Source organism: Erpetoichthys calabaricus, chromosome 16 (assembly GCF_900747795.2).
Source record: "Erpetoichthys calabaricus chromosome 16, fErpCal1.3, whole genome shotgun sequence".
NCBI lineage: Eukaryota > Metazoa > Chordata > Cladistia > Polypteriformes > Polypteridae > Erpetoichthys > Erpetoichthys calabaricus.
Window position 1 is genome coordinate 4916989 of NC_041409.2, and position 281378 is coordinate 5198366.

A 281378-nucleotide genomic window follows, 5' to 3' on the forward strand; every position below is an offset into this window, starting at 1 on the left:
CCATCACCACCATTTTATGCTGCACTGCCACACTTTTACCATTTATGACCTTATAGTTATTCATCTGTTTCAAATTAGATCTTCTACACATTAGAAAGCCTTTTTCGCTTTTCCTTCCTCTACTACTGTAAGTCACAAGCTGATTTACTTTCTTTTCAAAAAATTCTGTTACCTATTACAAAATCAGATGCAGTTCACTATTCAAGTTTTAAAAACAAGGCCAACATAATGGAAGTACTGTTTAATGTTGGACTATTTGGATGTTTACATCAATGAGGCCTACATCTGTGGGAGAAGCCAACTAATCCCACACCTTGAACTCCATATCATTAAACTTGAGGACAAGGTAACCTGTGTTGTAGTACAGAACTGGCGGATCTTACCCAGATGTCACTAAGGTAGTGTGGGAGAAGATGCTTGACCAGAGACAAAGAGATGGGTCATTTTCAGATATGAGTGAGTGGTAAGAGGTCCACACTACTAAAACGAATCAAATCAATCCCCAGAGCTAGAGATGTTCAACAGTTTTCAGGACCTCAGGTAACTGAACTGTTGTTCTGAAAATTCTGATGTGGTAGGCAAGGATGAAAAGTCCCAATTGGTCATTAAAAACCAGAAAAGGAGAAGTAGTGATAATGAGGGATTTGGTTAATACAGTAAAGGAATTTAGATTAAAGTTTGCTCCACAGAGAGTCTTATGCAGTTGTTTTCTTTGTGCAATACCTCCCTGGACAAACTGAAAGCCTACTGCCTAGAACAGGAGTGGGTTCAGTTGTCCTTGTCCATGTTGGAACAAATGACATAAGTAAGAGTAATGTGCCCATTCTGCAATCCAGATTTACAGAGGCAGATGTTAATCTAAGGAGCAGAATTAGCAAGGTGATTTTTGTCAGAAGTTCTGCCTGTGCCATGCACCAGTTAAGTAAGACTAAGGAGAACATAAGGTTTAGCACATGGCTTAAATCTTGTTGTGGGATAGAGGGGCACAGGTTGATCTATCATTGGAGCGCCTACTGGAACAGATGAGACCTGTACTGCTGTGACAGGCTGTACTTGGACAGTTGAGGAGGCATAGGAGTAGGGTAGTCAAGGATTGTTTAAACTTTGGAATGGGGGGTGGAGGTATGGAATTTAGGACGACCAGGTTTATGACTTCACAGAAAGGAAAGAATGATGACAACTAGCCCATAGCTAAAAGCATCAAAGTAATACGAGTAGCACCATAGATATTGTTAACCTTAATGTGAGGGTGAAAAATTACATAAATGGGTACACATTAGTAAGGAAAGATATGCAAAATACAAAAGGTGGTGGACTTGCCATTTATGTCAAGGAGAATTTGAATGTGTGCCTGCTTCAAATAGGTGATTAGCATCATCTTAGTGAGAATATTTTAATTCATCTAGAAGGTATCAGAAATAGCGCTACTGCCTCGCAGTAAGGAGACCTGGGTTCACTTCCCGGGTTCTCCCTGCGTGGAGTTTGCATGATCTCCCCGTGTCTGCGTGAGTTTCCTCCCACAGTCTAAAGACATGCAGGTTAGGTGCATTGGCAATTATAAATTGTCCCTGGTGTGTGTGTGTGTGCCCTGCAGTGGACTGGCGCACTGCCCAGGGTTTGCTTCCTGTCTTGCGCCCTGTGTTGGCTGGGATTGGCTCCAGCAGACCCCCGTGACCCTGTCGTTAGGATATAGCGGGTTGGATGGATGGATGGAAGTATCAGAAATAGAGACCAGATATGTGCTTATAGGCCCCACAGTTTCAATTTTCATGTTTTTATTAATATTAAAAATGCATGTTTATAAGGGGTTATAGTCATGGGAGACTTTTACCTGATTACTCAGATATAAACTAGGAAAACCTTAAAAATAGCAGAACACGGGAACAGCATTTCATAAATGTAACGAGTGACTTTTTTAACACAGTACTGTATTTTTAAAACCCCAATGAGCGGTTGAAGTTTGTCTAAATTTAAACTTGCTGTAATTGTCAGAATGGATTTACACATCAAAAGAATCCCAATTGACTGTCCATTGTCTTTTGAGTGCCTGGCTCTTAAACTAATAACGGAATCAGGTCCTGTCTCACTCATTGTTCTTTATCGTCCTCCAAAATACAATGCATCCTTCTTATCTGATCTGACTGAACTTTTAACCCTCTTAAGTTCCTTTTCCCAGAAAGTCATTCTTCTTGGTGATTTCAACATCCATATTGACATCCCTACATTCTAAACTGAGAAATGAATTCCTGTCCTTACTGGACTGTTTTGACTTGACACAACATGTTGATTTTCCCACCCACTCTGGTGGTCATATACTGGACCTGATCTGCACTTCTGGATTATCTGTTGCTAACACTTACAGCACTGATTTGGGACTCTCTGACCATAAAGCAGTACTTTTCATTGTTTCACTATCTCTCCCTCTTCTTATCTGTATACGACAAAGTTTTTACCGAAACCTTAAAAATATCTGTCCCTCTGTTCTCTCTGGATCCATTTCTGATCTTTTACTGTCTTCACCTGTTCCATCAACACTAGATAGTCTTGTTGACCACTATAACACAGCCCTTCATTCAGCATTAGATAAAACAGCTCCTTTAAAACATAAGGAGGTTTCCTTTAAACGTTCAGCTCCTTGGTATAATTCAGAATTGCGATCTATAAAAGCAGCTGGCCGACGCCTGAGAGAATGTCACGTAAGACTGGCCTCACCGTGCACATCCAGGCTTTCTCTGACCACCAAAGAGCTTACAGGGAAGCCCTAACTGCTACCAAGAACACCCATTATGGCAGAATAATAGAAAGTGGCCATGATAACCCAAGGGTTTTGTTTTTTGTAGTTAATAAACTACTCAAACCCGCATCTGGCCCAACTACCTCCTCTACTGAAGACTGTGAGAAATTCCTCCACTTTTTCCATAACAAAATTAATGATCTAAATAATTCAACTAACATAAATACATCATCTGTTTATATCTCTCCCTGTTTTCCCACTCCATCCAGCTCCTTCTCTAAGTTCTCACCAGTCACATCTGCGTCTGTTAATAACCTGCTTTGTAAGATGAGGCCGACTACTTGTGTACTGGACCCCATCCCCAGCACACTACTTAAATCCTGCCTTCATGCCATAATCCCGACTGTTACAACAATAATAAACTCATCCCTTGACACTGGCTCCGCGCCGCTCACTTTTAAAATTGCTTCTGTAACCCCAATGTTAAAAAAGTCTGGTCTTGATGCTGACAATCTTAACAAGTTTTGGCCTTTCTCCCACTTACCTTTCCTGTCAAAAGTTCTTGAGCGTGTTGTAGCTTCCCAACTCACCAATTACCTAACCTCTAATAATCTGATGGAACCCTTTCAGTCTGGTTTCAGGGCACGGCACAGCTGTGAAACTGCTCTGCTACGGGTAACCAATGATTTGCTTATGGCAGCAGACTCTGGACAAACCAGCATATTAATTCTGTTAGACCTCAGTGCAGCATTTGACACTCAGGTCAGACATGACATCCTACTCTCCAGAATGGAGAACATGCTGGGTATCTCTGGCACTGCCCTCCAGTGGTTCAAGTCCTATCTGACTATAGGCAAGAGTTTGTTAGTCTTGGCAACAGAAGATCCAGCTCAGCGCCAGTCACACAAGGAGCTCCTCAAGGCTCTGTCCTTGGCCCTCTGCTCTTCTGTATTTATATGCTTCCCCTTGGCCATATTATTTGTAGCTTTGGACTGGGTTATCATTTTTATGCAGATGACGCTCAACTCTATTTCAGTATTAAAAGTGGAACTTCATCAGAGCTTTCTCAGCTCACAACCTGCCTCAGTGAAATTAATACCATGGATGGAACAGAACTCTTTAAAATTAAATTGCAACAAATCTGAACTCATGCAAATTGGGAATTAAGTGCAACTTAATAAAAACAAGCTCCTACCTAGTCCATCTTGGCGGTGATCTCATCAGACCTGCCTCTACTGCAAAGAATCTTGGTGTTATTTTTGATTCCTCCCTTTCTTATTCCGTACACATAAACCACATTAAGAAACTTTCTTACTTTCACCTCCGTAACATATCCCGTGTTCGCTCCTTCCTCGCCTTTTCTAACGCTGAGAAACTCATCCATGCTTTTATCACATCCCACATCGATTATTGTAATTCCCTACTGGCAGGTGCCCCTTCTAATCTTCACAGCTCCAGCTTATTCAAAACTCTGCTGTAAGAGTCCTTACTCGAACCAGCAACAGCGAGCACATCACACCCATCCTGCTTCGCCTTCACTCGCTCCCTGTGTCTTACAGAATCGAATATAAAATCCTACTAATAACCTATAGTACTAGGGTGTTGTACCGTGTTAGCCATTATGAATGTAGAGACAAGCCAAGTAAAATGACCCCTTTTATTGGCTAACTAAAAAGATTACAATATGCAAGCTTTCGAGGCAACTCAGGCCCCTTCTTCAGGCAAGGTGTAATACAGAAACTGGAGTTCCCTGTGTTTATATACACACTCTAGGACAAGAAACAACATTGGTAAATATTTAAATGAGAAATTTTAAATGTACAAAAATAAGAGATTCATTCAGGCTAGGGTTAATTTAACAAGAGAGAAAAGAACAATGTATGGTCAAGATCTCTGGATAAGATAAGGAACATCTGTGTTGCCATGCTTAATGTGGAACCTGTGTAAATTCATTCATATTAAAAATGGTGTGTCTCAGGAACAATCTGGGTAAGAATGTAAATAACAAGCTGGTTAAGTTTGCAGATGATATCTAACTAGGATGAAGTGCAGATCATGTAGAGTCAGCTGAACTGTTACAGAGTGGTCTGGACAGATTCATGGCAGATGAAATTTAATGTAATTAAATGTTAAATATTACATATGTGAAGTAAGAATGATATAGCTGAATATACGATGTGAGGTCTGAAACTTGAATGTACGTCTCATTAGAAGGATCGAGGAGTCATAGAGGTCTCATTATTATTTACATCCAGACAGTGTACAGAAGTGATTAAGAACTCTAACAGGATGTTAGGTTATATAGCACAATGTGTGGAGTACAAGTCAACGTGAGGTTGTACTCGAGCTTTATAACACACTAGTAAGACTTCACTTCAAGTACTGTTTACAGTTTTGCGTGCTAGAGAATGTCCAGAGAAGAGCGACTAGGCTGATTCCAGGATTAAGAGTTTTGAGCTTAAATTATTTTACAGTCCCTCCCTTTCAAAGATCCAAGAGGACAATAGGAAAAAGATCTCTTAATCAATATATCAGAAAGGGAGTGGAAAGTAGCAATGCAGAGAATTCACTCGAGCTCCATATGCGCAAAGCATGCAATTATTCAACTCAAGATTATATATCGAGCTCATCTGTCTCGCCTAAAACTGTCCAAAATGTTTCCAGGGCAAGATCCAACCTGTGAACGCTGCAATCAAGTCCCAGCCTCACTGGGTCACATGTTTTGGGCCTGCACCAAATTAACATCATTTTGGACAAAAATTTTTAAGTGCCTTTCAGACAGCCTTGGGGTCACAATCCCTCCTAACCCACTAACAGCTGTGTTTGGTGTTCTTCCAGATGGGTTTAAATTGGAGAAGGACGAACAAACTGTGATTGTATTCACTACACTTTTGGCACGCAGACTTATTTTGCTAAACTGGAAGAATCCTAACTCTCCTCTTTTAAGTCAGTGGGTAACCGATGTTTTATATTATTTGAAATTGGAAAAAATCAAATATTCAGTTAGAGAATCTGTACAGTATTTTTTTAAAACCTGGCAGGATATAATCAATAAAATTTTAGAATAAGCTCTTAAAGCACCGAGGAAGTAATTATCTCCGCATTTCGTTTTCTTCTCTATTCATCTCTACTGGCCTATTAAACTCATCAATTTAGGTATGTCTACAAGCCTTAAGTTTTACCCCGTTGGCCATGCTCGCTCTCTCAGGGGTGGGGGTCGACTTGTTTTTCAATCCTATTTTTTGTAAAAATTGATTGATTTGTATGAATTATTACAATAAAATAAAAATAAAAAAGTTTTGAGCTTAGAGGAAAGATTGAAGGAGCTGACCATTTTTAACTTTAAGTCAAGTCTTGTGTACATAGTCCTGTTAAATTTATAACTGCATGTTTCCACAGACAATTGACATAACTACAATGCAAAAAAATAAATAAGTATACTTAACATGCAATGTATACTGTACATATACAGTAATTACTTATGATACATACAATAAGGGGTGGCATGGTAGCACAATGGTTGTGCTGCTGCCTCGCAGTAAGGAGACCTTATTCATGTCCCAGGTCCTCCCTACTTGGAGTCTGCATGTTCTCCCCATGTCTGCTTGGGTTTCCTCTCAGTCTTCCGGTTTCCTCCCATTGTCCAAAGACATGCAGGTCAGATCAATTGGCCCTAATGTGTGTTTGGTGTGTGGGTGTGTGTTTGTCTTCACCCTGTAATGGACTGGCAGCCTATCCAAGATTTGTTCCTGCCTTACACCCTATGCTAGCCAGGATACACTCCAACCACCCAAAGGACCCTTGCCTGGATTTAGCAGGTTAGAACATATCATGACATTTATATATATACAGTTAGGTCCATAAATATTTGGACAGAGACAACTTTTTTCTCATTTTGGTTCTGTACATTACCACAATGAATTTTAAATGAAACAACTCAGATGCAGTTGAAGTGCAGACTTTCAGCTTTAATTCAGTGGGGTGAACAAAACGATTGCATAAAAATGTGAGGCAACTAAAGCATTTTTTTAACACAATCCCTTCATTTCAGGGGCTCAAAAGTAATTGGACAAATTAAATAACTGGAAATAAAATGTTCATTTCTAATACTTGGTTGAAAACCCTTTGCTGGCAATGACAGCCTGAAGTCTTGAACTCATGGACATCACCAGATGTTGGGTTTCCTCCTTTTTAAAGCTCTACCAGGCCTTTACTGCAGCGGCTTTCAGTTGCTGTTTGTTTGTGGGCCTTTCTGTCTGAAGTTTAGTCTTCAACAAGTGAAATGCCTGCTCAATTGGGTTAAGATCAGGTGACTGACTTGGTCATTCAAGAATTTTCCACTTCTTTGCTTTAATAAACTCCTGGGTTGCTTTGGCTGTATGTTTTGGGTCATTGTCCATCTGTATCATGAATCACTTTGACTGCTGTATTTAGCTGGATTTGAGCAGACACTATGTCTCTGAACGCCTCAGAATTCATCCGGCTGCTTCTGTCTGTCCTGTGTCACATCATCAATAAACACTAGTGTCTCAGTGCCATCATTCTGGTAGAGGTTGATCTTGGTTTCATCTGTCCAAAGAATGTTTTTCCAGAACTGTGCTGGCTTTTTTAGATGTTCTTTAGCCAAGTCCAATCTAGCCTTTCTATTCTTGAGGCTTATGAGTGGCTTGCACCTTGCAGTGCACCCTCTGTATTTACTTTCATGCAGTCTTCTCTTTATGGTAGACTTGGATATCGATACGCCTACCCCCTGGAGAGTGTAGATCACTTGGTTGGCTGTTGTGAAGGGGTTTCTCTTCACCATGAAAATGATTCTGAGATCATCCACCACTGTTGTCTTCCGTGGACATCCAGGTCTTTTTGCGTTGCTCAGTTCACCAGTGCTTGCTTTCTTTCTCAGGATGTACCAAACTGTAGATTTTGTCACTCGTAATATTGTAGCAATTTCTCGGATGGGTTTTTTCTGTTTTCGCAGCTTAAGGATGGCTTCTTTCACCTGCATGGAGAGCTCCTTTGACCGCATGTTGTCTGTTCACAGCAAAATCTTCCACATGCAAGCACCACACCTCAAATCAACTCCAGGCCTTTTATCTGCTTAATTGATAATGACATAACGACGGACTTGCCCACACCTGCCCATGAAATAGCCTTTGAGTCAATTGTCCAATTACTTTTGAGCCCCTGAAATGAAGGGATTGTGTTAAAAAATGCTTTAGTTGCCTCACATTTTTATGCAATCGTTTTGTTCACCCCACTGAATTAAAGCTGAAAGTCTGCACTTCAACTGCATTTGAGTTGTTTCATTTAAAATTCATTGTGGTAATGTACAGAACCAAAATTAGAAAAAAGTTGTCTCTGTCCAAATATTTATGGACCTAACTGTATATACAGTATGTACAGTATGCTAATCAGCCACAACATTAAAGCCACTGAGAGGTGAAATGAATATCATTGATGATCTCACTACCATGGCTACTGTCAAAGAGCAGGACATGTTAGGCAGCAAGTAAACAGTCGGTTGTTGACGGTGATTTGTTGCAAGCAGAAAAAATCAGCAACTATAAGGATATTAGCAACTTTGACAAGGGTCAAAATGTGATGGCTAGATGACTGGGTTGGAGCATCTCCAAAATGGCAAGTCTTATAATATGTACCCAATATGCAGTGGTTAGTACCTACCAAAAGTGGTCCAAGGAAGGACAACCTTTGGACATGGTCATGGGTGGCCCAAGGCTCATCGATGAGTTTGGGGTGCAAAGACTAACCCGTCCGGTCTGTTCTCTCTGGAGAGCTACTGTAGCACAAATTGCTGAAAAATGTAATGCTGACCATGAAAGAAAGGTGACAGAACACATATGGTGCATTGCGGCTTGCTGCATATCAGACTGCATAACCACAGACTGGTCAGAGTGCCCTTTGCGGACGCCGAGTCCACCGCTGAAAGTGCCTACAATAAACATGTGAGCAGTGAAAGAAGGTAACCTGGTCTGATGAATCACATTTTCTTTTAGATCATGTGGATAGTCGTTGCATGTGCATAGTTTACCTAGGGAAGAGATGGCAGCAGGATGCACTGTGGGTAGAAGGCGAGTCAGCAGATGAAGTGTGATGCTCTAGAAAGTGTTCTCCTGGGAATCCTTGGGTCTTGACATTCATTCATTCATTCATTCATTCATTCATTCATTCATTCATTCATGTGCCAACTACCTGTTGCAGACCACATACACCCCTTCATGGCAACAGCATTACGTTTAAGCAGTGGCCTCTTTTATCAGGATAATGTGCCCTTCCATACTGAAAAGATTGCTCAGGAATGGTTTGAGGAACAAAACAAATTCCTCAGATCTCAATCCAATTGAATATACATACTGGAAAAACTAGCTTGATCAAGGTTCCACCTCGCATCTTACAGGCCTCAAAGGATCTACTGCTCACATCTTGGTGCAGACACCACAGGACACCTCCAGAGGTCTTGTGGAGTCCATGCCTGGACAAGTTAGAGCTGCTTTGGTGGCACAAGAGGGACCTGCACAATATTAGGCAGGCGGATTTAATGTTGTGCCTGATCGTTGAATTTATACACACTGTTAATAGTATGATTGGCTGTTCTGCAATCTTAATAGAAACTATCTCTGAACCTAATGGAACAAGTGCCAGTGGTCCTATACTGTTTGCTCTCTTTCTCAGGGGTGGGGTTTGATTTGTTTCTAACCTTTTTCTTTTTTTTTCTTGTTTTCTTTTTGTAAAACTTGAGTTATATGTATGGAATGTTATATGATTTTAATAAATTCAATAAAATTAAAAAAAAAAATTTAAAAAAAAGGAAGAGACAGTTTTACTACAGAGTCACCAGAAAATTCATGAGAGGACCGAGCAAAGACTGTGGACAAGAAGCAAGATTTCCGTTGGGAAGTAAGCATTCGGCGAACAGAGTGTTTCAGTAGGACAGTTGAAAGACTAATCATTCAGTTAACACAGCGGGCAACTTGGACTTCGCAGCACCAAAGATTGTACCCTTTACTATTATGTTTTAACAGACTTTAGACTGCGCGCTTTTTTTTTAAAAGGTTTTTGTTCCTGATATGTTTAGATTCTTGTGTACTTTTATCTACAGTACTTGGTAGATTTTATATTGTCTGGTGTAATACAAGCTACAGTTGCTTTTCTTGAAATTGCTGTGTTTACTCACCACCCAGTTTAAAGAAACCTGTGCACTATTATCTTTCAAGTTCAAGAGTTCCCAGAGTCTTAATAAAACTGGGAGACATAGTCGAATGTTTTAACTGTGTTTAGGTTAGATTACCTGTAAGTGTGACCAGACACCTCTCACATTTCCTCAGAAAATGCCACTTCCACAAAGGATCCAAACATTTAAGCGTATATGTGTCTCTGTCAACTGCTCCAAATGTCCTCTCCAAAGTAAACATGCCTGAATAGTCACCTAGAGGTAAACTGGGATAGGGCTTCCCAACAGTTAGAAAGGGGAAAGATAGACAGAGAGGGAAGAAATATACATGAATCCACCATGTCACTGAGGTACCATGCAAGTACTGGAATCACCCACAATTTGTTTTAATTTCATGACTTACTTGATGAAAAAGGTGGTCCTGGTCAATCTATTGGCTCAGGGTCAAGCTTCACAAAATTCCATTAGAAATAATCTTCCTTCATCATTTGTATGTCACCTTGTAGTTGCAGGTGCTTCTCGTGAACAGAAATAGCAAAAACAACAAAAAAAATGCAGATTTTTCCCTCAAATTTATCCTTGTGGATGGAGTGAGTCCTCTTCAAAATCCGAGTCCTAATCAAAGTATAGCACATGTTGTGTCGATCACTGTCGATGTTGTGATGGTACCATTCTGGGTTGTGTTTTTAGGTAGCAGAATCACAAAAATGCATACGGTTTATGAAGACTTTCACAAGGCAGTGTGTCCATGTAAATATGATTCATGTCTGTGCAGCTCAAGATGGTTTTTTATGTCTAGATTTTTTAAAAGTTTGGTCATCATTTAAAGTATTGTTTTATTATAAAATAGGGGTTCCTGGCATGTATTTCAGTTGTGTTAGTTACAAATAGTCTACAGCCTTGATTAGTTTTATAAATGAGCATTTATTGGAATTTCCTGAGCACATAATACACTTAATATCAGAATTCAGTGGTGCACAGCTTGATTTTAAAAAAGGAATGCACTTTAAAAAAGAAGAATTTTAGTGAACTATTTCTAAACGTTCAGTATCATTCAATTCCAGAAAGATACCTCATAAATTTATAAAACTCACAGCCATTTATTGAATGATACAAGAATAATGCACTTTGAAAGATAACTATTTAAAAGTTCAGTCAAATTCAATACAAATCACGGGTAAAATAAATAATGTGTACAAAAAATGATGCGAGAATGACTAACTCATAGCATTTGTCCAATATATAAATGATGACATTATAATAAAAAAACTAGACATGAGCTGCTTTTTGTAAATAGACAGATCACTAACTCAAAACCAATATCATCTTTTGATTATATACACCTTTGAAAAGTCATTTTATTTATTATTACAATTCAATCCTACTTTCCAGTGCATTAGGTATTCTGTTTTACAGCATTTATTGACTCCTTCTCTAATTGTAATTTCTTTGTATGATAATTTATGATTTTCAGTGATCATCTCTTGTTATATTGGTTATGAGTTTTCCTTTTATTCATTTTTGTTTTTTGTGGGTGTCTTTAGTTTGTTGATATTTTATGATGTGTTTTTGTGGGTGCTTTCATGTTATTTATGGCAACAACCCCACTGTTTGGGGTCACACGGTTCACGACCTGTGATGTCATCACACCAACACAATAAAACATGGTGGCTTGTATCCTAGCTTTTATATCCACTCAATAAAAGCACAAGCTTCAGAGAGTTTACTATTGTTCCTGAAATTAATATTTAGTTAGGATTTTGGGCCTTTTTGGCTTTGTTTTGAGTACATATTGGCACAGCTTACTTAACTTGGCTTGCTTGTTACCATCTTAACCACAATAGGTGATACTTAGTTTATTTTTTTATTAATTGGTTTATTACAAATCATTTTACAAGTGTCAGATTTGTGGGATACAGCTGCTCATATAATCTCATAGGCCTGTATAATCTCAGTTTGCTGCACTCATTAGCTTGGTATTGAATGCTCCTGTGCTCTGATCTCTGCCTGTTTACTGGCCATTCTTTTGCTTACTCTTTTAAAGGACTGTCATCTCTTAGTCTTTAAAATGCCTTCACAGAGAATGTAAGTCAAAGATTTCATCTTTATCACAATTTTATAATAAACATTTAAGCAAAGAATCCAGGGATTAATAAAACAGCAGTATGAGGTCAAGCTTTTAGCTACAGGGCCCCTAGAGCTGCCTGTATAAGAGATGCTCCTTCACTCTTGGCTTTCAAATCCCGGTTGAAGACTCGCTACTTTAGTCTGACTAGAGTTGTGGACTAGCTGTGCATAATGCAGCTCTATTTGTCATTTACTTAAAATTACAAGCATTACAAGAATTATGAGCTGCTGATAAGCATCCTCTGTTGTGTTTCTATTCTCGCTGTGTTGCTGTGGCACTTACTGCCACTGCTGTACTGCCCAGCCATTACTTCTGCCCCTGGGAAAGACTCCAGAGATACCGGGAGCTTTAGAAACAAGAGAAAAAAATGATTTGGTGGTCTTATTAGACTAGACAGCACAGTCTTTTATTATACTGTACAATGCCCAGGAAGGGGATCTCCAGCAGCGTCTGTGACGTTGGATTATAACCAACCATGGTGAGAAGTTTCCTTAGTAGTGCCACTGACTGGAGTTTTCATTTTCCTCTCCCCAGTTTTATAACTATAATATCAATATATGGATCTGCTTGATTTTACATATGCTTACTCTAATCTGTATATATGTTTGTATTGCCACACACGTGCTCACGGGAGGCAGTCAATGGACATTGCCGAACCAGGAGGTGGCGATGTGCCCTGACACCTTCTTTCTTTCTTCTACAGACCCTCAGATGGTAAACCCACCTGATCTCCCTTCTGGTTACAGCCCTTGAAACATTCCCTTTCCTATCAACCCACTATAACGTCCCCATGGCATCCCACTCCATTCAGTTCTATAGTGGACTCAGTCTGTTAATATTACTCTGAAACGTTTGTTTTGCCCTTTTTTTCAAGTATATGGGGTGGATCTGCAAAACTTTATCTTGGTTTTGTTGTTTCTTCTTCCAGTATATAATATTGCAAAGTTAGTGCACCCTGAGCCTGTGCAGGATGAAGAGCACTAAACAAAAATGACTCGACTTGCTTTGTACTGTGTTGGCCATAATAGGTGACACAGGTTTTGAAAGGTAATTTTACAAAATATTAATTGGCCCATTGCTAATGTGACCTTTTTACAAGTGGCAGACAATTTGTGGTGTTGGATTATTATGGCCCAAAGTGATCCTGTATAATATCAGTTTTCAAAATCAATCTGTATTCATTAGTTTGTGGTGGAGAATTACAAATGGAAGGCTGGAGAAACCTCAGCACATCCACACTCTTGAAATCAACTGGGTCTGTGCCATGTTTATATAATCAAGCAAATATGACATATTTTAAAATAGCTTTTATTACCAATTAAACACTTCCATTTTCATTTACAAGGGGAGTCTGTCAGCTCCTTTTTTTGTTTCATTCGTCTTCAGACTTTGTTTTGACGTACTGCACGGACTTCTTTCCTTTAAAGGTAACTGTTTTGGATTTTTGTCAGCCAGACACCACCTTTTGTACTGTATGCTTTCCTTTGAAGAAGTCTTCCTTATCAAATGCAACCATATTTCACGTTATGCTTTGTTCCGTCTCTTACTGGCTGAACTGCATCTCCATACTGATCCTTTCTCCTGGTTTATTTTGGAACCTCTTATATTACAGGCGGCACTTTATTAATAAGTGCACTGAACTGTGGCAGTTTGCTGAATTGCTCTGCGTTCTTAAAAAGATGGAAAGGTGGATGAGGAGGAATGATTCAAAAATACAAAGAGGATACACAGACACATAATGTTGGGATTCTAGAGCTAAAAGTCACTCTGTTCATACACTTGTATTAAAATCCATTCTGGTGTCCCAAAGTGAGCTCTGCAATTTCACTGAGTGTAAAATTCAACCAGATCCACTGCCACAGAATGGCTTGAGCGCCTTTCTTCAGTTTATATAATGTAATTTATCAGTCTTCTAAAGTAGAGTCTGATTTTCTGGATGGTGAAGGTGGATCCTGGGCCGGGCTAACTGTGAAGCGTGACGATGTCAAAACTGTCGATTCACTCTCCTTTTTTACAGGTGAGTCTTCTTTCATTTCCACATTTGCTTTCTCTTCTAGAAGTTAATGAAAAACAGAAAGAAAATATTGTGTCAGATTATTAATTCCAAATGCCAAGCACTTCAACAGTGAGCAGAAACTTGAATCTCAGGTAGTCTTTAAACGAGCTACAGTAGCAGCAGATGGATTTACAGTACATGAGTGTCTATCACAGGAAACACACCCGGTCAGTGAGGCAAAAGCAATCATCATGAAACCTGCAGAGCAGCAAGAACCCCCCAAGTATCCCAATCCAGGAGGGAGCCTGGGTCATAAGCACTATGAAGCTGTAGCTGTCATCTCATAGTTGTAACGTACTGCGAGCGTTTCTAGCTGCTTTGATGTGCTTTTTTGTATTTATCTATTGCTTATTATCTATCTCCTCTTCCCTCCATTATGCATTACCATGTGACTTGTAATGTATGTGGCATCAAACATCTAAAAAGATAAAACGATTTGACTTTTTTTGGCAAGTATAACTATTCGTTTGACACTCTTCTTGCTATTTCTACTAATTTACTTAATTTGGTTGGACGTTTGCACTTTATGTTTTTATAATTTTAATCATCCTTCTTTTTGTTTAATTTTGCTTTTTGTTCCACCATTTTGCTCACTACAATCTAGACCAGTGGTTCTCAACCAGTGCAACATGAAGCATTACTGGGTGGAACACAGGGTAGCATAAAAAAGGCTACGAGCAGCATGCATGAGCAACAAAGAGAACAGGATACAGCCTCCCTTGGGCAAGAAAAAGAGAGAGCACGAGAGACCCCCATTGTATGAGCGACAGAGAGAGCACAAGAGAGACCCACTGTGTGAGCAACAGACAGAGTATGAGAGAAACTTACTACATAAGAGAAAGAGAGAGCACAAGAGACCCCCACTGTACGAGCGACAGAGAGAGTATGAGAGAATCCTACTACATAAGAAAAAGAGAGAGCACGAGAGACCCCCACTGTACGAGCGACAGCAGAGAGTATGAGAGAAACTTACTACATAAGAGAAAGAGAGAGCACAAGAGACCCCCACTGTACGAGCGACAGAGAGAGTATGAGAGAATCCTACTACATAAGAGAAAGAGAGAGCACGAGAGACCCCCACTGTACGAGCGACAGAGAGAGTATGAGAGAAACTTACTACATAAGAGAGAGAGTACAAGAGACCCCCACTGTACAAGCGACAGAGAGAGTATGAGAGAAACTTACTACATAAGAGAGAGAGCACGAGAGACCCCCACTGTACGAGCGACAGAGAGAGTTTGAGAGAATCCTACTACATAAGAGAAAGAGAGAGCACGAGAGACCCCCATTGTATGAGTGACAGAGAGAGCACAAGAGAGACCCACTGTGTGTGCAACAGAGTATGAGAGAAACTTACTACACAAGAGAGAGAGAGTACAAGAGACCCCCACTGTACGAGCGACAGAGAGAGTATGAGAGAGCCCCACTGGCACTGTACAAGAGACAGAAACAGCGCAATAGAGTTCAGTTGCGCAAGAAGAAGAGAGAGCACTAGTGAGCCTCACTACACAAGTGACAGAAACAGCACGAGAGAGTCCCACTGTGCAAGCGACAGACATAGCCACACTATTCAAGAGGAAGGCAGAACAACAGACAGCCCACTGCATGAGTGACGGTGAGAGAATGAGAGATCCCAACTATGTAAGTGACAGAAACAACATGAGAGAGCATGAGAGAGCCCCACTGTGAAAAGTGACAGAAACAGCACCACACAGCCCTATTGCACAATAGGAAGAGGTAGAACCAGAGAGCCCCACTGCATGTGAGAAAGACAGAGCACGAGAGAGCCCAACTACGCAAGCAACAGAAACAACACAAGCGAACCCCATTGCTCAAGAGGAAGAGAGAGCATGGAGTACCCCACAGCGCAAGCAACAGAAACAAGATGAGAGAGCTGTACTGTGCAAGAGGAAGAGAAAGCACTCGAGAGCCCCACTGTGCGTTAGAAATAGAGAGAGTATGAGAGAGCCCTACTGAGCAAAGTGACAGAAAGAGCACAAGATTGCTCGAGTGCACAAAAGAAAGACAGAGCGCAAGAGAGCCCAGACATTAAGTGGCTGTGCTTGGTTTCTTTGTCTATGAGGGGCCAAACAGGCCATGAATGAAACCAGTATTGTTCACACGCAAACCAATCAAGTATGCATGCAAACTGATAGTAATTATTCATAAACCAATAGTGTTCACACTGTGAGAACCCGGGTCCAAAACACCACCAGACAGACACCGCTTCTTTATAAAATACACGTTTATTACTGAAACACAGTCCCACACAGCACACAGTGCTCCCAGCACCAATCAATCCCAGCACGGTCCTTTCTCTCCCTGTCTGTGGGCCGCCTTTCCTCTCTTCACGGGAGCTTCGTCCTGCTCCCACTCCCGACTCCAGCTCCTTATTTGTAGGGAGGCAGCCCCTTTTATTCTCACCCGGATGTGCTCCAGGTGCCTGATGACACTCTTCTGGCAGCACTTCCTGGTGTGGCGGAAGTGCTGCCCTTGCACCCGGAAGCACTCTGGAAGGATCTTCCTCCACCTTCCCAGGTGTGGCGGAAGGGCCTATTTCCCGGGCTCCATGAGGCTCGGGGTGCCCCCTGGCGGAGGCCACAGGCCCCAATCGGCTTGAGCTCCCTTGCTCCTTTCCCATGGTCTCCTCAAGATCCAGGGCGGTTGCCCCCTCGTGGCCCGGGGGACATATAAGCCACCTCCCGGTTCTTCCAGGTGTCCCAGCTGGGTCTGTCCCCCAGCCTCCTGTGACAACACGTAAACCAATAGTTTACGTACAAAAATATTAGATTTATGGCCCTCATATTTGTCTGCAGCCTATACATTTACAGCCTAATGGCCTTCTGTCAAGTATTTATCTTTTAGTTTATTGAAATTTTATTTTTCCCTTTTGTTTCTGATTTGTTTGCTCCAGAGTATTGTTTTTGGGTTTGTAATTCATTTTGAATTTTCAATTTGTGTTTAAGATTTCTATTTCTAGATTATTTTTCTTGCCATATGCTGTATATTATTATTGAATTATTTTTATTCCACATTAAGAATTTCAATTTAGAGTTTGTTCTAATTCTTTTGAGTTTTGCATTTTCTGTTTATGGAGTTGTTTATTCCTTTTTGTTAGCTTCTGTTTTTATTCTAGTTTCTCAACTTTTTTTTTATTTCTTACTTCTAATTTCTTTAATACTTTCAAGACATGTGTCGACAACACAGTAATCCCTCGCTATATCGCGCTTTGACTTTCGCGGCTTCACTCTATCGCAGATTTTATATGTAAGCATATCTAAATATATAACGCAGATTTTTCGCTGCTTCGTGGGATTCTGCAGACAATGGGTCTTTTTACTTCTGATACATGCTTTCTCAGTTGGTTTGCCCAGTTGATTTCATACAAGGGACGCTATTGGCGGATGGCTGAGAAGCTACCCAATCAGAGCACGCAGTTAAGTTCCTGTGTGCTGATTGGCTCAGCGACAGAGCACAGAATTCGATTCTGTTGCGTTAACCAGGAAGACTCGTCTAGTTCATTCAGCATCAACGTGCTCCTGCTACTGCTTCAGGGGCCATGCGCCAAGCGCCAACTGAAGATGCTAACGATTTCCGAAAAGGTAAAAGTTTTGGATATGTTGAAGGAAGGGAACAGCTACACCACTGCAGGACGCCATTACGGCATCAATGAGTCCACGATTCTTTTTTATTTAAAAAGGAGGAAAAGAATATAAGATATATGGGCACAATGTCCTTTAACCAGGGCGCAAAACGAATTGTAAGTTGATGTAATAAGGCAGTAGTCCAGATGGAATCTGCTTTAGGGATTTGGATTGAAGAGTGCCAGAAGAAAAACAACTGCGCTGCTACACAGTCGCCTGAAGAGGCTCCTTTAGAAGAGCTGTAACGCTATCCTTTGTTGTGCAGTAAAATTAAACTCATCGTTATCGAACAAGTCGTCATGTCATTGTTGGTGAGTAACAATTAACTTTCTACGTACAGTACTTATTACATGTACATAGTTTAGTATCACTGTACACACATTTTACTGTATACAATTTTTCTTGCATTGTACGTATTTATTGCTGGTGGCCTGTCTGTCGTAATGGCTGTAACATATGTGATATCGGAGACGCTCGATATCTTTAAAATAATATTTAGGTTTTACTGTATATAAACAGTGTGTTTACATGCATAATTTCAATGAATCTTACCTAATATCTAAGAGAATACAAAGGGTTTATGCTGTATAATTGTACGGGAAATGTTTATAATAGTGTGGGAGAGTTTATAAGGGCTTAAAATATATAAAAATAACCATATGAACATATGGTTTTTACTTTGCGGATTTTCACCTTTCACGGGGGGATCTGGAACGCAACCCCCGAGATCGAGGAGGGATTTCTGTAGTCACGTTAAAGGGTACAAGGCTAAAACACAGAGGAAAATCACCTAGAATGTATTATTTAGTTTTCTCCAATAGATGGCAGCAAAATCTATGAGTCAAAGTTGACTGCTCTTCATTTTCCTTGCGCACAGCATCAGATACTTGCAGTCATTCTCATTCAGTGAAATTCTCTACAGAAAATCTTTTGTGTATTATTGATGACTCAGATTCTGCATTGCCAGATGAGGATTTTGAGCTGTCACAAGATAAGCGCCAATGAGAGTGCTGCTAAAAAACAATATCAGCAGGGCAACACATAGGGCTAACAGTGCGACTCAGACTCCCGGTGAGTTGGTTGCCTTGAATGGAGTGATATGCTTTAAAATGATCATGTATAGAGGGTTAGTACAGTACAGATGATTGTTTTCCACAGTCTGAGTGATAAAAAGGATGTTGACATTTTTCACAGAAAGTAATTTCTAATAAAATTCAGCCTACAGGTATGACAAAGAAAAAAAAATCAAGCTCAAAATAATTAAAGAAAAGGAGTAATTAATTTATGATGTAGTTATTTCTTGGCAAAACGTTCAAGTGGGGATTTCTTCTTGTGATGTGACAACAAGAGTCTTTATTTGAGCAGTTAGAGTCTGTTACAGTTGTAGCGTCTCATGGTTTTTTTTTTCTGTTCAGTTTCACTTCTGCTCCTACAATTTTGGCAAATCAAGGGATTGGAAAAGGATGCAATAAAGGTTTTTCACTTAATTTTCATCAATAATGTTAAACAGAAGCAGAGCAACAAAAGAAAAATATAATTTGATTTTAGTATTTTAAACAACAATAACATTTATTTATAATGCACATTTTCATACAAATAATGTTGCTGAAAGTGCTTAAAATGTTAATCGAGTTACCATATATACTCACGGATAAATTCTCCTATGGATAAGTTGGGGCTTGATTTCACCGTGTAAAATCTGGTATTTTATAATGTCGATTGCGGAAAACTCCCTATTGGTACAAGGGATTATGATATGCTAACGCCCACCTGAGGGAGTAACAACGGAGCACACGGCCATTTTTTTCTATGTGAGTGCAGCAATGTGCTGTATCAGCGTGCGCTCCTAACCTCTCTCTGTATCTCTCTATTGCATCTACGTGACCACACGGTAATACCCAAACTATTCCGAAGTGACGTTTGCACTGTTTTCTGTATCTCACATCCTCACACACCTTTATCGTAAGAGCATCCGTTATCTACAATGGAGCATTCGATCAGAAGAAAATATGAAGCTGGTTTTAAATTAAAAGTTGTTGAAGTAGCAAAAGAAACTGGTAACTGCGCTGCTGCAACAAAATTCGATGCGTCTGAGAAACTGATGGGAGATTGGAGGAGGCAAGAAGATTGTGACGATGCGGGTTCGGCTCCATGCTCCCATCTTCTGTTAGGGAGCCCTTGAACCCAACACCGTCGGTAATGTCACCGATGAGCTAGACAGTGAGGCAATAACAACGAGCAAGGGGATGATGTATAAGTGCAAAAGTGCTTTTATTAAAAGAACAATCAAAACAAGTGTTCCAACAATGTTCAAAGTAAAGTGCTGTGCAACAGTGCATTCAAATCATCTTTAAATCTTCTAAATAAATAATCCATAAAACATGTGGAGGTTAAAATCAATAAATAGAACAACAATCCTTTAAAACAACAAGGTTAAAACCATGCTGGGAGCTGTCCTTTTAAAACTCCGGTGCATCCTTCTACTACTGGCGTTAGCGTCTCACCTGCTTCTCCCATGTGGGCTCTGCAACAGGGGAGACGCTCTTTCTGCAGCTGGCCTTCTACCTGCTCCTATTACTGTCAGTCGCCTTTCCAATCCTTGGCTCCGGTCGGCTCCTCTGACAGTGACCTGGGAAATCCCACCAACGGCCAAGGCTCTCATGTGGAGGACACCAAGTTCCCAAGTCCTGAATCCCGCGGTCATCCGTGGAGAATCATCCACCTTCCAGTCACTCCCGTCCTTCTTAAAACTCTGCGGGAGCGACAACAACTACTACGCCTGGGGTGTCGGCCTAACACCCAGGTTGCCTACTCAGCTGCTGTGAGCTTGTTCATGCTCGCTCACTCGTATCGGTGCACTCGCTCTCCTTCTCTTGTTTCCTGCTTTCTGCTTTCTTCTACAACCTCCCGTTCTCTTTCCTTTCTTTTCTTGTCCTTTTCCTTCTCTTAACCGGCTCGCGCTTCTCTATATATGCGGAGAGGACATGGCAGCTGCAGCCCATTAGCCACAGGAACAGTCACGGATGTGGGCAGTCTCTCACCTGCGCATTTAGGTAAGAAACGCCCACACCGCAGATCGCCCCGCGGCTCGTTACAGTCACCACACCCCCTCGCTAAGCCGCAAGCGCGGTGATTATTAATTTAAAAACAAACTGGCCTTTGCTGGGAGAACTGTGGACCCATAACATCACAAAGATGTGAAAAAAAAAATGTTAAGTGTCGCATTTTTGAACGAACTTATAAGTCAGGGTCTGATTTTAAGACCCGACTTATACGTGAGTATATACAGTAATTAAAAGCCTTGGTGTCTCTAGCTACCGCAGAAAAATGAACCTGTGCCATTATGCTGTTTAGTGACATAACTGACAATTCAGCTGAACATTGTAACACTCTTTATTTTCCCTTTATTATTTTGCCCATTTATTCTGTTGTGCAGTGAGGCATCATCCATTCCACTAGTTTGAATATTGTTTGTCATGAGGTCGAGTGTCACTAGAGGTGTGTCCCATGTCCATGTGTGTGTGTATGTGCTGTCATGGCAGCTACCTTATTTAAAAGCGAGCCTCATCCTAAGCCATTGTCTGTAGTTGGCTCCAAACACAAGATTCTTTATTTACCCTTTGAACAATAGTTTCTCTGAAAGTTACTTTTCAAGGCTTTTCTGACAGCTTACTCATTTTGTCAGTTTGCTTTGGTTGCTGTTCAAATAGACTGATTTTCTGTCTAAACTACTTTTATTGAGTTGCCTGTAAAAGTCATGGAAAGACCAAATGATATCTGTAAAAAGAGTGACTGTAGTATTCTGAGTTACAGAAATGTTCTGGCCGTCTTGCTCATTTTTTTTCTAAGAAGCTTTGTGATGACTTGTTGGTTTGAGCCCAGATGGAAATATGGCAGAAACCTGTTACAATGGTAATAATGTAAATTAAGGAATGTGTAAATTAATTAAGAACGGAAAAGGCTGCATTGAACAGTATAGTTGGCCTTCCTCAGAATGAGGATGCGTGGATTATTATCGAAAACTATCAGGAGATGAAACATAGTCGGAAAATCAAGCCAGGGTTCTTACCAAAAAATCAAACAGATCTGTCATCAAGATTAGAACGTTAATCAAAAATTAACGACCTCTATGCAAAAAATAAATCTGTTAACCAGGAAAAATTTAAATCACAAAAATGACACACCAAACACTGTAATTATCCAATTAGATGATTCTTATTCTTGTGATTCTTATGATCATTTATATCCATTGGCATCATAAATAAATGTTAAAATTTGAACTGATTGCCCAAAGCCATTAAACGTAAATTAACAACACAGTATTTGTGTCTTTCTTTGGCATCATGTTGGTTTTTGTTGGGGCTGCTTTGTTGTGGTGTGGTTGCCCTACATTGATAGAGACAGAGCCCAAGATGGAGCAGTTAATATCTAGGGTTGAGTTAGTGGACTCTGAACAACAAATGTTAGGAGAGACAAGTGTCTGACCTGGCCTCTGACTTATATCATCATCATTGGTCAGCCACGCAATTTTCTGTCCATTAAGTGACAGACTTTCTGTGGTCAAGAACAAGTTTCTGTCACTTCTCATGGTCCTGAGTCCCCTTTTTCGATTGCACTTGGGGACAGTCAGATTACAGTATTGATAGTGTTGATTGTGTATTACTGATATACTTTTATTGGATGACTTTGTTTTGGCACTTTGAGACTCTCTGATGGGTTCTAAAGCGTATATTTTCTAATGGGTTCTTTTGGGTCTCTTCATAACGTACGTCCTACCCAGGTCAATTGTTTTTTGATGATGATTTTCAGGACTAGATCCTGCTTGACTTGCTTGTATATTGTTTTATTCGAGACACGGTCGCTATGTTTTATTCCGAACAATGTGTTGTGTAGCATTCTCTTGGTTTGTTCGTTAAGGGTCCGTATTTCACTGCCGTATAGGAGAATGCTCAAGCATGAGTTCAGCAGAAACACGTTTGCTTTGCCACATACTCTTTAGTTCCAGAAGGCTACCCAAGCTTGTGCTTTGTAGGCTTTTACATCTTTAAAATTATTTGCAACCACTGATCTCAAGTATTTGAAGTCATTTACTATTTCAATCTGCTCTCCATTTATTTGTAGAGAAGATGAGAGAGAATTGCAGAGGAAGATGCGGGCCGTACTCAGGGCTGATTATAATTTGCTTGGTCTTACTTATGTTTATTTCTAGACTGACCCATTCTGCTGCTTGACTTGCTTTCCTAGTTGTTGTTGTACTCCTTCTCTTTTGTCTTCTAATAGAGCTACAGTACTGTGCAAAAGTTTTAGGCAGGTGTGAAAAAATGCTGTAAACAAAGAATGCTTTCAAAAATGGAAGTGTTAATCATTTATTTTCATCAATCAACAAAATGCAGTGAATGAACAAAAGAGAAATCTAAATCAAATCAATATTTGGTGTGACCACCCTTTGCCTTCAAAACAGCATCAGTTCTTCTAGGTACACTTGCACACAGTTTTTGAAGGAACTCGGCTGGTAGGTTGTTCCAAACATCTTGGAGAACTAACCCCAGATCTTCTGTGGATGTAGGCTTCCTCACATTCTTCTGTCTCTTCATGTAATCCCAGACACACTCGATGATGTTGAGATCAGGGCTCTGTGGGGGCCATACCATCACTTCCAGGACTTCTTGTTCTTCTTTACGCTGAAGATAGTTCTTAATGACTTTGGCTGTATGTTTGGGGTCGTTGTCCTGCTGCAGAATAAATTTGGGGCCAATCAAACGCCGCCCTGATGGTATTGCATGATAGATAAGTATCTGCCTGTATTTCTCAGCAATGAGAACACCATTAATCCTGACCAAATCTCCAACTCCATTTGCAGAAATGCAGCCCCAAACGTTCAGGGAACCTCCACCATGCTTCACTGCTGCCTGCAGACACTCATTATTGTACCGCTCTCCAGCCCTTCGACGGACAAACTGCCTTCTGCTACAGCCAAATATTTCAAATTTTGACTCATCAGTCCAGAGCACCTGCTGCCATTTTTCTGCACCCCAGTTCCTATGTTTTCGTGCATACTTGAGTCGCTTGGCCTTGTTTCCACATCAGAGGAATGGCTTTTTGGCTGCAACTCTTCCATGAAGACCACTTCTGGCCAGACTTCTCTGGACAGTAGATGGGTGTACCTGGGTCCCACTGGTTTCTGCCAGTTCTGAGCTGATGGCACTGCTGGACATCTTCCGATTTCGAAGGGTGATAAACTTGATGTGTCTTTCATCTGCTGCACTAAGTTTCCTTGGCCGACCACTGTGTCTATGATCCTCAACGTTGCCCGTTTCTTTGTGCTTCTTCAAAAGAGCTTGAACAGCACATCTTGAAACCCCAGTCTGCTTTGAAATCTTTGTCTGGGAGAGACCTTGCTGATGCAGTAGAACTACCTTGTGTCTTGTTGCTGTGCTCAATCTTGCCATGACATGAAACTGTCTTCCACAACCTCACCTTGGTAGCAGAGTTTGGCTGTTCCTCACCCAGTTTTAAGCCTCCTACACAGCTGTTTCTGTTTCAGTTAATGACTGTGTTTCAACCTACGTGTGACATTGATGATCATTAGCACCTGTTTGGTAGAACTGGTTGGTCAGACACCTGACTAGAATCCTACAAAATCCCTGACTTTGTGCAAGTGGACCTATAAGAATTGATTCTGGTTTGAAGGCAAAAGGTAGGAACACCAAATATTGATTTGATTTAGATTTTTCTTTTGTTCGCTCACTTTGCATTTTGTAAATTGATAACAATAAACAATCATTATTTATATTTCTGAAAGCATTCTTTGTTTACAGCATTTTTTCACACCTGCCTAAAACTTTTGCACAGTACTGTATATCATCGGCCTAGTCTAAGTCATTGAGCCATTGTACTGGTATTCGTTTGCCTTCTCTGGAATGGTTAATGAAGTCAAATTGTTCTGCAAAGTTGTGCATGACATACAGTAGTTGATTACAATGATGAATGACACCATGAAAAACTCCTGTTCTATTTCTGAACTCATTTGACAACTTTCCCTCTATGTGGACTCTGCTTTTCGAATTTTCATAGAGAGCTTTTATTGCTTGTACTAGTTTTTACGAGATTCTGTAGTGACGTAGCACTGTAAATATAATGTCACACTTGATCCAGTCAAAAGCCTTTTTTGAAATCTATGAATGTTGCGTATGGAGGTACGTGTTCTTTAATTGCTCATTCAAATACTTGGCGTAGGTTGTGAATTTGTTGAATGCAACTTCTACCTTTCTGGAAGCCTGCTTGATTTGGATAGAGTACAGTAACTTGAGGATTGGATAGATGCAATTTAGAAACATGGTATTATATGCCTTTTCTCTAACTGACATTAGTAAGATGCCTCAAAAGTTCGTCATCAGTTGTAGATTGCCTTTCTTAGGCATGGGCACTATGTTTCGGAGCATGCGAGTCTCACACACATCTTGGCATATCTTTAGAATTTGTGCATGAATAAATCTGCAGCCACTTTTCAAAACCTCTGCTGTGACTGTGTCATCAATGCCTGGTGATTTGTTGTCATGAAGTTGCTCAAGTGCTCTGTCAAATTCTTCTTCAGTGTCAATTTCTAGATCGTGAGTTGCTGGAGCTGATGAGATGTTGCTTTTGGTTGAGAGTTTACCATGCAGCAGCTTATCTAAGTTCCATTTCCATTGTTCGAGGAAATCTTTTGGTGCCTCTGGTTTACTTCTGTTAAGCATCTTGACTGCTGCGTGTTTTGTCTTCTTTTTTCCCACTTAGGTCATTGACTGTTTTTCACATTCTGCTTTGCTTTAAAGTTCTAGCTGTGAATTTGAGCTTTTGCAACTGTTTATCAGGGTCAGCTTTTTCATCTGCTTGATATAAACATGTGATTTGTGCAACTACATCTTGCCATCATTTGCGTGTTTTGGCAGTTCATCTTGCATGGAAAGATTTTCTATCTTTTGTCTTGCTCCTCTGCCAAATTGATTGTGTTTTCGTTGACCCAGTTGTGCATATATTGCATGCATTTGGTGCCCAGTACCGTGTTTCAAGTCTCTTCTATTGCTATCTCCAATGAGCTATATGAGTCTTCTGTATTCTCCTGATTTGATTCTGTTAAGGCACTCTACTGATTTTGTAGTTGAAGGTTAAATTTCCGTTGAGTTTCAGTGCTCTTCAGGAGTTCCACATTGTATTTTCTTTGCTTTGTTTTTTAGTGATTGGCAATAATGGATGTAATGAGGTTATTAGAAATAAACTTGATGCATTAGGATTAAAAGTCAAGACGGAGGTAAAGAATTTAGGGGTAACTATTGACTTTGACCTAAATTTTAAATCACATATTAATCAGATTACTAGGACAGCATTTTTTCACTTAAGAAATATAGCAAAAGTTAGACCTCGTATATCATTGAATGACTCTGAGAAATAAGTTCACTGTTTTGTTTTCAGTCGACTAGATTACTGTAATGCACTCCTCTCAGGACCACCCAAAAAACACATCAACGATCGATTGCAACGAGTGCAGAATGGAGCTGCTGGAATCTTAACTAGGAAAAGAAAATCCGAGCACATCACCCCAGTTTTGATGTCACTACACTGGTTACCTGTGTCATTTAGAATTGACTTTAAAATACTGCTTATGGTTTACAAAGCCTTAAATAATCTCACTCCATATTATATTTCAGAATGGCTTACACCTCACACTCCAAGTCATACCCTTAGATCTTCAAATGAGTGTCTGCTCATTATTCCAAGAACTAAATTTAAAAGAAGTGGTGAGACGGCCTTCTGCTATTATGCACCTATAATCTGGAATACCTTACCGATAGAAATTCGCCAGGCTAATACAGTGGAGCACTTTAAAACACTGCTAAAAACTCATTACTTTAACATGGCTTTCTCATAGCTTCATCTTAATTAAATCCTGATGCTCTGTATAATTATCATTATTATTCATGGTGGCTCCAAAATCCGTACTAACCCCTACTTTCTCTTCTGTTCTTTTTCTAGTTTTCTAGAAAACCTAATCAAAGCACCATGATGTCCCTACATTGATGGATTAAAGGCCAGAAGTCCACATAACCGTCATCATCAAATTCTTCCATGAGAACCCTAAATTTAATGATGACTGATTGAGGTCATTTATGTTGGGTAGAATGCCTACAGGGTGCTGGGTGGTCTCGTGGCCTTGGAACCCCTGCAGATTTTATTTTTTTCTCCAGCCGTCTGGCATTTTTTTTTTTTTTTTGCTTTTTTTTGTCCTCCCTGGCCATCAGACCTTACTTTTATTCTATGTTAATTAGTGTTCCCTAATTTTTATTCTTATTTATTTTGTCTTTTTTCTCTTTCTTCATTATGTAAAGCACTTTGAGCTATATCATTTGTATCAAATGTGCTATTTAAATAAATGTTGTTGTTGTTGTTTGATGTTCTTTTGTCATGCAAAAGTTGACTCTGATTTGTACAGAAACTATTTGGGGGTCAGAGCCTATATCGACTGTGTTATAGGGGTGGCGATTCTTAAGTGAGTTAAGTCATTTGCTGCTAATGAGTATGTGGTTAATTTGTGAGTATGAGTTCTTGACATTCATGTTTGGATTCTCCCCTTTCCATAATTTGCCTGGATGACGCTTCAAGCAACTGTAAGCTGGATGTAGATTCTTACTCTCACATAATTCAGTCATGCAATGTCCATTGTCATTTGTCTCATTGTGATTATGGTACGTGTAAAGTCTGACAATCATGGCCAATTCTTGCATTGAAGTTGCTGAGGATGAAGTCGAGATTGTGAGGAGAGATGAATTCTAGAGCTGCCTTTAGATCGATGTAGACGTTGTCTGTTTGAGTGTGGTCAGGGTTACAGCATATATTGAGATGAATGTGAGTTTTGGATTACCATTTAGATGAATGATCTGGTCAGACACTTTCTGAGTGCTGATGAGTGTCTTTGAGAGGCTCTTTTTGAGGTAGCTTACTACACCTCCTATTCCTTGGGCATTGGCCGAAGAGAGGATTTTCAGCTATTTGCAATGTTGAAACCTTCTTGTTTGATGTCACAGAGTTGGGTTTCATCGGAAATTTGCCTCTGCTTTTGTATGACAAATATCTTGATGTTGAAATGTTCTTATCCAGTTAGTAGTTGATCTTCTTCTCAGAGTCTGAATGTTGATGCCTTTAGACCTTGTGTTTTGTTAGCGATCAAAGTCCTTTCGTTTTCCCTTGACCCCATCATAGGCACTGAGCTTGTCTGCTGCACAAAATTGTTTGGGTTGCGCAAGCGATCCGTTGTGTTCTGCGTATACTTGTTCTTGTTGATAGTTGGTTGCTTCTCTAGTCTATAATACTACCCCCTAGGCCAGCCTGGTGCTGGGAGGGGAACTGGCGGTTGCAGTGAATTGAATTCAGCTGGCCAGACACTGCAATATATTTGACATACTAGTGCAGAGCAATGAAATAAAATCTTCCATTAATATTGGGAAAATAGATTGTGATATCAGTTATTTATAGGATAATAATGGCAATTGGTGTGTGATTTTTGAAATGTAAACTTTCTCTGGGTAAGCAAATTCAGTTTTGAAATTGAGGTCTTTGATTTTTGATTAATATTTTAATCTTGAAAATAAATCTGTTGGATTTTTTTGGTAAAGACCCAGCTTGATTTTCTAAGTTTCATCTTCTGGTCCCTTTCAATCTGCCTGAGGCAGAACAAAAATTCTGATCATTCAGGAAATTTTTATACTATTAAACTAATGATGTCATGTGCCTCACACTCCTGAGTGGTTGTTGGTATAATTGCTGTACCAACAGTCAATGCCATTGCTATGAAATGTCTGCACCCATAATCAAAGAAAATAGCACTACAGGATAAATGCTAAAAACTTGCAACTTTTTAAAAAAAATGTTAGGTAGAAACAAACATGAGAATTGGATTTTTTCTATCAAAACCCCAAAACAGACATATACACTGCTCAAAAAAATGAAGGGAGCACTTAATCGTCACAGTCTAACAACAAGTCAGTAAAGTTTCAGGGATATCAATCTGTCCAGTTAGGAAACATAAGTGAAGGTGAATTGACTTCATCTGCTTTGGTACAAATGAAGGTGACAGCATGTGCATTGGAGAACCAACAGCAAGACACCCCCCAAAAAGGAAGTGGTTTTGCAGGTGGTGACAGACAATTGCTCTCTCCTTGTCCTTCCTGAGTGATTCTTCTCTAGTTTTGCCTTTTGCTAGTGTCCTTCTTACTATTGGTAGCATGATACAGTACCTGCAGCTGATTGAGGTTTCACAGGTAGTCCAGCTCCTCCAGGATGGCACATTCATACGTTCTCCAGACCTGAATTCAATTGAGAACCTCTGGGACGTTATGTATTGGTGCATCCAATGCCACCAAGTAGCACCACAGACTGTCCAGGAGCTCACTGAAGCTCTTACCAGGTGTGGGAGGAGATCCCCCGTCTCATTAGGAGCATGCCCAGACATTGACAGGAGTGCATACAGGCACGTGAGGGCCATACACACTACTGTGTCACATTAGGAGCTGCCGTGATGAAATCCACACAAGTTGAATCAGCCTGTGATTTCAATTTTTAACTTTCGGTGTGATGTTGAATCCAGCCCTCAGTAGGTTGGTGATTTTGGTTTCCATTGACAGTTGTTACATCATTTTGTTCTCAACAAATTACATAGTATTGCTCAGTAAAGATTTTCCATTTGAATATTTCATTCATTAAGATTTGATGTCTGATTTAAGTGTTCCCTTAATTTTTTGAGCAGTGTAATTTGTAATACTCCATTCAGAAATTCTCACGAAGCATTAATTAAAGACATCAATCACAAAAATAGTGACATGGTCAACCCACAATGAAGATGCTGGACTGCTAAAAGTTTCAGCATTGAAAGAAAACTAAGCAGAAGTGGGTGAGGCTCGATGTCTTCACAACAGTGACTTACCAAGTCTGTCTTCAGGATTGGCACTAGAAGTTGTTGCATCAAGGGAAGAAGGAGGACTTGTAGGTGCAGAACCAGAGCTGAGCTCATTAGTTGGAGTTTCCTAAGAAGTGACATGAAAGAAAAAAATTAAGGTTAAAAGAAAGGATTTATCTATCAGTCTATCTGTCTATACAGTATATACTGTATATTGTTACACATTCATGTTGGAGGATCTCCTTAACAGTCTCTGTCGAGGTATGTAATAACCCCCCAGAATGAGAAAGGGTGCATTCGGTAAAATTGTCTTCTCATTCAATCCTTGTAGCACACAGAAACCGACTAGTAAGGGCAACTGACTCCGTCCCTTTCCAAGCTTCCCAATAGGGAGTCATTTTGGCAACAGTTAACCACCGGATGGAGCTCCCAAGCAAGCTGACCCTAATCCACGGCTAAGAAGCTAAGTCTTTCATTTGTAATCTGCAGCCCAGAGACAAGGGCAACTACACCTAAGGAACATTTCTTTTGTTTATTTTGACTTCTTATTAAACAGGACGACTGTGTTGGCACACCAGATTATCTTCCAGCAGCCTGTCATTCCTACATCTGGCCACTAATATATAAATATATATATATATATATATATATATATATATATATATATATATATATATATATATATACTAATAAAAGGCAAAGCCCTCACTGACTCACGCACTCACTCACTCACTCACTCACTCACTCACTCACTCACTCACTCACTCACTCACTCACTCACTCACTCACTCACTCACTCACTCACTCACTCACTCACTCATCACTAATTCTCCAACTTCCCGTGTAGGTGGAAGGCTGAAATTTGGCAGGCTCATTCCTTACAGCTTATTTACAAAAGTTAGGCAGGCTTCATTTCGAAATTCTACACGTAACGGTCATAACTGGAACCTCTTTTTTGTCCATATACTGTAATAGACTGCAGCTCGATGGCCGTGGGAGGCGGAGTTGCATATCGCGTCATCACGCCTCCCATGTAATCACGTGAACTGACTGTGAACGCAGTATGTAGAAAACAAGGAAGAGCCCCAAAGAGCGCTGAAGAAAACATTCATTACACAATTGAGAAGGCAGCGAAACAATAAGAAGCGAGCGAGTGACGCATACAAGCATATTCATAAGTGCAGCTACTGCGGAAACAAAGCACGGTGTAAACCGTAAGTTTAAATTAAGTTTATAGAAACGCTCCCGCTGCCGTTTGCAATACCATATTCGCGACATACAAGTTTAATGAGAAGACACGAGGTATAAACGAGACTTTGGATCACTTTGTAACGGAGTTAAAATTGCTGTAGCGAGAAACTTTTAAGTGCCGGGTCTTAGCTAACATTAAATAAAGCCGTGGACATCGCAACATCACACAAAACAATACAGAACCGCTAAGCAAGGAGAAAGGACGGCCTTATATGCCGTTCGTTTATAAAACAGCGGAGCGGCTGTGTAAAGGCAGCTTCACAAAAAAACAGATCCTTAACAAATTGTTATTGGTATATTTTCCCTCAATTTAAAAAGGTTTTCTTTTCTTCTTAATAAACATTTAAAAATGTGAATGTATGTATGTATATATGTATGTCTATATATATATATATATGTAGATATGTATATATATATGTAGATATGTAAATATGTATATGTATATATATATGTGTCTGTATGTGTATATATATATATATATATATATATATATATATATATATATATATATATATATATATGTATATGTATGTATGTGTATATGTATATATGTATATGTGTGAGTGTATGTATGTGTGTATATGTATGTGTATATATATGTTGATTTGTGTATATATATATATATATATATATATATAAGTGGATGTGTATATATATATATATATATATATATATGCATATATGTATATGTATATATATGTTTACATAACCTCTTTAACACACTACTTCTCCGCTGTGAAGCGCGGGTATTTTGCTAGTATATATATATATTGATCATTCTTTTATTTATTCATTTACCCTCACTCCCTCAATCACCAGATAACCCATCAACAAAAACACTATCTCCTGTTTAGTTAAAAGTAGAAATTTGGCAGGAAGGTACATCTAAGTTAGTAGGTATCTTCTAAGAAAGAATGTTTTTACATATCAATATTTAGGGGTAAAATCCCCTCAACAATTGAAAAACCTAATACATTATAATCTGAAAAATATTTTGGCTGATTTGACTGGAATTTAGAGATGTTACAGAAAATTTCTGACACGTTATTTCTATTTGTCAATATTTCTTAATAATAATGTTGTAGAGAGTGGGCTATTTTTAGGGACCGCTTCCTTTTTCTGTTGAGCCCCAAGAAGGAAAGGAAGGAATCGCACTGAGAAGTTGGAGCTGCTGCTTTATGCAACTGAAGGCCTCTGCCAGAAGTGAGAGAGAAGGATAAAAGGTTTGCAAAGCTCAAAGAAGACCTTCTTAGCAAGTTCCATCCTTGGGCACATGCAGTACTGGCTATTCTGTCAGCTTCTTCTTGCTCATTACAACGTGGTACAGAATACAGGCCCACTTCAACCCTTGGGTACAATGCAATCCAGGAGCCTTGAAAAGTTTAAAAGCCTTCTCAACTCAGTAATTGAGTCCTCCATAGATAGAACATGCAGGAGGTAGACATTGCAGTGCTTCTTAATGGGCTGGCACCTCTTTTAATTTCTACTCAGAATATGAGAAACGTTTCTTAGTGTACCAGTGTTTACCCCCCACTCCCCGTGGCTCATCGACTGAAAGTTAATGTATTGCAGTGCGCTGACCTCCTTCACTCCCGGTTGACTAAGAAGTTGAGGAGGAGCAAGACGTTAGCTAATCACAGTACTGACAGTAATTTGGCTCCACTTCAAGGACTGGGACATTGCACATAGTTCACAATATCATTTCTTTTTATCTGTTCTTTTCTGTGCATTGCTCAAAACATTCGGCAAAATGCATGCAGCCAGTAAATGTTAATGCTGTATGTGATAAGTAAACTGCGATATTGCTTTTGATCTAAACCCTCCAAAACTTTGTAATAGTAGAAGATTACAGATCAAAGCATTATATTCAGTTTTGAGTTAAGCTACCTTTTTACAGGATGTACTACTGGATAAAATTATAGCTACAGCCCAAATTCCTGTTTTTAATTATCTGTTTAAATTCAGAAGAAAATGGTTTCCTTTAAATTTCCATTGATCATCTACAAAAGCAAAGGTCAGACACTAGGAAAAGCAAGAATTAATCTACGGCACAAATGTTTTACTCCTGGCCAATTCTATATAGCATATTCAAGAGTAGGGCGGCACGGTGGCACAGTGGGTAGTGCTGCTGCCTCGCAGTTGGGAGATCTGGGGACCTGGGTTCGCTTCCCGGGTCCTCCCTGCGTGGAGTTTGCATGTTCTCCCCGTGTCTGCGTGGGTTTCCTCCGGGCGCTCCGGTTTCCTCCCACAGTCTAAAGACATGCAGGTTAGGTGGATTGGCGATTCAAAATTGGCCCTAGTGTGTGCTTGGTGTCTGGGTGTGTTTGTGTGTGTCCTGCAGTGGGTTGGCACCCTGCCCGGGATTGGTTCCTGCCTTGTGCCCTGTGTTGGCTGGGATTGGCTCCAGCAGACCCCCGTGACCCTGTAGTTAGGAATATGGCGGGTTGGAAAATGGTTGGATGGATGGATATTCAAGAGTAAGCAGCTCTAGTGATATAATAATATTAACCCCTGTTAAAAATAGCAAATACCGTATACAGAAAAGTACTCAGTCAGTTGCACAGTACTTCTGATACATTCAATTAATAATACCATAACTGAGGCCCATCGTCTTAGGAAATTCCCAAGTGAGTCCAAGTAGCATAGCTAGTTTGTAGGTAAGGCAGTCATGCATTAGTTACAGGGATTTGCTGTCACTTTAATGTTAGTAAATATAAAAGATCAAAATGATGTCACAAACACCAAAAAAAAAACACAAGATTATTAGAACTAGTTCATACCTGGTCAAAAAGATAAACAGTGACATCATCAAAGAAAGACACATTACGCCTCTTTTCTCTTTCACTCTCTTTCTCCATTTGTTCTTCCAGAGAACGAGGTGACTTGAGTAGACTTCGTAAGCTTAAACGCCGCTCCGTCTCTGTCTCCGTGACCACAATCACAGGCTCTTCCCCTTCGTCTTCATCATCCTCTTCTTCCTCACCCTGGTCTCCTATAGATCCTCGGTAACTTATTTCCTGTCCACGATCTCTGGATGGGATGGGGGTCAACGTGAAATCAAAAGCCAGAGGAGGTAGAGCAAGGGAGAGCCGGGCTAGCTTTGCTGGAGAGACATACCAGAGTGTTTTATTTTATTATAGGGAGAGAATTGTACTGCCAGTCAGCATTCTGCCTTCAACAACATAAAATATGTGTCTACATACCTTTAATGGACTGCGCAGAAGTTGAAACTGATTGACTTTCGCCAGTTTCTGGACCAGACAGCAACTCGGGCTGATGGCTGAACTCGTTAGTCCAGCTTTTCTTATGTATATCAGCATCGTTTGAGCTAGTGTCCTTTTCACAGTGTTCATGGTTACTGCTCTGACCAACAATTTCTGTGACATTTGCACTTGCATCCTCCAAGCCTTTAGGAGTTCCAGGTTTCTTGTCCTGATTTTCTGTCTCAGGCAAGCCAGCTGCTATGGACTTATGCCAAGGTTGAAGATGAACCTTCTCAGTTATACAGCCACTGGAGAGAACATTGTGATTCACATTTTCCCTCAGAGAGAACTGAAGCCTTTCCTCACAAACCTGTGAAATTTTAGATAGATATGAGAATACAGTCTTTTGTATCATAAAACCACAAGCAGACTTGCTTATATAACATGTTTTGTGTTCAGTAAAGATCTTTTTCCATTATCTAGCCAAGTCATGTTATAACAAAATAATTTCATCTTCAACTGCTCTGTAAATAATCATTTGGTAGAATATCAGTGTATTAGATAGATAGATAGATAGATAGATAGATAGATAGATAGATAGATAGATAGATAGATAGATAGATAGATAGATAGATAGATAGATAGATAGATAGATGTGAAAGGCACTATATAATAGATAGATAGATAGATAGATAGATAGATAGATAGATAGATAGATAGATAGATAGATAGATAGATAGATAGATAGATAGATAGATAGATAGATAGATAGATAGATAGATAGATAGATAGATGTGAAAGGCACTATATAATAGATAGATAGATAGATAGATAGATAGATAGATAGATAGATAGATAGATAGATAGATAGATAGATAGATAGATAGATAGATAGATAGATAGATACTTTATTAATCCCAAAGGGAAATTCACATTATTATTCACTATTATAATTCGATTAAAGGTGGAAAGATCCAATATCTAACTACTTCACATTATTGGCCATGGAATGCACTGGAACTCTTACTTAAGAAAGTAAATACTACTTGGAGTTTACCAAAATGTCTACTTTTAATGCATCTAATGGTATTACATAAAAAGATATTTTCTTAACTTGTGATGACACATGTCAGACCAGGGCTTTTCTCTTTGACATACAGTAGTTTTCAATGATTTGTAAGTTGTTGCTTATCATTTAAAAGCACAACGGTGGAAAATGAAAGCAGCCACAATTGTTACCATCCTGTAAGAGGAATACATTGACTGCCTTCTTTATCCAAGGTGACTTATAACATTTATCACACACTTGCTTACATTTCTTTTGGTTATCCAGTTGGAGCACAGGTAGGTCTGGTGACTTGCTCAAGGTCACACAGCATCAGTAGCAGGATTTGAGCCCACAACCTCGAAGTTCACAGCCTTAACCACTACACCACAATGCCTGCCAATTGTTTGGACATTAGAAAAACTTTTAATGAAAACAGGACATTCACCCCAATAAAGCTTACCAATTTTTCCACTTAATTCCTCCAAAACGAAGTCAAGCTGAGTTTTGAATGCCCCAAGAGTCCTACTGTCTACCACTCTACTTGGTAACTTACTCCAAGTGTCTATGGTTCTCCGTGTAAAGAAAAACTTCCTAATGTTTGTGTGAAATTTACCCTTAACAAGTTTCCAACTGTGTCCCCATGTTCTTGATGAACTCATTTTAAAATAACAGTCTCAATCCACTGGACTAATTCCATTCATAATTTTAAACACTTCAATCATGTCTCCTCTTAATCTTCCTTTGCTTATACTGAAAAGGCTCATCTCTTTTAATTTTTCCTCATAATTCATTCCCTGTAGCCCAGAATCAGCCTAGTTGTTCTTCTCTGAACTTTTTCTAGCACTGCTATGTCCTTTTGTAGCCTGGAGACCAAAACTGCACATAGGATTCCAGATGAGGCCTCACCAGTGTGTTCAGTCACTTCACCAGTCACTTCTTAGTGACTTCTGAAAAGTGGAGGTTGATAGTGGTGAGCGCAGTACAACTCCTAGGTCCTTCTCATGCACTGTACCTTTAAGTTTCAGACCTCCCATTGTGTATTCAAATGTAATATTTCTATTTCCTACGTGTAGTATTTTACATGTACTTACATTAAATGTCATCTGCCACAAATCTGCCCAAGCCTGTATGCTCTCCAAGACCTCCAGATTCTTGATTATCTGCCAGTCCTCCTAGTTTGATAACATCTGCAAATCTAACCAGCTAGTTATCCATCCATCCATCCATTATCCAACCCGCTGAAACCGAACACAGGGTCACGGAGGTCTGCTGGAGCCAATCCCAGCCAACACAGGGCACAAGGCAGGGTGCCAACCCACCGCAGACCAGCTAGTTATTTATATTCTTATTCAAATTATTTAAATATACTAAAAACAGCAGTGGCCATAGCACTGACCCCTGAGGGACACCACTCTTAACATCACAAAATTCTGATAAGGTTCCTCACACCATAACTCTGTGCGTCCCATTTTTTAGCCAATTTAAAACCATTTTTATACACCATACACACATTTAGTGTGATGCTCAACCTCTCACGTGGGACCTTATCAAATGCTTTCTGAAAATCAAGATAAATAACATTGGATGTATCACTTTGATTGCATCCTTTTGGTGCTTCTTCATAAAATTCCAGCATGTTAGTAAAACACAATTGCCCTCGTCTGAGCCCAACATGACTGTTCAGAAAAACTCCTGTTCTTGCCATGTGATGCTCAATTTTATCCTTAGTAATTCATTCCTTTAATTTACCTGTAATGCACATTATACTGTAGCTGCTTGGATCTTCCCAACACCCTTTTTATATAATGGGATTATATTTGCGATTTTCCAGTCCCTCAAAATTTCCCTAGTGTGTAGTGTTTTCTAAAAAATATGTCAAAGGTTTATATCTGTACTCACTAACCTTTTTACGCACTCTGTGATAAATGTCTTCTGGTCCTGGTGATTTGTTTGATTTTAGCCTATTTAATCTAAGCAGTACTTCTCCCTGTGCATACACTCAGGACCTCCTTAGTAGTCCCTGATACTGCTGGGAGGTTATCTACTTCCTCACTTGTGAAGACCTCAGAAAAATGTGAATTTAGAGCATTTGCTACTTCACTGACTGTATATTTTAATTCCCCTTTATTATTCCTGACACACCTCACCTCCACCATACATTGGAATCAAAACAAAACAGCCTTTAAGGGGAGAAAGTGGTAGGTTATGTTCCAACATGCTCTATGAACAAAAGTAATTACAACCACTCAAAACAGGATTACTTGCTCACGTTCATATTTGAATTCTTAAATGTTTCAGCTTTCATCTATTTTTTTCTCCTTCTTGCACATAAGACAAGGGAAAGAAGAGCAACAAGGGGAGAGCTTTTTGGAGGTCAAAAGAGGACTACAGGATGAGGACTGTCATGCTGACTGCCTATTGATGTCTTAACCGCACTCATTAGCTTGTTAACTTTTCCAGGTGTAAGGGTTCCTTGTTTGAAATTATGTGTCCACACTAAAATGTGCAATATGATCTCTGTTCAGTATATTGCATTTAGTATTCTCTAGGTAAATGAGGTGCAATATACAGTGCATCCAGAAAGTATTCACAGCGCATCACTTTTTCCACATTTTGTTATGTTACAGCCTTATTCCAAAATGGATTCAATTCATTTTTTTCCTGAGAATTCTACACACAACACCCCATAATGACAACGTGAAAAAAGTTTACTTGAGGTTTTTGCAAATTTATTAAAAATAAAAAAATTGAGAAAGCACATGTCCATAAGTATTTACAGCCTTTGCTCAATACTTTGTCAATGCACCTTTGGCAGCAATTCCAGCCTCAAGTCTTTTTGAATATGATGCCACAAGCTTGGCACACCTATCCTTGGCCAGTTTTGCCCATTCCTCTTTGCAGCACATCTCAAGCTCCATCAAGTTGGATGGGAAGCGTCTGTGCACAGCCATTTTAAGATCTCTCCAGAGATGTTCAATCGGATTCAAGTCTGGGCTCTGGCTGGGCCACTCAAGGACATTCACAGAGTTGTCCTGAAGCCACTCCTTTGATATCTTGGCTGTGTGCTTAGGGTCGTTGTCCTGCTGAAAGATGAACCGTCGCCCCAGTCTGAGGTCAAGAGCGCTCTGGAGCAGGTTTTCATCCAGGATGTCTCTGTACATTGCTGCAGTCATCTTTCCCTTTATCCTGACTAGTCTCCCAGTGCCTGCCGCTGAAAAACATCCCCACAGCATGATGCTGCCACCACCATGCTTCACTGTAGCGATGGTATTGGCCTGGTGATGAGCGGTGCCTGGTTTCCTCCAAACGTGACGCCTGGCATTCACACCAAAGAGTTCAATCTTTGTCTCATCAGACCATCAGACTCCTTTTACTAAGGAGTGGCTTCCATCTGGCCACTCTACCATACAGGCCTGATTGGTGGATTGCTGCAGAGATGGTTGTCCTTCTGGAAGGTTCTCCTCTCTCCACAGAGGACCTCTGGAGCTCTGACAGAGTGACCATTGGGTTCTTGGTCACCTCCCTGACTAAGGCCCTTCTCCCCCGATCACTCAGTTTAGATGGCCGGCCAGCTCTAGGAAGAGTCCTGGTGGTTTTCGAACTTCTTCCACTTACGGATGATGGAGGCCATTGTGCTCATTGGGACCTTCAAAGCAGCAGAAATTTTTCTGTAACCTTCCCCAGATTTGTGCCTCAAGACAATCCTGTCTCAGAGGTCTACAGACAATTCCTTTGACTTCATGCTTGGTTTGTGCTCTGACATGAAATGTCAACTGTGGGACCTTATATAGACAGGTGTGTGCCTTTCCAAATCATGTCCAGTCAACTGAATTTACCACAGGGTGGACTCCAATTAAGCTGCAGAAACATCTCAAGGATGATCAGGAGAAACAGAATGCACCTGAGCTCAATTTTGAGCTTCATGGAAAAGGCTGTGAATACTTATGTACATGTGCTTTCTCAATTTTTTTATTTTTTAATAAATTTGCAAAAACCTCAAGTAAACTTTTTTCACATTGTCATTATGGGGTGTTGTGTGTAGAATTCTGAGGAAAAAAATGAATTGAATCCATTTTGGAATAAGGCTGTAACATAACAAAATGTGGAAAAAGTGATGCGTTGTGAATACTTTCCGGATGCACTGTAAATTTTTTCCTTGAAATTACAAAATATATTAATTCATGGAGTATAAGCTCCTTCTACTTAGTCTTGTGGGGCTTGACATCACAGAACAAGAATTTACATCTGGGAACAACTCGATAAAATCTTGGCAGTGGACAGTGCCAAAGCTGCGGCTGAGAGGTTCTTTCTAAAAACCCACCCCCAGTTTCCTCCAGTCTATGCACTGTGATGCTCATGGTACAAATAAAATGCAACGGAAGCAACATTATGATGACTAGCAATATTTATTGAATTTGTTATGGCAACATTAATGATAACCTTTCAAAATGGATGCCTTAAGAATATTGTTCAATTCAGTATTGTGGTCTGTATATATTCTGGTATGGCATCTTTGGCATTTAAAGTTAAGACAGTAATTTTAACTGAACAGATAGAACTTGGATCCTGTGCCGCCTCATCCATGATTTATGGTCCTTCATGTATCAGAGTCATTTGGCACATTTACTATTTTGGATGTGTTGTTTACAGAAATCTACATCTCTTGTGACTCTTTGTTATCAATAACAAAAAGACCTCGCTTAATGGGACTTCACTTCCTTTTTAACCGAGTGTGATGGTACACCATTTAGCATGAATGTAAATTCTACAGTTAATCTTTTCATGGATGTTACTACCGATTCTTTCAGCCACACGTTTATTTCAGCTGTATTGTCATAACTGTGAGCGTCAGAGACCCCTTACACCCAGCAAGAGAATGCATCATTCCCTGCAACTATAAGTCCAGCAATGTCTTTAAATGCCAAAGTATAATCTGGTTTTACGTAATTGTTCTTCCCATGCAACAGGCTATGTTTATTTTTAACATATTAATGTGTGTAGGGTACTCATGGGACGTGTTTAACAGGGGGCTTTCTGGAAGTCTATTTAGTCCTAGATCGCTTAAACATCATCACCACAGGTTTGCTATCAGGTGGATGGTGCTGACAACAGCATCGTTTCTCTTTGCTGGTTAAATCACCACCTTTACTTTGAGCCACACCTTCATAAGGAATTGGATTAGTTTATAAATGTCAGAGTTCATTATCATATCATAGGCAAAGTCGATAATACATTTAAAGTTCTAAATTTAAAAAACTATGCACCAGAATATCATTTTTAATTGTTCTAATAAACCCATCACTCACCTGCACCATGAGTCCATTTTCTGCCTGTTTCTTGGACAATGACCTTTGATCTCTCTTTTTACCCACCGATTGCTCTCTGCTTGAAACACCTTGAGAGATCTGTGAAATAGTCTCCTCTGTGATCCGGGGTACTTGCATATTGCTCTGATTTGCTAGTCTGCCTGAAATATTTGCATTGGCCTGAGTACAACTAATCACACCTCTGTGTACATCAGAGCTCTCAAGGTTTTGAAAAGAGTAAAATGTAGAGTCAATGAGGTCTGAGTTTTTTTAGTTTTTCTAGGGACTGCTGTTGCATACGTATAATTTCCATAGTCCGATCTTCACTCATATCTAATTTCTTGAAAATGTCTTCTGCAGATCCTTGTGAATCTGTATAACTAGCATTCTCGTAGTTCTCAAGGGAATTCTGCTCAAGACATATCATTTCTAGCTTTTCAAAGTTTTCTAGTGAGTCCTGCTCTGGATCCCGATGTTGAGATTCTGGATCACTCCAGATCGAGTTTTGCTCAAGGTCTTGGATCTCAAAGTTGTCTGCTAAAAATTCCACATCAGACATGCTGTAATTCCCAAGTTGTTGTTGGAGATCTAATTTTTTTAGAGAGTCCAGGTCGCTCAAGTTCTTGAGCAGAGTTCTCTCTTCTTCTGCCATGCTAAAACTATGGATTGAGGAGAGACTTGAAGAACTGTCTAGGAGGTCAGTTTGTTCAAAGAGTCCAGTATCACTGTAGCTTTTAAATATACAGGAGCCCTGGGAGTCATTCTCAGAGATGTACTGGTAGATCTGTGGAGATTTTAGGCATGTACTTTGAACTTCAGTTGGTGACTTTTCACAATTCCTTTTGTTGAATTTCTCTAAATCTGCATCTAACACCTCTTCTTTGGGCAGCTGTGTTCTTAGAATGTCACTCTCCAGGTTAGCATAAAATTGGGTGTTAATAACCTGCTGCTCTGTCAAATTTCCAGTGTTTTTGAGCAGTACTTCCTTTTGCATTTGTAAAACATCTGAAGCTTGGAGAGCTATCAATTGAGGATTTGCTTTGGAAATATTCTGAATGTTTTGTCTCTCTGTGTCGTTACAGTTTTGATTTTGAACTTCCTTCTGTCTAGAATACTCTTGGATTTCCTGCACCTCTGTAGACTTATTGTGTATCCTGAACTTATCTTTATCAAACTCCATTCCTTCTCTCATCTCATCCAAAGCTGTATTATCAAAATGCTCCCCCTGTCCTTTTCCAAAATCTTTTTCTATGCGGTTCTCCAGTATTCCTCCCAGATCCTCTGATAAAATCAGATTGTCCAACCTAAGGACCTGATTTGAGTCTTTTTGATTCACTTCTTTGTCATTAAAATTCAACAGGGAACCCTCATTTTCCAGCTTCTCTGGTATTCCTTCCAACCTTTGCTGTTGCTTTTTACCTTGCAGCTCTTCCATATCCTCAGCACTACCTATTCTGTTTGCAGTGGTTCCTCTCCTTCCCCTCTCTAAATCGCTTTCTCCATCAGAAAAATAGGCAGAATCTCTGTGAGGGGTATCAGTTCCCAACATCCTAAATTCACCCGTTCCCTCCACCGGATCAGCAGGAGTCATACAATCTAGAGTTGATGACAAAGGGGAGAATGTGCCATCTGTTGGAGTAAAAGCCGATGAAGACTGTTCTGACAAGGTGATATCCAGTGTTGTAGATTCTGGGTTATTTATTTCAGCCAGTGATAGGCTGCTGAGCACCGCTTCACTCTGCATTGAATCCTCAGGTATTGCTGAACAACAGGGTGAATCTGAGAGCATATGAGGAGAGGCTGTGTCTTCTGTATCTGAACCGTTGTTCATCATTACTGTTCTCCCAGAGGCAAAGACATGCACTTCCTGTGGAAGGGTCCCTATGATATGTATCTCATCGACACTTGACTGGCTAGTAGAAATTGCTGTGGATGTTATTGACCAAGGAAGTGTTATATTAGCTAAAGCAGCATCTTCAGGTGTTGCATTTCTCGAAACAAAGTCGGCAGATGGTTTGTGTGATGGCCAGTTAGGGGTGTGTGTTGTGTCAACAGAAAAAGACCTGCTGTATGGTGATCCCTTCTTAGGATCACTGGACCTTATTTTAGTAGATGATGGTAGACTGGGCTGGTTTTCTTCTGAAGACTTGCTTATGGATGTTCTTTGTGGTGATTGAGATCTAATGGGTATTGTTTCTGCTGACAATGAGATATTGTGATTTGTTTTTGATGATGGCACGTCACTGGGGTCTACTAGATCATAGTGGGAGATCCTGGAGATTGGCTCAAATGCACATTGGCCGATGGATGACACTTCAAGAGAAGGAAGTTTGCTAGAATATGTTTCTATTAAACTTGTGCTTCTTGACAATGTTTTTGTAGAAAGCGGACTGCAGGGAATTATTTCAATGATGGGAAGGTTTTTGAACTTTGATGATGGAGATGGAGATTCACTTACTGCTGGGAAAGGACTCTTCAAAGTTACTTCTGTTGAAGACTGAGTAGGGGTGATTATTTCTGGCAGAGATGAACTGTTGGATGCTAGGTCATCAGAAATATCACCCTTTTCAGAAGAAATGGGTAATTCAGTTGTTGTTTCAGGTAACTGAGGATTATCAGCTAATGTTGTGTGGGGAGGAGTACTGGCCATTGCTTCAACTGTATATAGACTACTAGCGTCGGTCAAAAGGGGACTATTGGATGTTATTTCAATGTAATTGGTAGTTTCTTCTTCCACTGAAGAGCTGTCATTGTCCTTTACCTGCACTTCCACACCATGACAAAGTGACAACAATTTTAAGGAGGAAGAACTTCCAGGATCCACATCAGTGAAAGAAGCCAGAGGTGACACAGAAACAGAAGAGTCCATGTGGGCTGACTGGCTAACGCGGCATGTATTTGCAGCTCCTGGGGTAAACAAAGACCCTTTGGTTGTAGTTACCTGAAAATCAAAACCTTCTGCTGCTGGCTCAGACTCCCCCGATTTAACGGCTGCACTATGGCTTTCAGCTTCAGAATTCATCACACTATCTGTGAGAGGTTCTTGAGAGCTAGTGGCTTCTGCCTGTTTCACAAAATCTTTCTGGATTACACTAATTTCTTTGGATTGGGCTGACTCTTTCTGCATTTGGTTTTCCGCCATAGGCACCCAAGGAGTCATTTCAGATTTTTCTGATTCCCCTGGTTTGTTTTCTTTGATGTTAGAGTCTTTTACATTCTCACTCCAAATGTTTTCAGTCACATTTATTGAGGTTATTTTATTTAAAATGTTTTGAGAAGAGCAATTGTCTGACTGAGATTCTTGATAGGATTCTGAATGTTGGTACAGCCCATGTGAGGATGTTTTTTGATTTGATGCAGCCTCCATGTGTTCTCCATCTGTCGTTAGGCCTTCTGCAAAGCCTAGACTGGGCAGCTCTTCTTCCAGCTGATAAGCTACAGGAAGTGGTGGGGGGGAGGACTGTGGTGGAGGCAGAGAAGGGGAGAGTGGGGCAGGGAGTGGACGGGATGAGAGAGTCAGTGGAATAGACAAATGAGACATGGAGGAAGAAGGGGGAATTGAAGGAGACAGAGACGGAGAAGGTGGAGCAACAACTGGACGGCGCTGACGTTGAAAACCAAGAGGGTCAAATGATCCGATGGCAGTGCCCATCAAGGGGTCGGTAAATTCATGAATGCTACTTTGACAGCCTCCTGAGCGAAAGGTGGATACAGCTTGGTGATTTCGAACGTCTCGGAGTCCGCAAGATTTGTCAAGGCTGCTGCTCAGCATGCTTTGGTTGTTTACATTTCGCATCAGGCAATCCATGGATTCACTTTCTTCAAGACTCAGTCTCCTTCCATATACCCTATGAAATGTGGTTAGTTCAGCTGAATCTGATGTAAACGATGCACATCGAGGAGGGGCTGGAAGAGGTCTACTGCGTAAATAGGATGCAGACGTCATTTTTATATTATCAAAGGTTGGTTTGGGAATGAGAGCTGGAAGTGAGTGATCGAGTTCTACTGCCAATTGAGCTTGGTGGGAGTAACGTCCTGTTTTTTGTTGAGCATTTCCTAGTGCACACCTTTCTTTCAACCCACGTCCACTCTTAGCTGGAGATACGTAAGATTGCAAATGGTTGGGCACTGTAATTTCCACAAGGCCACAGTCACTCGTCCTTGTGCTAGAAAGTGCACATTCTCTAGGCATTGAAATGTCCATTGGCATAATCTTAGGTTCCAGAGAGAGTATTTCAGCTGCTTCAGCTGTGATTTGCTCAGAAAACACTTGTCCAGTAGTGATCAGTTCAGGTCCTCTGGTCATTATTATATTATTGGGTCTCGCCATAACTTTCACTTGCCTCAATTCAGCATTTTCTCTGTTCTTACTTGGTATTGTCTTTGACAATCTCATGTGATCAAATTCAAGATCATTACTTCGTGGCTTTATCTCTGTCAGTTCAAGGTCACTCGAAGCGTTTCCCATACTCCTTTTCTGTTCATTGTTGGCTGAGGGTAACATTTTGCCTGCAAAATCAGACTGGTGGCGATATTTGTGAGTCTGTGACAACCCCATCAAAGGAGGGGAGTATGTGAGGGTACACCGTCCTTTAGGCGGAGAGCTGATGCAGAATCGACTGTTTCTGTGAGGTGAAATCTGAGACTGGAAATGCTGAAGCTGTAAGTCAGAAGACATATGACCCTTCTCGCCTGCAAGTGTGGGAACAAGAGAATTCTGGTTTGGTGGGGGAGAGTTAGGATTAGGAGCATGTTCTTCCAAGCGAATGTAATATTCACTGGCCAATGAGGGGCTTCGTGCACTGATGACAGGCACCACTGTTGGGGTATCCAGACTATGTCTATTATGTGTCCTGGACAGCAGATTGGCCTGAGTGTGAGGAGTGGATCCTGTAATTGGAATGGGATGGGTGGCTGGGCGGGTTCTAGTTGCTTGGCCACGCCCTCGACGAGCTTGCTCCCACAAATATTCAAAATTCAGACCTCTGCTGGTCTCGGTGACAGTCAAGATGTCGTCCAAGTCAACAGTCACAGTAGTGATGGGACCAGAGCTGGAACTCACTTGCTCCAGCAGAGGGAAAGAGGTTTTGGAGATGTAATGAGCATGAGGACCCTGGATTTCCTCAGGCGTAGAAAAGAAGTGATGAAGAGGAGGAGGCTTAAGAGTGTCCCAGCGCTGTTCAAAGGTGTCATCGGTTTCTGTACCCATGCCTCGTTCTGCAGCAAGCAAAGATGAAAGGAGGAGATGGATCTCTTCTACAGTTGGACGCTGAGCAGGAGGGAGCCAGCAAGACTGCATTACTTCATACCTAAAGAAGAGAAGAAAAGAGAAAGAGTATATGTAAAATGAACACAACAAAAAGCAACTCTTGACTTTTGATTTAATCAATTTCTGTCACAAATGGGGCAGAAATGATTACAATAAAAAAAGATTGTTTTTCTATTGTCAGTTTTTCGTTTCTGTGATTCAAAAGGTCTTGCACTCCCAGGGCTCAGTGACTTAACCTTCTTTTACAATGACCGCCTACCATTTTGACTTTGCTACACTTGCCAGTTTCTGGGAATGCTAAGGGGAGAGATGAATTGTAGCAAGTCTGGAATGGAAGAAGGTCCTCTGGCAGAGGGGAAGTAAAACACAGAGGAAAAAATTCAAAGTAACACTTTAGGAAATGCAAAAATGCACCTATTACACATTTAATCTTAAGTAACAAGACCTTGACTTTCATAACACTTCTAAAACATCAGTTAGATAGGTTATTCATCTCTGTGCAGTGTGGCTTATTGACGTGATGGTAAAATTCAATCAGTCATTGTCCAACCTGCTATATCCTAACACAGGGGGCAGCTGGAGCCAATCCCAGCCAGCACAGGGCACAAGGCAGGAACAAATCCCTGGGCAGGGCGCCAGCCCACACACACCAGGAACAGTTTAGGATCGCCAATGCACCTAACCTGCATGTCTTTGGACTGTGGGAGGAAACCAGAGCACGCGGAGGAAACCCACCCAGACACAGGGAGAACATGCAAACTCCACGCAGGGAGGACCCGGGACGCGAACCTGGGTCTCCTTACTGCCGAGGCAGCAGCGCTACCACTGCGCCACCATGCGCCCAGTATGGGAACATTTTTTTAAAAAAAAAGATAAAACTGTAACATGCAGCATATGCAACGCTGACTTGTCATTCCATGGAGGTACTATGGATTATGCTTGAGCAACTGAAAAGGAAACCACCTAGTGTGGAAATAAACTCTGCAGCATACTATGGAGAACTCATCTCCCTATCCTGTAGTTAAAGGTAGATAGAGTAAAATGCCTTGTATAAATGTAACTAATTAACATGGGAAAAGCCACTAACATAAAACTAAGTCGAAATAAATATTAACAATATGAATATTAGTTTTTGCTTTATTCAAGAGTCTTGACTGGGAAAGCGGGGGTTTCTTCTTGACTTCAAGTTTGTTTTGCCGAAGTCCATTCCTTTGTATCAAATATCTATCCTACTTCAGAAGACTAAACTTTCTCTTTCCCCCCACGTTGTAGGAGCACAAATGACATTATACACTGAAAGTTTAATTGTTTCTGTTAAGTTTCCTTGGGGGGGTGGTGCAGAGGTAGTGCTGCTGCTTTGCAGTAAGGAGACGTGGGTTCGCTTCCCGGGTCCTCCCTGCGTGGAGTTTGCATGTTCTCCCCGTGTCTGTGTGGGTTTCCTCCCAGAGTCAGAAGACATGCAGGTTAGGTGGATTGGCAATTCTAAATTGGCCCTAGTGTGTGCTTGGTGGGTTTGTGTGTGTCCTGTGGTGGGTTGGCACCCTGCCCAGGATTGGTTCCTGTGTTGGCTGGGATTGGCTCCAGCAGACCCCCGTGACCCTGTGTTCGGATTCAGCGGGTTGGACAATGGATGGATGGGTGGAAGTTTCCTTGGGACTTTTTATCCAGTCACACTGACAATAGAATTGTATGTGCATAATCGTTGTGCATTTTATTTTAGCTGCACGGTTTTCTTTCCACAACAGCAACACAGTGCTGATATTGGGTAATTTTAGAACTTGATATTTTTTGTCAGTTTGGATGTGGCCAAAAATTTTTAAAGAGTAGAATGGGTCAAGGAAACACAATCTAATGATAGTATAACATAATATTGCTCTTTTCTGTAATGAATTCTTTTCCTTTCTTGTAACATCACAGCAGCCGAGTTTTTAATCAACGCTGGAAGCCATGAAGAGTTTCTTAAGGTGCCTATGGAGTGCAGAGAGATACTGTAAGAGCACCCTCCATTCTGTTCTGCAATAGGAAATCTGCTTGCATATTTGGCCACATACTCATCTGCATCTTTATTTAAATGCATTACTAGAACTATCTCAGGGGTCTCCAACCTTTTTTCCCCAGAGAGCTACTTTTACAAAATGAAAATGGCCGAGAGCTACTCATGTTTTCTAACATTTATTCTCATAGCTTATTTCAACCCAAACCACCTGAATAAGCTTGTTTGTTTTGCCTGAACATTTACAAAATGTTGGTGTCCACAACTAACATTTTGCATTAAAACATCATAAAAAATATTTAGTTCACCTGTAAGTGCATTTTGTATGTCTGTATGCATTTTTTAGTGTATCTCAGACTAAAACATGAATGCTGTCATAACAAAACAATGCAATTCCAAATGTACAGATATTCCTTATTCATTTGTCATTTTGTTCCATGTCACTGTGTCACTTTATTCACAGGTCCAGTTGCATGTGTGATGTGTTTTTTAGTTACTCAGATGACTGGCACTGCATGGAGTCAACAAGAGAGGCAGGTGTCTGGTGGAGTGGAGCCACTGAGGTTCACTCTTATGGAGTCATTTCAATGTTCGTCTGTCAGTCGTGTTCTGAACTTTGATTTCATGACATTCATGTCAGACTCACAGAGGTATGGAGACCCAAACAAAGCAGACATTTTCAGAGCTGCTTGGTGAAGATTCTTATAGTTATCTGGCTCTACTAAGCTCCAGAAATGCTGAGAATGCTGTTGAGACTTTAACTGCACATCATTTTGTTGGTTTACTAATCTTCTATATATATATATTAAAGCCAAATACCACTGACTCACTCATCAAAAAATCTCCTGAACCACGAGGACTTGGGACTTGAAATTTGCAATGTAGGTTATCCTTGGCCCATAAGTGCTCGCTAAGAAACAGTTTAAAAAATTTCGTGGTCCAAGCGCAAAATTTCTTATAGTTTTTTAGACCCGTTTGTATGTCTGTCTGCTTTTCACGAGAGAACTACTTAACGGATTTAGATCAAGTTTTTTCTATAATTTGCTTGAACATTCTGTTGATTTTGTGACTTTTTCATCGCGCTAAGTAGCATAGTTCACTTGCAGTACCGATTTATTAGCGCGAATCCGAGAGAGACTCATCAGGCTGCAGGGCCCTCCTCACTCACACGTCTGCCTCAAGGCGTAACCTTAACTCTGCTTAGTTAACGAATGAAAGAACTGCTTAACGGATTTAGATCTTTTTTTTCTATAATTTGCTTGAACATTCCGGTTGATCTTGTGACTTCTCTCATTTTGCTATGTATCATAGTTTGCTTGCAGTAACGATTTATTTAGCGTGAATCCGAGAAACACACAGGGGAGGGTCCTTCCTCACTCACTCGCCAGCTTCGGGGCATGTTCCTTAACTTAGCTTAGCTAGCAAACGAGAGAACGATTGAATTCAACTTTGTTTGATATTTAAAATAAAATGCTACTTAGGTCTTGATAAGTTTGAGTCCGATATTCTCTTAAGTGTATGCCACATTGAAAAGATAGATTGCAATTCAGATTGTGGATCGTGATTTTGTGTTAAAAGGATCGTGATATGATTTTTTGGAAAGATCGCCCACCCCTAATTTAACTAATCAAGTTTTCAAATTTATGTAGGATTCATTAACCCTTTGGCGAGCTACTTGGAAAGGGTTTGTAGCTCGTGAGCGACATGTTGGAGACCCCTGAACTATCTCTTCCCCAAATTTACAGCCTAGTCTTGATTAATTATACGTTGTTACTATCTTGATATAGTATTTTACATGAAAGCACAGTGTTCCCTGACTGAAGCAGCCTAAGTCCCAGTTCAGCATTGCTAATTCAAAGCCAATTTCACCCTGCAAATATCAATGTCCTTATTTAATTATTCACCACATTTCTCCTCTCATTCAGTAGTTAGAAACTATCAGCAGTATTCAATTACATTTTCATTTCTTGTAATCACTTTTTACTTGTCAGCTTCTGTATACAGCACCTATCCCTTCACTGTTCTGGTGAATATGATGGAGAGACAAGGTCAGGGTTCATTCTAGCAAACTTTAAGCTGGACGCCAGTCCATCAAGGAGCACACTCACTAACTAAAACCTGTGGGGCATGCAAAGCAAGCTCACATGAAGAATTAGCACATATTAAAAAATGTAAGCAAGCAATATGTAAAATGTAATTGTATGAAAATAATGCTTTGTGGCACCCGGACGGGGCTCATGCCCGGCCGAGATGCCCAGAAGAACCGGAGGAGGGCTTGTGCCTCCTCCAGACCATGAGGGGGCAACTGCCCTGGTTGCTTTGGGGGCCACGGGTACAGGGCTTAGAAGCTCAACCCCGTAGGAGCCCGTGGTCACCGCCAGGGGGCGTCCCCGTGCCTGATGGACCCTGGACCCTAGCACTTCCGCCACACCAGGAAGTGCTGGGGGGAAGAAGAGAGGGAACACCCGGAGTGCTTCTGGGGAGACAGCCGGCACTTCCGCCACACTGGGGCGTGTTGGGTGGAAGATTGCCGGTGCACACCTGGAGCACATCTGGGTAGGGATAAAAGGGGCCGCCACCCTTCATTCAAGGCTGGAGTCGGGTGGAAGAGGACGAGGTCTGGAAGGAGAGAGAAGGAGGCGGTCTGAAGGAAAGGCATTGTGGTATTGGCCTGGACTTTGGGGGAGTCTGTGGGTTGTGTGGCACAATAACTTTGTAAATAGTATACAGTAAATAAACATGTTTTCCTGTGTAAACATGACTAAATAAAGAAACCTAAACCTAAACCTAACTTAAACGTGTGTTGAGTGACAAAACGATGTCTGTCTGTCTGTGTCCGGGCTGTTCCCCACAGCTTGTATAAAATTTTCTGCTCACATTTTACTATACAGAAGAAAACTGATATTTCTAATAAATCTAAATGTGTACTCATAATGTAATTCCCGGTGGCATGGGCCAAGTGTGTTTTACAAAAGCACTGCCAACAGCTAGTGGGTTGACTCTTCCATGCCAAGCAGTCACTGAAGTGAAAATTGCAGGAATTTCAATTAGAGAACAATTTAAAACAATGAAGAAAAGGTTCACCTCCATTTTAAAATGTTATTAGCTGTGTACTTTATAAGTTATTACTAAAGGGGATTACCTTACCTGGTATTTGCTAAAACATTTGTGGGCATTTATTACAGTGCACATTTTTCTTCCATGCATTTGTGACAGGGTGCTTTTGTCAGTGCCCTGTATTCCTATAATTCATAAATATTACTGAAATTATCAGGTGACGGCAATCAATAACAAAGGACACAAACTGATGCATTTTTAAATTAACCATTGTATATGTCTTTTAACCTTAGCATGGTGTTACATCAATCCTCAGTGCTCCACAGCAAACTACTGAAAGTTCTGCCTTTATGTCAAGGTGGTGGTCCTTCTGATTGTTACTAATGTAGTGCACATGTCTTGAGTTACCATCTTAACTGTTACAGAAGAAGTAATTGGCAATTTTCACACCTAGCTCTTGCATGTTTGCTTGTTTTTTATTCAATAATTATTGATAATCTGTTATGTGCTGTTTGTCACCTGAGGTTTGATTGATCTAATTTTAAAATTTGGTGAGAACTATTGATGACTGTTAGGTATGCCCTGATTTGTAAAGCTTTATCATTGAAGGTGGGGATGTTATTTCTTTTTCATAGGACTTTATGTGTTATTGCCATTTTCTTTCTCAGGCAGATCTCTTTTGAAAACATCTCTCTATTATATAAAAAAATCCTGGGACAAGACGTTACTTTTTCAGAGAGATACTTTCAAGTCCCGCGAGATGAGACTTTGTGCCAAGGGATTTAACCACACCCAGGGCTGGAAATAAAAGACAAAGAGTAGATGACAAAGTAGAACGTCGTAAAGAATTCAAAATCGTTGGCACGATACACATGCAGAGCAGGTTAGAGATAATGAAAGTACTCAAATTCGAAAGTCTCAAAAAAATGATAGAAAAGATCACATTAGCGTAAACAAACGGAAATTATTACTCGGTGAAATAGCGGAACAGCGAAAAGAGATTTAATATATTGTTTGGGTTTAAACTTTTAAGTTGGAGACTTGTAGATCGTCTAATTCGTGTTGCCATCAGGGAAAAGTAGTGTTTCTTCCCAATGAAGAGGCGTATCCGCGAGAATTAAAAGATTTGCTGTTTGGTGAAAGTGAAATCCACATACACGAGTGGTAGAGACGCAAAGCAGCTGGCGTGTAGTGCAGGCTGGGGGTTGGCGAGCAAAGCAAGGAGGGGGCAAAGCCCCCTAGTAAATGTAAATAAAACCTATTTAAGGACAAGGTATCTTCAAAATTATCTTTTTCTAGCACAGCTTTTAAATGGCACCTCACACAAGACTATTGTATAGCCAAGGAGCACATTCAGCAGATATAAGGCTTTTAATAGTAAAATTAAGCTACTGGAGGTGCATTCACTAAATAGCTTCTAATGTCTCACACTGCATCTAAATTTGACTTACGTTTGTGTCAGACATGAGGTGTTATCTTTAGGAGTGTGAAATTGAAATGTAGCTTATTTTATCATCTGGTGTGCAAACAAGTTGTCTGCTAAATATTCTACTCATGCTCATTGAAAAGCACATAAATTCACTACATGTCCGACAATACTATATTTAATCATGGTGCCGGGGGGGGGGTGGTGACGTGATTAGTGTTGACAAGCACATACTAGTAACAGTTTCACTGTACTCTGACAATAAAGACCATATGAACCTATAAACAGTTTTATAAAAAGTAAAATGTGCTGCATATAATCAAATACAAGACTTAATACCATCCTGTGCATACATGTACTGTATATAGTGAACTGTGGAGTGTACTGTACACACAGGCTTTAGGACCCTGTCCTATGAACTCTAATAAACAAAAATACTTTTAAAAATAATAACATATGGGTGTTTTATTAACAAAGCAAAAGGACATTTAGGTACATGAAGAATACAACCTAAGAAATGAACGAGTGAAGAAAATTCCTACTGCCCCTGTGGGTCTACCAAAACAGATCACACCCTGTCTAGCCAGTGGTGTGCCTACCACTATTTCCTATTCTCACCTCCGTGCCCTCCTGAAACTACAAGACTCACTTATGAGTCAGACGAGCCCTTGCCTCTACTCCAAGCTCTCTTGGCTTGTGAAGAAAAAGTCCTTTTAGGACCCAACCATGAATTTCCTGTCCTTAAAGCTCCCCCTGGAAGCCCCAGGTATTAATCAGTACAAGCCTGTAGGCCACCAAGCACCAAAAAGTTAGAAAACCCTGACAGAAAGTATTTAAACACACAGGGAGGTAGAACCTAGTTATAAGGGAGCAAGAAGCTTTTCTGCCACTTCTCTACCCTGATTATGGTATCCCAGCACAGACATTTCTACTGTATATATATATATATATATATATATATATACAGTATATACCTGGTAGGTATCCACTCATACAATCAGATCGTGATTCAGACTATGAATGCTATGAATGTAATTACTCCGATCTCCAGGCTGTCAAATAAATGAACCACACGGCATGGCGCAACGTAAAGGGGCTTCGCCGCTGACATCCAAGGTTCGATCTCCGCAAGGGGATGCAGTGGAGTGTGTATGCCTGATGAGCCCAAATAAGGGCGAAACACGTGTCGTGTACTCTTTGCATTATTTCACAGTAAACTATGTAACATTCTATGATCTGCTTCTCGCAACTGAAGAGGGCACCATGGTGGATGTTTGTCAACTTGCAGACCAACCACATGCGTTACCTGGTAGGTAACCACCCATACAATCAGTATATACTATATATATTATGTATATATTATATATATATTATATATATATAATATATATATATATATATATATATATATATATATATATATATATATATATATATATATATATATATATATCCATCCATCCATCCATTCTCTTTCGCTTATCCGAGGTCGGGTCGCGGGGGCAGCAGCTTGAGCAGAGATGCCCAAACTTCCCTCTCCCCGGCCACTTCTTCTAGCTCTTCCGGGAGAATCCCGACGCGTTCCCAGGCCAGCCGAGGAGACATAGTCCCTCCAGCGTGTCCTGGGTCTTCCCCGGGGCCTCCTCCCGGTTGGACATGCCTGGAACACCTCACCAGGGAGGCGTCCAGGAGGCATCGTGATCAGATGCCCGAGCCACCTCATCTGACTCCTCTCGATGCGGAGGAGCAGCGGCTCTACTCTGTGCCCCTCCCGGATGACTGAGCTTCTCACCCTATCTTTAAGGGAAAGCCCAGACACCCTGCGGAGAAAACTCATTTCAGCCGCTTGTATTCGCGATCTCGTTCTTTCGGTCACTACCCATAGCTCATGACCATAGGTGAGGGCAGGAACATAGATATACTGTATAAATATCTGGCCAGGATTGAACAAAGATTGTTACCTGGCTGGGAAGCCAGTACAATGGAAGGACTTTGGGAGATGAGCACTGCTAAATAATTTCCCCTCCAATACGCTATATGGCAGCCTCCTTAGGTTATGACCCCCACACTGATGCCAGCAGGGCATTCTGGAACCTGTTGTCCTATCATACAACCCTGTTGGAATCTGTGGGAGCTGCCAGGGAGAGCTAGAGGGATTAACATTCCCTACTTTGTGGGACTTCCAACTGACATAAAAATACTTCCATCAGTCTCTGCCATAGCATTGTAAGTACTCCTGTGTCCAACATGAAAGAGACCACTTGGCTTCATCCAGGCGAGTTGGAGTCAGGTGGAAGGAAGACAAAGCTCCCCTGGGAAAAGTGGAGGAGAGGAAAGAGAGAGAAGAATTGTGCTGTGTTGTATTTACCATACATTTGAAGCCTTTGTGTAAGGTATTTTGTAAAAATATATGTAACTATATTTAGAGAAAGTGCCCCCAAACCCCAGACACAGCCTCACAGACACAAGTCCCATTCATTAAAACTGGTTTATCTTCACTGTTACCTTCCACAAAGGTTCCAATAACAAAATAAGCACAATTCTCCTCAGTTTCTCTCTCTTTTCTCCTCCTCTGCACCTCCCAGGCGAGCTTTGTCCACTTCTACCCAATGTGACTCACCAGAACGAGGTTGAGTGGCCTCTTTTATCTTAGATCAAGAAGTACTTCCGGTGCTAGGGGATAGTCCGATGGAAGTACTTCCGGGTCAATCGTAAGTCCCTCTATATAGGGATTTTTCCCTGGCAGTCCCCTCAGAACACCACAGGACTTCATCGAGGGACAACAGGTTCTGGCATGCCCTGCCCCAGGGAGGAAATGTACCAAATCAATTGTCCTCCCCAGTCCTTCTATTATATGGGCCTCCCAGCCAGGTATTATTCCTGAAACTACCCCAGCTGGGACGCCAGTGTATCCATTCTGGCATCGGCATCCTTTTCCTGTCTTCTGGGCATGATAGGATGTTCTTCAACCTGTTTTTAGGAGTGGCATAGGTGTGGTCTCCCGTCCAGTTAAGGAACCATACTCCCTATTGGCCAGGACGCCTGTCCATGTGTGTCATCCATCACAATATATATATGTGCTTTTTTCTGCTTGGAGAAATAAATAATTGACAAAGTCACCTGTGTGATTGTAGAATAAATGTCAGAAATATGCAACTCAATCAAGTCAGAACAATGCCACTTGGCAGACTGATTAATAAGACTGTAGGCATGAGATACCTAGCAGCAAAGTTGATAACTACACCCTACTTCCATGCTATTAATCAAACCTGGGAATTTTTGGCAGTTCTCCTGTTATATCCATATTACTAAACGAGAATGGTAAACCGGATGGACGCAGGGACATGGGCCGTGGACGCAAAAGACATAGTGCGCAGGTGCCACACAAAGCCCCCCCCCCCCATAGTGAAATGGGAGAGACTACGCACGTGTGCCACACAAAGCCACCCCACCCCCGCACCAGAGCAAAACGGGAGAAACTATGAACCGTCAGAGTAGGAAACAAAATAAAACGTCATAAAGAGGATAAAGAACAGGGACAAACACATGAAGAGCAGGTTACAGAACAAAGCCCTCAGAAATAAAACACAGAGTAGGAAACGAAGTAAAACTTCATAAAGGGATTAAACAACGGGGACGAACACATGAAGAGCGGGTTACAGATGATGAAAACTGGAATGCGACAGCTACAAACAAACCTGGGCACTAAACACATGCAGACCAGGATACAGAATATAAAAGCAGAAACAACGACAGTTTAACGTCCACACCACACAGCGGATGCGGACCCTGAAGGTTCAGGTGCCTACATCGGCCGTCAGAACGCGCAGTGAAGTACAAAAGGCAAAGGCGCCTGCACAGCATGGTAAGAACCGACATAATACGGAAGGCGCAGGCGTCGCCGCCATATTGTGAGTGGCACTAATGCGTAGATCTAATGAACGTGGACTCCTACAACGCGCGTCTCAAACTGCATAGGCAAAGCAGGCACGGGTTCAACACGACACAGCTCGAGTGCCCGAGATACAAACACGCAACTGCCTGGATATAATTAATGAACGCAAGTGCCTACAACGTGCGTCTGAAATGACGCAAACCAGGCAGAGACTCCTCCAAAAAGAAAGAGCTCGACTACATGATATACGAACTGAAACAAATAAAATCGCCACGGACCAGGTGTCATAATAACAAAAACAGAATAAAGCGAGGTCTCAAATGAAAGACAGAGTGGAAAGCAAAGTAAAACGTCATAAATGGTACGGATGGGACTCCGGATTACCAGTGGAGAGCCCCAGAGTGACACGGGCGAGCGCTCCGTATTAAACATGCGTCATCCTCACACCTGGCTGCCCAGCGGACACGGGTTCAAAAACGCCGGAGGTAGGCGAACGAAGCGAGCAGGGGGCGAAGCCCCCTTGTACTGTATATAGTAATGTAAGACATAGGTGGACTACCATCCCAGCCATAACTGATGAAGTGTGTTTCTAAAGCAGTGATCGTCTGGCTGGATAAATATTCTGGTTTGAAATATGGATGCTCCCTTTCCTTGTTAGGAGGACCTAATGAATGGACAGCACAGACAGATCGACATCCCGGCTAGGATTGTTGCTGTTCTCTTTCGTGATTAGGAGACCAGTATAATTGGAAGACAGGGGTAGTCTGCCCCTCAGTACACTGGGTGGCAGTATCCCCTTAGACATAGCTCCCATTTGTACATCTTCAAAGCTGCATGGGAGTTGTAGTTCTGAAGGGCAGGGGTCCATGGGTGCTGCTGGAGGAAACTTTTGGGAATAGGCTTCCCAGGTTTCACCTGACCTGGAAATATCTTTTGGCTATGACACTGTGGCTTAAAACAGAGCCCTCCAATCCATCCATGGGATTTAGACTGAAGGCAGGAGGAAGGCAACGCTTGCCTGGGAAGAAGTGGAGGACAAAAGAAATTAAAAGAATACTGTATTTGGTGAAAAAGTCTGTGAAAAGTTATTTTTGATCAAAATAAGAGTCTATTTGAACCCAGGAGCTGTGTCTGTGTAGTTGTAGTCTGAGAGTTGGGGCCTGTAATGCCCCCTAGTGTCCACAACATATACCGTTTATATGCTACATAGAGTATATGGATCATAACTGAAAGGCCATCCTATCTTTTGTCAAAACCTAATCATAAACCAAAAATCAAAGCCAGAAAAGGGACTTCTAACACTAGGAACAAGCAAAAATATCTTTATATATATCCACAAACCTTGGATGACCAGGAAGTGCACGACACTGACCTTTAATTCCTTCCCATAATGATGTCAGCACTGTGCACCTCCCAGTATTGTTGCATTGTAGCAAATGCTGCTTAAAATGGCAGCACCCATGAAAACCAAGGCGGTGTCAGAAAAAGACACCAAAAGTCTGTAAATAACTTTCAGCAAGAAAACAGTGTCAGAATTGAACTCTGTGACTACAAAAATCTAAAAATTAATAAAAAATACAGCAAAATAGGTGTAGAAAAAGTGTACAAAAATTAGCACTGATTATCAATCATAACAATATCTGCTTGTGCCATGGTGGGATTCGCCCTCCGAAGCCTATTTACAATGCACTCCTTGGTTGGACTCGAATGATTACTATAAGAAGTCTTCGAATTTAACTGAATTATTCAATTGGCTGTCAGTGTAGCCCAATGTACCCAATCACAAACTGAAAGACCTTTTTCTTTTTTACTTTCTTTTATACATAGTATAGAGAAAACATAAGAATCGGGAAATAATTTGACCTCGAAATTTTGATGATTCTTGATGTTTTAGACCTTCCTGTGTCAGAAAATACCATTTTTGAAACTCTGTCTGTGTCTGTGTGTAAACACGATAACTCGAAAACACTTGGACCTCGGTCACTGAGATTCTGTACACCTGCTTTATATCAAAAATAAGGAATCCTATCAACTTCTGGGCCACTTCTACCAACCAGAAGTGCTACTTTAACTGAATTCTTTCGTGAATTAAAGTAAGACTATGGTTATAATTACAGATAGATGATTCAAATTTTGTATAGATATTTATAATGATAAAAATCAGACAGATATGAAATTTGAAAAAAATCACTCAGCTGGAAGTAGTATTTTATCTAAACAACCATCCAAATTTCTTGTATCATGGAAATATAAATGTTTACACAATATAAAAAGCTGTACTCAATATAACACATATTCTTTCATTAACTATTATTAATTTTATTTTAATTTTAGTTTAACAATAACATGTAAACATTAAACATGCCATGTAAATATAAAGATGTAAAGGGAACAATAAGTGAATTTCCCATTGGGATTAATAAAGTATCTATCTATCTATCTATCTATCTATCTATCTATCTATCTATCTATCTATCTATCTATCTATCTATCTATCTATCTATCTATAAGCTGCTGTGTCCCTATCGTGTTCCTGGTAATAGATTTAATTTTATGATTTTTTTTTAATTTCCGTCATCATCATAATTAAATTTAGCTAAATGCAGTTTTACCTATAGCAATTTATTGCAGCAAATATTATACAATACTAAAACTTTTTCAATGTTTTTAGGTGACTATAACTCTTTTTATGTTGCACGTCATCTAGGTAATGCATATGTGATCATGAAAAAATTCCAGCACCATTTTTGACCTTCCTAAGTGCAAAAATATCATTTTAATAAAATCTTTGATTATAAATAGTGATAAATGATTGCGTATTGATGTAACCAATTCATTATGATGAGAAACAAAGACATATGCTATTTAAGAAACATTGTGAAACTAGAAGTGGTTCAGATGACCTTTTCCTCTATCTCAGTATACGAGAAATGTCGAGGGGAGCACACTCCCGATTTTTTTTAATTTATTGTTGAGCAGTAATAAAAATATTATGTCAAGTTATTTTTTTTCATACAAGTTAATGATCTAGCTTTTTACAGTCTTATATGTGAGACATTCAGGGGAGCATACTCCATAACAGGGCTTTGGAATTGGAGGTGGAAACAGTTATTGGGTTACTGGAGATGGAGATGGTAAAAATATACTCAGACTAAATGTAAATTGTGATATAATATGTTAAAATTTCCAACTTCCATCTATCCATCCATTATCCAACCCGTTATATCCTAACTACAGGGTCACGGGGGTCTGCTGGAGGCAATCCCAGCCAACACAGGGCACAAGGCAGGGAACAAACCCCGGGCAGGGTGCCAGCCCACTGCAGAATTTCGAATTTCAAATATACTAATTCAAATAACCAATTTTTTTCTTCCAGTCATTTGATAAAAATATAACCTTTTTAAATTTTGCAAGCTTTGTCTTTAGTTTAATGTTGCACAATGTTTGTAACTTCTTTAATAAGTCAATAAATAAATAAAGACACAACGACAGCTTTTAAACACAAACTTTAACAGGTTAGGGTGTTTAAAAAGTAGCCTGATGATTCATGTGGGCAGTGATAAAATGATTTGTATCTTGTGTGCTGCCAGTCAACATAGTAAATGCACTACCATTCAAAAGTTTGATATCACATTATACAGGAAAATCGATGGAAGCACACTCCCGATTTTTCTTTTACTTTTTTAAAATGTACCTAATAGTCATCATTGGGGAAAGATTTTCTAACTCGTGTTCTAACTTGCCACCTAATCACTGTTCATCCAAAGCTAAGCTCTGGAGTATTTAAAGCTTTAAGACAAAGGCAAGAAAACACTCTGATTTTATATAATGTACATTATACATTATGGACTCCACAAATGTTCAGACAGCAGAGCTGTGCCCCCCACACAGCATCCCAAGAGCTCTGTGTGCCTCCTTACTTTTAGTACAAGAACTTTTACATACCAGTAGTCAGAATGCAGAAGTTTCAACCGTGGCTTTGCCAGCTTAATTTGTCTTTCTTTTATCACAAAGGTCAACACCTCTTCATCAGATAAATGCCTGTGGGGCTGAGCTCCAAATTCAAACAGTTCCCAGATTGTCACGCCGAGCGACCTGCCAGGACAGACATGTTCACATTAAGATGTAACAGTGAGTCCAGGTGCTCTCACTCCCCCAACTCCCTCTTTAACCCCTGTGTGTGAAGACCCCACACTCTCATCTTACCACACATTGCTCTCCTTGCTCTGATCGGTCACCACCACGTTGCCATGGAACTCGTCCAAAATTTCTGGTGCAATCCATCGAAGAGGAATCCACAATTTATCTGGTGTGAGATAGTAATCTTCCTGAAGAAGATAGGTGGAAACACAATATAATATTACTCCATTTTGGGGTTTGACATGGTGCTTAAACTCAGCTCTGATTTCAAATTCCTGGAATTTTTAGGTTGCTTATTTGATCCCTTGGCTAGTGTAAGGGGAAAAGTGCTTGAAACTGTTTGCCTTTTTATTTAGGACATTCTGACATCATTTGTACCAGTGCATTTTAATTAGAGCTCATATAACATTTTATCTTCATATTTTTGTTTTCTAATAATTTACATATAACAACAACAACATTTTATTTCTTGTATATGCCCAAATTATACATGAAATGCATCAATTGTCTTTAACAGACCCTGTTTTTTGATATAAGGAATCATATTTCCATGAGCCAGATATTATGCAAGACTTTTAAATGATTAACTATTTTGGGTCCTTTTGGATGGTACATAATAGCACAGGGATGATTAAGGAACGTGCCATTTATCTGTGTGTTGACTGGCATAATTGAAATGCTTCATAGCTGTTATAGGACAGTATATGAACCTAACTGAGGAAAGGAAGCTATTCTGGTCAGATGGATCAGTCTTGCTATGGAGAACTCAGCTGCTCACATGACAAGGCTCCACCACGTGGTGTAAATATGATGTCCATTTTCAATTTTATTTACAACAGTCACTCGTGACTCTTCTTTATTTACTGAGTATTTTGCCTGACTCTAATCATCTCATAGACTGTGATGTTACATCATGTTATACTGTGTTATGAGATGTGATGCTATGTCATGCAACTCATTTACAGTGATGCCTCACTGAAGGATGTGAGTAACCATTCGTTACGAGTTTCATCACTAGTTTATTCCTATTACTAGTTCTTCTATCTTACTTTCCATTGTGTAACAACGTAAGTAATCCAAGAAATGCTGACAAGTCACCTCTGCAGTCCTCAAAGAAGAAAGACAAACCCTGCATATATGAAACAGAAAGAGGAAAGAAAACAAAATACAAGGTGTGTGGTATATGGTGAGCAAAAGACAATGAGCAAGGGCAAGAAAGAAGAAGCCTTTAGGAAAACCACAGCAAAGAACGATAGATAGATAGATAGATAGATAGATAGATAGATAGATAGATAGATAGATAGATAGATAGATAGATAGATAGATAGATAGATAGATAGATAGATAGATAGATAGATAGATAGATAGATAGATAGATGATGAAAGGCACTATATAATAGATAGATAGATAGATAGATAGATAGATAGATAGATAGATAGATAGATAGATAGATAGATAGATAGATAGATAGATAGATAGATGATGAAAGGCACTATATAATAGATAGATAGATAGATAGATGTGAAAGGCACTATATAATAGATAGATAGATAGATAGATAGATAGATAGATAGATAGATAGATAGATAGATAGATAGATAGATAGATAGATAGATAGATAGATAGATGTGAAAGGCACTATATAATAGACAGATAGATAGATAGATAGATAGATAGATAGATAGATAGATAGATAGATAGATAGATAGATAGATAGATAGATAGATAGATAGATAGATAGATAGATAGATAGATAGATAGATAGATAGATAGATGATGAAAGGCACTATATAATAGATAGGTAGATGGTGAAAGACACTGTATAATAGATAGATAGATAGATAGATAGATAGATAGATAGATAGATAGATAGATAGATAGATAGATAGATAGATAGATAGATAGATAGATAGATAGATAGATAGATAGATAGATAGAGAAACTCAAAAATATAGATACAAGAATTAAAAACAAAATAATAAAACTACTGTCTTAGCTAAAGACAAGAGGGCAGTCCCAGTCCTGCCATTATAAAGTTGTATTACCGTAGGTATGAAGGAGTCCCAGTAACGTTTCTTGACCCACTTCTACTGAATAATTTCTTGGTTGAAAGTTCTTGATGTTGGTGTGTCAGATAGAGGATGTGCAGCATTGTTCATATTGGCACTCAGTTCTGTTTTAATTCTGTCCTTCACTACACATAACTAAGCTTGCCCTTTAAATTGACTTGTTGATTCGATGGGCCTCTCTTGAAGTTATGTTAGCAGCCCAGCCCAATACAATGTAGAAAATGGCACTGGCCATCACAGAGTTGTAGATGTGAAGGATGTCACAATCCACATGAAAGGAACATAGTCTACTAAGAAAAAAAGAGGCTTCTCTGCCCATGACAAATCTTACTCTAAAATTAACTTTTTTTATAGATGTTTTTGATGCATTATTTTTTACTTTCTGTTTATTGTATTGCTGTGAAAGTGTTGTTACCTCAATGCCATGTTGGTTAGGTTTTTGCCATTTATCTGTGGTATGAGCACTATTGTTTATAGCGATGGCATCATCTGATTGCTAAGCACGTGATTGGGCATTGTTTTGTTTTGTCCCCACTATTTAAATCAGCAGAGTGTAGTGTATCAGAGCATTGGATAAATTCTAAAAAGAGAGAGTTGTAGTTCGGCCTGACAGAAACCTTTCTGAAGGGGGGGAACTGGGCCAGGGCAGTTAGCCGGTCTGTTTTAGGACATGGAGCTGGTTACATATAAGGCCTGCCAACTAATCTACCTTGCATGTCTTTTGATGTGGGTAGAAAGACAGTATACAAAGCAGAAAAACTCACATTTGGGAGAACATGAAAACTCTGCACAGATAATGGCCAGGCATGGAACATAAAACCAGAGGTCTAACGGTGCACTAGCTGTGCTGCTCGATGAATGTAATGTGACTGTAAGTCAAATCTGTGATTTCTGTTTAGGTTAGTGAGGTCAGGGATTAGCTTCAGATCTCTGCATGTCATATGAGTTTGGAGAACTCTAATAGCTGAACCTGATAAACTCTTAGAAGGAAAACTATATGTTGCTGGTGAAATACTCTACGCCTTCCTTCATCTTGAACTTTAATACAAAGAATGGCAAGAAAATACGCCTAAAAATGATGGTGGTGTGGTGGCACTTTGAGGTCTAGTAAGTTAGGAAGTAGATTTGAAATGCTAACATTTTTCCAGTTAACCTCTGTTTTAAAGATGACTGTGTTGTATTCTACATAGTGCAACCCACCATAAAGGGAGCTATATAAAATGATGGCTCATAACTGTAATCTAACACAGGTTACAATTACCTGTCAATTCTTAGGATGCACAAAAAAATTGTATTGAGCAAGACAGCCACAGACATTCAACCAGATAGGCAGCACAAAGGCAAAGCACCTTGGACACGCACACCGGATGTACCTTATAGTGATTGTGTGACAGCCCGTAGTCTCCAATACGGACGGTGAGGTCAGAAGTCAGTAGACAGTTCCGGAGAGCAAGATCACTGCAAGACAGAGACAAAAAGGATAAAATGGAGAGAACCATTCATAGTGGTCTGTTAACCAGTTAACACAGAAGACCCATGAGAAGAGCAAAGCAAGCTGCAGGGTTAAAGTGCCACGAAGGTGGGGTACGGGAGAAGTTCAAGCAACACGTGCATAAGCAATGGGTGGCCTGTTATCATCAAAAGTGTTCTAATGTTTGAACATTGGGATTAACAGAAACATCAATAAAAAAAATCAACTAAGTCCAATGGGGAACCATTTTCAAGAAAGAATATTTTACTGGGCAAGAGTGGAGAACAGCAGACTCTATGGAAATGAGAAAAAAGAAACATTTTATACAGCAAGAAAGATGAAAATGATGCATTAAGTAACTATAAGGCCAGGAACAGTGAAGGATTCCCAATATAAGCATTGTGTTGATTATGGGATGGGATTATGTAAACCCATGGCTATAAAGGGCAGGCCAGCAGAGTTTTTGAACAAAAAATGCAAATAAACATTACCTGTGGATATAGTTGTTCTGGTGGAGATGCAACAGCCCTGATGTGATTTCAAACGCCATGCGCTGCAAAGTAGCAAGGTCTCGAGTCAGAAGGTCAGGAGTCATGCCATCGGATTTCCTCTGTGCTCGAAGGTATCGCTTCAGGTCTCCCTGAAAAAACGAGTGACATGCGTCCACAACGTGGATCAAGACGTGACTTGCCACCCACAATCCCCCCAGCACTAAGCTCAATCCACAATGGACATTATTACATCAGCCTCTTGTGCATACAGTCAATGCCATATATATAAATCACTCAAGTTACTAATGGATCAGCCTCCAGCTTCTTCCTGCCCTACATTTCTTTCTTAATGGCTCCCACATCACAAATGCATCCCCCTGCTAGATCAGCATCTCATTTGTCTTGAATTCTGTGACTCACCAGCTGACAGAACTCCATCACAAGTAAAAGAGGAATGGTGTCGCTGCACAGACCCAAGCACTGGAGAATATTGGGATGTCGGAGGCTCCTGCAGACAGAACAAAGACAATAGCAAAGTTAATGACCATTAATATCCAATAGGAGTGACACATCCACTTAGGGTGTAGAAGCAGAAGGTGAAAGCTGTCACAGGGCCAGGCTTCAGTGGGCTGGAATGCAAAAGTCCAGTAATCAGTGTGTGCTGCTCATTTGTGCTTAGCCCATACCGTGCTTGGCCTTTACCTCCATTTATTTGTCCAGTCTCTTGCCACACTCCTTTTGTTATGTCTCACATATTCATTGTGACGTGGACCACCGCTGTTGTAAGTAACCAGGCTCCTGACTTTTATGCTCATCTCGGTGATAGATGTGTTTCTGAACTTTGCTACATTCTGTGATTTTGTTTTGGTCCACAGTTTTTTTGTGTTTAGGCCATTTTTAAATGCACCCTCACCTGCTTCTTAAACTTCTATTTTTTTAACAGATCATTTAATGACCTTATGTCTATTATGGTACAGCTTCATTATCCTCTTGATTTCTACCCCTCTGATCATCCTTTTATCAATCTTGCCAGCCACTCTCACCATCTCAGAAAAAACTCCAGTAGGGTAACTATAAGTGACAACACGGAGACAAAGTTCAGTTAGAAGCAGTGCTGGGAATGAAGCGATAAGATGACCACACTGGGTTAGTGACCATGTCCACGAAAGACAACAGCTGCTGTAAACTCTGGCCTGCTTTAGGCTGTAATTTTATGGATTTGCTCAGTCTTTAAAGAAATTAATTTTCATTTTCATTGTTTTGACTCCATTTTTCTTGCCAGGTGTTGATGATATCACTGGCCTTTCCACGTTTTTTGGCTATTTTTGTGATGCTGTTTTATTTATAAGTATGCATAACTTCATGGCTACCATCTTATATAAGAGCAAGCCACATGTTAAAGGATATTGCAAACATTACTCAAAGTAAATATAAAATACACTCGACTTATTCTCAACTACCCATCTCCCGCAGCTCCACCCGTGTAGTAGTGAAACAGGACAAACTTTAAAAATCAATAAACAAAAAGGTATTGCTAGATAAATGAAGGTAAGGTACACTCCAAAACGCAGAAGTAGATCGACTCCCCACTCCTGACATCATGCTTCCCCTCCCCTCGGCCTGTTGCCTCTCTCTCGGATTAGCGCAAATATATCGCTCCTGCAAGTGAACTATGATTCTTAGCGCAATGAAAGAAGTCGCAAAATCAACCGGAATGCTCAAGCAAATTCTAGAAAAAAACCCATTCTAAATCCGTTAAGTAGTTCTCACATTCGCTAGTTAAGCGGAGGTAAGGTACACACCCTGAGGCTGGAGTGTGACTGAGGAGGGCACCCCCCCCCCCCCCCCTCCACTCGGCCCCCAGCTGCTCTCTCAGTTTCGCACAAATAAATCGGTACCGCAAGCAAACTATGATACTTAGTGTGATGAGAGAGGTCGCAAAATCAACCGGAATGTTCATGCAAATTATAGAAAAAGTCGTTCTCTCGTGAAAAGTGGACAGACACACATACAGACAGACTTTTTCTATATATGGAGATTTAGGTCTCAGAATTCTGGTTGATTTTGTACAAAATCCAATTGAAAGCTTCAGAGGTTAAAAGACAGATAAGGAGAGAATAGGCTGAGGTCATCAGTGGAGTCTGTTAGTGCATGTGCCACAACACTTTATAATTTAAATGAATGGCAATGGGTCCGATACAGTATACTGTATAGAGTACGCTTGCTAAATTGACAAGTGTCCAGCAATTGTTGGGATAACAAATACTGCAAGTGTAGCAAATCATTTCTCAAAGTTGTGGACAATCTTCAGAATCTGACAAAAAACTTGGAAAACATAATAGCAGCTTTGGCGTCAATAATTTTATGTTGCTATTAAGACCACTTCTGGAGCACTGCATGTGCTGTTCTGTTCAGTATGCTACAAAAAAAGACATAACAGCACTAGAGACTGTGGAGAGAAGAGCAACCACATCCATGCTAGGGCTGCTCTGTCATCCAAAGGGACATCCTTGTCTTCTTCTTTCCCTCTGGCTTCTCCCATATTTGAGGTTGCCACAGTGGAGGTACGTCTATCATTTCCATGGTATTCTATTTTTAGCCCTTTCTTTTCCACTATTATTATATTATAATATCGCCTGCATTTCCTTCACTACCACATCCTTCCATCTTGTTTGTGGTCACCATCTCCATTTTTCTTCTTGCTCTTGTTGTTAAGGTTGACATCAAAATGCAACCAAATAATTAGGATGACCAGGAGAGGAGCTATAAAACAACCAATGAATCATAACAAGAATACTATTAGAGAGATCTACAAACCCAAAACATAATGCAAAAATCATACTAGAAAAAAGTAAAGCAAACGTCTTTAGATCTTAACAATGTATTTTTAAAAACGAAAAAATGCAAAGGTGTATCAAGAATTCATCAATTTCAGATACTCACATAGATCTTTAAGCCATCAAGCTTAGGTTATAATTCATGAAACTTCTGGAACTGCTCTCCGTGACAATCACAAACATGAGAAAGCTACTGTGTCACCAAATCCTGGCAAACAGAATTAATGACGTTCCCTTTTCATCATTTAAATACAGTATATAGCACATTTCCATGCAAATGATGTGGCTCAAAGTGCTTTACAAGAGGAAGAAAGAAAAGTTTATAAAAAATAAAAATATAAAAATAAGATTACGCAATACTAAATAACAAAGAACAAAGTAAGGTCCGATAGCTGGGAGAACAGAAAAAAATTTAAAAAGTGCCACTAAGGTGGGGTATTGGAGAAATTCAAGCAACAAAAGAGACCCTCTTGACACATGTATAAGCAATGGGTGGCTTGTTCTTGTCAAAAGTGTTCTAACTTTTCAAAAATAAATAATATACATTGTAATGGATGGCATGCAGAGACTGGCATCCCAGCCAGGACTGAACAGGTATCCTTCACCGTTTGGGAGGCCGATATAACGGAAGGACTCCTTCAAGACACTTTCTCCCCCAAACGTTAAGTGGCAGCCTTCCAGGTTTAAGATTCCTACACAGACTCCTGCAGGGCATGCTGGAACCTGTAGTCCCATGATGCAGCCCTGTGGGGTTTTGTGGGAGCCACCGGGGGGAGCTGAAGGGATTAACAATCCCTACTTTGTGGGACTTCTGATTATCCCAGTAGTATTCCCTGATCCAAGATAAAAGGGACCATTCGACCTCATCCAGGTGAGTTGGAGTCGGGCAGAAGTGGACAAAGCTCGCCTGGAGGACTGGAAGAAGAAGGAGGAAAGGAGCAAATTTGGAATTGTGTTGATTTATGTTATGGTTGCAGCCTTTTGACAAGGTAACTGATATAAGAAAAGGTTTTATTTTACAGGAAACTGGTGTCTGTGAAGTTGTGTCTAAAGTTTGGGGAGATGTGACCCTACTGGTCACAACATATATAACAAAAAAATAAATAGACACAAGAAACAAAAATTAAATATGCGCCTTGAGAGCAACTATTAACACTTCCCTCCATACATCTCAAGTCCCCTATGTACTGCCAGGCAAGGCAGACAGCCAAGAAGTTAGGAAAAGAACCAGGAGCTGGGAAAACGCTGAAACAAAGTTTAGGGATAGGCTATGGTCAAAGCCAAGGAAGTCAAAAACGATACGAGTACCTAAACCAATTTGTTTGCCAATGTTGCCAAATTCTGCTTGCCAAATAATAAAATTAAAACTCTGAAAACAACTAGTGAGCTGCAACAAATTCAGAACCCTGGGCAACGGAAGATGGCAGATGCATAGCAACTATAAGCAAAGCAGCTCAAAATAATGGCACTCCATAAGGAAAACAAATTGATAGCACGTCAAAACTCAAAATGTTTTTCACACACGGAAAATTACTACAGGTAAGAAAAGGAGTTTCATATATGGAGAAACCCTTAAAAACATAGAAATAGATTGAATAATTAGGGAGAAAAATGAGAAACGAATCATATTCATGACAACCTGGAGTCTTCCTGCCATCCTCTTCAACAGAATCCTTTTCAATTTTAAACATCCCCTAAAGAAATTAAACGTGTTTATTGTTGAGCAGAGAAGGCCCTTGCAGGGCTCAGATAAGAACAACCCGACAAAGTCTTTGAGTCACCTAGCGAGTTGAGGACACCTATTGGGAATTATCAGGAAGTACATTCAAGAGGGTCTCCATGGCGCACGTCTACACACTGTGGGTTGTGGAAAACTGGCACAAACTACTGAGTTTCAGAGGTGACAAGAGCTTTTTGAAAATGTCTGGATTAAACAAAAAAGCTTGAAGAACTGAATTGTCTCATCTATAAATTTGTTGGTGTTTTCCAGAAATTCAGAAACAAAGGGGTAAAATCTAATCAAGTAAATCGATTAAATGTGTGAAGATCCTGTAGTTGCATATCCCAATGTGTTGGCCTTCTTGACAATCCCTCTTCATGACTTATTACTAATGCCTAGATAGAGTTTGACAAAATATCCATAGAAAGGTCACAGCTCCTGATGTAACTCAGTGACGGACCGTGCATTTCACACCTAGGCCTTCAGTAGTGCTCCGTCTGAATCAACCCGCCCCTCAAAAACTAATTCATGGTTATAAAAACCATGTTAATATGCAGAAATACAGTATAAAGAGCCGTTGCATCGCAGATAGATAACTCCTGTAGCCACAATAAATGCCTTTATTGAATAGACAAACCAGGGGTGAACAAGTTCCTTTCTACTGCAGCTACAGCCGCGACACACATAAAAAACATCAATAATAACTCAGAAACTTGCAATATTATTTAGGAAAATCGCAACATTTTACTCACCAAAAATTCGGATTATTTGTAAACAAAATCCATCCTCCTCTCTTTCCTCAAAAACAGTTCAATTACTCTGTCGTACAGATTATCCGTGCGCTTCAGTTCCATCACGAAGTCCCTTTCTATCGCCATCGAAGCTAATGTTGAAAGTCGAATCTGCTCTGTCGTATTTCTGGCATAAGTTTTAATTCACTTTAGGGCTGAAAATGTCCGCTCGACAGAAGCAGTGGACACAGAAATGGTCACCGCCAAACATACTAATGTGTACAGCTGCCCCACGCTGACATTCAGATTTTTCTGATGAAGGGAGTCAAGGAGATCAGTGGGAGATTTTCCTGCAAAATCATCCATGGCATACATTACAGTCAGTTCTGTTTTTAGCCGAGACAGATCAAAAAGTGCTCCGTGGCTCTGTGTTAAACTGGAGAAGGCTGCATGCGGGAAATCTTTCTTGTATTCCCGAAACTTCTGGGGGTCGAGGAGCGTGACAAACATCAGTTTTTCGTGGTCTTGAAATCTGGTCTGTGTCTGGCAAATAATATTGTCCAGAATCCTGCCATGGAGTTGGCGGTAGTGCACGTGAGGATCTTGCGCTTGACCAATTCGTGCGCTCAGAGCGCCTGCGGTGCATTCAGTGGCCTCGTAGAGTTCCTCGTATCGGCTTCTATCTCGCTCAACAGCGTCACAGAACTCCTTTATCCTAGCCAGACAAAACTGCACATCCAGTTTTTTGTCCTGTAGTATTGAAAAGAGCACGTCTGAATACTCAAAAATGCCTTTGAATGTGTGAAGCAAAAAAGAAAACTCAAAATCATCCAGACGTGCTTTAAATCCATCAGCAGAGCGCACTGTGTCTTCATCATACTCGTCATGATGCTCCAGAATGTGATGAAACAGTTCCTTTAGAGCATCTCTCTTCTCTATCCAATCAATGGGTCTGAATACGGTGACTTTGCCGTACGCCTGCTAGAGGGCCCTAGTGAAACCAACTCAAAATCTGATTGGTTGAATTCAACATTTATTTTGTATTAGAGGGCCTGCAGAATGGATTGTGAAGGCCTCCGGGCAGACTTCTTTGACTTTGACCCTGCCTGGCAACAAATGATGGCTGAAATGTGATTGGTTAAATGCTTTAATACGAAAATACATGTCTGGAAGCAGCACAACCATCGGAAACGCTATGAAAGGAAGCGGACAGACTATTTGGAATTATTTAATAAGTATTCATGGACAAAATATAATTAACATCAGTTTGTGATTCAGATATTTTTTGTAGGCCAGCAGAGAAGGCCTTGCAGGCCCTGACGGTCTGCCACTGATGAAACTATGTAAACATGAAAGGTGCAGGTTTTAGCACTTTAGTCTGTGATGGAAATGCTGAGTATAAACCAAATTCATATTTTTAGAACGTTGAAGATAGCACCTATACATCCAGTGGAGTAACACTTATGGCATCTAAATTGGGACACTTACCGGTAAGGCTGAGCCTCAGTGAGGAATTTCCGCTGTTCCAGAGGGCTAGCACTGACCCTCAGCTCCTTGACCACAGCCTGTGCTGGACTTGAGTCTGAAAAAATCTCAGCCAGGATGACCTATGGAAGAAATGACAGAAAGTTTGCCTCATTGAAAGTTTGCTAGCTGACCTGTTTTGGTGTCATGTCTCCTCTATCTAGTCCACAGCTACAGGATCCATGTGGTTTTCCACTGACTTCTGGATACAGTATGGCTCAACAAAAGAGCCTTATTTGCTGAGGCTCCGAGTTCTAAACCACATGTGAAAAAGTAAGTCTACCACCCTGGAAACTGTCTATTTTTCTGATATATTTGAATAGACAAACATTACAACTTCATGCAAAAAAGTGCTTAACGATAAACGTGATATGCTTGAGTCAAAGCACAAGGAAAATATGCCTTTTCAGTCATTTATTCAACAAAAATATGAATAGATATAATGGTCTACTGGGGAAATATAAGTCCACCCTTGGCCTCAGAGGCTGGAATTGCCTTCTTTAGCAGAAATGACTTGTTGTATGTGTTTTGCATAACAGCCCAACAGTCTGCAATCAACTCGGTGAAATTTCTGACCACTCCTCCATGAAAAATTCTTTCAGTTGCAAAATATTTGTGGGCTTTCTTGCATGTACTGACCACTTCAAATCCCCCCACAACATTTCAGTGGGATTCAAATCAGAGCTTTGAGTAGGCCAGACCATAACCCTTCATTTTTTCTTTTGAGCCATTCCTTGGTGGATTCGCTAAGATCATTATAGTGATGAAATGTTCATTTCCAGGTCAACTTCAACTTTTGGACAGATGGCCTCTCATTCTCCTCAAGCACACTTTGATATGACGCACAATTCATAGTTGATTTGATAACTGCAAGCTGCCGAGGCCCTGAGGTAGCAAAACATCCTCAAACCATAACATTTCCACCACCATGTTTCCCAGTTGGTACAAGGTTCTTCTCCTGAAATGCTTTCTTCATTTTTTCTACTTTTACTGTGGCTAAACAACTGTATCGTTGTTGATCTACCTGTCTGGAGCACATTGTTCCAGAAGGCCTGGTCTTCTCCTAGATGTTCAATGGTAAACTGTAGTCTTGTTCTAGCATTCTCTTTGGACATCAAAGGCTTTGTCTCGGCACACATAACACACTTAATCTAGAACACCTGATTTGAATTTTATGGATTTTAAGTTAATTTTATTAATTTTTGATAATTTTGATTATGAGAATGAATACACCATGTCAATTTTATGAGTCATTTGCTCAAGTATATCTCCTTCATCTGTGGCAGTTTTCATGGGGTGTGCTTACATTTTCACATGACATTGAAGTGAAGCAAAGTGTTATGATGGCAGGATTTTTATCATCTAACAGTCTAGTGAATACACAGTTTAGTGTCTTATGTTCCATCAAACCTTCTTAGATGATTTTAGGGATGTGGTGCACCAGGTCCTATCTTGGCAGCACTGGGTGCCATGCAGAAAATAATAGTGAATGGAGTGCCAATCGATCACACACCCACCCAAACTCATACATACAGTGCCAGTATGAGTCACCAATTATTCTAACACACCTTGGGGATGTGGAGGAAAACAAATTTAGATACCAGCACAACATGCAAACTCTACATAGATGCTGAGTAGACTTGGATTTGAACCCCAGAGCTTTCAAGCTGTAAGGCCTATTCTAAGACGATGTCTCCATGTAATATTCACATTTGGATTTTAACCTCTGTTTGCTTTGAGTGCCATGCTGTGATCATCTCCTTCTGCGTCCCATCATTCAGGCCACAACACAGGAGGACAGGGCCTACACCATACAACGTGCTTTCCAACATTCACAGTTGTGCAGCCAAAGTTCAGGAAGCTGAATTCTGAGCAGACCAGACAGACTGTGTTTGCCTTTTCACTCTTCATCAGCTTTGTTGACTCACCTTTCCAAACCAACCATTGCCGATTTCCTGAAGGTAACTGAGACTGTGTCTGCTGAAGCCATGTGGACCTCCAACTGCATGAGAGAACAACAGGTACATCTGGTTACCTTTGCTGTTATTTCTCTTCTAAGGCTACTGTAACTAAAAGATGGGAAAATTATGACAGACGGGAGGATAGAGGTTGGGAAACATTTATCTGTTTATGACAGTGTTGAAAAATGTCACATGTGAGTATTTGTAAGAACCGTCCACTTTCTGGTAGTAAAGGCCACATAGCCTGGACTGAAGTGGCATCAGCTGTACTCCTGTGCCAAAAGTAATGATGACCCTTTAACCTCATTTTCAACTTGTATTAGAGCCATTGGCCCAACTACTTGTGATTAACATCTGAAGAACATCATGAGGCGTTTGATTGGATCTACAATGGGCCAACCTGGAGTTTGGATGTTTTAAACATACCAGCATTGGAGTGCAGGGAAGCTGCATTGCTGACATCAGACAGAGGCAGTATGTACACCTCTGGAATGGACTGTGAAGAGGAGCTGTCCTCAGCTGGGGGGCTGTAGTCACCTGAAAACTCATCACCATCAGGGTTGTCGAACTCCTAAAGGAGACAGACAAAATGTTGAGAGGCAATATAACACCCATATAAAACTAAACAAAAAAATATTAGGACATGATAAACATGGAGTAACACAAAGACAACAGCAAGTCTTGCTTGATGGTTAGGACAAAGTTACACAATATATGGCCTGTAACAGAAAAACACTCCGCCGGGATGGAAGCCCCACCCTTTGAAAAGTAACAAAAATTAATAGTCACTGCCACACAGAACCCATTCATTAGAAAGAAAACATGCTTCTCACTTAAATTATGCATGTACAGTATAATAAATTGACCACTCAGTCTCAAAGCTGTGTAATGCAATTCAGGGCCGTGGGGCCCAGCGACTATTCTGGCAGCACTGGGCACAAGGCCCTCACACTGGGGCCAGTTTAGGAGGGCATATTATCATTACCTGCATGTCTTTGGGGATCAGGGAGGAAAAATCCATGCAGATACACAGAGAACGTGCAGATTTGACATGGACAACAACCAGCTGTTGGTCCAAAGCCAAGATGCTGGACTCATAAACCTTGTAGTACCTTAGCGTAAAGCCCCCACAAGTGAAAGGATCCATTAACCTTCAGCTTGTGAAGACAAAGGGCAGATGAAGATCTGTTACAAATATATCAAAGCAAGCCAAATCCCAAAAACAAAAAATTTCAGAAAGAATGGTCAAACCCAGAGCATGAAGGTCAAAACCCAGGAAACATGCAACCACACAGGAAATCACAAGAAGTCGCCAAAACCACCAAGCGCATTCAGTTGATTTGTACCTGTGCTTGTTCTGTTATGTGCCTTGTGTTTTGTTGGTGGTCCCAAAAGAGGCAGGCCACTTGCTTATCATCATCAAGCGACTGTTTGTTTTTCTTCAGCTTTCTAGGGTTGAAGGCAGTCCCTAAGCAGGTAAAGCTGCCTCTTGGGGAACCACCGACAAAACACAATGAACATAACAGAACAAGCAGAGGTATATATAAACCAAAGTGTATGCAGAAAATATGTAAAAATAAAAACATATATTAACTCAAAAACCATAATAAAATACATAAACACATGTAAAACCATGTCCTGCTGTGGGTTGGCACCCTGCCCAGGATTGTTTTCTGCCTTGTGCCCTGTGTTGGCTGGGATTGGCTCCAGCAGACCCCCGTGACCCTGTGTTCGGATTCAGCGGGTTGGAAAATGGATGGATGGATGGATATAAAACCATGACAGCTGGATCTGAGAGGCAGAAATGCTAACCACTGGGCTACCCATGTACAGGTCACTGTGGCGATTTTCAAACTACCAGTATAAGACTTGCCAATTTTATTAGAGGAACATTACAGGTGGCACATCTGCCAACATATACCGTGCGCATAATGTACTGAGCAGCGTGGCAAAGTGCAAGCACAAGCAACATAAAGACATGCCTGTTCTCTTGGCATAAGGCTGAGGAAACCTGACTTCCCTGGAAACAGAAATTGGTAAAGCAGATGAGGTGGCCCATACATTGTTCATTTTACTATGAATCACATACAAATTGTCCACCCATGTGATAAGGCTTCGGACTGTAAGGCTGATGGCTTAGCATCCACATTGGTAATTAAGTAATCCTGAGGAAGTCACAGTAAGTGACATAACATAAATTGGTTGGGCCCACTATACCAATTAGCTATATAAACTAAGCTTTGTTATTGTTTTTTATATTACCAAATGGGTTACTCATTTAGATTTGTTTCAGAAAGGGCATTTGGATGTTAAGGACTGACTAACTGGTCAAACAGGACTTAGAAATGAAGATCTGCAGGCCTGTTTGGGTACTGTGACCCTTGAGAAAAAACAAATGAAGGAATAAACATCAACCATCAGCAACTTATTGAGATGAACTGGAGTGAGAGGGAGAGAGCACTGAAGGAAGGGACACAAGGGCCAGGTGAGAAGACATGTGAGCGGTCAACTGGTCAGCATGATTTCTATTACATTTTAGCCAAACACGTCTCCCTATTGCTTTTAATTTGTGTTCTTATGAAAATAAATGTTGCATAGTTGGTGGGATGACGGGAACAACTTTTTTGAGCCAAGGATTAGCTTTATTATCATACAATGCATTGTTAAAGGCAGGTGTACAGAACAGATGTTAAATAAATATATGAAAAGATGTGCAAATGGTACAGATCAGCCCTCATAAAGAACCCTGCACTGGGCAGAGTGGGCAGCTAAACTCTTGAATATGTGTGTGGATATGTTTTTCTTAATATAGTGCCCCTTATTGTAAACAGCACACACATGTTAAACATCATAATTCCAATGAAATCAGAGGACTGAGATACATAAAAAGAAGTGGTACAAGTAGAGAAGTATTAGCAGCGCAAATCTGATCATTTGGAAAAACAGCAGCTTTCTGCTCATAAAGTTCATATCGACACAAAAAAAAAATCTAACAAGCGAATCCACACATGTGCTAAATAAAATGCAAGATACTGGAGAGCACCAGTCTGCAAGGTTCAGGAAAATCCTTTATACAGCCAGTGAAAACAAAATGGAAGAGCTGTGAATGTCTGTGGAACTGAGCCTCAAGGTGAGTGATGGAGGACCTCACACCAAATGCAGCCCACCATCAGTTGAACCCAAATAAATTACTGTTTGAGCCACTGGTACAGTGAAGTTGATAGCACAAGACAGCAAAAATCAAAAGCTGGCAGACATAAATAATATATGAATAATAATATAACAATTAATAATGAATAATAATATAATGCAGTAGCATGCAAAAGTTTTGAGTCCCCTTGCTTAAAATGTCTGTTACTGTGAATAGTTAAGTGAGCAGAAGTTGGCCTGATCACCAAAAGACATAAAGGTAAAGATGACACATTTCTTTCTTTCATATTTTAAGCAAGATTACATTTTTATTTCCATCATTTGCAGGTACAAAATACCAAAAAAATGAAAAGTGCCTGAAGCAAAAGCTTGAGCATCCGACATGGTCAGTGCTTAGTAAGACCCCCTTTGGTGAGTATCACAGCGTGTAAACACTTTTTGTAGCCAGCTAATAGTGTTTCAGTTCTTACTTGGGGTATTTTCGCCCATTTATCCTTGCAAAAGGTTTCTAATTCTGCAAGATTTCTTGAGCCATCTTGCATGCACTGCTCTTTTGAGATCTATCCACAGATTTTCAATGATGTTTAGGTCGGGGGACTGTGTGGGCCATGGCTATACCATCTGCTTATGCCTCCTAAGGTATTCCATTGTAGATTCTCAGGTGTATTTCACATCATTATCTTGTTGTAGGACTCATCCTCTTTTTAACTTCACCTTTTTAACAGATGGTGTGATGTTTGCTTCCAGAATTTGCTGGTATACTTTATATTTGAATCCACTCTTCCCTCTACCAACGACGTGTTCCCTGTGGCACTGCCTACAACACAATCCCAAAGCCTGATCGATCCACCACCATTTCTAATAATTGCAGATGTGTTCTTTTCCTGAAATTCGGCACCCTCTTGTCTCCAAACATACCTTACACATTGTGGCCAAAACATTCTATTTTGAATTCATCAGTCCACAGGACTTGTTTCTAAAATGCATCAGGCCTGTTTGGATGTTCATTTGTAAACTTTAGGCACTGAAGTTTGAGGCTCAGATGCAGGAAAAGGTTTCCTTCTGTTGACTGTACCATGAAGGTCATATTTGTTCAGGTGTCGCTGCATAGTAGAACAGTCAAAGCACCACCACTCCAGAGTCTGCTAAATCTTCCTGAAGGTCTTTTGCCTTTCTTTAATTTGCCTTTCTAGTAATCCGATGAGCAGTTCTCTTAGAAAGTTTTCTTGGTCTTCTAGACCTCAACTTGACCTCCACCATTCCTGTTAACTTCAATTTCTTAATAATATAACAAACTGAGGAAACAGCTACCTGAAAACGCTGTGCTATCTCCTTGTAGCCTTCCTTTGCTTTGTGAGCATCAATTATTTTATTTTTAAGTGCTACTTAGAGGGGCCCATGGTTGCTGATTACTGGGACAAGATCTGAGGAGTCAGAGAATTTATACAGCTTTGAAATTTGCATCACCTGGGGCTTCCTAAAGATGACTGTGAACAAGCCATTGTCCTAATGGGCTAATGGAGATCTGAAACCACCTTAGGAAAAGTTATCTGAGACCTCAAATATCTTGAGGTGCCCAAACTTTTGCATGGTGCTCCTTTGCTTTTTTCACTGTACAGTTATACAAAACATAAACAATACACTAGACTTGCATAAAATGCAGAAAAGGAATGTGTCATCTTTAACTTGATGCCTTTTTCATCTTCTGCTCACTTAACTATTCACAGTAACAGACAATTCAAGCAAGGGGGCCCAAACTTTTGCATGCCACTCTTTATGAAAATTTACAGTGAGAACGCAGGTGGCAGTACAAAGAGAAGCAATACTGGCCCTTAACGTGATGATCATAGACCAGTCAAAGGGGTATCAGGGGGCTCACACAGGCACTTCCCTGTAGTTGCTAAGGTTTACAGGCTCATAATTTCATTAGAGTCACATGTGATGCACTTAACTCCACAAAACCGCTAGCTGGATTGCCTCTTCCATCTCTGAACAAAATTTCTCATTCTACTTGAGCTCTGAATGTATTGTAAAGAGGTATGCAAAAGTAAAATGTCTTCAGTAAAGATAAAAGGGTTATTCCAGAACTTTTGTAGCACTTGTAGAACCTAGCCAAGGATATCAAAAGTAATGAGATCTTTATTTCTACATTCAAATCATTTTGCTGCAGAAGATCACTGATTGGGTGATACTCTACTGTACGTTTTTACCTATAAAACAACTATAAAAATTAAAATAAAAAATCAGTCTTTGCCACTAAAATCCCATGGCATGTTCGAAAGTGTACAAAAGTCCAAATTTATAAAAAAAAATATAATGTAAAGAACATTTTAGAGGCTACCAGAAGGTCTTGGGCAGCTATAAAGGGATTATAGCCATTTATAGGTGAAAAGTAGGCTGCTTAGGTAAGAATAGAACAAAAAACAAATCCGGAGTGGTCTCCCCTAGAGTTTCTTGTATACTCAGATATAGGGATGGATATGAGGAGTAAACCGCAAGAAAATTATTAGATTTTTATATTATGTACATTAAAGAACCATCAACAACAAATCAAATAAAATTAATAATATATTGAACAATTATTATAAAAGAAAAGTTGCATGAATAAAAAAGTACCACTTCCGGTTAGCGTAAATAGCTCAAAAGTTGATAGAAATCTATGTTTTGTACCTAATACTTGTATGCAAAATTTGGTTGACCAAAGTGAAAGGGTACTCAAGTTATCTTGTTTACATTTCCCATTGGGATTAATAAAGTATCTATCTATCTATCTATCTATCTACACTCACACACAGACACGCACACACCGACACAGACAAACACACAGACATAATTCCAAAAATGGTATTTCCGGACTCAGGGAGGTCTAAAACATTCAGATTAATCAAAATCTCAAAATCAAATTTTTGGACGATTACAATACTTTCCCTACGAGAAAGTAAATCGGGCTCAGGGAGGTCTAAAACATCGAGATTCATCAAAATCTCGAAATCAAATTTTTGCTTTGGACGATTACAGTACTTTCCCTATGAGAAAGTAAATAAGACTCAGGGAGGTCTAAAACATCGAGATTCATCAAAATCTCGAAATCAAATTTTTGCTTTGGACGATTACAGTACTTTCCCTATGAAAAAGTAAATAAGACTCAGGGACTTCTAAAACATCGAGACTCATCAAAATCTTGAAATTAATTTTTTGGACAGTTACAATACTTTCCCTATGAGAAAGTAAATCTGACTCAGGGAGGTCTAAAATATCGAGATTCGTCAAAATCTCGAAATCAAATTTTTGGATGATTACAATACTTTCCCTATACTTTGTAGATGAGAAAGTAAAAAAGAAAACAAAAGCTACTCTTGAAAGAAAAAGTCATCCAGTTTTGACTACAGTTTGCCAAAAGGCATGCAGAAAACTCTAAGACACCGTGACCATCAGGGACTTGAGACTACTTTAATTGAATGGCATGTCAAAGGATTTTAGTGACATTGCATATGAGACGTAAAACATAGCCAAGGTCATTGCATTAAAGGACAAGAGCTTATTAGATTGAAGGAAGCACAATGAATCACTGTATCACATAAGATAACATGGATTGATATATTTACTTCAATGCTGAAGTGAAGCTGGTTTAGATGGTGCTCATTGTGAAAGTGACTGTATAAAAGACAGAATCAAAGTGGATGACTTCGAAGATCACATATTCTCTTACTTTCAATTAAGATCAGAAGAGGAGAGCCCCTCAGAACAGCATTGAACACCATAGACCTAAATTGACCTAAAATGCTCTATCTTCGGTATTCAGGGAAAAGTAGAGTATATTTATTTATTATTTGTATTTATTTTAGTGAACAAGAATTCAATATGCATTCCGCTTATGTTCCTAGAAGGCCTATTCTGAGCTACACAGTAAGGCTTTGGTGGAATTAGATGCTAAAGCCATGCATGGCCACTGATAAATTCACCCCTTAGTTTTTAGAATTACATGTTTATAGGATCCCTATTGTCAAGTTTATAGAGTTCAGTAAAATTCCTACTTGCAAGTATTAATCAACATGCAACACGTTGCCACTCTCCATTTGACAATGATTTAAAGGTTAGAACAAACATACACCAAAACTTCTGCCTTCCTTACCTGAGAAATTTCAGATCATAGATAAGAAGAAAATGGGTAAGCAATAGTCATTCAAAGCTTAATACCCATTATTACATAATATTATTATCCAAGGAAATAAATGAGCAAATAGCTTTTTATTATATGCATATAGAATGAATGCAAAGCATATGTACTGTAAGATTCAATGAAATTAGGGATTGCAGAGTTCTGGAGTCTATCCTGGAATCTCTGGGTGCCATCCAGTCTACTGTAGGGCACACTTGACTCACTCTGTTTCATACAGGATCTACTAAATAATCCAACCTGCATTCCATTTGGAAAGAAAACTAACAAACCACAAGAAAAACTTATACAGTACAGACAAGAGAAGAACATTCAAACTCCACTCAAAAAATAACTAGGATGGTACCTGAGCTTAAAGAGAACCTCAGCACCCTTTAGGCCAAAATGACATAAATCTGATACTTACATTGAAGCCAACGGTACCCCTCTTACAGCAAAGGCAGGCCAGCAGGAGCAAGACGAAGGAGAAGAGCCCAGAGCCCGAAATCAGGACGACCACATAGGGAGGTGGGGCCAAGGGTGAGGCGCGGGATTGGACCACCCCATCTGAGACCAAACAAAAGTGTACACAGTTAGATGATCAATGTTTCCTTTGAGGGTTCCCCTTCTCTCCCTCTTTCTCCATCAAAGAAGTTACTTGTCTTTCGTGGTTTCTAAAATCCATCCCCCTCTCTCTCACCACCACTACCACCACCCATCTTCTCTCAAACATTTTGCCACCAGACAAAAGCTTTCCTTACAAGCCATTGTCATAATAAAACTTCTGTTCTGTGAAGGAGAGAGAAAAGAGAGAGGGAAATAAGACAACAAGTGGTTATTGAAATATAAAAGGATTCTAGAGGGACAAGGTGTGGCTGGAAACACTGGCTGATCTACAGTAGAAACCTACAGTGCAGAAAGGGGTGAGAGGTGGGGGAATCAAGAAAATGCCATTATGTAACTATAGGCGCGAGCTAAAGGGATAAACAGTTAAGGAAAAAGGGTAGAGTATAGATCAGCTGATAAAGGAGGTAGGCTGCCCAGATTCTGGCTAAAGTCCAACGTCCAATGAAGTGTTGAGCAAATCTGGCCATTTGGAACAGTAGCCATGCTTGTGAGGCAAGAGATCTTAGGCAGTGAAACAAAAGAGGAAAGCTTTGAGAGAGCCAGCCACCAGAAGAAATCGGTCAGTTCAAGAGTTTCAGATGACATGCTTTTGGGAAAATCAAGTGGGTGGACGTAGGAAGGAAGTAAGAATCGAGTAAGGAAGAGCCATCGAGAATACAGAGGGGAGGCATTGTTTGGTTAGCAGTATACCTCAAGGTGGATCAGTCTAAAGGCAGTACCATCTGTGAAAAGACAAAGGCGAGTTAGGTTAAGTAGGAAACGTTTGGATTGTTTTTTTTATAAACCTGTCTGAAGGAGTACATTTACCCATAGAGCTCAACAAGGATAACAGAAACTGGCCAAGTGCCACTGATACTGAAACAAAAATAAGGCATTAAAAATGAAGAAATGCATGTAAGGCTGTGAGGGCTTGGTGGTACACAGAGGGGTATAGTCTAATAAATGAGGCTTAAGGCCCAGTTGACATTACAACACCTGCAGTCGAATTTCAGTTGAGGTAATGTTCATTTCAATAATTTACATTGGAGTCTTCAACTTGTTTTCTGTTTGAAGAGCAATGACTTGAATTTTATTCTTGGAGGGGATATGAACTGATATGGTGTTGCAGCACAAAAAATAATAATAATAATTCTTTGCATTTATATAGCGCTTTTCTCACTACTCAAAGCGCTCAGCAATTGCAGGTTAAGGACCTTGCTCAAGGGCCCAACAGAGCAGAGTCCCTATTGCCATTTATGGGATTCGAACCAGCAACCTTCCGATTGCCAGTGCAGATCACTAAAAAACATAAAAAAACTAAGCACAGTGGGGTCATTGCACACATACTGTATGAGCTGAGGCTAAATTCTCACATAGCAAAAACTGCTTAGGCCTGGTCGGAGCAGAACAGCTACCTAAACCTCCCCAAACGCGCACAAACTCCCTCATTCACTCATGTAAGAGTTGAATTTGAACCCTGGGCCAATGTGCACCTAGCATTTGTCTGACTCTCATATCCTTCTGAGATTATGCTTAAAAGCTGATGCTGTTATTTTATTATTCACTATGATAAACGTATTTCTTTTATTTTATATAACCCGTTAAGAGAAAATGTTATATTTATGGCATAACCATTCTTCTATAGTACTAAGGTTTCTGTTTTTTGTACCCAGCTGGATCATAAAAAATTAGGCCATTGTTCTCTTACTTTTTGGAAAACAGGGTGTACATGGAGAAACTCACACATCTTTTAAAATAAGAATAAAAATGACACATTTAAAATGTCATGTACATCCTAAGCAAAGAGGACTATCAATCAAATTGTGGTCATCTAAGGTATCAACATCTGCCATGTCCCGTTAGCAACTAGGTGTAACCAATGATGTTAAAAGTCTTCTGATTATGTAATGAATTCTTTTTTTGAATAGTGACCTAATCAATGAATTGTATAAATATAGCACAGAGGACACTTTTTTCTTTCTAACTAGGGGGCTTCATCCCCTGCTCGCTTCGCTCGCCAACCCCCCGGCCTGTGCTACGCACCAGCAAATTCACATCTCTGTCGCTCGTGTATGTGGATTTCACCAAACAAATCTTTTAATTCTTTAGAGTTATTTTGTTATTATGTTTGCACTATTACTACTGATCTTTTTAACTCTTTACTACCTTATCTTTATTCCTCTTGTTGCACTGAGCATGTATATGACAAAAGAAATTCCCTCAGGATAAATAAAGTTCTTATCTATCTATCTATTCTCGTGGGTATGCCTCTTCATTGGGAAGAAACACTACTTTTCCCTGATTGCAACACGAATTAGACGATCTACAAGTCTCCGACTTAAAGTTTAAATCCGAACAATATATTCGATCTCTCTTTGCTGTTCCATTATTTCACCGAGTAATAATTTCTGTTTGTTTGCGCTAATGCAATCTTTAATGACATTTTTTTGAGACTTTCGAATTTTTGTACTTTCATTATCTGTAACCTGCTCTACATGTGTACCGCTCCAACGTTTTTGAATTCTTTACGGCGTTCTACTTTGTCTTCTACTCTTTGTCTTTTATTTCCAGCCACGGGAGTGGTTAAATCTTTTGCTACAAAGTCTCGTCTCGCAGGACATGAAAGAATCTCTTTGAAAAAGTCACGACTCACCCCAGGCTAAAAAGTCTCGTCTCGTCCCAGGATTTTTTTATTATAATAAAGAGACATGTGGTTAACATGTAATACAGTTGTTACCTCTTGCGAGATTTAGATAAACATTAACGATTGACACTTTCTCCTGCCTGAGTTTTATTGCCTAAATCGGGGCATTCCCATGAGGGGTGTCTGTATTCATAATTTTCTTGCACACTCGTTCCCAAAAACTGTGGCAAAAAGCCGTATGAGTAGAAGAATCCGTCAGCCTTTGGCTTAAAAAACCGAGAAGCAGCACAAGAAGTTCTGAGGAGCACAAATGAGCACAAACGCCCAGAAGGAGTTACCTTAAACAACAAAGACACTTCAAGGCAAATTAAAGTCCCAAAAAACACAAATCCAGAAAGCAAAATCAAAAACAAGGCATAGGGGTCAAAATAATCACCAGGTATTTTGGATTATTTTGGTAGTTTGTATCATATTTTTACCATACCATTCCATGTTTTCATATGGGTGGTATTTTCTGCAAAAAAAAAAATTATAAAATGAAAATGTAATGTCGGGCGGCACGGTGGCGCAGTGGTAGCGCTGCTGCCTCGCAGTTAGGAGACCCGGGTTCACTTCCCGTATCCTCTCCCTGCGCGGAGTTTGCAAGTTTGCATGTTCTCCCCGTGTCTGCGTGGGTTTCCTCCCACAGTCCAAAGACATGCAGGTTAGGTGGATTGGCGATTCTAAATTGGCCCTAGTGTGTTGTGGGTGTGTTTGTGTGTGTCCTGCGGTGGGTTGACACCCTGCCCAGGATTGTTTCCTGCCTTGTGCCCTGTGTTGGCTGGGATTGGCTCCAGCAGACCCCCATGACCCTGTGTTTGGATTCAGCGGGTTAGAAAATGGATGGATGGATGGAAATGTAATCTCTCTTTTGCCATTTATTTTTCAAGGTTTTTGTGCAAGGATGCTGCAAAAAAATTAAAAATAAAATGAAATAACACCATTTGCAATTTTAACTTTCAGCTTGAATAATAATGAAGCTGCATAAATGAAAAGTAAGGTTCTCCTACATAAAAAAGTCTTATTTGCTCATTACAAACTTTGGCCAATAATGCACTGCCTTGTCTTCTTGAGCTCATTGCTATTGATGACGTGGATCCCCTGCTGAGTCCTCAACCAAACTCAGCTGTTTTGATGGACACCCAAGTAACCACAGCAGCCATTCGTTGCTACATAATGAATGTACCTGTATGCATTTTTGTTTTGTTGTGTCTTTACAGACTTGCAATGTGGAGCAAACAAGAATCACACATAAGTGTAGGCAAAACTGGTCATTTGTGCACTCCTGTTTACACCATGAGCAAGTGAGGCATTCTGGTAGTGGTGGACTTAATCCATCTACAAGGCTGAAAGCCAGAGAACCAAGCAGAGAAAGTGCAAACTACACACAGTAAAATTTCAAATATGTGATTTATACTGTGGATGCTGGCTCGTGAGGGTGTAGTGCTAACCACTGCACCACCATACCACCCAGTAGGTACTGTTTGTCATCTCAGAAGCTGCAATTAATTGATCGATGTGTTGTAATGTCCAGGTTTGGCCATGATTACTGTCTTCTTCATAATGGTTTTATTACCCTCTTCAAGTTACTTATTTAAAAATTCACTTTCATCCTTAAACATGGTTTACATTTTGATTTCAAGTGTCACTCACTGATGTTGTCCTTGGCTGCCTCACTGGTTGCAGCAGTTGGTAGAGACCCCGCCAACTTTACTAAGCGCGCACAATATGTGCACTCATCTGTGTGTGTGAATTTCTTACTTCAGAAGAAAACACAATTTTCAGAAAAATGTCTTCAGACCATTTGGCATCAGTTTTGTCTCTCTTTTTGTAGCTGAAGGATGGAAACTGCTGCTTTGTTCACTGACCCTGCTGGGATACAGATAATGGTTTTGTCTAGCATTTTAACCACTTATACACTAAGGGGTTTTCGGTAATGCAGCACCTAAATTGCATACCAAACAAATAAACTGCTATTACTCTCTTCATGAAAATAAAGGAGCTGCAATTGGAGAAGACTAGCAAGTACAATTTCAAATTTTGAAAAGAAAGCATTTATTTACACCAATATCAACGAATAAAACACAAAAAAATGGTGCTTTAGGAAATGCTCTTCAAAAAACTGGAATTTACAGTACATAACCAAGACATTTTATGATGCACAACCCTGGATTCAAGTTTAGTTTGTGCTCCAGTCAGTCAGCTGTCACTGTACCAAGTTTACATGTCATATCCCATAGCACTGCAAAGTTACACTATATGACATTTAGTCTCTTGCACCTAAACAGTCCTCTCAAAACAAGTATTGCAGTTATATATTTGTTATAAAAAATATTAAAAATATATACACACACTATCACTATGAAGCAACAAGTAAACAATTTATAACTACTAGGGGGCTCTGCCCCCTGCTTGCTTCGCTCGCCATCCCCCGGGGGTCGCTACGTGCTAGCCACTTGACGGCTCTGCCGCACGTGTTGGGGAAGCGGATGTACAAGTTAAACAGTGTGACAGATTAAGGTCTCCGTGACCCCTTGAACCCTCAGACTACATGTCAGACACCAGGTAAAAGTCCAAATATTATATTTATTAGGACAAAACATGCACAAAGCACCCTCTTCTCCACAATCTTCAAATAAACACAATAAACAATCAATAAATCAATAACCAATCCTCCACTCCCAGACGCGTTGCCACCCTTCCACCCAGCTCAGCTTACTCATCTGGGGTTTCCCAGAGTCCTTTATAGTCCCTGACCCAGAAGTGTTTCGCCCTCTCTGTCCACGTGACTCGGAATACTTCCAGGTCATATAAAAACTCCACTTCATCCCGGAAGCACGCCATTCTGTTCAGTCATGTGTTCATGACGCACTTCCGGGTTATAGGGCACGTAGCCCTCTATGAGCCTCCCTCCAGCGGCTCCTAGTGGTCCCCATGGTATCCAGCAAGGCTGTTTATAAAAACTACAATGTCCATATGGCCCTGCTGGAATTTGGGGCACTTCCATGTTGTTGGGAGAGCTCCATCTAGCGGCTTGGAGGTGTGGACCGGAATATTTGGCCGGCCATCCCTCACAACAGATTGTTATTTTCATGGGTATTGTTACATATGCATAAAGGACCTCACTATTTTACATTACAGTGAATAATTAACCATAGTAAAAAATAGTAAAACATAATAAATTGGAAGAAAATTATGTTTCATGTTGCGTTAGAAGGTATTCGTTGCATTATACATTTTCGTACTGTTTGGCTTTGAAATTAACACGCAAATATTTTTTAAACTTACACTTTTACTATAAATCTTCAGTTAAAACAATTTTTTGAATTAACTTTTCGTCAATATCCCATTGAATTTTGATTACGTGTTTGGACTTACATCGTGACAACGCAATGTATAATTGCCCATGAGTGAATATCGTTTCTTTTTCTCTAATAAATAAACTGACTTTTTCAAATGTTTGTCCCTGTGATTTGTGTAATGTTTGTTACACAGCAAAAGCTATTGTATCGAGAAACTGTAAATGTTTTAATATGAATGGTGTATCAAGATCTCCTTTGGTGTCTAATGTTATCCGTGGAAGATGTACTACATTACCTTTCTTGTCGCCTGTTAAAATTTTACATGTAATTGCCATGTAACTGATCGCTAATTTTCACATTAATTCGTTTGACTTCATCATTTCTCAGTGCTAGGATTGCCCATGTATTCATTTCTTCTGTTGATAACCCTTCAAGATGAAATTCATCAATAAGATTTGGACATATTAAGTCTTCTTTTATTGGAAGCTTAAAGTGAGTAAAACGTAAAAATTTTTAAGAGTTGAGAACGCAGGACTGCGGTGGGTTGGCACCCTGCCTGGGATTGGTTCCTACCTTGTGCCCTGTGTTGGCTGGGATTGGCTCCAGCAGACCCCCGTGACCCTGTGTTCGGATTCAGCGGGTTGGAAAATGGATGGAGTGCAGGAAGTGTGTCTGACAAAAGCATTCACAAGAATGAGAGGTGAGAGGACCATGGGCATGATTGAAAATGGTTGAGAGGAGGGCGGGACTTGAAAAAATCTCTTGGCAATAGTCTCGTCTCAAAATTTTCTTTTATAATAGAGAGGTATACATTGTCACACACATGCGCATTGGAGGCAGCTAAAAGACTCAAAAACCCCAGAGGATGGCAGAGTGCACTAATCCTTGTTCTTTCCCATTAGCAGACCGATCACAGGAAATTCTGCTTGGGCCCAATGGCGTCACTTCCGGTTCCTGCCTGATGACATAATTTCCCATCTACCTTACATATTAAGCGTCATGTTTCCCTGTTCTTGCTGTTCTTTGTTATCGACTGATCTATATCAATTTGAAGCACATCTTTGCTACATTTTTGGCTGCCCCCAAACCTCTTTCCATGTTGTGTGGATCATTTACAACATATAATAATGTGCTCATTCAGACCTTTACTTTCAAAATTATTTCTCATACTAATACTTGAAACAATTTCTGTTTACCACTATGTACACTAAATTGGGTATTTTGTGCTGCAATTCACCCATCTTCTCTTGAGTCCTTTTGTAGTTGGCCCTGCAAATGTATGTTTTTTTTTTGTTTTGTGTGTTGCTGTTTTTCCTTGCATTTCACTTCTGGAATAAACAAAGTACACGGTACATTTTCATACCAGCGTCTTCCAGTGCTGGGTTACTGGGGTGAAGACAATGTCTTTTCTGGTAGCCCAAGGCACAGGGCAGGAACAGGCAGCTCTGAGCATAGAGCTAGTCATGAACCACGTTTTCATAAACCTCCTTAATGGCGCATTTTGAAATTATGAAACAAAAAACCAGTAACGGAAACACATGAATTTTGAAAAAACTCTCAAAATTCGCAAAAAAGTTTGTGTTCGCTTGAGGTGGTTTTTCAGGCGATTCAACAAAGCAATAATTCACATAACTGAAATGTAAAAACACTTTTTTTCGCATTTAGGTCACATGACATGAAATACATTTTCAAATCCTTGTGCAGATGTGATGTGGTGAATATACTGTAGGAGCATCGTGAGCACTACAGGATGTCCCAGCACAAACGTCCCTGATTATTAATCTGTTGTCAACTACTGACTGCAGAACAATAGCTGTCCAGCCTTTCCTGTTAACATAATCCCGATATCTGTCACTTGATGCACGAATAGGGATATGTGAGCCATCGATTACACCATACACCTGAGGTATTTTCTGTGCCGCGTAATTGCGCTGCAAAATTTCTTCCACATCCAGTAAAGTTAGGCACTTAGTTTGGAGAATATGGTGTCACAGTAGGGGGCGCTAGAGCTCCCTTGAACCCTCAGATACCACTCCAAACACCAGGTAATACTCCAATTATTATTTATTTTATGATAATAATGTGCACAAAACACCCTCCACTCCACACTACACATACAATACACAATAATCAATAATCAATACACTAATCCTCCTCTCCCAGACGTGTTGCCACCCTTCCACCCAGCTCAGCTCACTGTTTGGGATTTCCCATGGTCCTTTTATAGTCCATGACCCGGAAGTGTTTGTCCCTCAGTCCATGTGACTTTCTATCACTTCCAGGTCAGGCAAAACTTCTCCTTTTCTTCACCCTTCTCTTTTTCTTCAGTATATCATTTCTTCCGCTTCCGTGAGTTGGAAATACTTCCGGGCTATATGAAAAATATAAATCTCTGGGCCTCCCTGCAGCGATTCCTGGCGGCCCCGACGTTATCCAGCAGGGCTGTGTATTAAAACTCCATAGTTCATGATGCCCTGCTGGAATTCGGGGCATCTCCACGTTGCAAGGAGGACTCCATCTAGTGGCCTGGGGGTATTGGCCGGGATGAATGGCCGGCCATATCTCACAATGGCCTGACACATCCCATATACACACCAGTTTTACTCATATAAAAATTCTCGACAACAACCCCTTACTGCGCACAGGTAGCCAGTTTATAAAGCATGATGGCTATGTGTTTCTTGGTCAGGAAAGCCTCCATCATTTATGCTACAGCGGGGAATACCAGAGGCTTATTGCACAGCATAATTTTTTAAATATTGAGATGCCAAGCCTAAAAATTTGTACCCACTGTTCCTCAGTAAAATCACTGCAGATGATTTCAAAGAAATCCTAATAGGTGGCCTCTGCCAAGTATCGGGAATTTGCCTTCCCTTTATTGTATTCACTCGATGTTGTCGCCTCCGATTAAAAACGAACACAGCAATTGTAGACACAATTGAAACAACAGAATCAACACCCATTTTCAATATTAGTTGATGAAACAAACTATTTTCATAAAATCACTCAATGGAAACACAGAGAACTGGCATTTGTGTTTTGTCAACATTTCAAAAGTGTCACTTCTATGGTGCACGTAACCAAAATGGAAATGCAGTGATACTGTAGAGAAACATACATCTAAACCAGCGATTCTCAGCCATTTCTCAGCCGCAGGTGGTCATCACTGGCTCACAAGTATAGTAGACTTTTTCACTCTATACTCTGCCAACTACACACTTCTTCTCCCCAATGTCACCGAAGGGATCATATCTAATCGCACTCCCTTCAACCTCCCTGACTGTCCAGGCACTGTTTGATTTATTTTCTTCCTTCCTCTGGATGGTGTTGGTAGGGGAGCCGGGGGCGGTGGTGAAGCAAGCATAATTAGAAGAAACATTGCCTGTACTCTGTGCTGAAACTGAAAGAGCACTGCTCAGAAAGCTAACATAGGGAGAAACTGCAGTAGACAGCCTCCGGTTGTGCTAATTGAACCCATGGTGCCAGAGCTGTAAAACTGCACTTAGTTACACTTCAAAGTCATAGTAAGCAGCACTTACAAATCAAACGTAGCCTCAAGTCCTTCATCAAACATGTTATTCTCAGTAAAGTCAAAACTTTGCTCAGTCTCTAACTCAAGCTTTGTGATTAACAATGTGGAATAGTACGTAAAGACAAGCCGTTACATATGCACTATATTTAGGCACAGCAGTGATGTGTACTACAAATGACCAATCATGGACAGCTATACATTATCATAATGCTCAGAACCTCAGCTGCCCAATGGTAATGAGCCTTTCACTGTATGCAGCTCGACGTAGATGGGATATTTGATAAAAGTAGATTAACTCAGCTGTGACACGCTGCTTGCTTCAGAGCATACATGTGCAAATTGTTTATATTAACTCTTTCAGGCTGGATGTCGACTTTTGTCAAACTTCAGGGGTAAAGGATGCTACTCAGTTGTAAATGGTGACGGAACTGTTATGTTTTAGTTTGACTCTCTTTGCTAGAAGGAAAGTTAGATTCATTGATTTGACCTCGCCTTCCTGCACGTGTTTGAGTCAAGAAGAGCAAACAATCGATATCTGACAAGAGACCAAAGCAATTACGCAAAACAAAATACTCCTGCGTGTTATCACTGAATGGGACTTTGACTTGTTGGAGTCCGGTTTTGATGCAAGTGATCTGGAGACGGAGATCGAAAACAAAATTGATGCACTGCCATCAGCTGATCGGTCCCCAGCTGATCGTAGTGCAGAACGTGTAGCTGATGTGCGTACGGCAATGTTTGCCTGGGAGGACTGATACGATGACAAGAGGTACAAACCAGGTAGTGTTGCACTACGACTGCCCGCTGCCACCCACCCAGTACACAAAGACAGCCAGGTAGCCAGCCCATCATGCATTCCTGTTGGCCATCGAGAGACGGTGAATGGGTGCCGACAACAGCCACAGACGTTTTATGTTTATGTATGTTTGAAACCATTGCTTTGTGTGTTTTTAGGCCCCCAAAGAGTTAAAAAAATGAACGAGAGCAGATAACATGGAATTTATTAATTATTTATTTGAAAGAAGATACACTTTGGTATGTAAAAATACCATTATTGCTTTTGATTGACTTGTGGGTTTATTGTAATGCACACAAACAACTTTGAAACATGGCAGTGTCATCCAAATCAGTAGCCAGCCTTTCCTTTAAATGTGTCATGCTGCACGCTCAAAGCTTTTTCACAACTGTCAGGCAAATTGCATTGATGACCTTCAGTGAAGACAAGTCCACGTTAATATGTTTCAGAGGCTGTGTTTTGTTATAATGGCCGCCGAAAGTGTTTTACTGTACTGCTGCAGTGTGTATACTGTATTCATTTCAACCTTACTATATTAAAACCAGCCATCTAATTTTAACTGAAAAATGAATTGAGACTGTGAATTGTATTGCTGTTTTGTGTAGAATATATCATTATATCAATCAGATTGGCCTATTTTTCTCTCATCTTTTTCACTGTGGGCAGCAGGAATGTTTTATAGAAGAAAATGAAGCTACATTTGGTGTCCCTCAGGGATCAGTGTTGCTGCTTTTTTAATACTCATAAATGACTTGAATATAAATTTAAATAAGAAGTAAACACACATCAGAAGTAAAAAAAAATATGAGATGGATTTCAGAGTCACGGTAGATCATCACAATCTACAATGCCTATGAAAATCATTCACCTACCTTGGAAGTTGGCACATGTTATTGTTATACAACATTGAATCACAATGGATTTAATATGGCTTATTTAACACTGATCAACAGAAAACATACTCTTTGGTGTCAAAGTGAAAGTAGATCTCTGCAATGTTGTCTAAATTAATTACAAATATAACACACAAAATAACTGATCGTTATAAGTATTCAACCCCTTCAAGTCAGTGTTTAGTAGCTGTTCCTTTGGCAGCCATGACAGCTTTCAGTCTGTGTGCACAGGTCTGTCTCTATCAGCTCAGCACATCCTGGCAACTGCTACCAGTTTTCCCCCCAAACTGTTCAAGGTCTTGCAGGTTTCATAGGGATCAGGAGTGAACAGCTTTTCTCAAGCACTTTACATCGAGTGTACAGAAACCATTAAGAGAACTAACGGAATGTTAGATTACACACCATGATGTGTAGAATTCTAGGCAAGGGGCATTATGGCTAAGCTTTATAACGCACTAGTGAGGCCTCCTTATGTACAGTTTTATTCTCTGGGCTGCAAAATATATGTATATACAGGTGCTGGTCATAAAATTAGAATATCATGACAAAGTTGATTTATTTCAGTAATTCCATTCAAAAAGTGAAACTTGTATATTAGATTCATTCATTACACACAGACTGATGTATTTCAAATGTTTATTTCTTTTAATGTTGATGATTATAACTGACAACTAATGAAAGTCCCAAATTCAGTATCTCGGAAAATTAGAATATTGTGAAAAGGTTCAATATTGAAGACACCTGGTGCCACACACTAATCAACTAATTAACTCAAAACACCTGCAAAAGCCTTTAAATGGTCTCTCAGTCGAGTTCTGTAGGATACACAATCATGGGCAAGACTGCTGACTTGACAGTTGTCCAAAAGACGACCATTGACACCTTGCACAAGGAGGGCAAGAAACAAAAGGTCATTGCTAAAGAGGCTGGCTGTTCACAGAGCTCTGTGTCCAAGCACATTAATAGAGAGGCGAAGGGAAGGACAAGATGTGGTAGAAAAAAGTGGACAAGCAATAGGGATAACCGCACCCTGGAGAGGATTGTGAAACAAAACCCATTCAAAAATGTGGGGGAGATTCACAAAGAGTGGACTGCAGCTGGAGTCAGTGCTTCAAGAACCACCAGGCACAGACGTATGCAAGACATGGGTTTCAGCTGTCGCATTCCTTGTGTCAAGCCACTCTTAAACAAGAGACAGCGTCAGAAGCGTCTCACCTGGGCTAAAGACAAAAAGGACTGGACTGCTGCTTTCTGATGAAAGTGAATTTTGCATTTCCTTTGGAAATCAAGGTCCCAGAGTCTGGAGGAAGAGAGGAGAGGCACAGAATCCATGTTGAGTGAAGTCCAGTGTAAAGTTTCCACAGTCAGTGATGGTTTGGGGTGCCATGTCATCTGCTGGTGTTGGTTCATTGTGTTTTCTGAGGTCCAAGGTCAACGCAGCCGTCTACTAGGAAGTTTTAGAGCACTTCATGCTTCCTGCTGCTGACGAACTTTATGGAGATGCAGATTTCATTTTCCAACAGGACCTGGCACCTGCACACAGTGCCAAAGCTACCAGTACCTGGTTTAAGGACCATGGTATCCCTGTTCTTGATTGGCTAGCAAACTCGCCTGAACTTAACCCCATAGAAGAGGAAGATGCAATACGCCAGACCCAACAATTCAGAAGAGCTGAAGGCCACTATCAGAGCAACATGGGCTCTCATAACACCTGAGCAGTGCCACAGACTGATCGACTCCATGCCACGCCGCATTGCTGCAGTAATCCAGGCCAAAGGAGCCCCAACTAAATATTGAGTGCTGTACATGCTCATACTTTTCATGTTCATACCTTTCAGTTGGCCAACATTTCTAAAAATCCTTTTTTTGCATTGGTCTTAATTGATATTCTAATTTCCCGAGATACTGAATTTGGGACTTTCATTAGTTTTCAGTTATAATCATCAACATTAAAAGAAATAAACATTTGAAATACATCAGTCTGTGTGTAATGAATGAATCTAATATATAAATTTCACTTTTTGAATGGAATTACTGAAATAAATCAACTTTGTCATGATATTCTAATTTTATGACCAGCACCTGTACACTACAGAAAGCTCAGAAAGGAGTGACTATGCTAATTCAGGGAACAGAGGTATGAGCTATAAGGACAGTATACGCAAACAGAGCTTAAGAGGTGACATGAGCAAAGTGGGGACAGTGTGGTGGCACAGTGATAGCGCTGCTGCCTTGCCATGAGGAGAGCAGGGTTTCACATCTTGGGTCCTGACTGCATGGAGTTTGCATGTTCTTCCCATGTCCCCCAAATGTTTTCTTCAGGTGCTCAGGTTTCCTCCCACAGTCCAAAGACATTCAAGTTAAGTGGATTGGCATTGTTAAATTGCCCCGTGTGTGTTCACCCTGTGATAGAATGGTGCCCTGTCCAGGAATTGTTTCTGGCTTGCAGAGTACAGTGAATGCAAGCCATTTCTTTCTCAGTAAGGATACAAGAACAAGGTTAAGTTATCCGGTGATACCAAGTTGATTCTAAATGAAACTAGTTATGTGCTGAGACAGACTGGGGCCCTGTCCGGAGTTTGGATCCTTCCTTGCATCGATGTTGCCACTCAATTAACTGGGTATGAGTGTTTTATGTTATGTTAAACTAGCAAGTCAAATTCAAGTTGGGGAGCATGCACTGGTACAATGCAATGGCGCACCCACTACATGTCAAAACAGCTTGGCAACCCACCAGGCAGACACACGGTCCAGTCCTACCCTCCGGAAATGACCCTCTATATGCCGCAGCCAGGTGTTACGTGGGCGACCCCTTGCCCTGTTCCAGCCACTCTGGTCCCCAACAATGAGGATCTTATGAGCCGGATCACCCTCGAGGAAACGCACCACATGGCCGCAGTTCTGTTAGTGATGCTCCCTCACAATGCAGGTAATGTGCCTCATTCGGAACTCCATGAGCAACTGCTCATTCGACACAAAGTCAAACCAAAGGTACCCAAGGATTTTCCGGAGAGACAGAGTACGAAAGGAGTCCAGTCTTCATCTCAGGTCACTGAATAGCGTCCATGTCTCACAACCATATAGTAAGACAGGAAGTTAAACTAGCCAAACAAATTTTTTTGTAATTAGAAATCTCTTATGACCTGCCCGCTTTGTTTTCTTCTTTATTTGTTCTGTATCTTAATGAAACTTTATCTCTATTTTCTATACATTTTTCAGAGTTGACTAAATAAACATATTTTAAGACATATGTTTACATCATATGGTAAATAAGCATTCAACAAAATATCAGCTTAAATCTGTTGACATTCTGACACATTTTCTTTTTTAAACTTACATTAATGAGTGAGTGGCGCAGTGATGAACTGCTTGTTGCTTTCTCTCTCACCGTTTCAGAGGCCGGAGTTTGTGTCCCATGCCTGCGTGCTGCCTTTCTGGACTTTGCACGTTGTCTCTGATTTTTTCCACATCAATAAATATGTGTGTGTTTAGATACTAACTTGGCACTGTGAAAGTTGGAGTGTGGATGTGTGCCCTACAGTGGAGGAGTCTCCTGCCCAGGGTTGGTTTCTGCTCTGTCTCGGATGCTGCCAGGGTGACCTGTGGCCCTCCATTACCCAGAATTTAATTAAGTGAATTTCTATAATGATTTTTCATATTGTATTAATGATAAATATTCTCTTACAACTCTCTTGCAACTTTCTACTTCATATTATTTGTAATAATCAAAAAATAGACCATGATATTAAAAAAAAACTTTTTACCACAAAACATCATTCATTCCCCCACGGTATTGCAGTCCTGTTCATGAATTTGCTGCCATTAAGCAGTGAATTCTTTCATGTGTTGTTATATAATTAACTCCTAGTGAGATAAGGGAGACACTGCTGCCATCCATCCGTTTTGTAACATGCATATTGAACTCACCATCATGGAAGGCCAGTTCTTACACTGGTATCATTATTAATCTCAAAATATTAGAACTGAATTCAACTCAGTCAAACCAATGAAAATTACCTAACAAGCACAATTATGGGCTTTTATAACAGTCCACGAAACGAGAGATATTTACACCTAGAACAGTGCTTTGTAAGAAATAAAGAACATGTAAAATAATAAGATTAGTTTCAGGGGAGGGGGCTCTCCTAGCAGAATCAAGTACAAGGAACACAACCCTGCACGTTGCGCCAGCCCACCACACGTCACAATCACACACACTCTTGTTCATCCAGGGCCAATAAAGAGTCGTTAAGTAATTTAAAATGCATATCCTTGAAATGCAAAGAAAAAAAATTTCTGTATGAATTTGTGAGATGTCTCTAACTGTTCCTGTTCTGTGTAACTAAGATTTTCTGTACCATTCGTGTCCTAAATAGTTACCACAGGAACAATGAGATAATAATAATTAATGCTATTTATTTTGTCCTTAGTAAGAATTCATAAATAAGAAGTTAGTCTTAAGGTTAGGGTTCCAAATACTCTCTTCAACTATTTTAGGACATTTATAGAATGTTACGAGATACTGTAGGTGTGTTAAGGATTATAGTTTATCTGTCAGTAAGATGATTGGTGCAAAAAGAATATTCTTTGACTATGTTATGCAAATGAACCTCCCGTATATACTTGTGTTTAAGTTCTCCCACGGATAAGTCGGGGCTTGATTTTACTGTATAATTTCTGGTATTTTATAATGTCGGTTGTATAAGTCGAATGCGGAAAACTCAAGCTACTGGTCCAAGGGATTACGATATGGTAATGCCCACCTGAGAGAGTCACCGCGGAGCACAAGGCCTTTTTTTCTATGTGGATGTGGCAATGTGCTGTATCAGCATGTGCTCCAAACCTCTCTCTCTCTCTCTCTCTTTATTGTGCCTACATGACCACATGGTAATACCCGAACTATTCCGAAGCGACGTTTTCACTGTTTTGTGTTTTTTTGTATCTCACACCCTCATGTACCTTTATCGTAAGAGCATCACTTATCTACGATGGAGCGTTCGATCAGGAGAAAATATGGAGCTGGTTTTAAATTAAAAGTCGTTGAAGTAGTGAAAGAAATTGGTAACTGCGCTGCTGCAACAAAATTCGATGTGTCTGAGAAAATGGTGTGAGATTGGAGGATTCAAAAAGATGTAAAAAAAAATGTGTCGTATTTTTGAATGGGCGTATAAGTCGGGTCTGATTTTATGATCGATTTTTTGGGTTTCAAGACCCGACTTATACACGAGTATATACGGTAGCTTACTTAGGATCATTACTTTGTCATATTCTCCAGCCTTGTCGCACTTCTTCTTCTTCTTTTGGCTGCTACGGTTAGGGGTGCTTCTTCCATATCTTTCTGTCCACTGCATCTTGTTCTGATTACACCCATCACACTGCATGTCATCTCTCCCCACATCCATAAACCTTCACTTAGGCCTTCCTCTTTTCCTCTTCCTCAACAGCTTTATCCTTAGAATTCTTCTCCCAATATACCCAGCATCTCTCCTCTGCACATGTCCAAACCAACGCAATCTCGTCTCTCTGACTTTGTCTCCAAACTGACCCACCTGAGCTGACCCTCTAATGTCCTCATTTCTGATCCTATCCATCCTCGTCACACCCATTGCAAATCGTAACACCTTTAACTCTGCCACCTCCAACTCTGTCTCCTGCTTTCTGGTCAGTGCCACCATCTCCAACCCATATAACATAGCAGGTCTCACTACCGTCCTGTAGACCTTCCCTTTCACTCCTGCTGATACCCGTCTGTCACAAATTACTCCTGACACTCTTCTCCACCCACTCCACCCTGCCTGCACTCTTTTTTTCCCCTCTCTTCCACACTCCCCATTACTCTGTACTGGTGATCCCAAGTATTTAAACTCATCCACCTTCACCAACTCTACTCCCTGCATCCTCACCATTCCACTGACCTCCCTCTCATTCACACACATGTATTCTGTCTTGTTCCTACTGACCTTCATTCCTCTCCTCTCTAGAGCACTTGTCGCACTAATCTTATCTAATTACATGGTGAGGCTCCCCCAAGCTTCTGCTGATAAAGGAGGTCCATCAGGTGGAGCTATCGGTAACGGTGCTCTTGGTTTTTCTGTATTTAAAATCTCTGCGATACGTATGAGGAGTGCTCAGAAAGTGTTGATACTGAATCTAATGGGGTACTCTGTGGTTCTGATTTTAGGAGTTTAGTTCTTGTGTGCAAAAATATATGAATTGCAAGTGTTCTGAAGTTGATAAATCTTCCATTTTTGAAGTGCAGACTGCTTATATTAAGTCTTAATTATTTTGCTGAAATGAAGCAGTGTGAACTGAATTTACAGGACCCTTAAAACCACTTTAACTACAGAGGCAATTCACATTGAAAAATATTTCTTTCTCATACATTCGTCCTTTTTTGTACTAGTAAATTATAATATTAATGCATCTGTGTTAACTGATTTAAAACTTAATGGTGGAGAGATAAAACACAAGTACACGCCACACAACCACAAAACCTGTTTCAATTAGTTTACAACACGTAAACGGATGAACGCCGCAGAACTAGAAGTTACAGAATTATTTTATACCTTAAGAACAGAAGAAATATGGAAGTACTTAAAAGACCAGATGCTCTAATCAGAATTATTGGTCATAAGGACAAGATAGCCAATCAAATGTGTGCAATGATACATGTCCTGAAATCCCCCGTGGAAATTTTAACTTAAATATAACAAAAGAGGCGACAGAAGGGCAAAAGAGGAATCAACATCAGAGATCGGGACAAGTCTAACCGTTTCATCTGGACACCAGAGAACATACAGTTAGGTCCATAAATATTTGGACAGAGACAACTTTTTTCTAATTTTAGTTCTGTACATTACCACAATGAATTTTAAATGAAACAACTCAGATGCAGTTGAAGTGCAGACTTTCAGCTTTAATTCAGTGGGGTGAACAAAACGATTGCGTAAAAATGGGAGGCAACTAAAGCATTTTTTTAACATAATCCCTTGATTTCAGGGGCTCAAAAGTAATTGGACAAATTAAATAACTGGAAATAAAATGTTCAATGACAGCCTGAAGTCTTGAACTCATGGACATCACCAGATGCTGGGTTTCCTCCTTTTTAATGCTCTGCCAGGCCTTTACTGCAGCGGCTTTCAGTTGCTGTTTGTTTGTGGGCCTTTCTGTCTGAAGTTTAGTCTTCAACAAGTGAAATGCCTGCTCAATTGGGTTAAGATCAGGTGACTGACTTGGCCATTCAAGAATTTTCCACTTCTTTGCTTTAATAAACTCCTGGGTTGCTTTGGCTGTATGTTTTGGGTCATTGTCCATCTGTATCATGAAACGCCGCCCAATCAATTTGACTGCATTTAGCTGGATTTGAGCAGACAGTATGTCTCTGAACACCTCAGAATTCATTCGACTGCTTCTGTCCTGTGTCACATCATCAATAAACACTAGTGTCCCAGTGCCACTGGTAGCCATGCACGCCTAAGCCATCACATTGCTTCCACCGTGTTTTACAGATGATGTGCTATGCTTTGGAAAATGAGCTGTTCCACGCCTTCTCCATACTTTTTTCTTGCCATCATTCTGGTAGAGGTTGATCTTGGTTTCATCTGTCTAAAGAATGTTTTTCCAGAACTGTGCTGGCTTTTTTAGATGTTCTTTAGCAAAGTCCAATCTAGCCTTTCTATTCTTGAGGCTTATGAGTGGCTTGCACCTTGCAGTGCACCCTCTGTATTTACTTTCATGCAGTCTTCTCTTTATGGTAGACTTGGATATCGATACGCCTACCCCCTGGAGAGTGTTGTTCACTTGGTTGGCTGTTGTGAAGGGGTTTCTCTTCACCATGGAAATGATTCTGCAATCATCCACCACTGTTGTCTTCCGTGGACGTCCAGGTCTTTTTGCGTTGCTGAGTTCACCAGTGCTTGCTTTCTTTCTCAGGATGTACCAAACTGTAGGTTTTGCCACTCGTAATATTGTAGCAATTTCTCGGATGCGTTTTTTCTGTTTTCCCAGCTTAAGGATGGCTTCTTTCACCTGCATGGAGAGCTCCTTTGACCGCATGTTGTCTGTTCACAGCAAAATCTTCCACATGCAAGCACCACACCTCAAATCAACTCCAGGCCTTTTATCTGCTTAATTGATAATGACATAACGACGGACTTGCCCACACCTGCCCATGAAATAGCCTTTGAGTCAATTGTCCAATTACTTTTGAGCCCCTGAAATGAAGGGATTGTGTTAAAAAATGCTTTAGGTGCCTCACATTTTTATGCAATCGTTTTTTTCACCCCACTGAATTAAAGCTGAAAGTCTGCACTTCAACTGCATCTGAGTTGTTTCATTTAAAATTCATTGTGGTAATGCACAGAACCAAAATTAGAAAAAAGTTGTCTCTGTCCAAATATTTATGGACCTAACTATAATCTATGAATAACACAGACTGCTAAATCTAAAGCTTCCCAGGACAACAGTCACTACTTGACATTTCTGATTTTCAGTAAGCTTTTCTAAGACTATTTATATCCAGGCTTTGGTATGCATTTTTTTCTATTATACTTTCTTTTATCTGGTATTTTTATACATTAATAAACACCATGTTGCTTTTATATTTTCTATGCTTTGTTCTTTATCCAGAGTGATTGAAATAATAAAAGGGTAACAAGCATGGGAAGACTGCTGCTTTCTTTCAGGTCTTGAGTTCGTTCCTCAATAATTAGAATTACTGTGGTAAAAATATGACATTGTTTGGCTGGTAAATGGAATATAAACAAAAGAGTTGTGCTTTTGTGTGTATTGCGAAGACTAAGGCATGTTTGTTAGCACTGGTAATGGTTAGACCCCATGTTGGGAATCCTATGCAGAATATCGCAGTCAGACTAACTGGCAGTTGGTACCACTCAAGACTTTGGCTGGCTAGGACCTCTGTATGCATGTGTGTGAAGGGAATCCTACAAGGAATATGGTGGAGTGACTGGAAATTGACATTACCAGAGAGCTTATCTGGATTGGACCTTTATGTGTACTGTGTGTATGTGTGTGTGTTAATCTTAACACTGAGGTGCAGTAGTAGACCAAACCGAATAATTTACATGGTATGTCACACAAATCCTTCAGAACAAAGTGTCTAGTATTTGTGGTTTATAGGGTATGTTTCTTGTTTCAGAACCAAGTCAATATGAATGGTGAAACTTGACGTCATGCATCAGAATCAAGTACTATCATTGTGTTTGTAATGTAGGGGAGTAGTACACCTTTGTAGACTTATTATTACCTAATAATCACCTAGTCAATGCATGCCAGAACCAGGCCACTTCAATGTTATAGTCAAGAGATAGGCTACAGAATGGTGTAGTTCATCTCCCTTCAACATCACCAAGTGAAGAAAATGTTGCCAACATGGACTGCGTTAAAGTGGATAGTCAAAGAGTCACAGTGTACAAGAGAGCCTATGCTATTTGGATTAGTTATGAATCCATACTTCATAAACAATGACAAGTGATCAAGTTCTTTTGGTCTCCCAGAATGTCATCTCATGAAATTAAACATCACCGCCTCTGATATTCCAAAGAGAATATCAAGCCAATAGATTTGGTCTGGGTGAAATTTAATTTTGTACATAAAACTTGGAAACATCACTATAGTCCAGAGTCTAAGCTACAATTAAAAATTTGGATGCATGGTGATTCACCAGCATCAAACAAATTCAACATTCAAACCAATGCTGCCAAGACCATGCGGGGAATTTTTCAAGACAATGCTAGTGTAAGCCATATTGATTTTATGCCTTAAAAGGCCAGCATACATGGTCTTACTACAATGAATAGCCTTGGAGTTTGCAGCAGTCATTATTGGATTATAAAAGTAAAAAATCTGAATAAAAAACTTAGGCCAGGAAATGAATTCCTGGGAGATTAGAAAACCCTAGAACATACAGTATGTATGTATTATTTGTATCACTTCAGTGCAAACAGCAATTATAACATAACCTCTTGTCTAGGGCATAGTCTCCGAGCAGACCCATCATGTTTAGTCAGAAATTAAGCATAAAATCTAGCCAATAGTCTAGGAGCATTAATATCCACAGAGTTAACCCAAGAATGATCTTCAGGCCTGTAATGCTTCCAATGTACCAAATAATCCAAACTACCCTCTCTACCACAACAATCAGTAATAGATTGAACCTCATATTAATCCGACCCAGGTACTGAAATAGAAGGTGGGGCAAGTTTACTCAACTAGTACGGACTATGCCCTACCAGTTTTATTCTGAACATGTGGAAGGTTTGATGTATTTTAAAACGAGCTGGCAATGCAACGCTGTAGGACCCTGGACCCACACATGTCCTAACCACATAAGGTCTAATATATCAAGGCATCATTTTAAAGGATGGAATTTGTTGGCACATATCATATGAGGGAAACCGAACTCTGTCCATTTTTAAACACTGGAGCAGCTCTCCTTCTGCGATCCACAAATTGCTTTGCAGAGTAAAGACAGTGACCAAGTACAGCATACAGCATTCTTACATTCAGTTACACTGTTTACCAATGACGACATAGAAGGCAAATCTAATTGAAGAGGTTGAAACCCATATAAACTTTCAAAAGGTGATATCTTAAGCTATAGATTGCACTAATGCTACAAGTATCAAAAATAAAGCAGGTGAGTTAGTGTTGAATGTAGCTGAGCATAATTATGATTTTATAACAATAACAGAAACCTGGCTAAATAAAAAAGATGGTGATGAGTATAACATAGAGGGATACACATTTTTCAGAAGGATAGACAGAACAGAAAAGGAGGGAGGGGTTGTTGTTTATATCAAACAGAATTTAAATGCAGGTCTTCAGTTGGATGAAGATTCCCATCTTAGTGAGGACATCTAGATTCATTTGGAAAGCATTAGGAAAAGAGGCCTAATTTTAGGAGTGTATTATAGACCCCCTTAATACAGACAGTAATTTCAATGCGCATCTTTTAAGTAATATTAACAAGGCAAGATTACAGGGGACTATTTCAATAATGGGTGATTGTAACTACTCGAATATTAACTGGACCAAGTTTGCAAATAGTGGAGCACAAGTCACTGTGTTTTAGCATAGCATGTTATAGCACTAAAGCTGGGGAATCCTGTCTAGATTTAGCATTTTGTAATAATCGGGACAGAATTGAGAGTGTGGAGGTGATTGAACCGCTAGGGTCAAGTGGCCAAAATATAATACCATTTTTAGCGTTTTAGGAGAGTGAAGATGCAAAGACCAGAACTGTTAAGTTTAACTTTGGTAGGGCAAATTTTGATCAGATGCTGCTGCAGTCTAAGGATGATGAATTGGGATTGACTTTTAAGTTTGGAGACAGTTGAGGAGCAGTGGAACATGTTTAAAAATGTTTCATACATTATAGGCTTGGGCAGATTTGTGGCAGATGTAATTTAATGCAAGTAAATGTAAAGTATTACATGTAGGAAGTAGAAATGTTAGGTTTGAATACACAATGAGAGGTCTAAAAATCGAGAGTACAGTGATCCCTCGCTATATCGCGCTTCGCCTTTCGCGGCTTCACTCTATCGCGGATTTTATATGTAAGCATATTTAAATATATATCGCGGATTTTTTGCTGGTTCGTGGATTTCTGAGGACAATGGGTCTTTTAATTTCTGGTACATGCTTCCTCAATTGGTTTGCCCAGTTGATTTCATACAAGGGACGCTATTGGCAGATGGCTGAGAAGAAACCCAACTTTCTTTCTCTCTCTCTCTCTTGCGCTGCCTTTCTCTGATCCTGACGTAGGGGGTGTGAGCAGGGGGGCTGTTCGCACACCTAGACGATACGGACGCTCGTCTAAAAATGCTGAAAGATTATCTTCACGTTGCTACCTTCTGTGTGCAGCTGCTTCCTGAAGCGACATGCTGCATGGTGCTTTGCATACTTAAAAGCTCAAAGGGCACGTATTGATTTTTGACTTTGTTTTTCTCTGTCTCTCTCTCTCTCTCTCTCTCTCTCTCTCTCTCTCTCTCTCTCTCTCTCTCTCCCTGCTCCTGACGGAGGGGGTGTGAGCTGCCGCCTTCAACAGCTTTGTGCCGTGGTGCTTCGCATACTTAAAAGCCAAACAGCCCTATTGATTTGTTTGCTTTCCTCTCTGTTTCCTTTGAAGAGGAAGATATGTTTGCATTCTTTTAATTGTGAGACAGAACTGTCATCTCTGTCTTGTCATGGAGCACAGTTTAAACTTTTGAAAAAGAGACAAATGTTTGTTTGCACTGTTTGAATAACATTCCTGTCTCTCTACAACCTCCTGTGTTTCTGCGCAAATCTGTGACCCAAGCATGGCAATATAAAAATAACCATATAAACATATGGTTTCTACTTCGCGGATTTTCTTATTTCGCGGGTGGCTCTGGAACGCAACCCCCGCGATGGAGGAGGGATTACTGTACACCTTTTGAGAAGGATTTAAGAGTCGTAGTAGGCCTGTTACTATTAACTCCAATACCGTGATCAGAATCCATTAAGAAGGCTAACAGAATGTGTGTTTATATAGCACCTTGATGTGTGCAGTACAAGTCCAATGAGGTTCTGCTCAAGCTTTATAGCGGAGTGGTGAGGCCTCACCTGTAGTACTGTGTGCAGTTTTGGTCTCCAGGCTACCAAAAGGACATAACAGCATTAGAAAAGGTCCAGAGAAGATCAACTAGGCTCATTCCAGGTCTACAGGAATGTTATGATTTATGAGGAAAAGTTAAAACAGCTTAGACTTTTCAGTTTAAGTAAAAGAAGATTAAGAGGAGACATGATTGAAGTGTTTAAAATTATGAAAGGAAATTAGTACAGTGGATCCTGTCTGTCACTTTAAAATGAGTTCCTCAAGAGCATGGGGACACGGTTGGAAACTTGTTAAAAGTAAATTTTGCACAAACATTAGGAAATCTTTCTTCGCACAGAGAATCACAGATGCGGAGAATAGGTTACCAAGTAGTGTGGTAGACAGTAGGACTTTAGGTCCTTTCAAAACTTATTGTTATTTTGGCAGAATTATGTGGATAGGATTGGTGAGCTTTGTTTAGCAAAATTTTCTAGTCTCATCCAAGTTGTTCTAATGTTCTAAAAACAGTGTTTACCGATAAAGAATGTTCCTGGCAAATTCATCCAAAGGCAAAAAGTCACTCCATTCATTTTGATTGACATTTATTGTGTAGTGGATGCACCATATTTCTCCAAATCATCATTTGTTTGTCCATCTGTACATTATTCTTTGTATGATTTCAAGAAAATTGATATAAAGAACAACCCAGATGTTTACAAAAAATTCTCCAAAAATTGAACTTATTATTACGAATAGCATGTAAACTAAAAACATGTTTAAGAAATCCTGTAGCCAGTTCTATTGCTGAGGGAAGTTTCTTTAGAAGACTAAAATGGGCCTATTTCAAGTAGAAATTGTGGTAAAACCATGAGAGGTCAACAGATCTGAGATAAAGTTCAGATAGTTTTTGCTTCCCAGGGAAGAGACAGACATGGTACAGGTTGTAATAATACAGTAGGTAACCCTTGAGAAGACTTAGCACAGCAATAGACCTCACATGTAGAAATGTATTCTTTGGTTTCTTTTTTCATGTTCTCCCATTTAAAATAACTGTAGCTGGTGGTGCATAAGGCAGGATCAAGAATGGGTCAAACGCGTGCCGAAAGAAATCTCTCACTCCAAAAGTTTGTTTTAAAAGATTTAGTGTAGAGAAAAGTCAAGCAAAATGACACCTTTTATTAGCTAACTAAAAAGATTACAATATGCAAGCTTTTGAGGCAACTCAGCAGAGCCAGCCCTAGACAATTTCGGGCTCGAAGCAAACTGATACTGCAGCTAGGGGGTCGGGGGCAGAGCTCTGGACTGCAGAAATGCGTTTTCCCGGCATCTACAACCATCACTTTTTGACGATTTCTGTTTGACACTGACAACCGTAACACACTGACAGGAGCCAAATATGCAGGCTGTCAGTGCAGACTGTCATACAAGGCCCTGAGTGAAGGGTATGAGTGATGGAGGTCGGACCGTTTTCGTTAGGAAGTGTTGCAAAGCGCCTTTTTGGGTAGCGAAGAATTCATCTTTCGCTGCTTTTTCTTTACGTTTTTGAGCACCTGATTTATATTTCTTTGGCGGTGGAACTGAAGACATTTGGAATACAATAATTTCAAACTGTGGAAATTCGGCAAGGCCTAACTACTATCTACAAGACGTTCTTGCTAACAAAATGGAAATATATTGATATGAAGGAAAGTGATGGCTTTACGAAGAGAAGGGCCCCTTTTATGTTCTGTCGAGAATGCAGTGCGGCGGAGCGGCCCTGACTGAAGCGTAAGTGGCCGCCTACTGAAGACAGAGGCACAGATGAGCCATGGAGGCGGCAACAGGCGCGCGGGCCTGAGTGAAGCGTAATGAAGATTGGAATGCCGAGTGGAGATGTCCACGTGGAGTAATTAGGTGATGGAATATGTTGCCCGTGCATTATATATATAAAAAAATTAGTAATAGAGGTTGGAGTGAAGGAATCTGTTGCTCCATTGGGCCCTCCGCAGCAGTGTCGCATCACAGGAAAAAAAAAAAACCTTAGGCGCAGTGGGCCCCCTCCAGCTGTGGGCCCGAAGCAGTCGCTTTGTTCGCTTCGCCCAAAGGCCGGCTCTGAACTCACATGTAAGATTACATCTTGCCTGAAGAAGGGGCCTGAGTTGCCTCGAAAGCTTGCATATTGTAATCTTTTTAGTTAGCCAATAAAAGGTGTCATTTTGCTTGGCTTTTCTCTACATTCATAATGGCTAACACGGTACAACACCCTAGTACTAAAAAGATTTAGTGAAAATTCAAAGCAAACACTCCACACAAGAATAAAGAAAAAAGGTAGTTACACACGTAGAATAAAAGTCAAAAAAATGGGAAAAATGTCTCTTTTCTAAACTTAGATTTTCTTATCAAACCTCAGTTGTTTCTATATTTAAAGATGATTTACTTTGCCTTCTCTATGCTCTAAACATACGGCACTGCACGTTCAATAAAGCATGTTACATTTCATACTATTAGGCACATTAAGGCAAGGTTTAAAACCGTGTGCCCTCCATGCCTTACACATAGCACACGGCAAGGCAGGTCACTAACTGAGGCTAATCTACAGTCAGAGAGGCAAGTAACAGTTAGAATGATGTCAGAGGGGGACACTTTTACATTTTTTTGTGCACTGGGTGGTTCCATTAGGCACCCACTGTTGGGACTGGGGGGTGAGAAGTTAAAAGGCTGTCTGTACTTATTAATGGTATTTGCTGTCCTGCAAGGGAGTCACTGCTTTGAAGTCTGGCCTTGGTACAATGTCTGTATTTACCTGGCTTGGAAATATTGGTTCCTAATCAGCATATCTGTACTTATTAATGTTTGGTAACCATACATTTTGTTAACTTGTGTTTTTATTAATTGTTAAACCCAGGCAATTTAGATGTGCCATTGATTAAACTGTTTGTCCAGGACTGACAACAGAGGGGTGAAGTAAATATAAACTGCTGGCCAGCAGAAGGCAGGAGGAAGAGTCCAGAGGAAACGCTGCCAAGACACTCGGACAGAGCACAGGGGCTCGCAGGCAGACAAGGGTACCTGGCTGGCACGACGTGAGGCACAAGGACGGCAACACTTCCAGGGAGGAAGAGACAGCTCCACAAGGAGACGCCAGTTGTGGGTCCAGCGAAAGAGGGAAGCCGCATGAGAGGACCAAGCGAAGCTGACAGACGAGGAATGAGGCGTGCCTAGGTCCCAGCAACACAAGGAGCCCAGAGTGGAAGGAACAACGAAGAGACGCTGACAGGGAGTCAACAATTTGACACAACTTCTGCCGGGGAACAGAGTGCATCCATGAGCAATTAAGCGTTGGGGTAACACAGTGCCCAAACTGGACTCTGCACCACTAAAGGTTGTATCCTACAATTCTTGTTTTTACGGACTTTTAGAGTGTGGACTGTGTATTTTTCCTTTTTAAAAAAAGGAAATTAATTCCTGATATGTTTAGGTTCTGTTATGTTCGTTTATCTTTTTGATGTACCTTATATTGTCTTGTACAATAGAACTTACTGTTGCCTTTTTCTGAAATTACTGTTGTGTCTTTCATTGTGTGTTTACTCACCGCCCAATTTAAAGAAACCTGTGTGCTATTATTGGTAAATTTCAGGAGTTCCCAGTCTCTTCATAAAACTGGGTGGCGTAGTCGGATATTTTAATGGTGTCTAAGTTAGATTACCTATAAGTGTGACCAGACACCTGTGACAATATACTAATTCAATTCAACTTGTGGGGATTGTAAGAACCTCCCATAGACTATGCACTAATACAGGGGTGGGCAGATTCAGTCCTGGAGGGCCGCAGTGGTTGCAGGTTTTTGTTCCAACCCAGTTGCTTAATTAAAAACCAATCCTTGTCAATTATTTAATTGCATGGCTTGCTGGTGCTTTAACTCTGCCATGTCAGGTCATTCTCATATCCTAGTTTTATTTTCCTTTCTAAGGATATCATCCAAATGATTTGAAGTCTAAAACAGATGAGTAATTCTCAATCCTTCACTTTTTTCTCTTCACTTTCCTTCCAAGTATTTAATTAAACCAAATAGTGCACGATAAATACACACAGGTGTAAATGAAAACAAGCTAAATGGAGAAATGCTGGTCTCTTTTGTCATTTGCATCTTATTGCTAATTAGGAGCAATTAAAAACCAAGAATACAGCTGTTTAAGACTAAAATAAGCAATAAGGGTTCCAAATCTTAATGAGCGAGACAACTAAAATGAAGCTGAAGTGTTACTTGAGCAATAAGGGTTTCTTATTAAGCAATTGGGTTGGAACAAAAACCTGCAGCCACTGCAGCCCTCCAGGACCGAATCTGCCCACCCCTGCACTAATATATAGGCAAACATTTAATATAACTTAAATAACTAGCAAATGGCTCTTACAATACCTCTTCAGTTTATTCAATGTCTGTAAAACCCCCAATCATGTTACTACCGTGAGCCCAACTCAAAACCTAGCTACCTTAGTGCATGGAAACATAATACACCCCAGATGGTAATTTTATTGAGGGAGGGATAGAAGTTTGAGCTCCTTGAATTTAGGTGTCAATGGGTGGGGTAGTAGATGAATTAGTGACATCTGAAAGCTTATCAGATGATAAGAATGACGTTGGCTCACCCAGGCTGTCATTTGGTTCAAAAATGCAGGACAAGGCATCTGCTTTGCCATTCTTTTTCCCAGAGTGATAGGAGATCACAAAATGCTAGAAATAATGCCCATATGGCTTAACAAGCATTCACTCATTTGGCATATTTTAAATAAATTAAACTTTTGTGATCTGTGCAGATGAGAAACAGGTATTTTACTGTTTGCCACCAGTGTCTCCACTCCTCTAGCGCTAATTTTATAGATTAAAGTTAACAATTAACTACATTGTAATTGTGTTCCATGGGAGAAAAGTTTCTTGAGAAGAATATACCATTTCACGGTCAGGATGTTTTTGAGAAAATACCGTTCCTACACCAAAACTGGACATGTCTAATTCTAAAATTAGCTGAAAGTCTGGGTCAGGGTGTCTCAAGATAGAAGCACTGGTGAATAACCCTTTTAACCTGTCAAAAGCCTCTTGCGCCTGTAAAGTCCAAAAATCTCCTGTGATTTTTTTGAGTAGAGAGGTAATGGGAGTGATTACAGAGCGAAAGTTAAATGTCACAAATAGTCAGTGAGCCTAACAATGCACTGTACTTGCTTTACGCTCTTGGGTGTATTCAAGTTTAAAATTGCAGACATTTTCATTTGATCCATAGCCAACCATTTTTGTGAAATTTCATATCCCAGAAATAACACCCTGTCAGTATGGAATTATTAGATTCTTAGCTAAGAAGATTAGTAGCTTCTTATCACCTATTTAACATGCAAGATGTGAGCTTACAAGTTTTTAGTAAAGATAAGAATGTCATCGATATGCAACAATACATGTATACCCAATACGTCCCAGTGGCATAGCTAGGGGCGGGCGGAGGGGGCAGTCCGGCCCGGGTGACACATTTTTTGGGGGCGGCATTATTGGCCAAAAGGCTCAGTACAATCTGTGTGTAAGCAGCAGGGTTTGGAAAAATATCACTCATGAATGAAAAAAGTAAAATTCTCAGATTTTTATCCACAAATGCTTCAAAAATAATTTTCTGACTGTCCTTCTGTGACACAGCAGTTGAAATTTATGAGGCAATAACAAAAATAAACATAAACTTTACACCAATAATAATTTCTAGGAAGATAAACAATTTATAATTTAATTTCGTTATCAATCCGAATGCGTTCTTGCTCTGCGCAGAAAACATCCCCACCTATCACTTCTACACTACCCTGGTTCTGGTTTTAGCAACATAATTATATTAAACTAATAATCAGAACATGGCTTATTAGGGCGTCTTGTGGGGAACAGCCCAGACACAGACTGGTAGACATCGTTGATTCAATCCACAAACGTTTATTTACAATATTTACACGCACAAACCCAGTGCCGCAGCACCAATCACCCCAAAGTCCAGGCCTCTTCACAATGCCTTTCTCTGTCTTCTGACCACTTCCACTCCTCTCCTCCAAGCTCCGTCCACTCCACCCGACGCCAGCCATCGAATGGAGGGAGGCGGCCCCTTTTATACACACTTGGACGTGCTCCAGGTGCCTCCTGATTAGCTTCCGGGTGTCCCTGGTATTCTTCCCCCAAGCACTTGCGGGTGTGGCGGAAGTGCTGAGGGCCAGGGCTCCTCAGGCATTGGGACACCCCATGGCGGTGACCACGGGCCACTATAGGGTTGAGCTACTAAGCTCTGTTCCCATGGTCCCAAAGCCACCAGGGTGGTCGCCCCTTCGTGGTCTGGAGGACCTCCTCCGGTCCTCCTGGGCATCCCAGCTGGGTACCAACCCCAGCCACTCACCACAGTCTATACTACTGGTGCTGGTCATAAAATTAGAATATCATGACAAAGTTGATTTATTTCAGTAATTCCATTCAAAAAGTGAAACTTGTATATTAGATTCATTCATTACACACAGACTGATGTATTTCAAATGTTTATTTCTTTTAATGTTGATGATTATAACTGACACCTAATGAAAGTCCCAAATTCAGTATCTCGGAAAATTAGAATATCAATTAAGACCAATGCAAAAAAAGGATTTTTAGAAATGTTGGCCAACTGAAAGGTATGAACATGAAAAGTATGAGCATGTACAGCACTCGATATTTAGTTGGGGCTCCTTTGGCCTGGATTACTGCAGCAATGTGGTGTGGCATGGAGTCGATCAGTCTGTGGCACTGCTCAGGTGTTAGGAGAGCCCATGTTGCTCTGATAGTGGCCTTCAGCTCTTCTGAATTGTTGGGTCTGGCGTATTGCATCTTCCTCTTCACAATACCCCATAGATTTTCTATGGGGTTAAGGTCAGGAGAGTTTGCTAGCCAATCAAGAACAGGGATACCATGGTCCTTAAACCAGGTACTGGTAGCTTTGGCACTGTGTGCAGGTGCCAGGTCCTGTTGGAAAATGAAATCTGCATCTCCATAAAGTTCGTCAGCAGCAGGAAGCATGAAGTGCTCTAAAACTTCCTGGTAGACGGCTGCGTTGACCTTGGACCTCAGAAAATACAATGGACCAACACCAGCAGATGACATGGCACCCCAAACCATCACTGACTGTGGAAACTTTACACTGGACCTCACGCAACGTGGATTCTGTGCCTCTCCTCTCTTCCTCCAGACTCTGGGACCTTGATTTCCAAAGGAAATGCAAAATTTACTTTCATCAGAGAACATAACTTTGGACCACTCAGCAGCAGTCCAAAGGTGAGATGCTTCTGACGTTGTCTCTTGTTCAAGAGTGGCTTGACACAAGGAATGCGACAGCTGAAACCCATGTCTTGCATACGTCTGTGTGTGGTGGTTCTTGAAGCACTGACTCCAGCTGCAGTCCACTCTTTGTGAATCTCCCCCACATTTTTGAATGGGTTTTGTTTCACAATCCTCTCCAGGGTGCGGTTATCCCTATTGCTTGTCCACTTTTTTCTACCACATCTTGTCCTTCCCTTCACCTCTCTATTAATGTGCTTGGACACAGAGCTCTGTGAACAGCCAGCCTCTTTAGCAATGACCTTTTGTGTCTTGCCCTCCTTGTGCAAGGTGTCAATGGTCGTCTTTTGGACAACTGTCAAGTCAGCAGTCTTCCCCATGATTGTGTAGCCTACAGAACTGGACTGAAAGACCATTTAAAGGCTTTTGCAGGTGTTTTGAGTTAATTAGCTGATCAGAGTGTGGCACCAGGTGTCTTCAATATTGAACCTTTTCACAATATTCTAATTTTCCGAGATACTGAATTTGGGACTTTCATTAGTTGTCAGTTATAATCATCAACATTAAAAGAAATAAACATTTGAAATACATCAGTCTGTGTGTAATGAATGAATCTAATATACAAGTTTCACTTTTTGAATGGAATTACTGAAATAAATCAACTTTGTCATGATATTCTAATTTTATGACCAGCACCTGTATATTCTTATGTAGTTGATGCTTATATATAATTATATGTGAAAAATTATTGCTGTTTCTCTATATATGAATAAATCTATGCAAAATGTATCTTAATTTTTCTCTATATGTCATTTTAATTTTCTATTTAAATAGGTTAACATATTCAGACATGTTGGAGGGCAGCAAATTGAAGCACCGCCCCACCCCGCCTCGAGCAGCACGAACTCGAGCTACGCCACCGATACATCCTTGAATGTGTCATTAACAAAACCTTGAAAAACTGTTGGTGCATCGGTACGCCCATATGGCATTACTCAGTATAATCGTAGTGCTCAGTGGAAGTATTAATAGCAGTTTTCCACTAATCTCCACCCTGTATTTGGATTGGGTTATATGAACTTCTATGATCAAGTTTGGAGAAAATCATCGAAACCATCGCCTGTATAAAGAAGAGATGAAATTAGGAAAAGAGGAGTGTTGTTTTTTACATTCATTTTATTTAATTCCCTGTAATCAGTACATGGTCTTAAACCCCCAGAAACAGTCAGCTCCCACTGGACTGTTAGATCGCACATTAAATCTATTTTCTAACTTTTCTTCAATATATCCGTCCATTGCCAAAGTTTCCATACAGTTAAGAGCATTAATTTTCCATTTTGTGAGAGCCACATTGGATAATAATTGCATTGAACAGTCATATTCCCTGTGAGGGAACAATTTCTGAGACAGACTTTTCCTGAATACATCATGAAATTGATCAAATTCAGATTGGAGAATATTGACATTTGAGACAGGGATAGGAACTTGTAATTTAATACTTAGAATTTCTGTAAAATTCTGTTTTGAATATTCCTGGTTTTCCAATCCAGAGACAGTTTTGCTAACTAAGGCACACCCGAGATGGACAATTGTACAACAAAGAAGGTGATCTTTTCTTTATGAAATAGTTCTACTTGAAGCTTTAATGGAGGAGATATGAACCCCAGTAATCCAATACCAATTGGTTTACCATCGACTGAACTGAACCCACAGTTTAAACTTTAATGAAATGGGACAAATATTTAATTACTTTAGTAAAGTCTCACTAATAACATTTTCACCTGCCCCACAATCAAGTAACGTAGAAACCTCTGTGGCACTATAAAGACGTTTTTGCAATAGGGGTTACTGCTTAAACATAATTTCCCCCAGCACTGACAGACCCTTTATATTTAACACTCTTGCTATCATTTTCAAAGCACTTATTTCTTTGGCTAGAGAGACTACTGAATCAAACATGCTGTTGTACAAATCTGAGGCAAATTTCTTTAACCTTTTCCTTTAAATTGTTCACCTCCTTGTGTCATCCCAAATAAATTTGGACGTGAGTGTCAGTAGGTTTTGCGCCCTAGGAACCAAGTTACCCAAATTATTCTATAACATTTCATTAATTATTTACCACTCTTTTGGTGATTTTTCTCATCATAAAATAGGTCTTTACGATAGCAATTTATGAGAAGAGTTCCTAATTAATTACAGAATTACGGTATTTGAAGGTTCCTCTAGAGTGCCTCTTTCTCTTGCTTGATTTGGCTCAAAAACTAATCAGCACATCATCATCTCATAACAGACTTAAGTTTCGAGTTTAGTATTTTTTCCGTCCAGCCATTTTAGCTCTAGACTGTCCTCCAGAAACTGTGATACACACAGAGTCAGACACAACACCCATCATCGAGATATCGATGTTATCGATATCAGGGGAAACTAAAACATTGAGATCCATCATAAACTGGAGATCGACATTTTTGACGAATCTAAAGCTTTCAATCCTCCACCATAGATAATAATAATAATAATAATAATTCTTTGCATTTATATAGCGCTTTTCTCACTACTCAAAGCGCTCAGCAATTGCAGGTTAAGGACCTTGCTGAAGGGCCCAACAGAGCAGAATCCCTATTGGCATTTACGGATGATAGATTATGGTGGGGGAGGGTGCAAATGCAAAAATCTGTCCTTTTCTAGGGTCTTTCATTTTGTACTAACCTCGACAAGAGATTGGAAATATTAATGAGAAAAGAGCAGAAATAAAAGACGCGGTAAGAAAATGAACCGGAGATTAAAGAGAGAAACGACTAAACAAGAAATGCTAACCCAAAAATGAATGTCTAAGTTCAGAGCCAAAGTCAATCCCAAAGAAATACTCGAAATAAAGCATGTGAATCTCAAAGGATGAATCTAACCTCAGATAAACGTGAGACTGAACAAATCGAATCTGAAGCAGTCAGGCTGCAGTTTCCTTACAACATGACCTAGCAATTCAATGGGTTCTTTCTAGATCTGTGCTCGATGTAATCGAAACAGTAAGTGTAAAAAATGGATTGCTGTGGTCGTAACAACCAAATTTGTGTTCCATACAAATGTTTAACATTGCCACCGGCCCAGAGACTGGCATTGAATCATAAGCCTGACTGTCGTCTGTCTGTGTAGTGTTTGCAATTTCTCCCAGTGTCTTTTCCTCCCACATCCTAAAGATGGAAGTGTTAGGTTGATAAATGATAATATAGCAGCCCCATATGAGAATGGTGTGAGTGACTCCTGTGATGGAGCTTCACCCTGTCTGGGGTTACTTTTCGTACATTTGTAAGGGATGAATAAAGACGCTGACTTTTTAACTTTTAGTTTTCTTTACTTTTCTTGTGTACCAAAACACATTTCATTTTTTTCTCTCCTCCATTTCTCTTTCCATACCCAACTAATACATTTACCTTAACCATGGAAAAAGCAATGAATTAAGAGATCACATACAACTGAACTGAATTATATACAATAATAACATTATTTATATCTATACTTTAAATGTATTACATCAAACTATTATCTACATTATCTCTAAAATATCTCTTACATTTCTACCAGGACACAATCCAGCTCCCTGTAACCAAAAACTTGATGGATGGATGGATGGAGTGGTGAATAGAGAAGTGCTGCAGTAGCTTCATTTAAACTGATGAAGATGAGGTCTTCCTATTGTATGATACCACTAGAATGCATCTTCTCTTTTCTCCTAGCTTTTATAAAAGCAGCTCCTTGTACTCTACAGGCCATTACTAGAACACGTGGTTTCTGTACCAGAAGGACTGGTGTGATGTGCAATTCCACACCTTCTGTTTTTTTTTTTTATCTAATTTGCAGTTTTACTGGCAGTCACCTCCTCAGGGAGCACATTCTCACCACCGTAAACCCTGCCATGAATCATCATGCTATTACACTTACCAAGGCGAGCAAACAGAATAATACGTTACTAATGAAAAGAAATGAGACTTCAATGTGAGAGAAAAAAAGAAAAGTGCAAGGTTGTATTTCAACTGAGTGCCTCTGTCAGGCGCTACCACCATGGTCAAGAGAGCACCAGGAAGATACTCAGCCATTTCAGGGAAAGCTTCATAGCCCACGTGGAAGACAGTATTGACAATCCAACTTGATAAACTCCAAAGAGAATTTAGAGCAAGCAGGCAGTTTTGCATCAGCGATAATGATAAAACAGACTTTAGTGAGATCAAAAAGGAAACCCAAACACTGAACACCCAGGTTTAGTTTTTGTGGAGTGTACATGTTTCAGTATGGAATTGTTAAAAGTGGTTTGTGTCCTAAGAGCGCCTCATTGCTGAGGTTTATGGCTATTGGGTTCAAGCAAAAAGCATCAAAATCCGGCTGCCCAAATCCACCTTGCTGTCCTATCAGGGGTCCCCAACTCAGGTCCTGGATGGCCCCAGTGGCTGCAGGTTTTCATCCTAACCCTTTTCTTAATTAGTGGCCTGTTTTTGCTCCTAATTAACTTCTTTTGAATTCCTTTAATTGACTTGCTCTTGAAGACTCAGACCCCTTAATTGTTTCTTTTACCTTACTCAGCAACCAAACAATAGTGAGATACAAAATGAACCAAAAAATGACCAGCAAACTGTGTCCCTGATACAATATCTGAAAATAAAAAGGGTGGAGGTCTCAGGAACGCTGATCTGGTCAGGTCCCATTTTAACAGCGCTCTTAGAAATTCAGAAATGTTTGCTATTGCACAATGAGAGCAGCAACAAGCCATTGAATTAAAGAACGGGTTTAATGAACAACAAGACTCGGCGCCTCATTGAGCAACTGGTTGGAGTGAAATTGGTGTGAGTTTGAGGCCCTGACTTATTTGGTCTTCTGTTGGCTCACTCACTTCATATTTCATTTCTGTTTGGGTGCCATTTAAGGAAAGAAATGAAGCAATTCAGAGGAACGATGAAGAAATTCAGGGGAACAAATCTTAAAGAACAAGTCAATTAAAATGAATTCAAAAGATGTTAATTAGCAGCACAAATAGGGCACTAATTAAGAAAAGGGTTAGGATGAAAACCTGCAGCCACTGCAGCCCTCCAGGACTGGAGTTGGGGACCCCCGCTTTACGACATCCTGCAGCCCTGTTAAGTGTTGATGACCTGATGCTGTGCTTACCATCACTGAGGCCAGTGTTTCTACGCCAGTATTGTTCAATGTCCAAGATTGACATTAAATTAAAAAAAAATAAAAAATGAAGGGTGATACAGTGGGTGATACTTCACAGCTCCAGGATACTGAGTTCAAGTCCCAGCCTAGCAACTACCTATATGGCGATGGCATGTCCTCTCCTTGTTTACTTGAGTTTTATCTCGGTACTCCATAAGTTAACTGATGACTCTATGCTTAAATGAAGCTGCTGTAGCAATTCTGTCTTCACATCTCCATCTTTCTAGCAATGAATCAGTTTCCTGGATCCTCTTCATCCAGTTTAAGATTACAGGAAGCTGGAGTCTGGCATGAGCGAGCATGCTGCTTAATGGACTATTGTCCTGTCCAGGGTTGACTCTTTGCAGACAGGCATCATCTCCTCATAAATCTACATTGGAATAGGCAGGACACAGTATAGAGTGCATCCGGAAAGTATTCACAGCGCATCACTTTTTCCACATTTTGTTATGTTACAGTCTTATTCCAAAATGGATTAAATTCATTTTTTTCCTCAGAATTCTACACACAACACCTCATAATGACAACGTGAAAATAGTTTACTTGAAGTTTTTGCAAATTTATTAAAAATAAAAAAATTGAGAAAGCACATGTACATAAGTATTCACAGCCTTTGCCGTAAAGCTCAAAGTTGAGCTCAGGTGCATCCTGTTTCCCCTGATCATCCTTGAGATGTTTCTGTAGCTTAATTGGAGTCCACCTGTGGTAAATTCAGTTGACTGGACATGATTTGGAAAGGCACACACCTGTCTATATAAGGTCCCACAGTTGACAGTTCATGTCAGAGCACAAACCAAGCATGAAGTCAAAGGAATTGTCTGTAGACCTCCGACACAGGATTGTCTCGAGGCACAAATCTGGGGAAGGTTACAGAAAAATTTCTGCTGCTTTGAAGGCCCCAATGAGCACAGTGGCCTCCATCATCCGTAAGTGGAAGAAGTTTGAAACCACCAGGACTCTTCCTAGAGCTGGCCGGCCATCTAAACTGAGCGATCGGGGCAGAAGGGCCTTAGTCAGGGAGGTGACCAAGAACCCGATGGTCACTCTGTCAGAGCTCCAGAGGTCCTCTGTGGAGAGAGGAGAACCTTCCAGAAGGACAACCATCTCTGCAGCAATCCACCAATCAGGCCTGTATGGTAGAGTGGCCAGACGGAAGCCACTCCTTAGTAAAAGGCACATGGCAGCCCGCCTGGAGTTTGCCAAAAGGCACCTGAAGGACTCACAGACCATGAGAAAGAAAATTTTCTGGTCTGATGAGACAAAGATTGAACTCTTTGGTGTGAATGCCAGGCGTCACATTTGGAGGAAACCTGGCACCATCCCTACAGTGAAGCATGGTGGTGGCAGCATCATGCTGTGGGGATGTTTTTCAGCGGCAGGAACTGGGCGACTAGTCAGGATAAAGGGAAAGATGACTGCAGCAATGTACAGGGACATCCTGGATGAAAACCTGCTCCAGAGCGCTCTTGACCTCAGACTGGGGCGACGGTCCATCTTTCAGCAGGACAACGACCCTAAGCACACAGCCAAGATATCAAAGGAGTGGCTTCAGGACAACTCTGTGAATGTCCTTGAGTGGCCCAGCCAGAGCCCAGACTTGAATCTGATTGAACATCTCTGGAGAGATCTTAAAATGGCTGTGCACCGACGCTTCCCATCCAACCTGATGAAGCTTGAGAGGTGCTGCAAAGAGGAATGGACAAAACTGGCCAAGGATAGGTGTGCCAAGCTTGTGGCATCATATTCATAAAGACTTGAGGCTGTAATTGCTGCCAAAGGTGCATCGACAAAGTATTGAGCAAAGGCTGTGAATACTTATGTACATGGGATTTCTCAGTTTTTTTATTTTTAATAAATTTACAAAAACCTCAAGTAAACTTTTTTCACGTTGTCATTATGGGGTGTTGTGTGCAGAATTCTGAAGAAAAAATGAATTTAATCCATTTTGGAATAAGGCTGTAACATAACAGAATGTGGAAAAAGTGATGCGCTGTGAATACTTTCTGGACACACTGTAGATGGAGGGGTTAGTGAGTGTTGAGCTTAGAGTGCTTGTACTCCATCCACGCTTTATTGCTACCTTGTTCCTCATTCTGCTTCTTGAAAAACTGTACTGGAATAGGTGGCTTTTGAAAATGATCCTGGCACCCAATGCCAGAATGAGATGGCATCAGTGACGAGTCACCAACTGGTATTCCTTCATTCTGATGATCAGTTTCAGTGTCTACTGCAGAGGAGCATCTAAAAATGACAAGCCTGACAAAGTCACACCATTTTCAACTACTTTTCCTAGATGAGCAATCCTTCTAAGAAGAGCGAGCTACATTAAAGTGTGATGTAAAGAGCATACCATGCAGTACTACCATATAAACCAACTCAGTTCAATGCAGTATGGCAAAGGATGGAGCCTATCCCAGCAGCATCGGACTTGAGATAGGCTAACAACTCTGGATGGGGCAACATTCCACCATAAGTCCTGTACAATACTCAGACACGCAAGCAAACTGAGGGCCAACTGAGCATCACCATTTGAAATAACATTCACATCTTTGGGAAGGTGGGAGAAAATGAAAACTCCACCTGGGCAGCAACCAAGCACATGATTCAAACCTAGGAAATACGAGGGACGTTGAAAAAACTTTTATATTTTCGTTGGAAACGGTGAAGGCAGGAGGACTAGTAATTGGGCATTAAAAAGTTGGGAAAATTACCGTAGATACTCGCGTATTAGTTGATCTCGCAGATAAGTCAAGTGTATTTTTAAGCTGAAAATTACGAAATTTATTATGACCCGCGTATAAGTCAAGGGTAAAACTTGACAGCTATCAGAGATAGAGGGCGACAATCAGCTGTTAATGGCGACAAAACTCACTGTCACATCACAGGCATTCCCTCTGTGCTTGGAGGAATGCTAGACTCGTTGACTCGGCAACTAATCCTTGCGTGTGCGTGAGTTGGGAAATGTAAACAAAGGCAAGATGGCATCGATATGTTACAAGGGAGCGAAGCGAGTGCAGAAAAGAAAACACTCGGCAGACGATGTTTTGCACATTATCGCTGAGTCTGACTCTGATTTTTCAGAATCAGATTTTATTGACAGTGATCAGGAATCGAGCAAGACAGTGAGAAGCTGGCATCAGCTGATCGGACACCAGCCGATGCCGCGCCAGTTGATCGGCTGCCAGCTGAATGCATTCGCGCAGCCGATGCAGCTATGGCAAGGTTCGCGTGGGAGGAATACCCAGACATTGATCCGTGGGAGCCAAACTGGCTACCGGACTTCACAAGACAGCATGGCTTGATGTTGGACACGACAGATCACCCGCTGCTGGACTACTTCAGGCTGCTCTCTCCTGATGCTGCTTTTCAGCTACTGTCAGACGAGACAAAAAGGTAGGCAGAGAAATTTTTTGAATCGCAGGCTGCGCTTGCATCGCATTGATAGTGTGCGTTGCCTTGGTTCTTTTGATTCCAAATCTGGTTGCATGTGGCAGTTAATGGTATGTTTGTTATCCAAAACCTGCAAAAGCTAATGCTCAAATTCAAGTATTTCACAGATTAAAGAATTATTTAATGAAATTAGAAAAAAACTAGCTAATTAGCAATAGTATTGCTGGCTTATAATTATTTCAAAGACCATGGGAAACGGCAGATGACCGGTGACTTAACACCGTGAAGCGTTGAGTGTACAATGTCATTACCCAAATTCTATGGACAATTGTGTTGCCCCGTGGATAAGTCGGCCTTGTTTTTTTGAATGAATTTTAAGGCATAAATTTTTCGACTTATACGCGAGTATAAACGGTACAGTAATCCCTCCTCCATTGCGGGGGTTGCGTTCCAGAGCCACCCGCGAAATAAGAAAATCCGCAAAGTAGAAACCATATGTTTATATGGTTATTTTTATATTGTCATGCTTGGGTCACAGATTTGCGCAGAAACACAGGAGGTTGTAGAGAGACAGGAACGTTATTCAAACACTGCAAACAAACATTTGTCTCTTTTTCAAAAGTTTAACCTGTGCTCCATGACAAGACAGAGATGACAGTTCTGTCTCACAATTAAAAGAATGCAAACATATCTTCCTCTTCAAAGGAGTGCACGTCAGGAGCAGATAATGTCAGAGAGAGAGAGAAAAGCAAACAAATCAATAGGGCTGTTTGGCTTTTAAGTATGCGAAGCACCGCGGCACAAAGCTGTTGAAGGCGGCAGCTCACACCCCCTCCGTCAGGAGCTGACAAAGAGAGAGAGAGAGAGAGACAGATAAAAACAAACAATCGAAAATCAATACGTGCCCTTCGTGCTTTTAAGTATGCGAAGCACCGTGCAGCATGTCGCTTCACGAAGCAGCTGCACAGAAGGTAGCAACGTGAAGATAATCTTTCAGCATTTTTAGACGAGCGTCCGTATCGTCTAGGTGTGCGAACAGCCCCCCTGCTCACACCCCCTACGTCAGGATCATTGAAAGTCAGCGCAAGAGAGAGAGAGAGAAAAGTAAGTTGGGTAGCTTCTCAGCCATCTGCCAATAGCGTCCCTTGTATGAAATCAACTGGGCAAACCAACTGAGGAAGCATGTACAAGAAATTAAAAGACCCATTGTCCGCAGAAATCCGCGAACCAGCAAAAAATCCGCGATATATATTTAAATATGCTTACATATAAAATCCGCGATAGAGTGAAGCCGCGAAAGGCGAAGCGCAATACAGCGAGGGATTACTGTACATCCATCCATTATCCAACCCGCTATATCCTAACTTCAGGGTCACAGGGTTATGCTGGAGCCAATCCCAGTTAACACAGGGCACAAGGCTGGAAACAAACCCCGGGCAGGGTGCCAGCCCACCACAGGGCACACACACTAGGGACAATTTAGAATCGCCAACTCACCTAACCTGCATTTCTTTGGACTGTGGGAGGAAAGCAGTGTACCCGGAAGAAACCCACTCTGACACGGGGAGAACATGCAAACTCCACGCAGGGAGGACCCGACTATGTACAAGGTGATGTCATTTGTTTTTGAAATTCTTAATAAATAGAGTTTAAACAATTGTGGAAAGTTTTTGAACGTCCCTTTTAGAATCTCTCAGACAATGGTGGCAACCACTGCATCACTGTGCTACCTGAGCTGCAAGCTTTCTTTCTTTCTTTCTTTCTTTCTTTCTTTCTTTCTTTCTTTCTTTCTTTCTTTCTTTCTTTCTTTCTTTCTTTCTTTCTTTCTTTCTTTCTTCTTAAGTGTACTGTACCTGCTGATGCACAACACAAGAACACAAGGATGTCACTGAACCTTTACAATTCTAAATCTTACCTTCAGCTATTTTCACTCAGACTGCCACTAGTAAAACAAACATTGCTACAATTTGTAACACACGCCACATTAAAAAAATCATTTAAGCGTATCTGGTATTAAGGGCAAGCTGAGACATGTAGGAGAGGTCCTGCAAATGCCAGTTTGAGAATATAAGGGCTACTAGAGAGCGTGGCATATTCCAAAACGGACATTACACAGAGGCACCTAGTGGTGTGAGCTGCTGGTAAGCTCATCCAGAAGAGCTAAAGGATGACTTGAGGAATATGAAATGAAAGAAAGGACCAAATGGGGCAATCAAATAATAACCTGTAAATGAGCAAAGGGTTTAATCAAGAGGTTAAAAAAGCAGTTGTCAAAAATTTAAATGCTAAATGAAACTTGTAGCCATAACCTTAGTAAAGCCATGACAGCCTTAAATGCATTTCCATAAACACGTTGTTTTCAAGAGGTTTTTTTATCCAGACATTTTTATGCTAAACAGAGTGTACCACCATTCCTTAAAGTTCAGAGTCTCACTTAATGAGTGCTATATAAATGTAAAGAATTATTATTATTAATGTCATCATTAATCACATGACTGGCACTGTACATCAATCCCAGTGACGCAATCACAAAACCATTGCACAGTGATGTCACCAAAAATGGTAAAAAAAAATAACAGCAACATGAAATATTAAATATTGCATATAAAGAGAAAAAAGAAATAATGCACAAAAATTACCTGAAGAGGTTAATTATTTTTTAAACATTTAAGATGCCTCACTTAAAGATTTACCAATGTTGTTACTTGTTCTAGTGTGTATATAAACACAGGGAACTCCAGTTTCTGCATTACGTCTTGCCTGAAGAAGGAGCCTGAGTTGCTTCGAAAGCTTGCATATTGTAATCTTTTTAGTTAGCCAATAAAAGGTGTCATTTTGCTTGACTTCTCAGTACATCTAAATGAAAAAGAGAAATGCACATCTTGGGCAAGAGTGCAGTGCTCCCCCATAAGACTTTAAGGAAAAGTGGCACCAGTGTGACTTTGTTTCTTGCCCAGCATTTTTCTTAACCCATCTTGCGCCTTTCTGCCATCAGGTTTGCCCTGGCAATCTCTTCCTAGCCAGGCTCCAACTCACTCCATCTCCTGTCATACACAATATGCCTGTGCTTAGTTTTGTAATCGGAAAATAAATCCATTGAGAATTTTCAAGTAATATGAAAAGAGCAACAAAAACATAAGTTTACATAAAACACAGTACTTAACACTATTACTAGAATAAACATTTTGTAATTGAAATGTTCTGGAGTCAGTGGCCTCTACTGCAAGTCATGATCTTCAAGTTTCAAAATGTCACCATGGTAAGGATTGTCCAAAAAACACAGATGAGCTTTGAGGGTTAACTAGTGATATGTCTGAACATGTGTGTAAACACAAAGCTGCTATTATCACAACATTTAATAAAGGAGGAATGTAGCATTCTTTTCAAAGATGAGAACAATTCAAAGACAAACAATGACCACAGATGTATCTTCTTATATAATACTCTACCGTGGCTGTCCATTTGTCTGTCCAGAATTTTAAATCACCTGTAGCTTGCAGACCATTTGAACTATTGACCTGAAATTTGGTACACATATACTACGTGACGTCTACTGTCCGCTTTCAGGGTGATGATTTTTATTACTCTTTTTATTTTATTTTAATGTAGAATCAACTCTCAGCAGCAGGGATGCTATGCTGCACATGCGTACGGCTAAATCATTCTTGAGGCAGATTGAACACTTTTAAAAAAAAAAAATTAAGAAAACTGTACTAAGTAATTGCAACACAAGCACTGACTTAATTAGTTTTAACATGAAAAGATGCCGACAGAAGAAGAGAAGAAGCGGGCCGCTAGAGTGGAGAAAAGAAGAGCTGCTCAGGAAACAGCAAGAGCATCAACCTCTGAGCAAACGAATGGTAAACATACAGAGAAAAAAAAATATATAAAACTAGGAATGCTCAAGTCAAGTGTACTCACTGAACGTTATCATGTAGTCCACTGTTACTGGTATATCCTCTTTAATAAAATCCCTGTGTGCATCCAGGTGTCTGTGTGTGTGTGTCTTCTGGTAAAGTGCGCATGCGTGCGATGTGCAATATTACTGTCAGAGAAAGTTACAGGCGTTTTGCGGAAATACAAACCAGTATTACTGCGAGAGGAAATTAAAAGTACAGAATACAGTGACTCATATTACAGCCACATACAAGCCAGTATTACTGTCATAGGAGATTAAAGGCATATTACCGACGCGCACGCCTGTATTACCGCCAGAGAAAATTAAAGGTATATTACGGACGTACAAGCCAGCGGATGTACAAGACAGTATTACTGTCACAGAAAATTAAAGACACACAATACATGGCGGCAGCCCACGAAGAACGGTCAGCTCAGCAAGTAAACATCAACAAAAGAAAGGCTGAAAGAAAGAAAAATACGACCAACAAAAAGAATGAGGTCAAAGTCCCTTGCCATTTAATATAGACTGTTCCTACTAATGTTTATGCACTACTGTTCTAGCGCCCGTTATTGTAACGGGCTAAATGACTAGTATATATATATATATATATATATATATATATATATATATATATATATATATATATATATATATATATATACCTTAATACATAATTCGCCTGCCTCCTCACTCACTCACATCCGTACGAAGCCGAATTCTCAGTCGCCTTCTGTACAGCTGCCCGAAAAACCTTACGAGACCGACATCCAACCCCAACATCACGGCAAGCGGCGGATTTACGGCCGCAAAAATCCAAACAGAAAGGCGACTTCGATTAAAGTTCTAGAGGCCTGAAAGGCGATTTCGACTACAGCTCGAGGCCTAATTACGCATTCTGATTCAATTACGCATTCATTCAATACACCTATATCAGGTTTGTGGTGCTTAGACTTATTACTATTCCATATTGTACTGGAACATTCATCATTCAATATTATACTATAGGCCTGGAAAATTCATCAACTAACAGTACAAACCTGTACAGTAATGAGTAAAGCGGACTACAATCATTACAAAACAACTTCTTCGTTACTTATCATTTGTTCTTCATACACTGCTGACACAAACTCGTGCCCGTTTCATCTTACGTTGTCGAAATGGGCTCTTTGTCTAGTGTATATATATATTGTGAGGAGTTCAGCCAGGACACAACCAGACGGACAAGACACAAGTCCCCCAAGACACAAGTCCCACACACACACACAGTGATTCCAGCACCAAAATGCCCTTCCACGGGCCTTTAACCGTCCTTGGGCCACCTTTCTTCCTTCCGTCACTGGAGCTTTGTCTACCTTCAGCACCGACTCTCACTCCCTGATTGTAGGAAGGTGGCCCCTTTTATTGTCACCCGGATGTGCTCCAGGTGCTTGTTGATGCCCTTCCAGCAGCACTTCCTGGTGTGGCGGAAGTGCCACACGAGCACCCGGAAGCACTCTGGGTGTCCCTGGAAGATACTTCCTCCACCTTCCCAGGTGTGGTGGAAGTGCAGATCTCCCGGGCTCCACGATGCTCGGGGCGCCCCCTGGCGGCGGCCATGAGCCCCAATGGATTTGAGCATCCTGGCTCCATCCTCATGGTTCCCTCATTATCCAGGGCGGTTGCCACAATGTATAAACTGCCTTCCTGCCTCCTGGGTCTGGACCCCAGCCTCCTGCCACAATATATATATATACATATATATCCATCCATCATCCAACCCACTATATCCTAACTACAGGGTCACGGGGGTCTGCTGGAGCTAATCCCAGCCAGCACAGTGCGCCAGCCAGCCGCAGGGCACACACATACACCCACACACACCCACACACCAAGCACACACTAGGGACAATTTAGAATCGCCAATGCACCTAACCTGCATGTCTTTGGACTGTGGGAGGAAACCAGAGTACCCGAAGGAAACCCACGCAGACACGGGGAGAACATGCAAACTCAATGCAGGGAGGACCCGCTACCCACTGCGCCACCGTGCCGCCCTATATATTATATATACAGTATATATGAACATTGGTCCTTCAGCTCATCTATAATACAGATCAGTCCATTTATTTTCTGGTCCACTGACTCCAGTTCAGACTGACAAGTGCTGAAGTTCACCCTGACAGCACCAAGCACAAGGTTGGAAACAACCATATAACAGTTTGAAACAAAGGTTTTACTAAGGTTCTTTCTAAGCTCTGTGGTTCTACAGCAGACTTATGCCCATGTTCCCTATAGTATTTTATGGAGGAATTTACAACAACAGCAACAATTTATTTCATGTATAGCCCAAAATCACACAAGGACTGCTACAATGGGCTTTAACAGGCTCTGTTTTTTGACAGCCCCCCAGCCTTGGAAAAAATCTTGGGAAAGGCAATTCAGAGAGAGATCCTTTTCTAGTTAGGTTGGATGTGCAATGGATGTCAAAATAATGAGGTCAATACAATACACAAAACAGGACACAAGTAGTCCTCTTCACTGAGCTAGATGGCCAACCTATCATTGCCACCTTAGAAATACAACATAACAGTACAACCTGCAAAGCAAAATGCAAAAATAGATAAGAAGTCTCACTAAATACAAAACTAACACACACTAAATACAGAACATTACTAGTGTATTGTGTCCTTGGCCCACTGCATGCCATTTTGTCCCCTGTCTCTACTCCTTGTGGATGATGTTTATCTTTTCCTCTTCTCGTTTGGCTGTGATTACCAGCATGCAGTACAGTTGTTCAGAAGCAATGTCCAATTCTAATCTCCTGGGGCCTCGTGTATAACACTTTGAGTAGAATTCACATTAAAACTTGGTGTATGGACAAAACTAGAAATGTGCATACACACAAAAAAATTCAGATGTATAAAACTGAGCGTAAGCAAAGTTCCACACACTTTACCTTTATAAATCCTAGTCTACATGAATTTTAACATGCATGCACACGCCTACAGCCCCAACCCGACTCCTTGCATATCTGAGTACACAAATCAATATAAATAGCCCATTCCATTCAGTATATTGTTAAAAGACAATGGCAAAAGCACATGTGAAAAAGAGGAATTGAAGAATGGAGATCCTGCTCAGTGAAGTGGAGGCAAGGAAGATTGTACTGTTTGGTGGCTTAAGCAGTGGTATAAGCAATAAAAGGAAACTGATAGAGTGGCACAGTGTGCTGAAGGCACTCAAAGGTTCAAGTTCAGAAAGTCGCACTTTGCCTGAAATAAAAAAGAAGTGGTCAGATATCAAAGTCAACGCAATATAGTCAGTCGCAGTCCACCATCTAAATTGGCGAGATACTTATAAATCTTGCCACAACATTAATGAGTCATTTTCGCATCACAGATAATTTTCACATTAATAGAGTAGAAAAACTTTCTATTTGCATACACAAATTCATTCTCTGAAGGCACCATTATAGCAATGTGTGTGCAGTTGAAACCCAGAGTAAGGAAATCTTACATATCTTGAATAACAAGAGGATAATACCATCCCATACAGCTTGCATGATGACTTGAGAAATACCGATTGGTTAGCCAGTTCACATTGAAAGGCTCCTTTGGCTAAAAACCCAAGTGTGGGCAGAACTTGCAAAGGAGCAGGTAGAGCACAATTTCTCAGAGTTTGCCGGCACCAAGAGGGATAGCTCTTGGAAATCAAAATTGACTTAGAAGCCAGTCATCATCATCTATAAATATGTGATCTCTTCTAATTCTTCCATTTGTGATATCTTTTAACAACGCTATAGCAGCCATGGTAGTTGGAATAGTTTGGTCATTCCATGCATCATTATATTGTTACAGAGCAATTACAATGAAGTGAATTAAATTTGTAAATGATATGCAATTAATTTCACTGTATTTGATAGATGTCGTGTCATTGATGCATATCTAAAAAAGAAAAGGAAACCAAGCAGAAACGGCAGCACTGCTTTGACGCTGGGTGCCGCCCATTTACAAAATCGAGCTGAAACATGCAAATGTATGGTCTGAGGCTGCCATTAAAATGTGCATGGCTTTATGTCAAGTTTAGTATTTATAGATATCGACGTGAGCACGGAACCAGGCAACATTTTTCTGTGTATGCACCATTTATACATTAAGATACCTGGTCCTCCCCTGAGAAACAGTGAATTAATGTCTCCAGCTATCCTCCACTTGTTCTTAGGGCCCTCTGGGTCTTGTCTTGTGGTGAAGATAGTGGAGAGGTTGACTAATGGATCAACAGAACTGCAGCAGTATTGTAGGGATTATACCAGGTGGTGGTGGTGAAATAAGAGATAAGCTGTCAGACAACGCTTTCATTGTGCCGGTCAATCTACTGTATATCCCTGTGACGATGCGGGTTTGTTGCATGCTTCCGTCTGCTGTCCGGGAGCCCTTAACCCGACACCGTCGGTAATGTTACCAATGAGCTAAGCAGTGAGGAAACAACATAGCAAGGGGATGGTGCAAAAGTGTCAAGTGCTTCTATTAAAACAACACAACAAAACAGTGTTCAAATAAATAAAGTACAGTGCCTTCCAAAAAGAATCATTCTTAAATAAATAATCCATTAAAACAAACGTGAAACTGGGAGGTTAAAATCCATTAGAAAAATCTCTTCTTAAAAACAACGAGGTTAAAATAATGCAGGAGGCATTCCTTTTTTAAAAAAAACAACAACAACAAGCCCAGTGTCTCCTTTCCTCTGGCGGCTCCACTGCTGCACCCTTCATTTTCTCTTTTTCTCTCCTAGCTGACTTGCGCTTCTATTTTATCAAGAGGGCATGGCAGCTGTAGCAAATTAGCAGCTCCAGGAACAATCACGGATGCGGGCGATCTCTCACCTGTGCACTTAGGTGCTCACACCGCGAATCGCCTTGAGAACCGCTTCAGCCACACAACCACCACGCCCCCTCGCTTATTATTTATTTTAAAAACGGGACTTTGATGGGAGCTGTGGACCTACTATACCACATTCCACCCCCCATAAGACTCCAGCTGCACGGGAAGGCTCCACACGTTAAAGCTCCACACGTTAAAGGAATGTTAAAGCTAACAGCTTTCAAAATAGCAGTATATGTTTTTTAGACTTCTGCATGGTTGTGGAAAACCTTACTATAGGATGTGATGAAGCCATAGGAAGTGGTTTGAAAAAATGAATACATCTGGCCTAAATTGGCATAAAAGGTAGAGAAGAATTTGCTGAAATTTCACATCAATTGAGTGGCTCTTATAAGATAAGGTGAAACCTATTTAAAGAAAAGAAGCCAATTTGAAAAAGAAAAATCAGGAAATGGAAAGCTGGGCAGCAGAACAAATAAAGCTAGAAGACTGGAAGGAGAAGTATTAAACAGTGCATACAATACAAAAGCGAAAGATCAGAAATTAAAAACCTAAACAAGAACAGTTTTACTAACAGAACAAATTGAATTCTGAAGCAGAGTTCAAGACCTGGGTAAAAATAAAAAATGCATGAGGCGCTTCTTTAAAAAATAAAAAGAGACGCAGTGTAGTAGAAGAAACATGGAAGAACTGAAAGATTAAAATAGTATCCCCGTTGATTAAAAGCCATTAAATGTAGAACAACTAATAAATATTGTAAAGACGTGCTTGATGAATAATTATATAATACTGAAGTAGTACATTTCTATATGCCACCAAAAGAGCCATGAATAAAAGGATCATAAACAACAAGTAAATAATCCAATATCGGAAGTAGCAAGCGAGAGGGTGTGAGGAAGCAAACAGTCTTCTCTTACTGGTAGCTCAGAACATTCCAAGCAAGGTTGAAAGGAGTTTCCCCAATTCTTACATTTTAAAAAAGTTATTTATTGTTACAGTGCTTAGCATAAATGAGTATACCCCAAAATATTTTTCAGAAAAACTTCTGTCTCCCCTTAGAATTAATACTTTGTATGCAGTCCTATGACATAAAACAGTCCAACAAATCTGGTTTATTGGTTGCAAATGAGATCTGTCAGTATTAAACAACTGTACTAAACTGTATTAGACCATGGTCCAAAAATGAGCACACTCCAATGAAGTTATAGGAATAACACTTTATAAAATGCTAACTAGCAGGAATTCAAGAACAGATGAATCTAACCAGCCATTACACAGGTAGTCGACCACCAGATAAATGACCCTTAAGAGTGGAATTTAACAAGTAAAAATTCCTTCCAATTCAGTATTGACAATAATGTCACCAATAGAAACGTCACAGGACTTGAGAAAGAAAGTCAGTTCTTTACGCAAAAGTTCAAGGCTACCAGAAAATGAGTAAAGCATTGCTAATCAGTCGGAATACAGTAGCAAAAGTGATTCACAAATTCAAAAAGGATAGACTTGTGGCAAGCACTTTGAGACATCCAGACCATCCACAGAAGCTAACACGTCGACATGAGCTTTTTGTGATAAGAAGAGTTGAGGAACATCGAAATGTAAGTTCATCACAATTAACGAAAGAGGTAGAAAGCCAAATTGGAGTGACTGTTTTCTGTGACACAGTACAATGTACGTTCCAAAGAAGTGCCATGGCAAAGGTGTCGTTCGTGATGTTATCCATTACTAAAGTCCAGGCACAAAAACACCCAATTAGCATTTGCCAGGGCCCATGCTGACAAAGGCAAAGACTATTGGGACTCTTATACTTTGGGGTGATGAGACAAATGGAATTCTCTTTGGAACTGATGACATCCAAACTGTATGGCATCGCAAGAATGAAGAGTACAATGAAAAATGCATGCTACCCACAGGATAAAATGGTGTTGACAGTGTTCTTCTGTAGGGTTGATTGAGTGCTGTACTTCATTGATGGTGTCATGAATTCACGGATGTGCTGTGAAACAGTGAAGAAAAAGATGCTACCATCTCTCCTCAGCCTGGGTCCTTCAACATGATATGACTCAATACATTTATACAAGAGGCCATTGCTACATCTCTGAGGAAGAACATCGTGAAATTGATTCAGTGGCCAAGCCGACCTCAACCCAACACAACACTTGAAAATAGAGGTTGAGTATCATTCTCCATGCAGCATTCCAGGCTCTGAAAGAGCTCATTCTCCAAGAATGAAGAAAGATAGATGTGGCAGCATGTCACCTACTCGTTCATTCCATGTCCAGAGCAGTTGGTGCTGATCTTTAAAATCATGATGGCCATACAAAATATTACATCTGCTGGAATTTAGTGTAGAGTGTATTCATTTTTGCAACACTTTATTTGAAAAAAAATTATTATCTTCTTATCCTAATGATGATGGTAATCAAACGTTTATGTCATTAATGAAGCAAATATTTAATAAAACTCAGTTTTATCAAAATTCTACAAATTATAGTTTCAATTTTCATATGGGTTGTACTCATTTATGCTGAGCACTCTAAATAATACACGGTGTATTGGGCCAGTGTCCTGAGGAGACACAATGACAGCACATGTAATAAACTGTTCACAGTACCCTAAGTAAGATTTAGGCTTTGACACTTTATTCTGCTGCCTTTATTAAAAGTAGTTGACACGTGAAACCTTGTACACTTATACTAGACCGTTAAAAGTAGGGACAGGAGTGGACATGACCTCTCTTTATGAGGCAACATAGTGATCAAAAGAATGAGTATTGCAAAAACACCTTTATACTGGAAAAGTCCCTTATGCTTTCTTTAATGCGTGTGTGAACTCAAATGGGAGTTTACGCATACGTTTGACCAAGTGGGACTATCAGCTTTATGTTTCAAAGCTTCTCAGAAGGATTTAGTGCTTCATCTCAAACGCTTGTTCTTTTAAACTTCTACCAGTGTTCTCAAGTACTGTACGTCATTCACCATTGAACTAAAAGATTCATGTAGGAGCTGTCCTACATACTGTCAATGCCAGATCTAAACTTTAGCAAGATAAGATAGCTGCTTCTCCACAGCCCTGGATTAGAAAAAGCAGGTTGAGCAATGAACGAATCTGTGAATGAAGATCACTGTTCACATTTTATTTTAATGCCATTAACTATCATACATTTACAAGTAAAGTCAGAAAGTATCGTAACATCCGTGGAAGGTCTAACAAAGAAAGATTTTGGGATTTCCTTGAACAATCAGAAGGGGTATAACTCTTGTGAAAAGTTGGCCATAAAAGGAACCCATGCAGAGTATGGAAAGTGTGACCAATGGCGGCCCTGCCATTACCTGTCTGGGATGCCTCTGTAATGGAAGGACAGGGAGCGATGACTTATGAAGGGTGCTATCACCCCCAAACTGTTATTTGGCAGCCCCCCTGGGGTGCAACAACCCCTCGGAGACTCACAGGTCTCTATGGGAGTTGGTATTGATCGGCTCAGCCCTGTTGGGAACTTGCGGGAGCTGCAGAATCCTACTTTGGGCTTCTTCCACACCTGGGAGTAATTCCAGACCTCCTTAATAAGCTACCTTGATGCTTCCAGGTGCAGCTTAAGAGGAGTAAGCTGCCTCACAGAGACGAGCCAGAGTTGGGAGGAGGTGGACGAAGATTACCTGTGGAGGAGAAGAAGAGAGGGAGACAACGACGACGAGGCAGAAGAAAAAGAAGAAGAAAAGTGGTGTGCTGCATTGTGCCTTTGGTGCTTATATGTACTGTACATTCCAGTGGGGAGAGAGGGAAAGTGCTTCCCCACGTGAATAATAAACGTCTGTGTGCAGAGACCTGTGCCTGTGACTGTTTTGTCGGGTGTTTAGCGAGCTGTGCACCCCCTGCTTTCCACAAATGAAAGGGGCGATCAGACAGTACTTCCAAAGCTGGCCAAGTGAATCTCATGGAAACTCAGAAAGGATCCTGACATGGATTAGCTCACAGAGAGACCTTATTTCAGTGGAGGGAGACTCCAAATCAGCATGGCAGAGGAGAGCGTAGGTGGGTTGCCAAGCATGTGGACTCGAGTTTGGCCTCGGATTAAGAGATGGCTGCTTTGATGGCCACCTACTGCAAATGTTTCTGAAGATTAACTTGTTCCTACCACTGGTTAGTAATAATAAAACACCATTTTGGTTATTTTTAGTATAAAATGCATTAGGAAGTTCTTAGTGGAACCAATACAGCTGAGGCTACAGCATTATTTTAAGCCTTTATTGTGACACAGATGAGCCTTTCAAAGGCCCTGAGCTCATGAAATACTTTTTCTAGTTCCTATTACATTTTTGTTTCTTTCATAATTTCAAAATCAAACAGATCAGTAAGGATGCAGTCGCATCGACTCATTCAACTTCTTAATCTACCAACCAAGTTTAGATGAAATGCTGACATGTGCTTTCATCCTGTAAGCTTATGGTTGTGGGAAATAATTTTAAGTACTGCTAGACACATTTCTATTATCATTAAAGAGCTTTCTAGTGCATCTCATATTTTATTTTTACTCGGCATTGATATCTATATTTTGAAGTCTATTGATCTTTTTACTCTTTGAATTGTGACCACATGTACCCCATGCTTCTGCATGGTTATCCTCTGGTGGTCCAGTTTCTTACCACAGTCCAAAGACATGTGAGCTGGAATGACTGGCAGATGTGAACAGTCCATATATGAACGACCAAGTGTGGGGGTGTACTCTGCTTCTTCAGTCCTGGGGGACCCCCATGAAGGTTTTTATTCCAATCAGTTTCACAATCAGTGCTCCACTTCTTCCTTTTAATTGTTCTCTCACAAATGAGTCAACATGGCACTGAAGTCATTGCTTCCCTTCAGAATTCAGTGTTGTCAGCAATTGGATGCAATAAAGGGAGTAAATTCTACAGAAATGGGTGAATTAAAAATAGCATGCCAAAAGAAATGTAAGCATTTAAAGTTTTGGCAAAGATACAAATATTTCAGAATTTCTTAGAATAACAAAATAAAAAAGGACATCTCACTGAAGAATTAGATCAATCAAAAGTAGCAGTGATTGTGCAATAAAAACCCCAGGACTGGACTTGTGAGCTACTGCCTTATTGTAGAAAGGCCAGAATCACACTGCATGATTTTCCCCATGATTTTTAGATGTTGCCTTATTAACACAATCTTAAGAAAACCACAGCCAGTTGTAGATGTTCACCATTCATGTCTATTACCATTTGTTGTGTAGTATGACACCCTCATCAACTCTGTCATAGGGCTTACTACGACAAAATTAAACTGGTGAGATTCTATCATAGTGAGTCAATAGTTTAAAGGAATACTCCACTCAAAAACAATATTTTGTATATGTTACTTGTTCTGCGATGGACTGGCGCCATGTCCAGGGCTTGGTCCTGCCTTGCACCCTATGCTAGCTGGGATTGGATCCAGCAGGTCCCCAGGACCCTGTTCAGGACTAAGCGGAATAGAAAATGACTGACTGAATGTTATTTACCCCATGTACTTTGTAGCGGTGGCCAAGACAAATTCTTCATCTCACGTTTTCTTGGAGAAATTATCCATCCATCCATTTTCCAACCTGCTGAATCCGAACACAGGGACACGGGGGTCTGCTGGAGCCAATCCCAGCCAACACAGGGCACAAGGCAGGGAACCAATCCTGGGCAGGGTGCCAACCCACCGCAGGACACACACAAACACACCCACACACCAAGCACACACTAGGGCCAATTTAGAATCACCAATCCACCTAACCTGCATGTCTTTGGACTGTGGGAGGAAACTGGAGCGCCCGGAGGAAACCCACGCAGACACGGGGAGAACATGCAAACTCCACGCAGGGAGGACCCGGGAAGCGAACCCAGGTCTCCTAACTGCGAGGCAGCAGCGCTACCACTGTGCCGCCCTGGAGAAATTATATATTGAAAATTCAAACTCAATTGAACCCTGTGGTGACCAGCTCTAGATAACAAGAAATGATGTGAAAAACACCTTAGGAAAAAAGAAAAAAATTTTTTTAAGTAGCTCTTGTCACGTAATCTGCATATCCATTAACCATTTGTATGGTCAAAATGTGCGTTTGATATTGTGCATTTGAAGACCTGATTCTTCACAAATGAATAAGGAAGAGAGAAGGATCTGCAATTCAAATACACAGTATTGAGCTGTTTATGTCTTTCATGTTCACATTCAATGCAGAACTTTCAGGAAATGCACATTTTAACCATATGAATGGATAATAGATATGTGGATTATGTGACACGACTTACATGAGAATTTTTTTTTCTTTTTTCCTTGGACATTTTTCACTTTGTGTGCTGTTGTCAAGAACTAGTCTCCACAGGGTTCTTTTGAGATTGAATCTTCAATATGTAATTTTTTCCAAGAAAACATGAGATTAAAACTTTTTCTTGGCCCCCACTACAAAGTACATGAAGTTAATAACATGTCAAAATATATCATTTTTGGATGGAGATTTCTTTTAGGGCATGGGCTGTTGTGTCTGTGAGAGTTAACAGCCAATGGGCATTCAAAATGAAGTATAATACATATAATGCTGTTAAGTATCTGGTTGAAGTTATGTATATTTTATGTGTTATTGTTGTTTTTGTTAATTTTAAGGTACTATTTTTCATGCTTATCTGTCTTGTCAATTTAATATGTGATGTGATAATTGTGTACTGTCCCTTTTTAATGTAGTTCTGTTTCCCGTTCTGCAAGAGCATAAGAAACATCAATTATAAATACAGTGGTACCTCTGGTCATGACCGTAATTCATTCCAAAACTCTGGACGCAACCCGATTTGCTCGCAACCCAAACGTAATTTCCCCATAAGATTGTATGTAAATACAATTAATCTGTTCCAGACGGTACGAACTGTATGTAAATATATATATTTTTTAAGCACAAAAATAATTATTTATACCATAGAATGAACAGTGTAATAGTAAACTAAATGTAAAAACATTGAATAACACTGAGAAAACCTTGAACAACAGAGAAAACTAACATTGTAAGAGTTTGCACTAGACCCTTACGAACCGCTCGCTGTAAACACTTTTTTTATCAGTTTTAAGCACAGGGAAAAAAAATTTAATGCCACTTCTCTTGCGAAACTTTTCACACCATCCTCTACTGGCTTTAAATTCCTCACCTTCGCCACTCGATTTTTTTTTTCAGCAAATCGCCATGAATCTTCCTGGCTTTATCGCATATGATCGCCTCACTTACGCTATCCTCTGCAAGTTGCTTCTCATTCAACCACACTAGCAACAGTTTTTCCACCTCTTCCAGCACTTGAGGCCTCTGTTTGGTTAACATTGTTACTCCTTTTGCAACATCAGCTGCTTTGTTAGGCCCTGTATACTCAAACAAAAGAAAAAGGGAAACGGAGAATGGGAAATCATTGGCGCATGCGAACGCGTGTAGGGAAACTGGCCGACAGTGTTTTTGTTCACCACCAGAGCATGTGGTTGTGAACAGATGCAAAATTTTGGCAAACTTTTTAATCATAACCCGATTTATACATATTCGGAAACATTCGTGACCAGAGGGTCTACTGTACAAGATAGGAGACACTAAGTTCCATCATTCATGTCCACTGTGCTAGAAGCCATTAACCAGTTGACGAGGCGCTACATTCAGTTTCCGCATAGGTATACATACATAAAACATAACACTCTGGGTGCACAGGCCAACATAAAAGGTAATTGGCAGCAGTGTTTGGTTCCAATAATGTAATCGGATCACTTTAGTGCACTCATATTGCAATAACGGTACCAAGTGAGAATGAAGCTGTGTTTGTTAACCATAATACATTCCATTAACACACAAGTCATATGTAATGTCACAATGAGACTGACAAACGTTGTGTCTCAGGGGTCTGGGAAACCTGTGAATAATTTACTTTGAGGCAAAGTAGCTTTAGCAAACAATTTGATGATGGTGCTATGCATTATGACTGTGCCTTTTCCAAACCCTAAGAATGCAGAGGAGAGGCACTATAATGCCACATATGCCCATGCACTCAGTTGTGGAGCATACCAAGAACTCCTGAAACGCATGTGGTGGTGTGTGGATGCAGGAGGGAGTCGACCAGGTGGGGTTCAACACGCATTTTTCACATGCACATTAACAAGATGATTGTGATTTATAAAGTGTATTATGTGCATAAATGTGCATACACTAGTTTTATAAATCAGATTCTTTTTTGCTGTACTCATTTTCCTGTTTTCTAGAGTATGCAATATTTCACACTAAAATCCAATCAAAGTTTCATAAATGAGATACTTAGTCACCACATTATAAGAAAAGACATAACAGCACTTGAAGCTGTGCAGAGGCAAGTAACCAGGTGCATCCAGGACGTAAGGACATGTCATACTCTGACAGACTTGGAGAATTAGAGCTACATAATCTCAAAAAGAGGAGACTGTGTGAGGACCCAATCCAGGTCTCCAAAATTCTTAAAGACGATGATAAAGTAGATCCAGCAGAATTTGTTCAACTTAATGGTGAATCACATAGTCAATGACCCCAGTGGAAGTCAAGTGGAAAGACCATTTAGGACTAAATCCAGAAAGAAGTTCTTAACGCAAGGAGTTGTGGGACTTTGGAACAACCTACTATGATGTGTAGTTGAAGAAGAAACCATGACAACCTTTAAGAAGTATCTGGATGAGATAGTGGGACAGCTTAGCAATCAGCTAAACAAATGACCTTGATGGGATGAATGGTCTCCTTTCATTTCTTATGCTTTTAAGTTCTTTGTGGGTAAAGCTCCAATAAACAGGACCACCCTGATGTCACCACTTCTGAGTTCTCCCGCAGGCTATTTAAACACTAGGATGAAGTTCAGAAGTGGGAACCATTTGCTAATGTGGAGTTTTGTAAGTTTGATGCTTCTTGTTGTTGGATGTTCTAGTTTTCATGAGTTGTTTTGCTACTCTCTTTAGGATTCTGATTCTTGTTTTTTGTATTTGGGACATTGTTCACTTATGAGTGCCTTTAAGGCCTCTTTTTCTCTTTTGAGATGATCTTTGTATTGTTTAATTATTTGTTAAGAAAACAATTTTAACAAACATTATTTGCTTGCCTTGTTTATACAATTTGAAGGTTAACCTGTTCCTCTTGTGGGGATTTTGGGCATATGCAGTATTTTGAGACATTTAAGTTTATTTGATGCTATTATCGATTTTAGTCCTGCAGAGCCTGAGGCAGGTCACTGGAGCTGGGATTAATGCTACTGAGGTGAGGCCTTCTTCCAGGCAGGTAAAGCAGGCCTGGTATGGCCTGTGAAGCCTTTTATTGATCTTCTGGAGACCTCACACCATTTTGCCTTGGGGGAAATTTCACACCATAAGAAATGCCCACCAACAAGGAAGAACTTTGACGCCTGCAAGGAAAGTAGGTAAGCCGGAATTTGTGTTTGTTACACTAGTGTACTCTACATTGATTGGCTCCCAAAAATCACACTTTTCATAATCAGAGATGGCAGGTTTTTAAGTGGGAAGAGACCAGAAGATAAAATGTAGTCAATATCAAGAGGCAACTGTCAAAGCAGAAAATCAAAACATACTATTACCATAAGCTAAACCAAGTTCCTAAATCAAAGTCAAAAGATGAAGCTCAAGTTCTTGTACCAGTAAAGACTAAGCAAAACAACAAAGTTTTGAAGGATTTATCTGCAAACTTGACCAGGGTTTGAATTTTGATGGCCTTTAAACTATCACACCAGTAAGTTACAGGTTGTGACTTAGCAACTGGTCACCACATCACTGCAATGAATCCACAAAATGCTGGAATTTATGAAAACAGAAAATGGCATAAGAAAAATAACTTAACTACTTTGAATACATTTTTAAGCAACAAACTAATCTCAAATTAGAATCTGGGATATTTTAAACCCAGAATTGTGACTAAAGAAACCATACGAACATAGAAAAGAAATCCAGAAAAAAAAATAAAACAAATCTACATTATAAAAAAGAGTGGCAATCGAGCAGTCATTTTGTGACAGAATAAAAGATGTGGAAATACGATAGAAAGTGATGTGTAAGGTATAGCTGAGATGCCCTTGGAATGGAAGGAGCAGGGGAGAGAGTGTGAATGGGGCATTATCTCCCTGGAGTGCTGGATGGCAGCAACCCCCGGATTGCAACAGTGCCTTGGATTCCCACAGGGCAGCATTGGACATGGAGTTCTTCAACTCAGCCCTGTGGGGTTCCATGGGTGTCAGCAGGGGGTGCTGCAGGGACTGGGGAGCCCTACTTCATGGGATTTCTATTCCACCCGGAACTGCTTTTGGTCAACGTGTGCAGAAGATGGGACGTACTCCCAGGCGGAAGATAAAAGGAAAAGGATGAGCCAGAGTCAGGAGGAAGGTGGACAACACTTGCAAGGTGGAATGGAAGAGGCAGTGGAAGAGTGGCCAAGAAAGAGAAAAAAGACAAAGAGTGTGCTATCTTGTGCTTATTACATGTATTTGTGGCTGTGGTGGTGGGAAGCGCTTGTTTTAAAGAGTTTCCCACCAATAAAGACTCACTGGGCCTTTACCTGGTGTCCGTGCCTGTTTGTGTTGGGGGATTGGGGAGCTGAAGTGCCCCCTTGGTATCCACAGATGTCATGAGAGAATCACATAATCAGTCATCCTCTGCAGTTCCTAGCTGTATAATTTGACACACACAAAGGCAATGACATTCAGCAACTAGAAGTCATATTGAGGCCTGTAGTGTGACATTGGCCTAAAGCATCAGGGTTTGCTCCAGTCAGTCTGACCATGCCCCTCTCATCACTGTTTGCTCGTAGCCCGGAATTGGCAAAAACACTACTGGCCAATGTGATGCTGTGATCTGTGAGCCTGGCTTTCTTTTAATACATTTATGTTTAGTAAACATACAGTACACTTCTGTAATATGCCATATTCCAGTGCATTAATAAGACTGGCCAACTGAAGTTAAGCAGATAAATCTTTCCAGGCAGCTATAACAGTATAAAGACTGTTAAAAAGGGATTTTAAGGTAGCGAGTATAGTAAGTACACTGTTCCATATTTACTAATGGACAGAAGAAGGTTACAGCATGTGGTGCTGGTCAAGCAGAGAGTGACAGAATGTTCTAAACTGGTACAACAGACCCTAAGCCTACTTATAATTCCAAGAGGAAAACTTAAAAGAAGTGATGAGGTGGCCTTCTGCTGTTATGCACCAAAAATCTAGAATAGCTTACCGATAGAAATTCGCCAGGCTAATACAGTGGAGCATTTTTAAAAAAACTGCTAAAAACACATTATTTTAACATGGCTTTCTCATAGCTTCATTTTAATGTAACCCTGCTATTCTGTATATGCATTTTAATCATCATTTTTATCATGACTCCACAATCTGTACTAACCCCTACTTTCTTTGTTGTTCTTTTTCCGGTTTTCTGTGGTGGCGACCACCACCTGATCAGGGCACCATGCAGTCCCTACATCGATGGATTGAAGGCCAGAGGTCCATATGACCATCATCATCTAATTCTTCCATGTGAAGCCTGTAAGCCATGAGGACTGATTGAGATCATTTATGTTAGGTAGAATGCCCAGTAGGAGCTGGGTGGTCTCGTGGACCCTTGCAGATTTTGTTTTTTTCTGTTCTCCTGGCCATCGGACCTTACTTTATTCTTTTTTACTTAGTATTGCCTAATCTAATTTTTATATTTTTCTTTTTTCTTTGAGCAACATCATTTGTATGAAAATATGCTATATAAATAAATGTTGTTGTTGTTGTAACTATTTATACAGCATTGGTCAGTAGAAAGTATGTATGGCTACTTTTAGAAGACTGAGGTTATGACTCCATGAAGCCTGCTGAAATGAACAAGCTGAAAACATTCCATCTGGCTCGTGCTTAAGAGAAAAGCTTCTGACTCCTCTGATGATGGACATACAAGCACTAAAGACCCCACTAAAGAACGGTAAGACAATTGCATTGTTCAAAGGCTTCTCTTTGACTGCTATTATATAATATACTGTATCATATATTGTATGTATGTTGTGGCGGGTGGCTGGGGGCTGGGCCCAGCCAGGACGCCTAGAAGGACCGGGAGAGGGACTATGCCTCCTCCGGTTCACAAGATAGATAGATAGATAGATAGATAGATAGATAGATAGATAGATAGATAGATAGATAGATAGATAGATAGATAGATAGATAGATAGATAGATAGATAGATAGATAGATAGATAGATAGATAGATAGATAGATAGATAGATAGATAGATAGATAGATAGATAGATAGATAGATAGATAGAGGGTAGCTGCCCTGGTTTGTATGGGGGCCACAGGAACGGAGCATGGCAACTCAACCCTATAGGGGCCCGTGGTCACCGCCAGACGCCTGTGAGGCCCTGGATGTCAGCACTTCCACCACACCCGGAGGTGTTGGCAGAAGGAATACCAGGGACACCCAGAGTGCTTCCGGGTACTCATGCGGCACTTCCGCCACAGCAGGAAGTACTGCAGGAAGCTCATCAGGAGGCACCTGGAGCACGTTCGGGTGGACTTAAAAGGGGCCACCTCCCTCCTTTCGTCAGCTGGAGTCGGGTGGAAGAGGACGAAGCTCGGAGGAGAGGAGTGGAGGCGGTGAAGGAAGGCTGGACATTGGAGAGACCTGGACTGGGGGTATGTGGTGCAGGGGCACCGGGTTGTGTGCGCAAACTATGAACATTGTAAATATGAATAATTATGTTATGATGTTAAAACCATCGGTATCTGCCTGTCTGTGTTGAGGCTGGTCTCCACACTGTATATAGAGATGTGATAGCTGCACTTCAAAGCAAGTTAACTGCATCCTTTCTTTTGTTCCTTATTTCTCCAATGTGGTTACTGAAAAGAGATACAGTGAAATACGTTTAAAGCGAAAACGCTTAAAACGAAATATCGATTAACACGAAATAATACAACGGTCCCGACAAACTACTATGTATTTTCATGCATTTTTTTCTCTTAACATGAAACGAAAATCGCTTAACACAAAAAGATTTCCCTTCTGGGAATGAACAAAATACAGAAAACACCAGCCGCGCAGGCGAGATTTAAGAGGGGTGTGAAATGAAAGAGAGGTGGTTTCACATGTTTCGTAGAAAGGAGGCTAACTTGGCTTTGAAATACCCTCGGAACAGCCTGTGACACGAGCCAATTTTGTTTATCTAAGCTACTTTCACCCTCCACCCTACAAACGCCACACAAAAACATCTCATCTCTCATCAGTTGGCTTTGGAATTCGGTGACGAGTACATCGCAGTGTGAGTAAAAATCAGTGAGTTTGGTTCGCGTTTTTTTTTCTATTTTAGAAGAATTTTTTTACGAGCACAATGGCAAAGAGCTCAGGGGGAAAGCAAACTGCTATTTCGCTTAAAATGAAGATGGAGCTTCTTAAGGCTGTTGATCAAAAACAGAAGACGAAAACTGAAAATCTGTAAAGATTTTGATATTGCTAACTCTACATTATCAACAATAATTAAAAAAAAGAGAGCAAATTACGGAAATGTTTGAACGGAGTAAGTTTGAGCCAGAGCGAAAACGGATGAGAACGGCCAAGCACGAGGATTTATTTGTTTGGTTCAAACAAGCGAGTTTTTAAAAAAACTTGAAAATTTTGTATTAAATTTCATTAAGTTCTTGTGAATGTTTTTGTTTCATTGATTTTTATTAAATACATGCATATATACATACTGTATCTATGTAAATAAAATGTACTCTAATATACTTAATTTTGTTGAATATACTGTATGTTTTTTTTGTAATATCCTTTAACACGAAATTCTTTTAACATGAAAAAATATTTCTGTCCCCTCAGTTTCGTGTTAAACGATTTTCACTGTATGTACAGGTTCAAAGTCAGTCAGTCATTTTCTAGCCCGCTTAGTCCCGAATAGAGTCACGGGGGTGCTGAAGCCTATCCCAGCTAGCATAGGGCACAAGGCAGAGACAAACTCTGGACAGGGTGCCAGTCCATCACAGCAGATTCAAAGTATTGCAAGGTTGCAATTCTCAAAGAACACATTCCCAGGGAGCATGTACCCCCTGTTGGATACGCTGCCACTGTACAACTTTAAAGAGAAGGGGCATTAGGGGGAGTATTGCACATCCTGCCCTAATACAAGCTTTGCATTTTTCCCTATTTTACACTACATTTACTTATTTGGGTGATGCCTTTAACCCAACCTCCATTTTGGAGCTGGTCCTAAGGCCGGATAAATGGGGAGGGTTGGTGACAGGAAAGGCATTTGGCCTTAAACATCATGCTGAAACCTATAAACCATCAAGCCCACAAAGAAGTGGGAAACAATGAAGAAGCTTAGGCTGACACCTTTATCCAAGGCGACTAACAACATTTATGATACAATTGGCTACGTTTCTTTTTTGGTGTTCCAATTGGTCAAGTGACTTGCTCATGGTTACACAGAGTCAGATTTGATTCCACAACCTCAAGGTTTGAAGTCCAAAGCCTTAATCCCTGCAGCACACTGCCTGCCTAATAATTTGTGTGTTTTCTTAAGATTTTCACCTTTCTGGATTTTCTCTTCTATTGCATTTTTACTTCCTTTTTTGCATATCTGCCTCCATTGGAGCCTGAATTTGCTAGTAAAATACTGCTGTTTACTTGCATTACATCATGTCTCTTTCTAAATCAGCTAATCTTCATCTGCATGGTGAGCACTGCCAACTGACATTTGCAATCCTAGTGCCCAGTGCTGCAGTCCAGCAGCTCAGATTTTCTTGGTGAGAATCCACCATTGAGGGACTGCAGTATATGAACTTCCATCTTTATAAATATGATAGGTTGGAGGGGATAGGAAAGGGAAAGGATGGATGGATGGATGAGGCCACAGAAGTTCACTCATTAACAGATAGGCCCAGAGTGAGACCCATAAATGGACTGGCACTCTGCCCCGGGTTTGCTGCATACCCACGCCTTGCACCGGAGCCTGCCAGGCTTTGAGAAATGAAAGAGTGATTGAATAATTTTTCATTTTGTTATTTTTTTGTGACATGCTACAAAATTTATAGTCCCTTTAAGCTGATTTTTTGCATAAAAAATAACCTGACTACTGAAAAAGACCATTTCTCAGCCCCATTTTTGAGTACTTAAAGTTTTGTTTTATTCCCATACAAGTTCTTCAAGTATTTCCTCTCAATCAGAACCGTGGCAGCAACCGACAAAACTGAAATTCTCCTTACCTACAACATCACATTGATTGCAATGACAAATCCTTAAGAAGTTTATTAAAAATAATAATTTTAATAATTTCAGCTGTTATTTAGCAGTATCTTCAGGCAGTTTAATTAAGATCTCAGTACTAAACTGGTGTCCTGACTGACCTTGGAATGACCCCACACATGGTCACCTCGGCAGAACTGGGAGCGCTCTTATTTACATCATCATAACCGGTATAGTCAGGAGAAAATCAGACGTGCTGTTGCAAACTGTTAACAGAACAACCCCAAAAGCACCCAAAAAACTTCCAAATGAATGGCTGAAACACTCAAATAAACTCAACTAGGTGGATAATTTGCAATGGACAAATAAGCAATAGGAATCAAAAAAGGACCCAAAACCACAAAAGAACAAATAAATAAACATCATTAATGCCCCACTGTGCTGCCCAACCCACGTGATTAATCTTGAAGAAAACATCATACGTGCAGAGTATACTTCATGATGAACATTGACTCAAGGCACTTTTCAGGCTTGTTTGACAATAACTACCCAAAAAGCCAGCAAGCAGAAGCAGGTGCAGTAACTGACATAGCACATACACTGTATGTACAGCATATTACGTAAAGGACATGGACAGACTGCATCCCAATAGGGTTAGATGGTGCAAAACCTGGATACTAGTACATTAAAACAGAGGGACAGTTGGAGAATGGCTCCCAGGGACACAGAGTCCCCCACTACACTAGGAGACAGCATTCCTCTCAAGGTGTTCCCTTTTGGACACTCACAGGGTTACATAGAAATTGTACCATCCATTGGGTGGTCCTGTCAGGGTCTTTGGGTGCCACTAGAGGGAGCTCTCTGCTTCACTGTTCTCAGGAGGGACTTTCTCCTGACCCCAAAACACCTTCTTGGGTGCAATGTTACAGCACCAGAAGTACTCTTGGGTCCCAGGTCTTGCGTTAAATATGCTATGCCACACTTCTCTTGTACCCTCTGACCACAGTACGTCCACCCACTAAGCCTCCTCTCCTTCTTGAAAGTAGATAAGACACAACGCCCAGAAAACCATCTGATCATTATGCCCTGTTCTGGCTGCTCACTGCACCTCTGAGCTGTAATTATTTAAAAGCGAGACCCCCATGACTAGCCACTGCTATAAGCAGCCAGATCCCATCTGTCTCTTGTTGAAGTCATCTGCTGCCATATGGTGACTAGGAAGAATAAAGTGAGCTACCAGCCAGTCCTCAATGGAACCTTCAGTGAACTGGTGCACCTGTGGAATGCAGGAATTCCAGGACACAGCCTCCTGCCCACCAGTAGCACTCATTTACACCTCCAAGGTGCAGGACCATCTTTCAAGTCTCTAGTTTAGGGTTGCTATCACTCTTCTGCCACTATGTGATGTTCTAGCCTTGCTATCCTTTAGATGCAAATGTTTGCATTTGATTAATAATAAGAATAAACATTTTATTTACATAGCACCTTTCCCATGCTCAAGTTTCATGATAAAAATACAAAACTTCAAAAATCTGTAAAGCAGTACTGAGCATTCAGAACTGAGTAGTGATGTGAATATGACTGATGAGTTTAATTTGGTGGAGCTGGATACACATGCTTACTCTTAATGGATATTTTTATAGCACTAGGGTGTGCACCGTGTTAGCCATTATGAATGTAGTGAGAAGTCAAGCAAAATGATACTTTTTATTGACTAACTAGAAAGATTACAGTATGCAAGCTTTCGAGGCAACTCAGGCCCCTTCTTCAGGCAAGATCTAAAAGGTGGATATTTTTAGAAATTGTTGCTTTCTGTGGACATTTGTGGAGAGAGAGAGACTAGGTGATCTTGTTTTTTTTTGGATTTGCCAATCAATCAGTCTTCTATTTTATATAGCACACCAATACAATATGCTTTACTGAGCTATAAAGGATACATTTTCAAAGAAACAAAATCCAACACTTTTCAATTACATGATATATTAGCTGAAAAACCCAATGTGTCCCAGGTATATCTCTGTAATAAAGTAAACATTAATGTGTTTTCTAAATGTCATTGCTGGCTGAAATGTCCCATCCGTCTTTGGCACTACTTCTCTATAAATTTCTCTGCTCTCATGAGTCGAGAATTTTTCTTTTTGGGAATGATTACATTCCATAATTGTAGTAAGTTCTTGCTGGGTTGGAACCATGAACATTATTACTTTGTATTTCCTGGTTCGCCGTGGTTTCATAAATAGATTTTTAACCCCATATGAATAAATTGGCTGGCTTGTTGAAGAATTTAATCAGTTATACTACCTGCATGTAAACTGGGTAGAAGTACTACTTTTTAGGTTGTACCCTCTTGTTAACTCCTATTCCTCCTATTACAGTGCATCCGGAAAGTATTCACAGCTCATCACTTTTTCCACATTTTGTTATGTTACAGCCTTATTCCAAAATGGATTAAATTCATTTTTTTCCTCAGAATTCTGCACACAACACCCCATAATGACAACGTGAAAAAAGTTTACTTGAGATTTTTGCAAATTTATTAAAAATTTAAAAATTGAGAAAGCACATGTACATACAGTAAGTATTAACAGCCTTTGCTCAATACTTTGTCGATGCACCTTTGGCAGCAATTACAGCCTCAAGTCTTGTTGAATATGATGCCACAAGCTTGGCACACCTATCCTTGGCCAGTTTGGCCCATTCCTCTTTGCAGCACCTCACAAGCTCCATCAGGTTGGATGGGAAGCGTCGGTGCACAGCCATTTTAAGATCTCTCCAGAGATGTTCAATCAGATTCAAGTCTGGGCTCTGGCTGGGCCACTCAAGGACATTCACAGAGTTGTCCTGAAGCCACTCCTTTGATATCTTGGCTGTGTGTTTAGGGTCGTTGTCCTGCTGAAAGATGAACCGTCGCCCCAGTCTGAGGTCAAGAGCGCTCTGGAGCAGGTTTTCATCCAGGATGTCTCTGTACATTGCTGCAGTCATCTTTCCCTTTATCCTGACTAGTCTCCCAGTTCCCCACAGCATGATGCTGCCACCACCATGCTTCACTGTAGGGATGGTATTGGCCTGGTGATGAGCGGTGCCTGGTTTCCTCCAAACGTGACGCCTGGCATTCACACCAAAGAGTTCAATCTTTGTCTCATCAGACCAGAGAATTTTCTTTCTCATGGTCTGAGAGTCCTTCAGGTGCCTTTTGGCAAACTCCAGGCGGGCTGCCATGTGCCTTTTACAAAGGAGTGGCTTCTGTCTGGCCACTCTACCATACAGGCCTGATTGGTGGATTGCTGCAGAGATGGTTGTCCTTCTGGAAGGTTCTCCTCTCTCCACAGAGGACCTCTGGAGCTCTGACAGAGTGACCATCGGGTTCTTGGTCACCTCCCTGACTAAGGCCCTTCTCCCCTGATCGCTCAGTTTAGATGGCCGGACAGCTCTAGGAAGAGTCCTGGTGGTTTCGAACTTCTTCCACTTACGGATGATGGAGGCCACTGTGCTCATTGGGACCTTCAAAGCAGCAGAAATTTTTCTGTAACCTTCTCTAGATTTGTGCCTCGAGACAATCCTGTCTTGGAGGTCTACAGACAATTCCTTTGACTTCATGCGTGGTTTGTGCTCTGACATGAACTGTCAACTGTGGACCTTATATAGACAGGTGTGTGCCTTTCCAAATCATGTCCAGTCAACTGAATTTACCACAGGTGGACTCCAATGAAGCTGCAGAAACATCTCAAGGATGATCAGGGAAACAGGATGCACCTGAGCTCAATTTTGAGCTTCATGGCAAAGGCTGTGAATACTTATGTACATGTGCTTTCTCAATTTTTTTATTTTTAATAAATTTGCAAAAACCTCAAGTAAACTTTTTTCATGTTGTCATTATGGGGTGTTGTGTGTAGAATTCTGAGGAAAATAATGAATTTAATCCATTTTGGAATAAGGCTGTGACATAACAAAATGTGGAAAAAGTGATGCGCTGTGAATACTTTCCGGATGCACTGTATGTTAGGTAGAATGCCCAGAGGGGGTTGGGTTGTCTCATGGTCCGGTACCCCTGCAGATTTTTTTTTTTCTCCAGCCATCTGGAGTTCTTTTCTTTTTGTTTTTTCTGTCATTCTTACTTTGTCTTTTTTTCTCTTTTTTTCATCATGTAAAGCACTTTGAGCTATAAATGTTGTTGTTGTTGTTGTTATTCATGATGAAAGTTTTGAAATGCTTGAATTTCCCAATTAAATTTTTGAAATGCCATGTAGGCTGGATTTTCAGTTGATTCGGCTTTATCATATATGCAGTGATGGACACCGCACATGGGCAGGTGTCCCTATCGGAATGGAGCATGGTTCCTTAACTGCATGGGAAGCCAAACCTATGATGCCACAAGAAACAGGGCGGAGATTGTCCTATCTCACCCAGAAGATAGGGAGAAGATGCCAACACGATAGTACATATGCTGACATCCCGGCTGGGTTGGACCCCGCAATGGTATAATGGAAAGACAAGGAGAGACAACATGGCAGGACTATGCCCTCCCCATCACCCCCCCTAGGCAATAGGAGGCACTTTCTGTGGGCGATGTAACCTGTGTGGATTGCCACAAGGCACTCTGGATATTGTAGTCCTGTAGAAAAGCCTTGTCGGATTCTGTGGGGGCTGCCAGGGGGTGCTGCAGGAATTCCTCATCCCTGCTTTATGGAACTTCTATTCGATCTGAAAGTACTTCCATCAGGTTATGCCCTAACACCGGAAGTACTCCTGGGTCCTAGATAAAAGAAGTCGGTGGACTTCATCCAGGCAATTCAGACTCGAGTTGAAGTGGACAAAGCTTTCCTGGGAGGTGTAGAGGATGAGAAAGGAAGAAAGAATGTGAAGAGAATTGTGTTTATTGTACTGCTAGAACCTCTGTGGAAGGTACTTGTGAAAATAAACTGTCTTTTTAAACGGGACTCGTGTCTGTGTAGCTGTGTCTGGGGTTTGGAGCTCTGTGGTGCCCCCCCTTTGGTTCACAACTCAAAATTTCATTAAGTCATTTTCAAATCATGCGGTTTTGCTCCACCATTACATCCCCATCCCTGATTGCATTTTTCAAATGCTGCATAGATTATATTTAAATTAGACCAAAGAAAACCTATATGCAAACCTTCATTGGGACAACATAATATGTGAGATTGCTTAGTAAACAAACCGACAAGATGCGATCTGAGGAGGAGTTAATTGAGGTATTAGTGCGTAAAAATAGATAAATAACATCAAACAAAGCCAAAACAATTCAAAATACAGAGAGAACGTGTTACAATTTTAGTTTATACAGGTGTCCCATTATAGACGAAAGTGACCTGGGTGACCCTAATACTTAGAGACCTGTTAATGAATGGAAACAATTATTAAAGACAAGATCAAGCTCCACATATCACATACAGATGAACGTGAAAACAGTCAGCGTCACTTTACAAGGGGAGATTGTGCTTCACAAACATACCAGATCGGTTGTGCATATGATATTATTTACATCAGCTTTCAAAAGCTTTTGATAAAGTAGCACACGAGAGGCTTGTAATCAAACTAAAAGACAGGAAGCAAAGGGCTATGGTGAGAGGAGCGAACTTTAATAGAATTAGGAAATGCTAAAAGCGGGCTCCCTCAGGGATCAGTGCTGGGGCCGCCACTCTATTTAATTCATATATGGTAAGTTTGTAGAAGGCACCACGCTAGGTTGATTGGCAGATACCTTATAGTCAGCACAATCATTGCAATGATTTGTGGCGAATGAGGTTTAATGTAGGTGTTTGATACTTGGGAGTGAAAATGCTACATTTGAGTACACATAGTGTCTGAAATTTGAAAGGTCGCCTTAAGAGAAGGACTCAACAGTTACAGTGAACTCACCATTGTCCACGTTCAGACAATGTATTGAAGCCATTAAGCAGGCTAATAGGCTATCAAAGGAGGTTATGCTGAATTTTTTAATATCTTTTTGATACTTAATCTGGAATATGTATATACTAGCTGAGTGTAGTCTTCGGGACGAAAAACAACCCAAAGACTCCTTAGCAATTTTACTACTATATATTCGTGAACTTGGAGACGCGTCAGCTAACTTTTAAGAATTACCCAGTGCAGAGGATGTGGACAAATCTTGTGCTTGCTGCCCCACTGGCCTCCGTAAGAAGACACTGGTGATACCATATCATGGCCGTATCGCTGGCATATGAGTTCTATTAATCTTTATCTTGAGAAAATACCCCCAGATAGATCATGTTTTTAGTGAAAACTTCAAGCCTTGCCCTCCATTACTGAGGTGTTTCACTTGCACGTTGTTGAGCCGCGGCATTTGCTTCGTTTTGACATTGTGTCTCTTCATCTGTGCCATTAGCATGACGTCGTTGTTGCGTGGTGGGGTTTGCTGCATGTGGGTTTTTTGCAGTGAGAAATGAGGTGCATGCAAGTGCCGAAAAAATTTTAAAGTGCATGCATGCGCCATCTAGTGGCTGTGGTTGAGTGTGAGCAGAGTGGACTTTCTCTATACGCACACAGGTCTTTCATTTATATACAGTATGTCTAATTTTTGTTAAAACAAATAAAGAGAAGAGCTATTAGTCTGGTTCAGGTACTGTGGAATATGAAATACAAGAAAAACTAAAAAAGTCTTTCTTCAAATTGAGAATCTGAAATACATGGAATAAGTGATCAAATATTGTAGTAGACTGAAGTACTTTAAGTACCTTCAAATCTCGACTTAAACCTTTTTTTAAAAAGTAAAGTGATGGATTCATGAGACAGGTTGGACTGAAGGGCATATCCTTGCCAATATGTGCTCTTAATTTCTTATTCAATAAGCCTGCAGACTTGAAGGCGCCAAAGAGGGACGCCACCAAGTCACAATCGCTACATGATCGGGCAGGAATGTGGTCAGCAGACACCCCTGACATTGATCCAGGATGGCACAATTTATAGTTCCTGCTACCTGTTTTATAATTTCAGTATTAGAGTGCACACCTCTGAGTTCCACCTACATTAACTCTGCATGTAACACTTTGAAATTTTTCCCCTTTACATTTTTGGAGTTTATTTTTTTTCTTATCATTAACTAATTACTTTGTTTAACTAGATGAGCTGAGATTTAAGAATATTCGTTTTTTCCCTTCAGCTAGTGTCAAGAAGCACAAAAATCTTCTCCCATCAGTCTTAGGTTATTTTAGCAGCATTATTAGCCACCAGTTATATTTCATCTTCTGACCCACTTATCCAACAAATTTCAAAATTGATATCAAAACCATTCAGCAATACTTCTGACATGGACAGCTGCAGTATGATTTGCAAAAAAAGAAATTAAAATTATTCGTCTTTAACTGAAAGCTGCTCACTTTGTGATTTAGGGTGATTTAGGACATTTGCAGGGTGCATACATGGCTAAATGAGGCAATTTAACCAGCAACCATAGTAATATAGGTGTGACTTTTAGAATCGCAGGATGTGACTGTTGGTTCATTGTAGGGCACAGTTTGTGTCATTCACCTTGTGAAAAAATTAGTCACATCTAAAACAAGTGAAGGTTTTTTAACCACAGGTTGGGACAGAAAAATATAGGAAAGTTTTGAGAACATCTATCTATCTATCTATCTATCTATCTATCTATCTATCTATCTATCTATCTATCTATCTATCTATCTATCTATCTATCTATCTATCTATCATCTATCATATTGTGCCTTTCACATCTATCTATCTATCTATCTATCTATCTATCTATCTATCTATCTATCTATCTATCTATCTATCTATCTATCTATCTATCTATCTATCTATCTATCATTCTTAATTGTGGTGTGCTACTGTCTGATATTCTTTTCAAAATAAATACTCAGTTATAAAAATGTGGAGGCATTCCCACAAATTCAGAGTTTCGCCACTTACTCACTCTGTGGCTATAATGGATCTTACCTCGGCGCTGTATTAACAGAAACATATAACAAGTCAGCACATCCACACTATCAGTAATACACACACTCAGCACTTTCTGAAATTCTTATTGAGCCACTGCTACATATCAAATATCTTACATCATATATGAAAGCCAGGACCTCTAGATAACATCACACCATTTGCGAAGTCAAAGTAACTGAGGACAGGGCTATGCACTGAGCCATCATGCTGCCATTTGCTGAACTTCACTAATTAAAAATCCTAATTATGACACAATTTGGATTATGTGATAGTGCCATAATAATAAACCAAATCATAAAATAATAAATACAGTAATTCATGAACCAGTAATTCTTATAGTATATCAGAAACAAACATCATAGCCTACATGTTACTTTAATTGTATGTTTATTCTACAATCTAAAGCATATATGTCACAGGTAATGTTATCTCTGATGTGCAGGAAATATTAATAATATTAGCAGATCAACTAATTTATTCTTATTAGTAACTGCTGAACATAAAATAAAACAAAGGAAGATACAAGCTGTGTCAAGCCTTTCACTGTAATGACTTTGGTTCTTCTGTTGGCAATAAATAACAGAACTGGTTTGTGATACGTCATCCTCACCTTGTCTGTCTTCTGACCCTTTAAAAAGTCATGTTTGACTGATTTTGGAAATATGACAAAGCACACTGGCCAGACAAGATGCTACTGTGGTGCTTCAATTGTCTATAATAGCAGTGTAAGTGAGGTGAACAGCTGATAAGTAACAACTGGATAGATAGATAGATAGATAGATAGATAGATAGATAGATAGATAGATAGATAGATAGATAGATAGATAGATAGATAGATAGATAGATAGATAGATAGATAGATAGATAGATAGATAGATAGATAGATAGATAGATAAACGTGTGACTCTTAGCTACATTAACCCATCATGGTCATACAAATGTCATGATTTTTGTTTGTGGTATAGACAAAGATATCCTAAATACAGAAGGTATTATTATCATCCGCCGCCATTAGTCCTCTCATTTTCTAACTTACTTATTCAGTTCAGGGCTCTGGGGGGAAGGTGTCTGTCCTGGCAGCACTGGGCCAAAGGCAGGAACCAAACCTGGATGAGATGCCAGTCGATCACGGTGCACCCTTATGCATACTCACTCATACCGGGCCAATTTAGAATTGTCAGTTAATCTAATATATACAGTTTATGTGAAAGGAAAACCAGTACCTGAAAAAGACATAGGGAGAACATGCAAACTGCCCAGACTTGAGGTGTGAGGAAGCAGTGCTAATAACTGTCATTGTGCCTTGCGTTATTTATTATTAGTAGTAGTATAGGATTATAGGCTCATCATCATTATTATTAAGTAATAGCAGCACAATAGGTAGCACTTCTGCTTCGTGGATCCTGTACCTGTGAGATTTTTCCTCTCTCATTTTAAGTCTGTCAGACTCTACAATGGTTACACTGTAAGTAGGTCTATGGTGGACTGACAACCTATCCAGGGTCACATCCTATGTTATGGCCATGACAGGCTCAGTACTGCTGAAAACTGGATTAACTAAAAACATGTGGCACATCATATCTAACTCTTCTTCTCAAATGCATATGAACAAGTGTTCCAAATGTGTTCTTGCTGTTACTTGATATAACATTCTGTACCTTACCTTAATATAAAATTGTACACGTTACACTGTAATGAAAAGAATTATAATATTATTTCGAATCAGAAGGAACAAATCCTGTAATAACAACTCTGAATTGGAGGCGTGAAATAATTACTATTGCTATAATTCTGAATGCTTAATAACAACGTATTTAACAAAGTAATAATAGCAGCTGCGCAAATATGCTCCTCTATTATTATATACACCCGTGCATTTCTAAACCGGAATAAATAAACAGAAAACTCAAGGAACAAAGAAACAATCCCGACTTTTGTCACCATCTCTGCTTGCTTCACCACTCATTTGTACTCTCAGCCAGGCATCCATTTTCTAATCCGTTCATCCCCGCTCAGGTTGCGAAGGAGCCGAAGCCCGCTCTGCTACTAGGGCTGGCATTAAGTCGGTCGGTAATCGTCCAGATGCGTGACCGGCACCGCGGGTCTGGTAGCCGTGCTGTGTTGCAATTAACGAGGTACAAGTCAACGCAGCACGTTTCGTTGGAAGTTAGCGAGCTGTCCTGGCCGAATTAACAACTTGAGAGTATACACAAAACCTTAAAATAAAACAAAAGGTGCCAGAGCGTATTGTGTCTTTCAGCGAGAAGCTTACGCGTTTCACTGCGTCATTACTGCCAAGCCGTTTTGGTTTATTTACTCTGCTGTAGAGGACAGCGAAGGCATCTCAGAGTGTCAGTTGAGCAATGAAGCGCTTGACAACGCTGCTCACCAGCAAGAGACGGGGTTAGTGCAGCGCCTTTAATAACATTCCTTCAACCCTGATCGTCCTGTAATGCACACTTTCATCTGGTTTACCTTTGATGCTTTAGAAAACCACAGCAACGCCTTCTATCTATCTATCTATCTATCTATCTATCTATCTATCTATCTATCTATCTATCTATCTATCTATCTATCTATCTATCTATCTAGTGCCTTTCATGTTTATCCATTTTTCTGTTACATATTGCCGTTCATGTCTTTCTCTCTGTCTCTCCCATGTATATTTGTTTTTATCCATCTCACCATTACATATTGCCTTTTATATCTATCTATTACATACTGTAGGCCCTTTTGTATCTATCTGTATATCAATTGTACCTTTCACGTGTCTCTCTCTCTATATCGGTCTATTTATATATTGCCTATCTATAAATATATCTTTCAATGTATGTGGGCCTGTGTATATATTATATAGTTACATACATCTAGCAAATTAGCAAACTAGCTTCTATACCTGTATGGTGCATTTCAAATGTATCTATAATATAGTGCCTTTCACATATCTATCTATCTATCTGTACTTTTATATATTACCCTCTTTATAAATCTGTTTTTATACAGTATGTGTGTACACCTATCTTGCTGTTATATAGTGCCTTTTGCATCTAGCTATCTAAGTAGCTAGCTTGCTATCTATTATACAGTGCGTTTCACATCGATTATATAGCACCTTTCACATCTATCTATCTATCTATCTATCTATCTATCTATCTATCTATCTATCTATCTATCTATCTATCTGTATCTATTATACAGTATAGTGCCTTTCATATCTATCTGTCTATCTATACTTTTATATATTACCCTCTTTATAAATCTTTTTTTATACAGTATGTGTGTACACCTATCTTGCTGTTATATAGTGCTTTTTGCATCTAGCTATCTAACTAGCTATAGCTTGCTAGCTATTATACAGTGCGTTTCACATTGATTATATAGCACCTTTCACATCTATCTATCTGTATCTATTATACAGTATAGTGCCTTTCATATCTATCTATCTATCTATCTATCTATCTATCTATCTATCTATCTATCTATCTATCTATCTATCTATCTATTATACAGTATAGTACCTTTCATATCTATGTATCTATCTATCTATGCTTTTATATATTGCCCTTTTTATAAATCCACTTTTATATGTATGTGTACCTGTCTATCTTGCTGTTATATAGTTTAGTGCCTTTTGCATCTAGCTATCTAAGTACCTAGCTTGCTAGCTATTATACAGTGCATCAGATCTATTATATAGCACCTTTCACATCCATTTATCTATCTATCTGTATCTATTATACAGTATAGTGCCTTTCATATCTATCTATCTATCTATCTATCTATCTATCTATCTATCTATCTATCTATCTATCTATCTATCTATCCTTTTATATATTGCCCTTTTTATAAATCCACTTTTATATGTATGTGCACCTGTCTATCTTGCTCTTATATAGTGCCTTTTGCATCTAGCTACCTAAGTAGCTAGCTTGCTAGCTATTATACAGTGCATCAGATCTATTATATAGCACCTTTCACATCCATCTATCTATCAGTGTCCAGTTGCATTCTCTCACCCCAAATCTCCGGGTCTTTCAGTAATGCCCGGTAGTTTGTTCCTTACTCTACTGTCGCGTGTTTATCAGACCTGCTTTCACCTTTTTCACTAATATCCCATGTGCAGGCTGACTTTAATCTCTGGAGAGCTGCACTGGCTTATCCCACTCTCCTCTTGTGAAAGTGTCCCAACAACTTGAAGCCTGCATTTTACTGCCAGCCTGTGGACTAGGGTGCAGATGCTACACCTGGTACTCTATGGTCTTTGACAGTAGTGTGCTGCCAACACAAACACTCTTCCTCGTATCCCGGGCCGGTGTATTTTGGAATCTGATAAGTTACCGAGCCCTCCTCCCAGACGTGTGCCATACGTACTGAACTCGAGCATCTTCGTTTCCTCAATGCACCATGACAAAAGAAGAAGAAGGTGCAGTGCACACTTGGGTCTGTGGATGTGTGTGTTCGGCGGTGTGTGTGGACCCGTTTCATCCATTTGGGCGTCCCGTTTTCTGTTCACTGACTGATTTAACAAAGAGGCCTACTTGCTGAAAACGATTTCACTCGATTCCTGTTAATTTTCATGCACGCGGGTTTTAGAATTGGAATAATTGCTCTTAACATTTGTTGTCAAAATTAATAATTCATCATGAAAAAAAACAGAGACCTATATGCAGACCACATTGGTGAATTTGGGGGGATGATGATGATGATGGTTTTTAATTTGTATTCTAACAGAACGTCGCAGTTTTCGAAATCACAATGCATTATTGCTATCGTCTGATATACTGCACCAATTGTCGCTATTCTGATATTTTCTACAATGGCATGCAAAGCCAGAAGAGGTCTTATGCCAGCTCTCCGCACCCTGGGGAGACGGCAGTGTTACTTACCGTTGTCTTGCGGAGCCGCCAGCGCTCTCTCCGGGTTGAAGTAAGACATGATCACCACGGTGTACGGAACCCAAAGACAGCTCCGGCGCACCATGTTACATGTATTCCAAAATCCAAAGCTGCACGCATCCGAGCGATTTAATTTTGATCGTTTTGATTAGCGAATCGCCCTCCTGTAATGCTGTCTAAAAAGAAGTAAACTCGCTTTTTATAAAGAATACACTTATAATGGAGTGTCTGCTCATCCTATGCAATGGGGAAGCGCTGCCAGAGATTTCGCATACGCCGAGCCCCCACCGCCCCCCCCCCCCCCCCACCCCACCGTCTCCTGTTTCTCCATCTCTCTCTCTCTCTCTCTCTCTCTCTCTCTCTCTCTCTCTCTCTCTGCTTCTCTCGCTCGCTCTTTTGCTTTTTCTCTTTTTTCTTGTCAGCGTATATATGGCCACATCCAGAAATAACCAATAAATAAAGTGGAACATCAGTCTCTCTCCCTCCCTCGCCTTCCCTTCAGTGTTTGGTCCACCTGTAATGATCTGTACTATCAGACAGAAATATTCGGTCCTCAGGTCCCCTGACTGTCTTTCTTTTCGTCTATTGGGCTTAGGACTATTTGCAGCTCTCCTTTATTTCAACAATAGACTGCAAATAGGAGGGGAAAATGCTGGTTAAATTTGCAGCTAAAAGATCAGTGCCAGACGTCTAGTTTCTTCATCACCCCCAAGCCCACACTCCACACACATAGACTCACACTTAACATCTGCCTTTTTTTATTCAGTACTTCGTATCAGGAAACGGGGCCAGCTGTTGTCTCGGCAAGTCAGTCCGCTCCCCTGCTTGTCAGTCTGACGCTTAAAGACGAGCTGGCTGTCCAGGCATATGTGCTAAATTCAGTCTTTTCCCTCCGTCTCTCGCTCTTTTTAAGTCGTCTGTCTTAAATGCACCGCACATCGCCGGCCCTAAGAGATGTATTCATATCAGCAATGAGACACTAAAATCGAGATTGCGAAGGAGGCCCCGTTTTGGTGCCATTAATATAAAAGCGTCTTTCTTTCAAACGAGGGTGTTTCCAAGAAAATAAATCAACATTTATCAATACAAATGATTTTAAACGCTGAGATCTGCGTAGATAGGCCCTACATACAATTATCCCAGTGATCTTAAATGTCAACACATACGATCGTTGCTTTATTGTCAATATGAACGGTAATCTAAATATCTGGACAGATTATGCAGCATCCGCGTCCTTCTTCACCCCTCCTCAGCGCTTCGCTTCTGATTACTGTCTAATTGTCATCACAGTGCTTTTGGTGTAAACGTGCATTTTGTCTAATTTATTCATCGGCCTGTCCAGTTTATTTATTTATATGTTTGTTTGTTTATTTATTTAGAAGTATGTCTTACAAAGATCGCTCCAACCCTTCGAGCGGATCGCTTTGGGAGGCGGTTGCCTAGCGACCTCTAGATCGCTCAGTACCAGCCTTCAGGAAACCTCGGCAATCCGCCGTTTTCATTGCAGTTCCTAATTTATTTACCACTCCGGAATTCCTGTATCCATTTTCTAGCAAATTAATTATATTTAGGACGTTCCTAGAGCATGGATACGCTTAACACTGTCGGTGTTAGCTTCGCCCCCTTCGTCTACTTGCATTGATTGTTCACAACCGCTAGATGACGACAAGAAGTCTGCTCTTTGGAGAGACGGGAACTTTCAAATTGAGTGAAATCAAGTTTATTGTTATATGTACACAGTGCAATCAAATTGTTCCTTGCATGTTTCAACAGAACGGTTGACAAAAACGCAATACAAAAAACACAGATAAGTAGACACCGGACGATAGCAGCTGGACCACAGCAGTGACGTGCGGTGAGGTTCATGGCTGGTGAGGCACTGACTGCTTCAGAGTCAGATTTACAAATATATGAACCCAAAAGTGCAGCTTATTCACTATTCAATTGGTAACATGCACATTGGCTACTGGTTATGTTTCATATCTCATCAGCATTCTTTACACACACACAGGTACACATTTGGATAAGAAAGAACGTTACATTTATAAAGGCGAGAGAGTGCGGAGAGAGCGGATTTGCTCCTCGCCCTCCATGTGTTCTAAATTTGCCTTTGCAATTCTATAATTCACACTCATATATATACAATGAAAGTATTGAGTGGTGTACAAAAAAAAACGGATTTCAATTTTGACCTTAATTGAAATATTTAGTTGTTATTAAAAGCATTTTGTGATGCTTTAATCAATTTTAATACAGACTCTTCAACAAAAGGATAACAAGAAAAACAATATTTTATTTAAGGTCAAAATTAAGTTTTTAAATATTAGATTGTTTTTTCTTAGTCTGATCCCATTGTTTATAAAATTGAAAACCGTTTATGGTCTTACCTTAATTTGTAAATGAAGTCCATAAGTCTATCCTCCTCCACTTTCTTCTAAAAGTCCTTCTTATTTTCTTGTAGTTTTAAAAGTCTCTCCTCCTCGATGGAGATCGTCGCACAGAACAGCAGCAGCTTCAAGTGCCTGTTGGGCTCACGTGCGCCCCCTGCGTCTTACCTTGTGACTTTTCACTGCGGTTTTATGTTCGATCAGCAAGACTAAATATGTCACACACATTCATTAAAGATATTAGCAAGACTGTGGACTGTGGAAAGTCAAGGTGTATAATGAACGTGTCGGCAAATATTATATTGGCGACATACAGAGGGACAGCAACAACACTCGCTAAATGCATGTATCAACCCAATGTGTGAGGGAGAGCGCAGTCCAAGGTGAGGTGAGGCTCTTCGCTGCCGCCTCTGGTGTTTCTCCCCTGTACTTGAACAGGAAATGCGCTCATTCAGCGATTTCGACTATAGAAATGATCAAAATTATTGGAATCATACAGAAAACAAATTTATAGCAAAGACCAGTGGACACATTTATTTTATGTTATCATTATTAGTTTTTTTTACTTTTCATGATGAGCCTCACCTGACCACACATCCCTGGACCACTGCCATGAAGAGCAGAAGCTTCATCCATGCCGTCCTGGGTGGAAGACTTGGTGAGGACCTAAGCTATAAACTGTAAAGCTTGCAGGCCCTTTGTCAAAAAGTTACACCAGAAGGTCTCAAAAGAGTGTATACCTAAAGAGGATCTGGACAACTGAAAATACAGTATATCACTGTAAAAACTGCCAGCATTTCACAGGAGTTAACTGTCATTGTCACCATAAAATGCTGTACTGAGAACTGTACCATGCAATCACAGCAGGCTAATGCAGCAAATTACTGTAACATTGTAATGGGACTACAGCATTTTCAATATATTTTCATACTGTTTCACTTATACAGTATGTGTGGTAAGATGACAGTTAAAAGTAAAAACCTGGCTACAGTGACACTGATGGAAACTTGTTTGATATTGTACCAACAGTAGAAAGTTTTCATTCACACAGAACCACACACACAAGGAATGAGTGACCCAGTAGTGAGGAGGACTGGAGAACGACTTTAGGGGTCTCCAAGACTTGTACATTTTGGGGATAATAGGCAAATATACTGTAAAAATACATTACATTAGCTCTGCATTTTCACAGTCAAAACACTGTAATACAATAAATGCTTCAAGCAATGATTTTAAATATACTGTACATAAACTTACATTTAAGCAGTGTTTTAGCTGTATTCATTAATTGTTTCAATGTGCAGGACTATTTTTATGAATAACTAGCTGATTACCCAGTGGCTTCGCTCACTGAGTGCAAGGGAAAAAAAGAAAATGTAGTATTTATAAAATAAGTTTGTTAATTGCCAATTTTATTTTTCAGCAAATAAACAGCACTTACAATAACATAGAAATCAATATAAACAACATTATTAACATCATCATCATATGAGAATATGAAGTAATATATAAGAAGCGCATTGCATATAAATATAAATTATTAAACAGTAAAATCTTCTATAATTTGCTACCTTGGCTGTTCGTTTGTCTGTCCAGGATTTTAAATCACTTGTAGCTCATAAACCGTTTCACCTATTGACTTGAAATTTGGTACACATATACTACGCGACGTCTACTATCCGCTTTCGGGGTGATGATTTTATTACTCTTTTTATGTTTATTTTATTTTATTGTAGAATCAACTCTCGGCAGCGCGCAGCAGGGCGGCCGTGCGGCGCATGCGTACGGACGCCGTTCTCATTCCCTACCAACTTCGCTAATCATTCTTGAGGCAGATTAAAGACTTAAGTGCCAGATTAAATGGAATGTTAAAGAAAACGTACTAAGTAATTGCAACACAAAAACTAACTTAATCAGTTTTAATGCAAAAAGATGCCAACGAAAGAGAAGCAGCGGGCCGCTAGGGTGGAGTAAAGAAGAGCTGCTCAGGAAGCAGCAAGGACATCAACCTCTGAGCAAACGAATGCTAAACGTACAGAGAAAGAGGATGAATACTAGGAATGCTCAAGTCGAGTGTATTCACTGCACGTTATCGTGCAGTGCGCCGTTACTGGTATTTTGATAAAAGAATTTGAACAACATATAAGAAGCGTATAAATTATTAAACAGTAAAACATTAACATTTAAGAAGTAAAGATACATTGAGTATACTACTGCAGTGCTTTCGGGTACACTACATTTTTTGTTTGCCCATTATGTGCATAAATGTATACATTTTTTGGTGTACCTACCTGAGAACACGTGACATATAACTGACCGTGGGAAAAGCATGGATTTTAAACACGCGTTGAGTTCATCTGCTGGTGTCCCTCATGGAATAACTGCTAATGTTTGACGAAAATCTCCTGTGAGTAAAACGACAATACCTCCCATTATTTTGGTAGGATCTCTGAGATCTTGTATTGTTCGGTTCAAGGCTTCATAAGCTCTTTTATGTGCCATGGTGCACTCATCCCAATCTATTATCTTTGAATGTTGCAAGACTTTTGCCTTTCCAGAGCCCTTGCATATGTTTCAAATTGGATTTTCGTCACGAGCGAGGTTTAATGGTAATTGCAATGCTGAATGTGCTGTAAGGCCTCCATCTAATAATGTAGAAGCGATTCAAGAAGTAAAGATAAATTGAGTACTACTGCAGTGCTTTCAGGTAAACTACATTTTTTGTTTGCCAATTACGTGCATAAATGTATAAATTGTTTGGTGTACCTACCCGAAAACACATGACATAACTGACCGTGGGAGAAACATGGATTTTAAACATGCGTTGAGTTCATCCGCTGGTGTCCCTCGTGGAATAACTGCTAATGTTTGACGAAAATCTCCTGCGAGTAAAACGACAGTGCCTCCTATTATTTTGGTAGGATCTCTGAGATCTTGCATTGTTCGGTTCAAGGCTTCATAAGCTCTTTTATGTGCCATGGTGCACTCATCCCAAACTATTATCTTTGAATGATGCAAGGCTTTTGCCTTTCCAGAGCCCTTGCGTATGTTGCAAATTGGATTTTCGTCGTGAGCGAGGTTTAATGGTAATTACAATGCCGAATGTGCTGCACGGCCTCCATCTAATAATGTATAAGCGATTCCCCATGACGCTACAGCCAGAGCTATGTCACCATTCGCTCTCTTGGCAAGAATAAGGTTTATTAAGAATGTTTTTCCTGTTCCTCTGTGGTCATACGTAATTTCCGTTTCAAACACGAAAAGAATTTTATATATATAGATTGTTGTAATGCTACAAAGTCACAATAGCACAGAAAATGTCATTTGCATACAGTTAGTATATTTCCATAAGGACAATTCCTCTTGCAACAACACTGCAAACTGTTCTCGATGGCCCTGACAACTTCACACTGTGAGAAAGGAAAATGTAAAGGTGGCAAGTAAACAAATTGTTCTGTGTGCTGAAGGGTTTTTTGTTTGTGGTTATGGAAACTAATTTATGGTGTTTGTTTCAATAAACTGGTGAAGCTGAGTTCTCCCAACATCACAAAAGCATCAACCTTTCCTTTTCCACTACATAAAATAATTCTATGTAGCATAAACAAAAATGACAGTCTTTATGTCTGCTGGCGAAATGATTGGTAGTTGTTTAAATGTTTGGTTACATAAAAGTTTATCTCATGAAACCCTTTGACTAAAATCGTTCTTAGTAAATTACTGGCTACTGACTTGCAATGCTTTTACATTTTAACATCTTGCCTGAAGAAGGGGCCTGAGTTGCCTCGAAAGCTTGCATATTGTAATCTTTCTAGTTAGCCAATAAAAGGTGTCATTTTGCTTGGCTTTTCTCTACAGTTAACATGTAGAAATTCAGAAGGTTATTGAAATTGAACAGCAGCGTACTGCTACATCACTTTAATTTTTTGGCCTATTTTACTGTGAAGTCACTCTATAGTTTTGTATTTTTGTTGTAATATTCTGTAATATAATACAGTAAAGTACTGAGAAAGTCATGCAATTAGTAGCTAGTAATTTACTGTAAATTAACAGTCAAACTTTCTTACAGTGATATGCCTTTTAATCTTTTAAAAGCAAGGTATACAGTGTGAAAAACTACAATACACATACAAATCTACAAAAGTTTAAAATCTTCACAAAAAAATTCTGAAATTTTGTAAGACCCTTTCTGATTTAGGAGTCTGTATGCTGTAGTTTGCTAAGTTTATGCCTAAACCCGGCACTGCCTGGAAACTCAGTTGATTTATTCTGGAATTTCAACTGTTTATATCTACACCACCGTGGCTTTTCTGTTGTAATGCCGACACATTTTTATGCATGTGCATAAGTAAAATAATTTTATCAGTAATTATTACCGTAAACTAATTTTCCCTTCCTCTCCTATTCTTATTAATTACAGCTAAGGTCTGTCCTCCAAACGTGCAGCATATTTCCGTCACCCTCTATAATATCTCATCCATGCCAGTGTGAAAACATAAAAAGATGTAATTGAACAAAATGCATGTGTGTATAGAAAATAGGACAGAGTGATGAAACTTGTTTGTGTTTGGCGTGCGTGACAAAAAGCATGTATACTTTCTGGAAGTTTCTTTTGATGATGTGTGTGACAAGAAAATATACCTTTAGGGTAATGACTTTACAAAAACTGGAAAAGTACAATGAGTCAGGATGCTATTTTTTTGCTTACATGGTCAACGATCAGGAGATTAGAAAGGTATAAAAGAACAAGGACATCTGCGCTCGAGGCAGATGAAGCGCGGTGTCCTGGGACTGTGTTTCTCTGACATTTTACCCTTGCCTGGTATGTATTAATAAAAGGTTTTTGACTAATTTTAATTTTCTTCTCTGTCTTCAGTCACAAAAAGTGTCCACAGTTTTTGGCGCCCGGACGTGGGGCAAGAGACGGCCGGTCGACTCCTCCAGCGAGACCATTTCAGTGATCCGTCTTACCAGCGGACTGCCGTTAACTTGAGATATCCGGCAGCAGAGCATGCAGCTCCGGCAAAAGTTAGGACTGCCCTGTCCTGAAACAGTTCTTGCGTGAGGAGCCCCTGGTCTCCTCTTTGCTACATCCACGGTGACTGAACGGATTTCCAGACAGAGCTTGCACACTTCCAGGCTGGGGTAAGCACCGGGGGATTTCCGAATATTTTTTATTTTCTAAATAACGGGAGGGCGAGTTTCCTGTTGACCGTCTAGTCATACTCATATCTCAACGGGTTGCTTAAGGTGATGGAGACTTGACCCAAGCAGTTTGACGCATACGAAAGGTCTGACGAAAGGATACTGGCCTCACCCATATCCTAGACTCGGCTGGACGTATTGATGTAGTATTCTGCTGAACCGAATCGGACACGAAGTCACCTGAGCTGGAATCCAGGGATGTGAGCGGACAGGCTAACGGGACGAGTAACGGGGTGGTATGGAAATAAACCGAAAAGAGCACAGATTACAGGATTGCTGTTAGGAACGGAATGATACGTAGCGCTATGGAAGATATGTAGCTATGGAAGATATGTAGCGCTATGGGAAAATAAATAAATCTACATACGGAATAAGCAACAAAACTGTGTTCTCCTGGGAACTGGATCAGGACCGATAGTTAGGTGTCTCCCCTTGAAACTAAGAAGGGAACAGTTTAGGTTTAGTGAGTGGCACACTTAATGCCTTGCTGATTCATACGTACAAGGGATTAGACGAATCAGTATATAGTTGGAAAATTAAATACAGAACCCGGGAGGGCAAGGGAACATAATGGGAAATTATAACAGTAAGCCTGTTAATCGCCGCACAGGGGGATCAAAATCATTAATGCTGGAAGAATTATTTTCGGAGGATCAACAGACGCTCCGTAAAAATGGGTCTCCTAGAAAATTAATAGAAAAGAAGACAGGTTTAGATTTCAAGAAGGCATGTAAGAAACGGAATAGACAGAGTGGTGGGCGTTGGCCAATAGAGGGGACAGGAGATGTAAGTGAAATACAGGAAACTAGGAAGATCCTGTGTAGGAATAAGCAGGGTTGTTATAACAGTGGACCGTATCGAATGGATATGATCGATAGAAATTTAGAAGCAGTACCCCCTTTATCCTATTATTTTTTTCCCCTCCCTTTATCCTATTATTTTTTTCCCCTCCTCAGAACCGACCTCAGACACCTCTATTATCCCCTCCTCTATTCCCCATTCCGATTGCCCCCCCCTGCACTACAACTAGCAGAAGTTTCCCCTGATGATTCCCCAGGCACAGATCACTATGACCCCTCAACCCATCGTGATGACCCACCCTGTACTAGACAAACCCCCGTCTCCAAATGCACTCGAAGTCAAACCTCCACTCACAAACCAGCTCCAACTTTTTTCTCCTCTAATCCTTCACCTTCACTTACTTGCCCTTTAATAGAAGTTCCCAATCCCCATTATAACCCTGCCCATCCAGCTGGACCCCAAAATCCCACAACAGTTATGATAAATCGGAATTGGGACATCCAAGAACTAAAAGATGTCGTGAATGCACTTCCAGATCCAAAGGAAGTAGGAGGACTAAAATTTGTTGAACAACTTGATCAGTTAGATAGCATGTATAAGCCTAATGCTGCTGAATGGACCCAGGTACTTCGTCGAAAGTTTGGGACCACATGGGCCACTGTTAGCAGGGGTGTCCGCAATGACATTCCATGGGTATGGAACCCAGCTTTAACTCGAGGACAGGGGATAGGTGGAGAAGGCGAATTTAACCCACAATGGGAGGCGTTGAGACAAAATATTGCAGAAAAATATAAAAAAAGGAACGGACTGGTCCCTTATTTCTGCTGCAAAACAAAAGAAAGACGAGACGGTTGATGAATGGGCACATAGGATTCAAGACCTTATGGCTAATCACTCGGGCTTGGGAAATGCTGATGACCGCACCCGAACTGCAGTTCCACCTTTTGTTTCCGGTTTGCACTTTGATATACAAAACAAGGTCCGCACTTCCTGTATTGAGTGGGAAAGTGCCACGTTTGATGAAGTCAAACGACATGCTGAACAGGCCGAATCGAACTCTCATGCCAAATTATTGGCAGCACAGATGAACTATTATACCAGGAATGCTCCTGACCAAGGTCGAGGATATGGCTTTAGAGGAAGGGGACGAGGACGAGGAAGAGGACGAGGTGGTTTTAGAGCTCCTCCTGTTGACCACACTAAGAATCCTTTTATTCCCTCTCCCTTTAATTCCAATGCTAATTCCTACTCTTGTTACGCCTGTGGTGAAACTGGACATTTTCGTCGGGAGTGCCCTCACAGACAGCAACAGCCCCCACCTCCCCTTATTCCACCTGTTTCCTCTGACACCCCTGACTAACAATACTGGCCATAGGAAAACGCAGGGACCTCCAGCCACTCTTTTCAACTACCTTTGCTCACTCATAATTCAGAGACTGATCCTTTGCTGACATTGTTCGTTGATGGCACTGAGACTGTTTTCTTAATCGATACTGGTGCCACTCGCTTGCTGGCAAAGGTCCCTGCTTCGAACGAAACTGTTACTGTGCTTACTGCTTCTGGACAACCTCACCTTTTTCAAGTTTGAATCAGCTTTGTTTTTTTTGTTCAACCCTAAAGTTGTTGTGTCAAATTACCCCTTACCCCAAACCCTCTTTTACACACCATTCTCCACAAAACCCTACACTCTTTTTCCCCTTGTCTTTTTCCCAATTTACAGGCCCCTGACATTTTGCCCAATACTTCCCTATAGAAGTAGACACCACCTGACTAGAATCTTTCCTTACTTCTGGTATTTGCCCCGAAACCCTTCACATCTACTGTGTTTTTATTTCATCCACAAAGGCAGCTGCTTCTGTTCATTTTACATGCTCACAGCACATATATTATCTTGGCAAAATAGTGCCTCATATTTTTTCCTTAGCTAAATCTCACACTGTTAAATGGGAGGAAATAGGACCATGGGTGGAAAAATGCCTTGAAAGAACAGACTGGTTACAAGTTACTCCGGGTATTTTTGATACTCCTGACCATTTAATAACTAAAGTAGTGTTTCAAAGGATAGCCCATTGTGAGCCTCTGGTGATCCACCCGAAATCCTCCTTCCGCCCGCACCGTGCCCAATATCCTTTGTCTCCCGAAGTAGAGGCTGGCATCTCCGCCGTACATCCCGATCTCGTCAAACGCGGTACCGCCGATGGACATGGACCGTCATGCCTCAGGGATACAGAGAAGCCCTTTGTGTTTCTGGTTAAGCTCTTGCCCAAAATTTAGAAGGCGTCTGGCCGGAAAAAGGTAGTACATTGATACAGTATGTAGATGGAAATAATATGTAGCGCTACGGAAAGAAGATTGTACAATAGATACTCAGAAATTGTTGCTGTTTCTGGGGGAAAATGGCCATAAAGTTTCTAAGGTTAAGCTGCAGCTAAACAAAACAACAGGTTATGTCTGTTTTAGGTATTCTGGGCTACTACAGACAGTGGGTTCTAAATTTTACTGAAAGAGCACAGCCGTTGCAACAACTGGCTGAGAAGGCTCTGTAACCTCAAAGCTACTCTTTTATCTGCGCCCGCGCTAGGTTTGCCTGATCATTTCTCGTCCATTCACTTTGTTTCGTGGACGAAAAGCAGGGATTTATGAATTCAGTACTGACGCAACAACATGGAGATAAACAAAGACCGGTGACTTATTTTTTCTAAAAAACTGGATCCAGTGGCCGCAGCACTTCCTCCGTGTCTTCGTGCTGTGGCTGCAATAACAGAAGCTGTATTAGCAAGCACGGATGTAGTTCTCATGAAATTTCTTCTGTCTTTTTCTTTTTTTTCTTGTGACGTGTGTATTTGAGAGGCTGTTTTATGTTTGTTTGTCCTGAAGAGTGGAACTTGCTTTTCTTCAGAGTCCATTTGTTTCTGTTTCCTTTGCTGCATTGTTTCCAAATATAGTGTAAATATAGAATAATACTGGGGTGAAGTGTGTTGAAAATGGTATGGGTGATTTTGTGTGTTATAGAGTGTATTAAAGGGATCCCTATGAGTATCAGAATGTACTCTGTACTTTGTCAAATGTTACAATTGAAAAATGGAGCACCCTCAACCAGTTACGCAGTGGTCCAAGGGGACCGCCTGCTGGAAGCAAATCAAATTTCATCAAGCTAAGTGCACAAAACAGCTGAACTCGTAGCACTCACTCAAGCATGTCAGCTGTCCGAAGGGAAGATCGTAACAATTTATACAGATTCCAGGTATGCTTTTGGAGTCTGCCATGATCATGGAACATTATGGAAACTAAGGGAATTTAAGACCAGTCCTGGAGAGCTCTAACTAAAAACTGAAAAAGATAATTATCGATTTGTGTAATTGGTTTAGCGCAAATGAATTGTCTCCACTTTTGTTTAAGGCTTGTAAATATACAAAAGTATTTTTCCTTTTAAACCCTGATCAAGTTTGAAGGGAAAATGCTCTTTTAATAATATTACATGAGAAGGGAGACAAGTTTTTTTTTTTTTTTTTTTTTTTTTTTTTGGCGATAAGCGGAATGTGTCTAATTGTGATATGAATGTGTGTCTAATTGTGATATGAATGTGTGTCTAATTGTAATATGAATGGAAGTTGTATATTTTAGGTACTATAAAGGAAGAGCATGGTGACGCAGTGGTCAGCACACTTGATACGAATAAAGGTTCAAGCACGTATGTTTTCCTTGTTAATAATAAGCATGAAGGAAAAGACGCGTTTAAGTATGTTGCATAGATAACTTTTAAGCACAACTTAAGACCAGTACTGGCAAACCCATCCAACATCAGAAATTGATCGAATCCCTTTTAGAAGTTATAACCAAACCATCGGAGCTAGCGATTGTTAAATGTCAAGCTCACACAGGAAAACAGGATCCTGCTAGCAAAGGGAATGATTTAGCTGACCACTTTGCTAAAGAGGCTGCATATAATAACACACCAATTTCTTTATTCCAACAGAGAAATGACCAGGACCCTGATAATTAAATTATTTCTTTACAGAATGCAGCCACGGATATCGAAAGGAGAAAATGGTCCAAAGAAGGGTCCCTCTCTGATGGAGTCTGGACTCATAAACACACTAACAAACCTTTTCTCCCAATGATTTTCTCTCTAGTCTTGCAGGTTTGCGAACCTCGTTGAAGGAAATCCACCAGCAGGTTGATCAAGCCTGGAGGACCAGCCCCCTTTCCAAGGATTTACCAATTCCTTTGGGCACCTGGATCCTGGTTCGAGATACTCGGAGGAAAACACTGGCATCAGCCTAGGTGGAGAGGATCATTCCAAATTCTTCTATCCACACCACACGCCGTGAAAGTTGAAGGACTGCCTGCCTGGATTCACGCCTCACATTGCAAGAGATGGCACCCTTGATTGCTGTGCTACTATGTTTTTCTTTTCCCTTGTCTACTGCCCTGGTCACCTTGACTTTCCCGTTAGGAATCACCACATCAGTGCAGTTTGATTTCTGCTCTATTATCAACTGTGGGACTGGTCGACAAGCCCAGTGGACCGGATCTGACAAATACGTGTGTATGAGGGGAAGTGACTGCGACAACTGGCAATGGGTTTTTGCTAACACTGGAACTGAGGACTGGGGTTATCAACCTTTTTGAGGCCCAAAAATACGGTTTGAAAAATCGGTTTTCTATCATAAAAGGACATGCCTCTCATTGTATGTGCTGACAACCATTGTAACTCAGGTATTTATGTATTAGGGGTATATGTATCTGGAACAGACCCTTTAGGGAGATTTCTAATTAAGATTGACGATCCTGTTACTAACACCCCTCATTCTCTGGCACACACACCCATCTCCCCAACTTTTGGTTCAGATTTTTCTCCTGTTAAGATTATGAATATTTCCACCCTTTCATCCACTTTTTCAGTAGAAACTGGTTATGGGGATCAGAATAGATGGTTGCAGTGGGTTCTCTATTCAGCTAAGCAAGTTAATGCAGCCCGTCCCCATTTAGCTACAGTCCCTTTCCCATTATCTAACATTTCTGACCCCGTGGGGTTGCCCTGCCTTCTGTATTTATTCACTACTTCCAAGAAACCCCTCTCTAGTTCAAAGTGTTCTAATCTATCTATTCTTTTTTCCCCACCCGTCACATGGATACCCCTATGTTTCAAACTCACGAAGGAAATTATACATGTTTCAAATCTTATGGAACGACATGGGTAGGAGAATTACCATTTTCTTTCTGTTCTCAAACTTTTCAGGTTAACTTTTCTCTGAACACCGTTCTGTCTTCCTTTCTTCTCTCCCAAACCACTCCTAGATCAGATATTTGGTGGATGTGTCGTAGGTCCAAATTATTTGCCACCTTTCCCCCTAATTGGTCTGGTACCTGTGCTCCAATCCAATTAGTTATGCCTTTTAGACTTCTATCCTTACCTCCCTCTCCTTACATGGCCCTGGAGTATACATAGATGCTATTGGAGTCCCTAGGGGTGTCCCAGACAGATTTAAAGCTAGGGATCAAGTCGCAGCCGGTTTTGAATCTATCATACCCCAAATTACTATCAATAAGAATGTAGACTGGATTAATTACCTTTATTATAAACAACAACGTTTCCTTAACTTCACCAAAGACGCTATTGAAGGCATACATGAACAGCTTGATCGTACTTCTCTGATGACTTGGCAAAATCGTCTAGCCCTGGACATGTTACTTGCCGAAAAGGGAGGTGTTTGTGCTATGTTTGGTGATGCTTGTTGTACATATATTCCAAATAATACCGCGCCAGATGGATCAATAACTCGTGCATTGGCAGGCCTTACTGCTCTCTCTAAAAAGAACTTTCCACTAATTCTGCCATTATAAATCCCAGGGATCAGTGGTTTGCATCCTCCTTCGGATCCTGGGGACAATGGATAAGATCTGTTTTCATTTCTTTGGTTGTGACATTTTGTCTTCTCCTCCTGGTTGGTTGTTGTATTATCCCTTTGTTTCGCTATATAATATCTAAGTACTTTACCGCCTCTATGGAAAGGGCATATATGCTACATGAGGAGCGCATGTCTCGTATAGCTTCTTCCATTTTCTCTCCCCCTTCCCCTTCATCAACCATTTCAAGATACAGTTATATAGGCCCACATCATTTTTGTTCAAAAAGGGAGGAGTGTGAAAACATAAAAAGATGTAATTGAACAAAATGCATGTGTGTATAGAAAATAGGACAGAGTGATGAAACTTGTTTGTGTTTGGCGTGCGTGACAAAAAGCATGTATACTTTCTGGAAGTTTCTTTTGATGATGTGTGTGACAAGAAAATATACCTTTAGGGTAATGACTTTACAAAAACTGGAAAAGTACAATGAGTCAGGATGCTATTTTTTGCTTACATGGTCAACGATCAGGAGATTAGAAAGGTATAAAAGAACAAGGACATCTGCGCTCGAGGCAGATGAAGCGCGGTGTCCTGGGACTGTGTTTCTCTGACATTTTACCCTTGCCTGGTATGTATTAATAAAAGGTTTTTGACTAATTTTAATTTTCTTCTCTGTCTTCAGTCACAAAAAGTGTCCACACCAGTACAAAGCTTCTCACTATTTCAATTTAGGTCTGCAGCCATCATCTTCCTTGAACTGGGATTCAATCTTTAAAGAAGTTAAAAACTGGTCCAAAAATTCGAATCACCAGCTGATGGTCTGAGGACTTTATTCTCTTTTTGATCTTGTACTTTTCTTATCTTGTTATTACCTTTTTTTCTTTAAAATAAAAAAAATGTTTATGAAAAAATTATTAGTGCAAACTAGTGGCTGGGAAATTTGGCAGGAGAAATGTGTGAGTAAATACAATAACAAAGAAATACAACATTGCAATGAGTGAAAAGTGGGTGGATATACAGTAGTGATGGCGTAACTTAAGAGACCGATAGAGCGAGTGCCCTGTTATTAACTTGAAAACCTTAAGCACAGGAAAGATCTGAAAATTACAACTAGCAGGTTAAATAAAAGGTATTCCAAATGTATTCCTTCTTCTTCTTCTTCTTCTTCTTCTTCTTCTTCTTCTTCTTATTATTATTATTATTATTATTATTATTATTATTATATTTCAATTGTTTGGATCTCACAGCCATTCAGTTGGTATGAAAACTATGCCCACTCAAGAGACCACTTAAGAGAGGGCATAGCTGAACGTCTTAGGTAGGGGTAAATTCCAGACTTTAGGTCTAGTCAGTGATAGGGTGCCAAAGGATAATGTCTGATATTCATTACTGCTAACTGTACCAAGGACTCTGCTGACAATGGGCGACATGCATATCGCCGCTTTATTTTGTAGAATAGAGATGTTGATGTTGGGTGAGATCTTTTCAGTATTTCACTTGATGGATTTAGCGATAACTTCAGTAGCACCTATGATGATAGGGGCTACTTCTGCATCTTGTTTTCTAAAGCCTCATAATCTTGTTTCGGAGCTTATTGTAATGCTCTAATTTTTGCTCTTCTTTTGGACCGACATTATCATCTGATGTCACTGAGATATCTATTGGTGAAAAGTTTTATTGGTGAAAAGATTCATGATGTCTGCTTGGTTGGCATTGACTGTGACTCCCAGAGAATGTTAGATGTAGCATTTTTGAAACTCAATTTCCACCACTACCTTGGCACTTGCAAATTGTTGTCCTTACCTAGAGTCCAGTGGAGATACTTTTCCAAATTGTTGTGACTCCATAGATAGGACATATTGGCCATTGTTTCACAAGCACTGACAATATGATGGATGGTCTCATCACAATTCTTACCTAGGTGACACAAACTATTTCCTTCTGGCTGTCTGAAGATTTGTCTTGTGTAGTATTTAATTTACACTTCCTAATCTTGAATGGCAAAAATACTGGCTTCAAGTGACAGCGTGATGGCTTGCCGTAAGTCTAAGCATTATCCTCTGATGAAGACCCCTGGTAGGGGTTGAAAGCTCAGAAATAAAAAGTACTTTATGATACGTGATTCATTTTTTTCTCCCTTTGTGGATCTCCAGCTGCAAATATATATATATATATAGTGACAAATAGAGGCACTGTCGACCCCTTGAACCCTCAGACCAGACGTCAGACACCAGGTAAAAGTCCAAAGATGAATATTTATTATTATAAATAAGTGCACAAAGCACCACTACTCCACACCACTCCAATAAACAATAAACAATAATCACTACAATAATAAACAATCCTCCACTCCCAGATGCTTAGCCACCCTGCCTCCCAACTCAGCTCGTCCGTCTGGGATTTCCCAGAGTCCTTTATAGTCAGTGACCCGGAAGTGTTTTTATCTCTGAGTCCATGTGACTTCTATCACTTCCGGGTCAGGTAAAAACTTCTTTTCTTCATCAGCCCGGAAGCACTTTATTTCTTCCAACCATGTGACTGGGATTTACTTCTGGGCTGTATGGAAAATAAACGTCTCTGTGTCTCCCTGCAGCGTTCCCTGGCGACCCCGACGTTATCCAGCAGGGCTGTGTATTAAAACTCCACAGTCCATGATGCCCTGCTGGAATTCGGGGCATTCTCCACGTTGCAATGAGGGCTCCATCTAGCGGCCTGGGGGTATTGGCTGAGATGAATGACCGGCCATATCCCACTATATATATATATATATATATATATATATATATATATATATATATATATATATATATATATATACACTATTCATTATTCAGATTAAGTCTGGAGGAGAATGTTTGACAGAATTTTTGGATGGAAAATTTAGACTTTGTCATTTCATGTGTTCTGATATCATGGACAACTTCATCCTCTATCATGTCCACTTATTATTATTATTATTATTATTATTATTATTATTATTATTATGGGTGTTCCCCTCAGTTTGAAGCCCTGCCTGCTGACCACTCCCTGTGTCTTCTGGACTACTGTGTCTGTTTCTTGGGGTCAGGGTCAGCTTTAAAGCACCTCTTACAGTCTATAATGTATTGAAAGTAAAAAAAAACTGATACAGATAGAGCATGAGGGACTCTGGTTATAGCAGTAAAATGTTGGAGACTAATATTTTATTTTGCATTTGGGGCACAAAAAACACAAATCCCTGATTTCTGGAGAATGAAACATACTGCATTTGTGTTGCAGATCAGCGTGGTTGCATGCTAACAACAGTGCTAATTTATATTCTGACAGTGGGATTTCTTTACTGTGCCCAAAGACTCACATTAAGACACACAGAAGAACAGACATCACTCTGAAAGAGCGAGTGCTCAGAGATGCCCAAAATGTTGAAATGCTGTCCCAGCACAATGAATTCCCTAGAAATATACCTGTGGTGTGTGTGGGAAAACTAAAAGGTCAGAAAGGTCTAAAAATAGAAAATTCAAAAGGGTGTCTAAAGGTATATTTGTAATACAAAGTATATGTATTAGTATATTAGTATATATATTGTAACATTTAATTACTCTGCATGATGTTAAGATAGTGGCACTCTAATAATAATTCTTTGCATTTATATAGTGCTTTTCTCACTACTCAAGTAACTTTATGTTAGGTAGAATGCCCAGAGGGGACTGGGTGGTCTCGTGGCCTGGAACCCCTGCAGATTTTATTTTTTTCTCCAGCCGTCTGGAGTTTTTTTTTTTTGTTTTTTCTGTCCCCCCTGGCCATCGGACCTTACTCTTTTTCTATGTTAAATAATGTTGTCTTATTTTAAATTTCTTATTTTGTCTTTTATTTTTCTTTTCTTCATTATGTAAAGCACTTTGAGCTACTTTTTTGTATGAAAATGTGCTATAGAAATAAATGTTGTTGTTGTTGTTGTTGTCAAAGCGCTCAGCAATTGCAGGTTAAGGGTCTTGCTCAAGGGCCCAACAGAGCAGAGTCTCTATTGGCATTTACGGGATTCAAACCGGCAACCTTCCGATTGCCAGTGCAGATCCCTAGCCTCAGAGCCACCACTCCGCCAAACTATAAAGACTGTGGAACTATTTTAGAAAATATTGTCATTATTATGACCCACATTCCTGGGACCAGGGTTCCTTTTCTAGTCTGATCAATTGCTGTATAAAGGCTGCACATTTCTCCCTGTGCTTTTCTCTTTGTATTCTGATTTCCCGCAGATGTGACGTATTGGGTTACATTTGTCCAGCATGAGTGATCGTCCTGCCGATGATTCATTTCTCCCCTGCTTCTGGCTCTGTCAGGTACTCCCTGTCATGGACAGAATGATAGATAGAGGTTTATATTAAATTCTAGCCTATGCCAAAAAGTGTAAATACATCAGTTATACATAATGCTAAGTCTGTCTATCTCTCTTTTAATGTATTTGTAACAGGCTATATGTTGTTTCATAATTACTTCATTACTTCAGTTTCATCAATGGTAGCATACTACTGTGAATGTGTAGGGTTACACTGCAGAGTGACTATGTAAAGTATAATGCTTTAAAATGAATAGAAGAGCATTTAAAGGAAGAATCTAAAAAGATGGCCGTGTTTCAATTGGTCTTAAAGTAGAGTTAAATACAAAACATCAATACATACTATACACGTTGGGGATTTTTTAATAACAGCTAAAATCACTCCAATGGATATTCTTTATTCAACGGGCCTGAGGGAGCACTGAGACATGAACAACCTGCGTTCACTATGGCAAATCTGATAAATAAGGAAGTGCTTGGGTTGTTAAAGACGGAGATGATTTTGGAGGGCTGCTTTAAGTTTCTCATCGTCACTGGAGTTCAAGTTTTGTGAAGCTGGTAGATCATAACAGATGAGGCATCCCTTATCTTCTTATATAATATGCTACTGTGGCTGTCCATTTGTCTGTCCAGGATTTTAAATCACCTGTAGCTCACAAACTGTTTGACCTATTGACCTGAAATTTGGTAAACATATACTATGTGATGCCTACCATCTGCTTTTGGGGTGATGATTGACCTCCAAGGTTATTCCTCATTTTATTTTATTATAGAATCAACTCTCGGCAGCGGGCAGCAGGGTGGCGCAAGCATACGGGCGCCGTTCTCATCCCTACCACCTTCCCCATCACATCCTATACCTCTTCATATCTTAAATCATTCTTGAGGCACATTGAAGACTTGTGTCAGCTTAAGTGAAAAAATAAAGAAAACGTACTAAGTAATTGCAACACAAACACTGACTTAATCAGTTTTAACGCAAAAAGATGCCGACGACAAAAGAGAATAAGCGTTCCACTAGGGTGGAGTAAAGAAGAGCTGCTCAGGAAGTCAGCAAGCACATCAACCTCTGAGCAAACGAATGGTAAACAGAGATGGAGAAAGAGGATGAAAACTAGGAATGCTCAAGTCAAGTGTACTCACTGAACGTTATCGTGTAGTCCACCGTTACTGATATATCCTCTTTAATAAAATCCCTGTGTGCGTCCAGGTGTCCGTGTGTGTGTGTCTTCCGGTGAAGTGCGCATGCACGGGGCATGGTGCGATGCGCGATATTACTGTCAGAGAAAGTTACAGGCATATTTGCGGAAATACAAACCAGTATTCACTGAACGTTATCGTGCAGTGCGCCGTTACTGGTATGTTGTACGTATTTTCTGTTTTTGGTTGTGCTGGAGCAAAATGGTTTGGCCTCCTCCACAAGTTTTATTTTTGTGCTTGATACCCTTTTGCGTTCTTTTTTTTGGATGTGTCTTTCTGTCTAATACACGTCATCTGTGGTGGGATTCTTTGTTCTCTTTTTTGTGTTTATTCTTCTGCCACATTCATTTGGCTCCTCTTTCAAAATGATAAAGTAATGCTGTCTAAAATTTTACAGTAAAATGTACATTATATTTTTCTGGGTTGCACACACTATTTGCATATAATTTGAATTTAAATATTTAATGTCACCATAGACAGTCTGCATGTTAGTTTATGCTCCTGAATAAACAGACTGCTAAATCCAAGCCAATGTTTATCTGTAATTTAAAGAAAGAGGAAAATGCGTTTACTCAGGATTAACATGGCTGATGATCTGTTACCTTAAAGGTGTATAACTAGCACTCGTGTTTATAAAATTATCTGTTTTATATTTATACTAATAGCGATAAGCTATTTTAAAGGACTGTGTGTGCTATTTTAGACTGTGATTCATCACCACACCTTACTAGGAAATATTTGGAAGTTATGGATAGTCAAAACTTACAATGTTTAGTATATACATATTCATAACTGAATGCCTTCATTGATTACTTTAGATTTTAGATCCCCAGTGTAAAAGAATTAGTCTCAACACACTGGAAATGTTTGGGGCGGCCACCTGTATATTGTCCCTGGCTGCAAAAAGGTATGAAAATAGACGCAAACTGTCCTTGTTGAGTTGCAGACTGAACTGTTTTAGTGGTGGAAAAGATGAATTTAAAGGTTGAAACCGGATGTGATGTCATCTGAGGCCGGAAACCGGAAGTGACATCGTTCTAGGTGTCAGAGTTGGATGTTATATCCAGCAGGGGGCACTAGCTTCCTTACTAGAATAAGTTCTTTTGTAATTGCGGCATGTTACATAACCCGAAACTATATAGATATAATATAAAAAACGATACTCCTCCCTTAGTGATACAGCGGTAAGAAATCACATAGGAGAAATAACTTAGCTTTCTTTAATGACAGTTTATGCTACATAACAGACGAAGGAAGCCATGACAAAAACCCACTTCAAGAGTAAGGGCCTGATGTATAAAGTCTGCCATTTTTGCCATTGCAGTGGAAGGATTTTCTGAATCCAATGACGTTATCTCCCATATGTCCGTCGGCTTCAAAGGTGTGCTGGGCAATGTTCCAAGGCTTTATACTCTGTCTATGTGCAGGTCCCCCTCTTCGGTGAATCATGCCATTCCAAACAAGGCAAAGAGGATACAGTTTCATGCTGACTTTGACAAACAAAAATAGTATACAATGCCCATTTCACAGTTGTCCCTGTCTTGTCTTCTAATGCTTACCTAGCAGTTCTAAATGATGAGCCATGTGCTAAATCTGACTTTGTATTAGCTGTGCATGTGAGTAGAAAGAAAAGTAGATTTCTAAAATATTTGTACAGAGCATAGTGACATATTAAACATATACACTTATTACAGAAGTGACATCATTCTTGGTGCTGAACCAGAAGTGACATCATTCTTGCCACCGGAAGTGACATTGTTGTTGTTAAATCAGGTAGGTTTTACCGTATCTGGCCTGCAGAGACAACAGAAGAAGGTTTAGCGCACCCCACCACTCCCTGGCCTGGCGGATAATTACCTCCATTTGGTCCACTCAGCTTCCTCCTAATCGCACGTGTGTGACACCAGTCGTTTTGGACAAGTATTGTATTTGGAATATTTTGACTTGTCTGTTTTTTTGTTTTGTTTTGCTTTATTATATTCTTACTTATTGTCCACGTCTGTGTTCTGTAACATTTTTATTTCTTTTTCACCTTAATTTCATTCATTTATGCTGACGTTGCACTGGTCGCTACAAATGCTTCTCAGTTGCTATGCTCTGATAAACACGTGCCAAGATAGTTCCTTAATAGGCACTAAAATTATGGGCAAGCTGGTAACGTAGGTTTCTTTTTCTGAGCTTTACCTTATAATAAAAAAAAATCTTCTATTCAAGTAGGAATAATAAAAACTTCTTTTTAAATAATTTCAGGTTTTGGATTTGCAGATTGTCTGCCATGATTCTCTTCTAGTCCCTTTCATGGAAGTTTGCACAATTATTTGACCCTCATTGCCTTTAATTTGATTTCTGGTTAAGATCCTCTACTGCAATGAAAGAGAAAATAACTGAGAACAAAAAAAAAAAACCTTTGCAGTGTTATTGGTGGTCACAACTTTCTTTCATAGACATTTGGAACTGAAACTTGATCTTGCCCTCCATTCTAAATTAGCAAGCCCACTGGATTCAGTTTATAGCATCACGTGAAGCTTGAGCCTGTCTCAGCTGCATTTCATTCTTAAGGACAATTCCATAGTGTGAATATTCACATTGTCTTTTTAACCTGCTACACAACATTCAGATGAGAGGAAGAAAAGCAAGACAAAACCCAGACAGTGGCAGTGACTAAGCAGATATTTTAACCCCAAACTCCTGATTCAGCCTTACTCACTACTCTGCTGCCTTTATCCATAATCTAATGTCTTCATTTCTGTCTTTCAGTTCAGTTGCCAGAGAACAGCCTGATAATAATTAACAGTTAAGTCATAACTTAATTCAGTACTGTGTTGTGGTTTCTACACTGTATATATCTCCAGCTGTTCAAGTGCCGGTGTTATTTTATTAATTCTCAATTTTAAGCCCTTTATCAGAATACCCATTCATCTGAGTACCGATATTGTAGCCAGGCACTCATTAGTCATTTTTCTTATTTTTCTGTCATTTTAAAGATTATAGTAAGGATAGTAATGAAGTCCTGGCCTTGGGATTGCTTTACACGTGTTGTGGCTGGTGTGAGTCTGTTGCTTTATTAATCAAAGTATTTATTAGCATTTGCCATAATCTGAGGGCAGATTGTAACCACATGGCATATTGTATTTTTACACCTTTACCTCTCCTTAGTCTTAAAAAGACAGTCAAGTCATTCCTGCCAAAAAAGTGACAACTTTGATTTATGTGTCAGGTATCTGCAAGAAGAAATAAAACAGTGTTAGGAGAAGTGGTGAGGGCATTAAAAATAGTTCAGTAGGAAGAAGGAAAAATGGAGATATGGAGGCCTTAGGAGTTCATGAGAGATTCAGCAAAGGTGCACTTACTGGATCTAAAATGAGTGACAGCAGAGGACAGCAAATAATAAAGCAGTCTTGTACTTGTTACTGATACTCTGCGCATTATTTATTTATTTATTTATTTACTTGGGGGCTCTGGCCCCCACTCGCTTCGCTACCCAATCCTGAACTGGCGCTACGCGCTAGCCACTTTGCGTTTCTGCCGTTCGCATATGGGGATGTGGATGTACAATTTAAACAGATTTTTATTTTCATGGGAATTGTTACATATGAAAAAAAGAACTAACTATTTTACATTACAGCGAGTAATAAACCATATTAAAAAAAATAGCAAAACGTAAAAATTTGAAAGTAAATTATGTTTCATGTTGCGTTAGAGATATTTGTTGCGTTATACAATTTCACTCTGTTTGGCTTTGAAATTAACACACAAATACTTTTTAAACTTACACTTTTACTGTAAAACTTCACTAAAAACTATTTTTTGAATTAAATTTTAGTCAGTATCGCATTGAAGTTTGATTCTGTGTTTGGACTTGCATCGTGACGACGCAACATATAACTGCCCGTGAATTTTGTTTCGTTCTCTCTAATAAATAAACTTGACTTTTTCTAATGTTTGTCTCTGTGATTTGTTAATTTTCTTTTGCAAAAAGCTATTCTAATGGGAAACCTGTTAACTTTTTAATACGAATGGCATATCAAGATCTCTTTTGGTGTTATCCGCGGAAGATGTACAGTACTACATTACCTTTCTTAGACACATCCTTCTTTCTACAGTAATGCGGAGGAAGACCAGACAGTGTTAACGGTTGTAGATATTCTTTGTGATATTGTAAGTTGATGTTTTCATCTTCCGCACGATCACTACCAACTGTTTCAGCATAGTCTATTGATATGCATTTAACCAATTTGCTATGTAACCGGTCGCCAATTTTCGTATTAATTCGTTTGATTTCATTGTTTCTCAGTGCTAGGATTGCCTGTGTACTCATTTCCTCTGTTTATAACACTTCAAGATGAAATTCTTCAATAAGATTTGGACATAATAAGTCTTCTTTTATTGGGAACTTAAAGTGAGGAAAACATAAAAATGTATAAAAGCTGAAAGAGCAGGAACTGTGTCTGACAAAAGCATTCACATGAGTGAGAGGACCGTGTGCGTGCGTTGTGTTCAGTTGTAGTTTCTGCCAGAACGCTAGGGGGAGTTCTTTTAAAATGTGTTACCTGTTGAAGGGATAGCAAAGGAGTCAGGAATTAAAAGAAAGTCTTCTTGATTGGTGATCGTTCGTGCCTGTCGTAAACTAAATAAGTTAACGTTCTGAGTTATCCATGGCTGGCTAATTATTTTACCCTGCTCTGGACATAACAGTGTGTTTGAATATGGTTGAGAGGAGGGTTGGACTTGAAAAAATCTCATTGCAAAAGTCTAATCTCGCAGGACTTGAAAAAATCTCTTGGAAATAGTCTTGCCTCGTCTCATCTCAGGATATTCTTTTATAATACAGTAGATCAGTGTTTCCCAACCTCGGTCCTGTGGCCCCACTGTGGCTGCAGGTTTTTGTTCCAACCAGCTTCTGTTTTTAATTGGACTCCTGGGCTAATTAAGTGATGTGTTATTTCCCAAGTTCTGTGTTTTGTTATCAATATAGAAATTAGAAAACTAAGTTTGGCAAAAAATATATATATATATTAAAATGTACGAAGCAGTTATATGGGAATAATGTATTTTTTTCTTTTTAACAATATTTTCATTTTGATTTTCGTTCTACTTTTCTAGGTCTTCTAATTGTTTAATTAATCCATTATTTACTAATTAGTGGATCTGATGCTAAAGTAGTTTTGATTATTTAGTGTTGTTTGCCAGCGTGTCTGCTCTGCTCATTTTTAATTGTCATTATTAAGATACAACAAAGGGGAAAAACTGCACAGAGAAAGGGCAAAATAAAATGAAATCAACAAAAGAGAGTTCAGCATTTAAATCTATAGCAAACGTAGAAATATTTCTAAATGTCTTATAAATGTAAAAATCATGCTGCTGTGCTTTTCTGAATGTAGAATAAAAGAAAAATAAGTGTTATTAGGTGTTGTCACTGATTAGGAATCTGGTTGGAACAAAAACCTGCAGTCACAGGGGGCCACAGGACCAATCTTGGGGATCACTGTAATAGATTTATTTATTTATTTTAAATTCCTGTTTCAGCTCTATTAAATCAGAAAGTACAGTAGTTCAGTCCACAGCTGAGGGATGTTTGGGGTATTTTAAATGGTTATTTTAGTGTGTCCCAATCACGTATCTCATTTCTAAATTGAATTCAGAATGCTTTTTAGAGGAGGCCAGACCTTTCAGATTAATTTCAGATTAATTTATGCAGGCTATGTAATTAATTCTTTTGTCACTTCAGCAATTTTCAGTTGTACATTTACAAGAGTTTCATACTGAATGCAATAAGGATATGCAAATGTATTCTTCTTATATATTATGATCATTTTGCTGAATAATTAAAATTTTTATATTTCCAAATGAATGCAAAAAATGTCCCTATATTTTACATGTAAAATAAATGCAAACTAGAACTATTTCACCTAAGCATTCTTAATTGTCACCATGACAGCCTATCCCAGCTCGCATAAGGCACAAAGTAGGAACAAACTCTGGACAGGGCAGCAGTCCATTGTAGGGCGAACATACACACAGACACACACAGACACACATCTATACACCAGGCACACACTAGGGCAATTTAGTACCACCAGTCCACCTAACCTGCATGTCTTGGGAGTGTTGAAGGACATTGGACACAGGGAAAACATGCAAACTTCACACAGGGAAGACCCAGGAAGCAAACCTAGGTATCCTTAGTGTGAGGCAGCAGCCCTATCACTGCGTCACTGTGCCACCCATTGCTGCTGTACAGTCCAAGTTAACTCAGATTTCTTTATCCATTGCAGTTCTGCATATCATAATCTGTGCAGTCCATTTGTTAGCTATGCTGTCCCACAGCTCCTTACTGCCAGTATGAATTCACCCTTATGTATTGTCTGCTTTGTACATTCTCAACATGTCTGCTGGGATTGTCCCCCAAAATGGCTTAGAGTTACCAGTTACTGAACAATTGGGGGTTTAATGTCATGTGTGGGCTGTTGTACTTTTGGATGCTACTTTGGCAGTCAGTGTTGTAGAAAATGAATGAATACAGTATTAATCACCAAAATAAATATTCATGTCAAATTAAACCATGTCCCTGATGTAAAGAAGAAAAAAAAATAACAAGGCTGTCCTTTAAGGTCAGGAGGAGTGAAAACTTTAGATTCGTCAAACATTTTGATCTCCGGTTTTCAATGAATCTCAACATTTTAGGGTCTCCTGATACCGAAAACATTGATATCTCAATTATGGGTGTGTGTCTGCTGTGTGTGTGTGTCCGTTTGTCACAGTTTCTTGAGGATGGTGCAGAGCTAAAATGGCTGGATGGAAAATGACCAAACTCAAAACTTAAGTCTGTTATGAGATGACAGTATGCTGATTAGTTTTTGAGCCAAATCATGAAAGAGAAAGAGGCGATCTAGAGGAACCCTCAAATATCGTAATTCTGTAATCAATTATGAATTCATCCATCCATTGTCCAACCCGCTGAATCCAAACACAGGGTCACGGGGGTCTGCTGGAGCCAATCCCAGCCAACACAGGGCACAAGGCAGGAACCAATCCCGGGCAGGGTGCCAACCCACCGCAGGACACACACAAACACATAAACACACACCAAGCACACACTAGGGCCAATTTAGAATCGCCAATCCACCTAACCTGCATGTCTTTGGACTGTGGGAGGAAACCCATGCAGACACGGGGAGAACATGCAAACTCCACGCAGGGAGGACCCGGGAGGCGAACCTAGGTCCCCAGGTCTCCCAACTGCGAGGCAGCAGCGCTACCCACTGCGCCACCGTGCCATCCCAATTATGAATTCTTCTTCTCAATTGCCATCGTAATGACCTATTTTATGATCTGGAAGATCAGCATCAGAGCAATAAATAATTAGTGAAATGTTACAGAATAGTTCAGGTAACTTGGTTTCTAGGGTGCAAAGCCTACTGACGCTCACATCCAAATTATTATTAATATTATTATTATATGTTAATGATTTGTATTGATGTACATCATTCACATAAGTATTACTTTTCATGTTTTTCGACAGTTGCATGTTCAAGCTACTGTTTTTTCATTTTTATTTATTTTTTTTTATTTATTTATTTTTTTTGTGCCACAGCCAGACAATAAAATTGTAATACTAAATCTTTTTTTTAACTTTAACTTATTACAAGAAGCATTTATGTTTACAGGTTGCACATTTATGTAGCCCCCAATAAATTAAATGTCTGAAATGCTTATATTGCATACTACAACACATACGTACACATAAATGGCATACTGAAATGCACCCTATTCCACATCTCCTAGAGTCAGGAGGCCAGGAGTTGGATTAAGCAGTTTTGACATTGAAATTGATGAAATGATAAATGAATTCACAAATGGTACCTCATAGAAAAGAAATTATATCGTGAACTACAGTTGGTTGCCGGTCAGGCCTGGTAGGCCCAAACATGTTGTGAGGGTATGCTGGGAACGTCTGGCAGAGCCACCTGTCAGAAGTAGCTTCAACTTGCACCTCCGGCAGAACTTTGACCATGTCCCGAGGGAGGTGGGGGACATTGAGTCCGAATGGGCCATGTTCCGTGCCTCTATTGTTGAGGCGGCTGACCGGAGCTGTGGCCATAAGGTGGTCGGTGCCTGTCGTGGCGGCAATCCCCGAACCCGTTGGTGGACACCGGCGGTGAGGGATGCTGTCAAGCTGAAGAAGGAGTCCTACCGGTCCCTTTTCTCCTGTGAGACTCTGTAGGCAGCTAATAGGTACCACTTCGGTGGTTGCTGAGGCAAAAACTCGGGCATGGGAGGAGTTTGGAGAGGCCATGGAGAACGACTTTCAGACGGCTTCAAGGAGATTCTGGTCCACCATCCGGCGTCTCAGGAGGGGGAAGCAATGCAGTGTCAAAACTGTGTATGGTGGGGATGGTGCTCTGCTGACCTTGACTCGGGACGTTGTGGGTTGGTGGGGGGAGTTCTTCGAAGACCTCCTCAATACCACTAACATGCCTTCCAATGAGGACGCAGAGCCTGGGGACTCGGAGGTGGACTCCCCCATCTCTGGGACTGAGGTCACCAAGGTGGTCAAAAAACTCCTTGGTGGCAGGGCCCCAGGGGTGGATGAGATACGCCTAAAGTTCCTCAAGGCTCTGGATGTTGTAGGGCTGTCTTGGTTGACACGTCTCTGCAACATCGCATGGACATCAGGGACAGTGCCTTTGGATTGGCAGTCCAGGGTGGTGGTCCCCCTCTTAAAGAAGGGGGACCGGATGGTGTGTTCCAACTACAGAGGGATCACACTCCTCAGCCTCCCTGGAAAAGTCTATTCGGGGGTCCTGGAGAGAAGGGTCCGTCAGATAGTCGAACCTCGGATTCAGGAGGAACAGTGTGGTTTTCGTCCTGGTCGCGGAACAGTGGACCAGCTCTACACCCTTAGCAGAGTCCTGGAGGGTGCATGGGAGTTCGCCCAACCAGTCTACATGTGTTTTGTGGACTTGGAAAAGGCGTTTGACCGTGTCCCTCGGGGAATCCTGTAGGGGGTGCTCTGGGAGTATGGGGTACCGGACCCCCTGATAAGGGCTGTTCGGTCCCTGTACAACCAATGTCGAACCCATTTCCAGTGAGAGTTGGACTCCGCCAGGGCTGCCGTTTGTCCCCGATTCTGTTCATAACATTTATGGACAGAATTTCTAGGCGCAGCCAGGGTGTTGAGGGGGTCCGGTGTGGTGGGCTCAGGATTGGGTCACTGCTTTTTGCAGATGATGTTGTCCTGTTTGCTTCATCAGGCCATGATCTTCAGCTCTCTCTGGATTGGTTCGCAGCTGAGTGTGAAGCGGCTGGGATGGGAATCAGCACCACCAAATCCGAGACCATGGTCCTCAGCTGGAAAAGGGTGGAGTGCCCTCTCAGGGTTGGGAACGAGATCCTGCCTCAAGTGGAGGAGTTCAAGTATCTCAGGGTCTTGTTCACGAGTGAGGGAAGAATGGAGTGTGAGATCGACAGGCGGATCGATGCGGCGTCCGTAGTGATGCGGGCTCTGCATCGGTCTGTTGTGGTGAAAAAGGAGCTGAGCCATAAGGCAAAGCTCTCAATTTACCAGTCGATCTATGTTCCTACCCTCACCTATGGTCATGAGCTATGGGTAGTGACCGAAAGAACGAGATCACGAATACAAGCGGCTGAAATGAGTTTCCTCCGCAGGGTGTCTGGGCTCTCCCTTAAAGATAGGGTGAGAAGCTCAGTCATCCAGGACGGACTCAGAGTAGAGCTGCTGCTCCTCCGCATCGAGAGGAGTCAGATGAGGTGGCTTGGGCATCTGATCAGGATGCCTCCTGGACACCTCCCTGGTGAGGTGTTCCGGGCACGTCTAACTGGGACGAGGCCCCGGGGAAGACCCAGGACACGCTGGAGAGACTATGTCTCCCGGCTGGCCTGGGAACGCCTCGGGATTCTTCCGGAAGAGCTATAAGAAGTGGCCAGGGAGAGGGAAGTCTGGGCATCTCTGCTCAAGCTGCTGCCCCCGTGACCCAACCTCGGATAAGTGGAAGAGGATGGATGGATGGACTACAGTTGGTGTGGGCACTAGCATTTTTGATACCCTAGGCAAGGATGCAATTATTGTGCCCCTTATGGGGGAGTTTTGATGGCAATTGTTCCATGGGTGCAAGACCTTGGTGGTGGTGTCCACATGTGCAGTACACTTTTAAAAATGAAGGTGCTAGAGTGGTTCTTCAAAGAGATGCCATAGGGGAACCATTTTTGCTTCCAAAAAGACCCATACACATGAAGGTTCTAGAAAGAACCTTTATTTATCTAAATCTAAAATAACAGGATATGTATGGTAAATGACCGTGAATAGATGATAACAGATTTGTGAAATATGAATAAGTCCTGATTTTAAAAGGACTCTTGCTGTAACAATAACTCAGGCTAAATCCAGGTGTTGTTAATCTGTTAGTGTCCTGATAGGTACCCTAACATAATTTAAAAATTTCAGTTTATTTTCTATATATTAGGATGTTTTTCAAAGCGCAAAGAAACAACTTTATATGCAAAAAAACCCTTCCCAGAATGAAATGATGCTTTTTCAAGCAAAGTTTCTACAATGAACCACACAACCCAATAAAGAACCATAAATTGCCATTAAAGAACCAGTATTTTTAAGAGTGTAGGTTATAATAAATTGATTGGGTCCAACTTGCTGTTACACGTAGGTATAGACTTCACCTACTGTATGTGGCCTAATGTGTTGACTGACTTTGTGTATGGTGTTCATCGTCTCCCTCTTCTGAACAGCGATAGCACAATCAGTAATGGCTTATTGTCTTGGGTGAGAGGAATCCACATCCTCCTATTTTTCTCCTTTTGTTGGTGAGGAGCGCTGTGCAAGTGCAAAGTATTTTGTACTATTATATTGTATTTCCAAAATGGCAATGACAGATTGGCCATCTAGCTCTGTACAGAGGATTACTTGTATTCTTTTTGTGTGTTGCAGTTACCTCATTTTTTGACACCCATTACACGCTCCACCTACCTGCAAGAGTCTCTCTCTGAATTGCCTTTCCAAAGATTTCTTCTTTTCTTTCCTATAAGGTTTCTTTTAGACTGTCGAGGCTGGGGGAATGTCAAAAAAAAGGCCGGTTAAAGCCCATTGCAGCAATCCTTGTGTGATTTTGGGCTATGCAAGAAATACATTGTTGTTTTCTCTGCTTCCTCGTAGTTGGACTTGAGGTGTACAGTGCACTTTGAATGTTTAACCACATCTTCCTTCAGTTCAGTGAACCTTCCTTCTTCCACTTCAGCGCTCACACCACATATCATCCTGTTTCTTTCCTCTGACTCAACACCTCCGCTTATTCACTCATCAGTCCATGCTACTGGGGAGCACCGCTGCTGTGCTGGCGGCATTTAACTGACAACTGCACTTGTCTGCACAGAGCAGAAAAAAAGAGAGAGTACCTTAAAATAGCCCACTCGCTGCAACATTATTATTGACAAATACTGGCAAATAAGAAAACACAGGTTGGCTAATTTTCTTTTTTCTATAATGTCTCCAATATTCAATCAAATCACACAGCGTGTTTTTTGGAATTTTAGGATATTTACCTTTTTTGTTGCAGTTGTTTTTTCACCACTAAATATTGATATATCCTTTCTAAGCAGACACCTAGTATTATAGAGGTGCCATTCTGCAAAGGTTTCAGCTTTTTAACAAATTAAGATGTAATGTTTTTGTTGACAACTAGGACAAGAGTGAGTCATTCAGTAAGTCAGTCAACTTAAATAGATATAGATATACAGTAGATGTAGATATGCATATACAGTACATATACATATGTAGATGTAAAGCTATTTATTAACTGTATAGGTATAATCAGGACTAAAGAACAAAGAGTACATTTAATATGTGAAAGTAAATGGGAGCATTTTCTATTTTTTCATTAGTAGAATCATGAAGGAAATATACACAAGAAGCATTTAAACCTTTGGCCAATTCTCTACTTTTATTGAAAAATAAACCTTACACTGACATTTTATTGTTTGTGACAATTTTATTTCAAAGCCCCGAAACCCAAGATTATTGTTTTATTGTTACCTCATTTTTAAACTGGCACAAGATCAATTGAAATGAACTCAAAATTAAAGCCACGTCACAAGCCGGGGTTGCGACCAGAAAGTCAGAATAATAATGCTTCTTAACCCAATTTGTAAAACAAATATCAGATTCTCAGGAAAAGCTAGAAGTCAGTAAACTGTTTATTTTAAACAGTCATATGGTAAAAAGCCTTTTGTATAATGTAAAACTCAGATAAGTACATGCATGCAACACCATACTTACAAATGTCATGTGAATGACGTCCAGTGTGCACCTTAATACTGTATCTTAAGTTGCAGGCCTACTAAAGACAACAATAATTAATAAAATTTCAGTGGAGAGGCCAAGCCATCAGTTTTAGGTCCTCAAAGTTCTGGACTGATCTGTCTGCTTATATACAGTAAGAGAAGTCTCTTCAATCAAAGCTTTTAAATCCAGGCTGAAGACTCAGTATTTTTCTCTAGCATACCTTGACTAGTAATGCTGATTAGCCATGCATTTCTCTAGTTGTTAGTCATTTATACAAAAAATATAATTATCACAATAATTAAGACATGTTACTAGCCCTCCTTTTTTCTGTTTCTTTTCTTTGTCTCGTTCTGATCCACTTGTTGCCATTACTCTAATTCCAGCCCATTGGAAAGGCAATAAAGATACTCAGAGCCTTGTGTTAGATTAGATTAGATGCAACTTTATTTGGCTTTTTACAGATAGATAGATAGATAGATAGATAGATAGATAGATAGATAGATAGATAGATAGATAGATAGATAGATAGATAGATAGATAGATAGATAGATAGATAGATAGATAGATAGATAGATAGATAGATAGATAGTGTGGAATATAAAGAAAAAAGAAGCTCCACAAAAACAAAGTTTTGGGGACCGACCCTGTATATTGTCCAACGGACAAAAATAAAGCAGAGAAAATAGATGAAATGATCAAAAGTACTGTAATGGTAGCAATTGACAAAGTACATGAAACAAAATGGCGTTTATATACAGTATGGGAATGAAAACAGGAAGTAGTTGGCAGGAAATGATGTCGATTTTAGGAGCCGAAAGCGATGTCATTCTGAACGGAACCGGAAGTGAAGTCAGTGAGATCTTGGTGGCCATTTTGGAAACCGGAAATGGAAGGACTTATTTATCCTCCGTTTTCCTGTTGGGAGATTAAGAGATTCAGGTAAGTTACACATGACAACCCTTTGTCTCGCAATGTTTCACTCACCTTTAGGCTTTTTGACTGCCTCCTAAATGCACATGTGTGACAATAGACAGATTAGCTTGTTTGATTAGCTAATAGATAAGAACTGAATTTGTAGTTTTTTCTTCTTTTTTTAATAAATTAAACAAATTAAAAGTGAGCCTTTAGGTAGAGGACCTACAAGCTGTTGATTAATTTACATAGTAATATTTGTTTACATCTTGACATGTTAAATCAAGGAAGAAAATTAATTATTTTAATAAAGCATAAACATGTTAGTCCTACCACTGGAACTATACATAATTATTTTAAATAACCATAGTAATTATTATGTCAGCTACAGATTCCTTTCCATTGTCTTTACTTTTGATCTTTTTAGTCCTCTGTAAAAGCAAAGACACAAAAGTTAAATAAAACTCTTGTGGTACTGGCGTGTAACTCCATTTATTAGCTTACAAGGTATGCTTAACCCTTTGCAGTCGTATTTAATTTTTAACGTCACGCTACATTAGTCGTAATTAATTATTGAAAAAACGCCAATAATTACAGCAGTTATTTTTTTCAAGCACATAGGAATAACACAGGCCACTTTTCTCGACCAGGCGACTGTGCAAATCGGTCAGAAACTTGCAGGGCCACCAGCGGTGGCCTGACGACCTATAGCGCACTTTTTACTAAGGCCAGTTTTCTGGCCTAACGACCGCAAAGGGTTAAAGAAACAGTGCAAAAAAAACCAAAAAAGCTGTTTAGCAAGTTTTCTGCTGTCTTCTGTTGCTAGTTAATCAAATGACATTCATGTCTCATCCAAAGGTAGTTTTATAGCAGAAGAAGTGGAATGGCAGAACTGTGACCAGAATTAGGAGGATTCTTCTGGGTCTCCCTTCCTGGCTATTGTTATGATTCTTGCTTATTCATGAAACTCAAAGTTGGAATTGCCTCCAAAAGACGAACTAAAAGCTTGATAGCGGCCAATTATCAGTGGGAGCCTTTGCCCAAAATCAAAAAGCAGACCTCAGGCCTGCTCAGGCCCAGCAAAAAAATGTAGGAAGTTTTGTTTTTTTTTTTAAATTGAAAAACTCAGAATAGGGGTGGAAAACTTAAACGCCCTGGAACCAACAGTGTGCGTTTATATTTAGAAATTGTTATAATGAGTCATTTTCTTTTATTTCTTCCTGCCTCCTCTGTGATTGTTAAGCACAAATTTTACATAGATCCTTAATACATTGAAGCATTATAAGATCTTATCAGGATGCCATTTTTTTATTTATTAAGCACTGGTGTTTTGTTGAGTTAGCGTTGGTCATTGCTATACCAACAGTTCCCAGGAGTGCATGGTGTGTGACATCATTTAGAGAGCTGGCATAAAGGTCGGCTCAATGGTTTCCTGAGCATTCAATACTAGGATTCTCTATTTGATTTCACGGCTATTGACTGACTTACTGGTTTAACAAACAAAAAATAATATTTTTTTCTGTCTTTAGACCTTGATTTTGGGGTTAGCACTCTTCTTTTTGGATGATCTGCCTTTTAGTATTGACCGCTGCTTTTTTTATGACTGTCTTTTTTCTGATCCCTTTTTCCTTGAGTCAGTACATAGAAATGTATTAAACAGAATTGAAAAACAAACAAAGAAACAAAGGCATATGCAAAAATAAAATCAAATACAAACCTAAAGTAACTAGTCTGTAATCTAAAATTCAAAATATAAATCACATGTAAATGAAAAAGGCCAAAGTCTTCGGACAAAAGCAAATAATAAAAAGAATTCACAAAATAACAAAATGTGATATACAAAATTGAGTCAAACAAGAAAGTGAACCTCAATACCACTGCAGCCAGCTTTTGGCCTGCAAGTCACTTAAACAACTGTGACGTAATTGGTCCCTGGCCCCTTTCATTCAGTTTAATTGCATAGGAAATATAACATTAGGAACAAACAAATACATGGAAAAATGCTCAAAAGCTATGGGCAGAAAAGGAAGACAGGCAAGCAGTTGTGCAAGTTCTAGATCTTTCCTCGGTTTAGTCAAACTATGCCTGTGCACCTGATATCCTCCTAATTTTGGAATGGAAGTGTTGTTACCCCTGTTGTATGCAGTGTCAGACGATTGTTGAATTCTGCTCAAATTGCTATTGTTTAAATGTCTGTGCTTGTAGTAGGGTTCGGTGACCAGCTAATCTAGGAATGTTGGAATGAGGGACCAGGATTTTGCTTTTTTCTCCTCTGTCACTAAAATTTTAATGATTTTAAAAAACCTACAGAATTCAGAATTCTTCCAAGGAAGTCAAAAACATACAGAAATTGTGCATCTATTTTCGAAATACATAACATGACAAAAAAGTAAATCAGTGGGCAAAAAAAAACCCTATTGCACACCTATCCTTGTGCTGTTTTGTACTTGTCCTCCTGCCTGCCCTCAAGGTATCCCAGAAGCCTTCACTATTATCGTCCTTTTGATCTGCTCTGTACTGTTTCATATACATGTTAGGCCACTCCCTATGTCGAGATACACCTGCATCCTGACATAACAGAGGACAATGAGTCTCAGTCACATGCTGCATCGTGCTTTTGAACATTCTCAATAAATAAACACATCACTTAAAATAAAGTCATAAAAAACTTGGAGATAGCCTTACCATAATGGCATTCACAATGTATTTGGCAGCTTAAAAAGGAAAAACCCGTTCATGCGGTCTGTATGGTGTAGCAATAATTAGCACCTAACAGAAATAAGAGCAAGATGTATGCTAATATCTAAGTGCATGAAAGAAATGCGTTTGTGGAATTCAAATATACTTGACTAAACACCACACCTCCCAGCTCTAAACTCTACCTTGCCATTATCTTAAGAGGGTCTATAATCCTCTAGTAGGGACACTTTTGAGCAGGCCTTGAAGGTAATGTCATTTGCTGTGCCATCCTGGTGTTCTCATGCCATTCAGGTACATCATCAGTATATATAGTACATCCTAAGCCTTGAAGAGAGACAAAAGTATGAACTTGGAACTCACTGGCAGAATGTAGAGTTCAAGGTCGTGTGAGAGAGAGATACAGACAGAGACTGGCGAATAGAAGGGAGGATATGCTTTGGTAGTGTGGAAGAAAACATAAAACTTTATCAGACTCTAGGCAGATGGTCCATGCACAGGGTAAATCTTTTACATTGTGTAACCTTTTCCTTTGTTCTATCTGCTTAGGCAAGCTTGATGCTATCAACTTTTACTGATCAAGTTATTTTCAAGACAAACTTTGCAAGTTGGTAAGCAACTTCGTCTTTTACAGATCCAGGATATGTCTTGTAGTTAAAGTGATCAAAGTGTAATATGGTCATTTTGTATGAGGGGTATATGTTCAGGACCTGTCATAGGCTAATTTAGGTTGAACTATAAAAGAGCTCCTGTAATTGGAGCGGTGCCTCAGCCTCTCGCAGGGCTCCATGGGAAATGGAGTTCTCCATAGCCCTTTTGGACTCTAGGGTGGCCGCCAGGGGGCACTACATGGGTCCTTGAGCCCAGCTGGACTAATCTTCAGCCCCACCTGGAAGTGCAACTGGAAACAGGTGATCAAGCACCTGGAGCACTTCTGGGTGGGCCATAAAAGGAGCCAGCAACCACCACTCAGTGGCCAGAGTCAGGAGGAGGAGGACCATGCTTGTGGAGGAGTGGTGGTGGAAGAGAGAGAGAGAGGAGTGTTGTGGCGTATTAGTTTGTGCTTGGGACTGTGTTGTGGCTGGGGGGATTACGGGGAAGACGTGCCCTCCAGCTGAAGAAAATTAAAGTTTATTTATTTTTATACGTGCCTCCCGTGTCCAATCTGTGTCAAGTCGGGCGCAATGTAGCACCTTTGTTACAATATTTTAGAATTCATCCTGTTACTGCCATCAGCAGTCAAATAATCAATAAACACTAGTGACCGACTTCCATTGGCAGTCAGGCATGCTCATGCCATAACACTGCCTCCCACCATGTCTAACAGATGATGTGGTATTCATTGGATCATGAGCTATTTCTTCTTTTCTTTATACTCTACTTTTTCCAAGATTTTGGTACATACTGATCTTAGTTTTCTTGTATAAAAAAATTGTTCCAGAATTGGACAGGCTTTTAAAAAATGTTTTCTGGCAAAGTCTAATCTGTACTTCTATACTTGAGGTTTACCAGTGGTTTGCACTTTGTGGCTCTGTATTTACTTTCATGAAGTTTTGTCTTGATTGTAAGACTTGGACAATGATAGGTGAACCTCCTGGAGAGTGTTCTTGGCTTGGCAAAATGGACAGAACTCTGCAATCATCCAACATAGCTGTTTTCTGTGGTTATTCAGACCTTCTGGAGTTGCTGAGCTCACTTGTGCATTCCTTCTTTTTAAGAATGTTCCAAATGGTTAATTTGTCCAGTCCACGTGTTTCTGCTATCTCTCTAAAGGGTTTGTTTTGCTTTCTCAGCCTAATGATGGACTGTTTTTACTTGCATGGACAGCTTTTTGGACCTTGTGTTGAGAGTTTATAGTGACAGCTTCCACACTTGGAATTCCACACTTGGAATCAATTCTGTTGCATTGGGGTACAGAGCCAAAATCATGAAAATTGTGTCACTGTCCAAATATTTATGAATCTGACTGTACACTTCTGTGACTCTAACTCAAACTAAGCAGCTTAAAAATGAATAGCTCGGTTTCCATAATACACATAGCAGCAGCAATCTTTAATCATCCTATGACATGAAGATCTTTATTACTTTTGTGTCTACAAATGACACTCCTGTCAGTATCCTATCCTTGTAACTTTTTTAAACTTTATCAAAATGTGCATTAAACAATAAGTCAATGAATATAAAAGAAAAAGCTGGAAGTTTAGTTTAGGCAGATTTTACTATTCCAGAGACTCTCGTTTTCTATCATTTGTCTATCATTTTGTCAAAAGTTCTTTAATTGGTTCAGAGCAGATGATGGCAGTGAATAGTTAGTCCGTAGCATGAAATAGACCTTTAGCTCAGAGTTGTAATTTATTGGCATGGTGGAAGAGTTAGTAGTGACACAATTGTGGACCAGATTTAACTTTTGGCCATGGTGACAAATTCAGTGTTGCTTCCTCTAGAATTAAAGCAGCTGCCCTCTCTGACTCCTTTTCTTCCTAAATGTAAAACTCAGATTCCATTATGTCGGATTTCTTATGATCTGCATGTGTTTGACATCATTTTAGGATGTTTCAAATATTTTTCTGTGATTGGATTGTTTGAAAATAATCTTTTATATTTTACATTATTTTTGTTGTACTATTCATAATGTCATTTTTGTTATTGCATGCTGGTTTCCAGGAACACTTTCCTGCACCTGCTCATATGCCATTTGGTTACATTGCAATCACCATCCTGTTTAGCAGCAAGAAGATGAAGGTGCCACTTCACGTAAACTATAAAAAAATGATAAAAAAAAAAACAGTTTCACTGAAAAAAATAAAAATAACTGTTTAAAAACTTTATATACTTGTTTTCATACCTACGATTCTTGTTTTCCCCGTAACGAAATGTTTTTTAGTGGATTGAGCCCCACTTGTCCTTTTTTCAGTGCCTAGTTTAGCAGATACTACTTCTGCCTCTCTAATACTGAAATCTACCGTATGTACTTCTGTGAATTAAGATCACTTGTGTGAATGCCAGAAAAAAGTACTCACTTATAGCAGTTCGACTATCCCTCCTTTTTTCATATCTCAAGAAATCCTAACGTTCCTAAATGTAATCTTTGCATTTCCAGGATGATATTTGTAATGATATCATGATTTCACCAACATCCTGATATTCGCCTTCCCAGTCTTTATTCTCCGTTTACCCGAAGAGTGCTGCTTGCTGATTGTGAACCCAAATTTCATGCAACCAATCAGTGGCTTCACAAATCATTCTCATTATGTTTCACAATTATTTACACTAAGAAACTTTGGAATAATAAATGGAATAGTTTCCACTGCTTCCTCCAAAAGTATGAGATCAGAGCTTTGCTTCTCCCGTGTATATGGAGACCAAAGAGCTCTATTCAATAAGGGCACGCACAAAAAGACGAGCTTCAAAAGGGCGACCTCAATTGGGCGCGGCGAATAAAGGCCCGCGTAAATAAAGGCGAGCTTCAAAAAGGCGACCTTAATTGAGCGCAGCGAATAAAGGCATTCGTAGATAATTTAGTTCAAATGGCTCTGGAATATGTGAAGAGCAACAAAGGTGCAGATCTACTCGTAGTCGAAGGCTACACATTCAGAAACTATCAATGGGAAACACATCTGGAAATGCACTGAATATAGGATTGGAAAATGTTTGTCTCGCTGTCATACCAAAAATGGACTAAAATTGGATTAAAAAAATTGGATGTTTTAATATTCTTGCTTTTGCCTTTTTATGCGTTCAATCATTGCCTTTATCTAATAAATTTTCTGTAATAATTTTGTTGCATTTTCCTTTATTCGCTGCGCCCAATTGAGGTCGCCCTTTTGAGGCTCGCCTTTTTGTGCGATCCCTTATTGAAGGATACCAGACCAAAGCATTTCATTCTGTTTTATCTTCTGTTATTGCATCTCAGTGACGTCTACAGCTTATGAGGGTAGAGCACTACATCGCATGAAAGGAACTTTACAGTTAGAATTAATGCTGGCTTTGGAGGTGGTGCTTAGAGAAGGAGATAATGAGAAGTGTCCTTGCCAACAGGCATAAAAGTGAGTAATGAAAGAGAAGACAGGATTGTGGAATTGAGCAAAATACATTACTTAATATCAAAGTATGGTTTAAAAAACAAAGATAGGAAAAAACTGTATATTGAAAATAGCAGGATGACATGAGGTGCCATCTTGTGTATTTATACAGTACACAACAGTGTAGTTGCTGTGACTACATGGAAGAACCTTGAAGAAACCATCACTGTAAGATAAATATTAAAGAAAATCTTAACAGAGAAAGATACTGAAAGAATAAAATTCACAAAAGATAAAAATGTACTCAAAAATGCCAAAATGGCAGCATCAAATCACAGAGGAGAGCAAAAAAATAACAAATAACACAACAAATTGTACTATACATATGAATAGAAAGATGACAATGACATTGATGCAATGAACAATAAGCAAATTGAAAGAAATGCAATAACTGAACACATAGGAGCAATTGTACAAGAAGGTGATACAGAAAGGCTGGAGAAAGTAGAGGGAAGATGTCTGTCAGAAATACATGTAAAACACATCAAAAAGAATTTCCTTCTACCCATCTCCTTACTCACTTATCCCACTTATTGCCACATGTAAAGTGAAATTTTTACTTGCATGTCCAACCAACATGCAGCACATTGCCACTGTTTGGTGCCATGATAAACAAAAATGTATTAAAAGGCATAACTTCACTGTAATTAAAAGAAAGTACAAATTAGCTTACTGGATGTACTCCCTACTCCTTTATTATTCTCCCATTAACTGAAACGTTGTGGAAAAAAACCTGACTCTACTTATATGTTGTAATATGCATAACTGATTTTGATAACCATATACAATAAATAGAAAGCTGGTTAAATTTGCAGATAATACCAAACTAGATGAAATGGTGGATACCACATTGTCAGCAGAATTATTACATGTGGATCTGGATAGTAGACAGACTTGGGCAGATCTGTGGCAGGTCAAGTTTTAATTTAACTAAATTTAAGGTATTACATTTAGGAAGTAAATGTGTGTGGGAGGTTTGGAACTTAAAAGAAAACCTTATGCAAAGTACCTAACTAGATTAACTAAGTCTTGGAGATATGCAGGCAACCATCATGCTTCTCAGTAACTATTAACTGATTGCCCAAACTGTTGAAATGAATTTTTTCACTTTTAAAAAATATATTTATTAATGTGCTCATTTTGGGAACAAAGCTGCATGCTTTTAACAGGCATGACACACCTTTATCAAATGTGTATTAAATAGTAAATGTCAATTAATATATCAGAAAAGGCTGGTGTTTAGTTTCGGCAGATTTTACTGTTCCAGAGATTTCATTCTGAAACGAAATCTCATATTCTTTTAGATATCATTTACTGTATTCTTCTACATGCCTATCATTTTATCAAGAGTTTTTCAATTGTTTCACTACAGATGACAGTAGGGAATAAGCAAACCATAGCATGAAACGGTCCATTAACTCAGAGTGGAAATTTACTGGAATGGTGGAGGGGTTGAGTTAGTAGTGACACAAGTGTGGACCCCTCAGACACATTCAGATGAGAACACATGATGTATTTCTTGCACCCTGACTATCAATTCCATTCTTACAGATATGGCAACAAAGCATAGCAAGGGTAATATGCATGGGATTACAAAGAATGTTGCAAATTGAAATATACCTGTTAGCTCTTTTATATATTTGTGCATATATAAAATGTTTGTTTGTGTGACAGTAGGTTGCTCAGGTATGAAAATCTACACCTTTGAAAGTGTAATATCTGCTGTGATGGATGGCCGGCTACATATTCCGGCCCTCACCCCCAGGCCGCCAGAAGGAGCTCTCCCGACAGCATGGATGTGCCCCGAATTCCAGCAGGGCCTCATGGACTTTGTAGTTTTTATGCACAGCCCTGCTGGATACCTTGGGGACCACTAGGAGTCGCTGTTGGGAGGCTCATGGACTCTTATGTGCCCTATAACCTGGGAGTATGTCCTGGTCACATGAACAGGAGAACTGACTTACTTCCAGGTTGAAGAAAAGGACTTTTACCCTGACCCAGAAGTAATAAGGACTTGTGGACTGTTGGGCAGGAACACCTCCGGGTCAGGGGGTATAAAAGAACTCTGGGAAAGCCCAGACACTGAGCTGAGCTGGGAGGTAGGGTGGCTAAGTGTCTGGGAGTGGAGGAGAGAGTATTGTGATTGGTTTGTGATTATATGAATAGCGTGGAGTGGAGGGTGCTTTGTGCACATAATTATTGTACAATAAATAATAATTGTACTTTTACCTGGTGTTTGGAGTGGTACCTGAGGGTTCAAGAGGTCGATAAATGCCTCTACTGCTACACTGCCAAATTTTGTTAATTTTTACAGAGGAAGATCATAAGTTATGTTTCACTTTTTTTAGTGACTGCAGCTGCATCTTTATTCCAACTTTGGGCATCTACTATATATAGGCCAAATAGTCACTTCCAAATCGCAGATGCGTTGTTCATAAAAATTGTTACATTACTTAATGTGTAAAGGGGCTCAGTCTCAAAATTAATGTCAGCATCATGTAAAACACGGGCAAACTGCATCAGTAAACACAAGGGGTCACAAGGTGAAGCTCTCTGGCAAGGATATATGGACTCTTCAGAGAACAGTTGATATTGTGCAATAAAAGTGCAGTCTCAACAATTATCACAGAACTGAATCAGCTGCTCTTGACTCAACAAAAACTGAATATCATGAGCTTCACAAAGCTGAAATTTATGGCAGAACTACCTTTTGGAAACAAGTTTTATCCAAGGCCAACACACCAAAACCTGGTGTAAAGAGCACAAAACCTCTACTGTATTTCTGAACAATGGAAAAAGTCATGGGGTCTGATGAGTCATCTGACACCCAGTCCCCTACATCTTAATGGGCTTAATTTTGGAGAAATGTTCAATCTGTAATGGTGTGTGTAGCCATGGGATGTGAGCAATTAGATTTGACATTTGCTCTGCCTGGTGGTGTGAAAGGACAAGCAATATTAGGGAATTTTACAGCACTAGGTACACAATGCAAACACTATTCCCCCTTGATTGTCCCTTATTCCAGGATGATAATACTGCCATACACACTACAACAACAACAACAACAATGTATTTCTTGTATAGCCGAAAATCACACAAGGAGTGCAGCAATAGATTTTAACAGGCCCTGTTTATTGACAACCTCCTCCGGTCTTGACTCCCTAAGAAGACAAGAAAAAACTCTTATGTTTCAGTACTAATGACTAACAAGAGATACAGTATGCACAGTTAATCAGCAGCTCTACTCAGGGTATACTAAACTGAAGTAGTGAGTCTTTGGCCAAGACTTAAAAGCTGAGACTGAAGGGGTAGCAGGCAGACCATTCCACAGCTTTGGGGCCCTGTAACTAAAAGTTCAACCTCCCACTATTATTTTTTGAATCCTTGGAGTCATAAGCAGACCAGCATCTTGAGTTCTTAATGTGTGCTTTGGTCTGTAAGTAGTGATAAATTCTGATAAGTAAGCAGAGCCTTGGACATTTAAGGCTTTATATATTAAATGGAGGATTTTGAAATCTGCCCTAAACTTAACCGGGAGTCAGTGTAAAGATTTAACAACTGGAGTAATGTGTTCATATTTTCTTCTTCTATTAATAATTTTTGCAGAAGCATTTTGGATTAACTGAAAGCTATATAAAGATAATTTGAACATCCAGTGAACACAGCATTGCAGTACTCAATCCTACTAGCAATAAATGCATTAATATTTCAATATCCTACATATTTAGAAAACACCATAATTTCTCAACACTTGTAAAATGGAAAAAAAACATGTTTTGGATGGGTTGGTTATATGTGCTTTAAATTACATGCTAGTGTATAAGATAACACCTAGATTGTGGACTGTTGCAGTAAAACTAATGGTGATTCCAGCTGAGTTACATAATGACAAAATATTGTTGCGATCAGCTTCTTTCCCTCTAATACTTAACATCTCTGTTTTGTCTGATTTCAAAGACAAGTAGTTCTCATCCATCCACTCCTTTAACTCACTAACACGTCTAATTAAGGACAACATTGGAGAAACATCACTTGGTCTAAAAGAGAGGTATAACTGGGTGTCATCTGCATACAACTAAAAATTAACATTATGTTTTCTAATGATAGTACCCAATGGAAGTATCTGAAACAGTAAAGGTCCCAGTACTGAGCCCTGTAGACACCATATCTCACTTCTGTGTATAATGATGGGTTACTGTCAGCACATTTCTGTATGTACTGGAATCAATGTGATAAATAAGAACTAAACCTGACAAGGACATTGCCTGTATGCCCAATGTCAGTTTCAAGCCTGTGTAGTAAAATAGAATGGTCAAAGGTGCCAAACACTCCACTTATATCTAAAATATAATTACAGTGCAATTTCCTTCATCAGAGGATATCAGAATGTCATTTACAACATGCGTTAGTGCCGTTTCTGTACTACAACAACAACAACATTTATTTCTATAGCACATTTTCATACAAAAAAGTAGCTCAAAGTGCTTTACATAATGAAGAAAAGAAAAATAAAAGACAAAATAAGAAATTAAAATAAGGCAACATTAGTTAACATAGAAAAAGAGTAAGGTCCGATGGCCAGGGGGGACAGCAAAAACAAAAAAAAAACTCCAGACGGCTGGAGAAAAAAATAAAATCTGCAGGGGTTCCAGGCCATGAGACCACCCAGTCCCCTCTGGGCATTCTACCTCACATAAATGAAATAGTCTTCTTTGTATTTAGGGTTCTCACAGAAGGACTTGATGATGATGGTCATGCAGACTTCTGGCTTTTAATCCATCACTGTTGGAACATCATGGTGCTACCACCAAAAGGACACCGGAAAAGGAAACAGAAGAGAGAGTAGGGGTTAGTACAGATTTTAGAGCCACCATGAATAGTTATTATAATGAATTGAATATACAGAGTATCAGGATTAAATTAAAGTGAAGTTATGAGAAGACCATGTTAAAATAATGTGTTTTCAGCAGTTTTTTGAAGTGCTCCACTGTATTAGCCTGGCGAATTCCTATTGGCAGGCTATTCCAGATTTTAGGTGCATAACAGCAGGAGGCCGCCTCACCACTTCTTTTAAGTTTTGCTCTTGGAATTCTAAGGAGACACTCACTTGAGGATCTGAGGTTACAATTTGGAATATAAGATGTCAGACATTCCGATATGTAAGATGGGGCGAGATTATTTAAGGCTTTATAAACCATAAGCAGAATTTTAAAGTCAATTCTGAATGACACAGGTAACCAGTGTAGTGACTTCAAAACTGGAGAAATGTGCTCGGATTTTCTTTTCCTGGTTAGGATTCTAGCAGCTGCATTCTGCAGTAGTTGCAAACGATTTATGTCTTTTTTGGGTATTCCTGAGAGGATTGCGTTACAGTAATCTAGTCGACTGAAAACAAACACGTGAACTAATTTCTCAGCACCTTTCAATGATATAAGAGGTCTAACTTTTGCTATGTTTCTTAAGTGAAAAAATGCTGTCCTAGTGATTTGATTAATATGCGATTTAAAATTCTGATTACAGTCAACAGTTACCCCTAAGATTTTTACCTCCGTCTTGACTTTTAATCCTAATGTATCCAGTTTATTTCTAATAGCCTCATTGTATCCATTATTGCCAATCACTAAGATTTCAGTTTTCTCTTTATTTAGCTTGAGAAAGTTACTATTCATCCATTCAGAAATACAAGTCAGACATTGTGTTAGTGAATCAAGAGAATCAGGGTCATCAGGTGCTATTGATAAATACAGCTGTGTGTCATCAGCATAGCTGTGGTAACTCACGTTGTGCCCTGAGATAATCTGATCTAGCGGAAGCATGTAGATTGAGAAAAGCAGCGGACCCAGGATAGAGCCTTGTGGAACACCATATAGCAGGGGTGGGCAGATTCAGTCCTGGAGGGCTGCAGTGGCTGCAGGTTTTTGCTCCAACCCAATTGCTTAATAAGAAGCCCTTATTGCTTCAAATCATTTGGATGATATCCTTAGAAAGGAAAATAAATCTAGGATATGAGAATGACCTGACATGGCAGAGTTAAAGCACTAGCAAGCCATGCAATTAAATAATTGACAAGGATTGGTTTTTAATTAAGCAACTGGGTTGGAACAAAAACTTGCAACCACTGTGGCCCTCCAGGACTGAATCTGCCCACCCCTGCCATATAGGATATCATGTGTCTTTGAGTTGTAATTACCACAGCTAACAAAGAATTTTCTCCCTTCCAGGTAGGATTCAAACCAATTTAACACACTGCCAGAGAGGCAAACCCATTGACTAAGGTGATTTCTAAGAATATTATGATCAATGGTGTCAAATGCAGCACTCAGATCTAAGAGGATGAGAACAGATAAATGGCTTCTGTCTGCATTTACCCGCAAGTCATTTACTGCTTTAACAAGTGCAATTTCTGTGCTGTGATTTGTTCTAAAACCTGACTGAAATTTATCAAGAATAGTATGTTTATTGAGGTGGTCATTTAACTGTATAATGACTGCCTTCTCTAGAATTTTACTTAAGAAAGGCAGGTTAGAGATGGGTCTAAAATTTTCAAGAGCAGAGGGGTCAAGATTATTTTTCTTAAGTAGGGGTTTAACTACAGCAGTCTTAAGACAGTCTGGGAAGACCCCCGTATCTAATGACGAATTTACTATGTCAAGAATATTATCGATTGGCACGCCCGGGTCAAGGACGTAGGTGGAGGGTTTCAGTTGAGAAATTATTTTATGTAAATCAGGTAAATCTATCCTAGTGAAAGAGTTTAATTTGTTTATAATGGAATACTGGGGTTTAGAAGGATCCTTGGTGTTGGGGAGATATATTATGTTATTTCTAATATCATTAATTTTTTGATTGAAAAATACAGCAATAGCCTCACAGGTTTTACTGGAAGTACTTAGGAGGCATTCCTTTGAATTACCTGGGTTTAGCAGATGATCAATCGTCGAGAATAAGACTCTGGGATTACTAGCATTGTTATTTATAATCTTGGAGAAATAGCAGCGCCTCTCAAGACGGACTGTGTTATTGTATTCTGTTATTTTAACTTTTAATATTTCATAGTGGATAGTTAGTTTAGTCTTCCTCCATTTACGCTCAGCTCCACGGCATGTTCTCTTTAAATCAGACACTCTTTCTGCACTACGACTGGTGCAGAAACCAAACTGGACTTTCTCAAATAAATTGTGATGTGTAAGGTGTGACTGAAGCTGATTGGTGAATACTTTTTCAAGTACTTTATAGAGAAAGGGTAAATTTGAAATGGGTCTATAATTATTTAGTATGTGAGGGTCTAGGTCTGACTTTTTAAGTAATGGTTTTATGACTGGCACTTTTAGTGCATCAGGTACTGTGCCATGCAATAATGAACTATTGATAATGTTAAGAATAGGCGCTGCAAGAACATCCACTGCATTTTTTACCAGCTTTGTTAGCAACGGATCTGAGGAACAAATAGTAGGTTTCATTTTAGAAATTAAAGTTAAGACTTCCTGTTCTGTTATTGGAGTAAATTTTCTAAAGTGTTGAATGCAAGACAAGATAGGGTTTGCCAAGTTAGTATGACGTTTGCACTGTTATGCTGAAATTAGGAATTTTAAATTTTTGAATTTCTCATTAAGAAGTTAAAAAAGCCTGAACTGCTTTTGTCTGTTGGTATTTTGAACTGTAGTTCTAATTTCCCATTTGTTAAATTAGTCACTGTTCTAAACAGCACACAAGGATTGATATTATTGTTATCTATTATTTTAGAATTGTAGTCTGAGAGGCTTTAAAGAATGTTTTTTTTAATATTTTTAAAACTCTCTGTCCATACAATGCAAAAAACCTGCAGCTTTGTTACTCTCCATCTTCATTCCAGTTATCAACACTCTAATTTATTGTTAAACCAGGGTGAGTTTTAATGCACTTTAATCAATTTTGTTTTATGTGGAGCCAATGCATTCAAAGCATCTCTGAAGGTCATATTATAATTTAACATTACCCAATCTAAATTATTTTCCAAGATTACACTTGACTTACTCAAAATATATTTAAATTTTGAAACAGAATTCCAATCTAGATGTTGTACTGTCTTTGCTTTAATCTGTGAATGTATTGGTAGGGACAGAACCAAATCAGATGTAATTAAGTAGTGATCAGAAATAACTTAATTTAATGGAGTAATATTTAAATATTCAATTTCAACTCTGTGAGTTATAACTAAATCGAATGTGTTTATGATTATGAGTTGGACCACTGACAACTAGAAAATATTCTACTAAATTTAACAAATAAGTGAAACATTTTCTAAAAGTGTCAGTTTCTACATCAATATGTACATTAAAATCCCCCATTAACACTACATAATCATAATTAATAGCTACAGTGCATCCAGAAAGTATTCACAGCGCATCACTTTTTCCACATTTTCTTATGTTACAGCCTTATTCCAAAATGGATTCAATTCATTTTTATCCTCAGAATTCTGCACACAATACCCCATAATGACAACAAGAAAAAAGTTTACTTGAGATTTTTGCTAATTTATTAAAAATAAAAAAATTGAGAAAGCACATGTACATAAGTATTCACAGCCTTTTCCATAAAGCTCAAAATTGAGCTCAGGTGAATCCTGTTTCCCCTGATCATCCTTGAGATGTTTCTGCAGCTTCATTGGAGTCCACCTGTGGTAAATTCAGTTGACTGGACATGATTTGGAAAGGCACACACCTGTCTATATAAGGTCCCACAGTTGACAGTTCATGTCAGAGCACAAACCAAGCATGAAGTCAAAGGAATTGTCTGTAGACCTCCGAGATTGGATTGTCTCGAGGCACAAATCTGGGGAAGGTTACAGAAAGATTTCTGCTACTTTGAAGGTCCCAATGAGCACAGTGGCATCCATCATCCGTAAGTGGAAGTAATTCGAAACCACCAGGACTCTTCCTAGAGCTGGCCGGCCATCTAAACTGAGTGATCGAGGGAGAAGGGCCTTAGTCAGGGAGGTGACCAAGAACCCGATGGTCACTCTGTCAGAGCTCCAGAGGTCCTCTGTGGAGAGAGGAGAACCTTCCAGAAGGACAACCATCTCTGCAGCAATCCACCAATCAGGCCTGTATGGTAGAGTGGCCAGATGGAAGCCACTCCTTAGTAAAAGGCACATGGCAGCCCGCCTGGACTTTGCCAAAAGGCACCTGAAGGACTCTCAGACCATGAGAAAGAAAATTCTCTGGTCTGATGAGACAAAGATTGAACTCTTTGGTGTGAATGCCAGGCGTCACGTTTGGAGGAAACCAGGCACCGCTCATCACCAGGCCAATATCATCCCTACAGTGAAACATGGTGGTGGCAGCATCATGCTGTGGGGATGTTTTTCAGCGGCAGGAACTGGGAGACTAGTCAGGATAAAGGGAAAGATGACTGCAGCAATGTACAGAGACATCCTGGATGAAAACCTGCTCCAGAGCGCTCTTGACCTCAGACTGGGGCGACAGTTCATCTTTCAGCAGGACTACGACCCTAAGCACACAGCCATGATATCAAAGGAGTGGCTTCAGGACAACTCTGTGAATGTCCTTGAGTGGCCCAGCCATAGCCCAGACTTGAATCTGATTGAACATCTCTGGAGAGATTTTAAAATGGCTGTGCACCGACGCTTCCGATCCAACTTGATGGAGCTTGAGATGTGCTGCAAAGAGGAATGGGCAAAACTGGCCAAGGATAGGTGTGCCAAGCTTGTGGTATCATATTCAACAAGACTTGAGGCTGTAATTGCTGCCAAAGGTGCATCGACAAAGTATTGAGCAAAGGCTGTGAATACTTATGTACATGCGATTTCTCAGTTTTTTTATTTTTAATAAATTTGCAAAAACCTCAAGTAAACTTTTTTCACATTGTCATTATGGGGTGTTGTGTGTAGATTTCTGAGGAAAAAAATTAATTGAATCCATTTTGGAATAAGGCTGTAACATAACAAAATGTGGAAAAAGTGATGCGCTGTGAATACTTTCCGGATGCACTGTATATTGTGCTTTAATTTGAATCAAATTACTATTATAGGTGGCCCCTGGTGGAGAATCTGGTTTTATCTCTTGGTCTAATTATATGCCTTATTTTTTGGTTTTCAAGTGTCACACAGGTGCGCTTAGGAGGCAGTCTAAAAGCCTAAAGGTGAGTGAAACATCACAAGACAAGGGGTTGTCACGTGGTACTTACCCAAATCTCTTAATCTCCCATCAGGAAAACCAAACAAAAGTAGACACTTCAATTCCAGGTTCCAAAATGACCACCAATATGCCATGTCCGGCGCCCATTTATGACATCACTTCCAGTCACCACTGATGACATCACTTCTGGTTCCGTTAAAAATGACGTTGCTTCCATCTCCTGTTTTCAACGTCATCTCCTGCCAACCACTTCCTCTCCTCCATTTTAATACTGTATATAAACACCATTTTGTTTCGTGTAAACTGTCAATTGTGACGAATTACAAGTACTTTTGATCACTGCAACCATTTTCTTTGCTTTATTTTTGTCTGTTGGACAATATATGGGGACGGTCCCCAACACTTCGTTTTTGTGGAGCTTCTTGTTTTTTTTTTACAAAGTATTTTCCACACAAGTAATTTAAATTTTGCATCAAGACTACTATAAATTTATAAGATGCCCCACAACAGGGATGATGGGTAACAGATACAGGATAGTAATAGGAGGAATAAACTACAGTCTGTTTTTTAAGAAAACAAGACTGCAGCCTGGGTGGTGCTCTGATTAGTCTGCCAGGCAGTTCAGATGCCATATTTTAGGATAAAACAAAAGATTACCTCCAGTTAGGATGAAGACCATCTCTCCTGAAAAATCCAGGCCTTTCCCAAAAATCATCCCAATTGTTCACAAAGGCTATGCTCTTATTTGTACTACTAAACTAATTAAGAATGGAGCATAAATACCTTCTGTGGCCTTGCCAATCATCTGTTCTAAATATCACTGAACTCGTTGCTTGACTGCACTCAGGTCCCAATCTGGGTGGTTCATCGTGTGATGGGTGTGGCAATGTGCTGTATCAAAGCATGCTGCAAACTTCTCCCTCTCTCTCTTAATGGGAAGTTCTAGCGTGCAGAGTGTGAAACAGTTTTCTGCCTTCTTCATCCCTTGGGAAATTGGATGCTTTTCTTTGTGAAGAGTGCTGTGCTATACCAGTACACACAGTTTAGGACTTGTAGGCACACGGAAGCAGTGCAGGAGGAAGCGGAAACGCGGTAAGCGATTGGGAGTCCGTGCTAGGCTAAAAGCTAACCGTAACCGGCCGGCACTCCCGTCCATATTACTTTCTAATGTCTGCTCCCAGGACAATAAATTGGACTGTATCCAACTCCAGCAAACTACCCAGCGTGAGTTTAGAGACTGTTGTGTCTTTGTTTTCACGGAAACGTGGCTCAGCGACAGAGTTCTGGATGCCACCATTCAGCTAGGTGGGCTAGCCACGTTTTGAGCCGACAGAAATGCTACTCTGTGCGGTAAGACTCGTGGTGGTGGACTGTGTGTATATATCAACACGGAATAGTGAAGTAACTCTGTGCTTGTTTCTAGCTACTGCTCATCGCTATGGAGTTTGTGATTGTTAAATGTAGACCTTTTTATCTGCCTCGGGAATTCACCACCATCCACATAATCGGAGTTTACATACCCCTCAGCGCTAATGCTAAGGAAGCGCTCTGGGAACTGTACAGCACCATCACAGAAATACAGAACACACACCCGGATGGACTGGTTATTGTTGCTGAAGATTTCAATCATGCAAATCTCAAGTCAGTGCTCCCTAAATTCCATAAGTTTGTGGACTTTGCAACGAGAGGGACGAACACGCTGGATCTTATTTATACAAACATCCCTTCCACGTACCCACTTCGGAAACTCAGATCACATCTCTGTCATGTTAATTCTAGCATACAGACCGCTCGTCAGATGCACCAAACCAGTTCTGAAGCAGGTGAGAACCTGGCCAGCAGAAGCCATCTCTGCTCTTCAAGACTGTTTTGAGTGCACTGACTGGGATATGTTTAGAGAGGCTGCATCCAACAGCGACTGTATCAACTTGGAGGAGTACTCGTCATCAGTGACCAGCTACATCAAGAAGTGCATTGATGACGTCACTGTCTCCAAGTACATCACTGCACACCATAACCAGAAACCGTGGATTACAGAGGAAGTGCGTGTGCTACTGAGGACCCGGGACTCTGACTTCAGGGAAGGTGATGAAATCGCCCTGAGAACAGCAAGGGCCAAACTATCCCGCACCATCAGAGCAGCAAAGCATGCACACACCCAGAGAATCCATGGACTTTTCCTACATGACAAAGACGAACGGAGCATGTGGAAAGGCATCCAGGCTATCACTAATTACAGGACAACACCACCCACCTGTGACAGTGACACCTCCCTTCCAGATATACTGAATAACTACTATGCACGGTTTAAAGCACAGAACAACGTGGTGATGAGGAAGACCACCTCTCCTCCTAGTGACCAGGCATTAAATCTGACTGTGGCCAATGTGAGAAATACTCTATGAAGAGTCAACCCACGGAAGGCTGCAGGACCAGACAATATTCCTGGCAGAATACTAAGGAAATGTGCAGACCAGCTGGCCGACGATTTTACTGACATATTCAACATCTCCCTGAACACCGTCATCATCCCAACCTGCTTCGAAACCACCACCATAGTTCCCGTGCCAAAAAATTCACAAGTGTCCAACCTCAATGACTACTGTCCCGTTGCACTCACACCCATTATCATGAAGTGCTTCGAGAAGCTTGTCATGAGGCACATCAAAATCCTGCTGCCCTCCTCACTGGACCCCCTGTGGTTTGCGTACCGCCAGAACCGTTCAATAGACGATGCAATAGCCACCACTCTCCATCTGGCTCTCGCTCATCTGGATAATAAGGACACATACGTTCAAATGCTGTTTATCGACTTCAGCTCAGCATTCAACACGATCATTCCTCAGCAGCTGATGGAAAAGCTGAGCCTGCTGGGACCGGACACCTCCCTCTGTAACTGGATTCTGGACTTTCCGACTGAGAAACCTCAGTCAGTCAGGATTGGAACCAACATCTTCAGAACCACCACACTGAGCACTGGAACCCCTCAAGGCTGTGTGCTCAGTCCATTACTGTTCACACTGCTGACTCACCGATGAGACAACTTTGGTGGGTCTCATCAGCAACAACAATGAGTCAGCATACAGAGAGGAGGTGCGGCGGTTAACGGACTGGTGTAAAGCCAATAACCTGTCTCTGAATGTTGACAAAACAAAGGAGATGATTGTTGACTTTAGGGCGGCACGGTGGCGCAGTGAGGTAGTGCTGCTGCCTCGCAGTTGGGAGACCTGGGGACCTGGGTTCGCTTCCCGGGCCCTCCCTGCGTGGAGTTTGCATGTTCTCCCCGTGTCTGCGTGGGCACTCCGGTTTCCTCCCACAGTCCAAAGACATGTTGATTAGGTGGATTGGCGATTCTAAATTGGCCCTAGTGTATGCTTGGTGTGTGTGTGTGTTTTTGTGTGTGTCCTGCGGTGGGTTGGCACCCTGCCCGGGATTGGTTCCTGCCTTGTGCCCTGGGATTGGCTCCAGCAGACCCCCGTGACCCTGTGTTCGGATTCAGCGGGTTGGAAAATGGATGGATGGATGTTGACTTTAGGAAGACTAAGAGTGACCATCTGCCACTGAACATTGACAGCTCAACTGTGGAGGTCGTCAATAGCACCAAATTCATGGTCCCACAACACCAGCTCTTTAGCCAAGAAAACCCAGCAGCGGCTCTACTTCCTGCATAGGCTGAGGAAAGCCCATCTTCCACCAGCTACTCTAACAACATGGACTGGTCTGATATCTGATATATATGTTCTGTTCTGCAGTGTTGCACATGGTTGCACATGTCTGCACATTTGACTCACATGCACCTTGTTATATATTATGTATCTTTATGTTATGTGTCATGGATTCTTTGTTGTCGTGTGTTTTATGTAGCACTATGGTCCTGGAGGAACATTGTTTTGTTTCACTGTATGCTGTACTACTGTATATGGATGAAATGACAATAAATACTCTTGAATCTTGAATCTTGAATGAAGCTGTTCAGAAGGCAAAGGGTGGCCCTCCTCTGTATCAGGTCCCTGACTGTAATATATTATTAGGTGTTTCCCATTATTTTACCAGGCAACTTTACGCCATTAATATACAGTATGTAGCAAAATGTGTGTTTCTGTGTCTGTGTGTTCATATACATGTACAGTATACAAAAATGTAAATCTTTGTTTTATTATTTATTTAGCACCATGTTTCTAAGCCTATAAGACAGTGAGTCCCAAAATGCATCAGCAATTTAATGATCATGGTTGCCTTTTTTTGCAATCTGGAACATCTTTGGATATACCTTGCCATTTGTGACTTGGACTTCTTTATTTTTTAGACATTACTTCATTTTTGAAGACACTTTCCAATATTATGAACTTTCTCTGTAAATAAACATTTTGTTTTTTATATAATTTTGTGATAGATAGATAGATAGATAGATAGATAGATAGATAGATAGATAGATAGATAGATAGATAGATAGATAGATAGATAGATAGATAGATAGATAGATAGATAGATAGATCTCTGTTTTCAGTTATTAGTACTAAAACCTAAGTAATATGATATTTATAACTAGTTACTAAAACTCTGTTTCTCTTCTTGGTACTCACATGTGGCACTTAGTGCCACTGGCCAACTTCTTTGCCTACCTATGGAAAAGTCATCTCTGATAAAGGAACACTGGAATCATCAGGTAGAAGGGTCCATTCATCAGACTGGCTGGTCCAGTACTAGCTCAGCAGTGGAATGGCCAGTAGGAGGAGGCAGGTTGTTGGCCAAGGTCCATCCATCCATCCATTTTCTAATCTGCTGAATCCGAACACAGGGTCACGGGGGTCTGCTGGAGCCAATCCCAGCCAACACAGGGCACAAGGCAGGAAACAATCCCGGGCAGGGTGCCAACCCACCGCAGGACACACACAAACACACCAAGCACACACTAGGGCCAATTTAGAAATCTCCAGGAACAAATCTGAATCCTCATATGAGATATCATCTACTCTTGCGTTTTGCTCTGTACTTGTACTATCACTGTTGTACTATTGTATTGTATTCCTGAGGTAGCAATGATAGATTGGCCATCTAGCTCTGTGAAGAGGATTACTTGTGTTCAGTTATGTGTATTGTATTCATCCTATTTGTTGACACCCATTGTACAGCCAGCCTTTCTGGAAAGGGGTGTCTCTTTGAATTGCCTTTCCCAAAATTTCCTCTATTATCTTCTTGCAAGGGTGGTTTTTTTGGAGTTTTTTCTTTGTTCTTAGGGAGTCAAGGGTCGGGAGTTGTCAAAAAATAGGGCATGTTATTATTGCAGCTATCCTTGTGTGATTTTGAGCTATATAAAAATGTGTTATTTTCATTTATTAAAATCACTTGTTCCAGTAAATGGTTATAGCAGGCTAGGGCCTCTACCAGCAGCATTGTGCGCGACAAATAAACAGAGACCCAGATTGAACACAAACTCGAAGCAATCAATCCTTGTCCTGGACTAGCACAGGGGATGTACGTTTTACTTCAAGACAGTTTTCTTTGTCCCGAATTTCTTATTTTAGTCAGAAACTTTTTAAAATACAAGAAATGTGGTGGCTCTGAGGCTAAGGATCTGCGCTGGTATCCCGAAGGTTGCCGGTTCAAATCCCCGTCACTGCCAAAAGAGATTCTGCTCTGCTGGGCCCTTGAGCAAGGCCCTTAACCTGTAATTGCTTCAGGGGCGCTGTACAATGGCTGACCCTGCGCTCTGACCCCAAGGGGTATGCGAAAACTACCAAATTCCTAATACAAGAAATTGTATAAGGCGGAACAAAGAACAAAAAAAAAAAAAATGTGTAACCCTGATGCCCTCCATCAAATCCAGCACTACTGGACTAGAAATTTGTATAAGGTCATTTACATGCTAGGCTATGCTGCCATCTGCTGTCTACTTAATATAATCACATCAGCCCTATCATACATAAATCGTACAGTTCCTGATCCGCGATTCCAGTGTTTTCTCATTTTTTCAAATTGGGGGCGCGGTTCTCCAGAAGAAGTCAAGGAAAGAAAATCATTCAAATTTAAAAGATTGCCTTTAAATTGTCTCACATAGTTTTAAATAAACACTGCAAAATAATTTCGGCAATTGTTGCATGAAAGGTAGTTATCAATTCGAGAAATGCTGCAGTTCCCAGCCGAATGGCTGGGCAGTGGCTTTAAAAAGGACCGTTAATTATACAGCGGTATAACACATACGCCTGTCTGTGACAGAGAGTACAGTCAGACTAGAGAGACAGAGACAAGACAAAGAGTGGAGTCGCGGCCGAAGAACTGACGGGTCGGTGGAGCTGAAATGCAGTCAGACATAGAGGTTAGGATTAGATCGCTACCATTCATGCAAGTACTAAACGAGCTCGACCGACCGTTCCAGCAGTGCTTCGGCCGCGACTCTACTCTCTGTCTTGCTCACCCGACTGCCTTCTTCAATTCCGTGCCCACCGACCGTGTCAGTTGGAGGTTGCTGATCACGGATATGATATGGTTAATATTTAATTCGTTACCGGTGGCACTAGCCTTCTAAGATCAACTCCCAGATGATTAAAATGACCAAATTCAAATATAAACATGTGGAGTATCGATTTAGACCATTTCAAGGTCACAGATTATGAATATGATTTTTTTTTATGTTGATCATATATTAGGAATGTAGCCCTCCACGGACCTCTATCGGATGGTAAAAAATGGCATATTTCTATTACAACCGTTAGACTTTGAACTTTTCAATTGAAGCACACGTTTTAATATTTAAAATATCTGACGCAACTATTTTTTTTTTCTATAATGCACTTCTACCACTTGATTTAAATTATTAGAGTTCTTATGAACAAACGGAATTAGGGCGTCTTACGTGAAGTCAGACATTTTAGTTTTGGTAAACATGTTTGATGTATCATTTGTCAGAACAGTTTTAGAAATTGGCAGACTAGTGCAGAAAATACAAGGAGGTAATTGTTAACAATTTATTGTTAACGATACAGTCGAATGCCCGTATGTAACATTAGTGTTATTAATACAATATCAACCAACAGCAGAAAGCTTTTAGAGTCACTAAAGTTCGTAACCTTCGCGCGTACGTAAAAAAATAATACAGGAACAGGCTGAACCTATGCTTCTCTGTTTTTTTACCATAAATTGTACGTAAATTATGGAATACGTTTCTCCTGCTTTCGATCTGCATTCAGATATAATCGTACAACTTTAGTAAACGTAAAGTATTGAAAGGCATTTTCTTATTCCATGTTAGATCACACTAATGTATACATCAAAAATAATTCGCTAAAAAGAATTTGGAATATACATGAAAAACTAAAACAGACCCACACAGAATTATTATCAGATAATTCCTTATTAAATTTCCTAGGTCACATATTTCATAATAGTCAAAAACATTAGGACAATTTAGTAAGAAGTCACACTGTATCGGTGTGGTGTTGAAATGTCACCCACAGCACTCGGGTCCCAATCCAGGTGGATCGGCGTGTGGTGGGTTCGACATCGCGCTATCAGCGCATGCTCTCAACCCTGCTAATGTCCAAAATCATGCAGTGGGACTGGTGATAGCACATATCAATATCCAGGATCATGCACAGCTTTGCAGCACTGGGCATGTAGACGAAGGCGGCCCTGGCAAGGTGGTACAACATTTTGGGGGTCCTTGGCTTAACAAAATTCGCAATAGGCAGCATCGCTTATAATCAAGGAACTTAACACTGGCAGAACCACTGCACACACTCTCTGATACGGCGGCTTCACCAGTTAATTTAAATTGCACGTCTTTCGGACGTTGAGAGAAACGCAAGCGAAACGAAACGAGGGGACTTGTCAGAAGTTGAACTAAAACCGCTGGATCTGCTTTACGTAACACAAACGAAGCGTATGTTAACACTTAACTATTCACACTGGTGTATTTTGTACAGCAATCTGTTATTTTTGCCCAACGTCCTTTTACATGAACCTACCGACAGCATCCTCTATCTGTCTTCGGCTTGATTCACTACAAGGACAGTGTCGTAATGGTTTCCCTCCAGTGTGCTCCCAGCCACTTTTAATGGTGGATGCACAGTCGCAAGTTCCATGTGGTGCATTTGATACATTTTTGGTGCCTACGTATGTGTGACCACGATGAGATGTTCTCCTTGCAATGACTTTGTTTACAAAGAACATTCAACAACTGAAGTGAAATGTGATACATGTGCAGATCCTGCTGTGGATGAAAGTGTAACCGGTGACGAATGATCACTGGAGAAGTGGATCTGGTTTATTTTCAGAGTCCTAGACTGTGTCATACAATTCAGTAATATGGTATTAAATTACATTAAAACACATACAATTTAAAATTATTGCAATATTTTATATTAAAGCCTCACAGCGTGCATATAAATAGTCATTTTAACACTGGAGCATAAAGTTCATCATGTGAGTACTTATGAGATGAGAAATGGGGCGAGTAGTTAAGGGTAAAATAGCACAAACTAATAGCCAGGTAGCCCCAACTCTAAAGTATTACGTGAACAATTACAATTACGTTTTCTTAATATTTCTATGTATAATTATGGCATAATCTATCTAAAACAGATTGATTCTATTTGTAAATAGGCAGGATGGCTTCCCGCAGACGTTTGTCATCGGAAACAGCGATAGCGTATTGGCGTCATTAAAAAAAATGCACTTTTTAAAATGTCTAAAGTTTTATACACATTTATATATAAATATCACTTAACAACATCATCATTACTACTAGAGGCATCTTCCATTTTAATAAGCCCGCCAGGTTTAACCCGGAAATAGTTGTTCGATGGCAGTGTTTATTTCCGGGGTCGTAGGTACCTTGTTATTCGCGTGATTCCTGACTGGCAGGGTGCATTTGAGATAACGTGAAACCTGGCAGATTTAAAAGGATACTCTGCGTTTTCAGGAGGAAGCCGGGACACTTCTGGCACGTCACTTGATATATAGTTTAAGAAAATAGTAGGACACAGGAGAGGTAAGTCATTAATTGAGTGATTTAAGTAACGAAGGTTAGCTGACCGTTGTTCGTTCGCACGATAGGCACATCGGCTTCGTTTCATAAAGTTTTAATTTTCAAATAGAAGAGAAACATGAAGGCAATGAACGAATTAATTAAGTATAAGAATAGAAACCCAAATGATGAACTCTATTCGCTCAGCACATCTGATGTACTGTGTCCGGAGAGCATAATCTATGCTGATTATTTTGAGTCGAAGAGAAACGTTAAAACACCACATGGTAATGTATTCTGCATGGCCTAAAATTAAAAAAAAAAAAAAAATCAGTGAATAAAAATAGTTTCCGCCACAAATGTATTTTGGGTCGCCTTTATACCAGCAACAGTACGTCTTCATAATGTCTCAATTAATAGGAGGACAACAGAGAGTTATGTATTTGAAGTGATAGTAAAAATACAGATGTCTCATAAATGTAAAAAAAACAAGCACACTGCTGTTCATTTCTGAATGCAGAAAAGAGAACAGAAAAAAACTAATTAAACAATGTGATCAATCGGAGAGAAAATTACTCTGATTGTGAAACTGGTTGGAATAAAGACGTTCAGCTACCGGGGTGTCCCCAGGAAAAGGGCCAGGAGTCTGAAAACCGCTGTTCCTGAGTATTATGTTCCCAGAAGCACACGGGTTTCTTTCTCCTGTCAATTTATTAACCCACAACCTTATTGTAAATAAAAATAAACGTTTTTGTTGAAAGAAACCTACATAATTAGCTGAATGGTAACAACTGTGTGCAGTTTCTCATGGTTCTGGAATAAGTGTATTAACCTAAAGGAAAAATCAAACAACTACAAACTAAACCTGTACCTATCTAAATATTTATTATGTACTCTAAGACATGTTAAAACAAAAATTGGAAGTATTTATTTTTTTTAAATTAGCCTTCCATTGGTTTACATTGGTTTACACGCCTGGACAAACTGGTGAGGAAGGCAGGCTCTATTGTAGGCACGGAGCTGGACAGTTTGACATCCGTGGCAGAGCGACGGGCGCTGAGCAGGCTCCTGTCAATAATAATAATAATAATAATAATCCATTGCATCCACTAAACAGTATCCTCTCCAGACAGAGGAGCAGCTTCAGCGACAGACTGCTGTCAATGTCCTGCTCCACTGACAGACTGAGGAGATCGTTCCTCCCCCACACTATGCGACTCTTCAGTTCCACCCGGGGGGGTAAACGTTAACAATATACAAAGTTATTGTCTGTCTGTATACCTGCATTGTTATCCATCCATCCATCCATCCATCCATTTTCTAACTTATCACTCTTTAATAATTTAATATTGTTCTTTATCAGTATGCTGCTGCTGGGGTATGTGAATTTCCCCTTGGGATTAATAAAGTATCTATCTATCTATCTATCTACATGCAACAGCTGCAAGGGCGAGGCACAGTTTCACAGGAAGCATATGGAATATTTCAACATTAACTGGAATAACATTCTGTGGCATGATCAATACAAATTTATGCTTTCACTTCAAGTATTTTAAGAACATGGTCTTATCGTGAATGCTAGAAACGTCTTAATGCTTCTGTGTATTGGGGGTCATAGAAACCTGTTAGGATTTAGCAAGCTACATAGAAATCAAATAGGAAAACCTGACACCTCCTGAAAGAGTTTTAGAAGAAACTTTACCTTGTTATGTGACAATGCACAATAGCTGCACTGGTGAGCCTTTGAATGAATTGTCAGGGCTCTGGAGTTTTTTGTTTTTATTTTTTATTTTAAATTCCTTTAGAAAGTTTTGAGCTTGTATGAAGTTTTGGGTGTTTTTATGGTAAGCAGTCCTTAATGTAAATGGAATCTTAATGCATGTATTTACACAGTTTTAAACATGTTTCAAAATGGTGTGGTAGAAAGTAGTATTTAAGTAAGTAATTTCTACTTAATATATTTTTCAGAAATCAAATGAGTGAGGATTGATCACTTTGTGTTAGGCTAAAAAAAGACTTGTTCTTGCACTCTTATGATTTTTTTTTTTTTTTTTTTTTTGGTATCTTGAACATTTTATATGAAAACACACATGCGCTGTGGAATAATCTACTGTCATGTTCTTCAATACCATATTATCATTGTTTGCTCACTTTTAATTGTGTGAAATTTAGGACAGTCAAGTTGAAATGTATTTGAAAAAACTGACCCATTTGTTAAAGGCTAATAAAATGTATTTGGTTTATTTCTTCGAGTAGGTTCCTTTTGGCAATTAAATGTTGATTTAGAGATATAAAGAATGTTTAATTAAAACAGATTAGCATCTGACCTGACCCCTAATCTTTGAAATTGGCTGGGGAGCAGTTATAGTAGCCTTCCAGGATCAAGGCTGAAAAGCAGTTGACTGTTGGTTGTAACATTGAATTTGTGAAACTGAGCAAGTCACTAAGCTTTTGGGGTTACTTTTATAGCCCAAAGAGATCATTTTTAAAGATCTGGAAACTAAAAGTAGATGTAATGTTATGTCTTGGGTTCAAAAACCTGGATGTAGCCTGTGTGGAGTCTGCATTTCCTCCATAAAAAAATAATAATCATAGTAATCCAAATTTAATTTCCGATCACTTAGCTTAATTGGTGAGAGTGTTGGTGTGAATGTGTGAGTGAGCCCAGTGATTGACTGGTGAACTTTTCAGGGCTGTTCCTTGTACCTAGTGCTGCCAAACTGCACCCCAGACCCTGCAATATTGATTTGGATTAAGGAGGTTTGTGATATATGTGGACTCTTCTAGTTTCAAACAGAACTTTTCCAGTTTAATGCCTGGCTGTTGTCAGATAGCCTCAGGGCCTTTCTCTCCTTTATGTCTTAAGACACTAGCACATCACTTCAGGGGAGTGATCCAGATGTCTGTCTACATTTGCTTATTATAAATCTATATGTCCATATAGGGAATAAACAACCCAGGGAAACTTTAGAAGATTAGGAAAATAGATGGATAACATCCAGTTACCTTTCAGTGCATTTTGGTAGTAGACAGCTGTGGTGTTTTTGCCAATGTAATTATAAAAATAAGAATAATTTAACTTTTTTGGTATACATGTTCCTCTATATCTTGCAATTTTTATTTCAGTGTAAAAAGTTTGTTTTCATGTTGAATGGACAATATAACAAATCCGGAGTCTTCAGAAATTTATCCACCTAGAAGTAAATGACTTGGGATTATATAAAAATGTGGCTTGTGTAACTTCAGACTTCGTTTTAAATTGTTCAGCTGGGAACTAAAAATGATAAATCGCACCCATCAATAACCATTTGTTTTTGTTTTTTTTTTCCCATTTTTAACTAGAATGTCTCTGGCAGATGAGCTGTTGGCTGACTTGGAGGAGGCACGTGATATAAATGAAGGACCCGAAGAGGATGAGGGTAGTGGACTTGAGGATGAGGATGGGACCCAGCTGGAGGATGTGCCGGAGGAAATGGAGATGGATATTGGCAGTGCCGAGAGTGTGACAAGTATTGCTAAACTTCGACATAGTAAGGGGGTGAGCAAAAAGTTAGGAATTGTTTTTGCATTTTTTTATCCCTAAGGCCGATTAGTACTGGATTTAAGGTGAAATATATGCTAAAAGGAATATTAATATTAGTACTTGGCAATAGATTATGAAAATGATAAACACCAACAATGAAAATTGCAGCAGAATACTACAAAGTTCTGATAGTGGATTCATCTCTGTCGACAACCTATTAATTCAAAGTTATGTTAAGTTTTTTTAGGTGGAGAAAGAATGTTTTTTTAGAAAATATATGGAAATGTTTTGATTGAATGTAAATTTTCAGAAACAGCATCTATATTCCAGTCTGGCTAAGACAGAGCAAAATTCATACATTTAGAGTTACTAGGAGGCTTCAACCCCCCAGCCTGTGCTATGCGCCAGCCACTTCGCGTCACTGCCACTCCTGTTGTGAAGAGGGGGGCTGAATGCACCCCAAGAAGACGCTGTTGCTCCTCCAGAACCCTCTCTTAAACGGTGATACAATGGGAAACAAATAGTTTTTTGTTTTTTTCTTTGCTTGATCAGCTGATGGCTTGCTGCTGCTGCCGCCATTCTGTGTGATCTGCATCTCTTGCGGCGCACTTCTGTCATATCACCTATGACCATACAGTGCATCCGGAAAGTATTCACAGCGCATCACTTTTTCCACATTTTGTTATGTTACAGCCTTATTCCAAAATGGATTTAATTAATTTTTTTCCTCAGAATTCTACACACAACACCCCATAATGACAACATGAAAAAAGTTTACTTGAGGTTTTTGCAAATTTATTAAAAATAAAAAAATAAAAAAAACTGAGAAATCCCATGTACATAAGTATTCACAGCCTTTGCTCAATACTTTGTTGATACACCTTTGGCAGCAATTACAGCCTCAAGTCTTTTTGAATATGATGCCACAAGCTTGGCACACCTATCCTTGGCCAGTTTTGCCCATTTCTCTTTGCAGCACCTCTCAAGCTCCATCAGGTTGGATGGGAAGCGTCGGTGCACAGCCATTTTAAGATCTCTCCAGAGATGTTCAATCGGATTCAAGTGTGGGCTCTGGCTGGGCCACTCAAGGACATTCACAGAGTTGTCCTGAAGCCACTCCTTTGATATCTTGGCTGTGTGCTTAGGGTCGTTGTCCTGCTGAAAGATGAACCGTCGCCCCAGTCTGAGGTCAAGAGTGCTCTGGAGCAGGTTTTCATCCAGGATGTCTCTGTACATTGCTGCCGTCATCTTTCCCTTTATCCTGACTAGTGTCCTAGTCCGTGCCGCTGAAAAAACATCCCCACAGCATGATGGTGCCACCTGAGTCCTTCAGGTGCCTTTTGGCAAACTCCAGGCGGGCTGCCATGTGCCTTTTACTAAGGAGTGGCTTCCGTCTGGCCACTCTGCCAAACAGGCCTGATTGGTGGATTGCTGCAGAGATGATTGTCCTTCTGGAAGGTTCTCCTCTCTCCACAGAGGACCTCTGGAGTTCTGACAGAGTGACCATCGGGTTCTTGGTCACCTTCCTGACTAAGGCCCTTCTCCCCCGATCGCTCAGTTTAGATGGCTGGCCAGCTCTAGGAAGAGTCCTGGTGGTTTCGAACTTCTTCCACTTACGGATGATGGAGGCCACTTTGCTCATTCGGACCTTCAAAGCAGCAGAAATTTTTCTGTAACCTTCCCCAGATTTGTGCCTCGAGACAATCCTGTCTCGGAGGTCTACAGACAATTCCTTTGACTTCATGCTTGGTTTGTGCTCTGACATGAACTGTCAACTGTGGGACCTTATATAGACAGGTGTGTGCCTTTCCAAATCATGTCCAATCAACTGAATTTACCACAGGTGGACTCCAGTTAAGCTGCAGAAACATCTCAAGGATGATCAGGGGAAACAGGATGCACCTGAGCTCAATTTTGAGCTTCATGGCAAAGGCTGTGAATACTTATGTACATGTGCTTTCTCAATTTTTTTATTTTTAATAAATTTACAAAAATCTCAAGTAAACTTTTTTCACGTTGTCATTATGGGGTGTTGTGTGTAGAATTCTGAGGAAAAAAAATTAATCCATTTTGGAATAAGGCTGTAACATAACAAAATGTGGAAAAAGTGATGCGCTGTGAATACTTTCCGGATGCACTTTATATTCGATCTCTTTTCACTTTTACCTTTTCATCAATATTGCACTAAATTTTGATTCAGTGTTTGGAATTATATCATGACAATGCAACATATAACTGCCTGTGAGTGAATATCGTTTCTTTCTCTCTACAAGAAATGTCTGACAATAGCATTCACACAAATGAGAAATGATTTCTCTCACGGGATTTCACTTTCACCAAACAACAAACTTTTAATTCTCGTGTATATGGCTCTTCACTGGGAAGAAACACTACTTTTTGGTTTTTTTGCCCTTATGGCAACACAAATTATATGATCTACAAGTCTCCCACTTTAAGTTTAAATCCGAAAAATATATTTGATCTCTTTTCTCTGCTCCGTTATTCCACCAAGTAGTAATTTCCGTTTGTTTGCGCTAATGCGATCTTTACTATCCTTTTTTTGAGACTTTAGAGTTTTTGTACATCCATTATCTTTAACCTGTTCTTCATGTGTACCGCACCAAAGTTTTTGAATTCTTTACGACTTTCTACTTTGTCATCTACTTTGTTTTATTTCTGGCCCTGGGCGTGGTTAAATCTCTTGGCACAAAGATTTTCTCGTGGCACGTGAAAGTGTCTCTCTGAGAAAATCACATCTCATCTCCTTCCAACCTCCCAAGATTTATTTTATTTTTATAATAGAGAGACCGGGTGCAATCCACTTAAAAAAAAAAAAAAAAAAAATGTGTGGATGTGTACACAGTTGTGTAGTATGATGAACTTGCATCCTGTCAAGGGTTGGTCCCTGCAGATATAAGGACCAGTTTTTGTAAGCGTTACCTGGAAAAGTAGGTTATACAATTGTAGGGTGAAATAAAGCAATCTTAGTAACTTTACTAGAGAAGTATCATTCCATTCAATTTAGGAGTGCACTATTATTGCAAAATTGATGATTATTGCCTTTAATATTGTAATTGCAATTATTAATTTCAAATTACAGTACAATAATAGTACATTGAATTGCAGGCTTTAGGTTGTGTTGCTGGTCAAAGAAGTAATTAATACAGACAGTCCCCGGGTTACTTACAAGATAAGGACTGTAGGTTTGTACTTAAGTTGAATTTGTATGTAAGTCGGAACAGGTACATTATTTTAATAAATGCTATTGTTGACCGACTGTAACCATGTGCTCTGCCAATGAATGATGGAGTTTCACCTCTCTCTGACCTTTTTATTATTTCTACTTTATTTTCCATGGCGATGGTTTTTCTTTCTCTTTACTGTATTACCAGCACTTGCATCAGATTTGTGTTTCAGAGACATTATTGAAGGGTGAAGACAAAAGGTTAAGATGAGCTCTTCTGCACAGCACTGTACAGCTATCACAGCAGGATGGCACCCCTCGTCAGCACGTGTGGTGTACTGACAGACTACTTCCTACTATGTACCTAACAGTACAAGCAGGCTTGCTATTGAGAATGAATGGGAGCAGCGAGGGGCGGTTCACCACCCACCCACCACACAGTCACCTCCACTACAGTATGCAGCCTGCAGCATGCGTCCGCCCACCGAGAACTAACACGGTGCGGCCAAAGGCGTGTAGTGAATCGCCCACCACTGCCCCCATTCAACAGGCAGCCACCCGAAGCACACTACAATGCTACCCTCCTGCCGCCCCGTTCACCCTCAATGGCCTCTGTTCAGCCACAACCGGGTCACCGCTTGCAGCATTACCAGACGCCCACCGAAAATGATTCGGGGGAGCCGTGTGTAGTGGGCGGGCAGTGACATGCCCTACACAGCTCCTTCCAGCCTGCATCCGGTCAAGAGCAGTAGCTGCGGCGGCGTAGTGGGCGGACAGCGAACCACCCCATTAAGCCTCCATCCTACGCACAAGCGATAGCCGTGGCCCCAGTGACTATGGACCACGGGTCACTGCTCGCTTGCTGCTGGGAGGGACACAGGGACACTACACTGCGCGAGCAACAAAATCGCACCCCTCCAGCCACTACTTGCAGCATCCTCTGGCCAAAGATGACGGAGCAGCAGTTAATGAGGCGCATGCTTCACAGCTGCGGCCTCATTCGTAAGTCGTAGGTCGGATGTCCGTAACCTGGGGACTGCCTGTAGTTCCTTTATTTTTAACAGTGTTACTGTTGATAATAAAACCATTGCTTTCTGTTAATTTTTTTTTATTATTTTTTTTTACTTTGAGTTTTGATAGAGTTCATTATTCATCATATATGCCTAGACCTATCCAGCAATTTCCTGGTAATAAATGGGCCAGTAGTCAATGTTTTTATTGATTTTAATTAAAAGCAAATAACAATCCATACAATCAAATCAAACTTAACAAAACTAAAATTCAACACCCACACAAAAGAAAGGGAGGGAAGCCAATCAACAAAGCAAATCTTTGAAGCAGCAAGGAAGTAAGATTATCCTTTACCCCGATCTAGAAGATTATTCTAAAATGTTATTGATTAGACCCTGACATATTTTTATAGTTTTAAACAGATCCTCAGGGTGAGGATTTTTTTGTCCAATTTTAGATAGTATAGAACATCATTTACCCATTGACTTAAAGGTGGTGAGTTGGGATTGTTACAGTTGAGCAAGATAAGTCCAAGTGTTAGTAGAGAGATAAAGGCAATTATGCTTTGTTTGTCCTTCTCCATTTTAAGCCCATAATGGAGTACATCAAACACAGCTGTTAATGGGTTATGTGTAATTGTGACACCAAGGCTATCTGATAGGTATTCAAAGATTTTTGTCCAAAACGATGTTAATTGGTGCACATCCAAAACATGTGGCCCTGTGAGGCTGGAGCTAGATTGCAACATTTATGGGTTGAATAATGCCCTGGAAATATTTTGGATAGTTTTAATAGAGATAATTGTGCTTGAGAGAAGATTTTTAAGGTGAATAATTGAGTGTTTTGCATATATGGAGCTAGAGTGTATTTACTGGGTGGGGCACAGAACAGGGAATATAAAGAAGTACTGTAAGATGTTAATTCTATTCATCGATTTCTGTCAATGTCCATATCTTTATGGCCTGTATATTTGCCACCCACAAGTAAAATTGTAAGTTAGGTAGTCCCTTGATCCCATCTGCTTTAGGATGTTGTAGAGTCGCCCTTTGGATGTGTGGATTTTTAGAATTCCAAACAAATGAGGTTATGATTGAATCTAACTTCTTCTTTTTTTTTTTTAAAAAAAAAAAAGTGAATTTCTAATAGGGATGGTTTGAAATAGAAAAAGAAGCTTGGGACCGATGTTCATCTTAACGGAGTCGATTCTACCTGCTATTGTGAGATGGAGGGCGGACCATCTATTCAGCAAAATTTTTTTGAAAAAGATCCTTATATTTACCCCCAGATATGTGAATTGATCTGTTAAGATGAATGAGAAGGAGTCCAGTCTAGTATTGTGTGCTACAGAGTTCAATGGAAAAAAGCACACTTTTATTTAAAATAATTTTGATAACCAGATAACTTTTGAAAGTCTTCTAGTGCTTTTGGGACTGCTGGCATGGAAATTTGTATATACAGTACCATATTATCTGCATATAGTGATATTTTCTGTTGAAGTCCTTCTCTGAAAATCCTCTATCTCTGATGCATTTTGAAGAGCAATGGTGATGGGGGGACATCCTTGTCTAGTACCAGGTTCTAGTTTGGAGTAGTTTGAAATAATGTTAGTATTAGATAGATAGATACTTTATTAATCCCAATGGGAAATTCACATTCTTCAGCAGCAGCATACTGATACAATAAATAATGTTAAATTAAAGAATGATCAATAAATAAAAACTGAGGTTTCTGGACTAGTATAAATTAGTTTGATCCATGCACATATGTTTGGGCCAAACCCAAATTTGTGCAATGTGGTGAACAGTTAGTCCCATTCAGCAATGTCACATACTTTTTCTACATCCAAAGATAGTAAGATCTCTATGGTGCTAGATTTAATTTTTGAATGTATGATATTAAGCAATCATTGAAGTTTAGAAACCAAGTGTCTGTGTTTATAAATCTGGTTTGATCTTATGATATTACAGAAGGAAGCACTTTCTCAATCCTTCTAACTAGAACTTTGGAGAGTATCTTAATGTCATTATGCGGGAGTGGGATTGGTCTGTACGATGCACATTGTAGTAAGTCCTTATTTTTCTTAGGAAAGATGGAAATTAATGCTTAGTGAAATTTTGTTGTCTTTACCTTCTGTAAATGCTAATAATAGTGGAGCTAACTTACTTAAAAACATTTTTATAAAATTCCACTAGGTAGCCTTCAGGGCCAACTGTATTCCCACTTTGAAGTGAGTTTATAGCGTCTAGTAATTCTGAGAGTGTTAAAGGTTTATCCAGCTCAACAGCAATAAGAGTTTCTAGTTGTGGTATCTGTAATGAGTCAAAGAACTCATTAGATTGTGTCTTATCTTCCTTAGATTGAGTAGAATATTAGGACTTGTAGTACTCTCCAAATGTGTATGTTATATTTTATTGATCTATAATTTTATCTCTGTGCATGTTGGTAATTGCTGTTATTGCAATGCGGGCTTCCTTTTTGTGGATTTGTTGAGCTAAAAACTTATTGGCCTTCTCTACATTTAGTAGTAATGATGTCATGATTTAAAGATGAGCTGTTTGAGTCAAGAGGTGAAATTCTGAATACAAAACCTGTCTTTCCATATAAAGTGCCTCATTTGGACACCTGGCATATTCTAGATCTATTCCGGTAATTTCACCGATTAACTTGGATGCCTCCAGTTTATTTTTGTGAGAAAGATATGAAATAATCAGTCTTAAAAATGCCTTCATAGCTTCCCATAGTATTCCTGTCTTGACTACTCGGGTATACTCAGCAGACAGTGTGTTAAATGGCTGAAAACAAATATGACACAGACCTGCACTTATACCGGGCATGCTCACATAGGTAGAAAACCCCTTATACGGACTGTGTTGTGAGAAATTCAGAGCCCTGTGAAAATTGAATTCCCTTGTTTTTTGCACAGGGTTCTGATAGCACATTTATGATATATAAAAAGAAAGAAATTCTTTAAATAGCCACAGAAAATTGTCCCTGTGTCACATTAATGTGCAGATTACAGTTGAAAGTAAGTCTTCTGAACTGGCAACAGTTACCACGTCTTTAAATACAAATGTTAAAGCAACACTTTAACAACAAAAGAAAAATATTGATCAGCTCCATGTTAATATGCAAGTGAATTGATTAAAAGGAGTCCACAGTAATCGGAGTGCATCTTGTACCAAACATTTATGCAACTAACTCAATAGAGAAAATAAATGTATCCTCACATGTGTCTCTACCTTCACTTTAATGCATTATGCTTTCATGCCTCTGTTCTGTTTTCCTGAGAGCTCGGCTATATTCTACACCCTTCCACTTTTTTATACACTTTATTATTAATTTTGCTGTGGAGCATAACCCTCCTTGAATGGATTGAGTTTAAATAATAAAAATAAGAGGCTGTCAGTGGAGCTATTTAGCTAGTTTTGAAGCAGCTCTGAATTTCTCACTACAATGGTAACACCACTGGCAACAGGATCTATCAAAAAACTGTAGTGACCGATTTAAAGTACACTTTTACTTGTAAGTAACAATGAGGACTATGGAAAGCAACTCTTCAATGCCTGCTGTTGGAATATGGTTTTTCTTCCATGAAGGGTGACCAATCGGGGAATTCGATATTGTAATAAGCAGGATCCAGTCATGGAAGAGCCACGCAATAAGCCAATCGCCAACCAGAGTGCAGTGAGGTCTGCATTTTCAGGAATCTTTGTTTTCTCATATCCACAATGAAAAGCTATATCCAGAGTCTTTAGATATGACTAGATAGCGTTTTCAAAAATATTTGTGGATTAAAAATGCCAGAGTAGTGTGGATAAAGAGAGAAAACAAGTCAAATGTCGGCTTTTTTTTTTTTTTTTTTTCCCCAAAAATGTAATATTGTGGATGGGGCCTCATTTTCTCTCTAGGACCTTTTCCCTTGATGACCATATCTCTGCCAGCTACTGGGCAAACATCCTCCTATTTCACCCAAGCTATCCCTAATTAGGCCTGATTATTTTTACATACATTGCAGTTAATTCACACTTGAGCAATTTTCTAATACTTTCTCAGACATGCATTTTATTTTTGTCAGTGCATATTCAATCTCTAGTCATTCTTTTCCACTCTGATTTTATTTTATGGGGATATTTTTATATTGTTCTCTTATGTAGAGGGTTGTACCAGTGTCTGGCAGTATTGCAAGAGGTGGTGTGCATCTGTGTAGTGTGTTTTTTGTTTTTTTTTTCCTCTCCCCATAATCACTTTGATTTTAGTTGCTAAATACTTTATAGAGATAAAAAGTGCTGGCAAGTGTTTGGAAACCAGTATTAACAATGGCCATGATAAATGAGATGATCCTTGCACGTCTATTCAAGTTCTTCTTTGCAGCAGCACTCTAAAGGAAAGCTATGTAAGAAGTGTAAGCAGTGACCATGCCTATAACCATAGTACACAAACTGAATACTGTTTGCTTTGTGGATTTTTATCTAGTTTTCCTCCCACATCCCATGGATGTAACTGCCAAGTTAATTTGTGACTTTGAAGTGTGGACCAATATTCATGGGTATGTACAAATGTGTGATTGAGCACTGGGACGGAATGGTGTTTTTGTGACAGTCAAAGTTGGCTCCATGCTACCTGGTCGCTTCCAGGATCCTCTTCAACCTGGAACCGTTGATAGTCATAAACGGAGATGAGCCGGGCAATTGCTGACACACACACAGTCAGCAAAGGGTTGGTACACAGGTATCAAGTGCTTTTATTAAAATCCACAAACAAAAGTGTCCCATAATGCAGTGCAAAACTGTCTTTCATAAATAAATAATCCATAAAAACAGTGGATAGTCCTTGAGTTAAAATCCAAATATATCCATAGCTAAAACCTGTATGAAACAAAATCCTTCGGGTCCTAAATCTTTGTTCTTTAAACTGAGGCCAGCACAACTCCCTTTCCATCTCCCTGGCTCACCCATAGCTCGCTCAACCAGCAAAGAGTCCAGCAACTGTAGTCCTCCTCACTGACCCCCTTCTCGGCTGCCTCCATCGGCATTTGCCAGACCGCTCGGAGTCAGGTGTCCTGGTCACAGATCCCTGAGGAGGACTCCACCATTGAACCTACCCCTCTGAAAAATCAATGGGGACTATCTGTCCCTAGAGTGCCGATCATTCGCTCTTCGTGGGGCTAACACCGCCTTGCTTCTCTTTCTCTCTCATTGGCTCTGCTTAGGCACCCGATACTGCTCGCTCGACTTCTCAGTTGATCTCGTTTTATTTCTTGAGCCCCCTCTCTGCCATGCAGGCACCCTTATATCCTGCCTGATTGGGTGCAGGTGTGGTCCGTTACCTGACTGATCCACATGCATTTGAACCTGAATGTGCAATTAGTCAAGCACACTAATTAACCCTGGAGCAGCACCAGCATGTGCACACCCACCAATTCAGAGCCTGCATGCTCCAGGACCCAATTATTTAAAGTCATGCTTCGCCACAGACCTTCTCACACACACACCATTTGTAAGTTGCACAGAAAGGCTCCACACCCTTCCCAACCCAGTGCAACTTGTGGCCAAGGTCCATGGCATGCCCCTAGCACAGCACAAAAAACAAACTCCTCAATAAAGCAAAGCCCAAGCCCTCTTCTAAAAACAGGCCATTAAAAGAATAAAGAACTTTAAAATCGTTGATAAATAAATAGTCCATTAGAAGTTCAAAATCCTAAAAAGTCCTCTTCAGGCTTGAGTGGGTGGGTTTATAAAACAGTCAGGCAACAATCCCACTTGCTTTTCTTTCTTCCGCTCTTTGTTTTTTATTATTTTAATTTGTTATTGTTGATTATTTATTTAAAACCGCACTGCACCATGGTGCTCTTATCACAGGCTTGTCCATGCTTGGTTCTTGCCTTGTGGCCAGTGCTGCTAAGATGGACTCTGGGCCTCTGCAACATTATAATCAGAAATAACTAGGTTCATTTTTTTGTTACTTTTTATATACAAAATGGAAAAATAAAAAACTCGCACAAAATTAAATTAAACAACTTTTAACACAGCACTAATTAAACTTAATGTTTTAATCCTTGTGATGGTAAGAATTGAGACTTTATTTTTTTTGCTACTGCCAGTAACTAGGCTTCAGCACAAAGTTGCTTATACACAAATGCATGCTTCCATATTTTACCCTTAGCTGCATATTTTTTTTAACTGATTAATATGATGACATTGTCTACAAGCACTAAGAGGATTAAGAAAGTGAAAGTCAAGCTTTCTTTTCCGGCAGAATATGAATATGCTAGATTGCCTTCTGTCATCCTAAGGATGATTTAATAACTTGCATGAAGGAGAGCCTGAGGGGAATACATCTTGAATAAAGAAACTCATTTATTTGTTGTGTATTGTGAGTCTACTTGAATCTGAAACCGAAGAATCTTACACATTGTTGATCAATACTTCATTTGACAGATTAATACTAAATGAGGTAGTTTATTATTCAGGTATCTTTAGTCACACAACTCTTAATCCCCTTCTCATACTTAAGGTAAGTTTTCTTGATACTAGTCACTGAGAGCCCCTTTTTTATAATATTTTTTTACATGCTTGTCAAATTGAATGAAAACATTTATTAAGTCATTATATTCATAATGATCTGTGCTCCATTTTGTGAGCAGAATTGATTGTCATTGGATGATGGGCTTATAGGCAAAACCTGTATTTAGCTTCTTTTGCTCTTGGTCTATTTCACACATTTACAGGTAAAGGTTTACTACATGTGTGAACAAAGCAGAGTTACAAAACCCAGGAAAATATACCAGATAATATTTCAGGAATTTCCATGGTGTAGTGTATGTGTTTTTTGGGAACTAAGCCAAAAAATTAGGTAAACCATACAAAGCATAATGGTGCCTTGCTCAGAGTTTCATATGAGGGAACCAATCATAAAAGGCGCAGGAAATTTGGAGTAAGTGTGCTTCCATCAATTCAGAGGGTTTTTTTTTATTTATTATATCTTTCTGAAAAGTGTCTTGAAATTGTATGGATTTTGAATGAAGGGAGTTTTTCTATGTAGAGGCCAAGGGATTAAGATTAAGATTAGTTAACACCAGACATGGATATTTGCCTCTTTCAGAGAAGCTGTTCGCCACAATCAAAGAAAGCAGTGTACTTTCTGCTAAATGATTGAAAGGTTGGTTAGGGAGCAGGGAGAGTGCCCCCTGACACAAATTATGGAGACTATGTTTACTACAGCAACATGGAACATTAAAAACAAAGCAGCATGTGTTTCTTTATCCTTAATGATTTGTTTTTCACTGTTGTTTTTTCACATTGTGGTCCATAGTGTTGTTAAAGTTGCATTCAGTTCACAAAAATGCATTTATTATTTTCCCACAACAATTAAATCAACTCTGCACGCAATTGATTGTTAGTCAATAATGTATTATCATACATTAAAAAATCAAGTCAGTGGTGCAAACCTTACTTGTAAAGAGAGTTTCTTTTGTGAATACTGTCGCCCTGGTGTGTGTGAACAAGTTAATTCCACTAAATTCGTTTGATGGTCTCTACAGGAATTTTGTGGATTGTATGTGTAAATGGGGCTGCTAATGGTATTGGTACAATTACCCCTTTCTGTATGTGCACCACTACTATTTGTGATATGTTTTTAATTTTGAAAGTCTGAATTTTGCAAACTTAAATGTTTATGGTCAACCTTTGTATGTTTGTCTATGGAAGTATTAAAAATAAATTTAATATATTTATTAGATAGATAGATAGATAGATACTTTATTAATCCCAGGGGAAAATTCACATACTCCAGCAGCAAAAAATATTAAATTAAAGAGTAATAAAAAATGCAGGCAAAAAACAGACAATAACTTGAATAATGTTCAACGTTTACCCCCTCTGGTGGAATTGAAGAGTCGCATAGTTTGGGTGAGGAATGATTAGACAAGGCATCTTAGTATGGTAGATACTACTATCTAGTTTTGTGAACGTTTTGTCATTAATATTTATTGTTGTTGCTAGTGTTTTTCAATGTTCTTTGCCAACAGTTTGCAGATATTATAGAGAAGATATCCGAACACGTTGGTAATCAGCGCAAGAACTCGGATGGTAAGAAATATTTATATTTTTTTATACAAGACAAAACTGATTGTATTATTTTTAGAATTTTGTGTTTTCCAAATTAAATGAACCATAGAGGATCAGTCTGACTTGACATGGTAAATAAATTAAATGATAATCTAAGAGTGTTTCCCCCCTTTTTTTTTTTTTTTTTTTTTTCTTTCTCCCTCCTCACTCCAACCCCTCTTTCATTACAGTGCTTGGCCCTGTAGAAGCTGATCCTGAATACCGGCTGATTGTGGATGCAAATAACCTAACTGTAGAGATTGATAATGAACTGAGTAGGTTTGTTTTTGTTTTTTTTTCTCCATCTGAATACTAAATGAATTGTTTAGTATATTTATAGGTATTTTTCCCAGGTGTCACACTTACATCTGCACAATAGCTCATACTACAGATGAAAGTGACCAGGCTGTCCAAGGCTGCCTCCTGCCTTGCAGCTCATGACCTTTATTTCATTAATATTTATTTTGTACTAGAAATCACTAAATCATAGTGTTAAATGTGTATCTATAAAACCCAAATCCAAAGTCTTAATTTTTTAAAATATAATGAATCATACTAGTAATCAAGGTTAAAATTTAAAAGGTTCTGTTAGATGGGGTTGTAGGAATAAATGCACTATTTTTTTATACTTATTCTGTCAGTGCTTTCTAATGTGTTGATACGTTTTAATATTTTTAGGTTTAGGTTTAGGTTTATTTGTCATATATAGGTTAACACAGGGTCAACATACAATGAAATGTGTATGACGAGAAAAACAAGTCACTCAGCCTAGATCCAATAAAGCTTAAAAAAAAAGATTACAAGTTAAAAATAGACAAGCCATATAAAATAAAATGTGTATGTTTTAAAAGAAGTTATAAGTTATAAAGTGCAGATGCATGTTCCAGTCAGTATTCAGAGTGTGTGCAGGTACAGTGTGTGTGTGAGTAGTGCAATGTAGATGTAATGCAATGTAGATGTAATGTAAGTAAATGTAAGTGTTCAGGTGTTGCTGTTGAGGAGTCGAATGGCCTGGTGGTAAAAACTGTTCTTAAGTTTTGTAGTCCGAGCAGCCAGACTCCTGTATCGTCTGCCAGATGGTAACAAGGAGAACAGCTGGCGTGCTGGATGGCTGTGGTCCTTTATGATGCTGCTTGTCTTACGCAAGCACCGATGGAGGTAAATGTCTTCAATGGCAGGAAGACTCTTGCCCGTGATGTGCTCTGCTGCCTTCACCACTCTCTGTAGTGATTTCCGGCTGCTGGCAGAGCAGCTCCCATACCAGACGGTAATGCAGCCCGTCAGCAGACTCTCGACCACACTCCTGTAAAAGTTTGAGGTGATGTTGGCATTCATGCCAAACTTCCTCAGCCTCCTCAGGAAATAGAGCCGCTGGCGAGCTTTCTTGACCACAGTGTCTATGTGAAGGGTCCACGAGAGATCCTTGGTGATGTTTACTCCGAGGAACTTAAAGCTGTTAACCCTTTCAACTTCTATGCCGCTGATGTAGATGGCCTGGTGTTCTCTGCCTTGTTGTTTTCGATAGTCCACAATCATCTCCTTGGTTTTGCTGACGTTAAGAGACAAGTTGTTATCTAGGCACCAATTACTCAATGCCAGCACCTCCTCTCTGTAGGCCGTCTCATCGTTGTCAGTGATAAGGCCTATGATGGTTGTGTCGTCTGCAAACTTGATGATGGTGTTTGTGCCGTGTTTTGCAACACAGTCGTGGGTGAACAAGGAATACAAGAGGGGGCTAAGCACACAGCCCTGCGGCGCTCCTGTGTTTAAAATGAGTGATGAGGATGTGTGTTTGCCGACTCTCACCACCTGGGGCCTGTTTGTGAGGAAAGAGAAAATCCATCTGCAGATGGTCGTCCCCAACCCAAGGTCGTCAAGCTTCAAGACGAGTTTTGAGGGGATGATGGTGTTGAATGCTGAGCTGTAATCTATGAACAGCATTCTTACATATGTATTTCCTCTTTCCAGGTGGGTGAGGGCAGTGTTTATTGTTAGCGCAACGGCATCCTCTGTAGATCTGTTTGCTCTGTAAGCAAATTGGAGAGGATCCAGCGTGTCAGGGAGGGAGGAGCAGATGTGACCTTTGACTAGTTGCTCGAAACACTTCATAATGACCGATGTCAGTGCAACCGGCCGATAGTCATTCAGACAGGAGACCACCGGTTTCTTTGGGACAGGAATGATGGTGGATGCCTTGAAGGAAGTGGGGACCACTGACTGCCTCAGGGAGAGATTGAAAATGTTGGTGAACACACCTGCTAGCTGGTCAGCACACGCCCTGAGGGCACGGCCTGGGATGCCATCTGGTCCCGGAGCTTTGCGAGGATTGACCTTTTGAAGGACCTTCTCACATCAGACGTTTCAAGGATCAGAGTGACAGACTCACTGCCCCCTTGAGGATATAGCACCTGTTCTTTGTTGGCTGCATCAAAACGAGCATAGAAAGTATTGAGCTTGTCTGCAAGACATGCAGTGGGCTGAACACTGACTGTGTTTTTCTTTTTATAGTCAGTGATGCAGCACAGTCCATTCCACAGGCGCTTGGTGTCAGAGCTGTGGTAGCTTGACTCCACTTTGTCCCTGTAGTCCCGTTTGGCCTTCTTGATGGACCTCCGGAGTTCGTATCTGGCTGCTTTGTATGCATCAGAGTCCCCTGAGCCAAAGGCAGAGGTCCGCGCCTTGAGCTTAGCCCGGATCTCCCTATTTACCCAGGGTTTCTGGTTAGGATATATGCAAACGGTGGTTTTAGTGACAACATCGTCAATGCACTTGCTGATATATCCTGTGACAGAGTCTGTGAATTCATTGATGTTGCCATCAGCTGCATCCTCAAACATCTCCCAATCAGTTGTTTCAAAGCAGTCCTGTAAGACCCCCTCAGCTTCACTGTCCCATTTGTAGATGTTCCTGTAAACCTTTATATGTGCAATGTGCACATTTTAGCCTTTTTAATTTTGCTTTTTATGTGTTTGATTATAGATCAATTATTTTTTCAATGAATAATGGCTTATTGATGATTGAATTTTAAATACAATTAAAGTTCATTTTTAATATTGTCTTTTTTTTTTTTTCTTTGTTCTTTCAGATATAATTCACAAATTTGTACGAGATAAATACTCTAAGCGCTTTCCAGAACTGGAGTCTCTTGTGCCAAACTCATTGGATTATATCCGTACTGTTAAAGTAGGTAATTTTGGTGTTTAACATTACTAGATTGATATGTCTGTACTATTCAACCAATATTTTAAAGTCAATTTTCTCCCCTTGTTTTGGTCAAAGCACCAGCTCAGTTTGGAAGGCATAATGAAACAGAATTTTACAAGTATTTAGTATGAAGACACATGAAAGCTGTGAGGGAGTAGCACTAGTCAGAGACTGGATCCAGTCTTGAGCCCAGTTGCTTTTCTGTGGCGTTTGAACTTTAAGTGAATTTGTTTCCGGTTCCCACACACATTTGTTAGGTTAATTACAGCACTAAGTCTGCCTGGCATGAATGTGCCCAGTGATGAAAATGTGCCCTATTCAAGTATGGTTTCTGCCTGAATCTGAAGTTGGTAGGAGACACCAGAACAGATCAAGAAAATAAGCAGATGGCTATTTGGTACAGAGATTTTCTGTTACATTGCTTCTTTTTAGTTTCATACTTTATGAGGTTGTTTTTACATTCAGTTTATTACTTGATAAATTTGCAGTATTGTAAACATCTCCAATAGAAACCTCAAAACACCTTTTAAGACAACTCTTTTCTGTAGCTTGTAGAGTGACCTTATGACTTGTCCTAGTTACCAATCCGAAGTTTGGTTGTATGTTCATGATTGTATGTATTTAACAAACTACTTCTATAATTTTTGTAAAAGGTTAAGGGAGCAAAAGAGGCCATAAACAGAAACATAAAACTGTATTTGTCCCCGGGGGTGAATTTGTTTTTACAGAAGCTTTTGAAATAAATAAATAAATACATAAATAGGTAAGTAAATAAATACACACACACACACTTTGGTCTGAACACACACCACAATGACAATAAAGCCAGAAAAATTTGAAAAGAAAAGTTCTGACTTGGTTGTCACAGTTAAGCAGACGTATTGCTGTTGGTATAAAGGAGACCCAGTAGCATTTCTACACACACTTTAGCTGAATAATTTGTTCTTTTTGGCCATAAAATTCATACAGTTGGAGAAATATAAAACTGCATGCACAAATAATAACCATGATTACACTTTAAAGTCTGGTTATGACAGTGTGATTGTTTAGAGTGTTTTTTCTATCTATAGAGCTGGAATATTTGCTATTAATGAGGAAGCCAAGAAGTTAATATTAATATAATGTATCTTCTGGAATAGAACCTTAAGTCATTTATCAGAGAGCTGAACTGAAAATGAGACCTATAATATGACCGTGATCCTAAATTTACTAGTAGATGTATCAAACGATCCATTAACAGGATGATATCTTGTCTACTGGAATATTCAAATCTCAGTCCTATAAAGATATTGTAACAAGACATGAAACTGATTGGTTGTGGAAGACGTTCAAAGGATGTAGAGAAACTGAAGACATAAGAACAGACATACATTTCTAAAAGCAAATTGAGAAGCTAGCAACTATCAAACATAATGACATATATGTCTTAATACTTACGGAATTACAGTTTCTGTTGTTTTATCTTGTTTGCTGCATTATGTTGCTTTCTGGTGATGTTTTTTTGTTAATGAAGCCATGTCTTATGGCAGCTGTGAATCGATAATCTGATGGTATTGAACCATAACTGCACAATTCTTACAAATGTTGCCTGAAGAAGGGGCCCGAGTTGCCTCGAAAGCTTGCTTATTGTAATCTTTTTAGTTAGCCAATAAAAGGTGTCATTTTGCTTGGCTTTTCTCTACACTCATCATGGCTAACATGGTACAACACCCTAGTACTACAAATGTTTAAAATTTAATTAATGTTATAGCTTACTCGCGGCATTTGGACCTGAATTAATTTCTGACTTTGATGTTCTTTCTTTGTTTGCATGGAATATCATTGAAATCTCTAGTTTTTCTATGCGCTGTTATTTCACAACGTTTAACTTGGCTAGATATGAATGATTGTGTGTATGAGTATACCTTTAGTCCTCTTCTTCCTTGCCCTGAACTAGAAAAAGTGTGCTCAGAAACTAATAACAGTAACTATTTTCATTTATGTAACACTTTTCTCATTACACAAAGTGCTCTCCACGCAGGGAGGACTTACTGCTAGGCAGCAGTGCTACCGCTGCACCATGTGCTATAAACTAAGTAAATGAATGGCTGAATTAAAATATAAAAGGATTTTGAATTGTTTCAAACTATAATCCACTTGTATATTTTTGTAGGAACTCGGGAATAATCTGGACAAATGTAAGAACAACTTAAACCTTCAACAGATCCTGACCAATGCAACTATAATGGTTGTAAGTGTGACAGCCTCCACTACACAAGGGTATGATACAGTAGAATAAAGCCTTTTTTTTTTTTTTTTTTTTTTTTTAAGATTTACATTACTTCAGCTACTTGCACATTTTTTTTTCTGTAGTGTTATACTGGCTGATGATGAGCTGTTTCGTGTAACGGAAGCCTGCGATATGGCCCTTGAACTTAACCAATCAAAACATCGAATTTATGAATATGTGGAATCGAGAATGTCGTTCATAGCACCCAACCTTTCCATCATTGTGGGGGCTTCAACTGCAGCCAAGATTATGGGTAATGACTTGCTTGGAAATACAGCACATTTTGTCCAGTGAATTGCTGTGCAGTTTTAGTAACTGCGTGCCTTCGCTGATTAAGATTTTTACACATCTTGTAAGAATTTTGTCCCATAAACTGCAGTATAAAGTGTATTTACTGTATTTTGCTTTATGGGTTTAGCCAAGCCATCTTCTTTCTGTAAGTGCTATAACAAAGAGCAGTGTTAGAGTCAGTATTGTAATCTTTGTAAAATTTTAATTCATACTCCATTCCTCCTGTCATTATTATTTTAGGTGTTGCGGGAGGCTTGACTAACCTGTCCAAGATGCCAGCATGTAATCTCATGCTGCTTGGTTCACAACGACGTTCGCTCTCTGGTTTCAGTACCACATCATTGCTCCCACACACTGGCTACATCTATCATAGTGAAATTGTACAGTCACTTCCGCCGGTGAGTAAATCCATTTTTTGTTGCACTGTTTTAGAATCCTTGTTTCAGGACTACACTCAAAAATGTGTATCAGGTAAGCAATTCTTTTTCATATTGCTTTAAATGAAAAAAACGTTTGCCAAATGGTGCAAGAAGAACAGTCAGTTTTCTCATTTGGCATTTTTCACTTGAAGTTCAGACTTTCAGCTTAATTCAGTGGGGTGAACAAAACGATTGCATAAAAATGTGAGGCAACTAAAGCATTTTTTTTAACACAATCCCTTCATTTCAGGGGCTCAAAAGTACAGTAATTGAACAGATTAAATAACTGGAAATAAAATGTTCATTTCTAATACTTGGTTGAAAACCCTTTGCTGGCAATGACAGCCTGAAGTCTTAAACTCATGGACATCACCAGGGGTCTCGTGTATAAACGGTGCGTACGCACAGAAATGTTGCGTACTCCCATTTCCACGCTCAAGTCGCGATGTATAAAACCTAAACTTGGTGTAAAGCCACGCACATTTCCACGGTAACTCATACCTTGGCGTGCGCAATTTCTCCGCTCGGTTTTGCAGACTGGCGGCACCCAGCGTCAAAGCAGTGCTACTGTTCCTGTGTGGTTACCCTTTCTTTCTTAGCTCCACATTCCTGACGTGGCTTTATAAATACACTGAAATTAACTGCATATTGTTTATTAGTGTAATGCATCTGATTGTAATTAACCTGCAGCAATATAATGGTCCAGGGAATAGCCATAGTATTCCAAATACCATAACTGCTTTAGCGTTGTTACGCTCACTGCATCTTCTTCTTCTTTCAGTTGCTCCCGTTAAGGGTTGCCACTGCGGATCATCTTTTTCCACATTACTCTCACTGCACCACACGGAGTATTTATATCACTGTATCTGAGTGGGGAATCACAGCAGCAGCTGATCGGAAAGAGAATTATCGGTATACAGTTTCAAGTACACACTACCTCAGCCACGGCAAAACGCGTCAAAGCCTTTCCTGTACGGACCTCGCGTTTCAGAAACCGTTTCATCCCAAGAACTATAAACGCACTCAATCAGTCCATCAAGTGCTCCTTGTAGAACTGTTTGTACTTATAAGTACAATTACCTCACTGTAAACTTACACTACAGTTATAATATTGCACAACCTGCACCCCTTTATAAAGCGCGTATGATGACAATATCATTTTTAAGATGAAATGCAGCAAAATATGTTGCTTATAGTATACAGATAAAACTTTAACTTCATTTAAATAATCTGTATTGTTAATAATTAAACGTGAGGACACGGTGCCGCAGCGCTAGCTAGTTCACGGATAGCTCCTGCCTTGTGCTGTGTTATTGCTGGTGCTGACGCGACACTGGAAGCATAGACGGATAGAATAATTAAACATTTACTACGAAGATATTTCAATGTTCCTTAAAAGTTTTGAAGAATCGGTGTTCTAAGCTTACAGATGGCTTAACGTCTATTACAGAGCTGATTGTGTGGCGATTGGGTATTTGGAGAAAGAAAAGCAAGGACAGGAAGTGGAGGTTAGTATCAGTACGTTTGAAAGAGACAGTACTTCTGTAATAAATTATTTCATCGAAGGTCGCACATGGCGCAGCAAGCCTCTTGCGTGAGATATGAACAATCACTGCGCCAGCATGTTCCCATGTTTAATAACATGCTTTCATTCCTATCATCATGAAAATGATATCACGTATACATCTCAGTATTTTAATTATTCAGAGAGCTGTAATATCACGTATGTAATGGATTCTTTGTCCTGTCGGAGAAAGAGAAAGAACAGAAGCACGTAGTGATTCACACACATTGAGCACATAGAAGATCAAATACAGAACAAAGCATTTAATGTGCTACTTGAGAAACTAGTAAAATAAACGATTTTAAGATAAAGTTTATGATGTTCTCCTTTAATGGCAAAATAAACTACGTGATTAAAGTGGAAATTTCGAGATTAAAGTTGACATTTCGTGCTTTTTTTTCCCCACTGTGTGCCTATTTTTTTATCTGTACCCTAATAAGCTTTCATATTACACTCAGACGGTGGGGTACGACTCGCCTTTTCACGGCAACTTTGATATGTGATTTCTTTTTTATTTCGGGCACTGTGCGACTTTGTGAACTTGAGCTTTCGAGTTTGTCCAACACTCTCACTCGATCAACTTCCTTTTGTTGATTATACCACTGTTTAACTCTTTTAGGGCTAATTTTTTTTTTTGTTTCTTTTCTCCCAGGGCTGAATATTTTTCCAAAAACTAACATTTTTAAAAAAGAACACAAAGCAATTGTTTAACACATCAAATCAACAAAAAATATTTACTTTTGACAAATGTTACTGTCTTGCATGTTGTATGAGCCTGCATACTCTATGATTTCACGTACATATCACATACATTTTACACAGCAAAGTCTGATCTCGCTCAAAGCAGCCAATTTCAGTCATTGCCACATTGCACTCCTTACAATATGTGTTGTTTTGATGCCTATTTTTCAATTGTCTGTTGCTGCACTTTCTAACATATATTGTTAGTGTGTACTGTAGAGAGACAAGTCACCCATTTGCCATCGTGCCATGCCACTGCCACCAAGTTTTCTGCCTGCATGAAAACCGTATTGTCACCTCTTTTCATCTTCTGAAACTTTATGAACTTTATGTATGGCATTATAGCCTGGCTCACCCCATGGGATTTGCTTCTGTTTATTACAGAAGTGAATAAAACTTCGCAGCAGCACGTACCTAAGCCACCAGGGGACAAAACACATTTGGACCAATGCTCCCTGAAGTTATATCACCAGTTCTGTTCCATCTCTACTTGTAATGCCACAGCGCGCTTCATCTCGTCTTTCGTTGTGGGTTTCCACTTTGAAAAACGAGAATGCGATGCAAACGCAGCCCGCGATTCAAAAAAAATCTCTGCCTACCTGTTTGTCTCGTCTGACAGTAGCTGAAAAGCAGCATCAGGAGAGAGCAGCCTGAAGTACAGCAGCTGGTGATCTGTCATGTCCAACAGCAAGCCATGCCGTCTTGTAAACTCCGGTAGCCAGATCGGCTCTCAACGGATCAATGTCTGCGTATTTATCCCATGCGAACCTTGCCGTAGATGCATCGGCTGCGCGAAGGCACTCAACTGGCAGCAGATCCGCTGGCGCGGCATCGGCTGGTGTCTGATCAGCTGATGCCTGCTTCTAACTCTCTTGCTCGATCTCCTGATCACTGCCAATAAAGTCCGATTCTGAAAAATCAAGAGTCTTGACTCCGCGATAATGCGCAAAACATCGCCTGCCAAGTGTTTTCTTTTCTGCACTTGCTTCGCTGCCTTTTCACATGTCGGTGCTATCTTACCTTTGTTTACATTTCGCAACTCACGCACACACGCAATGTTTATTTGCCGAGTCAACGAGTCTAGCATTCCTCCAAGCACAGAGGGAATGCCTGTGACGTGACAGTGAGATTTGTTGCCATTAACAGCTGATTGTCGCCCTCTATCCCTGGATTCGCCTTCAACCCCTCCTGTCAACAAAAGTCGACATCCGTCCTAAAAGAGTTAAACCAACAAATAGTACGTTTTTCCTTTGCCTCCACTTGGTATTCGCTGAAATTCTTATATTTTCCCCCGTGCTTTTCCCATTGTCTTTCCTCAGAAGGCTATTTATATCGATTTGCATATTCAAAGAGGCGTAATTCTGGGAGGAGTTGGGGCAGGACAGAAGGCGCGTGCACGTGCATTACTTTTCACGCTGATCGGGATTTATGTAGTGGAAGAACGTGAAAGTTTGCGTACGTACAGATTCCTGCATCTGGATTTTTCTGTGTGTACGCACATTCCCGCTTTTGTACTTACGCCATGTTATAGTGTGAGTTCTACACACGGCGTTATACATGAGGCCCCAGATGATGAGTTTCCCCCTTTTTAATGCTCTGCCAGGCCTTTACTGCAGCGGCTTTCAGTTGCTGTTTGTTTGTGGGCCTTTCTGTCCAAAGTTTAGTCTTCAACAAGTGAAATGATTGCTCAATTGGGTTAAGATCAGGTGACTGACTTGGCCATTCAAGAATTTTCCAATTCTTTGCTTTAATAAACTCCTGGGTTGCTTTGGCTGTATGTTTTGGGTCATTGTCCATCTGTATCATGAAACGCCGCCCAATCAGTTTGACTGCATTTAGCTGGATTTGAGCAGACAGTATGTCTCTGAACACCTCAGAATTCATTTGGCTGCTTCTATCCTGTGTCACATCAATAAACACTAGTGTCCCAGTGCCACTGGCAGCCATGCACGCCCAAGCCATCACACTGCCTCCACCATGTTTTACAGATGATGTGGTATGCTTTGGATAATGAGCTGTTCCACGTCTTCGCCATGCTTTTTTCTTGCCATCATTCTATTAGAGGTTGATCTTGGTTTCATCTGTCCAAAGAATGTTTTTCCAGAACTGTGCTGGCTTTTTTAGATGTTCTTTAGCAAAGTCCAATCTAGCCTTTCTATTCTTGAGGCTTATGAGTGGCTTGCACTTTGCAGTGCGCCCTCTGTATTTACTTTCATGCAGTCTTCTCTTTATGGCAGACTTGGATATCGATACACCTACCCCCTGGAGAGTGTTGTTCACTTGGTTGGCTATTGTGAAGGGGTTTCTCTTCACCATGGAAATGATTCTACGATCATCCACCACTGTTGTCTTCCGTGGACGTCCAGGTCTTTTTGCGTTGCTGAGTTCACCAGTGCTTGCTTTCTTTCTCAGGATGTACCAAACTGTAGATTTTGCCACTCGTAATATTGTAGCAATTTCTCGGATGGGTTTTTTTCTGTTTTCACAGCTTAAGGATGGCTTCTTTCACCTGCATGGAGAGCTCCTTTGACCGCATGTTGTCTGTTCACAGCAAAATCTTCCACATGCAAGCACCACACCTCAAATCAACTCCAGGCCTTTTATCTGCTTAATTGATAATGACATAATGACGGACTTGCCTACACCTGCCCATGAAATAGCCTTTGAGTCAATTGTCCAATTACTTTTGAGCCCCTGAAATGAAGGGATTGTGTTAAAAAAATGCTTTAGTTGCCTCACATTTTTTATGCAATCGTTTTGTTCACCTCACTGAATTAAAGCTGAAAGTCTGCACTTCAACTGCATCTGAGTTGTTTCATTTAAAATTCATTGTGGTAATGTACAGAACCAAAATTAGAAAAAAGTGGTCCAAATATTTATGGACCTAACTATATACAGTATATAATATTTATATATATATCATATAGATTTATACTTATATAAAAAAATGTCTATCCAGGTAACGCTTATGGTTGGTCGGCAAACATCTGCCACATTCTCTCAGTTGCAAGAAGCAGATCATAGGCATGTTTATAGAGTACCTGTCAAATAATTTAAAGAGTACATGACACGTGTTAGACCCTTATTGTGGCCGATCAGGTGCATGCTCTTTGCATCCCCTCTGCTCCCCTCTCTCTGTAATATGACCTTGTGAATAACAACCAAACTGAGATTAAAATATGTGATGATTAAAGAAAACTAAAATTAAACTGAATTTCCAAGTAAGATTAGAAATAATACAGAAATAAAAACTAATATATCAAATGCAAAATTGCAATAGTATTTGCTTGATGCATTGTTTTTGTACTTCATTTTACAAATAAATCAATGGCAGCGTCCATACTACCCTGCCGCATTTTCTTAATCACCAAAAGCATTTAAAAACTGAATGCAATGTATTAGTGTTAGTAAATAATAACCTTTGTGTAAACTTCTGTAGCCAATAAATTACAATACAAAACTTAGCTCTGGTAAAATATTAATTTGTGTATTTTTGTTGGCTGTTGTTAGATTAGTTTACGTGTGCTTTCTTGATAATAAACACATATTATATATTCATTTAGTCTGCATATCGCATACAACACCTGGCAAAAATGATTGAATCACTACTTTTGGAAGATGTTCATTCAGCTGTTTTACTTTGTTACAAAAAAAAAATTATTTTATTTAACAGCTGAACATTCTGGCATTGTAAAACATATCCCAAAAAATTTAAAGTTGTAATTAATTGCACATTTTTTGTTCAGACCAATTAGAGGGAAAATTATGGAATCACTCAATGATGAGGAAACAATTATGGAATTATTAACACAAAAATTACAATTAATGCTTTGTTGCATCTCCTCAGACTTTTATGGCAGCTTGAATTCTTTAAGGCATGGACTTCAATAATGAAAAATAATATTCTTCATCAATCAGGTTCCCACTTTCTTTTATAGTAGTAGACAGATCAGCTTTGCGAGATGCAGCCTTGTCATGGACATTTTCTCATTTTCCACCATGAATTTTCAATCTGATGGAGATCCAGACTGTTTGCTGGCCATGTCATTAAGTTGATATGCCTTCCCTGAAGAAACATTTCAATGCTCTTTGCTCTGTGGCAAAATGCATTATCATCCAGCAAAATAACTTCATCATCACTTAATATACCTTCGATTGGCAGAATGAGAAAAGTGTCCAAAATTTCAGTGTACACCTGTGCATTTACTGTAGAGGTAATGCTTGTCATTTCCCCATGTCCTTTATCTGACATGCAACCGCATATGAGCAATGAGTGTGGAAATTTGCTTGTTTTCTTCAGGCAGGCTTCTTTGGAAATGGCACCAAACAAAAGTTCCAGCATCATCTACTTGGCAAATGCAGATAGGCAATGTGATTCATCACTGAATATTCCTTTCACTCTATCAACAGTCCATGACTACTACTGTAACCTAGTTTTCTTCTCTTCAGGTGTTAAAGATGGTTTATGTTTGGCTTTTCTGTATGTAAGTCCCATTGCCATCAGCTGATGTCTTACAGGTTGGTCACAATGATTGACTCTGGTTTCTGCCCATTTTGTTTTTCATTTCTTTTTTTGTGTATTTTCTATTTTCCAGGCATATTGCGTTGGGTTTTCTGTCCTGACTGTTTGACATCTTCCTTGGTCTACTTGTAGTATTACTATAATAATAATACATTTTATTTGTATAGCGCCTTTCTCATGCTTGAGGCATCCCTTCTCCCACTTTCCCATTTTGTTTGTGCTTGCTCCAAATTTTAGACACAGCTGACTGGGAATAACCAACACCTTTTGCCACACTCCATGTTGAATTACATTCTTGAAGGAATTTTATAATCCTTTCCATTGTTTCAACTGACAGCTCTCTTGTTGGGGCCATGTTTCCTGTCAGTCAGCCAGGTACTACAGCTCGTTAAGTTTTACAGACACTCTCTTTTAACTGCAGACTAATTGGCCTATTTAGACTTTTCCAGGTATTTGTTTTAGAAATGCAAATTATTAGGTTGTTCCGTATTTTTTGTGATTGCACAATTTTTTCCTCTACTTTGTCTGAACAAAAAATGTGCCATTAGTTATAACAATTTCATTTAACATTTTGAGATGTGTTTTACAATGCCAGAAAGTTCAACTGTTAAATAAAATATCTTGCGTTGTATCTTTTTTTGCAACAAAGTAAACCAGCTGAATGGACATCATCCAAGAGTAACAATTCCATAGTTTTTGCCAAGGGTTGTATTTGTTCAAGTGTGCTATCTACAATGTGTCATGACTCATGCTGAAACTTCTGTGATTAAGGAATGCAACATGTTTATTTGTATCATTGATTTTGGAGCCTTGGTAATGGATACTAAACTTATGCAGTAATGTGTTTGTAAAAATTACCTTTACTCATTTGTTATTTTTGTGTAAGGCATTATACAACTTTATTTTGACATTCTGTATCCATGTGTAGGATCTACGTCGAAAGGCTGCTCGTTTGGTGGCTGCAAAATGTACTTTGGCTGCAAGAGTGGATAGTTTCCATGAAAGTGTAGATGGAAAGGTGAGACTTCAGTGTACGCAAATATGTTGGTTTTATCCAGAACCTTTTAAAGTTAACAATGTGTAATTGGTTCTTAAAGCGAAAGTTTGGTGTGTTTCAAGTCAGCGTTATTGTTTCTTTACAATATGTTGTATATGAATTTGCCACATGAAATTGAGTTCTAAAGTTCAGCATTTTCTATAATTAAAAAAAAAAATACATTGACTGTCTTGGTGATTCATGATGTAATCTATGTGGCTCAGAGAACCCCAGAAAATAAAAGCCAAAAAACTTTCCAAATATGTCCTCTTTGAAGTGGCAAAAAGTTCAATTTAAGAAAACATTCCTTCTGTGTTTCCAACAAATGTTTGTGACAACAAAAGCTATCTGGATATAATTGTTTTATTACATGCTCCAGGTATTATTTTTCTCAAGGTAAGGAAATGTTTTCTATTCTTAAGTTACATTATAAAACTTCAGGAGCAACTATGTATTTTTAAAAATTCTTGGAAACGTTACAGCACAGTTTCACAGGGCATGGCATGTGAGACCATTCTTCTTTACATAATCGCTCCAGATCGTCCATAGTCCTAGGCCCTCAGCTGTGTACTGTCCTCTTCAGCTCACTCCACAGGTTTTTCAATAGGGTTCAGGTCAGGGGATGGAGATGGCCATGGCAGAACTCTGATTTTTTTGGTCCATTAATTATTTCAGGGTTGATTTGGACATATGTTTCAGATCATTATCCTGATGGAAGATCCAATGACGACCCAGTTTTAGTTTCCTGGTGGAGGCAGCCAGGTTTTGATTTAAAATCTCCTGATATTTCATGGAATCCATGATGCCGTGTACCCTAAGAATGTTTCCAAGGCCTTTGGAGGAAAAAGGCCCGACAACATCACAGAACCTCCACTGTATTTCACAGTTGGGACAAGGTTCTTTTCATTATAGCCATCCTTCTTTTTACACCATCCCACTTTTCGTGTTTATTGCCAGAAAGTTCAATTTTTGTTTAATCAGACCATAGAACACAGTTCCACTCAACGTTGTAACATTTTACAAACTGCAGGCGCTTAAGTTTGTGGATAACTGATAGAAAAGGCTTCTTTCTGGCATAGCTTCCAAATAAGCTGTTGGCATGGAGATGTTGTCTGATGGTGGCTCTACTTTTTCTTGCAATTCCCCAACAATACAATACGATACAATTTATTTTTGTATAGCCCAAAATCACACAAGACGTGCCGCAACAGGCTTTAATAGGCCCTGCCTTTTGACAGCCCCCCAGCCTTGACTCTCTAAGAAGACAAGGAAAAACTCCCAAAAAAACCCTTGTAGGGAAAAAATGGAAGAAACCTTGGGAAAGGCAGTTTAAAAAGAGACCCCTTTTCAAGTAGGTTGGGCGTGCAGTGGGTGTCAAAAAGAAGGGGGGGTCAATACAATACCATACACAGAACAGAACAAATCCTCAATACAGTATAAAAATAAAAATTTTACAAGTACGGACCAGAATTTAACAGTAGATGATATCACATAATGTGATTTGGATTTGTTTATAGAGTCTTGGAGACCTCCACCATCAAGCTGTCTCCCCCATTTGGCCATTCCATAGCTGAAACATTGCTTGGCCAGCCAATCCGATGAAAGGACCCCTCTACCCCACAATTCCTGCGACCCTCCATCAGGGATGACTTTACCTTAGGCAGGCAAAACAACTTGGCAGGTGGGCCGTGGCACCAAGTGCCATGTTTGAGTGCCAAGAAGAGAAACAATAGATGAGAGTTAGTAACAAATTACAATTACAACAGTGATCCTTGGAGATATTATTGCCTCCCTTAGCATCCTTCTCACTGTACGTGGGGCTAAAATAAACTTGGGTCCTCCTTCTGGCAAGTTTGTCACAGTTCCAGTTGATGACCACTTTTTTATTGTTGTCCTAATTGTAGAAATCTGCATTTTCAGGCGAGTAGCTTTGGTTATTTAAAAAAATAAAATAAAATTCTCTGAGTTATGAAGGGCAACACACTTCTCCCTCATTTGGCTTGAGTGTTCTCTTTTCTATGCCATAATGATGGTTGGCTAAGGAAATTTGGTTCTGTGTCTCCTCACATTTGTGTCCCAGTTAATTTAGGAAGGCATTGATTTCAGCTGGGAAGATCCTATACACTCCAATCAACTTAATTGGGAAACAATTGTTTCACATTCATTTCTAAGAGTTCCAACAATTGTGGCAGATGTGTATTTTTTTAAAAATATTTATTTCTTTATGAGGGCTTTGTTTTTCTTTGAATGAACTTGTTTCAGTTAAAAGTCGGATGTTTCTCATTTTTTCAGAGCAAGATGACAGTTCCTCAGCAGTGATTTTTTTTCTTTTTCTAAGCGTTCTTACTAATTTTTACAAAGGGTGCCAATAATAGTGGAGGGCACTGTATATCTCTCTCTTTGCCAGATCGTTCCCTTTGTCCATTCCCGAGTTGTATTTAAAAAAGACTTACTTTGTGGATTTAATTTTGTTTGTAGTATCAAAAAATTAATCGAATTCCATGAGTTTGGCTCTTGGACTATTGTTTCTAAACATAGTTTTAAAATGTTAGTGTAATTAATATTAATGTATATTCCATTGATTGATCTATAAAATCTAGATAAATTTAGCTTTCTTTCTTTTGTTTATTCTCCAACACACATAGGTAGGGTATGATCTAAAAGAGGAAATTGAGAGAAAGTTTGACAAATGGCAGGAACCACCACCAGTTAAGCAAGTCAAGCCACTACCTGCACCATTGGATGGACAAAGAAAGAAAAGAGGGGGTCGTAGGTGAGAAAACCTAATAGGACTTTATTTTTTTAGAGGTAATCTATTTTTAAAATTGGACTGCAATTGTAAGGAGGATGAGAATGATTCAGTCGGTCTTTTTCCTGTTTAATCCATTATTAGGTACCGTAAGATGAAAGAGAGGCTTGGGCTGACAGAGATAAGAAAGCAGGCCAACCGAATGACATTTGCAGAGGTTTGATAACATTTTTGCTTTTTGTAAAAACTTTCGTCATCATCAATTAAGTTTTATGTGTTTGTTTTGGTTTTTTTCTTAAACATTAATAGATTAACAAAAATGATAGAATAGTAATCCTTGAAACAGTACTTTTGGTTTAGTAATTTACCTTTGCTTGTTGCTAAAAGTTAACCACTACTTTTGTGATCATTAAGATTGAAGAAGATGCCTACCAGGAAGATTTGGGATTCAGCCTTGGCCAGTTAGGCAAGTCAGGCAGTGGTCGTGTTCGACAAGCACAAGTTAATGATGTGTCCAAAGCAAGAATTTCTAAATCTTTGCAGGTAAAATTACTGTTTTTTATTCACTTATTCTTCACTTTTTCTCTCTTGCCAATACCAGATAGAACAGATGATGAACGAGTAATCTTCTGCTCTGTCTCTTGAGTCTGATGTGGCCACAGAGACACCAGTGAAAGTATTTAAACATGAAACACATCTTCACCTTCTGCTAACATACCTGAGCAGTCTTCATAAAACCCTTCATTTCCTACCTAATTTTCTCTCTCTCACACACATACTTTAGGAAATCCTGATTCTAGTCATATTTTCTTAATTTCATACATCCTTTTGCACACATTTGATGGTTTGTCCCAGGTCCAATTGAAAGCATGCAGTGCTTCCTCATAGTAGACCCAATGACACTCTGGACCCCAGTATTTAGAGCAGTTGTTAGACTCCATGCAGTTTAGTATGCCAAAGTGGCCTCCATTATAGAATTCCTAGGTAACCCTGCTGCCGCTGGAGTTAGGACGTTTAAGAAGTTAAAGGAAAGAAACAGAGGCCCAATAGTGATATTCTTTTGATAGTGCTGCTTTCCTTGTGGCGATTAATTCTTGCTCACCAGCACTTTGCAGGTGTTTCTTACAGTATGTGTTTCCCATCTTCCTAACAAGTTATCATGAAGCATGTCTTTTTCTACACTACACTAGAAATTCACTTATAGGGTTTCAATCCTGCCTAATGGTTGTGTAGTCATGCAATAGGTCTATGATTATATAGATATTTAAGCCTTCATGCCCTTGGACAGCTTCTGAGGTTTATTCGGTAAAATGTTATAGTCAAAAATATAAAATTTATAGTAAAAAAAATGTTGGGGAATACAACCTGAATCTAAATTAATCTTGTTGCTAATTTGTCTTTCAATACAGCGCACTTTGCAGAAGCAGTCCATGGTGTATGGTGGAAAGTCAACAGTTCGGGACCGATCATCAGGAACAAGTTCCAGTGTGGCGTTTACCCCTTTGCAAGGCCTAGAAATTGTCAATCCTCAGGCAGCTGAAAAGAAAGTAGCAGAAGCCAATCAGAAATACTTTTCAAACATGGCGGAGTTCTTGAAGGTCAAAAGAGAATCTGAGGTCAAACAATAAGCCAGAGAGGAAACTTTTGTTTTTTGTTTTTTTTTTGTTTTTTTAACTTGGACGTTATTCTAAATATTACAAAGACAGCTGACTTCCTTGAAAGATCAATTTTCTGAGCGTTTTTGGTTTCAACAAACTAAGCTTTATTTGGCTTGGGTTCCAGAGTAGGGCTGGAGATTGGATAGCTTGTGATCTGTTTGAAGCAGAGGAGTATCGTACTCTTTCTGCAAGCGTGTGTTTATATGCAGCAAAGTATGGATAGGATTTTCTTTCAGTATGTAAAGAAACACAGTCATGTGTATTTGATTTTTCTGTAATAAATGTCCGTTTTTATAATATGTAGGTTTATATTTTTCTCTTTTTAAATGTTTCAACCAGTCTTTTCAAACTATGAATTTTATTTGTGTCATAAAGCAAATTTCAGTTTGTGATAGAATGCAAGTTGAGTATTCTGCTTGTATACTTTTGTCATAAACTTTAGAACCTTCCCTTAAATTAAATTTACAACCGTTCTATTCATTTTTATAATGTGCTTCTTTCATGGTATCATGTTGCACATAACAGGATTTTGTTATGTATATTTGTGTTGTTTAACCCATTTTTTTTTTTTTTTTTTTATAGTTAAAGAAATCTGCATGTTTAGTAATTCCAGTTCTCATCTGGTAGTCTTCATCCATCCAACCATAGTTTTTTATGACCCACTTACAGGTTTCTTTATTGCTGCAGTTTGGAGTCTAACCTGGCAGTTTTAGGTTAACGGCAGGAGCAAGTCCTAGATTGGCACACAAACAGACAAAAGTCATTCATATACACCAGTCATCCGGAAGAGCATGAACTTGCACGTTTTTGAACTCCTTTTGTTGTTATTCACACTTGCATCCCTTTAATCCAGTATACTGTTTAATTCTCATTTTTGGCTAGTAAAATTCTGTCTACTAATTTCATTACATTTTGAGAAAAGATGTATTAAACAGCAAGTGTCAGACCACGCATGTATTCCTTTAATGACGAATCAAATTTGAAACTTTACAGGTTCCAATGAGTAATAAACTCTTATCCGTATTAAATAACGTTTTAAATATTTCTTGCATTAGACATGGTGGTTCTCCTCTTAAAGCCTGGAAACAATTAAGGCGTAGAACTGAATTTCTTGTCTGTAATTTATTAAAAAATAAATAGTCTACATAATGTCAACTGCTTTTCATGTCTATATGTCTATGCACTTTTCTTAACCTACCAAATCCAAATTAAGGGTCTTGGGGAGTTGAAGCCTGTCCTGGCAAGACTGGGTAGCATGCGGGAACCAAACCTTCCATCCATCCATCCATTTTCCAACCCGTTGAATCCGAACACAGGGTCACGGGGGTCTGCTGGAGCCAATCCCAGCCAACACAGGGCACAAGGCAGGAACCAATCCTGGGCAGGGTGCCAACCCACCGCAGGACACACACAAACACACCCACACACCAAGCACACACTAGGGCCAATTTAGAATCGCCAATCCACCTAACCAGCATGTCTTTGGACTGTGGGAGGAAACCCACGCAGACACGGGGAGAACATGCAAACTCCACGCAGGGAGGACCCGGAAGGTGAACCCAGGTCCCCAGATCTCCCAACTGCGAGGCAGCAGCGCTACCCACTGCGCCACCGTGCCGCCCGGAACCAAACCTGACTGGCTTGATAGTATACACTGGAAATGTGGTGTGTAAGAAAAGCCTCTAGACTTTTTAAGAAAAATACACTAAATATTTAAGAAAAAGGTGAAAAGGCCTTTTTTACTTTCTCGAATACGAAGTATAGGAAAGGTAATCATCCAAAAATTTGACCTCGAGATTTTGATGAACTTCAACGTTTTACACCTCCCTGAGTCCGAAAATACCATCAGAATTGTGTGTGTGTGTGTGTGTGTATGTATAAACACGATAACTTGAGTACGCTTTCACTTGGGTCAACCAAATTTTGCATACAGGTATGAAGTACAAAACGTAAATTTCTAACAACTATTGAGCTATTTCCGCTAACCAGAAGTGGTACTGTTTTTCATTTATAGAGCTGCAGAGTCTTTACTCATTACTTTTAGATAGATAGATAGATACTTTATTAATCCCAATGGGAAATTCACATTCTTCAGCAGTAAAATAAATAATACTGTATTAAATTAAAGATTGATAATAATGCAGGTGAAAAACAGACAATAACTATGTATAATGTTAAATGTTAACGTTTACCCCCCCCGGGTGGAATTAAAGAGTGGCATAGTTTGGGGGAGGAACGATCTCCTCAGTCTGTCAGTGGAGCAGGACGGTGACAGCAGTCTGTCGCTGAAGCTGCTCTTCTGTCTGGAGATGATACTATTTAGTGATGCAGTGGATTCTCCATAATTGATAGGCGCCTGCTGAGCGCCCTTCGCTCTGCCACAGATGTTAAACTGTCCAGCTCCATGCCAACAATAGAGCTTGCCTTCCTCACCAGTTTGTCCAGACGTGAGGCGTCTTTCCTCTTAATGCTGCCTCCCCAGCACACCACCGCGTAGAAGAGGGCGCTCGCCACAACTGTCTGATAGAACATCTGCAGCATCTTATTGCAGATGTTGAAGGACGCCAGCCTTCTAAGGAAGTAATTATTACTTTTGTAATAATTGTTACATCTTGCCTGAAGAAGAGGCCCGAGTTGCCTCGAAAGCTTGCATATTGTAATCTTTTTAGTTGACTTTTCTCTACATTCAAAATATTGTTAATCTGTTTTGATTTGTTGTTGATGGTTGTTAAACGTACATACTGTGTTTCCCCGAAAATAAGCCCTAGCATGATTTTCAGGCTGCTCTGTAATATAAGACCTACCCCGAAAATAAGCCCTAGTCAAGATCGTCAGCTGAAAAGTAAAGCGCCTAAGGCCAGGTTTATACTTCACGTGTTGCGACTCGTGTGCCCAAAACATCCATTAAATTCTGAGGACACCTTGCCACAATATCACTGAACAGGATGTTTAATGATTACATCCATTAATTCGGGGATGTGCCCATTCCAGCAGCATCGAAACACTCTGGACGGAGCATCAGCTCATCGTAAGGTGAACACAAACACTGGCGTCATTGTAGCGTCACCAAGTCCCCAACCTTCATGTCTTTGGATGGAAAACAGCCCACTGTGGAAACCCACCAGGAAAAACATGCAAACTCCAGGCAGGGATCACAAGGGACATGACTCCCTACTGCGAGACGGCAGCGCTACCGCACTGCCACCATGCCACCCCATATGTGTAACTTAAATCGTTAGCAGTATTCATTATTTAAATAAAGTTAATATATATACTTTAATCCATTTCATCATGAAGGTGATATCAAGTATAAAGCTAAGGATTCCAAATGTGGAGAGAGCTGGAATATCATAAATGTAACGTGTTCTGTGTGGCGATCTATTGCTGCTTGCCGCTACTGTCAGGTTCGGAGGAAGCCCCAGAAGCTCATAGCGATTTAACAACTGGGATGACATTTATGATGGTCTACTTTAATGACAAAGTAAACTACGAGGCTATTAAATTTCCACTTTAATCACAAAATAGACATTTTCATTATGTCATTTATTTTTTTTTTTTTTTTTTCCTCTCTGGCTCAAATACGCCGCCATACATTCTGATGGTATTGTAAAGGTGCAAAGAAAAAAAAAAAAATGACGGCACAGAAGATGGTATGTGAGGCTTTTAAAACGTATTGTGTCATTACTTTGGGGAATATGCGATGCTTGAATATAAAAGCACCACGAATGCATTTGTATGTCGACATTTTGCTTCACCACATTGGACCATTCATGAAACGCACAACGATCCTGGAGGATCCTAAAAGCGGCTGGAGTAGCAAGAACTTCAGGGTGTGAATGTGGAGAGTTATGACAATATTCCAGAAGAAGATGACATGACTGTATTTGGATAAATGTATATTGTTGTAAGACATACCCTGAAAATAAGCCCTAGTGCATCTTTTGGAGCAAAAATTTATATAAGACCCAGATTTATTTTCGGGGAAACACAATAATATAAAAATATAATCATTGTCTTGCGGTTTACTCCTCAAATATCCATCGCCCATATCCGAGTATACAATAAAATCTAGTGGAGACCACTCCCGATTTTTATCACTTGACTAGTAACTCTGGCAACTAGAACTTTAAAGTTTTGGCTTAATTGGCTCACAACCATTTAATTTTCTATAAATGTGTTTAAATCCTACAGTTGTCCCCATTGTTGTCTTGGAATGTCATAGACACCTAGCTGTCATCAGCCTTACGTTCCCTTTGTAAGTTTTCAAAGTTTCAGTCTTTGCTTCCTTGGCCTGAACACAAAACGGTAAGATGCACTGCTCTGAAATCCTAATAACTGCTTTGCACCTCCGCTACATCTTGAATCTTTCCAAATGACGCTGTCCGTGGCCCAGTTGTTCCCATCGTGATTTATTCAGTTGACCGATTCCCTAGCATTTCACTGTTACTTAAGGAGTATGTTGAGTAGTTTATTTATTTTCCATTCTGAACAAAGCTTTTGGTGGTCACTTCATCTTTATATATAATCTTCATTTGGATCTTGATCTTTGTTTGTCTGCGAATTCACTGCCTTGTGTGGTGTTCCTGCTGTGTTCAGTAGAGGGTAGTAGTGATGGAGGAAGTGATTGGGAGGATCGTTGGATGATGTTGGAGTGTGGTGATTAAAGAGGATTGAACTAAAGGAGACTACGTGCTGTTTGTACTGGCTGAATACACAACACCTCGGTTGTTACTTTTGTTTAGAAACACTGTCGACACCACTCTTTGTGTTTAGATCTGACGTCGACACCGTGCTTTGTGTTTAGATCTGGCGTCGACACCTGCTTCGTTGTCGAGATTGTGGTTTTTTGTGTTTCTATCGACCGTCGTTGGCAGCACTTCGTCCAAATCGAATGTTCACCCACTTCTTGGAGTCGGCAGTCAGAGTATATAAGTCGGACACACTTCTGTGATTTTCCATCAGTCGGCGTTTGGAGTTAAAGAAAGAAGCATTGCTTCTTCCTTACTCTTTGGATTGCCATAAAGCAACCTGCGAGACTGGAGAAAGGTTGAGAAGAGATCGTGAGAGGAAACGACAGCGTCATGAAAACGAGACGGACTGTGAACAGAGAGAAATAGAAATGCTCCACCACCACCACATAATTACTATTCGGACAGTGATTCCGAGTAGGCCGTTCCTATCGAATCAATGTCCAAGGGTTTTGTTTTGTAATTTTGTTTCCCTTATAAAAAATCATAATGCTGTGCGACGAAGGGCCCAGTTCACGACTGGCAGCCGCGTTTAAACAGGGAGCCCTTCACAGACAACTTTAACACGCGCAACGTAGTTGGGCACACATGGCTAGTTCTGTAATCCTTTTTGAGGGGGAGTTCATTATGGTTCACTCTCTTGACCCTACCCTTAGCCAGCCTTGAGTCTGTCACACCCCTCAGGCAAATTGTAAATTAAGAAGAAGCTGTTTATTGTAACTAAAAATGTTTCTTTCATATAAACAATTTCTGTTCATATTTATTTGGAACAGCTAAGACACTGCGTACAAGTCTTTCAGATCTAGAAATGTATTGCTGGCTTATGTGTTGTGCTGACTCTTGAACTGGTTAAGTTCTACTGCCTCATTTCCCTGTGGTACCATCCATTCCTCCTTAGCCCCCACCAATAATTAAATTGTCTATAGCTAACTAAAACACAAGATCTTTAACCTCCGCTTAGGGACAATTACAGCACAAACTATCCAGATCTGGAACAACTGAATGAAGTGCAGGTGGGTCCCCTCCAAATGGCATACATGTTAACCCTCAATTAACAGTTACTGACTGGTGGGTGTCCCACCTTGACATTTTTTGACGTTTTATTTAGTAATTCCAGTCTTAATATGTTACATAATCTTCTTTCCTGCTTTGGTATTCCCTCCATTTTATGTGTAACTCACAAAGACATCTGCGGTCTGTCTGAATTTGCCTTTACCCACCCATTCTTTAGTTTCCTTTGAAAGTTCCTTTTTCTCCACTTGCTTCTGTTTTGCGTTGTTTGCCACACAAGTCCTTCTTTAAACCTCTCCCTCTAACTCTGCGCTTCTCAAGTTCAGCCCTGGGGACCCCCGTGGCTGCAGCTTTTTGTTTCGTCAGTTTCACAATCGGCGACTCATTTTACCTCTAATTGATCTTCTCATTTAATTAGATGGTCTGTCTCCTTCTTGTCTCACTCTGCATTCAAAAAAAATCATAGTAGTGTCAGATTAACACTTAAAAAAAATGTAGCAAAGTTTGTGTTTTTGTCACCGCTTTAAATGCTTTTACACTCTTTGTGTTCTTTTCCTGTTAATTTACATTTTTTGCTGTGGACTTGGCTATCTTAGAGAGAGAGGATTGGGAGCGTGTGCTGATAGTGAGTTTCCGTACCCAAAACACGATGATCCACCTGGATTGGGACCCGAGTGCAGCAGCTCCCTTAGCTTTATCCAAATACAGGTGCTGGTTATAAAATTAGAATATCATGACAAAGTTGATTTATTTCAGTAATTCCATTCAAAAAGTGAAACTTGTATATTAGACTCATTCATTACACACAGACTGATGTATTTCAGATGTTTATTTCTTTTAATGTTGATGATTATAACTGACAACTAATGAAAGTCCCAAATTCAGTATCTCGGAAAATTAGAATATTGTGAAAAGGTTCAACATTGAAGACACCTGGTGCCACACTCTAATCAGCTAATTAACTCAAAAGCCTTTAAATGGTCTCTCAGTCGAGTTCTGTAGCTTACACAATCAGGGGCAAGACTGCTGACTTGACAGTTGTCCAAAAGACGACCATTGACACCTTGCACAAGGAGGGCAAGACACAAAAGGTCATTGCTAAAGAGGCTGGCTGTTCACAGAGCTCTGTGTCCAAGCACATTAATAGAGAGGCGAAGGGAAGGACAAGATGTGGTAGAAAAAAGTGGACAAGCAATAGGGATAACCGCACCCTGGAGAGGATTGTGAAACAAAACCCATTCAAAAATGTGGGGGAGATTCACAAAGAGTGGACTGCAGCTGGAGTCAGTGCTTCAAGAACCACCACACACAGACGTATGCAAGACATGGGTTTCAGCTGTCGCATTCCTTGTGTCAAGCCACTCTTGAACAAGAGACAGCGTCAGAAGCGTCTCACCTGGGCTAAAGACAAAAAGGACTGGACTGCTGCTGAGTGGTCCAAAGTTATGTTCTCTGATGAAAGTAAATTTTGCATTTCCTTTGGAAATCAAGGTCCCAGAGTCTGGAGGAAGAGAGGAGAGGCACAGAATCCACGTTGCGTGAGGTCCAGTGTAAAGTTTCCACAGTCAGTGATGGTTTGGGGTGCCATGTCATCTGCTGGTGTTGGTCCATTGTGTTTTCTGAGGTCCAAGATCAATGCAGACGTCTACCAGGAAGTTTTAGAGCACTTCATGCTTCCTGCTGCTGACGAACTTTATGGAGATGCAGATTTCATTTTCCAACAGGACCTGGCACCTGCACACAGTGCCAAAGCTACTAGTACCTGGTTTAAGGACCATGGTATCCCTGTTCTTGATTAGCCAGCAAACTCACCTGACCTTAACCCCATAGAAAATCTATGGGGTATTGTGAAGAGGAAGATGCAATACGCCAGACCCAACAATTCAAAAGAGCTGAAGGCCACAATCAGAGCAACATGGGCTCTCATAACACCTGAGCAGTGCCACAGACTGATCGACTCCATGCCACGCCGCATTGCTGCAGTAATCCAGGCCAAAGGAGCCCCAACTAAATATTGAGTGCTGTACACGCTCATACTTTTCATGTTCATACCTTTCAGTTGGCCAACATTTCTAAAAATCCTTTTTTTGCATTGGTCTTAATTGATATTCTAATTTTCAGAGATACTGAATTTGGGACTTTCATTAGTTGTCAGCTATAATCATCAACATTAAAAGAAATAAACATCTGAAATACATCAGTCTGTGTGTAATGAATGAATCTAATATACAAGTTTCACTTTTTGAATGGAATTACTGAAATAAATCAACTTTGTCATGATATTCTAATTTTATGACCAGCACCTGTACAGTGGACCCTTGACTTACGAACTCAATTCGTTCTCGACGTCTGGTTGTAACTCAAGTTGGTTGTAAGTCAAGACTATTTTTCCCATAAGAAATAATGGAAATACCCATAATGTGTTCCGAACCTCCTACAGCAACACTTCCTTAACCTGTTCATAATAAAAAAGGGTTGTATAATGTGTATAGTTCACCAAAAAACCCCAATACTTTTTCTAATGTACTAACCAAAAAGTTATATAAAGTGCCTAGCCTATCAGAAACAACAATTTCATACTGTACTCACCATTAAAGTTGACATCTTTGGCTTGCAGGAAAGGAGGAGGAGGAGAATGAAATGGAAGGTGGTTATTGTTTGGAAGGAGAGCCCCCTTCCATAAGAACATCACGACTCTGGCTCTCTGGTGTACATTCTCTCCTTGGGAGAGGCTGTAGTCCACTAGGACCTGCTGCTGGCTCACTAGGTCTTGACCTTTTCAGAAATAAAAACTGGTCTAAGGTTGTCTGTTTCTGTCTTTTCTTCAACACAGTTCTGTAGTATGACATGACATTGGCATTAAGCAAGTTAACACAACGATTAGCTTTTTCTCTGTCTGGGTAGATCTTCTTTACAAACGTTTGTAGCTCTGTCCATTTTTTCAGGATGTCCTTTATTTAAGAAGAGGAAATTTGCTGCACTGATTGTTGATCTTCCCCCTCCTCTTCAGAAAGCTCCGCAGCTGCCATTCTCTGTTGCTCAGCCAGAAGTTGCTGAAGTTCCTCTGTAGACAATTCCTCTGAGTGTTCCTCCACCTCCAATACAATTTCCTTCTTCGTTTCAATTGTGATCGCTTTCTTTACCTTCGCTACCTTCTCTTCCTTCCTTAGCTTCTATCTTGCTTTTTTGGGGCCATTTTGATAGCAATTATCTAAATTAATTATATAAATCACTGCACTGACCGAAATTACATCCACAAACAAACGTATCTGGGCTCCGACTGACGCTTACGAACGTTCTCGGCTGTTTGTTTACAATCACACAAGCGGATACACGTGACCGCATTCGGGTCGTAACTCAAGACGTTGGTCATAATTCAAAACAAAAATTTTGGTCGTACACCAAGTTGTTTGCATGTCAAGCCGGTTGTATATCGAGGGTCAACTGTATAATGACAGTTAACAAGGAGAAGAGTGGACACGGGAGCAAACCTCCGAGAATGCTGAAATTCTCTGGCTACTTCAGCATCAGAACTACTAGAGAGGTCATTACGAAAGAACAGCTTAAATAACTTGGAAAAACCTGGCGGAAAGGGAATGGAACCAGAATGATGATGACGAATATCATTTAAATCCAGAATAGAAAACACTAAAGGGTTATTCCAGTGTAACAAATACCATTGCTTGCTAAATAGCATTTCAAATTGAGCAAAACCAGTTTTGTCATTTTTTGAATGACAACACAGGAGTCGCTTAGGAACATCTCTGTGAATGTCTTTGAGTGGTCCAGCCAGAGCTGAGACTTGAACTCAATCAGACATCTCTGAAAATACCTGTCGACTGACGGTCTCCATCCCACCTGACGGAATTTGAGGGGATCAGCAGAGAAGAATGGCCAAAAAAAATCCTCAAATCCAGATGTGCAAAGATGGCTTCATCATACTCAAGAAGACTCTGGGCCATAATAACTACCAAAGGGGCTTCAGCTAAGTGCTGACTAAAGGGTTGGAATATTTGTGTCATGGTTTCAGTGAGTGAAAACAATGAATGTAATTAATTTTAGCACATGCTGCAACATAACAATGTGTAAAAAGTGAAAGGGCCTGAACGCTTCTGTACATACTTGATTCTAGGTGCTCTCTAATATCTCCATCCATCCATCCATCCATCCTCTTCCGCTTATCCGAGATCAGGTCGCGGGGGCAGCAGCTTGAGCAGAGATGCCCAGACTTCCCTCTCCCCAGCCACTTCTTCTAGCTCTTCCAGGAGAATCCCGAGGCGTTCCCAGGCCAGCCAGGAGACATAGTCCCTCCAGCGTGTCCTGGGTCTTCCCCGGGGCCTCCTCCCGGTTAGACGTGCCTGGAACACCTCACCAGGGAGGCGTCCAGGAGGCATCCTGATCAGATGCCCGAGCCACCTCATCTGACTCCTCTCGATGCGGAGGAGCAGCGGCTCTACTCTGAGCCCGTCCCGGATGACTGAGCTTCTCACCCTATCTTTAAGGGAAAGCCCAGACACCCTGCGGAGGAAACTCATTTCAGCCGCTTGTATTCGCGATCTCGTTCTTTCGGTCACTACCCATAGCTCATGACCATAGGTGAGGGTAGGAACATAGATCGACTGGTAAATTGAGAGCTTTGCCTTGTGGCTCAGCTCCTTTTTCACCACGACAGACCGATGCAGACCCGCATCACTGCGGACGCCGCACCGATCCGCCTGTTGATCTCCCGCTCTATTCTTCCCTCACTCGTGAACAAGACCCCGAGATACTTGAACTCCTCCACTTGGGGCAGGATCTCGCTCCCAACCCTGAGAGGGCACTCCACCCTTTTCCGGCTGAGGACCATGGTCTCGGATTTGGAGGTGCTGATTCCCATCCCAGCCGCTTCACACTCAGCTGTGAACCAATCCAGAGAGAGCTGAAGATCACGGCCTGATGAAGCAAACAGGACAACATCATCTGCAAAAAGCAGTGACCCAATCCTGAGTCCACCAAGCCGGACCCCCTCAACACCCTGGCTGCGCCTAGAAATTCTCTCTAATATCTCCTTTAACTGATTTTCAATTTAGTCCAAATTAGCTTAAGCAGGCCATTCTGGTAATTACAAACACACTATGAAGAGGAGACCTGCAGTGTAAACACAAAGCAAAGCGGTCAAACATTTGTGCCACCTTGGACTGTTGGGGTGCCTCAGAGACAACATATCTCATGAGATGTTTGCCACCTAGGAGTTTAGCCATTTGTCAATTAATCTTGATCATTTTCATAAACATTTCATAACAAAAATGGCTTTAATAACTGGCAGAAATGTTTAAAATGTTTAAAACTCCACCCCTTCTGGAGCATGAACATTCCCCCCAGCTCCTAAATATTACACCTTTATTTAATGGCACTACTAATGGGTGGCATAAAGTGCAGATGTTGTCACTAAATTTTCCAGTGGAAAACAAAGCAAAATCCCACTGACCAAATCCGCTATTGGGGTTGGGGTGGGGCACACTTGTGCCAAGTCCCAAAAATTCAATTGCATTCAATTTAATTGTATAGTGCTCCTCATGCTGAGTGCAGGCTCAGAGCACTCTGATGAGTTCTCATGTAGGATTTTATAAATTTACAATTACATAATTACTATACATTAAGGCACAGATTTGTTCAAAGTATAGATTAAAATAAAGCAGATCCAAACTGATTAACTTAAACAGAACCTAAAAATAACTGTCCATTGATTAATTGTTGAACCATGGCCAGTTGACAATGATTGAGTAAGAAACTAAAGCTCGAGTCTGCAGCATCCCTGAATAAAAATAAATCTGATACCTGGTCAAGTACTGTCCATCCATCCATCCATCCATCCATCCTCTTCCGCTTATCCGAGGTCGGGTCGCGGGGGCAGCAGCTTGAGCAGAGATGCCCAGACTTCCCTCTTCCCGGCCACTTCTTCTAGCTCTTCCGGGAGAATCCCAAGGCATTCCCAGGCCAGCCGAGAGACATAGTCCCTCCAGTGTGTCCTGGGTCTTCCCCGGGGCCTCCTCGCAGTTAGACGTGCCCGGAACACCTCACCAGGGAGGCGTCCAGGAGGCATCCTGATCAGATGCCCGAGCCACCTCATCTGACTCCTCTCGATGCGGAGGAGCAGCGGCTCTACTCTGAGCCCCTCCTGGATGACTGAGCTTCTCACCCTATCTTTAAGGGAGAGCCCAGACACCCTGCGGAGGAAACTCATTTCAGCCGCTTGTATTCGCGATCTCGTTCTTTCGGTCACTACCCATAGCTCATGACCATAGGTGAGGGTAGGAAATGAATGGTCAAGTACTGTATAAGAGATAAAGTCACACATAGTCAGAGTCCTGGAGACCTCAGCCAACTAGCCCCCTACCCCCTGCTGGCTATTTTACAGTAGAATCTGTGCTGACTGTCCAATCTGATGAAAGGACGCTTCTATCTGATGATTAGCGTGTTCTCGATATCTGAGGTGACTTTTCCATGGGCAGAAAAACAGTTTAGCAGTAGCCCATGTGCCACACCAATATACTGAGAAGAGAAACAAAACAGAGGAGGGTTAGTAATGATTAATAATTATTGTATTACTTATACTTCTGTACAAATAACTAACAGACAGAACTGCAGTATGCACAGATAGTCAGCAGCTCTAGTCAGGGTATGCTACATTAAAGTAGTGAGTCTTCAGCTTGGAGTTAAAAGCTGAGACTTAAGGGGCATCTCTTATAGTAGCGGACAGATTATTCTACACCTTTGGGGTCCTGTAACTAAAAGCTTAACCTCCCACAGTTATTTTATTACTCCTTGTAGGCCAGCATCTTGAGATCTTAATGTGCATTCTGGTTTGTAACTAATGTTAAGTTCAGATAAGTAAGCAGGGCCTCGACCATTTAAGGCTTTATAAGTTAAAGGGAACATTTTGAAATCAGCACTAACCTTAACTGAGGAGCAGGTGGAAGGACTTGAGAACTGGAGTTATGTGCTCGTACTTTCTGGTTCATGTAATAATTCTTGAATTAACTGAAAGCTGGATATACTGTAAAACAGTCTGAACAGCCAGAAAATAAGCATTAGAGTAGTCAGTCCTTACTGGCCTTGGAAGAGTAGAGACATTTGTTTGGTGGCTATTAAATACCCCATAAAAATATTTAGAAAACCATAAAAATTTAGCCTACTTTAAAACTGCCAAACAGTTACAGGCTAGATGGGCTCTCTTTTTTAGTAGGTTTAATTTTACTATAACATATAGAGCAGGAAATGAAAATGGCAAAGCTGATGCCCTTTCTTGATTATATAATCCAGGTGAGGCCTCTGTGGACCCTAAGAACATAATTCTTCCCAAATACTTTTTAGGTGTAACTGTAATTGATGGGCAGCATGGTGGTGCAGTGGCGGTGCTGCTGCCTCACAGTTAGCAGACCAGGGCTCACATCCTGGCTCCTCCCTGCATGGAGTTTGTATGTTCTCCCCATGTCTGTATTGGGTTTTCCTCCGAGTTTTCTGGTTTCCTCCCACTGTACAAAGACATGCAGGGTAGGTGAATCTGCAATTGGCCGTAGTGTGGGTTTGCTATGTGGGTGCTCACCCTCTAATGAACTGTCACCCTGTTTAGGGTTAACTCCTGCCTTGCACCCTATGCTAGCTGGGACAGGCTCCTGCAACCCTGGTCTGGACTAAGTGGGTTAGAATATTGTGTACATGTTGTTTGTCCAGGAAATTTACTTAATGAAATTTTGGCAGTGCAGTCTAACATTCCTGAACTGAACAAAGTATCCATGGAGAAATATTTATCAAAGATCTTAAGTGGGTTCGACAAACTTGTTACTTTGCCTGGGTGTTAATGCATGGTCAACAGCCATGACACTCCCCATGTAAATATGCATGAGTGAGAGGAGTTTGGCAAGCCCATGGCGAATGATTTTAGAATAACTAAAGAAGGACATAGTGGACATCTCCTGGGTTGTCCTCAGCAAGTTGGCTCAACAGGGGATATCATAAAGTGAGCAAAGGAGCACTGTAAAGAGTTTCTAAACCTGGTAAATATGTACTCGTTGGAGGAGACAGTGCCACAAGAATTCATATCATTAGGGTGGTTTTCAATGGCTGAGATCAATAAGGCAGTTAAAGAGGTCCATTGTGTCCATCATGTTAAACAGTGAATGCAATCTAACTGGATATGCTGTAAGCCCTGGATGTTGTGCTGGTGTGCTGGTTAATATGCCTCTTCAGAGCTTCATGGAAAGGAGGCACAGTGCCACAAGTCATCAAAAGGGTGTGTCACACCCCTCAGCCTCCTTGGAAAGGCCTTTGCCAGACTACTAGAAAGGAGTCTCCATCGTAGTCTCAGTAGAATCCTAGAAAGTAAAGGAATAATGTTGATTCTGTTTATCAATAGCGGACCAATAAATAATAAATAATAATAATAAGTTGCATTTATAGAGAACCTTTCACAAACCCAAGGTCGCTTTACATATAGATAGGGAAAAAAAAGATCACACAGAAGATAAAAGTTTGTCAAAGAAGAAAGTTTTAAGTTGAGATTTAAAGGTGGAGAAAGAGGAGAAATCTCAGTGAGACTGAGGAAGAGAGTTCCAGAGTTTGAGGAGCCATAACATTGAAGGACCTGCCTCCCAAGGTGGAGAGTCTGGTGCATGGGACAGTAAGGAGATTACTGCACAAGGACCTGAGAGAGCAACAAGGAGTGTATGGAGCTAGGAACTGAGTGAGGTAGAGTGGGGCAAGGTTATGTAGGCTTTTGAAGGTGAGCAGCAGAATCTTGAATTGAATCCTTGATGGAACCGGTAACCAGTGAAGTTGGGAGAGAACAGGGGAGATGTGAGCAGAACGTTTTGTGTGGGTGAGGACTCTGGCTGCAGAGTTCCTTGCCCTTGTATGAATATTGGACTTGTCAAGGGAGTTTGCCAGGCCTGTGTATAAGTTCTTTCTAGATTTGTAGAAGAATATTGTTCATAAGTACCTGTGGTATTTTATGGCAGAGTATATGAAAGTATCTGGTACTGGGGTCACTAAATATTTCTGGTGTGTTCCAAGCCTTTTCATCTCTGCTATTTGTAGATGATGTTGTCGTCTTGGTCTCCTTTCACTCAGTGACTATGATCTCCAGTGTACACTGTAGCAGATCACAGCCAAGAATGACTAGGTTGGGATGAAAATCAGCCCCTTCATCTGAAATCATATTTCCCTTCCAGAAAAAGAGTGTCTTGCTTCATGCAGGTAAGGAGTGAGCTGCTATCCAAAATGGAAGAGTTCATACCTTGGGGGCCTGCTTATGAGTAACGATAGAGGTGATTGTGAGACTGACCAACAAATCTGTGCAAGGAGATTTATGAATGCTGTGCTGTACTGTGGTAGTTATCACATAAAACTTTCAATTTACTGATCAGTCTACCTTCTCCCTTCTTTACATTGATCACAAACTCTGGGTAGTGACGTAAAGAATGGGACTGCAAGTACTTATAGCTGAAATGAGATTTCTTATATGGACTGAAAGGTCAGGAGCTTGTCAATGTGGAAGGACCTCACAGCAGAACTGATTAATGTCTATGTTAAAAGGAGCCAGTTGAGGTGGTTATGCATCTACTGATGATGTCTTTTGGACACCTACCATACGTGCTTTTCCAAGCATAGTCCAAACAAGAAGACCTGGAGCAGATTTGGGACAGGGGATTATCTCTCTCTCATCTGATCAGGGAATTCTTTAATAGAAGAAATGATATGAGTAAAATGATACGTGACCAAATGAGTTTGTTACCGTTACAACCCTCAAGCAGAAAAATGGATTGGAAACTAGCAATTTTATGATAGCATCCATCTCACATTTTCAAGTGCTTTTGATTCAGCAGCTCACGGGAGACTGTTGAAATTACAAGGAGCCAAGATTCTGGACAAAATGGGTACAAAACACAAATGAGTTAGAGTGAGAAGCTCCTATAAAATTAGGGTCTTCTGAGAGTTAGTACTGGGGCTGCTGCATACAAACAGACACTGTGTATGGAATTTAGATCAAAATCTGTCCGTATTCTGATCCTCTGTTTATAGTAGAAGATCACAGGTAGCCAGAACTGATTAAAGAAATCCATCAGGAATGAAGAAGTTCTATCTAAATATAAGGGGTTAGGGTTAGGGTTAGGGATGGTGGTGTGTGTGTGTGTGGGGGGGGGGGGTCTTTGGGAGGGAGGTTGGCACAATCATAACAGAATTAGCAACTGGTGAGCATAACAGTCATGGCAGGACCATGTGGTATATAGCAGTGACTCAAGTAGATTTTGAAGCCATCGACAGGGACAGAACACCTGTTAGTGACAGGGCAAACTAACACTCTCTTGGCTAATTTAGAGCTGCCAGTCGGCCTCAGAGCTTCACTTTGGTCTAAATATTCACATTTTCTTCACATTTTATAATTGATAATCCAAGGCATTTGATTAGTCAATAACCTCTAATTGTTAAAAAAGATGTCCTTCTTAACAATACTGAAATAATGTAAGGCAGCGGTTCTCAAACTGTGGGGAAGTAACAACAAAGGGGGCGCGAATGTTGCCATATGTGGCGTAATTTCGCTATTCATAGGGAAATTTTAAACTTGTAGCGGTGTATCGGCAGCAAAAAATATAGGAATAAATTTTGTTAGGGTTTCAAAAAAACCGTTAGGGGGCACGATTAAAACTGTTATGAAAACTCGGGTTGCAAATACTTAAAGGTTGAGAAACGCTGGTGTAAGGATTCATTTCCCAGAAAAAATGTTAGGTACCGTATGCATTAAGTGTGTAGCAATTTGTTTGAATATTAAGCAAAAACAACAAACTGCTCCTTTATATTACTAAAAAGTACATCGATTTGCTTGTCAGTCAGTCATGTGTACAGCCTGTTAACTGTCATGCCAGCAGCTGAGAACGCTCTTGTGGCACACAGTTTTACAGTTAGGGTGAGGCAGCCTCTCACCACAGGTAAGATACTGTACTTATTGTCACACACATGTGCTTAGGAGGCAACCAAAAAGTCCTCAGGAATTAACGCCTCTCTCCTTCTTACACAAGATTTGTTTAAGAAAAGCCATAAAATAATTTGCTCACCATCAACAGTTCTGGATTCCCAAAATGGCTCCCATTCTATTTCCAATTCCGGTCACCCTTCAATCACGTCACTTCCGACCCTACCTGATGATGTCACTTCCGATGACATCACTTCCAACAACATCACCTCCGGTAATCCCTTTCTGGTCGCATCCCGATTACGTCACTTCCGTATCCCAGTTATGACGTCATTTCCACTAATAGTTCCTTCCAGTCACCATTTTCTATAAATACTCACCTTCAGCTTCTGTTTGACATCAAATGTTATGATTTTGATCACCTTTTTTCGCTCATTTTTGTGCAAGATTTCCGGACATTATAAGGGGACAATTCCCCAATTCTTTTTTGAGTCTCTTGTCCAATCAGTTTCCTGCACTATTAAAACCACCATTGTATGAGTGAAACGGTAGAGTGAATTAGCAGGCAAAATGTTTCATCCATACTCATGAACACATGCTACCACTTTGCCTGTGTCTAAATGGCAAAAGTTAGTTTCTAGGTATGGCTGTCAGCTGTAGGTCTGTGGGCAAAATTTTGTGCCTGTAGTACTACCGATTTCATCTGTAAGACGTCAGCTAAGCTCTGGCGTGTTACTTAAATGGAATCCCTGGATATTAGCGAATTCCAGAAGTCAGCTGTGAATGTAAGTGTTTTGATTGTGGCTGGCTTAGTCCAAGTCTTAAAAGTCCTGATGTTTCCTGTCTTGCTTTATAGTTGCGAGACATGGACACTATCTAGTGACCTGAGATAAAGGCTGGACTCCTTTGGTACTGTGTCTCTTCAGAGAATCCTTGGGTACTGCTGGTTTGACTTTGTGTTGAATGAGGCACATTACCACATTTCTGTGAGGGAGCGTCAGTTAGGGCACTATGGCCATGTGGTGCGATTCCCCGAGGGTGATCTGGCTCACAGGACACTCATCGTTCATGACCCGAGAGGATGGACCACGCCAAAGGGACGCCCACGTAACACCTAGCTGAGACAGATAGTTGGTCATTTCCTGGGGGTGGGACTGGCCTGAATGTCTGCCTGGAGAGTTACCAACTTGGTGATTCGTTGTGTGGTGAGTGTGGCAACACACTGTAACTGTACCAGTGCTCCCCAACCTGACCTGACTTAATTTTCTGTTCTTGCATATTCTCCATAAAAATATGGTTGGTGACAATGCCTCTAGATGGAATGTGGTACCCTGGGTCATGATGTCTTCCCAAAGTGAAAGAATTGTCAAAAATCAGAAAAAAGTGGACTGAGAAATGAAGAGAGAAAAATTGTTGTAGAAAAAAAGTTGTGAGGTCAGAACCAAGGTATCAGAAAAACAATATGCCAAGCACAAAACATTAGCCAAGTCCAAAATCAAAAACACTTGGCAAATTACCCCTAAACCTAAGAATTGTTCATTACCTACTATCACAAAGTTTGTTACTGAATCTACTACTGCAACAGCAGTTGTGTCACTCCAAAGACACCTCCTGTCACACTTCTGGTCACTGCAATCCAGCAACAGATTGTTATAATTGCACCGGTGAGACTAAAATGGCAGCACCCATGATAAGCAAGACAGTGATGCTTATTAACAAAAATAAAATGATAAAAAGTGAAAAGAAGTCTAAGGACAACAAAATAGTGTATTGAAAGGAAAACTAAAGTCAGCAATGCAACAAAAGACTCTACTTCTTGCACAGGTTTGTTGGTCAGTCTCACAACCACCTCTATCCTTACTCATAAAAGATATGAATCCTCTCAAAAATCATAACACATGATAACTGATTAGCCAGTGAAAGTTGTCAAACACATTATTTGGTAACGTGTTGTGTCCCACCATTGTATGGACCTTCAACGTGCTTTCCTCAAACCACTGTTCAGCAGGCTTTTTCCTCACTTTTGCTGCCTATTTGGGAGGGGGCTGCAGGCCCACCTCACAAGCAACATGCCTGATTTGTATGTGATAACGCATTGTAGCTCTGTTGCTTTGTATTCCGGAATAATATTTCACAGTTAGCACTTTTGCTCAAAATGCTCATCAACATTTAGCACGCTTCATTTTCACTGAAGATAGCAGGTCTGTTTCTGGGGGTAAAATGAGCTGACATGTAGCTTGCATATTGTCCTCTAGTGTCTAGTTGGCTGAACAACAAGTCTGAAAGTACCGTAAGTGTCTGTATCAGGTGGTACAGTGCAGTGAGGTAATTGTATAATATTTATGATTGTTTAGCTTAAAACTATTAATGCCAGTTAATTGAACAATTGACCTTTAATGTCATCATTTTGCACAGCAGACAGAAAACTGGAGAACCTGGAGGAAAACAATAAAAAAACAGAGACACAAAGAGAGAGTGAGAATACCCCGACTCCACACAGAAGCCCCTATATTTGGTAAATTATTAGATTAGCAGGTGGAAAATGATCTTCAATGAAAACAAGGTATGCCCATAATAGAAATATTAAAGGTGATTACATAATGGAAATTGTCAACCTTTTGAATAAGCAGTATGACAAATCTTTATGACTTAGTGCATTCAGTGGTTCAAACACTGTACTCCAGGGCTGCCATAATAACCCAAATGCTTCTGGGATAAGGGAGGAAACCCACAGAAAACTCACAGGGAGAACCGGCACACTCCACACAAATAAGTGCAAAAGGGATGGGTAATAATGGAAACTGATGTCTTCTAACGGTGTACTCACAATGGCAATTTGTTCTGTGCCTGAGCATGTTTGTCTGCATGTAACCCCTCAAAGTGTAGTTTGTTTGATTAGTGTGATCGCTCTGTGCTGGACCAACCGTACCGTGCTGTGGCCCACTTGGAAGAGATGTGCCTGGACATGGTTCAGTGGGATTCGGGAACAGTGTGATCGCTAAATGTGCCCGAGCACAGAAAACAGACATAATGTCAATGCTAGTACAATTCTCATTTCATTCAACACCATTTGAGTTAAAAACAGGTTTTTATTCTCACCTTACACATGAACATGGATTGTAGTTGGCAAGAAAAGCTGCAGATTCCTCCCTTAACATCATTTGTCTCTGTAAAAGTCTTCTCGTACATGCAGCACGATTAACAGCAAAACGCTGCGTTTCACACTCAATGAACCTGTAAGAGGGTAGAGCGTTATCCTGCCCTACACGACTCCAAAACAACCACAAAATAAGTCAAATCATTTTGACATGCATGTTTTCACTGTGTTTGGATCTTATTTTGGCATTAAATGAAGTCACGTGGTCATGACAGACGCATGCCCGGGCTCATAACTTTAAATACAGTGTGAGTGCAGGCCAGCGGGTGAGTAGGGAGGGGGGACAATCACACTTGGGCACAGTACAGAACAAATGTACTTGATGTGAGTACACCCTAACAGAGCAGATAGATAGATAGATAGATAGATAGATAGATAGATAGATAGATAGATAGATAGATAGATAGATAGATAGATAGATAGATAGATAGATAGATAGATAGATAGATAGATAGATAGATAGATAGATAGATAGATGCAGATAAAAAAATGCATGGTGGAGAGTGCAAGGCAGGTATAATAGACAATAATCTTGTATAGTGTTAACGTTTATCCCCCCCCCCCCCCAGGTGGAACTGAAGAGTCACATACAGTGCATCCGGAAAGTATTCACAGCGCATCACTTTTTCCACATTTTGTTATGTTACAGCCTTATTCCAAAATGGATTAAATTCATTTTTTTCCTCAGAATTCTACACACAACACCCCATAATGACAACGTGAAAAAAGCTTACTTGAGATTTTTGCAAATTTATTAAAAATAAAAAAACTGAGAAAGCACATGTACATAAGTATTCACAGCCTTTGCCATAAAGCTCAAAATTGAGCTCAGGTGCATCCTGTTTCCCCCGATCATCCTTGAGATGTTTCTGCAGCTTAATTGGAGTCCACCTGTGGTAAATTCAGTTGACGGGACATGATTTGGAAAGGCACACACCTGTCTATATAAGGTCCCACAGTTGACAGTTCATGTCAGAGCACAAACCAAGCAGGAAGTCAAAGGAATTGTCTGTAGACCTCCGAGACAGGATTGTCTCAAGGCATAAATCTGGGGAGGGTTACAGAAAAATTTCTGCTGCTTTGAAGGTCCCAAAGAGCACAGTGGCCTCCATCATCCATAAGTGGAAGAAGCTAAACTGAGGGATCGGGGGAGAAGGGCCTTAGTCAGGGAGGTGACGAAGAACCCGATGGACACTCAGTCAGAGCTCCAGAGGTCATCTGTGGAGAGAGGAGAATCTTCCAGAAGGACAACCATCTCTGCAGCAATCCACCAATCAGGCCTGCATGGTAGAGTGGCCAGACAGAAGCCACTTCTTAGTAAAAGGCACATGGCAGCCCGCCTGGAGTTTGCCAAAAGGCACCTGAAGGACTCTCAGACCATGAGAAAGAAAATTCTCTGATCTGATGAGACAAAGATTGAACTCTTTGGTGTGAATGCCAGGTGTCACGTTTTGAGGAAACCAGGCACCGCTCATCACCAGGCCAATACCATCCCTACAGTGAAGCATGGTGGTGGCAGCATCATGCTGTGGGGGTGTTTTTCAGTGGCAGGGACTGGGAGACTAATCAGGATAAAGGGAAAGATGACTGCAGCAATGTACAGAGACATCCTGGATGAAAACCTGCTCCAGAGCACTCTTGACCTCAGACTGGGGCGACGGTTCATCTTTCAGCAGGACAACGACCCTAAGCACACAGCCAAGATATCAAAGGAGTGGCTTCAGGACAACTCTGTGAATGTCCTTGAGTGGCCCAGCCAGAGCCCACACTTGAATCAGATTGAACATCTCTGGAGAGATCTTAAAATGGCTGTGCACTGACACTTCCCATCCAACCTGATGGAGCTTGAGAGGTGCTGCAAAGAGGAATGGGCGAAACTGGCCAAGGATAGGTGTGCCAAGCTTGTGGCCTCATATTCAAAAAGACTTGAGGCTGTAATTGCTGCCAAAGGTGCATCGACAAAGTATTGAGCAAAGGCTGTGAATACTTATGGACATGGGATTTCTCAGTTTTTTTATTTTTAATAAATTTGCAAAAACTTCAAGTAAACTTTTTTCACGTTGTCATTATGGGGTGTTGTGTGTAGAATTCTGAGGAAACAAATGAATTTAATCCATTTGGAATAAGGCTGTAACATAACAAAATGTGGAAAAAGTGATGCGCTGTGAATACTTTCCGGATGCACTGTAGTGTGGGGGAGAAGCAATCTCCTCAGTCTGTCAGTGGAGCAGGACAGTGACAGCAGTCTGTTGCTCCCACTTAGGCCAGTTTTGGAGACTATAATGTCCTGGTCAGTAGAATTCTTGTCTTGTTACATTGTTCATAATTTCACTACTACTTGCTATTATTAGATGGGTAACAGGTACCATGCAAACATCAATCTTCTGGGATAATCTGGCCTCCAAACGTTGGTCAGTCTACAGCAGGGGTCTCCAATACCTCACTTGTAGCTCGCAACCCCTTTCCAAGTAGCTCGCCAAAGGGTTAATGAATCCTACATAAATTTGAAAACTTGATTAGTCCAAAAAATCATATCACGATCCTTTTAACACAAAATCACAATCCTCAATCTGAATTGCAATCTATCTTTTCAATGTGGCATACACTTAAGAGAATATCCAGACTCAAACTTATCAAGACCTAAGGAACACTTTATTTTAAATATCAAACAAAGTTGAATTCAATGTTCTCTTGTTCGCTAGCTAAGCGGAGTTAAGGAAGCTGGCGAGTGAGTGAGGAAGGCCCCTCTACTCGGCCCGTTGCGTGTTTCTTGGATTTGCGCAAATACTGTAAATCAGTACCGCAAGTGAACTATGATACATAGCGAAATGAGAGAAGTTGCAAAATCAACCGGAATGTTCAAGCAAATTATAGAAAAAAAAAATGATCTACTGTAAGTCCATTAAATAGTTCTCTTGTGAAAAGCGGACAGACAGACAGAGAGACATTGGATTTATATGTTATATTTTAGTACACCTTCAAAATAATGTGCAGTTAAAGTCTCAACAGCATTCTCAGCATTGCTGGAGCTTAGTAGAGCCAGATAACTAGAAGAATTTTCACCAAGCAGCTCTGAAAATGTCTGCTTTGTTTGGGTCTCCATACCTCTGTGAGTCTGACATGAATGTCATGAAATCAAAGTTCAGAACACGACTGACAGACGAACATTGAAATGACTCCATAAGAGTGAACCTCAGTGGCTCCACTCCACCAGACACCTGCCTCTCTTGTTGACTCCATGCAGTGCCAGTCATCTGACTAACTAAAAAACACATCACGCATGCGACTGGACATGTGAATAAAGTGACACAGTGACATGGAACCAAATGACAAATGAATAAGGAATATCTGTGCATTTGGAATTGCATTGTTTTGTTTTGACAGCATTCATGTTTTAATTCAATATTCTGAGATACATTAGAAAATGCATACAGACATACAAAAAGCACTTGCAGGTGAACTAAATATTTTTTGTGATGTTTTAATGCAAAATGTTAGTTGTGGACACCAACATTTTGTAAATGTTCAGGCAAAACAAGCTTATTCAGTTTGTTTGGGTTGAAATAAGCTATGAGAAAAAACGTTAGAAAACTTGAGTAGCTCTCGGCCATTTTCATTTTGTAAAAGTAGCTCTCAGGGGAAAAAAGATTGGAGACCCCTGCTCTACAGCATATTAGGGCACTAGGCACGCAACAGCAAAACTGTGCTCAAAGACTGGAAGTAGCTTGAGGGTAATGCCATGCAAAGACCTGTCTGTAGATTGTGTAGACTCCTGGTACAATGGGTCCAATTGATTCATGCCTAAAGGGCAATCTTCATTTATTGAACGCAGTATTATTCTTTTCACACAGAAATTGCAAGATGTTGGTGTGCTTTTATGTGATAATGAGAACAACAGAACTGTAGTCTGAGTGTGCTAAAGCCAACTTAGGACAGGGCCAGATGTAAAGGGTCTGTCATTCAAATATGTCCTTCTTCCTACCACTGCTCCATAATTTCAGTGATACCAACCTGCCAATCTGAGGGCAGCATCTCCTCTCCTGCTCTCTTGGCTTTTCCAGTCAGCCACTGATTGGCATTGTTGGATGAATGGACAATTTTCAACATCCATCCATCCATTTTCCAACCCGCTGAATCTGAACATAGGGTCACGGGGGTCTGCTGGAGCCAATCCCAGCCAACACAGGGCACAAGGCAGGAACCAATCCCGGGCAGGGTGCCAACCCACCGCAGGACACACACAAACACACCCACACACCAAGCACACATTAGAGCCAATTTAGAATCACCAATCCACCTAACCTGCATGTCTTTGGACTGTGGGAGGAAACCAGAGCGCCTGGAGGAAACCCACGCAGACACGGGGAGAACATGCAAACTCCACGCAGGGTGGACCCGGGAAGCGAACCCGGGTCTTCTAACTGCGAGGCAGCAGCGCTACCCGTGCCGCCCCAATTTTCAACATGTGTTTGAAAATCGATGCAGGATCACTACATCTGAGTTTCGTCACTATATTGTCTACTAAGGTTTTACCTATTTATATCTGGGCACCTCTTTCTCAGACTGGGGATTGTATTACAGAAGGCATGCTTTCAAGCAAGTTTTCAATGGACACATCTAAAACAACGTTCGCGGCTCATACTGCATTTTCTTGTGTGGAGAGCTATTCTAAAATGGCTAATTTACAAGGCAAGACTGCTGCATACAAATTTAGTCTCCTCATATTAAAAAGAAGACATTCCAGACTCGTCCTGCCCGGGGATTTGCTCCTGCCTTGTGCCCTGTGCTGGCTGGGATTGGCTCCAGCAGACCCCCATGACCCTGTGTTAGGATATAATGGGTTGGATGATGACTGACTGACATTCCAGACTTATTCTAACACTGAAGATATATTTGGTGTTAATGTGGTGAAAAGGCATCCCATTCAGGCTCAGGTCCCTGCAACCTTCCAGTGATACAATGAGTGTGATAAAGGACCAATGAGATTTGACTGTCTTCTCCATGTCTACATACAGTATATACTCTGGGGCCCTCCTGAGGCCCACTTGCCAGGTTCAGTTGTTTAACCCTGGCTATTTATTATTCCAGGAATTCTGCAATTAGCTAGCCTGACAGATTATATTGAAATAAATAAGCCAAAGGGGGAAGAGCTACATAAATATTACTATTAAATAACCATCAGCTGATTGAACACCAAACAGGATTTCTGGCTTTTCCTTTACAGTTGTACACTTGATGAAGACTATTGTGACAGATTAAGGTCTCCGTGACCCCTTGAACCCTCAGACTAGACATCAGATAAAAGTCCAAATAATGTTTTATTGTTAATAATAATAATAATAATTAATGTGCACAAAGCACCCTCCACTCCACAATACTCCAATAATAACTCAATAACAATAACCAATACACAATCCTCCACTCCCAGACGCGTTGCCACCCTTCCACCCAGCTCAGCTCAACGTCTGGGATTTCCCATCGTCCTTTTATATTTCCTGACCCGGAAGTGTTTCCCATCTTACAGTCCATGTGATTTCTTATCACTTCTGGGTCAGATAAAAAGTCCTTCTTTTCAACCCGGAAACACGACGTTCCCTCTGGTCATATGATTATGACGTGCTTCCGGGTTATAGGGCACGTATAAGTCCTTGAGACTCCCTGCAGCGTCCTCTGGTGGGCCCCACAGTGTCCAGCAGGGTTGGGAATAAAAACTCCATTGTCCATAATTCCCTCCTGGTCTTCGAGGCACTTCCATCTAGCGGCCTGGGGGTATTGGCCGGGGTAAATGGCCAGCCATCCCTCACACTATATAGCTGAAATGCTGTGCCTTTTTACCTTCTTTTCTTCTCAGTGTGAAAATAACCTTTAACCTTGTTTATCTTATCAAATAACTGCCTTAAATTTCATTTATTTATGTTGTAATGTAATTTAAAAATAAAAATACAACACTATGAGCTATATTAAGTCATATAATAGCTTCAGACTGCAATCTTACTATTGCAGCATCCCAGGTGGAATGCAGCCTGACGGCTGGGAGACTTTTGAGTGTGGTGGGAGAGTGGGAATGTGACTGTCAGGGAAAGAATGGACACTGGGAGGAAAAAAAGGGGTGGTGCCCTAAATTGGTGAGATAAAAAGAAAGGTGGGGAATTCTGGAGGGTTCCACGATGGCAAACGGAGGTGGAGGATGAGGGGAATAATGATAGAGTGGGAGCCAGACGCCTGGGAGAAAGTTTTGAAAAGATAAACTTCACTCACAGCCATAACAATGAGATGTTTATTGTTAGTTCCTGTTTAATTTCCTTCATAGTTGCTTTACATTTGTTTATTTTGAACTGTTAAGAATGAACTGCTTCTTGTAACTGCTTCTGTGTCTTGCTGTGCCCTCTTTTCAGACCTACTTGGGGGGTTGCTACACTGGTGTTTAGAAGTAGGATCTCCTGACTAAGTGGTCCACAGTAGGTTTGAGGATAGATGAAGAATATTGGCCAGACCCACCACCCGATGTATAGGATGTTAAGATGCAAGAACTTTCGAACAGTGGCTTGACGGAGACTGGGAGATGATATGTGCCAGCAACTGTGACTAGCAGACTGTATTTTTGTACGTTGAGTATGTTAAAACAACAGTACTACCCATGTTAAAACCTGGTTGTTTTGATGGAAGTAGGCCACGGGCATGATTCACAATTATAGTGGCTGCAAATGGTTGGTATCCAAGGGAGCAGGCCATACAGTTGGCAGCAATCTTGAAAGGAGATAACATAAAATTACTAGAAGATGAGCCACAGGAAGATCTGACAGACTTACCTTGGCTTCTCAGGGCAACTGAGAGTCTCTTTGGATGAACTGAATTAACCTTGGCGTGGTAACAATGGCTGCACTGACAAACAAGGCTGGTGAAAGAATGTCTTTTTGCGAACTGCACAGGCTGAATTGACATGGGATGTGCTTCTAAGAGGGGCTACTCCTGCCTGCTGAGGCATTATGTATGACTTACCCAGCTGAGCATGTTGGTAGAAGCATTAGAGGATGCTTGGAAGAATGAACTGATCAGTCATGCTACTCCTCTGCAAGAATGGGTTGATAACCATCCTTTAGACAGTCAGGCCCTTCCTGCCCACTTAGTCCAGGTTTGCACAGTGGAGAAACGAGGGATGCAGCAACATGCTGGAGATTTGGCTGCCTGGGTTGAGTCTAGAGTAGATGGGGGGCACCTCTTGATCCTGCAGCAGTTCCTCAGTGGAGATACACAGAGATTGTTACACTTACGTAAACAGGGTGGCTGGCAATAGCAATTCACAGTGACGCTCTGGGGCCAGACTGTAAGGGTATTTGTAAACATCAAAGCCTTTGTGTCTACAGTACACTTTGATTTCCACCTCCAGACTGTCCATCCAAGGGGCAACTATTTGGTTTGTCACAACTACGGGCGTCTATGCCTTTATGAGAGGTCGTACAATAGCCATCCAACAAGTTGGGGGACAAGAGTGGTGTCATCTGGTCTTGGTAGCTAACATTTAGAAAACTTGGATCTTAAGAATTAACTTTTTATTCCATACTAAGGCTTGACTATATTTTGCCTGGAGATTGTTGGGCTGCTCCCTTCTCCCTAGACTCAGACGCTTGAATTGTCCCACCAAACTGAACCAATGGTGAAAGCTGTGGACTAGAGCTCTCCTTTGGAGAATCTGTGGAAGGCAATTTGACAAGAACTAAGCCTAGACCAGCAGCAGCTGCTGCGGGGTTTACTGTGGGAATGCCAGGACTAGTTCACTACCTCTCTAGCCTGACAGCGGACATATGCACCTGGTCTAGCATACCACTGATTATAGTGACACACGGCCCCTCAAGTAACAACCATGGTGCCTTCCAATTGCACTCCAAGGGGACGCAGTGGCTATTATCAAAGACATGCCTGAAGCGGACATCATTGAACCATCAGAATCTCCCTGGTGCTCACCAGTGGTGCTCATTAAGACTGAAGATTGGCACTTCTGCACTTGTTATCGGAAGTAGAATCAGGTGACCAAGAAGGACTGGTACCCACTTCCGCAGATGGATAAAGCCCTTGATCTGGTGGTAGGGTCTAACTGGATTTCAACCTTGGACTTGTGGAGTGCTACTGTCCAGTAGAATTAGCCCCAGTGGGACATGAGAAAGCAACTTTTTCAATTGGGCTTGCTTGACAATTAACAACTCCCCATCAACAGTACTGGGTAGGCATGGCCATGGGTAGGAACTGATGTTCTGGTGCTCTTCCCTTGGATGCCACAAAGCAACAAGTTCATTCTGGTTGCAGTGGATTACTTTACAAAGTGGCCTGAAGTGTACCTCTTCCCGGACCAAAAAGCTGTGACTGTCACAGGGACTTGCGGTCAGGGGAGAATCATGAAAAGTAAAAAAAAATAATAATGATAACATAAAATAAATTTATTCACTGGTCTGTGCTATAAATTGGTTTTCTGTATGATTCAAATAATTTTGATCATTTTTATAGTTCAAAATTGCTGAATTTGCGCATTTTCTGTTCAAATGTAAGGGAGAAACGCGAGATGCAGCAGCGATGAGCCTCACCTCACCTTGGACTGCACTCTCCCTCACACACTGGGTTGATACATGTAATTGGCATGTGCCTGTTGTTGTCTCTCTATATGTCTCCAATATGATGATTGCACATAACATTTATTATACACACTGACTTTCCACAGTCCACAGTCTGGTTAATATCTTTCATGAACGTGTGTGACATATTTAGTCTTGCTGATCGGACATATAACCGCAGTGAAAAGGCACAAGGTGAGGCAGACAGTGCTGTGCTGCCCTGCTGTTCTTCTATGCAGAGGCTCTGGGTGCCAATAAGTTAGCAGTATCAGAAAGTCAAGTGCACTGCAGCGGTCCGTTTATTTTAATTATTTGTTCCGACTGACTGCCAAAATGGAAGATTAAGACAATTCAAACTAAAGAAAAATAAGGAGGACTTTTACAAGAAAGTGACGGAGATTTTCGTGGAGAAGGATAGGCGCATGGACTTCATTTACAAATAAAGGTAAGACCATAAACGTTTTGCAATTTTATAAAAAACGAGTTCAGACTAAGAAAAAAAATCTAATATTTAAAAACTAAACTTTGACCTTAAATAAAATATTCTTTTGTTGTTCTTGTTATCCTTTTGTTGAACACTCTGTATTAAAATTGATTAAAGCATCAGAATGAAAAGCTTTTAAAAACAACTAAATATTTCAAAATTGAAATCCGTTTTTTTTTGTACACCACTCTATACTTTCATTTGCATTGAATGACAATGAATTGTGGAACTGTAAAGGCAAATTTAGAACACATGGAGGGTGCAGAGCAAACGCGCTCTGTCCGCTCTCTCTCGCCGCTATAAGTGTAACGTTCTTTCTCAGCCAAATGTGCAACACCTTACCTGTGTGTGTAAAGAATGCTGATGAGATATGAAACATAATCAGTAGCCAATGTACATACTGCCAATTGAATAGTGAATAAGCTAGTCTTTTGGGTTTGTATATTTATAAATCTGACTCTGAATGAGTCAGTGCCTCACCAGCCATGAACCTCACCGCACGTCACTGCTGTCGCAAACGTTTTAATTGTGTGAATGTTCAGTCAGTTCGGCATGCCAGATGAACTCCACTTTGATCGGGGTGAATATTCGAGAGCACGGTGCTTCAGCAGGTGTGAGAAACACATGCATATTCAGAAGACCCACTCTACACCCTTGCATCCTCAGAGAGATGTGCTAGCAGAGAAGTTTATTCAGACCCTTACTGCCCAGCTGCATCACCACCAGCCATCACACATGACTAGAATCAGCAGCTTCCTCGACCGCCTTGACATACCGGACTGCTGTTCAAGGGGCACATCGTTACAAGCTACTGACACCCGCCTCACTTATGTGTAGGATGGTAACAGTCTCTGGTGAGACCCCAGCTGTTCCCAATCAACTGCAAGATCTCCTGCAAACAAATTCGCCTGTTGGCATCTGCACAAGGCCAGTCTCACCTACCGTAGAAATGGTATTATCATTTAGAGACACTAAGTCAACCCTCAGTTTGAGAGTTTTGCCCATGATGCAAATTGGGTCGTTCTCCAAAACTCGACAATGCCTGGATTAGAGTGAGCCAAATACCGGAGTATGTGGAGGAGGTGGTCTACTGGGTATATATACCCCAGTAAAATCGTCCAGTGTTTCTTCATCAAGGTGAACTAGCTACTTACTGCTGCAGAAGGGGGAGACCCGCAGGAATATCATTGGACTTGCTCGAACCTGCCCAAGAGGAGAATACTTCACTTGGAGGCCTTAATTAGGGGGTCGGCGAACAGCCAGTGCCAGACGACCCTACAAGCCGTCTAAAATTGACAGTCAGGCTACCAAGTCGCTAATGGGTATTTCAAGAACCCTAAAACTCGATGGTTATTTATTCATTTTTGAGTAGAAGCATTGTAACATCCCCGTCAGAATGTAGCCCGGGAAAGGGTTGACACTGGGAGGTGCCTTGAATGGCAGAATTAAAAAGAAGGGCGATGGCTTCTGGGAAGTTCAAGGACGACAAGAGAAGGTGGAAAGTGAGGAGAATAACGGTGGAGTGGGAGTCGGGCGTCTGACAGAAAGTTCCGAAAAGGGAAACGGGAGTAATTAAGGCGTCTCTCATGGCAATAAAAATGAGAGGTTTATAGTTATTCATAAATAGTTCCTCTTTAATTTTCTTCGCTTATTTTAAACTATTAATAAATTGTTTCCTGCAGTCCCATTTTTTTGTCATACTGCGCCTCCTTTCCAAACGGGGGCTTTCTACAATATCATTGATAAGATCTAGTTACTGATGCGTCCCTTCTGAACATGAATTGCATCAAGATAGGTAGAAATAATATAAAATATACAAATGCAG

General features: G+C 40.2%; 3 protein-coding genes across 3 annotated transcripts; 1 reads left to right on the forward strand and 2 right to left on the reverse strand.

Annotated features, from left to right (window-relative positions):
- Nucleotides 1-10824: 10824 nt before the first annotated feature.
- LOC127526082 (serine/threonine-protein kinase LMTK3-like) lies at nucleotides 10825-40623 on the reverse strand. Its single transcript, XM_051920182.1, has 5 exons — nucleotides 40486-40623; nucleotides 34132-34501; nucleotides 33709-34031; nucleotides 29705-29804; nucleotides 10825-14101 (listed from the first exon to the last, which is right to left on the reverse strand). Exons 1-5 carry the CDS (start codon nucleotides 40621-40623, stop codon nucleotides 13953-13955), a joined length of 1080 nt encoding a protein of 359 aa, XP_051776142.1. The 3' UTR covers nucleotides 10825-13952.
- A 112-nt stretch (nucleotides 40624-40735) lies between these two features.
- Nucleotides 40736-157763, reverse strand: LOC114666835 (uncharacterized). Its single transcript, XM_051920134.1, has 12 exons — nucleotides 157452-157763; nucleotides 80804-80943; nucleotides 73497-73641; nucleotides 73038-73111; nucleotides 71074-71192; nucleotides 64718-64805; nucleotides 64298-64446; nucleotides 63709-63793; nucleotides 60332-60453; nucleotides 60071-60220; nucleotides 43441-45794; nucleotides 40736-43410 (listed from the first exon to the last, which is right to left on the reverse strand). Exons 1-12 carry the CDS (start codon nucleotides 157543-157545, stop codon nucleotides 40736-40738), a joined length of 6195 nt encoding a protein of 2064 aa, XP_051776094.1. The 5' UTR covers nucleotides 157546-157763.
- Nucleotides 157764-216183: 58420 nt separating this feature from the next.
- Nucleotides 216184-250905, forward strand: prpf31 (PRP31 pre-mRNA processing factor 31 homolog (yeast)). The gene is made up of 13 exons (XM_028821693.2): nucleotides 216184-216350; nucleotides 219669-219864; nucleotides 232071-232131; nucleotides 232341-232424; nucleotides 235235-235332; nucleotides 237506-237612; nucleotides 237706-237875; nucleotides 238154-238311; nucleotides 246088-246177; nucleotides 248841-248968; nucleotides 249089-249161; nucleotides 249359-249487; nucleotides 250354-250905. The coding sequence occupies exons 2-13, from the start codon at nucleotides 219670-219672 to the stop codon at nucleotides 250570-250572; spliced, it is 1512 nt and encodes a 503-aa protein (XP_028677526.1). The 5' UTR covers nucleotides 216184-216350; nucleotide 219669; the 3' UTR covers nucleotides 250573-250905.
- The last annotated feature ends 30473 nt before the right edge of the window (nucleotides 250906-281378 follow it).

Bases quoted from the DNA above. Each gene is read 5' to 3' on its own strand.
- LOC114666835 (XM_051920134.1), bottom strand. From the start codon at position 157,545: ATGGTGCGCCGGAGCTGTCTTTGGGTTCCGTACACCGTGGTGATCATG. The intron at 64,806-71,073 runs GTAAGTGTCCCA...TTCTGTCTGCAG, and splicing joins ACTGAGGCTCAGCCTTACCG to GAGCCTCCGACATCCCAATA. The intron at 45,795-60,070 runs GTATGTAAAAGT...TCTCTTCTTTAG, and splicing joins CTTCTGCATTCTGACTACTG to GTATGAAGTAATGCAGTCTT.
- LOC127526082 (XM_051920182.1), bottom strand. From the start codon at position 40,623: ATGCAAGTACCCCGGATCACAGAGGAGACTATTTCACAGATCTCTCAA. The intron at 34,032-34,131 runs GTATGTAGACAC...ATGTCTCTCCAG, and splicing joins TTCTGCGCAGTCCATTAAAG to CAAAGCTAGCCCGGCTCTCC. The intron at 29,805-33,708 runs GTATGAACTAGT...GTCACTTCTTAG, and splicing joins CTGTTTATCTTTTTGACCAG to GAAACTCCAACTAATGAGCT.
- prpf31 (XM_028821693.2), top strand. From the start codon at position 219,670: ATGTCTCTGGCAGATGAGCTGTTGGCTGACTTGGAGGAGGCACGTGAT. The intron at 232,425-235,234 runs GTAGGTTTGTTT...TTGTTCTTTCAG, and splicing joins AGAGATTGATAATGAACTGA to ATATAATTCACAAATTTGTA. The intron at 237,613-237,705 runs GTATGATACAGT...TTTTTTCTGTAG, and splicing joins ACAGCCTCCACTACACAAGG to TGTTATACTGGCTGATGATG.